The sequence below is a fragment of the Plecotus auritus genome (genome assembly GCF_963455305.1).
Source record: "Plecotus auritus genome assembly, chromosome: 11".
In the NCBI taxonomy this organism is placed as follows: Eukaryota; Metazoa; Chordata; class Mammalia; order Chiroptera; family Vespertilionidae; genus Plecotus; species Plecotus auritus.
The window spans coordinates 53,324,006-53,612,363 of NC_137777.1; the positions used below are offsets into that span (position 1 = coordinate 53,324,006).

Consider the following 288,358-nt stretch of genomic DNA (forward strand, 5'->3'; position numbering starts at 1 on the left):
TGGTCTTTTTTCATTATTAATAAATACTAGTATAGTCTACTGGATTCAACATTCTCTAAAATATTTTCTGCATGCTGTGTGATTTTAGTTTTGATAATTTTGAAATAAATTCTATCATTGCTCTGGATTATGGTGATCTCCCCCAAACTGTCACTCCCTCTCAGACAACCCACACTTTAAAATCTGAAGGGAAGGTTGGATCCTCATGTTAATGCCCAGCAGGGAGCACAGCTATGGGAACCTAGCGCAGCCCCTATGAGTGTGCCATGAGGACCAGAGGAGCCACTTGGAGGCACTAAACTGAATCAGGCTTTATATAGGGAGAGTGTGGCCACAGCCGGGTTTTGCAAAACTCAAGTCTCCTCTGTCATTATTGACACCACACACATTCTACTCGTATTTCTTAGCAATGTATGTAGGTGGTCATATATTTATCTCCCTTAGACTGCTAAAAGGACCCTAATTATTCATCAGAGAGATCCAGGTTTTTAAAATGTATTTGTTGATCTTAGAGAGAGAAACTTCAGTTTATTGTTCCTCTTATTTATGCATTCATTGGTTGATTATAGTATATACCCTGACTAGGGATCTAATCCACAACTTTGGCACATCGGGATGACACTTTAACCAAATGAGCTACCTGGCCAGGACCCCTTTCTTTCCATTAACTACTATGGAATACAAGTGCAACATCCCACATCCTTCCTCATGATATGTGACAGCTGGCCTGGGGTGCACGGACGTTTCCATCCTACCCAGACAGTAGAATATTAGATGGAAGAGAAACATGGTGCCTTGATCTAGAATCAATGCTTAGTAGACTTTGGAAACTTTGAGATTCTTCTTCATGAAGGATAAAATGGAATGACGACTGCATATACATGAATAGGGTATTGATAACAATGTGAGGACGTTTTTCTTATTTGACAAAAAAACTCATGTAGCTTGTGTTACAATGCACAATCAGTGGGGCAATTAAAATTCATCACAGTGAAAATTAATCCAAACATTCCATTTGTGTGGGACACAGTCCAGCATTCTGTTTGGTACCGATTGTGGTTCTCATCTTAAGCAACATATACCTAGCTCTGATTCACCAGAGAGGAGAAGATTAATGAGAGAGACCACAGAAAACAACAATTCTAGATATGAAACTATCACAATGATTAGTTTTCTCTTATGCCATCATCATGGTCACTAAAAATGTAAAATTTATGCCTTCCTCTCTTTTACCATATTCTGTATCCTAAGTCTAAAGAGAGCTATTTAATTTTAATATGATTTTTTATTGAGATATAAGTGACATATATTAATTTCAGGTGTACAACATAATAATTTGATTTTGTATATATTGTAAAATGATCACCACAATAATCTAGTCAACAACTACAGATTTTTTCTTGTGATGAGTACTTTTAAGATCTACTCTTTTAGCAACTTTCCCATATACACTACAGTGTATTACCTATAGTCACTCTGTTGTATATTACATCCCCATGGAAGGTGGTATCTTTTGAGTGTCTTCACCCATTTCACTTACCCTCACCTTAATGCAAATTGTTAATAAGGCCAAATCTCTGAGCACTTCTCGCTGAGGAAATTGTATGGTGCTCCACAGGAAGTAGCAAGAGGCTGTGCAAGAGCAGGGGGCATGGAGGTGGCCCTGAGCGTAGGTGGCCTCTCCTCCTTTGTATAAAAAGCCTGTATGCGTTTAGAATGGAGACCCACTCTAGAGCTATCTATCTTGCATAAGACATGGCAATATATTGAATTTGCCAATTCTTGGTTCTGCAGGCTGTTTCACATTTCTTTCCACACTGTCGTCTCTAGGCTGATTGCAGGCAATGTCTTGTGTGTGTGTGTGTGTGTGTGTGTGTGTGTGCGCGCGCGCGCGCACTCCTGAGGATGGTTTGAGAATTTAAGAGAGGCAATGATTCAGTACTCTAGCAATATAATCTAACCTCTACACAATTTTTATATGACAATATGGAAAATTATATCTTATGACAGTAATGCATAGTTTTCCATATTAGCTTGCTTGATTTTCATAAATATAACCCAAATAATTTTGACAAAATTCACTTAAAATGCTTCACTAAATATAGTCTTTATTTCATAATCAGGGCAACCGTTTTTATATTAAATTACATGCATTATTTAATAAAAATTTAATCGTTCTCTTGCCTTTACAAATATAAGCTGCTTACTGTCACTTTCATTGGACTACTTAGTGCTTTTTAATATGCACATTTTCTTATTTCAGTGAGTACGCAGATAAAAATAAACAAGGCTGCTCATTTCTCCTTGCTTGCTCTTGTTTTCCCAGCCAACTCCATGTCCCCTAATACTCAGAGTCAGACATGAGGCATGCTCCTTGTGCAGATGTTGCTGAGATTTTACATATTAGGATAATCTCCACAGCCAAGAGGAACTAAAGTGTTAATGCAATTAAATTATTAATTTCAAGTTTAAATGTTTTAATTCCCTATAGTAAATCCTGCTTCTTAAGCCTGTAGCACATATGGGCAGAAATAATCCTCTAATCCAGGGATCTCTAGGGTTCTGCTTGACCTTTTTTATTCTGATCAGCAAAATATTGTAATAGTAAAAACTATGCATTCCTATATTATTATAACTCAAGTGGCTTAATAGTTAGTAACTTTATCATACTTATAAAAATCATAAAAGTATTATTAATTATTATTGACTGGCTTATTTTGTTTTGCATGATCTCACTCATAAGAGGAACTGATGAACATAATAGATCCAGAGACATAGGAACATGGAACAAACTGACAAATCTCAGAGGAAAGGCAGGGGGGAATGGAAGGGGGAGATTAATCAATGAATTTATGTGCATGTATGCATAACCTATGGGCACAGGCAACGAGGTGGTAAAGGCCTGGGGATGAGGACGGAACAGGCTAGAAGGGATCAATGGGGGAAAAGGGGGTACCTGCAATGCTTCCAACAATAAAGATAAATTTAAAAAGTAATTATTGAAACAAGGCACATGCTGTGAAATGACACATACATGTGCATATACATGCGCACACATATCAATTTATATGTTAATATACATTATTTACAGATTTGCTGTGTGATTTGATACCAGTTTACTAACTGATGCAATCAAAAGGATAGTTGATTTAGTATAGGGTAGATGTGGTTTGTTTTTAAGGCTGGATTCCCTTAAATCTAGATTTTGGGATTCTTTTTTCTTCTTTTAATTAATTTATTTTCATTATTTACTGATTTTGAGAGAGAGAGAGCAACATCAATTGTTGTTCCACTATTTATGCATCCACTGGTTGATTCTTATATGTACTTTGACTGAGGATCAAACCTGCAACATTGGCATATTGGGACGACACTCTGAGATACCCAGCCAATTTTTTTATTTTATTTTTTAATTTTTTCAACTTTCTTTGAATATGAGATTCTAATTTAAGTTATTTTAGCATGTTCTGGCCTAAAATCTCCGTCTCACTTCTTTGAGGTTATTAGCACTTAATGTGAACTGCTGAGTATTTTTTAGATTTTTTTAATTCATTTGTAAAGAAAGATTTGTTATTTGTGATACCGAGGCTCTCTGTCTCTTACTTTAACATGTTTCTATGACATTTCCAGCAACTGACCTATTTTCACCATGGTTAAGTATTTTAAAAATCATTTAGAGAAAAGAATCAATACTTGTTTTGGATCTGACCTATAAAAAAATTATTTCTTCAAGTGATTGAGGCTAAAATGATCTTTGTGATAATGGGACAGAATTATAAACATTAGTATAAACTCATGTTTAGCTTAATATAGATACAAGTGGTTACTTAGAGACATACTTATAATATCTTTATATACACAGGTTAGTATGAACACATATATATTTTCCTGTCAGTTGAGAGATATTTAAAAAATTGTTCCAAAGGACCAAGCACTTATAACATGGGTGTATTGCCTTCTAAGTTCATTCCTTAATAAAAGGAACTGGCCTCCTTGGAAAAACGGTTAATTCCAGTACTGGAGCAAGCAATATACAGAGGGGTGTGCCACAAAGTAAGGAGTGCTTCACACACACACACACACACACGCACACACACTGATGAGAGTATGTCAAGAGCACACATGCGCCAAAAGGAAAGGGCTCCCAATAGCCAGAGCTGTTTACAATTTGATCAACCATATAAAGAAAGTAATATTGGATAATAACTCAAAGGATAAAATAGGAAATATCAATGAACCAATATTGATATAAATAATCAAAAAAAAAACAAAAAACAAGTGTGGAGAGGAGATAATTCTGCCATCCAGAAGAATTTATAATAATTAATGTAGAAAATATATGCTCAAAGAAACATAATCCCACTTCTTAGGTGTGTGCTGTGCATGGCAACTTCCTTCCAAAGGTTAACAGTATCTAAAGTGAAAAAGAGGAGTCGCTTTACTATAGATAAACCTCGTAGATACGACCTCAGCCAGGTGATCAAGGCCATTATCACATTTTAAATCATGTTGATAGAATGTACCTTTGATACTGTATGATGAAACTGATACTGTAACTCTGGGGATCTCCCAACAACACATAACCCCAGCCATAACTTAACGAAAACATTAGAAATTCCAGTATGAGGACATCCTACAAAATGACTGGCCAGTACTCCTCCACATTGTCAAGGTCATGAAAAATAAAGTCTGAGGAATGACACAAGGAAGAGAGGCTTAAGGAGACATGACTACCAAATGCAATGTGGTGTCCTGGATGGGATCCTGGGAAAGAAAAAGGACATTAGATAAAGGGGATAAGTAAACTATGGAGTTTAGTTAATAATAAAGTATTGATTTATTCATTGTAATGAATGTACCATACTAATATAAAATGATACTGATAGGGGAAACAGGGTGCTGGAACTCTCTGTACTTCTAAATTTTAAGTAAATATAAAACAAAAAGAGTCTATTTAAGACAAAAAAACTACAACAAAGAAAAACCAACATGTTCTTCCCAGAAGCCTCCCTCAATAGTCAACCTGTCTTCATCCTCTAATAATGCATACTTCCTAGGGAGCATCCTGACACTTCCTGTAGAGCATCCTGATACTTCCTGTGGAGCATCCTGACACTTCCTGTGGAGCATCATGCTACTTCCTGTGGGGCAACTTGTACTTCCAGTGGAGCATCCTGATACTTCCTGTGGAGCAACATGATACTCCTGTGAAGCATCTTGACATTCCTGTGGACCAACATGGTACTTCCTGTGGAGCATCTTGACATTCCTGTGGAGCATCATGCCATTTCCTGAATCAGCAGCACAGGTGAGGACTTCAAGAGCACAGATAATAGATATTATAAATAAGTGCTAAATAATAGGAAAGGGGTAGTTTTGAATATTTATCATCATTGTTTAATATAATTTATTTTATTTAAATTTTAAAAAGAGCTGTGTTTAACAACTATCCCAGAAAGTATCTGAAAATTTGCTGAATGACTGTGGCTCAAATAAGTTAGTACAAGTTGGTTCCAGCACACCACTGCTTGGGAGTGTGTGTGTCTGTGGTGTGTATTTGATTAATTTGTTAATAAATAATTTTAAACAAACTACTAAATATTGTGGTGTAAGATTTTAATTTCAAGGAGTTTCTAAGATTGAAATTTATCTTTTAAAAAGCCCACAATGATAAATCAATGTAATTTTAAAAAATGTATTGCCAAGCACTATCCTTTGGAAGATCTTTGAAGATGATTAAGTTAAGATGAGATGGGCCTCACTAGGGTGGCCTTCATCCAAAGTGACCATCCTATATAATAAAAGCCTAATATGCTAAGTGTCCAGTCATCTGGTTGTCCGTTCAACCAATCAAAGAGTAATATGCTAATGAAATGCTAAAGCCACTCAACCACTTGCTATATTTTGCACTGACCATCAGGGGGCAGACAGTCGACTGGTCGACCAGTCGCTATGGCATGCAGTGACGTGCAGGGGGCAGACACTCCGACCAGTATGTTAGCTTGCTGATGGGGTCCAGCTGATTGGGACTGAGTGAGACATGCCCTGGAGCCCTCTTGCCGATCCTCCTCAGCCCTGATTGTTCACTGGTGGGGTCCCTCAGCCTGGCCTGTGCCCTCTCGAAATCCGGGACCCCTCAGGAGATGTCGGAGAGCCTGTTTCAGCCTGATCCTGCAGGCCAGTCCGAGGGACCCCACTGGTGCATGAATTCATGCACCAGGCTTCTAGTGTCCTTATAAAAAGGTGAAATTTAGACCCAGATAGAATTTATACACAAGAGATTGCCATGTAAAGATGAAGGCAGAGCCCAGAGTGATGCAGCCACAAGACAAGAAATGCTGAAGATTGTCAGCAAATCATCAAAAGCAAGGAGTGAGCCTGGAACAGGTGCTCCCTTGGAGTCCCAAGAAGGAAGCAACACTGTGACCCCTTGACCTCAGACTTCTAGTCTTCCAGTCTGTGAGACTATACATTTCTGTTGCTTATGTCATCTAGTTTGTGGTAATTAGTTATGTCCACCCTGAGAAATGAATATACATATAGATAAGTGACTAATACAAGCCAGGAGAGGAGATACATAATAAACAAAAGGAGAGTTTGATAATGTAATTATGAAAACTTAAGCAATACTGCTAGAAAATCCATTCCAGAATCCATTCCATAAGCATTAAACATGGGCTTACAATATATTTTTTCTTCATCCATTCACTTATTCTTTCCTTCAATAGATGCTTATTCATACCATGCCTTCAAAACGCCAGCTACTAGGTAAGTGTTGTGCATACTCCAGAGTGGCAGGGGTTGTCAGGACATGAGGTTGGAGAGAGATGTACATTCAAGTTTCCCTGGACATCCATTAATTGTTCTAACTTTGTAATTTTTAATGGCTTCTTTGCCTTCAAGAGTGCCCTGGTCTGAATGATAAATTATAAGGTTGCCCTACATCAAGTTATAGTATGGAGTGTAGATCATTATACATAAAGTCAGAAGTCAGATTTTTTTTTTAAGAAAGAGAGTGGAATGGTACATTCACATGTATAGCATTATTCAACTTGCCATATGGATATCAGATTAGAGGAGGGAGAATGGAAACAGGGAGAAGACTTAAGAGGCTGTAAAACAAATGTAAAACACTATGATTCGTTCTAACAGGAGTAGAAGCCACTTCTGTACCTTGTGAAAGTCAACAGTGTACTCATGAAACAAAGTTTTTAAAAACTAAATTTAAATATGCTGTAATAGTGTATATTTTTATCACAAAACACAGCTATAGGGAGACATGATGTTTTCTAAATATCTTTAACAGTGTGGAGAAAAAGGGGCCACATTCTAAACTGACAAGCTGAGGGAATGCCTGTGTGGCAGTCTTGCAAACTCAGAGACATAAAGTAACCACAAAGGATGGTCTGAAATTAAAACTTTTTAAATTAAAAAGCAGTGTGTGTGGGTAGTCATGTCCTAGTCCAGGATCTTTCCTGACAAAGGTCAACTTTTAACTTAATGGATAAGCCTATTGTCTTTTGCTTTTACAATAACATACCTTTGGAATGTCAGGAATGACATTACCCTGACTGCTCAGGGCACAACCAATGTACCAGGGAAAGAACACAAATTCTCCCATTGTTATTGTTGTCATGTTTATTGTTGACTATTAACTATCCTGTACCCACTTGTGTAAAAGAAGTATGTGTCTATCACTTTACTTTATGTCCAATCCCAGTGGTTTCCCTGCTTTGCTTTCTCCCACCTCCCTAATCTATCACCAATGGATTTTATATAACTCATTTATGTCTCCTCTTTTGATTGTAATGTATAAAACAAGGTGAAAAACTGCCATTCTCTGGAGCGTTATCTCAGTCAGTTGAGATTCTGCTTCCAGGCAATTATCAACAGTTTGGCTCAAATAAACTCATAAAGATTCTTCACAGGTTTGAATATTTCTTACGTTAACAGCAGCTTGTGCAGATATTTTCTGTTTTGATTTATGAAGTTCATGGTTGTTCTACCTTTTTGGGAGCTGACCCATGTCAATCTAATGCCTGTTAGTGTCTGATGAATTGTCCTCATTACGGATACTAACTACTCTGGAGTCAGCACCGCTTCTCCAAAAGTGGCCTGTCCCTTTCACTGTTGCAGTAGAATTTGTCTGTTTGCTTGGCTACCTCCTAGAGCTCCAGATCCTTTTTCAAAATCTCTCACATTCCTCTTCAACCACTGCTTGATGGTTGCTTTCAGTGAGCTTGAGCCACCTTCCCTCTGTGCAGCAGCAAAAGCCTTCAATGAAGCTACGTCAACATCTTTTTCAGCCTCCTCTATTCATGGCCTTGCTCCTTTCCCTTGCTTTGGATTTCTGATCATTAGTCTTAGAGAATCAAACCTCTGCTTTTAGCAGAGTCTTAGCTGAGCTCTCTAAAAAATTCCACAGCAAGCATTTGACCCAGTTGTACTTTTTCCTCAATTGAACTACCTTCCCGGTCTGAAATGAAGCTAAGTGTGAGAGCAACGGATATTCCCTGCATGTATGTAAATCACATCATGATTGAGCAATTGATCTTAGCACATATGGGATAGCAAAGTATCTATCTTTAAAAATCCAACCTGAACATGTTCAAAGTTAGCATTGGAAATGATGAGAAAAAAAATAGAACAGGATCCATAGGACCAAGACACATTTATAGAAGGAGGGGCTGCTGACAGTGAAATCTACTTCAATCACCTTTCTAGTTAGGAATTAATAATATATTTTATTATTTTTCCCAAGAATGGTGAATTCTTTAGAATGAAACTCTATATCCCAAAAAGCACCTACCCAGAATGTGGAGTGAGTAGGACTTTGACACATATGGGTTACATGCAAGAGAAGTGTCAGCCTAGGAAAGAGGACCACCGCCGTAGTAGCTTCCCTGTGAGCTGAGAGCCTCTATCCTGTTGAGTTCATCCAACCTGAGACCTAGCATTAGGCTGTGCTGAGGGACATGTCTCTTTTGATCATAGTTGTATCTTCTCCTTCTAACATAAGACATATACACAATAAATATTTAGGGAATAACTAAATCCAATATAGATTAGTATAGGAAGAGACATATAAATATTAATCCTCATGAAAAACCAACCAGAGGAAAAGAAAGTGCTCAAATTAGATTCACTTTATTTCCACTGACTTCTTAAAGTATGTCAATTTATCCAGATAATTTTTAGCATATAGACTAAGATCATTGTGTTACTCAATAAAAATATTTTTCAGAAAATTTCTGGTAGACTTGAGGTTTATTTAATTCTGTATAATTTAAAATCACAATGAATTATTTTTAAAGATAAGATTTTTTTTACAAAGCAAAAAGAGTGATGGGCTCAGTTTATAGTTTAAGCATTTTAATGTGCTTTAACAACAGAAGATATTTATAGTTGCCTATCTCCATTAAAACATGCCACTCTTTAAATATGATTTTGGAAACTAACTAGTTTTTTTTTTTTTTCTTTCCAAGAGAAAAAATAGTTTATACTTGATTTTAATTACGAGATTGTAACAGGTGATGCAATAGCCAAATAAAGGAAGTATATTCTAAGTTCCTCAAGAGGAGAGTTTATTCCTCATACATGAAAACATGTGGTCTCTCATGGTTTTCAACATTTCTTCTGTTTGGAGCTCAATAACATTTTGATGATGTTGCATTGAAGTCTATGAATTTAGCAAAGGTACCCAGTAAATACATGTAAGGCCAACTTCAATTTTGGCTTTCCTTTATTGCACTAATAACTGTAGTCTTTACGGTAGCCGATCAGAGGCAAAAATTAGATATATTTTATTTGCATTTTCGTATTAATTTTAATTAAATCTACTTTAATCTAGAACAATTCCCCAGTCTTCATTGTATCTCAAAACATTACCAGAATTAAAATCTGGTGTTATGTCTCTCAATTTGGGTTCATCCAGTGATTTTTTTCATTATTGGATTCAGATTATGTATTTCTGCCTTAAGTGACATCAAAATGGTATTCAATCCTTCTCAGTACACCATATCAGGAGAATTGTGATGCCAGTTGATGCTATTACTAGTGAGGTTACATTTAATCTACAGGCTAAAGAAGTGTCTGCCAGATTTCTTCTTTGTGAAGTTACTATTTTCCCTTTGAAATTAATAATTAACTTGAGGGGATGGATGAAGTCAACATAATTATCCTGTGTCTCATCAAACTTTCACCTACACAATTTAGTATCCATGAATGATTATAGACATACATTGACAGATGTAAGCATTTAATATAATACTTAAATTGTTTACCCAAGCCTAAGACAGAAATGATAATTGAAGAAAGTATAAGTGCCATAAATAACATAATGGTGATTCTTTTTGAAAAACTACGTCATGGAATAATGGAAGCCAGATTTAAGTTGGGGGTGTCTTAGCTGGTAACAATAGAGCTGACAAGTCAATGGACACAACCATATGGAGTTTGGGAGCAGTTATTTACCAGCAGAAAGACCAGCAAGACCAAGGCCATCAAAGGAAGGACATCGGTATGTTCAGCCAATAGAAGTAAGGTCTTTGATTAAATCACAGACATTAGGAGCAGAGTGAAAGAATGTGAGATTGGAGCGGCAGACAGGCCATATAATGGAAGGCAGGCATTGTAGACCTTGGTAATAATCATTACTTTATGCTAAATGCAATAAATGGGCATGGGAGCAGATAAGTATTAAACTGCTTTTCCTTGGACATGCATACATATGCAATTTAATACTACATATTTATTTGGGAAGTTTCTCTTAAACTGTTCCTAAATACCTTACTATTGGATCTAGCTTAACTTCAGAAAAATATTTCTTTAAATTTATACATCTGCACCATACATGGTCATCAAGAACAAGAAAATTTCTGTATAATATTTTGACCTATAAAAATACCAATAAATTTTGGAGAATCAATACGTTCATCAATTTAATACTCAATGATTCAATTGCAGGTAATGATAAACACATGAAAAGAAATATACTATAAATTTAAAAAAGATATGAAGTAATCTCCTGAACAATCATTTCTAAAAATCTTTTCTATTCTAGATTTAACATAGTGTCTGGTAATTTTACTGTTCTTGAAATTTCTCCAGAGACACATGTATTACATATTAGTTAATATACGATAAGAGATGACATGTTCCCATATATCCTAATAGCTACTGTGCTTCACTGGGTTGGCCAAGGTGAGCCTTTATCATCCATCATACGCTTCACAAATCTGGGTCATACTCATTTCACTGTACTTTTGGTGGCTGTCTTGTCTGGCAATCATATATTTCACAATTAATTGGAGAAATATCAGCTTTAAAGAAATTTTAGAATTTCTGGCCTGGTGCCCCATCTCAGGAGAATAAACAGCATGTCAGTTGTACAGATAACTTAGCAATTATTTCAATTTACCGTAGCACAATCTTTACAGCATGTAGCAATTACTGAGCATGACCACAGAATAATGTCCTCTTTCCCACAGTCCCTCTGGCGTGAATCAGACTAGAAAGATGGGAGTTATCACAACTTCATGTATAAATTAAATATGGGCTGGTATCAAATTTCCATAAAATTACATGGTATAGCATGATGTTTTGGTATATTTTTAAAAAAAATTTCCAAATCAAGGTCAATCTGCAGAGATTTTTGCTATTTTCTTTTTAACACATAACCTGCTTAATATGAAAGAGCGAAAATCACAGAGTTCAGCAGGATAATTTGACTTTACATCCCAAGAGAAAAGATGCATTCACTTTTCTCACTTATGAAAGCTGTTTATTTTTCTAGTTAGATATTTTGATTATTTTATGGAAACTTGATTCCTGAGCAACAAGAAGAAAAAAAAGGAAACTTAGCTAAGCATGAGAAAGATCATTGTAACAACATATCCAAAATTCCTTATTATTTGACTTATTTTTACTGAACTAGGAAAAAAAAAATCCTTGTAGTGATTCTGTGAAGGGTAATCATGCCTGATCAGCAAAGCAAAGCTGAGGGAGGCAGACAGACTCAGTCTGAAAAGACAATATCCTTTCTGACCTTCAGTTGGGAAGCTTAGTTCTACCTACAAAGGAAAGCCCCCCCTATTAGTAAAGGAAAGACAGACCACCATGTGTCTGTCAAGCACGCTGTGCCTCCCCTATTTTTCCCCTAAATGTCAGTTACCTGAAAAAGAATCAAGTTTCTGGAGTCCCATCAGCTACCTTAGAGATAGAAAAACCTCTAATACTACTAATTTGTGTTGACCAGTTGGAAAACTGTTAGATTTGTAATTAAACAAGCCTGCACCCAGGTCCTGGTTCTTCCAGAAGCCAAATGTGCTAACTTAATCAAATGGCTGATCAGACAGGGTGAGGTATAGAATAACCGCCTCATTGACTGTAGTGGAGACTGCATGTTCTGGTGTGTAAATGTGCTTGCCAGTCAGCACATGTTCCCTTCCATGTTGCCTCCTGTCTTCTTCCTCATGCTAGGTATTTCTCCCACAGCAGAAATGAGAGTTCTGACTTTATTTGACAATATTTATTGACAATATTTATTTGCAATATCTGTATTAAACTCTAAAGATAGAAAGAGGTGGAAACATTCTGAAAGTTGCTGAAATATTACACACAACAAATTGAATATAACACATTTTTAATGTCTGGCTTTTCTCAGTTTGATGGTTAGAGCATGAGTGCCCCACTAGTTCAGTCTAAGTGCTGGTGAACTTTGACCAATCATATTTTAGTTCCACTAAAGATATGTGTATCTTCTATGTAATTTTAAGGATTGAGATTCTGGAATCAGGACTGACCTTAATAAAATCCTAACACTTCAGTTCTGGTATCCTTAATCAGTTTAATCTATCTAAGCCTCAATTTCTGCATCTATAAATTGACAATTATTTATGTCATTTTTTGTATATATTGAGATAATTGATACAAAGTCTTTAGAAAAAGTATGAACATGTAGTAGGTGTTTAATAAATATTGGCTATGATTATTATCATTATTACTGATTTTTTTTTCTATAAGGGCACAATAAAGAACAGAAATCTGAAAGAATTTTGCTAGAATAATCTCCAGATAGGATTTCAAATATAAGCTTCATTTACTTTTTACAAGAACTATAATAAAAATTCTTGGAATTTGCCCAATCTACCATTGCATTATTTGTGGGAGGATAAAGCATTGCAGAATATAAGTCAGGGATAACTCTCTATAAGCATCTATTCCCTAAAAATTATGCCAGCAGTATTAATAGAATTCCATAAAAGTAGTGTCTACCCAACTAATGAAAGGCTTATATCATAGAAAGAGAGAAGTAAAAAGGAAATAAAAACCTTCTATATGATAGTTGTAACAAAATTCCCCCGTTATTTAAAAATAAGCAGTAATGATTTACATTTTTATAACCAGTAAAACACATTAGATTTTACTATAAAGGAAAGGCAAAAAATAAACAAGCAAAAAAACTACTAGTAAATGTTATAAGATATTAAATAATGGAAATTTAAAGTTTATTTTCCACTTGGAAAAAATGTTTGCTAATTATAATTAAATTTCTACATTTTGTTGTTATGGAAAAGCAATCTAGGTTGGTTTTCACAACAATCCCATGGTAAAAATCAATTTACAGGAATTTGTGTTTTTCAACACAAAGAGTAAATAGTGGAGTGGGTACTTCTTATAATGATTGCATTTTTCCTGTTGGTGTTCCTGTCAATGGCATTTCCTATCCTAGGAAAATAAGATGTAGAATAAAATCAATTTTTGTTTTCTACTATAATCACTTTATCCTGAGTATACCTTGATGTTTCAAACATACTATCTAATAAAAAGGGAATATGCAAATTGGCCATCACACCATCACAAAGATGGCGGTGCCCATAACCACAAAGTGGAGGTGCCCATAGCCACAAGGTGGAGGCACCCAGTCTCCTTAGCCCTGCCAGAGTCCCCCAGTCCTTTCAGCCTCCCACTCTCAGGCGGGTCCAGCCGCTCCGCACACCTGCCATCGGAGTCCCCCAGTCCTTTCACAGAAAATGGGTTGCCTCAAAAGTTAGTTAAGCTTCTTAGGACAAAAAGCAATCAAAATCTTTGAAAAGGGAATTCCAATATTTATAAAAGTTTGGACTAGACAATTCAAGGTTATTTCCACTACAACCATCTATGATTTTGTGATATTAAAATTCTGAATTAACATAGTACCAGCTGTACTGTATGTAAGCAGATATTATTTAAAGGAATGGCCATTATTATTAAAATAACTCATAAAACCACACTGTTTGTATGTCAAGGGTATTCTGTGTGATTGGAAAATGTTCAAAAGAAGTGGCTGGAATGAATGCTCCTAAACCGGCAGTCAGACATCCCCCAAGGGGTCCCAGATTAGAGAGGCTGGACTGAAGGATACCCCCCATGCACGAATTTCATACACTGGGCCTCTAGTTGTATAATATTTCTTGAATTAATATAGAGGAGATTTTATGCAGAGTGTAAGAGAGTTTAGAGGAACCAAAGTGGGTGATAAACAATTTAAATGCATTCACTGTGTTTTAAAATAATTCTATATGTTAGAATAAAAATATGTGGTCTTTCATTGGTAGGCTAATTCAGTGGCAGGATAAGTAAGAAAATATTTCTTTAGTCTAAATATATAGGAACAATGATTGTCTTATTTCATTAATCTGGTAATGTCACACCTGCCCACAGAATATGACACCAAATGGGGTATTTCTCCTGAAATTGTCCTGAGTTCCAGAATATTCCAGAATTGTCTCTGATATTATGTGATTAAAACAACAATAACCTTAAACATTAAGCTAAAGAGAGACTTCTTACCTGTACTTTATCCTTGTTAGTTTAAACTTGGCTGTTCTAGCAGACAGAGCCCTCTGCTTAATTGGGGGAGAGACCCTGAGGCTGAGATGATGACACAGTGGAACTATTATCAGCCCACCTTTCCTCAGCCATCATCTGCCTGCCTATGTGTAGAGACAGTTGCTGGTACCATTAATTGTATCTGATCCCCAAAAATACTCTTTTGGAATACTGCACACAGCTGGAAGCAAGATGTAATGTCACAATATCAGAAAAGTCATAATAGGGCCTATTCTAAAACATTGGCCATGTCAGGGCTACAGTGAAAGAGACAGGAAGTTGGAAACTGTGCTAAATAGAACTCTTTCCCTTTTCAGGCATGTTATTTTCCACCAGCTTTTCTCCTACAGAATTAAAAATGAGCTGAGTTCTGTTCACCTTTCCAAAGCACTGTCCACCTAGGGAAACACGTTAGCCTATGAAAACAGTAGTAAACACCACTGTTTTCATAGGACACTGTAGCCCAAACTCTTATTCTACATGTGGTTATCCAGGTGTCATTTTTTTCCATTGGCATTTTGGGCCATTTTATATTTAAGAGGTGGAATCAAAGACAAACAAATTTGCTCTATTTTTTTCCCCTCCTGGGATCACACGAAAAGAATGGCTAGATGAGAAGATGTGATTGGCTGAGCATATTTGTTTGCTGATGTCTGTCACAAGTTTTTCAAGACTGAAGAGTTCCTTCAGCTCATAGAAACAGAGCTTTTATTTATATAACTATGGGTCATTTTCTATGGTATGTATCTGGAAAGTGAAATCTCCCTGCTCTCATGCTTGCTGAGGGAGATAATTCAATTTAAACTAGCTTCATCTTATACCTTATGCAATGGTGTTTCAGTACAGAAATATAGAATAGTCTCATTGGGTCATCTTTAAAACAGAATTATAACATTTAACCTATCTTACTTCTTTTGAACATTTCAAAATTGGACACTAAATTTAAGAGAACATGATCACATACCGCTAACCTGAGGAGACAGCAAGAGTATCAATATGTAGCCCTCAGGAACCACAACTGAACTAGAAAATAGATCTGAATTTCCACCTGCAACCTCAGCCTCAGTTTCTATATTTACATGCAACACAACAAAAGTATTCATCACTGATGAAACTCATCTTCCTATATTCTCCATTTCAAATGATAGCACCCTGACCCATCCTAATAGTCATTCTAGAAACAGGAAAGCCATTCCTTATTCTTATCTCTGCCTTATTTTTCACATTTAGCCATTGACTAATCAGATTTACCAAAAACTCTTCAGATGTTAAGCCCAATATATTTGCATCAACTCCAAGTCTTACCTCTCACCCACTTAATTCATCTCTTTGCTTTGAACTCTGCTCCCCTCAAATCATTTTCATATAGTCCTGAAGCATTGATTTGAAAGGCCAGGCTAATCTGTCATTCTCAAACAAGTCTTCCAAATTTATTCATCACTAAGGCAAATTACATTTTCAATGCCCTTATTTTCGTGCATCTATAGGGTATCTCCTGTCTATCGTATGTGTTCTGAACAAGCCATACTCCATATAGAAGGCCTTTGTGTTAAAGCCAACCCATCACTTCTTCTTGGTTGCAAACTATTATAGAAATAAGGTTAAAATGCAGTAACAGACTTAGAGAGATCTACAGGGATGGGTGATGGATGGGGTTAAAATAGAATGTTGAAGGCTGTCTTGTCCATTCGGGCTGCTATAAAAAGATACTCCAAATTGCCCATCGACAGCAAGCATTGATTGCTCACAGTATGGAGGTGGAAGTCTAAAGTCAGGTAGCCTGGTCAGGTTCTGGTGAGGACCCTCTTCCTGGTCACAACTTCTTGCTGTGTCTTCACACGGTTGAAGGGGTGATGGTACTCTCTGGGTGCCACCTTTAGGATCTACTAACCACCATTTTTGGGTTAGGATATCTACATATGAATTTTGGGGGGACTCAAGCATTCAGGCTTGAGCAAGAGTCAATGGAAAGGAGGTTACAAGAAGTTTGAGAAAAATAGGAGCAAGCAAACATTTATTTCCTAACAAGAGGAAGAACTTGGAAAAGCCGCCACCTCTGCACCCAGAATTGACCCTGGAGGAGCTGTGGAAGAAGAGCAGACCTGGGTGTGGAGGAGAAGATAAACTCTGTGAGGAAGTCTAAGAATCACATGAACGGCCAAGGGGAGGGTGGGGGGCAAGGAAAGGGTAGGTTAGGAAACATGATTCTTTTATGTGTTTCCCTTTCATTGCCTTGAGAAAACCGTTAATTACCTCTTTGTCAAAGAAATTGCTTTCCATAAAAAATCCCTTTTGTTTCTGTGTTGCTTGAGATAACCTTTATTACCTACATTTTACCAAAGAAATTACAAACATGTAATATCTTTGTGAGGTAGGAGGGCAGTGTCAGATCAATTCTGTTGACAGAGAAATTCATGAATACAGGTGAGAACTGATCAATTCCTTCTGAAAATTGCCTCTCTGGTCATTTTAATCAAAATCCTCAGTTAGACTTCCCTAAATGATTAACTGTTAAAGGAATTGTCCTCCCATTGTAAACAGACAGGAAACAAAATCTATTACACAGTAGCCTTCAGGCCTTGCTGTGTACAGGAAGGGGTCCTGGGAGAAGGGCAGGCCACCACCCAGCTCTTGTCTGGAGGCAGCTCGCAGGCTACTGCACGGGGCACGAAGCACACGGAGCTGCTGGGCTCCGCTGAGGAGACAGTTCCTTGTGTTCCCAGAGGTTGAGGCTCCTGGACTGTGTGGGGCAGAGCAAGAGAGAGAAGGGGGGTGCACAGAGAAGAGAAGATCCAGATATTTGCAGGACGCAGTCAAAGATTTAGCTGCTGGTGAGCCCTATCTGCTTGAGAAGGAAGGGCCCCAGAGCAGGGAGAGACCCGGAAACAGGTCAGATGGTTCCTAGAGCTCGCGAATGGCGCAAACAGTGCTCTCCTCTGCTGAGTGGACATGGATCCAACTCAGGGGACACTGCATGCATTTATTCAAGGATATTATCTTATTCATGGAGCTAAACTGATCACAGAGTGAATTTGGCTTTGGATGGTCTGAAATAAAAGTCATAAGCAAAGCTGAAAATGGACCAGACTACTCTATGACTCTCAGCTGCACACCAAGCAGAACTTAGTGCTCTTTATTAGAAATACAGCAAAATCCAGTGCCCAAGATACAATGCACCATTCCTGGCACCTAATTGTAAACTTATCAGACATGCAGAGAAGCAGATAATTACTACCTTTGAAAGGGAGTAAAAGTAGAGGTCCTGAAAAGAAATGTGAGAATACTGGACTTAGTGCATGAGAATCTTAAATAAGAAATTAAGATTCTTATCTATGTAAATAATATTGTTGGGATATAAATACTACTCTTCACCAAAGAATGTGGCTATATATAATATTTTTGTTTTAAAATGCTGATGGGGTAGTGAGGTAATATCTATGGAGCATAAATACTTACTAAAGGAAGGGGCATTGATGAGGAAAATAGTGGAATAATTTAAAAAAAATATGAATGATGTTTGTAGAGACTACATATATCATATATATATATATATATATATATTAGATGAGATTAACATATATATATATATATATATATATATGTGTGTGTGTGTGTGTGTGTGTGTCTATATTAGATGAGATTAACAGCAGATTAGTCTCTATAGAAGAAATACAACTAGCCCTGGACAGTTGGCTCAGTTAATTGCTACATCATCCAATACACTGAAAGGTTGCAGGTTCAATCCCTGGTTAAGGCACTTATAGGAGGCAAGCAATTGATGTTTCTCTCTCATCTCTCTCTCTCTCTCTCTCTCTCTCTCTCTCTCTCTCTCTCTCTTTCTCTCTCTCTCTTCTCCTTTCTGAAATCAAAGAGCATATCCTCAGGTGAGTATTAAAATAACTAAAATAAATAAATAAATAAATAAATAAATAAATACAACTAAATATAAAGGTATTGAAGAGGAAATGGTGCATATATGTGAGTATGTAGGCATTTGTCATGTTCTTCCTTGCAGGGACTAGTACTGACTCACTCAAATATTCTGAAGCAGAAAGACATTAATTGGGAAAAAATGGAAACCTGCCTCTCAGTGTCAGTGTCTTACACAATGCTTGGAACATAACAGGCAGTTAAATATGTTTACTATTTTATGAAATTACAATTATATTTTTACTAAGTCAGAGTAATTATGCAAATAATACAATTTATTTACTTAGTAAATAAATGAACTAAATAGTCATAGATCAAAAGCATTGCTTATCGAGTGTCTGCAGAATAGTCACCAAAATATTTAACATGGACTCATGTGTTTGGGATTATATTCTAATACTAGAGGCCTGGCCCATGGGATTCTGGCACTGGCAAGGGAGGGGGGGAAGCCTGCAGGGATCAGCTCGCTGTGGGAGCAATTCTTTTTTTCATCCTGGTCAGACAAGTGGTGCTCCCACTGTGGGAGTGCACTGACCACCAGGGGGAAGCTCCTGCATTGAGCGTCTGCCTCCTGGTGGCCAGTGCACATCATAGAGACTGGTCAATCGGTCCTTCCACCATTTGGTCGTTGGGCTTTTATTATATAGGATGTGCTAATGGCTAAAAGAGACTCTCTCAGTCACTTGGGTTCACTTATAAGCTATTGCATAATGTAGTGTCCTGATTCAGGATTTCATCTGCCACTCTCACTTTTTCAAAACGTAGTGCTATTTTTCATATTCCTTGATAGTTACTCTATTCCTCACTGGATATCATAACCTTCTATAGAAAGCCTGAAAAATTCAATGGTTCTTTTCTAAAATACTAGAGGCCGGTGCACAAAATTTGTGCACAGCGTGTGTGTGTCCCTCAGCCCAGCCTGCACCCGCTCCAATCTGGGACCCCACGAGGGATGTCTGACTGCCTGTTTAAGCCCTCCCCTGCTGGCCTGGTCACCCCCAACTGCCCTCCCCTGCTGGCCTGGTCACCCCTAACTGCCCTCCCCTGCTGGCTCGATTGCCTCTAACTGCCCTCCTCTGCTGGCCTAGATGCCCCTAACTGTCCTCCCCTGCAGGCCTGGTCCCTCCCCCCCCCTCAACTGCCCTCCTCTGCAGGCCTGGTCCCCCACAACTGCCCTCCCCTGCAGTCCTGGGCCCCCTCAACTGTCCTCCCCTGCAGGCCTGGTCCCCCACAACTGCTCTCCCCTGCTGGCCATCTTGTGGTGGCCATCTTGTGGTGGCCATCTTGTGTCCACATGGGAGCAGCCATCTTTGACCACATGGGGGCAGCCATCTTGTGTGTTGGAGTGATGATCAATTTGCATATTACCTCTTTATTATATAGGATGATCTGTCCAGGTGGTTCTGGCTATTAATCACATCACAAGATTCAGGAAGGTACATCTTTTCTCATCCTTCTCTTTATATTCCCCTTTGTTAAGTTACTTGCCCTACCACTTTAGACTTTATTTTGCAGTTTTTCCCTGAGATTTATATTTGGTATATGGGGACAGATGAGAAATATTGACCTCAGGAAATCTGTGACAGAGAGGCGGTGACAAAATACCAGGCTTAGATACTAGACATATCCAATGCTGATAGGTAGATGTATATATTATGCTTGCTTTTTTACTTCCAAACACATCCTATCAATTAATTACTTTTTACTGATGAAAATAATCTAATATCCAATAAGGGACTCTTTCAAACTCTATTTAAATAAGAGAAAGTCTTCAACTGTTATTTATTTATTTTTAATTTATTTTAGAGAAGACGTGAGAGGGAGAGAGATAGATTGAAACATCAATGATTGAAGAGAGAATCATTAATTGGCTGCCTCCTGCGCACCCCCTACCGGGGATCGAGCCTGCAACCTGGGCATGTGCTCTTGACCAGAATCAAACCCTGGACCCTTCAGTCCGAAGGTCAGTGCTCTATCCACTGAGCCAAACCGGCTAAAGCAAGTCCTCAATTGTTCAATGGTAGAATTTGGAGCAGGATAGAAAGTGAGAGAATTAGGAATAATTCTCCTTAACTAAATTATTTTCGTTCAATGTAGGTAAGATTTCAAGAGCTGAATCCCAAACCCATCTATCATGAATAAAAGTTCAGTTACAGATGAAGAGTGAATCATGTTTTTAACTGATGTGCACTAGAGGGACAATGTGGGTATTGAGGAAGTTGAACAGATTTCACTTAGTGACATTGCATTTGTTTCCACTGCACAGCCAATATTATGAAAATACTTTTTGACATAAATAGGTGGCACTGGGAGACAAGGATCACTCCATCTTTTTTTTTTTAAATAGCTCTCAGTCACCTCATGTTAGGAAATATCAATTTAAACTGTGCTCACCATTTGTTATGAGTCAGTCACTAACGGGCATGTGAAAAATAGTGCCCCATAAAATGGAACCCGAGTATTACTTCCATTCTATTTTTGAAAAAATGAATCAATTTTCTAAAAACATACACATTCCATTTGGATACCTTTATTATCCAATGAAAATAAAACGTTTGTCTTGAGTTAAATATGAGAAATTAATGGAAAATCTTTAACAGATCCAGTATGATGGTTCATGTTTGTTCTTTGAAATAAAAGTTTCTCTAAATCAAAGATGAGACATGCATGCATGAAACTTGACAGTATTCTAATATCATAAATTAATTTCCAAGATCCTCAGAAGTCATTATAAATTATGTAAAAAACTTCTGAGCAGAAACATACATGTGCACACAGACACGCAAATGCAGGTGTATTTAGAAGAGATGACTTTTAGTACACATATCTCTATAGTAACAAGTACCTATGCTCTTTATTACCTTCCTCTATTGTCAGTAGGAGGGTGAGAAGTGAAGTTTAAGAAATTTATCTACTTAGAATTTTGAGATTTAATTTTTATAAATCCAAGCAATTCAGTAAGAGTTTCATACATTACTACCTTTGTTCTCTCACCTCTTCACTTGTATCATGTTCCATTCTCCCCAAGTAAAAATACAACCTCACTCAATTCTACACTCTCTTCAAGATCAACTTCCCTTCCACTTTCACTTCCAAATTTATTGAAATGATATATTTTACTAATTGTATATCCTCATCTGTCAGTTGTTTCACTCTCCTTGTAGCCCTGCCTCTGGATTGAAACATCTCTTTACAACCAGACACAATGCCCTGCTTTCTGACTACAAAGTCCTTGCCCCTTTCCACCCTCCTTGGCCTTTAAGAAGCAGTGACAATCCCTCTAGATTGATAATTCTTTGCTCAGAGACAGCACTGCTTTTCCTACTTTCCCCCTTCCCTTCCAGAACACTTACTATGCTTTTCTAGTCTATTTCAGTGTGTTCAATGATCTGGTTATTTGTCTGGCATACTTGACACCTCAGCCCACCCTGGCCTCACACTGTTAGGAGGCAGATTTCCAAGTTCACTCTCTAGGCCCCACTTCCTCTGCTAGGGCCAGACAGAACCCAAGGCTTCCTGGCACAGGAGAGGCAAATAAAATAGAATTGAGGGAGAAAGGATGTGTCTGATCGCCATGTTCTTAGAATCTCCTTGCTTTATCTTGGCAGAGGTCTCCACTCACTTTCTTACACCTCAGCTCATCTACCTTCTCCACATGGCTGCTGGGAATCTGTTAAAGAGAAGGAAGGGGACAAAGCAGGGGAGGAGAAAGGGATCATTGAAAACTGCCATCCTCTATTCCAGTCCTGAATCGCTTGCTGGGAAAAACAATACAGCAGGAAAAACAAATGATCCTTAAGGCTCAAGGTGTGGAATGCATCTCTTGAATTCTGGATCACCTCACACATATATCTGAACGTCTTCTCATCATGCCTTCTCCCCTATGCCCTTCCAACTGTTCCTTTGCTGTGTGCCTTCACAGAGCACCTGGCCCCCTTCTTCTCAGCCCAGAAAGTCTTCCATGAACACCGGCTTGTCTTTCCCTCCCTTATCCCTGAGAGAGAGTATTCACACAGGTGCCTCTGTGCGCTCATGGGACTCTGCTTTAAGAAGGTATGGAGTGTGTGCTCAGTAAAGGAATACAGTAAATAGCAGAAACCTAAAGCAAATGAAAACTGGGACAGGAGTTTGTTATAGAAAGTGATGGCCATTACATTTTCTAAGTGGGACATAAGCCAAAATTTTTAATTCCATTTAAAAGTAATCACCAACATGACTCACACATAATTAAGTAAAGGTGTCAAACAAAGCACTGCTGCAGCTTTATCTTTGACACTGAGAGGGACAGGGGTTTGCTGACCCCAAACTTGCCGTTTTGGACACTGATTATTTCAACCTGGTTATTTTTAAGGAACAGAAGACCCTGAGAGAACCTTTGAGTACCCCTCCCTGCCTTACCTGCCTGAAGGAATTCAGAGAGAAGAACCGCTTCAGGAAGGGGCCTCGCACACGCACCTGCATGCACGTGCACTAAGTGGCACACAGGGAGGATGGCAGGTGTGTCCGTTAGACGCCCCTCTGGGCCTCATGGTCTGTGGGTGGGCCAGGTGAGAATTTGTTCACCAGATGTTGGCTCCTTCTCATCTCCTTGTGAAATGTGTGCTTTCCCTTTGAAATCCCAGACCCCTGCCACTAATGCTGAGAAACATATCAGCTGCAGCTGCGCAGTGTCCTGTGTCTGTATGCTTATGGAAGCCCTGTATGTACGTATGTACTAAATGTGGTCATTTTCTCCTGTCAGTCCATCTCAGCTTAGAAGAACTTAGAAAGGTCTTCTTTTCATCAGCAGCAACACAGGCAGTATGTTCTGTGTTAATTATATGTGTCCTGTAGGCAGTCAAAGGAGGAACGGAAAACTGATTTTCAGACTGTACACTGTCCTTTGGAAGGGAAGGACAGGACTGTCACACGTGCCCAGCCAGGGGAAAGTGGCGCTGCCATGAAGGATGCAATCTTCACATGAGAAACGAAGTCCATTGTAGACAAAAGGAGACCTGTCCACTCTGTGGCAATGCGATCCACCTCAGGCCGTGTCTCTGATAAATGTGTGGCTATAAAACACACCAGCTTTTCAATTAAGCTGATGAAACGTGTTTTTGTTAAAATCAGAAAAAAATTCAAAATTAATTAAATCTCAAAAAAGCCCATCTGGTTTACTCCTGAAGATGGGATTTTAAAAAATTAAAATGCAGAAACCATGGTTGCTTTCTACAAATATTTACCATTTGTAAATGTCGATGATTCAAAACATAAAGTTGCTGTTTGTTAATTGTTAAATGAGTGAACTTTTTATTAACAAAAGTAGTTTTCAAACTTCTTGTCAAAGATAGAGGAGTGAAGCTCTCCCTCAAAAATCCACCAAGAGTAATTAAGGGGGGGAGTAATCATCTTTAATGAGATGAAAATCTTTAATGAAATGAAAAACAAACAAACAAACATCAATCCCAGCCACATACCCGACCACACATGGTCTGAGGGTGAGCGGGTTGGGCTTTGCTGTCCTCCCCTGTTTATTCTGCCGTAAACTCGCCCACAGCCGCATCCCTTATTCACTGTGTGCCCCAGGTACATAGACCAGTGCCTTTTACATAGTAGACTTTCAATAAATATTTGTTTGGTGACTGAATAAGTGGGAGAGATTTTATACAGTATCTTAAGAGAAAGCATCCAAAAAAGTAGCTGTTGTCAAAATTAATTATCCTTCTTAGCATATTTGCATAATTATTATTAAAAGTGTAACATTTTAATACCTAAAAATCAGAGGCATCTGAAATTAAAAACGAGCTTTCCATGTGCAATATTTCTATATTGAATGAACCAACATTTTAGGAATATTTTCCTCTTGAAATTGTTTTCTACTAATTTTATGCAAACTTATTACATTTATTTTATCTGAGATATGGGATGTAATTGTAAAGGTGTAATGAATTGTTTGCATTTAATAACTATTATATATGTGTACATATATTTACATATTATACATGCAGACTTATAAATATGGTTTGAATATACACTAGCTTTTTATTTTTATAGGGTTTTCGTTGATTTTTAGAGAGAGAGGGAGGGAAAGGAGAGAGAGAAGCACCGATGTGAGAGAGAAACATGAATCACATGCCTCCTGTGCACATCTGGGCGAGGACCAAACTGCATCCGGGCATGTGCCCTGACCAGGAAACAAACTGGTGACCTTTTGGTGCATGGTCAACCCACTGAGCAACACCTGCCAGGGCTACACTAGTTAACTGTTTTACAAAATATTTGTATTTAAATAGTAAGATGAAATACAACTCTTACTTCTAATACATTTTATGTTGTTATCACAGAAGCATAATATCCATATGTGTGTTTCTATCTTTAGAAAATATCATAGTAGGAGCTTTAGCATCTTACAAATTAATATCTTTTGCCTCTTAACCCCAGTGTCTAACTCAGGAATAGAAAGAAATAGTAACATAGAATTATTGATCAAGTACAGAGTATCAACCCCCTCTCAGTGTAAGCTAGATGGTTCTACCATTTCCTTCCAGTCCGCCTGACCTTTCTGTTTGCTTTGACCATGAAAATTCCTAGCTGCACACCTGTTTCACAGGCAGAATGGTGCATCATGATTTAAGAAAATTATTACTCCCGTTATTATTACAAGAAGGGAAATAAAATGCTTACAAGTAGACAGAATTGTCATTTGGCTTTCTATGTCCTATACAAGGATGAAGTGCAAGTTACTCAAATAGATGGCCAGGCCACCTGGACCATGCAGCTGTTCACCGTGGCTTCTGTTCTGAATGAGGCGAGTCAATGTTGCACTGCTTGTAAAACATTTTAGATGTAATTTCTTCAGGTGAGTAATTTTTGAAAGACTTTTATTGAAATTTTATTTTAATTTTATTGTTGACAGTATTACAGATGTCCTCTAATTTTCCCACCTTTAACCTTTTTCTCCCAGCTCCTACACCTCCCCAGGCCTTCACCACCCTGTTGTCTGGGGCCATTGGTTATGCAGATATGTATGTAAGTTCTTTTGTTGGTGAGACTCTTCCTTTGCCTTCCTCCCTTCCTTTGCCATTCTGTTCCAGGCCTCCATACCTCTGTGGATTTTTAGAGAGATAGGAAGGAATAGGGAGGGAGGGAGAGAGAGAGAGAGAGAGAGAGAGACACCAACTGGCTGCTTTCTGCATTCCCCCTACTGAGGATCAAGCCTGTAACTCTTGAATGTGCCCTGAGCAGGAATCAAACTGGCAACCCTTCAGTGCACAGGAAGACATCCTGCCAACTGAGCCACACTGGCCAGGGCACTGATATTTTTAAATGTTTGCACCTTGGTTGTACAATCAGGTCTAGCTAGTGCATATGAGTGCATGAACATCTTTGTTTGGAGGTGTGCTCTGGACTTTATAAAAGAAGAATTAAGGAGGGCGACCACAATTTCAGTGCAATAACTTCATGGAAAATAAATATTTCTAGCTGTTTCTAATTCTTGCTATTGTCATTATTTAACTTTATCCCATTTTTTAAAACTGTGTATCGTGTTCATTAAAAGGCCACTAAGCTTTTAATACATATTTGTGTCTTCACTGGACAGCTATCTTTAACCACAGGTGATACTGAAAGAAAGAATTGCAAAAATAAGGGAAGATAGAAAATCACTGATAGAACACATAAAAATAAGAAGAGTCATTCTCAAATATTAAGGACGGAAGAGGTAAGAATTTGAAATGTAACTGTGTCTTATATATTCTTCAGGGCAAATGTTACCTCCTCCTGAGGAAGACGCCTCCTGTTATATAGTGACTTAGTTTTAATAAAATATGACACACAAGTAGGTCATAAATCTCAATTTACATATACTATTTATTTTGAAATTTTAAATATTTCAAGCAAAGTAAGTTAGAGAATAGTTTAGTGAAGAAACTTGTATAATCTAATTTAGTTTATATGTTCATAAAATGTTAAAGGATATTAAATAAAATTGTGCATTATCACAATGTGCACAATTTTTTCCAGAAGCCAATGGAACTTGGGAAGTATATAAATCCAAGCAAGTAATTAAATAAAATAAAAAACAGACTATGAGCACACAGGTGGTGTTTCTGGAGAGGTGATACAGTTTAAGCTTCATAGACCCACAAGGAAATAAGTAAAACCTGTAGGTGGATCACGGGCGTGGAGCATAGTGATGTCACCTCTCCTAAAAGTAGCACAACCAAGACCAAGAGCCACGTTCTGCTGCTGTGAAACCTGCCTTGACAGTACAGCCCTGAGCACACAGATGTGCTTTACAAACACTTGTTGGATGAATGATTTCCTCACTGTAGGTTTAAGTGCATTTATATTGAAATGCAAAATTATAAGTGTACTTTTGTTTACATCAATAAATTTTAACAAGTACATATAGAATATATACATATTATTTAATACCAGAGGCCCAGTGCACGAAATTTGTGCATGGGTGGGTTCCCTAGGCCTGGCTGGCGATCAGAGCCCATCGGGGCCAGGCCGATCAGGCCAGGCTGATGAGGGCCCAAAGGCCCAGCGGGGTTGGGAGAGGAGGCGACAGTTGCTAGGCCAGGCACAGAAGGTATGGACACTGGACATGACACCACCCTCGGCACCCCACCATCATGCAGTTTCCCCCCTCCTCCCCTCCTCTTTCCCTTGCCACCACACCGCCGCTGGGGCCTGCCAGCTGTGGGAAAGACAGGGCCTGCCAGCCAGGGGAGGGATGGGGGGAAGGACTGTGAGAGGTTGGCCACTGGCCCTGAAGAGGGAGCTGAACCTCGGCCCCCCTGGGAAAGGGGCCACATCCACTGCCATCCACCCCCAGCTTCTGTCCCATCCCGGGGCCCAGCCCGATGGGGTGATCAGGGCCTGTGGGCCATGGAAGGGCCTGGCAGGGGGCGGTTTGGCCAGCTGGCCCTGCCCCCAATCAGGCCAGTTGGCTGGCCACAGTGCGCATCATAGCGGCCAGTCATTCTGGTTGTCCGGTCGCTTGGCTTTTATATACATAGATTATACACAACTGTAATTACGCAATAACATGGCTAACAGTCACATCTACAAGGAAGTGGTCAAACACAAAGCAGCCAAGAACAATAGAATAATGTGTTTTCATTAGAGCCAAAATAGTGACCATCCACTCTGAAGAGATCCAAGGTTTTAATGAAGGTTATCCAACACTTTCTTAACCAAATGATAGTGTCCAGTTTAAATAAATAATGCTAAATAAATGTAAAATGTTTTATCATTAGAATATATTCCCACTGATACTATTTATAAGACATTCACAGGCTATTGGGAAACATAATTTAATAATTCTAACAAGGATAGAGATTATGAAATAAAATCTAAAGCAACTCAAGACCCCAATAGTACTCAGCTTTTCAATTGTTTTGGGAATAAAAAAGGTAGTTTCTCTCTTCTGTCTTTCCATATCATGAAGTAAGTTGCAATTCAAAAATGCTGTTTCTTACTTGTGAAATGCATTTTCATGAGATGAGTTACATAATTTAATACAAATATTTACAATGTAGAATTTGGCAAAATACTAAAGAGCTAGAGCAAAAAAACACAAAAAACAAGTAAAGTAACTGTTTTATCTACAGTGTCTGTTCTGCTAGAATATGTTATTTAAACTTTCAGTGAATCCTCCCATACTTTAAGCAGCAGTCCAGAGTCCACTTCATTAAGCAAAAGGAAAGATAGCCCTGGAATAGTTAGCTTTGTTTGGAAAAACAAGGGAAGGGAGAAGTTGAATGTAGAAATAAATTCTAAACTATTCACTTCTTACACGTTTGGATACATGCATCCTTTCACTTATATCAGTCAAAACATCACATTGGGAATGAAGTATTGCATTTCTGTATTAAAACTAACAGAATCTCTTTTTTAATTAGATTAACTTAAAATATTTTATCTATGGGCTTGTATGTCTACAGGTTTCCCAAGTTTGATGTGACTCCTGTGAGCCAAAGGCTTCTTTGGAAACACCTACCTGTAATCTCCCAGAAGTATCATCTGCGAAGGGCTGACATTTAGCTTTCAGAAATCGGCTTCTTACTATTTCACACTAATGAGACATTCAGCACCAAGGCCTTTGGGAATGATCTTGGTTACTTAGATCTGGTCCCAGTCCTGTGAAGGACCTTATGTTTCCTAGGTGCTGAGGTCCAGGTTTGAACTTGCCCCCTCTTGTTGCCATTATGCAGTTTAACAAGTCAGTCTTGAGGAGGGCCATGACAATTAATTGGTATTGGATTGTCAAGGACATTGAAATTTAAAAAATAATCAATAATGCCAAAAAGTATTATTTATCTTCATTTGAATTTGCGCTATTGGGAAGGGTTGTCTTGTAAGTTCTCCATGAGAAGGGTTTTATTCCTAGGAGGACAACTCAGAGTTTGCTTATCTTGTATATCAGGCAAGGGTAGCTTTCAAATCAGTAAGCCTTGTCCTTTTAAAGTTATTTCTTACAACATTTTGCAAGTCAGGGCTTTGGAATCCATTAGTTAAACCCTTTGAGACAAAGGATTAGGTCCAGGAGTTTAAACAGTAGATATCGGACTAACATTTCAACGTGAAAAGTATCTAGGATCAAGCAATATATTAAATTTCCTCAACAAAAACCTACTTGGGATTAAATTCTGTCCTGTAATAAATAACAACACTTGACTCAAAATTGATTTTTTTTCTATATATCCACTTAAAGGTGAATTGACTACTTTTTCAGCTGACTTTGCTTCTGTTTCTGAAATGGCACAGCTTTCAAGAATACTTTTAAGGGGAAATTAATGCTTTTAGCTGTGTCTGTTTTGATGACTCAGCAAAAATATTGCTGAGTTGATGACACCTCCTGGAGCTCCAGCCACTATTTAATAAAGTCTTTCCTAATCTCTTGGCAAGTGAAAAAATAACTAAATGTTCTAAGTTAACAACATATGAAGGAAGAAGATGGGTCTTCCTTTATTGTGATATATATATATATATATATATATATATATATATATATATATATTGTATAACTACAACATACTTTAAATGTTTTAGACTCTAACTACTAATACTGGATATTAATGAAAAATGTCAAAATGTCACTCACTAGCAATATTATATACCTTCAAGAAATTCTTATGTATTTTATAAGTATATCAGTTATTTAAAATAATGGTACAGATTATATTATTATTAGAGGCCCAATGCATGAAATTTGTGCATGGGGCAGGGGTGGGGAGGTTCCTCAGCCCAGCCTGTGCCCTCTCACAATATGGGACCCCTTTCTCCTAACGGTCTGCTTGCTCGCTCCTAACCCCCCACCTGCTTTCTCTTTCACCCTCCTGCTCGCTCCTTATTACTTGGCTTGCCGCTCCTTAGCGCTGCCATGCAGGAGGGAGAGGCTCCCACCACCACTGCTGCGCTTGCCAGCCATGAGCCCGGATTCTGGCTGAGTGACGCACCCACTGTGGAAGCACACTGACCACCAGGGGGCAGCTCCTGCATTGAGCATCTGCCCCCTGGTGGTCAGTGCACATCTTAGCAACCGGTCATTCTGGTCATTCTGGTCATTCCACCATAATCGTCGTTGGGCTTTTATATATATAGATAAGGATGGGTGTTTACTTCAAATTTTGGCTAATATTACATACAAATTATTTGAAAGTTGAGGATATGTTCTTATACATTTTATTAAATTTATAGTAACTCATGAAATTTATAATACCACAATAATTTCCCTCCCATCTTTCTAAATTCGGCTGGACTAATAATCAAATTAACATAAGACAGATTAACTGGAGAAAATGACCAAATGTATTACATATGTACATACTGGGGTTCCATAAGAATATGAGACCCCAGGACACATTGGGGAGTTGCAGCTTATTTGCCATTTTGGACAAAGGTTTGGGGTTTCAAAGGGAAAGCAGTTGATTCAAAGGTAGATGAGAAGGACCTAATGTGTGGTAAACAAATTCTCACTGAGCCATTCAGAAACAATGGGACACAGAAGAGAGTCTAACAAAGTTCCCAAAGGTCATCTGAGAAATCCAAATCAATACCACCATGAGATATCTCCTCACCCCTGTTAGGAAGGCTATTCTTATAAAACAAAAATGGAGAATTAAGAAGTGATGCCAAGGATGTGAAGTACAATTAACTCTGGTACACTGTAAGTGGAAATGTCAATTACAGTAACCATTATGGAATATAGTATAAATGTTCTTCAAAAAACTAAAAATGGAAATATGATATGATCTAACTATCCCATTTATGTGTATTTATCCAAAGTTGAAATCAGGACCTTGAAGAGACATCTGACTACTGGATCTGACTCTATGCTCATGGAAACAGCATTTAAAATATCCAAGATATGGTAAAAACGTAAATGTCCATCAACAAATGCATAAAAATGTAATGCAATAGATCATGATTCAGTTTTTAAAAGAGAAAGCAATCCTGTCATTTGTGACAACATAGATGGACAAAGATGTTATGCTAATTGAAATTAGCCAGACACATATAAGTAAACACAGTATGATCTCACTTAATATGTGGAATGTAAGATTGCCAAACTCATAGAGGCAGAGACTGCAAAGGTGGCTGCCAGGGGCAAGAGTAGGGGGTCATGGAGGGGTAATGGTCAAAGAATGGCAAGTTTAAGTTAAGCAAGATAAATTTAAGAGATCCACTATACTGTATAGTTCCTATAGCTAACAATAATGTATTGCCTATTTAAAACTTGCTAAGAGGGTTAATATTATATTGACTACTAGAGGCCCAGTGCATGAAAATTCATGCACTGGAGGGGGGGTCCCTCAGCCCAGCCTGCCCCCTCTCACAGTCCGGGAGCCCTCAGGGGTGGGAGGCAACCTGCCAATAAGGGGAAGGTGATGCCCCATCACACCTCTGCTGCTGCCACAGCCGGCAGTGCAACTCTCAGCCGGTCCTAGTTACCTGCACCTCAGGCAGCCCTGGGCAGCTGAGCAGCCATCATCCAAGGCTTGCCTGCATCTTGGGCGGGCCCTGGGCAGCTGGGGGTGCTGAGGGGACTAGGCGCCACCATCTTGTGTCTGTGGGCGCCGCCATCTTTGAGGGTGGGACAGTCAATTAGCATACTCCCTCCTTATTGGCTGTGGGTGCCTCCATCTTTGCAATGGCATGAGGGTCAATTATCATATTCCCTCTTTATTAGATAGGATATTTATCATGCACACAAAAGAATATACATTAAAGGGGTAATAGTTATGTTTATGGCTTTGATGGTGGTGACAGTTTTATAAATATATATATATATATATATATATATATATATATATTCCCAAACTCATCAGGTTTTATACATTAAATATGTACAGCTTTTAATGTCAAATATACCTCAATAAAGTGTTTCATTAAAATTTTTCATATATATTATTAGCCATATTAAAAAATATCATCTGAATAAATGCAAAAATTTTTGACAAAATTCAACACTTATTACAAAAAAAATATGTATATGTACATATCACAACTAACCAGAACTAGACAAGAACATTTTCAGTGTGGTAAAGAGCATCTGGCAAAAATATCAGCATTAACAGTACTTTCTGGTGTAAGACTGAACACTTATTATGATTGACAGGATGGCCAAGATGTCCCCAACCCCCACTTTAACTCGGCCCTTACAGTGGAGGTCCACGCTAGTGATGGTGCCAACAAAGATAAGTCAGTTTTATAACAACTGGAACAGATGTGTTCCTCTATACACCGTCAATGTGACTGTTATACAGACAGTCTTTAGGAATTAATAAAAATTAGAATTGATAAATTGATGAAATATGATCCCTGCTTAAAAGATCAAGTCACTTGTATTTACTAGTAGCAAACATTCAGAAAACAATTTTGTAAATACACTTTAGAACAGTATATGAAAATATATAATACAATAAATTTAATATAAATGATGCATAGGCAAACTATAAGAATCTCAATAAAGGAGAGATATAACATGGTTTGCATTGGAAGACTCAATATGCTTAAGAAGAAACCTCTCCAAAAATTAAAATACAGATTCACTACCAATGCAAAATATCAATAAAGATGTTTTCTGTGTGTGTTTTTTAGAAATTGATAAACTCTTTTGAAAAACAAGATAAAATGTGGAGGACACATGATACCTAATTCCAAGAATGACATAAAGCTATAGAAATAAAATTTTAAAAAAGTAAGGTCTTGCCAAGGATCAATGCAAACCAATGGAAAGAAATGCAGATCCCAGAAAAAATTTATGAATATATATATATATATATATATATATATATATACACACACACACACATATATATATGTATATGTATATGTATGTATATGCATATGTATGTATATGTGTGTGTGTATATATATATGTGTGTGTGTGTATATATATATATATATATATATATATATATATATCCAACAGATGTATACATGTATATACAATATACCTACGTGACATATGTGGACGTTTTGTGTGTGTGTGGCTGTGTGGCTGTGCATGTGGGAGAGATTAATGACAAAGTTGATTTTTGACAGTTTTCAAAGAAATTCAATGAGAAAAAATAACTTAAAGAAATGATGCTTTAATAACTGGATAAACCTATGAAAAAATGCATACTTTATTTCCCATAGCATACACAGATATTATTTTCAAAGGGATCATGAATTGAAAGTTAAAAAGCTAAACCTATACTGGTAAAGCTCTTTAAAAGTAAATGTAGAAAAACATCATCACCAGCTTGGACTAGGTAAAGATTTCTTCCACATGACATATGACACAGCAGCCAGGAAGACAAAAAGTGATAAATCATCTTTCTCAAACATTTTAAAAAGAAGAAAAGACAGTCAATGCAAAGAATCATCCTAATAAAAGAGTAATATGCAAATTGACCATCACTCCAACACACAAGATGGCTGCCCCCATGGGGTCACCCCCATGTGGACACAAGATGGCTGCCACAAGATGGCCCTCAGGGGGAGGGGGGCAGTTGTGGGGGCATGAGGCCTGCAGGGAAGGGCAGTTGGGGGGACCAGGCCTGCAAGGGAGAGCAGTTGGGGGGGACCAGGCCTGCAGGGGAGGGCAGTTGGGGGGGACCCAGGCCTGCAGGGGAGGGAAGTTAGGAGCAATCAGGCTGGCAGGCAGAAGCAGTTAGGGGCAATCAGGAAGGCAGGCAGGCAAGCAGTTGGGAGCCAGCAGTCCTGGATTGTGAGAGGGATGTCCGACTGCCCGTTTAGGCCCGATCCTACTGGGATCTGGCCTAAATGGGCAGTCAGACATCACTCGAGGGGTTCCAGATTGGAGAGGGTCAGGCTGGGCTGAGGGACACACCCCCCTTTGCACAAATTTCATGCACTGGGCCCTCTAGTTAATGAAATAAAAGACAAGCCACAAACTAGGAGAAAAATATTCCCAGCCTGTATATTACTGAGGATGTCCATCCAATGATATAAGAAGTCTTACAACTCAATAGGAGGATGACTTGGGCTAGGGGGAGGGCAAATATATTAACATTTGTCAAAGTATTGAGAGTTCCCACAAGGAAATATGAGAATAGCAAAAAAGCACAGTAAAGACTTCCAAAATCTTTAATGTCAGTACAATTGAAATAAACAAAAAATTAATTACCAGTCTCACATACCTGAATGGATAACATTAAAAAGACTGATCATAGCAAAATTTGATGAAAATTTGAATGCCTGAGACTCTTGTATATTGGTGGTACAAATGTTAGAAAAGATTGCTATTTTTTAAAAAAGTTAATCATCTACTTACCTTATGATCCAGAAATTCCACTGCTAGATATTTATCTAAGATGAATTAACACACAAATCTACAAAAATTACTTTATGTGAAAATACTTTATTCACAATTGCCAAAAACAATAAGCTGGCCCTCAGCAAGAAATGAACAGACCAATAAAAATGATATAAACTGAGGCATGCCACCATAAGAATGAGTATAAAGTGCAAGATTATGAACAAAAATGTTAGACATATAAGGTACATATTTCCAGTGATATGAAGTGTTGGTGCACACCTCACTGATCTATGTTGCTAGAAACCAGAATAGCGTGTGGCAGAGACATAGGGAGATTTTATGGGAAGATTAAAGTCAAAGATTTTTGGCTGCTGGGAATTTTCTACATCCTGATTAAATTTTTAGATGTATAAATGCATTAAATTGTCAAAACACAAAATTGTACATTCAACTTTTATGTATTGCAATATATATATATATATATATATATATATATATATATATATATATATTAAGTAGTGAGGAGAAAAGTAAAAAAAAAACATTTATGGAATTATTTACTATTTGCTAGTAATTATGATGATATGAAAAGTACCAGCTTGAATCATAATAAAAAGATCAGCCTCATTAATGGAATTTATAATAAAACAAAAAAACAGTTACTCAGTTTTCTTCATGACCAAACAAATCTAAAAAATAAAAATTAAAATTAAAGGGACTGTTCAAATTGAAATATATTTATAATTACATTTAATTGGAAAATCTATAAAGTAAATATATGTTCTTAGGTAGCAATTTTTATCTAAAATCAATACACATAATAGGTTTTCTCTTCAAATAAATTTCAACTAATTGATATTTATAATCATGCTTACAAAAAAAGTATTTCTTCTTTAAAGATCTTTAAATCATAACATACAATAACTTTTCTTTATATTTTTTGTGAATTAAAATTAAAACATTATCAGATGTAATGTATCACATTCACCTCAGGAGAAAATGTTCACTGGATAGTTTCTTTTTTTTTTTTTTTTATGGTCAAAAAACTTGCTGAGCAATGTGCTGGCAACCTGGATTAGAAGATGAGAAAAAAGCAACAGCCTTGGAAGTTAATGATGAAGATTTCTGGAGAGATTTATAGGCTCATGTCCCCTGGAGCCATTTATTAACATTCCCGAGAGTAAAGGACTTGCAGGCCTCCTGCTCCTCTTCCCAGAGAGGATTTATTTACGTTAGAAAAATGAGCTCTCCCAATGTCACCCCAATAAATTCAATTAAGAAAAAATGAACCCTCTCCCTTTCTCCATCTCCATCTTAAGTGTTTGATTCTGTAACTTGGATGCACTAGAAAGCATTTCCCACATATCATCTCTGTTTTGTATATGTTTAACCTAGAAAATTGGACTTGGAAGAACTATTGCCTTTATGCCTAAAATAGGGAACTTACTTAAGATCAAAGTTTGGGCAACTGAGTTCAACATTTGGTTTTAAACTAGAAAACAATTTTGTCCCTACCTCATATGTCAGTGACAGTATATTAAAGATCAGTGGCCATTATCTTAAAGGTTCAAAAGTCAAATATTTTTGAGAACTTTGATTCATTGTAATTCATTGCCTTCAAGAAAATGAAATCAAACAGACTTAGTTATAGTTTTGAGTGATAGGCTTTGAAAATATCTTCTTCAATATAAATGACTGACCCCTTGAATAACTAGGCTCTATAGAACAAATCTAGACATTAAGAAATTTCAATTATTTTCTTAATTATTTATGTCATGTTATGTCAATATTTAAAAATTCCAATGGGCTATGCTTGAGGTTAATGTCAATTTCCACTCATTGGCTCTGCACTCATTCATGTATTTTACTTTCAGCTATCAAGTTTTTACTTCTCAAATAGAAAAAATAATAGTCATATTTCCAAACTGTTAGCAAAGAAATGTTACAATTAACTCTGTAGGTGGAAAAATTGGTGCTTCCAAGATTCAGGAAACAATTTAAGTTTCTGATTTAAAAGTTCACTTCTAAGGTAAAGAAAACCAGCTGTTTTAAAATTAATTTGTTTTACTTAAAAATAGCATTTTCTTTAATGAGTCATTATACATCATGGCATAAGCTATATTTCACTTCATATTTTATTTATCAAACATTGCAAATGTGTTCCCTGTTTTCATAAAGCTAAGATTTTTTTTGTAAAATAAGTCAGCAAGAATATTAAAGTTAAGTAATAAGTTATGAAAAATTGGTGTGAATAATATTGCTGGAAGACAATAGGGCTCTTGTTTAGAATTAAGACATCTGGTTAGAAATGCTAGCTTTTTCATTTGAATATTTAGACAGGTGACTTTACTCAAGTTGTAGGGCACTCATGTGTAAAATGAGGATGAGCATCATTCTTAAGGCAGTTTTCAGGTTCACACTGAAGCAAGCAAATGTGAATCATTTGGAACAACTTCCGACATGGCATGGATGCTGGATAACTGGTAAACCTGGGAAGCAGTACAGCTGTGATACTAAAGTAATAACAATAATGATTAAATAGCAACTGTATTGCTTTGCCTAAGTATGTAAACATGAAACTATCAATTAAGAATACCTTCAGTCATATCTATTGTTTGTGTTAATATCCATCCTTTTTAAAATACTTAAAAGCTCTTCTCAGATCCCTCCAATATTTCTATGTCATGAAATGGAACTGCTCTTCAGCATAGTCTCACCTTCACTCTATTCCTTTTTTCTGAACTTCCACCCCAACTGTTGATAGTTCCTTGCATCCATGTCTGCCTCACTTGTAAGATTATAAAAATTCTCATTGGAAATTAACATTGAGCCCAAACTTAGGTCATTGGGGTGTTATAATACTGACACAACACAACATAGACTATTAGGAATATAATTGAGATCCATACTATCTAGATTTGTTTGATAGTCTGCTTATTGAAGGGGTTAATCATTTACATTAAACATATGTTTTCAAAAGCCAAAACACTCAAAACTATAACAAGTCTGTTTGCCTTCATTCTTTATTTCTTACAATCGCAAGGTTTCAAAGCTATGAAGAATATCTGACTTTTGAACCTTGCAGATAATAACATACTGTAACATACTGTCACTGACGTGAGCGAGGTAAGGACATGGTTCCTCTTTCCCAGTAGAAACTAATTTGGCTCAGATGTCTGTGTATCCCCTAGTAACTGAAAGGAGAGCTCATCCACAGCTTCAGAAATAGATGCTGATTAGTTTTAGCAATTAGTCTACGGCATTCCCCAGGGAACAGCTGAAGCTCAAAATGGGGAACTGTGACATAAATAGGTTCAAATTCAGGGGAACATTTATAATTTGGCAAAATATCTTTCTCTCTCTTTCCCTCCTGTCTTCCCCTGTTTGACAAGGAAAAGGAAGACTTCAGCCCCATCTGCCACTGGTAACTGTCTTATGATCCCGAGAAGGCCCAACAGGCCTAGTGGGTCTGACTTCAATCCTGTGGACTCCAGGCACTGAGAACATGGGGTCCCTGCGGACATCAGCATGTCCCTGGTCACACAGTACCAACACCCAATTTGACCTTTGGACTTCCAATTTGGTAAATTGATCAATTTCTTTCTCATTTAAGAATGTTAGTGTCATGATTTCAAGCACTGTCCTAGAGACAGGCCTCAATTAATGCTATCATTTGACTGAGAGAACATAATCCTCCTTGTCTTCAATGAAATAGATGGTGTATCTTCTCCTCATTACAGAAATCTCTGGCCAGGCAGCTGAGGGCAGTCCTGTGGTATCATTAGTGGGCCGCTTCTCTCTTGTGGCTGCTCCATCTCCTGTGTGTGACTTGTGGGTGAGGTCAAGATTATGTAATGATCTGAGATACATGCAGGAGTTCTAGCAAGCTCGCATATGGTCCTGGCCTCTGGATGGGGACAAATTAGGAACCAGAGCACCACTCAGACTTGAATTTGTTCTCCAGACAGACATTCCTAAGATTTACTAAAGCACGGTCTTCACTGGCCAGTCATTGATAACCTTGTGATAAGCACTTGTGAAGGAGGATTGATGTGGTCTTTATCCCACATTGTTCTCAACTAAATCATGTTGTTCTTTACTAAAGAGGAAAAGGTCAATGGGTGTTGGGAGACAGAGGCTACCCTGCACTTGGAGGTGAAGATAACAAAATGTCAGAATAGTGGTTCCACTGTTGTTTTTTTTATCACACCAGAAACACTTTTCAATACCAAATACCTTACTGACCCCAACCTGACTGAAATAGCTACGGATAAAGTGGGCAAATTTATTTCTGAAAACTACTTTTAAGTTTAATTATTTGAAAGGGATAGTTGTTGAACTTTTAAAAATATATTGTTAACTGATTTTAGAGAGGGAGGAAGGGAGAGAGAGAAAATAAAATCGATGCAAAAGAGACACAGTGGACAGTTGCCTCCCATACAGGCCCTGACTGGGGATTGAACCCAACACCAGGCATGTGCCCTGACCTGAAATTGAACTGCCACAACCTTCTGGTGCTTGAGACAATGCTCCAGCCAATGAGCCACACTGGCCAATGTAATTTCTGAATACTTTTGGGTAAATGCTCAACTCCTCAGGCATCTGAACTCAACAGTAAAGTCATTCAATGCACTAAACAAGAAGGTAACCAAAATTCCACTGTATCTGTGATGTTGAAAAATAGTGTTTTAATTAATGTTAAGCTAAAGAATAGTGATATTGACAACGGAAAAAATACATGTTCTTAGATGGTAGGATACCCTTTGAATAAGGTCACATCACAGCGTAACTTTATCAAAGGACAGCCAGGGCAACAGACCATGAAGTCCCAATGTTTTAAATTACCGCTATTGAAAAGATGAAACATAATTTAAAAAGAAAGTTGGTATCTGGACATTTTTTAATATGCCTGAGTTATAATCTTCTGAATTCAAGCTCTAAACTTCTCAACATTTTCATGAGGCTTTAACCCCTTTACTGTGATTTGAGTATTAGCTGGCCCCAGGACTGGTATCGAAAATAAATCCTGATTATGTTACAACTATAACATTTGTTCACATGCATTGATTTACATATTTCAAGAACATAAAGGACTGTATTTCCAGGTGTTTTTACTGCTACTGGATTTTCTAAAGACATTTATTTCTCAGTGCTAAAAATTTCAGGCTGCTAGTTCATTAACTAGACTGTAACTGTTAATAAACTGATAATTGAACAATTGTAAAAAATTAAAAACAACAACTATTTCTTGGGAGAAAGGAAAAGCTAGCATGGAGCCCTGACCATGGCAAAGGAGCGGAAAGGGATATCCTTGCTGCCATTTAGAGGTGACGTTTGTGACTCTGAGGGCTGCCCTCAAATGAGACAGCTCTTATTTTCTGCTGAGATTGGAGGCCCTGCATTCTCAGCAGAAAATATTTATCTGAGATCTGATAGTCAGGGCGCCAGGCTCAGAGCATTTGTCTTGAAGCTGATACAGTAACACAGGGATCAGCAAGTAGAGCAGATGCATGACATATAGTTAAGGAACTTAAGGCTTTTCCTAGAAAAGAAAATTATTTTTTATCGATTTATTGGATAGATCAAGACAAATAAAAATTAAATTTCCTTGCCTAAGATCCCTAGTAGGTCCGTCTAATAATTCAAAACACTCTTAGGGTTTTAAAGAAAGCGGGTACCACAGAGGTTCCACTTACCAATGTAGTACCTGTCTACTTCTCAAAAAGAAGCTAAGTTAATCTCTTCTTATTAAGATCTCTCAAACTGAACTCTTTCTGAAAATGCGTTCATTAATGCTACTGTCCACCTTTTGTGGATTTCTGTAGTAACCCTGAACTTGGCCTCACTTCCTGCTTCAAATACATCCCCTCTCTGATCACAATGAACCTGAGCATATTTTTCTCCTGCATAAAATGACAGTCGTTTTATTGTTGTTTGGAATGAAGTCCAAACTCTCTAATGGGTTACTAGACTTCTAAGGTCTCACTACATCTTGAATTTCAACACCCCAGACTTCATTCCAGCAACACAAAACCCGTTTGATACCCATAACTCACCACACGATCTCAAAAATATTGGGCTTAGCCCTGGCTGGGTAGCTCAGTTTTTTAGAGTGTCATCCCTAAAAGCCAAGGTTGTGGGTTTGATTCCTGGTCAGGGCACATGCAAGAATCAACCAATGAATGCATAAATAAATGGAACAACAAATCAATGTCTCTCTCTCCCCTCCCTCTAAAGTCATTTGTTGTTTCCTGTGTCTTGGATACATAACAGTGTAAAATGAAGTAGCTCACAAGGATGGTAAGACTTTTTGGTAAATGAATGAATGACATTTTTGTAATCTTGATTTAATAAGAAGACACACCTATACATTTGCATTCTTTTGAGAAGCTAGGCCTTGAGATACCATTATTTTCTCCCTATATGTTTTAAGATGCAAGCTAAAGTGAAAACCTCAAAGCAAAATTAAGGGATTAAAACAGTTCCAAAATTTTAATTGCCTAAATTATCTCTAAATTTAGCCTGAGCCTTAAAGATTCTGTTGAAGGGAAAATCCACTTATTCTATTAGTGAATTTTGAATGTCTAATGGGTTTAATCCACTGCCCACAGTATCCCAGTTTTATGAGTAACCTCGAGATCCTGATGTCCAGTAGGAGGGAGTCGGCGGTCAGAAACTAGGGGACGTCTGACAGGTGGTTTCGTCCAGCTCTGCGGAGGCACTGCTCCCATGAAGCCGTATGGGAGACCGCAGCCCTGGTGGCACTGACCTGCCCTGGAGCCGGGTTTGATGTCCCCGTGAGGTTCAGTCCTCTAGAGAGAAGCTCCCACTCCAGGGGGTTTCTGCAATAACCAGGGGCAAGGGCCGAGTTCTGTACTAATGTTGACTGTTCTCCACAACAGTATCAATAACACAGGCTGTTTTGTGTCTCCTCCATCCTCATTCAGTTGCTAGTACACTGGACCCCAAGTGGACTCAATGCAAGGGGGCATCTTTTCACAGAACCTGAGCTGCACTATTCGTTTACTTACTTACACACTCACACACTCACACAAGTCACACTCGCACACACACACTCACACACTCACACTCACACACACACTCACACACACACTCATACATAGTCACACACACACACTCTCACACTTTTCTGTTCTTAGGTAATTTGAAACTTATTTATTTATTTTTTAATCCTCACCCAGGACATGATTAGAGAAAGGAAAGGAGAGAAAAAAGGAGGAAAGCTGGGCAATAGAGAAATGGATATGAGAGAGAAACATGGATTTGTTGTCTTCTGTGCATGCCCCAACTGGGGATCGAACCCACAGCCTTTAAGTGCACAGGACGATACTCAACCAACTTAGTCATTCCGGCCAGGATGTTCTTAGGTAATTTGAAAACCTTAACTTCTCCCATCATTTTACTGGGGAATAATAAAGTCTTTCTTAGATATTGATATTTGAAAATAGCTAACTAGAATAATAGCTAACTGAAAGCAAAGCAAGGCAAAATACACTCAAACATTAAAATCAACAACTTAAACAATTAGTTTGTGTAGCAATTTTCTCCCTTAAGCAATGTTAAGTTTAAACTCTGAATCATCCCATCATCTCACATTCACTGTCAGGTTAATTGTAATTGTGTGTACACATATGTATATGCAAAAGTAACGATGCATTATATAAATCTTTTTATAATTTATATACTCTACACAGATTTTAACGGAATTACCATTTATGCATATAAATATATGAATATTAACATTTATATTAAGTGTGCACAGAAAGGAAAACTGTTGAAAGGAGGGTTTCAGAGGTTATTAAGAAAAAAATGAGTTATAGAAGAACATGTATAAATCTATGTATTTTCTTTAATAAAGGGAATATATATTATGCAAAGAAAACACACAAGTGCATTTAAAATGTGTGGGGAAAAAGACACACCCCCAGACAGATGACAAATGACAGTGCCACTCAAAGGGAGAGTAAAAGAGGACCTCTCTATTTCATTCCTTGCAGTTCTTCATTATTTTCAGTTCAGCCACAGCGATGTATTTGTGGTTGACTTGGGCAGTTAGGAAAACAACATATGTGTGTGCATCCCCATGCAGCCTATTTCCCAAGCTAGTTACAGAGAAAGCAGCTTTCAAATTATGCTGTAGCTTGAACTTTGGGACGTAACAAGTAACACTGTAAGAGTTCTGGGTATATTACTGAAGTCCAACAGCCAACTTCTGGTTTGCATTTTCCTTTAAGCTAAGAATTCCGAAGGCTTAGCTTCCTGGGAGCACGGCAAAGAGAGCCAGGTCCAATGCCTAGGGGGGTCCCAGGTTCTTGGTATTCCATGCAGGTCATTTCTTTCTTATTTTATTTTAATTGAGTTTTAGAGAGGGAGGGAGAGAAGGAGAGAGATCCATTGCTTGCGTCCCACTAGGAATCAAACCCCAAACCTGGGTTGAGCCCTGACCAGGAATCAAATCCGCCACCTTTTGGTGTTCAGGATGATGCTCCAACCAACTGAGCCAAACAGGCCAGGGCCATACGGGTCAGTTCCTGGTAAATAAAAATGTTATGGTATTCTGATCACTGGTATCATCACAATCTCACCTTATTGTGATGGAGAAATCTCAAATAATGTCACCACAGCTCATGTGAGATGTGGTAAGGGGAGGGAATATCTTTCTCTCTCATATTTAATGCCAATGGATGAAAAGCCATTACAAAGAAACCCATTATAGTCTTTTTTTTTAATATATTTTATTGATATTTTTACAGAGAGGAAGGGAGAGGGATAGAAAGCTAGAAACATCGATGAGAGAGAAACATTGAGAGAGAAACATCGATCAGCTGCCTCCTGCACACCCCCCACTGGGGATGTGCCCGTAGCCAAGGTACATGCCCTTGACCGGAATCAAACCCGGGACCCTTCAGTCCACAGGCCGACGCTCTATCCACTGAGCCAAACCGGTTTCGGCCCATTATAGTCTTTTTTGTAAGGCAACTACAAATCTCACGTTTAGGCTAGCATTTATATATTTTATCTGTTATGACGTTCAATCAACATTAGAGTTCATGTTTATTTGCCAAACCAGATAAATCCCCAACAAAATTCTAAGGAAAAAAATAAGTTCTAAAAATACAAAGGAAGAATTTGAAGCATTTAGCACCTGAAATTACAAGTAAAAAATATTTAAAATGAATAATCAGGCATATACCTGCCAAACTCTCTGTTCAGAAAATTTGAGGGAAGAAATATCAAAATATTCTGATACTCTTTTCTCTTATCCAATGGTAAGTGAATACAAGAAAGATATTCCCAGATCCTCATTCCAACCATCTCATTTTTATGCTGAGGGTTGTTGAAATGATCACAGCAACTTCATCTCTCTGCAATCACCACAGAAATGACTGAGCACAGCTCATAGCCCAAAGCAAAAGTGATTCATCAAGCTCATTTAAAGCTGCCATCAAACCGTGGTTTAGATGCACTGGTGAATTTCTCAGCCATCTCTCTACTTAAAGAATGGGAGATGATGGGGAAAAGCAGGAGAGAATGTGAACTCTCTGAGGGCAGGCTACAATTATTTTTCATCCTATGTCACATGCTTGGACATGATGCCAAACACATAGCAGTATTCAACCAACAAGTTTTGTTGAATAAACCATGAAAATTATGGAACCAATTTATCTGCAAAATCAGTTGGAATGTTCATTCATTTGTTCCAGGGATAGTAGTGATGTAATAGTAGGAATATTAGTCACAGATATTAAGAATTTATGCAAGGGTGATTTCAAAGGCATTAGCTACTCAAATATTATGATTAATAAAGGCCTTAGATATGTACCTTGGAGCAGCACACCTCCCATCCAGTAACCAAGATGCTCAGTCCAGACTCTGCTGTACTGCGTTGTTGACTTAAACATTGTGGAGAGGGCAGAGCTCATGCTGTGGTCTCACCACAGTGAAACATTAGAAAGAATGCCTTGTTTTCTCCAAGTACGTCAAAATTTAATCATTAAAATCTACACTAATAAAAGAGAAACATGCAAATTGACCATCGCTCTGCTACGCCCACCAACCAATCAGGAGGGAACATGCAAATTAGAAGGACAAGGATGGCTGCCACCCAGTTGCTCCAGGCACGGAGTGGCTGGGTGGGGCAGGATGCCTGCTATGAGAGGGAGGGCTGGGGGCGGCAGAGTGGCCGGTTGGGGCCGGAGTCTGTAGCAAAGCAGTGAAGATGAAGATGGCAGACTCCGGCCAGAGTCTGCAGCGAAGACAAAGATGGCAGACTCTGGCCAGAGTCTGCAGCAAAGACAAAAAAGGCAGACTCCAGCCAGAATGAAGGCTTGGGTCCCGGGTGCCAGAGGAAAACCAGTGCTGGAAGCCAAGGGAAGGAAGGCCTATTGCACGAATCTCTTCATGCAATGGGCCTCTTGTAGTATAAATAAAAGCTTTGAAGGGAACTCACACTGGAGTGAAGATTGGGGGCACTGAATGTGTCTGCTCCTGGTGACCCAGCTGGTGTTCCTGAACATCTTCACACCATTGCACTCTGAGTGACAACGCTGTGTATTGGAGAGCCATGTCCTTGGTAGTTAAAACACGCACTTCAGTCATCTCTAATGTGGGGCTGATAATGGAGACCAGAACTCTGAGATATGTGTCTTATAAAGTTTAAGGCATCTTCTGTACTTTTATCTTATTTTAATCATGGAAAAAATATTGATATTGATCAATGTGAACAAGGTATTTTAAGGAAAGACATGATAAGTGTCTGCTGTATCAATTGACCCAGTTTATTCACAACAAAACTAAAATTATGCTTATAAGCATGATTTTATTTCTTTTTAAATAATAACTTTTTTAAGGTATTATTAAAAAATACCTTAAAAAAGGTATTGTCCCCTGAAGACTCAGTGTGTTTATTATGTTACTGTTTTAGCAGGAGTTAGACTTTGGTGTGAGTTAATCAGGACTGAGAGCAGAGCTAGCCCATCACGAGTGGACCACATGAATTTGTTGACATATCTCACTTAGCATAATAGGTTCAAATTTTATCTATGTTGTCACAAATGGCAGGATGTGTTCTTTCTCATGGCTGAGTAATATTCCATCATGTATATACATATACGCGATGTAGTAACAGCTTCCTTATCCATTCATCCATTGATGTTTCCATATTTTGGCTATTGTGAATAATGCTGCCATTTGCAAAATATGGACAGATCTTGACCACATTATACTAAGTGAGATAAGTCATATAGATAAAGACAAGTACTATATGATAGCAAACATATGCATAATCTAAAAGTGCCAAACTCATAAAAACAGAAAATAAAATTATGGTTTCCAGGGACTGGGGCTAGGGGAGATAGGACAGATGCTGTTTAAGGTTACAAACATATAAGTAATAAATAAGCCCTAGAGACCTACTGCACAGTATAGAGAATATAGACCACAATATAGTATTATAGTCATAAAACTTGCTAAGAAACTAGAACTTAATTATTCCAACCACGAAAAGAGTCACTGTGTGATGGGATAAAGATGCTGAATATCACTACAATGAAAATATTACAATGTATAAATGCACTACATGTTCTACACTCTAATTTTGGATAATGATATATGTGAAACATACTTTATTTAAAAAGGACATAAAATATTTTAAAAACATAAAAAATGTTTAATGAATGATAGGGAACAGCAAATCTCAACAGTAACAGATAAGCAAAAAGAATCCCAAATTATACTTTACTCTCTAGTATACTCCCTATATGTTATGATTCTGATTTTGAAGCAGAATCATAACATATAGAAAAGTCAATAATTTAAATAAGTGATAACACCAAGACCAAGATTGCTAGACATTTCTCTCCCACCCTATCAATCATCTATGATCTATCTATCTATAATCTATCTATGATTTATATATTTATCTATCATCTATCTATGTTTTATATATCAAAGAACAGATTTGATATATCATAGGATATATGTGTGTTACTTGATACTGTAAATTTAAATTCCCAGCAGGAGTTACAATAGTTCAATATCCTTGTCAATTTTCTCTTTTAAAGTTTAGCAATTTTTGTGGCTGTGTGGTGGTATTGCACTAAGGAAGTAATGTGTTTTTCAGAAGGACTATGGTGTTGACAGCATGCTCATGGTTTAATGGAAATGGGGATATCTTATTTCAAAGTTTATTTTTTTCCTTCTAATTAGTAACTAAACACACCTTTATACACCCAAATTCATCTAATGCATTTTTATACATTGAAAATATAACTCATTTCTCAGAAATACACATTATATACTTTACTACATGAGTTGATTTTTCATCTCTTGATGGTATCCTTAATGGAGTGAAATTCTTAACCCTAATGGTATCTAATTATTCCTAATTTTTCTTTGAAGTTAGTACTTTTTGTAGCTTTATTATGACAAATTTGCTATTTCAAGCTTTATAGCCTTTTATAGATGACTAGAGGCCCGATGCACAAAATTTGTGCACAGAGGGGGGTTCCTCAGCCTGGCCTGCACCCTCTCCAATCCGGGACCCCTCGAGGGATGTCAGACTGCCAGTTTGAATGTCTAAACCAGCAGTCGGACATCCCTCTCGCAATCTGGGACCACTGGCTGCTAACAGCTCGCCTGCCTGCCTACTTGATTGCCCCTAACCCCTCTGCCTGCCTGCCTGATTGCCCCTACCCTGTCCCCCTGCCAGCCTGATTGTCCCTATCTTGGGCCCCTGATGGCTTAATTGCCCCTAACTGCCTCTGCCTCGGCCCCCAGTCTGGCCTCCCTCTGCGGGAGGTGACCTGGCAGATCAGGGGAAGGCACCGCCCCCATTACCCCACTGCTGCTGCCACTGCCGGCCTGAGCCTCAGCCCTTTGCAGCCGCCCATGTCTGCCTGAGCCTCAGCCCTCATAGCTGCTGCGGCTTTGTCTGGAAGGATGTCAGGAAGACCTCCACTCTAATTAGCACATTACCCTTTTATTAGTATAGATTCGGGGACCATTACAACCATGCAGAACTTAAAGAAAACACATGGCCCTGGCCGGTTTGGCTTAATGGAGAGAGCATCAGCCTGTGGACTGAAGGGTCCCAGGTTCGATTCTGGTCAGGGGCACATGCCTGGGTTGTGGGCTCGATCCCCAGTGGGGGCCTGCGGGAGGCAGCTGAACAGTGATTCTTATCATTGATGTTTCTATCTCTCTCTCTCTCTCCCTTTCTCTCTGAAATCAATAAAAAATATTTTAAAAAAAGAAAACACATGATCTTCACTTTGCGCTTTGTCATTTTACTATATCCTTTGTGCAGTATTTTAACTTCCCTCAACTTTCCTTTACCCACCCTTAAAATGCAGTCTACTTTGGGGAAGATAATCAGGAAAGTGATTCTAGTTGGTAGAAGTTTTTTTGGAGGGGATGGGGTCATAAAAAATATTTAAAAATTGAGCATGGTGATGGTTGCACCACTCTGAATTTACTTTAAAAAACCAGTTCATTGCACACTTTAGGTGACATGTACAGTATACGAATAATATCTCAATAAAGCTGTTCTTTTATTTCTTTTTAAATAAAGACCAGTCTTATAATCAATTACAGATGTTTTCAGAGGCCCCCCAGGATTTGCTTACCACGTCCCAAACCATGGCTGTGACTCCCAGTTGCCTCCAGTCCTGGCGGATCTGGATGGTGTGGTTTGCGAAGGAGAAGGTGGAAAGAGGCTTGTGGAATTTCTGCAACCCCATTCCCGCGGTCTTCTCATAGGGCACCAGGGCCATTTCCACTGTGCCAGCTCTCTGCTTTCTTTAACCTGTTGGGCAAAAGAATCCTGCGTGCTCTGGCCAGAAAGTGCATTCTCTCTTAGGTGGCCTTTTTTTTAAGGTCATTTTATGGATTCAAAAGAACAAACAGAGATGTGGAAAGCTTTTGTCGAATTCCTTTTACCTGGTTCTTCCACTTTCCTGGGAAGTGAGATGTGGCTCTGAATTCAACCCAGAAAGTGTCTTTGGGGCCAAAGCACCCAGAACGGCACAACTCCTGCAGGATGCCCTACACACTTCGCTGTCAGGACTCAGGGGGCTTGAGGGTGAGTGAGGCGGCGGTGCCAGCACAGGACCCGGGAGAAGGTAGCGCTTTCTACACTGCAGCTGCACCCGCTGAGGTGGGCACGGTGTTTCCGCTGTTTTGTTTTGGTCTGGCCTCCACCCCGTCAGCCATAGACCCATGCCTGCACTGAGACTGTGAATGGTTTGATGGTCCTACTTTTTGGTGGATGGTGGACGCACTCCCACCTCCTGGAGACTGGCAGTTAGACGCTGGCTGCTTCCAAGTTGCTCACGGGGAGAGCACAGCCCTAGGTCCAGAACAGACTCGGGTGTCCTCGGCTAGGAGTCCTCCCCGGGCTAGGGGCCACTGGCAGTTTGAAGGCTGGCCACGACCCCGATTGTGGTGGTGGTCCCCTCTGGGGCACTAGCCAGCCTGGGCTAGGGCTATCCACAGTTTGAAGACCGGCCACACCCCTGATCCAGGTGGGGGTCCCCTCATGGTGACCATTTGTCCCGCTCCCTCAACTCCCAAGCCTGCTGTTTGCTCATCCAGGTGTTTCGGTCATTATGGCCCCTGGCTTTTTATATATTAGGATTATTGTTTCACCTTTCACAATTAGGTCTATAATACATATGGAATTGACTGATATTTTTTGTATTTAAAAAAAAAACTATTTTTAAGTTAAGTTGTTAATATATGAGATTTTTCAGAAATTTTCAAAAGAAAATTAAAAAGTTAACTTATTAAAGAATTTAGAAAAATAATAAAATTAGGTAAATTTGCATAGTGAGATGTATAGTTTAGGGTACAATTAGATAAGTTTTTAAAATATTGGATAAAAATAGTTTATCAAGCTATGAACATATCAGTCCAGAACATTTACTAATTCTTCCTTCCAATCTCTACTCTCCAGAGACAAACACCATTCTGTTATATAGACACATGGAACTTCATAAAAATGGAATTCTACAGTATCTACTCTTTGATATCTGGCTTTTCTTACTAAATATAAATAAAATTAGGAAATATTTAAAATTAAAAATAACAGTCTTATATTCATTATACTGCATTAAAATTCTACCATCCCTTGAAGTGCATTCACACAATAGCCAGGGAACTGTCTTTTGCTGAATAAATTATATGTCCACTGAATGCCTTTTTAACTTATTGAGATTCACAATATAAATTAGCATATTAAGCACTTTGAGAACTTCTACAGAACTGAACACCAGCATTCTTTAAAGTTATTTTAGAATTGAGCCATCTTCCAATTCCATCCAGTCAACACAACTGGGACACAACGCTTTGTTGGAGGACCTGTATCCAGGAAGTACAGAAGGTAGCAGAAATAAATCATTCTTGTGCTTAAAGTGGGAGTGAGTGTAGACTGGGTGAAAGGTTAGTTTGAAAAATTACTTATTAATTCAATTTGTTACTGTAATGATAAATATTTTTGGAATTTACCATTTGAGTTTTCAGTTATTTTACCATTTATCAGAAGAGGAATGGCCATCTCCATCATATTATTTTCTTTTCATCTTCCTTTGGTGAAGGAACCCTCAGCTAATGGGTTTGGAATGTATTTCACCAAGGTAATTGAATGTATATGTTCCTAACCTTCAAGAAAAGAACATAATTAGAAAAATATATCAAACACTGCACTTAGAGTTTGTAGTGTTGAACTGCAAAGACCATTTATTAAAGCAGTAAGAGTGTAGATTTTAAGTTCTATATTGTAATGAAGAAAATTTAAGTTTGAGACAAACAGGGAGACAAAGTGTGTCCATAAAATACTGTTTATTTTCTAATCAATTTTAATTTGCCTCAATATTATCAGATGGAATTAAACATTTCCATACTTATTTTGATACAAACTCTATCAGTCTAGTTTATGAGTCCCTCACAGAGAGAACTGCTTTGGTTTATCAAAACTCTCAAAATGTTGCTCATTGATCTAGGCCAGTAGTCGGCAAACTCATTAGTCAACAGAGCCAAATATCAACAGTACAATGATTGAAATTTCTTTTGAGAGCCAAATTTTTTAAACTTAAACTTCTTCTAATGCCAATTCTTCAAAATAGACTTGCCCAGGCAGTGGTATTTTGTGGAAAAGCCACACTCAAGGGGCCAAAGAGCCACATGTGGCTCATGAACCACGGTTTGCCAACCACTGATCTAGGCAGTTATCGATGCCTTCATTAAGATGGATGAAAAGTTGAATGTTAGCTGAATAAAATGCAAAATGGCTGTTACTGCACTTGGTGGGTTCACCCAAAATCCTCCTTGACTTTGATGCTTTTAGAGATCTGGGGGAAAAACCCAATTGTCATTGGGACCATCTATCACCATTACCAAGTACACGTCACTGACAAGGACATGTATCTGTTGATTAAAAACCTGAGTAGGGACAGGGAAACAACTGTCCCTTGCAGCAAATGAGTGTCATTCAGTTCAATGACTAAGAAAACAGAGTCTCTTCACACACATCTCAGATCCATGGGCTCCAAATTGTAATCTTTGTATTATTTCCTTATCATTAGTGTAGTTCATTAATCAAAAACAGGATATTTCCTCTTTTTATTTTGGTGAAAATATTTTATTTAAATCTAGCTTTACTGTTTAAAGTATTACAGCTGTCCTCTCCCATCCACTGACTCCTTCCCACTGCTTCTGTTCCCTCCCCAGGCCTTCCCAGCACTATTGTCTGTCCATGGACTATGCATATATGGATATAAGTTCCCTGGTTAATTTCTTCCTGCCCTCACCCCATTTCCTCTGAAATACATCAGTCTGTTGCATGCTTCAATGTCTCTGGATCTTTCTTGCTCATTAGTTTATGTTGTTCATTAGATTCTACATATAAATGAAAAACAGGATATTTTCAATGTACACAAACATATATGGGGCTATAAATGTATTCATAAGAAGTTCCAGATGGTTTCTTCTCTATAACAGTTTCTTACATAAAACTAGAGGCCCAGTGCACAAAATTCGTGCATGGGGGGGGGGGGATGTCCCTCAGCCCAGCCTGCACCCTCTCCAATCTGGGACCCCTTGAGGGATGTCCAACTGCCCTTTTAGACCCGATCCCACCAGGATTGGGCCTAAACGGGCAGTCAGACATCCCTCTCACAATCCAGGACTGATGGCTCCCAACTGCTCGACTGCCTGCCTTCCTAATTGCCCCTAACTGCTTCTGCCTGTCAGCTTGATCACCCCCTAACTACTCCCCTGCCAGCCTGATTGATGTCTAATTGCTCCCCTGCCAGCCTGTTGCCCCCAACTTCCCTCCTTTGCCGGCCTGGTCACCCTTAACTGCCCTCCCCTGCAGGCTTGATTGCCCCCAACTGCCCTCCCTTGCAGGCCTGGTCCCTCCCAACTGCCCTCCCCTGCTGGCCATCTTGTGGTAGTCAACTTGTGTCCACATGGGGGCAGGATCTTTGACCACATGGGGGCAGCCATCTTGTGTGTTGGAGTGATGGTCTATCTGCATATTACTCTTTTATTAGATAGGATAGAGGCCTGGTGCATGGTTGGGGGCCAGCTGATTTGCCCTGAAGGGTGTCCTGGATCAGGGTGGGGGTTCCCTTGGGGCATGGGGCAGCCTGGGCGAGGGGCCTGTTGTGGTTTGCAGGCCAGCCATGCACCCCGGTGACCCAAGCGGAGGCCCTGGGATCTGGGATTTATTTATCTTCTACAATTGAAACTTTGTAGCCTGGAGCAGAGCCAAGCCTTCTGCTCCCTCCATGGCGGCAGCCATTTCTGTTAGGATTTATTTATCTTCTATCATTGAAACTTTGTAGCCTTAAGTGGAGGCCTGGGCTGGCCAGGGTGTGCGGAAAGCTTGGCTTCCTCCAATCGCCGGGAAATCCAAGCCTCCTTCCTGCTCTCTCTGTGGCTGCAGCCATTTTTTTGTTGGGGTTAATTTGCATACTTACTCCTGATTGGCTAGTGGGTGTGGCTTGTGAGTTTAGTGGAGTGATGGTTAATTTGCATATTATTCTTTTATTAGATAGGATAGAATACATTTCTGTCTCACATAAAAGCAGGGCTCAGGTAGTTAGTTCAGGTGAGGTATGGAGGCTCTGATGTCTTTGAGGACCCAGGCTCCCTTATATTGTGCTAATGGCATTTCTGTCTTCATGAGTGTCTTCTGAGGCTCTGGATAGCATGCTTCTAGTTCACAAAGCATACCTCAAAAGAATTCTGTTAGCAGTTCAGTGGTCTGCTTTGAGTCACATGGAAGGCTAAGAACAATAGCATTTAAACTGGATACATTTTCACTTGAAATAAAACAAGGTTTCATAACTAATGAGAAAGAAAATATTGGGTATTTGGTGGTGATCAGCAATTTGTGCTAATCCATATCTTTCCTCTCTTTTAGAGCTTTTAGATATGAGTTCCATTTGATGTTCCAAGTGTGTGAAAGTAAGCATTGATATTGTGACCATCTTATTAAATTAATCTTCTGATGTTTAAAAATAAAATACATCCTTTATTTGCAGAAAATAATTTTGAACTGCCTTGAACCTTGTAGAGGTTCTAGTTCTTTTCCCCCTGCTCTTGTTCTGCTATGGGCATTAGTGGCATTTTCCAAGCATTCAGCTTGTTCTTTCCTGACAATTTTTGGGGTTTGGGGGGGTTAGAGTAGCTCTAGTACAAGTTTCAAACATCCTTCAAATAGTTTGAGCTACAATGATACCAGGAAAAAAGTTTCTCATCCCCCAGGCTCCAATCCTCAATGGCAGGGCCACTTTAGGGCTCTCTATTTGCTTCTTCCTGGCTTTGTGTGAGCTCAGCAGACCAGATTCTCATGGGGAAAATGCCACTCTTCTCCAGGGAAGTCCAGGGGCGCCTGGGCCAAGCTGTTCCCTGGATCCCTGCATTCAGATGCTCATTCGCCCTGGTCTGACTACGGTTCCCAAGGTCCCATGTAATCCAGGGATGAGAAGAATTGCAGAAGCTCTAACTGTCGGGACTCAATAAGCCTATGACCCCATTTCCATACTGCAAGTCTCAACTGCCTCAGAGCAGCCGCTTTGCTAAGGAGAGAACTGGAGTTGGGCTTGGCAGAAAATTAAGCCAGGATTCATCCCAATCATAATCTTCCAAGAATTTGGAAAGTGATTTCAAGCTATTTAATTTATTTATTTAATAGATTTCTTTCTTCAAGGTGATCTTAAATGGAATTCTATACCAAAGCTGACTTATAATTCACCCCACTCACTTTGCACTTTGTACTGACCCCCTGGTTCACCTTGCTGCCCTAAACTATTATCTTGCCCCTCCCCCCATGGATATGATTTAAAAAAGATTGATCTCTCGCCTTTTTGACACCCACTGAAAGAGATTCAGAACTTTTCTTTGAAGTCTTTGTATCCAGCAGGTATTTCTTCCACCTGTCCCTGTGCAGACAGGAATGCCATCTATCATAGAATTAGTTTTGTTTTTGTTTTTGTTTTTGTTTTGTTTTTATAAGAAGGAGCAAAAAATTATTTCTTCTATATGACAAATATCAAAGAAAAGGGGATCTACCTTTAGTGAAATACACAGAAAGAACCAATTGAGATCTCCTTTATAGTAAAGGTGGACAGTGTTAGTGGGACCAACATTCATATTGAAAGTAATTTATAAATTTGAATACAAATTTTTAAAAATCATCAAGCTAAAGCCATTGAAGAGCTGACAATATATTAGCAATTAACCCAAATCTAAATTTTACGGTAATAATTATCAAGAGTTTTTGCATCTGCACTATTATCAAAATTCCATTTCTAAGAAAAAGAATGGTGTGTCTTATTTTCCCTTTAGCAATCCTCGGTACCAGATGTCTGACTTTATATTCCATCTGACAGCCTCCTATCTGGGTAGCATGGGGCTCATTTCTTACATATTCTAAGCCTTAGTTTCTAGATCTGTAAAATGTTCATAATGAAATCAACTGAACTCATAGAGCTTGGGGCTAATTAAATAAATTAATTCCCATAAATAATAATGTCTAATAATTGGTAAGTACTCAGTAATTATTTTTAGCTATTATTCAATTTGGGGATAATTCATAAAATGTACAATTTTTAAAGTGACCTCAAATTACCTCAGAATGACAAAGGGGACAAACATATTATAATAACCCTGCCTACATGCACACACATATTAAATATTTTCTATGGAAAGTTACAACACACCTGAAGTTCTACAGGATCCTCCCTCCCACATCCACCCACCCCCACACCCACATCCTAGAAGTCCATAAGGTCTAAAGTTCATCTTCTTAACAAGAACTGAGTCTCCCAAACCCCAGCTTCACTCTGTGAGTAACTCCTTCCCAGGTTGAGTCTCTGCCAGTTGAAAAACACACTGCCTTTAACCCGGGAAATAGTACATGTTTCTATGCCCCTGCCAAATACTTCCATAATTTACTGAAGTCAATTACTGTTGTATAACAGGAACAAGAGGTAGACGAACGTTTGACGTACCATTTTATCACTTGACAAGCAAAAAGAACAAGAAATTTAACTACTCATAAAGTGGGTGACATTATTTAAAGGGCACTCCAGGTTTAGGGTGCTATCTTACCGCTTCTGCACTGCTGTGTGTTCAGTGGATTCTGGAGCGTGACATTGGCAGCATATGACAACCTAGAAGAAGAAAAGAACGTAGTAAATGTCTCTCTGCTTTTTGATTTGATACAAATGTGGTGGCACCAGTTGACATCATCTCCAGAATAAGAAACACATGAAAGCAAAACAGCTCTGCTCTGGGATGGCAGCTTGATTTAGTGACACGCCGCTCCCTTGCTTTATGAGTTCTGTAATATTAGCCTATTTGGTTTATGAAGAATAAATGATGAATAATTCATAACATATAAAATTTAATCAGGGAAATCTGATTTTAGAGACCTTATTCTGAAAAAGACAAAGCCTCCATATCAATCATGAGGCACATTTTAAAAATAACATCACATCTCTATGTTAAAATTAAGCCTAAAGTGCAATATATTCTATATAAGATCAAGAACAACCTCTTTAAGTAAAAGCATTTATCCAAATGGGAGCATTATAATGATGTGTAGATTTATGCACAAAATTCAATATAATCACCGACAGGCAAACTGTCTTCCACTGCTTCTTTTCCCATCTAATTTTAAATCACACTGAATACTAAATCAATTGAACTGATGACTTGTAGTAGGTACTGAGTCCTTTGGAGAAACAGCACTCCTTCTTGTAAATTCTGTAACCTTGGAAACATGCAATTGTGATTTGTATCGTGGGTAATTATGAGTGTAATGTGACAGTCCTCAAAATTCCCAGTCTTAAAGACAGAGGAAAGCACCTACCCTAGAGTAATCTAAATCTAACATCCTTACCCATTCGATCCCCAGAAGCAAGCCAACTAGACAAGTGGACATCTAGCATTTTTCTTCCCTCTTTCCTCTTAGACAGTTTCTTTTTAACTGCAGTTGAAAGTGGCCCTGAAAGGCCCAGGTCCTTTAATTTATGCTAAATACATTGAATGACTGTGCTGACTCTCAGCAAAAGGATGGTCTCATTTCCGTGGCATGCAGAGACCTTTCAGATTGCCTATGTCATCTTCAGGGCTTTTCATTGATAACTGGAAATGTCCCAATAGTTCAGGAAATTCATGGACTGTCTATCTGCGATCTATCCTGGGTGAGTGGCAAAAGAAAATGAAGTGGCAAACAGTTAGAGACAGCACTGGGACAGTCATTCTGGAAGGCGTGTAGCATGTAGCCTACCTAGAGAGAGAGAGACATGCCCAGGAAATTGCCCAGGAGAATGACTCTGCTGATGCCAATTTTTATAGACTGTCCTGTGTCTTTTCTTTCCTTATGAGTGCTTCCCTCATTACCACACCCAAGTTTTTTTTATCAGAATCATTCCTGTTATTCTTAATGCTAATTGAAAACTCTAAAATTCAGTACATTCCAAATAAATATAGGAGGCATCACTCAGTTCACAGTCTCAGTGGTACAATAAATATTGCATTTCTTAATTTGTATCCACAGGCCACATTAAGCTGGACTGACAGGGGCACCCAGCTCCGGCAGTATGAGAGCTTGTTTGCACTCTAGGGACCTGCAGAGATCAGGAATTGACACCTCTGCTTGGAAAATGAAGGAATGTGTGTAATGGCTGAAGTAACACAGTCATCAGGAGTCTTCTTGCCTAAATCCCCTGGTTTCCTGTCCTGTGGCTTCCATTTCCTCTGTGTCACTAGTGGAAGACAGAAATTACTGCGGAGATGGAACTCTGATGTTGGAAGTCTGGTTTCAGAGTGCCATAGTCCAATCACCTCCTCCGAGGTTGATCTCCTTCATCTAGCCTCGCCGGGGCACTGCCTTAGAACCCTGGGAGTGGATTCACGTCACATTCTGGGATATAAATCTCCTTTCATCTTTCTTCCCTTCAGGAGCGTCAGACACACATATTATTGTTATTCTAAGTCACAAATGCTGTCAAGCGATGGATGGTCAGAGCCTCCACTGACTGCAGTGAGTAGACAGAGTCATTGGTGATCCAACCCTCTGATTGGCCATCAGCCAACCAGTAAGAGTGGTACCTCTTCATACTAAGAGACATAGATTCAAATTCAACACCAATCATAAGGTTGATCAATGAATACGATTATACAGTTGATTTTTGAACAATATAGGTGTTAGGGGCACTGACCCCCATGCAGCAAAAAATCCACATATAACTTTTGACTCCTCCAAAAAACAACTACTAAGAGCCTACTGTTGACTTTACTGATAGCATAAACCGTCAATTAACACATACTTTCCATTTTATATTTATTATATACTCATTATTATAATAAAGTAAACTTAAAGAGGAGAATGTGTTAAGAAAATCATAAGAAAGAGAAAATATAGTATTTATTGAAAAAGAATCAAATATAAGTAAACCCGGACAGTTTAAACCCATATTGTTAAAGGGATGTCTGTACTTTGTATATATAGAATATTAGTAACTTTCTGTGGTATGACAGCTAAATTGCACTAACCTCTTCTCTGATGATTCTTTATAGAGATTCAACCACATATCTCAGTAACACCATTTAATTTAACTAAAAATTTGTGTTTATATGATTTACCCAAAAGTCTCATAAACCTTAACCATTGGCCTACAGGCACACAGAGGGCATTCAACAGAAGTCTCATGAGTTAGTGAACAAAGCCATCTTTTTAATGTTATTACACTGTTCTTATTTATTTTCTACTTAAATCACAAATCAATTCACTTCATATTATTAGAAAATAATATGAGACATATAACCAGGCCCATCACATCAGAAAAATTCTTTATTTCTTTCTCTCTTACAACCTTATATATTTATTTTCTAAAATAAGGATTTCATATTATATATTCTGTATATTAAGCAATTAGAATCTTAATATACAGAATATATGATATGTTAGGCCACATGGATGCCATTTACAAGAATAATATGGCCCTTCTATAACTTTTTGTTCTGTAAGTTAACACTCCTACCTAGCATATTAGAAACACATCTATATGCTGGCATTGCAAGCAGACTTACATAGCAATTTTGTGTTCAGTGAAACATAGACCACCAATTTAACATTGGCATTGCTTTTTGTATGCGTGTATTTGTTTTAATTATCTATGAGCAATTATGAGGCAACCTGACTTCAAATACCAAAAGCTTCATTAACAATGGACAACAGAGAATATTCCACGGAGAAAATGCACTTTAGTAAAAACTAGTTATTTATTAATTTTGGAGTTTGTTAAGTATATTTTGAAAATTGAGAAAGTTTTATTAAATATTTTATTAAATATTTTAAGTTCACTATGTTCTTGTAGTAAATAATTATAAAGACTTAAGTGAAAAATAAGGTATTATAATCATAAAATAATGTTTATCACCTTAAATTGGAATAGATAAAATATAAATGGAGTAGGAGGGCCCATATGCTAATCTCTGAGCACAATTTATGAAGCCTGTTTATACTTTAATACAGAAGAATGAGCTGCCACCATCCTTCAAAAGGGTCTGTTAAGATAATCTCTAATAAATATGTCGTATTGAAGGAAAGATGACAGTTTCTCTGAAACAAATTAGATCTATTAAATTATGAAACAGAGTTTTCTGAAGCAGAAAACATATTAGGAACAATAAAGAGAAAAATGTAGGAAGGGAAAATGAATCTAAATATATTTATAATTCAATACAAACGTCACCATAATCTCTGCCAAAGACTTTAAGAAACAAACTCGTGGAACTGTGTAATGCTGTGTGATCATTGGCAGGGACAAGGTTGAAATGCAGGGATGAAGATAAAAAAGAATAAATAATTTATTTCACTTCCTAAAGAAGAATAAGTTAACTGGTAAGGGTGGATGTGAGCAAGTCATTCAAGCTATAAAATAAGGGCTGTAATTTATCATATCACTTCAGCTATATATTAATATACATATGCATATATGTATATATATGTATATATATATATATATATATATATATATATATATATATATATATATATATATATACATATACATATACACACACACACACTAGAGGCCCGGTGCACAAAAATTTGTGCACTTGGGGCAGGGGGGGTCCCTCAGCCCAGCCTGTGCCCTCTTGCAGTCCCAGGAGCCCTTGGGGGATGTCCATCTGCTGGCTTAGGCCCTCAGTCAGACATCCTTAGTGCTGCTGCAGAGGCAGGAGAGGCTCATGCCAACGCCACTGTGCTGACCAGCCGTGAGCTGGCTTCTGGCTGACCAGTGCTCCTCTTGTGGAAGTGAACTGACCACCAGGGAGCAGCTCCTGCATTGAATGTCTGCCCCCTGGTGGTCAGTGTGCATCATAGTGACTGGTCAAATGGTGGGACACTTAGTATATTAGGCTTTTATTATATAGGATTTTTAAAAATACAAACATGAAGGGACTTCTTCAACATTAGTGTTGAAATAGTGACAGCACCTCACAGTGTCATCTATTAATGTTCCACTCAGTTTCATGTAGAGACAGAGACCATGGCAAAATCTTCATCACAACCAATAGCTAAGGCTGATAGACAACCTAAAATAAGCACTAGAGTGAAACTGTTCAGTTAACACTAAAATATAGGAAGCTAGACTAACAAAGCCTTACCCTGGCTTCAACCTAAGGACTATTTTGAAAATATGCAAGGAAGATAAAAATTTTTGATCATTTAATAACATTCATCCTAATATATAAGAAAAACCTGAATACCTAAGAAAATATAACCATAACAAAACAGCAGATAGAATATCAAGATATTTTCCTGTACTTGATAGAAAAAAAACAAAGCTAATATGTCAATCAAGTGAATATGATTATTAAATATAATTTGATCTATGATTATTGTAATTATTTTATTACAACTTTAATTATAAAATGCAATAAAATATTTAACAACCAATATATCATTTCATAATAAGGACGTTTTCCCTTGAATTCCTTAGGAGAAGAATATTTAGGTCCTCAAGTTTCACCAGACTACAATTATAGATAATAAATTTTTAAACAAATAATCAAAGACATTTACCTAAAATGAGTACTAAATAAACTATCATTTCAAGATGTAAAAGCAGCCTTCCCAGCTTAGATTATAAATGGCTGTATGCCATGTCTAACCAAAGAATCTGTGATGTCTTAAAGACATTTTCTGTGCTCAGAGCATTTAAAACAGTAGACTAGAAAATATCCAGACCAGACAGCTGCTGTTACTTTGATGTGGATACATGACACTGATTCCGTCCAGCAACATCATCAGTCCCCCTATGACTTGTGGTAATGTAAGCCTGACAATTAAAAGCAAGCCAAGGAAAGACGATGACGTGAGGGAGATCCCAAACTGAGATATTTGCCCAAATTGGCTGAATTACAATTAGGCCACAGAAAGAAGTCTTGAGACTGAAATAAAGTTCAATTATAACTTTAAGTAAGTAATAAATCTTGCCCCAAGGAAGAAATTCATACTTAAAATATAGACAGTAGAAAATGACCAACAGAAATAACTAAACATATAGGATGCCATGTTTAAAAGACATAATTAAAGACAAATAGGAAAACTTCAATGTTTTTACTATTTGACATATAATAATAAACAGGTACTGAGTAGAACAATTTAGATAATATTCTTAGATGGTAATTCTAAGAAATACAGAAATATAGAACATTAATAAAATTGAAACATGCCTATTATATAGTTATAATTTTTTAAAACTATTAATTCAAATTCTTACAGAGCTAATCAAGAAAAGAGGTAAAATAAAAGTAAATGACTTGAGATGAGAATGAAGAATCAACAAATCAAAGAAATAAAGGCAACTTAAAGGGAGAGAAAATGTGTCAGTCTAGCTAAAATGGCAGCTTGGATTATTGCTCACCACTCCTCACTTGCTCCTCATGATAAAATCACACATCCAGTCCATTTGCCATATTGGTCAGCAGTGCTTACCGCTCCGGGATTTGGGGTATATTTCTCCATCCCAGTGATATTGAGCTTAGGCAAATCACTAGCTTTTGTCAATGGAGTGTCATTAACTGAAATATTATAAACAGAGGCAATATATATTATTTTTGAAAAAAGATATCTTATTTTTTTTTTAATCCTCATCCAAGGATATTTTTTTCATTTATTTTAGAGAAGTGGAAGAGAGAGGGAAAGACAGAGAGGAAGATAGATGTGAGAGAAACACATGGATTAGTTACCTCCTGCATGCGCCCTGACCAGGGTCGGGGCCAGGGAGGAGCCGGCAACCGAGAATCGAACCTGGGACCCTTAGGTCCACAGGCCGACACTCTCCCCTGAGCCAAACCGGCTAGGGTGCAACATATGTTCTTGCATGACGTGGCTAGGTCTCTTACACTTCTGCTTCTCACCTGAAGAATAGGCCTCAAGCTGTCACTGGTTTTAAAAAAAATGGCTTTCTGAGGACACGCTCTTGGTGGTGGCAGCAGGCGCAACCTCACATGCAGAACGATGCCGGCGAGTTCTTGGACCTGTAACGCATCATCGGCGCCTAGGACCACGCGTCCACCCAGAAGAACGTGGCCGAGGTTGACAAGGTGACGGCAGGTTCAACGGCCAGTTTGAAACCTATGCTATCTGTGGGGCTATCCGCAGGATGGGGGAGTCAGATGACTCCATTCTCTGACTGGCCAAGGCCTATGGCATCATCTCAAAGAACTGACTGAAGAGCATCAGAGATTGAAATTTTTCATAAATAAATAGTGGAAACATAAAAAAACAAAACAAACAAACAAAACAAGAGAGGTCTTCTGAAGCAGGACCCCATGCTGAGCTGAAGCCAAGCCTAGCTAATGCCCTAGCCCAGCGGAGCTAAGGCCCACCGCAGGGAAGACCCACAACAGACAAACACGTGCCTTTCCTTATTCCCACTAAGTGTGAAGCTAGTCTGTGCACACTATTTTTAAAGATTTAAGATACCTAATAATTAAAAAAATGTGCATTGGATAACTTATTGTTCAAGGTTTTTAAAGTTGCAAATCGTGATTTATGGGGCAGAGCTTTTGGAAGACCTCGAGCGTAACCAGAAGAGCTAAGATCAGAACATGTTCTCGCTCTTATGAATGGGCTTCCAATCTCAAGTCCTATTTGATCTTTAATTTGCCATTAACTTTTTTCCTAATAATAATAAAATTAAAATAATAATCAATATAATTATTATATTGATTATATCTATCTATACTTACATGTATGGATACATAAAGGAGAACAAATTTTAAATGAATCATCATAACAGTCTCTACAAGGATAACCAATTATCTTTAACCTATCTTATATTTTCTGCTTGTTTTTTGTATTTAATAGAAAACTTATGATATAATAATATTTGTCCTTAAGTAGTTTTATATTATTTTAGAAAAGAATATAATTTGTCTTATAAAACATTAATTTTGAATGTTAGCTAACATCCATTTTTATTAAAAGGTATGGTTGACCTTAAAATGGATTTTTGATAAACTGTTTATTCCAGAAAATTTTTAGTTTTAACAAAATTCACTCAAAAAGCAAATGAATGATATATCTAGACATTTTAAGAGGCAAAACTTATAAAATTAATTGAACATCATCACCATAGTATTCACACATTTTCAGACTGCAGAAAGGATGTAACACTTTTGGTGCTAGCCATATTTGAGTGTTAAAGTCTGACAACATGCCTCACTTTCCATATATACCTAAGTAAACCTGCAGATAATTTCAATTATGGAGATTCTTGAAAAGTGATCAGAAGATATGAAGACACTATACTTTGTGAAGGAATATAGACTATCACCTATAAATGTTTACTCTAAGAATCTATACTAATAAAAGGGTAATATGCTAATTAGACTGGGCATCTTCCAGACGTCCTTCTGGATAAAGCCATGGTGGCGGGGCCGAGGCAGAGGTGGTTAGGGGTGATCAGGCCAGCAGTGGAGAGCAGTTAGGGGGATCAGGCCAGCAGGAGAGAGCAGTTAGGGCAATCAGGCCAGCAGGAAAGAGCAGTTAGGCAGTTAGGGGAATCAGGTCAGCAGGACAGAGCAGTTAGGGTGATCAGGCTGGCAGGGAGAGCAGTTAGGCAGTTAGGAGGATGAGGCCAGCAGGGGAGAGAAGTTAAGGGGCTCAGGCCAGCAGGGGAGTGCAGTTAGGGGGATTTGTCTGGCAGGGGAGAGCAGAGGAAATCAGGCTGGTGGGGGAGAGCAGTTAGGGGCAATCAGGCCAGCAGGGGAGCAGTTGAGGGCATCAGGCAGGCAGGCAGGCAGAGTGGTTAGGGGTGATTAGGCAGGTAGGAAGGTGAGTGGTTAGGAGCCAGTGGTCCTGGATTACGAGAGGGATGTCCAACTGCTGGTTTAGGCCTGACCCCATAGGGCAGTTGGACATCCCCCAAGGGGTCCTGGATTGGAGAGGGTGCAGGCCTGGCAGAGGGACCCCTCCCCCATGCACGAATTTCATGCACAAGGCCTCTAGTCTAATTATAAATCAATATGAGGTAATCCATTAGGATATATCATAAGTGAAAAAATAAAATTAAGAAACTCCTATAGGCTTTTATTAGGATAATCGTGGCCCATTGCATGAAATTCATGCATTGGGGGGGAGGGTGTCCCTCAGCCCAGCCTGCACCCTCTTCAATCTGGGACCCCTCAGGGAATGTCCTACTGCTGGTTTAGTCCCGATCCCAGAGATCAGGCCTAAACCGGCAGTCAGACATCCCTCTCACAATCCTGGACCACTGGCTCCTAATCGCTCACCTGCCTGTCTGCCTGGTTGCCCCTAACTGCCCCACGCTGCCAGCTAGGTCACCCCCAACTGCCCGCTCCCTGCTGGCCTGGTAGCTCCTAACTGCCCCCGCCACTGGCCTGTCACCCCTTACTGCCCCCCCGCCAGCCTGGTTACTCCCAACTGCCCCCCCCCCCCCCGCTGGCTTGGTCACCCCTCACGCCCCACCAGCCTGGTCGCCCCATGCAGCCTTCTATTCAGTTGTTTGGTCGTCATTCACTAACCCCCCTGCCAGCCTGGTCATAGATAGCCATCTTGTGAGGGTGTAAGGGTTAATTTGCATGTTACCTCTTTATTATATAGGATTCACTTATTTTATGGTAACAGATGTTCCCCTATTACTCAAAACTGCCATGTGACACTCAAGATGCAGGTATCTCATCTCAGGGCTTCAGTGGTAGCTCTGGTCCATAGGGCTTCAGAGCTGTGTCATTCTCAGATGGGATTCTGGATCAAGAGGGGGATTTCATACCCTTAGAGGAGGATGTGGAAGGAGGCAGCATGCCCGTCTCTAGAAGGGAGACTGCTGGACACTGTGCCTATCTCTCACCTCTTATGCCAGTGACTACTTTGGGTCACATGGTAACACACACTTTTCTTCTGAAAAGCTATGTCAAAGATTAAAGATTTTATTACTGTGATGGAAAGCTGTTAGAGACAAATACAATCTCTGAAAAACTCTTTTGTAAAATTCAATAGTTATTTCTCATAAAACATTGTCAATATTGAGAATGGAAGATCCTTTTTCCGTAAAAAGTAATAAATATAGTACATATAATGAAGTATATGAAAGACTCTTCTTACAGGATACTTGCCCTTTCACATATCAAGTTTTAATCTAAAACTAAAGTAACTAAGACAGTGATATTGGCATATGCATAGACAAGAAAATCAATAAAAAACAAAAGAGAGGAGTAAAAGAAAAACATGTGAAAACAGTGGCATAAGAGACATACAAGGAAAGGAGAAACTAAATAGATAATAGGAAAGCTTATTTTCCATACAGAAAAGAAAAGCAAGAAAATTGATCTCTGTCTCCCATATGCACAGAATTCAAGCCCAGATTAAAGATTTAATAATCCAGTGGGAAAATTTCATTACTTAGTAGAAAAATATCTTTCAGATTTTTGTATATCATTTCTTAAGGTGCAAAAACAATGATAGTAACAACAATAAAATAAGAGTTTTAATAAAAGACCCGCTGCTAAATTTAACTACATTAAAATTAGGATCTTATGTTGAAAAATAATAAACTACACCTGAGAAAATACTTGTGATAAATATCTGACAAAAGGTTGGTGTGTCAAGAAAAGTTTAAAACACAGTAGAAGATGGGTAAAAACATGAAAATCTTGGGTTGATGTTCAGCCAGTATACAAAAATACGGGATGGCATTCATCTTACAGGCTTGTATTCATCTTTTTTTCTGGTCTCCCTGGTGCCTGTTTACATTGGTCATTACCTTTTCTGTACCAATTGCTAAATGTTTAGGCTGTCACTCTGTAAATAGGCATTTCACACAATAGGAAATATATATGGCCAATAATCATATGAGAAAATGAGTAAGGAGGGAAACCTAAATCATGGTTTTCATGAGGCCATTTCAACCAGTGAACTAGAAAAATATGAGCTTTGGCAATACCAATGGTGAAGAGAAAACAAGCCAATGGGTTCTTTTAAAGGCAGCTTATGTGAGTTCAGATCCCTTGAATGACTTTGGGAAACGATTTGGAATTTTTTTTTAAAGTTGATTCCCACTGTATTCCACAGCCCCTACTCAACTCCCAGGAACATCTCTGAGAAAAATGCAGTCTTCCCTTTCTTTAATGTTCTCTGACCTTAGGGAATGTTTTTCTCCACCTCGTCTATGAAAATACTTGTCTCTTCAGGTCTATGAATCCCTTTAAGCCATATCAAAAATGTAGGTCATGTGAAAAATCTGCTGCATTTAGTCCTGTTGTTACAAAGGGAATACAGACATATAGCCAGAGTAAGAATAATAGAGTGATAAATAAGCAAACTAAAGACAAACTCACTGACAGAGAGCAGGCAGACAGAGCTGGCAGGAGTCTGGATGAGGCAGGTGGAGGGATTGGGCAAATAGAAAAAAAGAGAGAACTCATGGGCATGGACAACAGTGTGGTGATTGCAGGGGGAGGGCGTGGGTAGAGGTGGAAAAGGGTACAGAGGGAATAATGGTGATAGAAAAAAAAACAAAATAAAATACATTTTAAAATAAACAAATTAAAATATTTTTACAACTTTTAAAATCAGGAATAAGAATGGGGCAAGAGAAGTTATATATCTAGCAAACAAAAAGGAATAAATGCAATAAATCCATTTCAGCCAATTTAAAAAATAAATAAATAAATAAAAATTCTACCATGTTTTTTTTTTTCCTCCTAAATAAATAGAATGAGAAATAAAAAAAGAAATTAATATCTAAATAATATTTCCTGGTTTGTGGTGATAACAAGATCAGGTCCCGCTCTGGAGTGCTTGCTCTTTGCCAGAACTGCTACAAACCATTGGCCATGATTAATCTAGTTAATCTCCACAATATCCTCATGAAGTTTGGGGGATTATTATCACTTTTCATACCTAAATTAGGAAACTGAGGAACAAAGGGTTAATGATTAGGGTAAAGTCCTATAGCTTGGAAACTGCAGAGTTAGGAAAAACACCCAGATGATCTGACTTTATTTTTTTAAAATATATATTTTTATTGGTTTCAGAGAGGAAGAAAGGAGAGAGAGATAGATATATCAATGATGAGAATCACTGATTGATTGCCTCCTACTGCTCCCTTCTGGGGATCGAGCCCGACACCCAAGCATGTGCCCTGATCAGGAATGGAATCGTCACCTCTTGATTCATAGGTCAACACTCAGCCACTGTGCCACACCTGCCAGGCTGACCTGACTTTAAAGCCCCAACTCTCAACCACTTCATAAGACTCCTCTCAAGCTCTAGTACCCCTCCCTCCTCACCAGCAGTGGTGGCCCCTGCTGATCAACACACAAAACATAAAGTAGACCTAGCCCTGGCCAGGTGGCTCAGTGGGTTGGGTGTTGTCCCCTGGCATCCAAAAGTTGCTGATTTGATTCCTGGTCAGGGCCCATGCCCAGGCTGCTGGCTCCATCCTCAGTAGGGGGTGAACGGGAGGCATTCAATAGACCTTCCATTTTCACATGGATGTTTCTCTTTCTCTCTCCCTCTCCATTTCCCTCTTGCTAAAAATCAATACAAATATTTAACAAACAATCAAACATGAACTAGACCTAGAACATGGTTAATTGCATAAAAGTCAGATAGCTTATTAGTGGGAGCCAACCGGATTGCCATTTCTTGGAAGTTGGGAGTTTGTGGTGAGCAGTGGCATCTAGAATAAAGAGCCTCGGGGAGCAGAGGCAGAGAAACAAAGATCTCTAGCTTATCAATAAATTATAGTTACTAAAAATAGCAGTATCATTTGCTTGAAAATAGCTAACATGTTTATTATGAGATTTGGGCTTGATTTCTCAAACATATGACATATTATTAATAAGTTAAAGTAATTTTCAGATGATAGCTAATATAATGTTTGATGATGTTCTATTACTTCCATTATTTCATTTTAATCTAATTTCAAAAAGGATAATAAGTAAAATATCAGTGAATGAGGATATGGAGGGTCAGAGAATTGAGATAATTATCCAAAATCATTCTAATCATTACTTCTGAGTTCATTGCTAACTCGACATCTTCAAATCACTCTCTTTAGAAGTAAATATTTTCATATTCTTGCATTTTCCTCTAAGTCAGTGGTTCTCAACCTTTCTAATGCCGCGATCCTTTAATACAGTTCCTCGTGTTGTGGTGACCCCCAACCATAAAATTATTTTCGTTGCTACTTCATAACTGTAATTTTGCTACTGTTAATGAATTGTAATGTAAATATCTGTGTTTTCTGACAGTCTTAGGCGACCCTGCTAGTGGTTCTCAACCTGTGAGTCGCGACTCACAGGTTGAAAACCACTGCTGTAGAGCAAAACCATCAGAAAACACAGATATTTACATTACGATTCACTAACAGTAGCAAAATTACAGTTATGAAGTAACAACGAAAATAATTTTATGGTTGGGGGTCACCACAACACGAGGAACTGTATTAAAGGATCGCAGCATTAGAAAGGTTGAGAACCACTGCTCTAAGTTATACTTTTAAAAATCTAAACAAATTTATTGTTTATATCACACTCTTTCTGCTCCTATCAAAATTTCTTCCCTTCTGATTTGGTTTGTCTGAGTTGTGGGTGATGGCATTTTCTTTCCTCACATTCATTACACAATGTACATGTTTTTTTCATGCCATAATTCAGTGTCTTGGCAAATTAAAACAACTTAATACCCCAGGTAGCCTTGGACGGAGATAAAAAAAGAGAGAACCAAGGAGAACCAAGCCTGTAAAGGAGAACCTGTCAGTAAAGGAGAACCAAGCCTGAGAGCTTGATTCTGGAGGACCACATTCATGCATGGCTCACAGGCACAGTGATAAATCCATTGCACCTCCATGGTGAGAGGGAGGGTGGGAAACATTGAGAATTATTTTGTTATTGTTGCTGGAGTTGCATGAAAATGCAGTCAACAGTAAAATGTAAGATGGTAAAAGATATGGAAGATTATCTTATACTGTATATTGATTTAACACTGCCATAATTGAATTTAGAAAAATGTCATAGGTAAATATAGCTCTAGTGTTCCGATGTAGATTAATGTAAGGAAAATGTCTGTTTAAATAGACGTTGGGATGAAATAACATAAAGCCACATTGGAATAGAATATACTCTTGTTCACTAACTTCATCAGGATTAAGAAGGTAGCACATAGCTACCTTTATTATTTTTGTGCATTGGCAAAATTTCCAAGGGTTTTTACTGTTTTCAGGAAATAAGATTTTATTTCAGGGTTTTACAATATTTCAGAACTGCCATAAACATTTTAAATATTTTATGCAGCATTTTATTTGAAATTGTAATTGTGTCATGAAAGTTCTATGATGATCTGAAAGCAGCCTACATTTTCTTTACTGTGCCCTAGATGTTTACAAGTCTTCTCATCTAGAGACCACTACAGGCACACATGACTGATGATCTGTCTTTATAGAATATTTTTTAAAGCTCCCCGTCCTGCCGAAACCGGTTTGGCTCAGTGGATAGAGCCTCGGCTTGCGGACTGAAAGGTCCCGGGTTCGATTCCGGTCAAGGGCATGTACCTTGGTTGCGGGCACATCCCCAGTAGGAGGTGTGCAGGAGGCAGCTGGTCGATGTTTCTCTCTCATCGATGTTTCTAGCTCTCTATCCCTCTCCCTTCCTCTCTGTAAAATATCAATAAAATATATTAAAAAAAAAAAAAAAAACTCCCCGTCCTCCTGAAGAGCAAGTTACTTTTCATGGGTGTGTTCTCCTTTATCCAAATATTCTTAACAGACAGAATGAGAAGGCGACAAAAAATAAATTCAGAGGAAATGTTGTTTTTTGTTTGTTTGTTTGTTTGTTTGTTTTTTAAATATATTTTATTGCTTTTTTTACAGAGAGGAAGGGAGAGGGATAGAGAGTTAGAAACATCGATGAGAGAGAAACATCGATCGGCTGCCTCCTGCACACCTCCTACTGGGGATGTGCCTGCAACCAAGGTACATGACCTTGACAGGAATCAAACCTGGGACCTTTCAGTCCACAGGCCGACGCTCTATCCACTGAGCCAAACTGGTTAGGACCAGAGGAAATGTTTTGCAATTATTCCTCCGGTAAGTTCTATTGAATGAAGAATAGAATTACTGATGATTTGATGTATGAAATATTACATGTGCAGTCTCATCTGAAACCAGCTCACAACAAAAACATGGTAACCTTTATTGACACTGGCAATCAGCCAAGTAAAATAACAGTAACCATACTGGTTGCTGGAGGTCGGTTGAGACAAATGTAATATAACTAGCAAAGAATTTGTAAGATGTTTGAGAATATTTAGTGCCGACGATGAGAGAAGATGATGGAACAATAGATGTAGAGGCCAGAGAGATGAGGACATTAGCCAAGGAATGTGGGCAGATCTGGAAGCTGGAAAAAACAAGAAAATGGATTCTCTCCATGGAGTTCCCAGAAGGCACACGGTTCTGCTGACCCATTTTAGACGTCTGATTTTTGTAAGATAATACGTGGGCTGTTTTAAGCTACTGAGTTTCTGGTAATTTGTCATAGCACCAAAAGAAGCCCAATACATCAGCTAGTCAGCCGTAACCTGAAGTGGAAGTCATCACACACTTCTTATTTCTCATGGTCTCTAGCACTTAGCGATTGCAAGTTATATATTCTCAAAATAGTTTTGTTCAAGTAAATTGAATGTATGGGTTTGCTGAACACTGAAAAGTTAAATGTAGATGCAGAACAGAGTAGATAATGTATGCTCCATATAGTTTTTACTAAAAATAACAGGTAAAACATAATTTTAATATTTTAAAATAAGTTTTCAGATGGGATTATAGTAAGAATAAATTACTGATATACTTCAAAGAATAGATTTCAGATTTATCTTCACTATAAAATTTCATTGACAGAGTTATATTTAAGTGTCTCAAAATGTCTTCTGAATTGCTTCACTTCAAGAAATGTGTTTAGCCAATTTAAGTATACTACAGGAAAATGACTTTGTACAGGCATTTGCACAGAAAATAATGGCCTTTACCATAAGCTTCAATAATCTTTGAGGCATGTGCATAATTGTGCCTCCTTCATCTCCCTGGAGCCTGTGTTAGAATTTAGAGGTTGTTTAGATTACTTTCACTAGAAAAGTAAGTCATAAAGCTTCTTCTTTGTTAGAGTTGAAGACCCTGTCCTGCTCAAAACTTTTGAACTTGAAATCACCTACCTGTATGTAGATTCACTTAATGTGAAGAAGTAGGATGAGGAAATTTAGCTATTTATGAGTGGTTAGCCATGTCACAAAATATTTGTTCTAACACTTAAAATTAAAAACTTAAGAAGGTTACTTTAATCAGTATACAAGTAGAAGTCCAAAGGTATATAACTGAAAATGTACCATTTGAAATTCTGGTAAACAAATACATATATCTATATATCCATATATATATATATATATATATATATATATATACACACACACACACACACACACACATATATATATATACATACATATATATATACACATTTGTATATATAAAGCTTTGGTAGCAAGTGACTGTCATGAGTAAAATAACTTAATATCAAGAGGTTTCCTGCATAATAATAAGCCAAACCATAAATAATACATACATATATATATATATATATATATATATATATTTTACTATATATATATATATAGTAAAATATACAGATTTAATATATATAACAAAAAAAAACTTAAGAACTCTTCAGAGACTTAATTAAATTGTTTGAAGATAATATATCAGCAAAATATATCATTACAGTCACATTACTTTCTTTTTCTTTTTATTATTTTATTGGGATGAGAGTGATTAATAAGATCATATAGGTTTAAATGTATATTTCTATAGTGATATTAATTCTACTGTGAGAATTTTGAAAGGCTGGTTATGTGTTAAATTTCACACTGATTTAATGTCATCACACTAAAATAGTTAAAGAATTCCTTTCAGCTTGAGGGTCTTCTTGGATACAATAAAGATATTAAAACATGGCTCATATGTGGAAATTGTTATTGAGAAGATGATACACTGTTGAAAGCTGTGTTAATAATTTTAAGACACTAGGATCAAAACACAGGGTGCTAATTCACTATTTAATTGATAAACTGAGGAAAAATTGGCCTGATATATCAGGGTATATTTATCTTTAAAATTAATGTGTTATAAAGCATTATTTATAAACTAGAGGCCTAGTGCATAAAATTAGTGCAGAGGTAGGGTCCCTAGTGGCTGCCAGCTGCTGGCTGCCAGCTGCCAACCAGGGCCTCCCTTCATTCTGTGCTTCCTCCTGGTGGTCAGCACATGTCATAGCAATTGATCAAACTCCCAGTCAGTTGGACTCCTGAGGGGATACTTTGCATATTAGGCTTTTATATATATAGATTGGTAATATAATTTGATAATGCCCAAAGCTTTCTAATGTAGTGTTTCACAAATATTGGTGCATATTTAGTTTTGAAATTTCTATTCTAATGGATAGTAGTGAACTAGACTATAATAAGATTTATGTTAGAGTGAAAAGTGGGAGAAAATATGAAGTGAGGTCAGGGGAAGTAATAAAATTTTAAAAAAGAATGAGTAATCCAAGGGAGAATAAAGAATTTATAAATTGCTTCAGCCTTTTACATTTACACTTGGAACTACTAGAGAAAAGTATTTACCTTTGATGAGAAAATGTAGATAGACTTTATGGAAGAAAAATTACTGTTTTTTCTTGGCTAATTAAACTCAAAATAATAGCAGGATTCAGTGAGAAGATGAACAAACATATGCTTAGAATATTTATCTGATCATAAACAATTATATTATTCTGGTACCATGAAATTAATCCTTTATCAGAAAGAATTAGAACAATAATAATATCTAAAACCTGAATCATGTCTCTCTCAAAGTGCTCAACTTTCTTTCAAAATCTAATTAGTTACTCACCAGGACTTCTGAAAATATCATATGTTTAGCAGTGAAAATAATCACTGTGAAACCGAAATTGCATTTGTCTTTACGCTACATCCTGTGTTTACTGATAGCTTTTAAAGCAGGTGTTGGGGGCTGCTTCCCACGTGTGCTCTGTGCAGTACATGCAGGGGGGACAGGGTCTCAGTGCTCCCCTGTGTCCTAGGGATAGATGGACAGGCGAGATTCCTTCGCTTCCCTCTCTCAAGACACTTGTTCCCCAATCACTTCTCAGGGTACAATTAGCCCATGAGAACACACAAACCACAAGGAAAACATGAGCCTGAGCCCCCTTGGTTGAAGCATCCTCCCCTACACCAAAAGGTTGCGAGTTCCATCCCTAGTCAGGGCATATCCCGGGGGGAGTCGGGGTGGGGGGGGGAGATTGATGTTTCTCTCTATTTTTCTCTCTCTCAAAATAAAACCAATAAACGCATCCTCCGGTGATAGGTTTATTGGTTTTATTTTGAGAGAGAGAAACAACAGCAACAACATGGGGCTGAAAGGAAGAACAGCACCGACATGGGCGGAGGAGAGAGAGGACCACTGAGTCGCTATAGCAATGGGGTGAGGAGTAAGGTTAGGAATGGATTGTTTTAATGATCTTCCAAGCAGCGACTACTAATGCCTAATGCTTGGACTAGGTGTCTGACTTCGGGTGTCTGCATTAGCTAGCTGAGCTTTAGATTCTTTAAGTTAAAAGAGAAATGGCGCTATCCACCCAATCTGGTTTTCTTGAAGTCTAAATCACACAGCCCATGCTGAGCAGCTAGCACAGTGTCTGACAAATGCTGAGGGCTCCATAATACGTTGCCTTTTCCGAACCTTGTATACTACTGAGGAAGCTCATGCTTTCCCCTTTTATCTCAAATCCACTCTCACTCCAGAAAGAAAAGCCTTTACAGCTTCCCTTGTCCACTGCCCATGAACAATGACAACAAAATGTATGGGGACCTTCTGGTGGTAAGCAGATCTCCATCGCTGACTGGGTGTAATTCCGAGATCTATGCATTGAGACTACATGGCTTAAACCTTGGCTATATTTCTGGCCACTTAGTCTTATGAAGTATCATGGAACTTATATACAGCATAGCAGTTTTACTGAGCAGTTTCCTTAACTACAAAAGGGCCTTACTAGTATATGTTTCATGTTTTTATTTAATAAGACAAAATTAATTCACGAAGGAGAGGCTTTGAGCAGAGAGCCTGGCATGCTTTAAATAGGCAATAAATCATCTCTATAATTTTGCAAGTTAAGCAAGAGGAGGTGGAGTCATGAGGTGACATTTCATGGAGACTCAGGTCCCCTCCTAAGACTAAGGTGCTCTGGATTTAGGGTGACAGGCGTGATTTACCTTAAATAACATGAACATATGCCTCACCATGGGTTTCTGTAGTCTATGGAGGGAATTCCCATCAATTTCTCACAACTTCTGAGAAGTTTTAAAAATTTCATCACGTTTTGTATGTATATTTGCATACCAGGAAAGCATTTGTACAAATAACTTACAAAAATGAGCCTCAAATTCATCATGTCAGATGCTTGTGAGCGCTTCGCAGTGCTGTGATGAGGAAATGATGTTGACAAATCGAGTTATAATGGCTGTTCTCGCAGAACCGGAAGCGCCACCTGAAACCCTGCCAGGGGTCATCTGTATTAGTTGCTTGTTTACTGTCCCTGGTGTTTTGTTTGATGTGTTAAGCTTATCCACATAAAGGTAAAACACTCAGGTTTTTATAAATGTGTTACAGATGAAAAGAATTTTTTATAAATTATGAAAATAAGTTTACATTCAATTTTTTAAAAACATAGCTACCCTCTGTCCTTCAGAAAAATCAGAAGTTGAGAATAGTCAGACCTATGAATAGTATTTCAGTGTTAAACAGGGTTTGCAACTGTGAAAGCTTCTTTCTAAAATAACACAGGGTTTTAGTGTTGCTATTTGACATGTATTTAAAACTGGCATTCCATTCAAATACTTTTCACTTCTTACCTGAAGCTTTATTTGTACGTCTTATGCCAACAAAGCAGCACGTTGGCTTCTAAAAGAAATGGGCTGCACCTAAGTATCTATGTTTGGTTTGATGGATATAATTCACATTCACTAAAATGGGAGATTTGGAGGAAAATACAAAACCATTATTTTGCCATAAAATTAACTTTTTCTCTTCAAAACTAGGCACATTCCACCTTCACAATTCATTAAAGATCCTTCTATATAATACAACTACCTGACGCCGGGTCTCCTACCTCTAACCTCAAAATTATCTTGTGCAGATTTCTATTTGCTGATTTTGGCGATAACATTTATCATCTGTTCAAATGTCCCTGGTTTTGTTGTAGTTTATACTGGATGTTGAAAAATCCACTTTATAATATTTCTCCAATAAATCCGTGCGCTCTTGGGAAACTGAAGATGGAACTATTGATAGGAAGGAGCTGGTGGGAGCACCCAATGCCCAGGAGGCAGGAGTGGGGAGGAGGGATACAATCCTTGTGTTACCCCAGGAGGCAGGAGTGGGGAGGAGGAATACAATCCTTGTGTTACCCCAGGAGGCAGGAGTGGGGAGGAGGGATACAATACTTCTGTTACCGTGAACTAAAGAACATCTCGGGGAATAGCCTGAACAGTGCCCAGGAGAAGTCAGGTGACAAGACTCCGAGGCTGGAGTGGCTGAATGGCAGCAAGCCGGCGCCCTCACAGAGCCTTTTGCTGCCTGCCTCTGAAGTATGAGAAACAGTCCAGCGTCACAAGGAAGCTTCCAGTGCAAGACACAGAAGTTAACGGAAATGAATATGTAAAATGGAATGTTGAACTAGGGGAGAGACCTATAATCTGACTACAGAGGTTTCAGAAAGAGAACAACATGTTTTGATGGGGAGAAAAATTTTTTTAGATATTTTTCCGTAAGATAAAAAGACATTTAAGTATTGGGGTAGAGGGTACAGTGGTAACAAATGATTTTCATTCTGTTGAATTTGAGAACATTGGAGATCAAATACAGTTTTATAGTTTCCAGGGATTAAAAAATAAAGTGCACAAAAGCTAAATAATCAAAAGGATTCCTAAGTCCACAATAGCAACAGCAAAAGGCAGAAGAAATGGGAAAACGTGTCTTCAAACTAAGTTAAAACTGTTTTCGACCTAGAATTCTTATCCAGTAATCTGGCACTCAAGTATGAGGGTGGAATAGACATTACTAGAGAGAAAAAGTTTGAAAAATAAACGGAGTTTTCATTACCCCTTTCTCAGAAAGCAGCTAAAGGGTTCCAAAAACCAAAAAACAAGTAAACAAAGGAAGAAAAGGTAAAATCATATATGTAGGAAAGAAGACATTCCACACATGGAAAGGGTGAGGGGAACCTCAGAATGACAGCTGGGCGACATGGAAAAGGTGAGGGGAGCCTCTGGGTGACATGGAAAAGGTGAGGGGAGCCCCTGTGTGACATGGAAAAGGTGGGGGGAGCCCCTGTGTGACATGGAATAGGTGAGGGGAGCCCCAGGATGACAGCTGGGGGACATGGAAAAGATGAGGGGAGCCTCTGGGTGACATGGAAAAGGTGAGGGGAGCCTCTGGGTGACATGGAAAAGATGAGGGGAGCCCCAGGATGACAGCCGGGGGACATGGAAAAGGTGAGGGGAGCCCCTGTGTGACATGGAAAAGATGAGGGGAGCCTCTGGGTGACATGGAAAAGGTGAGGGGAGCCCCTGTGTGACATGGAAAAGGTGAGGGGAGCCCCTGTGTGACATGGAAAAGGTGAGGGGAGCCCCTGTGTGACATGGAAAAGGTGAGGGGAGCCTCTGGGTGACATGGAAACGGTGAGGAGAGCCCCTGTGTGACATGGAAAAGGTGAGGGGAGCCTCTGGGTGACATGGAAAAGGTGAGGGGAGCCCCTGTGTGACATGGAAAAGGTGAGGGGAGCCCCTTTGTGACATGGAATAGGTGAGGGGAGCCCCAGGATGACAGCTGGGGGACATGGAAACGGTGAGGGGAGCCTCTGGGTGACATGGAAACGGTGAGGGGAGCCCCAGGATGACAGCTGGGGGACATGGAAACGGTGAGGGGAGCCCCAGGATGACAGCTGGGGGACATGGAAATGGTGAGGGGAGCCCCAGGATGACAGCTGGGGAACATGGAAACGGTGAGGGGAGCCCCAGGATGACAGCTGGGGGACATGGAAACGGTGAGGGGAGCCCCAGGATGACAGCTGGGGGACATGGAAAAGGTGAGGGGAGCCCCTGTATGACATGGAAACGGTGAGGGGATCCCCAGGATGATAGCTGGGGGGCATGGAAACGGTGAGGGGAACCCCAGGATGACAGCTGGGGAACATGGAAAAGGTGAGGGGAGCCCCAGGATGACAGCTGGGGAACATGGAAAAGGTGAGGGGAGCCCCAGGATGACATGGAAACGGTGAGGGGAGCCCCAGGATGACAGCTGGGGGGCATGGAAACGGTGAGGGGAACCCCAGGATGACAGCTGGGCGATAGCCAGAGAACATGGGAGGTGCTGCGGATCCCAGGAAACCCTGGGGACACTGACAAGGGAGCAGAGCGGTTATTTGATCAATTGCATCTTGAGGAACATTATGTTACCCAAAAAGATTTGCAGAGTTGATACACTGTGGGATCATTAATCCGAAGATTCTAAGAAAAACAAGCTTAATTTTTAAAAAGGGTTAATTATTAACCATAGAAAACTGCAAAATACGTACAAAAAAAGAGACTGTACCCATGATATGGCAGTTAGAAGAGCAGTTTATAATATTTTTAAAGTCAGAAAAATCAAAACACTGAATATGTATTTATTCAAATTTGCAATCGAGCTATTTTGGGAGTATGGGCTGAGTGTCACAGTGGTTGCGGAGTGCTGAGATAATTGATAAAACGCTGAATCAGGAGGTAGCAAAATGCTAATAATATTAGAAATACCAAAAAAATCACACTGGATATAGTAAAAATCTTTAAAGTAGATTGTTCTCCACTGTGTATATAAGTAATTAGATAAAAATAACAAATTAATACCAAAATATTTACCAAATATCAAAAATAATATTTATAAATTTCAGTTATTAACAAAAACAACCTATAATCACAGCTTACAAACTATCATATTTGCTCTCCTCTTTCTTCTTGTTGTTAAAATACAAATGAAATCAGAGAAAAAGAAGAGATGCAGTAATAACTGCCCTGGAAGTTAAGGGTCCAACATTTGTGAATCTTTTAAATGAATTTCCACTAACATGTGAAAGGAACCGGATTTTAATATCATTAATGAGCCACTCATAGATAATAGAAGCACAGAGAGAAAGGAGTAAGTTAACAAGTAGAGCCATGTTCAACAGTGGTCCCAATACGGAGTCGGTGTCTCTGAGGCTGAGCCTTGCTCTCTTTGCACAGGTGACTGATAGAAATTCAAGTGGGGATATTATTAGGAAATTAGTTATATAAATCTGGACTTCAGAGAGAGGCCTGGGCTGGCTCCCGAGGAAATGAAAATACTAGGACATATAGGTTCAGTGAAACCAGATAAAAACTGTATAAATAAATTTCTGGCTAACATACACACTAAAATAATGAGAGTTACAAGTTGATCAATTGATTAAAAAATGCAGAAAACCAAATTTTTAAAAATGGGTAAGATTTTTGAATAAGCACTCGACAAAAAGAATATTCAAAAGACCAAATGTGAAGCATATCTTTTGTTATTGAAGAAACTGAAGTTCCAGTGTTAGAGCAATCATCATCCACCCAAATAGCTGGCATTAAAGACAGGAACCGGAGCCTGGGGAGATTGGGAAGAACGGAAACCATCACACATTGGAGATGGGAGGGAAAGGACACAGTGCACACAAACATTCCACAGCACTGTGAGACATCATGAAATGCACTGAATATTTAATGGCCAAGCAATTTCACTGTTAAGCATATACCCTACTGAACTGAGTACATATGTGCACAAAAGACACACACAAGAATGACTGCAGCAGCACTGTGTGCAGGAGTCTTGAAGAAGCCAATTGTCCATTCACAGTAAAATCAATAATTTATAGACGCTCGTACATTGCAATACCACAGAACAGCAGAAGTATTCAAGCCACCACTATATATCACAAATAACAGGATAAACCTCACAAACAATTCTGAGTAGAATAATCCAAACGCCAAAGAACATATAATATATGATTGTCTATATATATAAAGAGCCAGGGTCCATAACATCCAAAACGACCGAACGGACGACCCAACACTGGAAGTCAGTCCTGCAATCAGTGCTGGGTCGCCGTGGCAACCCAGCACTGACTGCCCCACTGCAGTCACTGTAGCAACCCAGCACTGACTGCCAAGGGGGCTGTGGATCAGGCCCAGAGAGAGGCCTAGAGAGAGAAGCAGGGTCTGATCCACAGCCTCTGTGGCAGCTGTTGATCAGCCCTTGCCTCTCTTTCTCTCTGGGCCTCACCAGCAGCATGGGGCTGCTGATCAGCTTGCCTCTCTGATCAGGCCCCGAGATGGGCCCAGAGATGCTGACTGGCATAGAAACCAACCAATCAAAACCAAATCTGGATGAACTGTGAGGAGCCAATGGCTGCCTAGGAGGTGGAGCTTCTGACGCTGACTGGTGTAGAAACTGACCAATCAGAACCTAATCTGGGTGAACTTCAAAGGCAGAATCTAAGGTGGGGGCTGAGGAGGGGTTTTAAGGGCAACAGCTGTTTGGTGTAAGGTGTAAGAAAGCAGTCCAATTTTTTAATGACTGGTTTGGCAGTATAGTGCATATGGCTGGCTATCAGTCCAGATATAGGGATTATGTATTTTTGTTTGCCAAGAGCATCTCCTCCTGCTGCAAAAGGCTCCCCCCAACCATTTAAGCAATCCTATCCTATATAATCTATCTATACTAATAAAAGGGTAATATGCTAATTAGACCAGGTCGACTGGCCATCCTCCAGATGTCCGACTTCCTTCAGGACAAAGTCATGGTGGTGGGGGCTGAGGCAGAGGCAGTTGGGGGGTGAGATCAAGCCGGCAGGGGAGGGCAGTTAGAGGCGAGATCAGGCCAGCAGAGGAGGGCAGTTAGGGGCAATCAGGCAGGCAGGCAGAGGCAGTTACAGGCGATCAGGCAGGCAGGCATGTGAGTGGTTAGGAGCCAGCAGTCCCAGATTGCAAGAGGGATGTCCGACTGCCGGTCCTAAACCGGCAGTTGGACATCCTCCAAGGGAACCCAAATTGGAGAGGGTGCAGGCTGGGCTGAGGGAACCTCTCCCCTGTGCACAGATTCCGTGCACCGGGGCACTAGTATTCACATAAAGTCCCCAAATAAGGAAAATTATATGGCATTAGAAATCAGTAGAAGGGAAAAGGAAGGGGTAACCATTAGGAGTGGCCACAAATGTGGGGCTGTTTAAATGCTCATACTGTCCTACCTTTAGCTAAGGGTATTGTTTATATTATGATAATTAATTGAACTTTACCCTATGTGTGTACTTTTTTTCTCTTTGTATAATTTTTCTTCTTTTTTAAATTCTCACCCAAGTATATATTTTATTTATTTTAGAGGGAAAAAGTGAGAGAGAGAGAGAGAGAGAGAGAGAGAGAGAGAGAGAGATGAGAGATAAACATCTGTTGGTTGACTCCCATACCTGGCCTGACCAGTAATTGAACCCTCTACCTTTTGGTGCATAGGACAGTGTTCCAACCAACTGAGCCACCTAACCATGGCTAAATAACATTCTTGTATAAAAGTGTTTATGCCAAAATTTAGAAAAGGAGAGAAGAAGAGTGTAGAAAGAAAGGAAGAGTTGGTGATTACATTGGTTTTCTTGCAGGTTTGGGATGCTGACAATATTCTGTTTTATTGTGAATAGTGGTTACAACAAGGTGTTCTTCGTAAAGTTTGATAATTCATTAAGCAACACATTTAAGGTTTATGCATCATGTGGACCTATGTTATATAGCAAGATAAAAAAAGTTTCTAAAATTTCATGTTACTTTAAAACATGTCTTATATACTAATAAGTTTCCATGATAACATCTAAATAAAATTCTTTATGGAAAGTACAGTCATAAAGACGTTACTCATTTCTAATCTAGAAAAAAGGAAGTAAAATTGTCACAGTGTAGAGCATAACATCATTTAAGATGTTTTGGTGACTTTTTTTCTCACATCAAAGCAGGAGGTTCACTGTACTCGCACTTTAAAAATAAAATACTGTTGTTTCCTTGGGCTTTCGATGTCATATCAAAATATCATTGCCAAGACCAAGGTCAAGGAGCTTTTTCCTTATGTTTCCTTCCAGGATTTTCATGGTTCAGGTCTTACATTTAAGTAATTCATTTCAAGTTATGTTTTGTGTAAGATAAGGGTCTTAAAAAAGAGGAGGTTAGCCTTTGTAGAGCTGTAGAGGGAAGAGAGAAATAGAGGGAAGAAATGTGCCTAGATATACTGTAAGACACTCAACCCTTTCCCATCCTATGCTTCCAATTCTGTAAGTTCTCCTAAGGTCTCCAACAAAATGTTTTAAATTTCACCAGAATCTACTTGTATGAGGCAGGCCCCTCCCATTCAGTCTTTGATAAGTATAACAACATTTAATTGGGGGAATTATGGGTGGTGAAAAGTATCAACCTGCAAATGATCAGGAGAAAATAAGATTGATTCTCCAACTAGAGGTGATGAGAAGGCAAATAGGAAGACAGCTGACATAGAGCTGACAGGCATCTACCCTTTCTCAACAGTTCGTTTAAAAAATTAGAAGAATAAAAAACTATGGTTGTTCACTAGTGCTGTTTTCAATATTTGCTATTATGTTAGATATTTCTGGTCATTTTCTGTCATAGCTTTTTGGGTTGCAATGACTCACAAAATGATAAATATGTCTTTAAAGAAAGATATTTTCAAGTTAAAAAATGTAAAATACTGGTCCAGCTGGCATGGCTCAGTGGTTGAGCATTGACCTATGTATGAACCAGGGGGTCATGCTTCGATTCCGGTCAGGGCACATGCCTGGGTTGTGGGCTTTGTCCCCAGTATGGGGCGTGCAGGAGGCTGCTGATTGGTGATTCTCTCTCATAATTGATGTTTCTCTCTCTCTGTTCCTCTCGCTTCCTCTCTCTGAAATCAATAAAAATACATATATTTTTTAAAAAAGTAAAAGATTGAACCTGAATGCTCATTTTTATCAAAAAGTTATAGGCACATTTTAGAGTGATGGAGGGGACAGATAAAGCTTTAAGAAATTCAGATTTGTTTCCTATAAGTACTTTAGTGTTATAGGCAGGTTACCAGAATCCAAATTGGTGTTAAGTTTAATTTGTTAATAGTTCAAGTGAGTCGGTTCTTCTCCCAGGCAGACATTTAATTTTTATTTCCTTTTATTGATCTACTTGGTATTTGGGGCTTTGCAAATAGGGTGATGTGAACTAAGAAAAGCAAAAAATGATGTAGCTTATTTCTGTGACCTTTTCCAAAAAAAGCAAGAAATAAGTTATTCTAACTATTGGACTGAAAATTAAAAATATTGTTTAGAATCGACATCACTATGCCATGTTATTTGCACCAATAGAAATGCCTTCCTTCTGTTGATGAAGCTGTTCCCGTCCCCTCCCCGTGGCCTTTATCTCCTGGTTGGAACATTATCTGTGCTTCAGCCTGAATCAGTGCTTCTAGAACAGCGATTCTTATTGATCTCAGTAAATGATTGTCGCCTCTCAAAAAAAAGTCATAAGCACGAAATGTCAGGACATGAACAGTCAAGATGAAAATGGTGTAGGTTGTAAACACTCTGGAAAGTTTTCTGTTATATCTTTTTAAATTGGAAAACACTAATATTCTCAATAACAAATTACATTCAAAACTCCTTGGTAGTTTTGCAGGTTATACATTGTTGGTCCTAATTTGCAACTGGCATGAATGGATATAGACTATGTAACTGAAATAGAACCAAGGATAAAAATAGACGTTGCCTTCCAATTAGCACAGACATTTACTATGGGCCCTCTGAGTACGGTGTGGTCACTTGGACCCAGTATCTGAGTGTCCTTTTGAGCCTAGAATGAACAGGGAGGAAATGTGTTAGTTGTTACGATGACTTAGAATGCAGATTTTGTTGAATTTATTAAAGCTGAAGTATGATCATGAGGATATGGAGTAGGAAGTTCTTTATATACAGAAATCATTGCACACTTTTTTTATTACTGTAACTCCAAGCTTTTGCCACAACCCCCTCCCCCTAGAAGGCTCTCTAATTGGGAAAGGGGTTCTAGATGTCATGTCATTCACTTTAACTGGACAGTCTGCAGTCTGCCAGTGTCAATGACAATTAGTGCCCATGAGAGGTGTGGGAAGTGTGGGAACCAGGTAACAGCTAGTGCAACATGAAATACCAGCCTCTAGTCAGGCATATTGCCTGATGACTTTCCTGGGGGTCTATTTGTTCTAGAATCAGACAATATATACAGGATGTTTTATAGTAAAGGATGAAGTCCAATTAATGCTACAAAGATAAACAGTATATATGACTGTGGTGCCCCTAAAAGCCAAACACCTCAATATTGCTCCACCTGGGCCTTCAACAGGCATGCGCATGCATCTACACACAACTCAGAGTTTGCCAAGTTTAACACCCATACAACGAAAACCTCACCTCACTTGTTCTAAGTTTCTTCCTTTCCTACCCTGACTCTGTGACCACTATTTTCTAGAATAGACGGATTTAGACACTGACAGTCAGAAGGTAGACACCTGAGGATGGATCCCAGTGCTTAGAAGCAAATCTGCATGATCAAAAAATATTTAAAAATGTTTTATTTTCCTAGTGAAAGAAAAATAAATCCAATTACAAATTGAGTTAAAATGGCTCAAACTCACAAAGGAATCCAAGACTATTCAACTTCATATCTGGATGAAAATTGGGAATTGAAGAAAGCTCACCTTAAATCCAATATAATAAAGAGCTAATATGCTAATTAGATCAGATGATGGAACTACCTTCCAGAATGACCAGTGGATGAGGCCACAGAGCTGCGGGGCCGGGAGGCAGCCGGGGCAGTGAGGGCCGAGCCCCTTGAACAAAATCCATGCCTTGGGCCTCTGGTTTATCAGAAAATATTATTTTGTTAAGGGCTGGTTCAGACCAATATATTATCAATCATAGTGTAATAACTGCTATGATGTCACATGGGTACTAGACCTATTAGGGTGATCCCTACAAGGGTTACAAATGTCTAATCACTATATTGTGCACCTGAAACTGATATAATATCATATGTCATTTGAAATTAGCTGTGTAGTAATAAAAGCCATTGATAACCTCCCCATGCAGGAAGAGATCTTTAACAGAACCTCAGAGATGTTTAACTGATCTCTTACTGACTCAGTTGGTAAGAGAAACATAATTAGACAGTTTAAAGCAAAAGAGAACATATATAACTATTTAGCAGAAAAATATGTCTTAATTTAAAAATAACTTTATGGAAGAAATCTGAGAATTTGAAAAGTAACTATTCACAATTCAAGTGACTCTTAGTAATTAAGCAGAGTATGCTTAGAAAATCCAATGCCCTTTTCCAAAAGCTCAGCTCTCTAGACACTGAGTCCTCAATAGTTGTCTTTCTGATCAGCTGGATTTGCATTCTGTTCTGCACCCACAATGCACTTCACATTTTTACATAAAGACTGACCCTCATCTCCAACTTCGGGGTGATGTTAACTAAATGGAAATGAAAATAGGTGAAACATTTCCTATTTATACTTTCCACTGTGGCAAAATGTCTTCTCATCAAAAATGGTCTATGACAATGTTCTTATGAAAGAACTGAATTGAAGGGACCACTACAATGTTGGCACACGTCCCCACTGCAGGTCAGAGGGCCAGTCATGTTCGCCAGCTGCATGTCTTCCTTCCTAGCTGCCAGCTTCGCTCGAAGCTTTCATACTTGGAACTCACGAGTCAGACTATGAGAGATTAAATGTAACAAATCTCAGCCCTACTCAGGTGGTTTTTAAAAGTCAGTGATCATTGGATAGAAATGCTTATTTTTTAAATGAAATACATTTCTCACATCCCATTACCAATTTACGCAACCAGAAAAGAAACAAGGACAAATTACCTGAACTAAAAATCTGTATTACAATTTATAACTCTAGGACAAAGCATCACGAACAGCAAGAACTCTGAATGGTGACTTCTCATCTGTCTTTTGAACCTAGTGTTGCAGTCACAATAAGATACCTGGGCCACCATTGAAAACCTTACAAGTGACAATAATGTGTGGGGAGAAAAAAACACATAATTTTAAACAATAGAGATGTATGCAAATGCATTTCCAATAGAAGTCTGAGTTTTCACTATGTTATGCTTAATGTTGTGCTTTCATTAAAAATATAGACATTCTATTGTAATATACTATATATATGTACATATATATATATTCACTAGTGACCCAGTGCATGAAATTCTTGCACATTAAAAGGGAATTAATTAGAAGAAATATTTTAATATTGCTCTTTGCCCTTTCTCTATAATAGAAGTGTCAGTGATGAAAGAAAATTAGTAAAATGTATATAAAATCTCCCTCCTGTCAGAGTCTGGGGTGCGCCATGGGACCTAGAGTTAAGTCCCCGCCCACTACCCACACACACTTTGAAAATGCAGGAGACCCAGACCCGGCTGGCCCCACCTCTGTCAAGCCCCTCTGGGTGGGGGGGTGCAGCCTCAGGTTCCCCAGCCCAGTGCTGGTCAGGGGGTACAGCCTCAGGTCCCCTGGCCTGGCGCTGGGGAGTGGGGGGGGTGAGTGCAGTCTCAGGTCCCCCATCAAGCCCTGCCAGACGGGGCACAGCCTCAGGTCCCCCGGCCTGGTGCTGGAGCAGGGGGCGTGGACTGAGGTGTCCCAGCCTGGTGCCAGGGTGGGGGGCACAGCCTGAGATCTCCCGTCAAGACCTGTTGGGAGGGGGGTGAGGCCTAAGGTACCCCAGCCCGGTGCTGGGGTGGGGGGCATGGCCTGAGGTGTCTAGGCCTGGTGCTGGGGTGAGGAGTGTGGCCTGAGGTCCCCCGTCAAGCCCAGCGCACCACCCCCCCCCAACGGCATCACATCAGCGCTGAACAGGAACGCATGCAGGCAGTGTCACATCCGTAGCCATCCGTAGCTGGGGATGCAGGCAGGCAGCTCTTCACCTCAGCGCCGGGCGGGAACACAAGTGCAGGCAGCGTGAAGTTAGCACTGGGGGCGGAAGTCCCCGCCCCCGTCCCCATCCACAGACTGGTCGTAACTGGGATACAGTAATGGACAAATTAGCATATTACCTCTTTATATGTATAGATATATAGTATGTGTATCATATGAAGTCCTATTGCTGCTTGCACTTCTTTTCCTTGACATTACTACAGCTTGTAACCTACTATTCACAGAGGAAACTTTGACCAAATTCGGTATATGTCAGCTCTAAAACAAAAAGAGAATCACTTAAATGTAGCTTCCTGCAAATTGACTAAAGATATAAGACACAGAGTGTTCTAGGGAGGGACCTCAGAGTAACTGAGGTAGCAGGCGCCTAAATTTCTGCATGGCTTATCTCCCCTTCACAAGCACAAACACAGCCTCCCAAGGATCTAAAGTACCTGTGACGTCCTGTCCACATGGATAAGTCACCTTAAATCACCTATACAGGAAACTCACAGGATGCCCTGTGGGAGGTCAAAGGGATCCAAGTCTCTATGAATGAAATTATCATGAATCTTGCCGAAACCGGTTTGGCTCAGTGGATAGAGCGTCAGCCTGAGGTCTGAAGGGTCCCGGGTTCGATTCCGGTCAAGGGCATGTACCTTGGTTGCGGGCACATCCTTAGTAGGGGGTGTGCAGGAGGCAGCTGATCGATGTTTCTCTCTCATCGATGTTTCTAACTCTCTATCCCTCTCCCTTCCTCTCTGTAAAAAATCAATAAAATATATTTAAAAAAAAAAGAAATTATCATGAATCTAGACAACAGATATAAACCAGGCCAATACTGTAGAGGTACAATGCTAAATGTGTCCATTAAGGTAATAAATAAATAAAAGTGCCGCTGGCTTCCTTCTTTAAGGGCTAGAGAAAAATTAAATTATCAGGTGACCCCCTTTGTATCAACTGGGGCTGGGCTGATTCCCCGGGAGGACAAAGTGGGCTTGTGTTGTTGTGGTGATTATCACATAGATAAGTTAAGACCTTATTAGCTCCCCAAGTCATTAAAGGCCCCACAGCCATTAGTGCAGCCACAGGGCCGTGGTTAACAATGACTAGTGTGGACACCATTCCTACTGGAAACCTTGGTACTCGGACCTGCTCTTCTGGGAGCCCATACTCCACACTGAAAGCAGGGGTCTCACTCATTCAGGAATTTAGAGTCAACTGGCCATCCTAGTTGTTTGTTTTCCTTAGGCTGTGGGAGTGGAAACTAAATAGAGAGCGAAAGATTCCATTTAGTTCAGGATGATAATTTATCGTGCCACAGTCTCCCCTGTAGAATATAAGACATATAAAAGCAAGGAGCTCATTCTCTTGTTTATTTTTTAGGATCTCCACTAACTATAATAGTCTCTTGCTTATAAAATTGCTCAATAAATATTTGCTAAACAGATAGTTATCCATGGATCCACACATGAACAAATATATAGTGATTTCCATTCTGGTCAAGACTAGCTATTTACCAGCCCTCAATCCAAAATTTTAAAAGCTGTCTTCAAAATTACCTTTTCCCTGTTCACTGTATTTCTTCCTCGGTCAGCGCAAAGTGTTATGGGAGAAAGGTTCTCTGTGGTCATGTTCAAGAAACAATTAGGTTAGAGGTACAGCCTGAATCCAAACTTCCTCTGTAGAAAAACTCATCATGATTTTGATATGAAAATGAGCTACGATACTGACACTCTTATAACTGTCATTGATAATCTAGACTAGACCTCAGCTGCCCCTCATTGTGGATGCATGATAATAACCTTATTTTCAAGTTGGTCACCATCTGCTTCTGCCACTGGAAATTCTGAATATGCTTGAACTTGACTTACCAATGCAACTTCTTACGTTATTTCTTTTCTAGACAAGTAAGTCTGAGTATATAAATATAAATCTCGGTGCCAGTAAACCTTCTATGAACTCAGTGATAGTTTTCTTTCTGCCCAGGTAACATGAGGCACCTCTTAAAGAGAATTGTGATGGGTGGGTGTTACTGCTGCCTGCCTTCCCGCTGATGCATGTCTGTCTCCACTTGGCCCACCACAGCCATCTGGATTTATTTCCATGAGACATGTTAGCCGTTCTTACCCTATGTAATAAAGACGGAATATGCAAATTGACTGTAACTCCATGACAAAGATGGAAGCACCCACAGCCAATAAGGAGGAAATATGCAAATTGGCATGTCAAGGAGAGAGGGAGAAGGCTGCTCTGGCCAGAGTGAAGGTGGAAAGGTGCCTCTGGCGGGAGTGAAGGCAGTGCCAACAACCAGGGGAAGGAAGGCCTATTCTTGCACAAATCTTCGTGCATCCGGCCTCTAGTAACAATAATAATAGCCATAACTAATGTTCATAACACAACTTGCCAAAATCTATTTCAAGTGCTTACCATATGTTAATTCCCTCAAGGCCTCTCAAAAACAATTTCAACAAGTGATTTCCCAAAGAGCATACTCTTTGTACCCATTCCTGTTGCTCTGAATGTGGGTTCCTGTTCTAGTCAAGGACATTTACCACTTTGTGAGGCTTATAGGAAAGTACATTTACTTCCTGCTAGATGGATGAAAAGCTCAGCTAATGGCTTTCCTGGCCTCTCTTACCACTTTGGTGTGCCAGGCACTCCATGCAGCACACATTCCCCAGATATTAAATTGGAGACTAGTGACAGAATAACAAGTGCCATAGGAATCATCCCAGGTGGAGTGGCAGCTACAATCAGCTTAATTTCACACTGTCTCCTTGTAGCAGTCTATGACCCCGGTGCTCTGCAGGGGTGGTGTGGGTGTCCTAAACAGGAACCCTAAACAGGTTGTTTTTGTGTTTCCCTTGGCTCCACCCCAATGGTGTGAAATCGGTGCTCAGGGTTCTGAGTGATTTATCAGCTACATTATACTATTTAATGAGTTATCTTTAATCAGCCTCAATATATTTCTATTTCTTGCAACTACACTCTCCTATTACCTTAGCTCAACAGAGATATTTAAAATTAATACCCGATTAATACAATTAGTTAATTTGATACTTTATTGGTTGCATGTTGTGCTGAGCCTGGTGGGAGTTGGATACTGATTACCCAGTTCCTTGGGGCCTGATTGGGCTGTAGATGAGTTGACATGTTGATAGTTAACTTATATACAGTATATGCACTACAAGGAGGAATAAAGTATTCCAAGATCCACTGGGCAGTGGGGCGTGGGGAAAGACACTATGTTCTCCAGGAGTTTTCTGGGAAGCTGACTTGCAGTAGTAAACTGATCTGTCTGGTACAGTTGTTGTTGTTGTGTGTGTGTGTGTGTGTGTGTGTGTGTGTGTGTATGTGTTTAATGTCAGAATGATCTTTTTAAAAATATATATATATATTATTGATTTTTACAGAGAATAAGAGAGAGGGACAGAGAGTCAGAAACATCGATGAGAGAGAAACATCAATCAGCTGCCTCCTGCACACCTCCTACTAGGAATGTGCCCGCAATCAAGGTACATGCCCTTGACCGGAATCGAACCTGGGACCTTTCAGTCCACAGGCCGATGCTCTATCCACTGAGCCAAACCAGTTAGGGCTGTCTGGTATAGTTTTGGATTCAGAGTGAGGATGGGGTCCCAGGCTATCTGTTGAGAGAGTTTAGTGGCCTTCTTTTTGTTTGGGTGGAGCAGATTGAAGAAGGCTTATCAGAGGCCACAGAAGCCAGTGATTCTGGCTTGGGGTATCTCATGATAATTCCTAAGATGCAACCAGATTGCAGATGTCTGAATTAAGGCTTGGCATTGTTTGGAAGCTCTGCCTCTGAGTGGGCTCCCATGTGTGCTACCAGTGAATTCCCACTTAACACATTTCATGCTGTGCTCTTGTCCTCGCTCAAAAAGACAGAAACCACATGTAACACAGCTGTGAAATGTGCAAGACATTTACCACTAAGTGTGCAAATGAGCCTGTGCATGATAGCAGCCATGGTACAGCCTGGGAGGACAGAGCCTCACCCCCTTAAGATATTTAGTTTTGTATTTTTCATACAATGCTGATGAAATAAAAAGCCTTGCAGATAGGAGTTCCAGATTTCTGGCCTAAGATTACATTCTACAGGGTACCTGGAACAGTTATAAAAAGAATGACTAAATCCAGTGGTAAGTCAGGAAGTTCAGTCTGATGGTGGCCTTTAAGTAAACCTGGGAACAATATCACTCAAGTTCCTTCTTTTAAGCAACATAAAGAATTACCTGTGGGCTACTCTGGCACTGTGCTATGCTTAAGTAATTGGTCTTGCTTAAACACCTTGGCTTACACTAAGAAGTGAGGCATGAATCCACCAATTCCTTGTCATCTCCTAAAGCATGTTGGAATTTCTGCCACTACCCACCCCCATCTTCCCTCAGACTTCCACAGTAAAGATAAAGGCAACAGGAAGTGCTACCCCAAACTCACAGCTCAACTCTTAGGTTCTTCCCTTTCTTTTTAAAAATATATTTTTATTGATTTCAGAAAGGAAGGGAGAGAGAGATAGAAACCTCAGTGATGAGAGAGAATCATTGATAGTCTGCCTCCTGAACACACACTCCTTCCCCTTCCCCACTGGGGATTGGGCCTGCAACCCGGGCATGTGCCCTCAACTGGAATCGAACCTGGGACACTTCAGTCTGCAGGCTGACTCTCTATCCACTGAGCCCAACCAGCTAGGGCTCAGGTTCTTCCCTTTCAAACTGCTTCCAAGTTTTTATCCCTCATTCAGAAATTTCACACATTTTTTTCTTCTGCAGGAAAGGAAACCTTTCTGCTACTATTCTGTATTTCTCTAGACTCTGTTTTAGGAAACAAAGTTTATTAAACTTTAATTTGCAAGTCCAGGCCAAACTTATTGGAAATAAATGTGTGGGTGTGTGTGTTTTAATATTGCAAATGTATAGTTCTTGCTATCAAAATCCAAACTGAATTTAGAACTCAGAGCCAGTAGTTTCCCATGATTTTCTAATTAACTTCCTTTGGAATTCTCTGCTCCCTGGGGCAATAAGGCTGCACCGAGGTTAATTATTAATGGCCTAAGGATTGCAAAAAGAACACATTTGCTATAAAGGAAAAATAATTTGTGTTTTAATACAGAATATTATATTGCTGTAATAAAAATGTAAAAAAATATATATCAAACATGCTCATTCTTTTCTCATGCAATGAATAAACTTTATCCCATGTCAACAAAAAGAGAAGTAATAAAGTGAATGAAAGAAGCAACACTCTACCTATATCTGTTCTAATAAGTAATAACATGAAAGGTATAAGGCATTCCCAACTAAGGGCTAAGTCAATTGGATATTTTTTCTCCCCGTCAGATGACTGGTTCTATGATCCACAGGTTATTAGTTCCAGGCCGAATGTGCAAGTGCTCTTTAAAAAAGAGACACAGGAGTGGGCCTGTAGGTCTAAACATTGCTGACAAAGTCGTGCTAGTCTTTCTCCACTGTGTCTGATTTTAATAATTTAAGCTATAAGCCTACTTTGTATTTAGAGTGAGAGAGAAGGAAATGTCAAGAAGGTTGCATGCCTATTTGATGGCACAGAGACGTTTATAAACATACATACAGATGGGGTGGGGCAGGGATGGCGCTGAGCCCCTCTGCCTGTGTCTGCTACTCCTGCAGCCAAGGGTAGGCACAGGTCCTTGAAGGCACACCGCTGCAAACCAGACAAAAAGGAACTTTGGTTTACCGCAGTGCTGGCTGGCAGGGTGTTTGTTTGGCTTTTCGTGCATAGTCTTTAGGATCAGCTGCTCCAGGAAGCGAGATAGTGAAGCCGCCACTCAAACTGGTCAAACCAGAATATTAACAGGTGGTGTTGGACACGGAGACCGCATCATCTTGAACGGGAAAGTGGATGTTATCAGAAGCCTGATAATCTACAACTGCGGCACCCACTGAACAGCTGTGAACCCCAGAACACAGGTCCCCAATTTGTGGAAACAGGCAGATTCAGAGGAGCTCTACACTCCACCATGGAAAGGAGAGAGAGAACTACATAACCAGACACCCGGAAAAGAGAGACCATGGGGAGACAAAGAAACAGCCAGCATATGAAAGAAAAGCAGGCATCACCAGAAAAGGAAGTAAACGAAATGGAGTCAAGCAACCTGTCAGAGAAATAACTCAGAGAAATGGGCATAAGGTGGCTGAAAAGAATGGAAGACAAATTCGGCAATATGTGTAAGAACCAAGAGGAAATGAAGAAGAACCAAGAAGAAATGAAAAATGACATCTCTGCTGTAAAGAGCTCAATAGAAAGCATCAATCGTAGACTAGAAGAAGCAGAGGACCACATCAATGAGCTAGAAGACAAGGTAGGAAAAAATACCCAAGTAGAGCAACTTCTAGAAAAAATAATTAAAAAGTAGGAGGAGAGCCTAAGGGAACTTTGGGACAACATGAAACAAAATAACATCTGCATAATAGGGGTTCCAGAAGGAAAGGAAACTGAGCAAGGAATAGAAAACCTGTTTGAAGAAATAATGACAGAAATCATCCTTGATATAGGGAAGAAAAAACCCACACAAATCCAAGAAGCTCACAGAGTCCCAAGCAAAATGAACCCCAAAAGACTGATGCCAAGGCACATTATAATTAAATTGGCAAACACCAACAACAAAGTAAGAATCTTAAAAGCAGCCAGAGAGAGATAGAAAGTTACCTATAAAGGAACCCCCATCAAACTAGCAACTGATTTCTCAACAGAAACTCATCAGGCCAGAAGGGAATGGAATGAAATATACAAAGTCATGCAAAAGAAGGGTCTGAATCCACGAATACTGTACCCAGCAAGGCTATCAATCAAAACTGAAGGTGAAATCAGGAGCTTCACAGACAAAAAAGGACTAAGGGAATTTATTACCACCAAACCAGCAATGCAAGAAATGCTAAAGGGTCTGCTGTAAAAAAAAAAAAAAGAAAAGAAAAGAAAAAGAAATAGGAAGCAAAGAAGAAACACAGGGGTAAAAAATAAAAATGGTGACAAATAAGCACCGATCAATAATAACATTAAATGTAAATGGATTAAATGCATCAATCAAAAGACATAAAGTAACGGATTGGATAAGAAAACATAACCCATATATCTGCTGTCTATAAGAAACCCACCTCAGAAAAAAAGATGCACACAGACTGAGGGTGAAGGGATGGACAAAGGTGTTTCAGGTGAATGGAAGTAAAAAAAAAAAAAAAAAAAAAAAAGCTGGGGTAGCAATACTTATATATGACAAATTAGATCTCAAAGTGAAGGATATAAAAAGAGACAAGGATGGCCACTTCATAATACTAAAGAGAGCAATCCAACAAGAAGAAATAATTCTGGTAAACATATATGCACCCAATACAGGAGCACCCAAATACATAAAAAAAAAACTCCTGGGAAGATATCAAGGGAGAGATTGACAGCAATACAATCATAGTAGGAGACTTTAATACCCCACTATCACCACTGGACAAATCCTCTAAGCAAAAAATCAGCAAAGAAACATCAATCCTAAATGACTCACTAGACCAGATAGAATTAATTGACATCTTCAGAACATTTCACCCCAAAGCCACAGAATATACATTCTTCTCAAGTGTACATGGATCATTTTCAAAGATAGACGATATGTTGGGTCATAGGCAGTCTATTCAAATTCAAGAAGATAGAAATCATATCAAGCATCTTCTCAGATCACAGCAGCATAAAACTGGAAATCAACTACAATAAAAACAATTGAAAAAAATCAAACACATGGAGACTAAACAGCATGCTATTAAACTATGACTGGGTTACCAGAGAGATCAAAGAAGAAATAAAAAACATCATGGCAACAAATGACAATGAAAACACAACAATCCAAAATCTATGGGACACAGCAAAAGCAGTCTTGAGAGGGAAGTTCATAGCTCTACAAGCCTACTGCAAAAAAACAAGAAACAATGGTAATAAATTATCTAACCCTACAACTCAAAGAGTTAGAAAGAGAGCAACAAGAAAAGCCCACAGTGAGCAGAAGGAAGGAGATAATAAAGATCAGAGGAGAAATAAATGACATAGAGACCAAAAAAACAATACAAAAGATCAATGAAACCAAGAGCTGGTTCTTTGAAAGAATAAACAATATTGATGAACCTCTAGCCAGGCTCACCAAAAGCGAAGAGAGAGGACCCAAATAAACAAAATCAGAAATGAAAGAGGAGAAATAACAACAGACCCCACAGAAATACAAAGGATTGTTAAAAAAGACTATGAACAACTCTACTCCAACAAACTAGACAACCTGGAGGAAATGGAGATATTCCTAGACAAATACAACCTTCCAAAACTCAATCAGGAAGATTATAAACATCTCAATAGGTTGATAACTATGGAAGAAATTGAAACAGTCATCAAAAAGCTCCCAGCAAACAAAAGCCCAGGGCCAGACAGCTTCACAGGGGAGTTTTACCAAACATTCAAGGAAGAACTAAAACCTATCCTCCTCAGACTATTCAAAAAAATTCAAGAGGAAGGAACACTTCCAAGCTCATTCTATGAGCCAGCATTACCCTAATACCAAAACCAGATAAAGACAACACAATGAAATAGAATTATAGGCCAATATCCCTCATGAACATATATGCCAAAATCCTCAGCAAAATTCTAGCAAATCGGATCCAGCAGTACATCAGAAAGATCATACACCATGACCAAGTAGGATTCATCCCAGGAATGCAAGGATGGTACAATATCCGCAAATCAATAAATGTGATACATCACATAAACAAATCGAGAGATAAAAATCACATAGTCATATCAATTGATGCAGAAAAAGCATTTGACAAAATCCAACACCACTTCTTGATAAAAACTCTCAGCAAGGTGGGAATAGAAGGATCATACCTCAACATAATAAAAGCTATATATGATAAACCCACAGCTAACATCATACTCAATGGGCAAAAACTAAAACTATTTCCCCTAAGAACAGAAACAAGACAGGGATGCCCACTCTCAACACTCCTGTTTGACATAGTAATGGAAGTATTAACCATTGCAATTACACAAGAAGAAGAAATAAAAGGCATCCAAATTGGAAAAGAAGAAGTAAAGATGTCCTTATCTGCAGATGACATGATATTGTACATAAAAAACCCGAAAGACTCCATCAAAAACTAATAGACTTAATAAATGAATTTGGCAATGTAGCAGGATACAAAATTAACACCAAGAAATCTATGGCATTTCTATACACCAATAGTGAACTTACAGAAAGAGAGACTAAAAAGGCAATCCCATTTACCATCGCACCAAAAAAATTAAGATACCTAGGAATAAACTTAACTAAGGAGGTAAAAGACCTATAGTGGAAAATTACACGACACTAAAAAAAGAGATAGAGGAAGACATAAACAGATGGAAGAACATACCATGTTCATGGATTTGGAGAATCAACATCATTAAAATGTCCATACTACCCAAAGCAATCTATTGATTCAATGCACTCCCCATTAAAATACCAATGGCATATTTCACAGACCAACAACGAACTTGCCAAAAATTCATCTGGAATAAAAAAAGACCCCGAATAGTCATAGGAATCCTGAGAAAGAAGAACAAAGTAGGTGGGATCTCAATGCCAGATTTCAAGCTGTACTACAAAGCCACTGTTCTCAAAACAGCCTGGTACTGGCACAAGAACAGACATATAGACCAATGGAATAGAATAGAGAATCCAGATATCAACCCAAATCACTATGCTCAATTAATATGTAACAAAGGAGGCATGAACATACAATGGAGTCAAGACAGTCTCTTCAACAAATGGTGTTGGGAAAATTGGACAGATACATGCAAAAAAAATGAAACTACACCACCAACTTACACCATACACAAAAATAAACTCAAAATGGATAAAGGACTTAAACATAAGATGGGAAACCATAAAAATACTAGAGGAATCCACAGGCAGAGAAATCTCAGACATATGATGAAGCAATTTCTTCACTGATACTGCTCCTAGGGCAATGGAAGATAAAGAGAAAATAAACAAATGGGATTACATCAAAATAAAAAGCTTTTGCACAGCAAAGGAGACCATCAATAAAACAACAAGAAAGCCCACTGTATGGGAGAACATATTTGCCAATGTTATCACTGATAAAGGTTTAATCTCCAACATTTACAGGGAACTCATACAACTTAATAAAAGGAAGATAAATGATCCAATAAAAAATGGGCAATGGACCTAAATAGAATCTTTTCAAAAGAAGACAGAAGGAAGGCCAAGAGACATATGAAAACATGCTCAAAGTCACTAATTATCCGAGAGATGCAAATCAAAACTACAATGCGGTACCATCTCACACCTGTCAGAATAGCAACCATCAACAAATCAACAAACGACAAGTTCTGGCGAGGATGCGGAGAAAAAGGAACCCTCGTGCACTGCTGGTGGGAATGCAGACTGGTGCAGCCACTGTGGAGAACAGTATGGAGTTTCCTCAAAAAAAACTAAAAATTGAGCTCCCATTTGACCCAGTGATCCCACATCTAGGAATATATCCCAAGAAACTAGAAACACCAATCAGAAAGGATATATGCACCCCTATGTTCATAGCAGCACAATTCACCATAGCTAAGATTTGGAAGCAGCCTAAGTGCCCATCAGCAGATGAGTGGATTAGAAAACTATGGTACATCTACACAATGGAATACTACACTGCTATAAAAAAGAAGGAATTCTTACCATTTGCAGCAGCATGGATGGACCTGGAGAGCATTATGCTAAGTGAAATAAGTCAGGCAATGAAAGAAAAATACCACATGATCTCACTCATTTATGGAAAATAAAGAACATTATAACCTGATGAACAAAAAGATAGATACAGAGGCAGTAAAGCACCAAACAGACTGTCAAATTACAGCGGGAAGGCTGGGGAGTGTTGGGGAGGGGGTGAAAGATCAACCAAAGGACTTGTATGCATGCATATAAGCACACCAATGGACACAAGACACTGGGGGGGGGGGATGGGATAAGGGCATGTGACGGGGTAGGGGAGGATGGGGGAAGGTCAATGGGTGAAAAAAAGGAGATATATGTACTAATATATGTAATATTTTAAACAATAAAAAATATTTAAAAAAACATACATACATTCACATACATGTAATAACATAACTAAAGGGCAATTCATTTTTTACCTTTTCCCTTGATAGCAAAGCTCAAAAAATAATGTTTTTGCTCAACTCCTGATTTCTGCATAATTCCATGAATGAGTCTGTTATGGAGCAATTTCTGTTTGTAGAAATGTGATTCAAGTAAACAGAACTCCAGTTATGCTTCACTAATAACTACTGAAATCTAAGCCAATAAATTAACCTTTTGACCTTACTTTTTGGCATTGAAAATCTTTTCTACAAATATGATTAGTAAAGTTAATTTCATAATTTCACACTAGTTTAAACCTCATATAGTCAGAATGGATGAGCAAAACCAATTTAAAAGCCAGTATTTGTAAACACTACACATTTTGCTCTATAACTGTTATGAGGAAGATGGGCTCTTCGCGTGTTTGAAACCTTCCAAATGAGTGGGTCTGTTTCACGCGTGGACCATATGAGCCAGATGCCTCTGCTTTCATAGTTAAAGGCTCTCCTGCAGCAAGTTGTAAATGCCTGTTTCAATCAACATGATCTGCAGCGTTCAGCTATTCAAAGGGACATATGGCTTGGCCTCTATAAGGTTTGAAAGAGTCTCACCTTAAAATATAGATTTGTGCCAAGTATACTGTCTGACCTTAGAAAACCGGTGACCTCCTAACAGGGAAATGGCAAAAATATCTTTCACCTGCTTGGCATTAGGAGTTTATGTGCATAACATAAGAATATGCCTATGATAGCACTTTAGAAATAAGCATCCTCTGTACCTCTCAGGTGTTATTAGATAAAGGAATCTTGATGTAATCTTTTTTTAAAGAGCATAGCCATGTTATCTTCTGTTCACAAAGCTGCAACCTGGTCTTCCCATCTGCAAAATGGCTAACCCCACTTTCCAGACATACAGGTACTCTTACCTGTGCAGGTACTGACCTGTATCTGTTGTTATTATTGCAAGTACATGGCTCACAGTTTGGCATCTCAGAATTTTTTTTTTTAATTTCACATCTTTATCCTGGAATGTACTTTCCATCCTAGACATAGTAACTATCCCCAGTATCTAGTAAAAGGCCAGGCAAATAGTCAGATTTCAGCAAGTAGCAATGAAATGAAACATTACTAACAACAGCTATGTTTTTATTACACCTACCTCTTGATTTTACTTGGTATCTAGGTTCTAGAAGATAAAAATGCTTCAATCCCTTCTGAAGTAGAGTTGTGAAGAAAAGAATGGTTAAATAAACACAGATCTTTCTCTATCTGGGTTGAGTCTAAAATATGTTCCTGAATTATAGGTCTAAGTGAGAGCTTTCACTGTGCCCTGATTATAATTATACTAGAAGCCTGGTGCACAAAATTCATGCACAGTGGGGTGTGTCCTTCAGCCCACCCTGCATCCTCTCCAATTTGGGAGCCCTAGAGGGATGTCCAACTGCCCGTTTAGGCCCGATCCTGGTGGGTTCGAGCCTAAACAGGCAGTCGGACATCCCTCTCACAATCCAGGACTACTGGCTCCCAACTGCTCGCCTGCCTGCCTGCCTGATTGCACCTAACCGCTTCTGCCTACCAGCCTGATCACCCCCTAACCACTCCCCTGCCAGACTGATTGATGCCTAACTGCTCCCCTGCTGGGCCGATTGGCCCTAACTGTCCTCCTCTGCAGGCCTGGTCGCCCCCAACTGCCCTCCTCTGCTGGTCCAGTCACCCCTAACTGCCCTCCCCTGCAGGCCTGGGTACCCCCCAACTGCCTTCCCCTGCAGGACTAATTGCCCTCAACTGCCCTCCCTTACAGTCCTGGTCCCTCCCAACTGCCCTCCCCTGCTGGCCCGGTCAACCCTAACTGCCCTTCCTTGCAAGCCTGGTCCCTCCCAACTACCCTCCATTGCAGGCCTGGTACCTCCCAACTGTCCTCCCCTGCTGGCCATCTTGTGGTGGCCATCTTGTGTCCACATGGGGGCAGCCATCTTTGACCACATGGGCGGCCATCTTGTGTGTTGGAGTAATGGTCAATTTGCATATTACTTCTTTATTATATAGGATTCTCTAATTCTCTCCTTTTTAATTTTGAGCTCTTTTATTATAATATCCTTCCAAGCCAATGTGTAAGCTACAGAAACAATCAGTGCTCTTGCTCTGTACCTTGTTCTGGGAAATTCTGTGTAATTGATAAGGTTAGCAGGAGTCTGAGGGAATCATACACATATGATCTTCTTCCTTTGTGGAAGGTTAACCCCACTGAACATTTAGCCAGCAAGTCTCAAACAGAATGGCTAGAGAAACTGCCATGGAAAGGACATCCCATCCTTTCTGATAATGTGCTTTCCTGGTTCATATTGAGCCTCCCAGACTATAAACCCTAATATAAAAGTTAAAATGGACACACATTCTGTTTCCCAGGTTCCTTGCTCCTGAAGAGCAGACATATGGACCAGCTTCAGGTGGCCCAATGCACTTGCCTAGACCTTTTTCAGAACAGAGTGAACTACAGGAGACAGAAGAGTATGAGAAATAAGTTTTCCTCCTGGTGCAGATTGTGACAGAGGGAACACAGTTCAGAACTGGCTGAATCTTGGTCATAGAAGAGGCATTGTTCCCCTCAGTGAGCAACTCCCTGTGTTGTGAATCTGAGCAGCAGTCCTAGAAGCTCATCCTGGAGTCCTTTTCTTCAGGCATGCCCACTGTTCTCTGCATATCTCACACCCATTTCTACTTTCTCTAGACTGGATGTTCTCTCCTGCAGCCAAGAAATGTGATCACTGTAATAATTGACAGCAGAAGTGTTTTCATGTAAAAATTCTCCTAGAAATTATAACCTGGGGTTGAATCACTGATGTAGAGGGTGCAGAGGCAGTGGGGTATAGCTATATTTAAAGGGTAGATGGTTAGAGGCTCATGTAACATAATTGTGAAACAGTTACTACTCCTATTCACCTGAATTGAAATGCCAATGGATGATGATATTTTGATAGAAAAATAGATTGCTAATATAGAGTCTTATGAAGGACTTGAAGAACAACACCATCATAGTGGGTTTAACTCTTCTCAATGAACCAGAGAAATTAAATAAAGAAATATTTAAGATACAAAGGTTTTAATTCTCAGATGACAGCACCGTAAAAAAATCATCAAGCATCAATGATGATTTTCAAAGATTTCTTGTCTCTTTTAGCTGGGAAGCTGACTAAGCCTTGAAAAATTTCGACCCACCTGCTATCATATCTTGGTGTCAAAATCTTATAAGTCTCTTACAAAAAAGTTAAGGCAATGATTAGTGAAGTGTCTTGTTCTTAAAATTAGAAATAAAGCGATTTGGAGAATTTCAAACCCCTACCTCATGGAACCTCCCATATCATGAGTGGTGATTCTTTCAGTTTTTGAGGACAACACTGGCTTCTTTGAGAACCCTGTAAATAACATATCTGAGGAACTATAGTCATCTTAAAAGACTATAATAATTCTCATAGTCATCCACACCCATAACCAGACTTCAGGTCCAGCATGCCGAGAGAAAAAACATTAAGTTTAACTGATGAGGAGAAGGCTCATACATAAAACATATTGGAAGAATGTGCATGGGGAAGAGTCTTGGAGGGAAGAAGAATAATTTATGTCAAGCTGAATTAATACCATGGATCTCACTTTTAGTGAATTTGCCTTAATAAATTCTCAAGCATCTGAAGTTGTTTGCTTAGTTGAAATCTAAAATCAAGGGGCACTAATTTTAAATAAAATTGATTCCAAATGATTTGATTACAGAAATGTTGGAATAGATTTATTACATGTAACCTACTCATTCAGCCCTTATCTCTATCTTCAGCAGACACCCAGAACGCTCTCTTAACTATGTGTGTTAGTTTCTAAGCACTTTCATAACAAAATGCCACACATTGGGTGTCTGAAAACAACAGAAATGAGTTCATCTACAGATATGGATCCCAAAATTCCTCAGTCAATAAGCTGGAAGGGCCATGCTCCCCCTGAAGCCTTGAAGAGAATATCATCTCTCACCTCTTCCAGTTTCTGGAAGTCCCAGGCATCCCTTGGCTTGTACAGCATCACTCTAATCACTTCTGCATGTGTGTCTCTGCTGTGTGTGTGTGTGTGTGTGTGTGTGTGTGTGTAGGGTCTAAATTTCTGAAGTGCAAGAGTCCCTTGGAAGCCCTGGTTGTCCATAATGCTGGAATCAGAATTTGTTGCTCTTTCTTGTTCATATATTTTAGTAGCTTATTAACCTCATCCAATTTATTTCCTGGACAGAAGTAATTTGCTGGTAAAATTCAATGTTACATCTATATTGTTAACCACTCCCCTTGATTCTAGGGTTATATATTCAACAGCCTACCAATATTTCTATATGAATAAACAAAAATATTTTATTTTATACATTTTCATATTAAATATAACATTTAAAGAGTTTTTATAGTCTATTCTATCTGTCCAGAAAAGCTTGTTAAACCAAGAATATTCCCCATCAGTAACTGTACATCACTCTCCTTTGTTCAGGCCATAGGCCTCATTGGTTATCTAGTTCCTGTACCACTCAATATTAAAAATAAATAAATAAATAAATAAATAAATAAATAAATCCTCAGAACTTATATAAAAGCAGCAGCTCTCCTGGCTTATTAATAGCCTGCTGTTTGGTCTTTTTGTTTAGTCTTTTTCCTCTTTTCAATCTATTCTATAGTATACATCTTCATACAGAGTAAAAACTAGTCAGTAAAATAATCTACATGATCTGACTCCATTGGATTTTGACCTCGTGTACAATTCTCCATATTATTCACATCACTGTAGCTTACTGGTAGCTTTGTAAATGCTTGAATACCTCAGGCAGTCTCCATCCACTCCCTGTACTCTCTTCCGGGGCATCTATATCTGGTTCTCTCATTTTCTTCATGTTCTGAATCAAATGCTATTGTCCACTGAAGCATTTCCTGGTGACAATATCTTAATGAATACTGCAAGAGCATTTTCCATCCTTCTTTCTTGATTCATACATTCTTCTAAGCACAAAAACTACATATTCAGTGCATACAATGTGTAGTTGAGCTATGAATTTCTCTTAGCAAGACCTTTTTGTTTAAATATCTAAAACTTGTATTCTGTTACCTACCACGAAGCATACTGTCCATTAGATAGGGTTATGGTATGTGACCAACCATGACAGGGACATAGATGAGTTCAATCAGAGTGTGGCAGTCATGACCTCATTCAGCACATAATGGATTTAACTATGGATGAGTGTCGTCACGCTTAAAATGCCATTAAGTTTTACAGCAGAAGGCAAAAGAAAGTTCTCAAAATATTCCAAAATGATCATTTCAATAATATCTTTAAGGATGACAACACTATTGTAATGAATATATTATGTCTCATGGTTATCACTCAAGAGAAAATAGTACTTGGACTTTAAAATTCTGATATACTTGTTTTAAATATTTTACATTGACTATTCTTAGTTATATATGACACAGTTATTTCAAGCAAGAGGCAAAAATATATGTCTCATGAAGAATATCCTTACATTTTACAATGAAAAATTATGGAATTAGTGGCTTTTGGCTGCATTATGTTAGTAAACAAAAAATGATGACTACAGAGTATTTGTATTCAAAGATTTATACAACTGACTATGGTATCATAAAAATCTAAACTAGTTCATTAGAAATGCACAGCCCCGTTCTCTTTGCAGATATAAATTTTCATTTAATCTAAGAGAGTTCATCATTTTTACATGTTTTATGCCAAAGAAGAACATGATTGCTCTTCAGTGTATAGAGCTAACATGCTGACACCTGAATTCACACATAATGCTTATGTTTTGCTTGTTCATTTTTCTTTGGATAAAAATATTGAGTCCAGGCCTAGGGATATTGGACTAAATTCCTTAAAATCAGAAATGGACTATCCTAGAATGCAAGGTTCTCAGACTTCCAAAGCAGGACTCCCTAATTTATCCATTAAGTTAAACCTACTAGAAATGTAACTCATTTGCCTGAAAGAAAAATAGATTGGTTGAAATATAAGACCAACAGACTCTACTAGAAAAAAAGGATCATGTCTAGAAAACCTTTAACAGTTATCTGGCCCCATTTTCATTGGCCTGTATGGTGATAACAAGCTGTCAAATCTGGTCAGTGTGCCCTAACAGAAGACTTTCTACCAAGTTCCCTCTGCAAATAACTACCATTAAACAATCACTTTGATTATAGGTAAAGATGTATAAAATATATATAACATATAAAATATTAATAATAAGATAATTAGTTATTATAATCTTTACAAAAATTGAACAAAATCATTGTTTGTTGGGACCACCAAAACACACTGTATGGAGAACATAGGAATAGCATATGTGGGTGTCAGGAAATTGGTAGGAGTTGAGAAAAAAGGAACCTCCTGCATTCACAGAGAATGGAATTTGCTAGGACATATTGCAAACATCATCTCATAAAACCCTCAACACAAATCGTAGAAACAAGAAATATCATGTCATTCTACAAATTAGATAAATGAGAATCTGGGCAAATACATTTTCAAGTGTATTTGAGCTCTTCAACCTTCAGCCACACAACACTACTTCTTGTTAAAATATCAATTTACAGCTTATGTGGTTTTTATCTCAAGAAGAGTGAAAGCTTTAGCTTAATTATCAGCACCTTACCGTGGCTCCATTGTCAAAAGAAAATGGGGAATCGCTATGATTTAATTTGGAATAAACACTATTATCATGTACTTCTTCTTCCAGAAAAGAAGAGGACTTATTATTCTACTTCCTAAATAAGTAATTAGTAAGTTCTCATTCTATGTTACCATAGACTTTGGATTAGATTTTTCTCTAATAATTGTGTAGATACCACTGACTTGGATTATACTTCTTTTTTATTTATTTTTATCTTGTTACATTTGACTGTTACCATAAACAGAAATTTTATTTTGTGTATTTTGCCAATGGAATAAGAAATATAAAGTGAAAAATGTATTCTGAGTATTAAGTTCTCCAATGCTTCACTATGGCTGAGAAACCCCTATTGTTTACTCAGTGGTAATTGGCTTAAAGCTTGTAGAGCACTGTGCTAGATGGAGTCCCTCCAGGTTGCTTGTTTCTCGGTAATTAAATAGTAATATTTTAGTTCTGCTACAGTGACATATAGCCATGAATTTTTAAAATGGAAATATTCCTTCATCTATGTTTCCAAAAAATTAAAACCATGTACATATAAGGATTTGAGTCTTGAATAAAAATCACTGGATACTGATAAACTTCTTTGACACTGAATTCTATTTATTTGCATGAATGCCCACCCCAGTTCTGCTACCCTAGCTCTCTGAGCAGACTTGTATTTTAATATATGTACTGGCTCCATTATGTTAAAGCTTCTATTTACTTACATTTATTGTCTCCTGCTTTTGAATACAAGTCCCTTTGGAGTGAAGACTATTTTACATATCTTTGTGTCATTAACATTTAGTCAAATACCTTGTAGTCACATTGTGAGCACTCAAAAACTATGTTACAAGAATGATTAAGTGGATGAATGAATGATTATAATAGTGGGAATTAGCATTTTGTATAAAAACTATGGCCTAGGAAAGCACAGTCATTGATGCTAAGCACAGGGGACATTAAACCACAACTATTATACTAGTGACATGAATTAACTGTGACTTTGGTTTCACTGCTGCTTTCCTTTTGCAACTCAGTCTTACTGGACCCTTGAGCTGCCTTCATTCTTCTTGTAAAGTGGCACCAGGCAAGAGAAATTCTGGAAGTTGTATTCTTCATCACTTACATCTTAGTAAAATGAATGTTCTGAGTCCCCTCTCCTGGTTGCCTACTACAAAGGAGAATCCACTTCTTTTCAGCCTATTTAGTGCCCTGCACTAATCCCAAATCTATGGATTTAAAGGAAAGTTCTACTCACTCCACTCCTAAATGACAGGGTAGGATTTGAATGGTTTAGGTCACAGGGGTGGGCAAACTTTTTGACTGGAGGGCCACAATGGGTTCTTAAACTGGACCGGAGGGCCGGAACAAAAGCATGGATGGAGTGTTTGTGTGAACTAATATAAATTCAAAGTAAAGGAGCGGAGGAAAGAGCAAGAGAACCCTCCGCTCTTTCCGCTCTGCGGGCCAGATAGAACATCCGAACGGGCCGGATCCGGCCCGCGGGCCGTAGTTTGCCCACGGCTGGGAGGATCCTGAACTGTTCTGATAGAGCATCTTCCCCAAGTCTGAATGTTTCATGGGCAGTGACTCAGCACCAGGCAGGCCCAACCGCACTCCTGCAATTTGTCAAACAGCTGTCAGACAATTCTCCATACAAAGGCAGATTAAGAATATATTATGCAAATAACATATTAAAATAATCTTATTTTTACTCTTGGCTAGAATTAGGGTTTCTTCTAATCGAGCATGTCTTACCTCTTCCCTTTTTGTACTCAGATAAGATTTCTACTCTGTGTATCTCACATTGATACTTACTGCCTCTTCCCCTTAAGGGTTTCTTTAGTTAGCCATTTGCTGTAATTTGAGTAATATTATATTATAAATCCTAGAAAACAATTTTATCATATTTTCTGTTTCTTCCATACACAGAGAAACAAGGTAGAGATTTTGTTAAGAAAGTGGCATCCCAGGGTGAAAATACAGTTCAGATCAATGAGCTCAGCAACACTTTTACATCTTGAAATTGAGTTTCCTACAGAGTAGTTTTCCATCAGTTTTGTGCATCAGCATTAAGCTCCTTGAAAATTTCTGCAGTGTTTCAAACTCTGATAAAGAAGTTTTATCATCTGGGGAACTAAGTCACTCACTGGTCATATTTGGAAAACAAATCAAGCCATGAACAGACATGCAAGAAATTACCCAGCCCTAGCCAGTTTGGCTCAGTGGATAAAGCATTGGCCTGTGGACCAAAACGTCCAGGGTTCCATTCTGGTCAAGGGCACATACCTAGGTTGCAGGCTCCTCCCCAGCCTGGGCCCTGGTCAGGGCATGTGCAGGAGGCAACCAATCTATGTGTTGCCTCACATCGATGTTTCTCTCTGTCTTTCACTTTGTCTTCCACTCTCCCTAAAAATAAATGGAAATATATCCTTGCTTGAGAATTAACAAAACAAAACAAAAAAAGAAATTACCCATTGTGGGTAATTTCTGAGGGCTGAGCATGTACTTAAATTCATAATGGTCACATACTTTAAATATTTTATATTGTATATATAATATTTACTGTCTATTTTTAAATAAAATCTTAGCTTTAAAATTATATTACATGCAAGTCACTGCACTAATTGCTTCATATATTTGGCAGGGTATTGTGTGTGTGTGTGTATGTGTGTGTGTGTGTGTGTATGTGTGTGTGTTTGTCCATATGCACACATGTGAAGTTTATCAGCAAAGGCTCAATCTTGTAGAATTACTACATGGAATACAATTTAGCAATTCCTGGTGGAGGGAACCATAGAGACACTTTCATCATGGGAAATACAAGAGATGTGATGAAAAAAGATGATCATAATGGGATAACAGGGGAACTCTTCCTTCTACTCAATACAGCAAGGAGAGACATGGAAAAGTGGGCAAGGGGTGGGGACCAAAAGACAAAGAGAACAAGTAACTAACAAGGACTCACAGGAGGTAACAGAGGAAAGACAGATTCCAAATAGCCTACCATGAAAGATTTACAATCGCTGAGACCCAGAGCCAAAAGTGAGAAGACAAAACCAATAGAAGGTCTCCTAATGCCAATAAAGAATCCATGCATTGACCCTCTGGTTGACTCAGTACACTTTGGAAGAAATTATTGAAACCTAATACTAGTATAAACTGCGTGCATTCTATCTTACTCCACATGTGTGCTTGCTAGTAAAATTGTTAAATAAGTAATAGACAGGGCCTCTCTCTCCTGAGAAATCAGCATAAAAGCGATGCAAAAATCATCTCATTCCCCACTGCTGACAATATAAAGAACTGAGCTTTTCATTACACAGATGAGAAAATTGAAGCTGTTAATTAGAACAGGAAATTGAACTCAACTCTCTCTGGTTCAAAGACATGCCTTTCAAAAGTGATATTTTCTGTTTAATTTTTGACTATGCATGTATTATCCTTCACTACACTGCGCTTTATGAAAACAGGAATTGTGCCTATGTATTAGCTTTATGGGACTAAAATAAATGAACACAGACTTAGTGGCTTAAAACAAGAGAGTATTGTTCTCTAGTAATTCTTGAGGCCAGGAGTATAAAATCAAGGTATCAGCAGGGCCCTGTCCCTCCAGGGGAGGGTCCTTCCTTGGCTTTTCCAGCTCTTGCTGACCGGAGGAACCTTGGTATGGGCGTGTGATTCCCGTTTCTACTTCTTTCTCCGTATTGCCTCGTCACCCATCTGTCTGCCTTCTCTCTTCTTTCTGTGCAGCTCTCCCCTTGTCTTCCCCTTATGCAGTCACTATGCTCTGCCAATCCTGGATGGCTTCACCTAGAGATACTTCCTTTAGTTACATCTTCAAAGACCTTTTCCAGATATGGTTCCACACATAGATTCCAGGAGTTAGAAAGCGGATGTATATTTCTGGGGTGCCACCTTTCAGGCTATGATGCACTCACTGGGTAGTATGGGCACAGATGGAAGGGACCATTACAAACTCTCACATTGTCACTGAAATGGTAACACACTAGAGGCCTGGTGAACAAATTTGTGCACGGGGTGGGGGGTCCTTCAGCTCGGCCTGCACCCCCTCTCAATCCAGGACCCCTTGGGGCAGTCAGACATCCCTTTCGTAATCCAGGACCGCTGCCTCCTAACTGCTCTCCTGCCTGCCTGCCTGATTGCCTCTAACCACTCTGCCTGCCTGCCTGATCACCCCTAACCACTCTGCCTTGGCCTCCGCCACCACAGCTTCATCCAGAAGGATCTCCAGAATGATATCCGGAAGGTCGTTTGGCTGTCCAGTCTAATTAGCATATTACTCTTTTATTATTATAGATGACAAATTGCTACTTCATCACATTGGTGTCAGATTATTGGCTTGGTAGAGTTGTACCTTCACTATAACTCCTATATATTTTTACACCAATATGTAGGAGTTATAGTGACTTGATATATATTTTTATATAGTTACTATGATGAAGTGTATCAGAATAACTACATCAAGATGGAGAAAACAGGTGGTTGTGGAGAATTGGTTTTTACTTAATTTAATGTCGATCACCCTGAAATTGTTTGCTTTGTAGAAACTATAAAACTTTTTATAATACTAAAAAGATGCTTATTACAATAGTGACATGATTATCATTAGTGATGATCAGTATTATTAACATCATAATTAGTTCTTTAATCTTTATGTGTGAAGGAATCTACAAGCATAGTGCCCAATACTTCACCACAGTAATGTTGCCAGGTAGGTCTTTTCCAATTTCCCTTAAAATTAAGTTGGGGTTCATGTGACTTATTTCTGCCAATGAAATCTGAAACATAAGCTACCTTAAAATGTAACCTTGAAAGCAGCCTTGTACTCACTACTCCTAGCTTCCTTTCTCCTTCCCCAGTGACTTCACAATTATGACTTCCTTATTGCATCACTACTTTATGGGAAGAGACACTATTGTTAGACTTCTAGAAGAGCCAAGGATGGTGTTTTGTATTCCTCTGTTTGTGGCATGCATGCCAGATACATTTTGTTGTTGTTGTTGTAAGCTACTAAGATATTGGGACTTCTTTATTACTATATATAATATCACTTATGTTGATTAAAGAAAATACTTCAATAGAAAACTGCTTGAAAGTATATAGGAGTAACTCACAATAGACCACTGATCCAAAGTAGGTCTAGCCTATATTAACATCTCTCATTCCCATTTAGAAAGCTTTATAATTTGTATTTTTAATTGATTATGTTTCCCCTTCCTTGTCCATGAGGATTAAAATCCATGAGGGCTAGATGCATTCTCATCTTGTTTACCAGTATATTCCCAACACTTAAAAAAATTCATTTATTAAAGCCACCATATGCCTTCATCATGTAAGGGGAAAAAAAGCTCGAATACCAGTTTGCAGGGGTAATAAAACATACCTCTGGGAAGAACTATAGATTAACCACATTGAATTTTAAAATGCAGAAGGGCTGCAAAGTGCTGAATCTTTAATCAAAATATGCTTCTTGCAAAGGTTTGCTCTTATTAACACCAATGGGGAAATAAAATATTAACTCCTGCCAGAGAAGTGAATTATTGTGATCACAATTCAAAGGAAATGAAAACCAGGCAATACCAGTTGCACAAGCATAGGAAAAATTACTCGGGTGAATTCCAAGAATATCTGGAGGCATACAGGCATTCGGATCCTTAAAAGAAACGTGTGATGCAAACATTAAATGTTAAGACCTGCCGTGGATTCAGACCATGACAGACAAGAGTTTTCACATGTGATTTAGTCCTATTAATTACTACCTAAAATAAAGCCTTCTCCTTTTTTCTCCTCTGACAAATGAACATTTATCCTACTTTTTACATAGTCTTTCAATTAATGCTCATTATTGAGTTTTTTTCAGTGTGCAGTTAGTTTCTTTTTTTCACTGTAATGTCACATAAAATTACAAAGTTACCAATATTGATAATCCTTCAATATTTTAAATTTATCATTAACTCTCAATAGAAAGGGTTATGTTATGCTTTTGAAAGCTTCTCAAGACCTAAATTCAATATATACATATCAGACAAGATACGGAAATGTGGCTTCAATATATTTTCAAATTCCTTTTAAAAATAAATTTATCCAGTGATCCTCAATATCTGCCTCTGGGTCCCAAAATAAAAGTTTTAATAGTTATCAAGATAATAACATCTACAGAAAATATATAATATGTACAAAAAGGTACACATCAAAATTATTTTTATTGAATTTAATCTGTATATTTTAAGTCTATCAGTCTCCAAATTCTATAATGAAACTGCCATGCATCCAATTGCTCAGAAAAGAGCTCCAGTCATTCTGAATTACTTTCATTCTTCATCCACATATGCAATGCACCAATAATCACAGTTGCCTTTATTTACAAAATACAACCCTAACCACTTCTCACCATATACACTTTTCCCCACTATTCAACACCAACATGAATTTTTATTTCTCCAATAAAAGCACTCTGCTAATTGGTCTCCCCTCTTCCCCAATCACATTACAATCCACTCTCCACATACCAGAATAGGCAGCATGGTCTTCAAAATAAAACCTTAAAAGCACCTAAGATCATTTCACTCCTATGTTAAAATATTTCAATAAATGGTTTCCAAAGTTATAATAAAATTCACATTTTATAATGACCCTACAGGACTCAACATAATCTGTTGACTGCTTGTCTCTCCAGCCTCACTTCTTATTATTCTCCCATTTCAATCAAGATGCTCTCACCAGCTGTGTGTTTTCCTTCTGTTCCAGAATGACAGCCCCTTTGCAGCCTACATCCCTTCAGCAAGGGCTGGTCCCTGGGGCTCTGCATGGTTCCAGGATTATGTGTATCTGATCTCAAAGGCCATGTCTTCACCAGAGTTTCATCTGATTGCCATAACTAAAGGAGCAGTAATGTCACCCTTCATAGGGATTCATATGAAAGCCACTCCTGCAATCTGAAAGGATGATATTTTTGTTTTCATTTTTACTATATATTTTCTCCTCCATGGGGACTTGCATAGTTTACTGTATTTCTCAAGTGTAAAACAACCTGCGTGTCGTCAATATTTAACAGTTGTCTATTGAATGAATGAATTTGCTAATGGAAGTATCTTAAATGCTAATGAACTTCTCTATGATTAGTAAACACATAAGCTGACATTATTATTCTTGTGAAAATTGATTCAAACGAATAGGCAGATTTTGTGCCAATCCAGGCAGATCTCTATTCTACGCACATGGATGAGTTCAGTATTCAGGAAACAGACTAAATGGATAATCAGTATGTGTAGAATTGCCTTAACTTGACTTTAGTCTTAGAACACATTGTTTTTGTCTTGTAATTTATTGTGATTTATTATCCTATTTTATGTCTTCTTCACAAGTCAAAACTATGTCACAAAACTATGTCAAAACCAATGATGACATGTTACTAATAACCAAAGCCTCTACCTCTTTATTTTTTATTTAAAAAAAAAAAAACAGACTTCTGTGTTTTTTTTAAATATATTTTTATTGATTTCAGAGAGGAAGGGAAAGGGAGAAAGAGATAGAAAAATCAGTGATGAGAGAGCATCATTGATCTGCTGCCTCCTGCACGCCCCACACTGGGGATCGAGCCCACATACCCTGACGGAATCAAACAGTGACATCCTGATTCATAGTTCAATGTTCAACCACTGAGCCACACCAGCCAGACAGACTGTCTGTTTTTAACAGAAATCAGAAAGAAACAATTGATATAAATAGGTCACATCTTAAAAGTTGAAAGGAAAGGGTATTAATGCTTCCTTGAGGCACACTCATTTCCTGAATGGGAGGTTAAGGAAGTAGGGGCTCCCCATCTGTGCTGCTTCACAGTTCTGAGCAACAATAAGGAAACATATAAAAGGGAATGAAATGTGTCTGTCAATCCCATGAGGATTTATCTTCATATCAGAAAACAATAAAAGCTCCACATGACACTCTCAGAGAAACCCAACACTATCATCTGTGTCTCTATTGTCTACTAACAAGGATGAACGTTAATATCTGACCTTGAACTATAGAGTTTGCCATTTTAATTTCCTCCTTTGGAAAGTCTACTGATAGTTAGGCATCAGAAATGACAATGACTTTAATCAGTCAGACATATACTCAGAAAAAAATCCACTATCCATATAGAAAGGGAAGAAAAATAAGGAGGAGAAGAGGGCAAAGAAACAGAGCATAAATTCAAAGGAAGAAATAGAAATCCAAAGAAAAAAGAAGGCTATGATGAATCAGGGTTAGTCTTGTGATAAGTAAAATTAGATCATTAAGTATATAAGCACATTCTCACCTTCAAATTAAAGAATTATTTGAAGATGTGGATTCAAAGAGCTACATAAATATCATTCAGTATTACTGATTCAACAACAATTTACTAAACACTCTGATATTCATTCTTCTAGATTCTGGGGACACCAGGGTGAACAGACTTGGGACAAGTTCCTGCTTGGATAGAACTTATACTACATTGGGATGAGACAGATAAAAACAAACAAAATAATTCCTGATAATAAATCTTCAGGGAAAATATTATATACAAGCTGCTACAGTTGATAATAACAGTGATTTCTGTAGTTTGGCTGAGTACTGCTTTTGTTAATCAACAATCCTATCAGTGTTTAATACTTCAAGCAAACATAATGGTAATAATAATAATAATATGTGAACAACCTGAACAAATTATCATTAGCAGCAATATGACAGATATTCAACCAAACAGTCTATGAAAGTTGATCCTAAACTATGGCCATAAAATACATCTTCTATTTTATTTTATTTTTTGTGCGTGTGTGTACGCATTTAGTTTTATTGTAAGAAAGCAACTTGTACACTTTTAACAGTTACAACTGAGCATCATCTCTCCTTTCCAGTGAAACAAAAAGAAATTTTAAAATAAACAAGAACAGAAATTACAACAGAGAAATGTCGATGCTGAATAAAATCCCACAGGTTCTGCTGATTCTTCCACCCAGTGGCAGGCTCACTCATCATTAGAGAGACTCTTATGTTAAGAGTGTCATCTTAGACTGCAAGGATGTCCATTAGACATCACAATTAAACATGCCAAAGGAGGAGCCATGTTGTCAAAATGCCCACTTAACCCATGCAAACATCTCAAATACAGCCTTTGCTAACCTTCTATACCCCCCTTTCTAAAGTTTTTTTTTTCTTTTTGAAACAAGAGAAAGTAGGCAGATACATGTGATAAATTCTAACTGTCCATATTCACATAGAGACACAGTATAATCACTGAGCCCAATATACAGAGAAACGAGGGAAAAAGCTAGACTTCTATGCACTCCTACACAGAGGCCTAGCAACCTCCAGCTCCCAGCTAAGGGAGCAGGCTTTTCTTTTTCCCCACAGAACACAGTGGTGTTGACTCCATAAAGTTTTTCTTGAGACAGGAATGAATAAAAATGAATTTGGAACAGAAAGATTCTGCTCTAGGTACACCTCCTCCCCAAATAAGGTGAGAACAATGATGTAAAGGAGAGACCTCAAAAACAGGTGACTGAGTACAAGTGGGAAAAACAAAACAAAAAAAAAGACTGCAACTTGCTCCCAGGGACTGGGGAAAATGTAAAAAGGTTGGAATCTATCAGTGTTCATTAGTCATCTTCTCCTTTTTCCCTCTCATCATCATGTTCATCTTCTTTACCTCCCTCCTCATCCCCTTCTTCATCAGTATCTTCCAACTTTTCCTCCTCTCCTTCTCCTTCTTCTCCTTCTCCTTCTCCTTCTCCTTCTCCTTCTCCTTCTCCTTCTCCTTCTCCTTCTCCTTCTCCTTCTCCTTCTCCTTCTCCTTCTCCTTCTCCTTCTCCTTCTTCACCTTCTCCTTCTCCTTCTCCTTCTCCTTCTCCTGCTTCTGCTTCTTCTTTTTCTTCTCCTTCCTCTTTTTCATTATCCATGTCAGGAGCCAAGTAGTATGTAATGGATTTGGCCAAATCTCATCTTTAATGACTTCTCCTAACTCATCTGCACCTGCATCAGAATGGTCAGTAAGCCAGGTAAAGAAGCTCTCTGATTCCTCATGCTCTCTTCCTGCTGCCTTTGTTCTGTTTTGTTTTTGTTTGTTGGTTTGTTTGTTTGTTTTACTTGAACGTTTCCTCAAATCCTTTCCAGATTTCCATTTGATTTTAATAGACTTTGAAGATAGAGCACCACTCTCATTCCTATGAAATTCTTTAGAGAGAATTTTCTTTTCAAAGGAAGGGTTTTCATCAAAATAAAAATGTATTCTGTAACCTGACTTAATATCTTAAAATTCTGTCCCTTCAACTTTTGTCAAATAATGCAGTGCCGCTTCATCCTCCTCCCCAACAATGCAAACACTTGTGGATGGTTGACAAATGTTATTACCCAAAAATGTGGGATTTTGGCCATCAACTCTGACCTCTTCTGAAAAAATGGTTGGTGGGGTTTGTTATATTTATGTTCTACTTTCAAAATCTCCTCACTGGCTTGTTCATTAAGTCTGTCTATTTAATTTGGTACTTCATCAATATGTTCAATTGCTTCTTGCTGTTCTTTTCCTCATTTGGCAAGTCATGAGGGACTGACTTCCCTGACTAGGGGACAGGGGGCAATTTTGGTTTCTTCACTTGTGGTGGGAGCAAAAGCTGGCATTTGGGGGCCAAGCTGTGAGGAAAGTCAGAGACTCTGACTGAAGGGAAGTAGCTGGGCTAGAAGGCGCTCTGAGAACTGATGTTGTCTTCTATTTTCTAACCACAACACAATTAAGTTAGAAAGTAGCACTCACCTTGAAACTAGAAAAAATTCTCATGTTTTTTGAATTAGTAAATATACTATTAACCCACAGATTAAACAAGCAATTAAAATAGAAATATAAAACTACTTAAAATGAAATAATACTACTCATACTTCCTATCAAAATATAATGGAATTAAACAAAATACAAATATAAAATTGAAAGAATGGGTAAAAATATAAAAGTAGTTCCTTGAAAAATCAAAACAAGTTTTTGATGACAGTATGACTAAGAAGAACAGAGAGAAAGCTCAAATAAAATGAAATTATAAATGAAAATACAGAAATATCTAGAGATGTCACAGAGATAAAACTATGACAATATAGATTGAAAAGTTTTCTGGCAACATTATTTTTAAATAATCTATATGTAGTAAATTACTAGAAAATATATTTTCACACTCACTGAAATAGTAAAAAACATAAATGACCTCAAATTTAAATTAATAAGTCAATCATTTTAACAGAGTCATAATAACTCAAATTATTAAATACCTTGAAGGTACAATAGTAAAGATACTTCAAGCTTCTAGGTTAATCAAATTTAGTTTCATATTGCAGCTTTTCAGGTTTTCCAGATGTGTAAGGTCTTACAAAAAAATTATGCCATTTTTCTGCACCTGTTTTCTGTCCTCAAGGTGTCAATAATGTAAATATATCACAAAATAGCTGCTCAGCCTGTGAAAATATAAGTAAAAACATAATCCAGAATATGCAGTAGCCCCATGATAAACACTATAGTGTTCATACCTCTTCCCTTACTCCCTACTCATAAAACTAATTATATGTAGGAGACCTTTAAAGATATTTCATATATAAAAAGGAAATATACTTTTTATTAGAAATTACTAGGTTTGAATCTGAGATGCCTGTTTTCCATTAATGGGCAAACGCATAATTTAGTTTTCATCTTTGAAACTCACTATGGCCATCTTCAGAAGAACAGCAATAGTTAGCACCTAGAGCTGTCATTAGATAAATGAGATAATAAATATACAGTACTTAGCACATAATAAGTGTTTAAAAATAATGTATAGTTCTATGCAATGGTATTTAGAATGCCAATTCCTACAAGAGACCTAAAGAAAACTTTCAAAATTCAGTCATCAACTTAATCTCAGAAGGAGAGAAAAATCAGTGTTAGGTCATCAGAAAGAATCACCCACTAAAAATAAGGCTGCAAGTTTCACTAGATGGATTGGCCTGGCTTTGGTGACGTTTTTGTTTGTTAGTCTGTTCTAATTAGAAGTAATAACTGATTAAGTGTGCTAATCCTAAATTAGAGATGTATGCAGGGTAATGCAGCACACAGTTCCCTGTTCGCTGAGATCCCCGGTTTAAATTAGGCCAGTAGATTGGATGAGTTGCTTGGGGAATGTCTCAGGTTGGGAAATACATCCTGGTTTACATGTTGGAATCACCACTTCCTACTGTGTGAGCTGCAGAAGCAGCTTTACTTCCCTGAGCCTGTTTCCTGAAATAGAAATGAACTTTTCAGATCATTTTGAGAAAAGAGTGAGCTGGTTTTGTGAACAATTAGTTCAGTGTTTGGAATACTGAGTGATTGGCACAATAGTAAGAAGGTAATATTTTCAAGAGCTTTACAATATGAGAAGTGAAGTTCTTTGCTAAACTGCTACTCATTTTATCAGCAGTTACAAAAGCAGGTATTACCAAGAGAAAAATAAAATGTGACCTCTGTTTCCAGAGCGGGGTATGTTACATACTCTGATCTCCCCACAATCATATCCTCTCACCACTGGAATCACATTACATAAACATTTTGATTTTCAGATGAGTTGCTATGGAAAAAAAGCTTAAATAGGTCCCACAGCCAGGTTAATGACACACCTTCCTATCTCTCCCAGCTGGGTACTAGAAATATTAGGGGAAACACTTTGGAAAGTATATGATTGTCCACTCACTATGCTGTACATGTAATACAAAATAATCCTGATGTAACCTGTAATTCAAAAACATTTTAAATTAAAAATGTAAAAAAAATAACCCTACACACACACAGAAAGAGTATGTGCCCGTCCACCTTTACTTGCCATTATTCTAAACTCCTCCTGTTTTTCCACTATTTCTAATGTTTGTCATTAATGTTCATAGTCCAATTATTCTTTGCATATTCAAAAGCTACTTTGAGGAGAAAATACTATGTATGGAATATTTGCTTCTTATTCTCAATTTCCCTCTGGCTTCCTGTGTCCTCCTTGCCTGGGAAGAGAGGTGTTCCCACTCTTCCAGCTGCAGAAATGATGTTCTCTGTGGGCTAATTCCATGGAGTTGCACTGTTTAATAATACTGTTTACTTCAAGGTGTTTCTTCGAAAAACCTCCTAGGAGTTTCCTGGCAGACTTTGATTACACTGTTATCTACTTAGGAATATAATCACGTTCCTGAAGTTTTACTTAGAGAATATGCATTTAGGTGAGCTCTGAGAAATGAAAACTCATAGCTGTCTCCAGACAACTAATCTGGTTTCCCTTGTCAGTTGTAAAGAGATATTGTTCTATGGTAGGAAGGCCAGTAAAGCCCATTAAGACTAATGACTTCCATCACAGTTGAGATAAAAATTCCTTGCAGTAAAAATGCTTTCAAATAAACACACACACACACACACACACACACACACACACACACACACATTGTAAACACATTGATATTGCACATTGAAGACTCAGAGAAGGTTTCAAACATGTTTAGAAGTTAAACATTTATCCAATTTGGAAAAAATATTTTAAAACTACCATATTGAAGTCTGTAGAAGATGGCATGTAATCTAACCAAATATTTAAACTCACAATAGACATCATTTATTATGGGAGAAGTTAAAGTATTTATTTAAAATATTAGATATATATTTTTAAAGGTCTAAAATATTTTAAATTCCATATGTCATCATATATTGGACATTGTCAAGAACTCTGTATCAACTAGAACAAACTTCATTCCATTGAAAGAATGAAGTGAATCCATTGAAAGAATCAAGAGATAAACATTTACTAAAGTTTATGGCAAGGTCAAAGGAAATGAAAAATGTCAGCTTTGTCTCTCAGCCTCTTATATAAGCCTCTTAGGAATTATGAAAAGGACAAATCTTGAAGCAACAGAAAAAGGAAATATTCATTTACACAAAATACAACCATGAGCATTTATGCAAAGAAATGTAATAAATAAAGAATGCATCTGCTATGAATGTCATGATCACATATGAAAATTTTTTCAAACAAGTTTATATTTATTTAGTACTTATATTTGCTTTATCTCAGTTAATTCTAATGAGTCTGGGCCTAGAAACAACATTTTATTTTATTTTATTTTCACCTGTTCCTTTCTTTTTTTATTTATTTTTATTATTTTTTTAATTGTTTGAAGTATTACAAATAGTAGTACATATTTCTCCTTTTTTTTTCCCCCATTAACCTTCCCCCGGCCTCCCCTTCCCCGCAGTACATGCCTTTACCTGCCCCCCCCCCCCCAGTGTTTTTTATCCATTGGTTATGCTTATATGCATGTGTACAAGTCCTTCGGTTGATCTCTTACAGCCCCTCCCCCCACAACCTCCTCTGCCTTCCCGCTGTAGTTTGACATTCTGTTCAATGCTTCTTTGCCTCTGTATCTATTTTTTCCCCATTTCATTCCTTTAAAAAATAGTGTCTAAATAAGACAAAGGAAAATCTTTTGGGCAAAAATAAAAAGGATCCCAAATCAATTATATAGAAAAGATTCCTTTATTAACTTTTGGTCGAGAATATGTTTGTATATTTTCAGAAAACAACTCCAAGACCATGTGGATTCCTGCAACAGAGAGGAATTGACAGGTCTGCTCCAACCACGAAGACAAGAGGAGAAACAGCCCAGAGATGGAAGACGCTGATGACGCCTTGCCACGCTAGCAGTCAGCAGCTGTGCGACGCAGCAGGTTGCCTAGAACCAAACCAGAGAGGGTCGGACCTGCATTGCCACCATGTGCCCACCATCCAGATATCATTGCTGACATGTACACTTAAGGAACTGTTTGACATTGAAACAGGGACTCAGAACTGTTGGACATGGAAATTGGGACTCAAACATTTTTTGTTATTATATGTTTATTTCTAGTCTGCAAAGGCAAGATTTTTTAAAGCAACAACATTTTAGAAAGGAGAAAAATATTAAAACTTATAAGATACTTAAAAGATGTCATTAGCTCACTAAATATTTCAAATATTAATTCATATAAAAATTCAAAATAACATTCTGAAGTAGCTATAATTACTTTCTCCATGTTGAGGATGAGACAATGATATTCAGAACATTTACAGAACTGGTTCATCTTCCATGGGTGAGCTGGCCATCTCTGTTTTTAGCACTTCTAATGCTCTGCCTCTCACAATTTAACCTTTAGGGAAGGACCACACCCAAGATTACACTAATGGCTAAGACATAGATCAAGAATTCAAAAGCAGTATTCTCAAACCTGGGTACTATTGCCTCTGGATTTAATATCTTCTCTACTTTCTATCTACATCAACCTTGGGTAACCTCATTCTGTCCCATAACTAGATCCAGAGTTTCATTTGTAGCTCAAACATTTCCCTTGAAATCAAGAAACATATACCCAACATCCTACTGAGTGTCAGTACTTGGATGTATATGGTGTCCAGTAACATTGAGTTTGGTGGTTTTTAAGGGTAGATTTATAAATAACTAGTGGGAATATGAATTGAAGCTTCACTCTGTGTGCTTAGAGATTATGTTGGACAATGTAGTTAGACTTGCTAAATATCAGTTTCCTCATCTGTAAAGCCTTAAAAATAGCATCTCTCTCTTAAAATTATGTGGCTTAAATAGATTCATATATGAAAAATTTTTAAATGTATTTTAAGCCTTGAAGAGAGAATAACAATAACAACAAACATAAACAAACAAAAAAAGGAAAGAGAAAACCAAAAAAAAAGAGAATGAGAGAGAACACAGACAGAAAAGAGAAAAGCATCAGGGAAGCAAGGAAGGACTGTTAATGTGGATTCGGGTTGGATTAGGGGTGTTAACCTAAGGAGTCTATTTTGTGTGTTAGACACAGTAAACTGCTACAACGCTTGTGTGTCATAGAGTGAAGGTTGTGACCAGAAGTGTACTTGGGAAGTTTAATGCAGATGCTGTGTAAGAATGGGCACGGGCAGGAATGAGGAGGTCACTGGTCATTGAACACATGCTAGGATCTGTGTGCCCTGTGTGTGTGGGGTGCTGTTTTGATCTAGGATGTGTATCATGGAGGCTGCAGGCTAGAACTGCAGCAGGCTCTCTGTCCAGTGCTCGCTGTGCCCCCCTGGCCCCCGCCCGCCTGCCCATCTCCCTGCCCTCCCTCATTAGCCCACTCACAGTGCCTTATTCCCTCCGAATACCAGGCATGGAGCTGGGACAGGGAAGGAATTTTCCATTTTTCTAAAAAATAAAAATATGTATCTTCCTAAATAGAACCTTACATCTAAAACCTAGGGTCTGATTTGAAAACAAAAAAACATTTGCAGTGAGAGGAAATTGAACGGCAGGAAGACATTCAGCAAATATCCATTGGTTTGCTCCTCTTCTATGATAGATGCCCAGGGAGACTTCCAGACACAATAAATTTGGAAAGACTACTGTTTCTAAATTTGCTGCCGAGGGGAGGTAAGTGCAGTGGGTAATTCATCGATTCTCTCCCGAGTTCTCTTGATCCCTGGTTCAGTCTCCCTCTGAGCAGCCTTCGTCTTACATCTTTGAAGAGCTGCCGCATCCTGGCACAGGTAATCAGAAGAGCAGCAGGCAAGCCGTCCCTCCAGCAGGTGGTCACAGGTCTCCTGCCTATTCCTGCAAACATCCTCTTTCAAAAGGCCACCTGGCCATGATGAGCACTGGAAAAGGGAGGAGAAATGAAAAAGCGGTGCTGAAAGGAATAAAGGCGAGACAGGGCGAGTCTCTGTTACGGGACTATGTGTTTAAGTGGTGGTGTGTTTAAATGGATTGAACTGATAGGAAAGGGAAGGGGAGGTTCAAGGGCAAAAGGTCCTCACATCCAGGCACATAAAAGAGTGTCCGCAGGTGTGGTGAGAACAGGGGACTACCACCCTCTAACTCCTAATGGTTTCAGGAGAAACCAAGTGACAAGTTGATTATAATGCTCCTGGCACTCTGGCTGCAGAACTTTAAGGCATCTGGCACCCTGCTCAGCAGAGAAAGTGAGAACCACAGCAGAGGAAGGAAATAAAATGTCTTCACTGTGTTTACTAAACCTAGGGGGGAGGGGAGACACAAAACACGGTGTCTCATAGAAAAACGGGGTTCTCTCCATCACCAGGACACAGCCTTCAGGCGCTATGACATCTCTGGCCTTCCACACTGCTACTGATGCTACGTTCTCTTGCTAATGAGAGATGCAGAGTATGGGCGTCCTGACTTTCCCATCTGCCCCGAGCCTGGGTATCAGTGGATTCCTACACTGTGGATGGAGATACTCAGATATGTTTAAGGCTGGGGCCAGCAGCCTTCCAAACTCTGGAGGAAAAGATGGGTGGGCAAGGTGGGTGGAGAGGTCCCAGGCAAGGTGGGTGGAGAGGTCCCAGGCAAGGTGGCCACCCCCATTCCTCCCACCCAACTTCTGTGCCAAGACAGGAAGGTATGGATACTGAAGGGTTTGAACAGCAGTCATAGGGCTTGAAAAGGACACTATCTATCATCAGTAACGATAGTCATAGCTACTGAAGATGCACTATGAACAAGGCACTGGGGTAATTAGTTTATTCACTTTATTGTATTTAGTGTTAAAATGTACATATCAAGTAAGAACTATTATCCTGAAAACAGGGGCACTGATGATCAAAGAGGAAAAGTTCTGAAACTGGCACTCAATCTCAGGCAGTTGGACTTTCATGGTTTAAACCACTTTGTTAGTCTAATCCAGTGGTCGGCAAACTCATTAGTCAGCAGAGCCAAATATCAACAGTACAACGATTGAAATTTCTTTTGAGAGCCAAATTTTTTAAACTTAAACTTCTTCTAACACCACTTCTTCAAAATAGACTCGCCCAGGCCATGGTATTTTGTGGAAGAGCCACACTCAAGGGGCCAAAGAGCCACATGTGGCTCGCGAGCCGCAGTTTGGCAACCACTGATCTAATCAAATGAATGTGGATCCTTTACATTATTGTACTGAAACTAGGCCACAGTTCTGCAATTGTGCTATTTATTTTCTCTATTTTATGATGTCCTGGCATCTTAGGACTATCTACATCCAGGGAGGGACTTATCCTCTCAGACTTAGTGAATTCAAATTTGTAGATAGAAAACAGTTTGCTTGTGAGTAAGGCTTTGATAAGCAGCTATCTCTAGTCCATTCTCCCACCTGCAGGTGAGAGCACTGACCTGAGTTACCAAGGCCCGGCCCTGGACCCTGAGGGAAAAACTCTGTAGAGCATAGGAGGCTGCAGTTATTGAAATCAGCTTGCTCACCCTCATGCATTCCACAACACACAAGTAACCCCACATTCATGCTATCCTTCATTCCTGTCACCTCCTGACCTTCCCTGGGGACTCTCCAGGGGCCCTGTGTGGTATAAGGCACCCATCCCTCCTCCTTTTATTAAAGGATAGTTGTCTCCTGATCTAATTGCTTCACTGTCCCTGATACATTTCAAAACATACAGATAGATGATGTGAAGATAAATTTTAGACTTTTTAAAATCAGTTTGCCATACACCGTCCTCCTGTCCTTGTCTCCCTTCTCACCCAAAATGATGTTTTTTGCCAATAACAAGAGCAGGACATTCAGCCAGGATTTTAGTACTTTAAATTACCTCACTTCTTTCTTACAACAATCCTATCATTTAGGTCAGTGGTCTGCAAACCTTGGCTCTAGAGCCACATGCGGCTCTTTGGCCCCTTGAGTGTGGCTCTTCCACAAAATACCATGGCCTGGGCGAGTCTATTTTGAAGAAGTGGCATTAGAAGAAGTTTAAGTTTAAAAAATTTGGCTCTCGAAAGCAATCTCAATCATTGTACTGTTGATATTTGGCTCTGTTGACTAACAAGTTTGCCAACCACTGATTTAGGTAATCCTATCTAATAAGAGTAATATGCAAATTAATCATCACTCCACTACACCCAAAAGCCACGCCCATTGGCCAATCAGGAGTGAGTATGCAAATTAACCCAAACCAAGATGGCTGCAGCCACAGGAGAGCAGGAGGCTTGGGTTTCCCAGGCAATGGAGGAAGCCAAGCTTTCCACACACCCTGGTGGACCCAGGCCTCCACTCAAAGCTACAAAGTTTCAATTATAGAAGGTAAATAAATCCTAGATCCCAGGGCCTCTGCTTGGGTTGCTGGGGGGTGTGGCCAGCCTGCAAACCACCACAGGCCCCTCGCCCAGGCCGACCCATGCCCCAAGGGAACCCCCACCCTGATCCCGGACACCCTTCAGGGCAAACCAGCTGGCCCCCACCTGTGCACCAGGCCTCTATCCTATCTAATAAAAAATAATATGCAAATTTACTGTCACTCCAACACACAAGATGGCTGCCCCCATGTGGTCAAAGATCCTGCCCCCATGTGGACACAAGATGGCTGCCACAAGATGGCCAGCAGGGGAGGGCAGTTGGGAGGGACCAGGCCTGGAAGGGAGGGCAGTTGGGGCCGATCAAGCCTGCTGGGGAGGGCAGTTAGGGGTGACCAGGCCAGCAAAGGAGGGAAGTTGGGGTCGACCGGGCCTGAAAGGAAGGGCAGTTGGGGGGGACCAGGCCTGCAGGGGAGGGCAGTTAGGGGCAAACAGGCTTACAGGGGAGCAGTTAGGCATCAATCAGGCTGGCAGGGGATTGGTTAGGGGGTGATCAGGCTGGCAGGCAGAAGTGGTTAGGGGCAATCAGGAAGGCAGGCAGGTGAGCAGTTAGGAGCCAGCAGTCCTGGATTGTGAGAGCGATGTCTGACTGCCCGTTTAGGCCCAATCCCGGTAGGAGAGGGTGCAGGCTGAGCTGAGGGACACCCCCCCCACCAGTGCACGAATTTCATGCACCGGGCCTCTAGTCTATATATATAAAAGCCCGGTGACCAGAATGGTGGAATGACCAGAACGACTGGAACAACTGGTGGCTATGACATGCACTGTGGCAGGCAACTGGCATGATCCAGGCCCCAATCGTAGTGCCCCTCCAGGCTGGCTCCACCCACAACCAGCCCCCAATACCCCGATTGGGGGGCCAGCTGTCCAACCACCTGCAGCCCCTTCCCCGCACCAGCCTGTCACAATGGGTTCCCATCAGGGCGGGCTGGTCAGACCCCACCCATGCACAAATTCATGCACTAGGCCTCTAGTAGTATAATAATTAGAGTGATAAGGAAAGTTATTACAGTATCCTAGATTTAAAATATTTTAAAAGACATTATCATTCCTTTGAGACTTTTAAACTTGAAGGCACTCTTTTGCTTATTGTCATTGATGTAGCAAGTTGTTATGTTGGAGGCCCTCCTGGCAAGGAACTGAGGGTGCCTGCCAGCCAATAGCTCACTATAAACTAGCCTACAAGGACCTCATTCCAATGGCCCTATAGGAACAACAATCCTGTTCACACTATCCTTCTTCAGTCAAGCCTTCAGGTGAGACCCACCCCTGGTCAACCTCATTTCATCTGCGTAAAGACGCTGAGGATGCAGAACCAGCTAAGCCACTTCTGGGTTCCTAACTGCAGTAGCTACGAGATAAACATGTGTTTTTAAAGCTGTTATGTTTGTGGTAATTTGTTGTTCAACAACAAATTACAAATACAGGACCTAACACAGGAAAGCTCACCCTTATCTCTAAAGACTCATTATGCCATCATAATGATGGAAGGTACTGCGTTCCATAGGCCTGTGTTGGTAAGTGCTAGCATTGCCCAGGAAAGTGACTGATATGGAGACAAACCAGTAGTCAAAAGAGTTCATGCCTCATACTGTATCTAAGATCGACCAAGTTGTGCATGCAAAAGAACAAACAAATAAAACAAAACTAGGATATAATTATAGAGGGGGGTTATTGTTGTGTCAAGATATATCATTGGTTCTGTACTTTGCAACTGGACTATAACAGGCCCAGTCCTCAAAGAATACTGGCCACAGAAATGTCCAGAGAACTTGGATAGCAGATGCCCAGTTCTGTTTTGGTGAATATCTCACAAAACTGTTTCCCTGGAGCTGTGGTTTCTGTCCCTAGGAAGCCCCTCTAACCACATCATCCATGAAGATGCACAACTCCAAAGCTCACAAACACAAACTCCTGGAAACAAAAGCCCAGCTGCAGGTGCCTCTTCCCAGTGGAAGGGCCTGCACAGGGCTGGTCAGAGCTCAGATGCACTGGACCACACCAGGCAGGCCAGGCAGACCTTCCTCACGGCTACTGCAACAGGGAGAGAGGCAGAGCTGAGTCGGACTCAACTCTGCTGACTGAAAGCAGAAGGGCTTCTGAAGAAAGGAGTGAGAGGCAGTTTTGGTTTTTGTGTTTTAGATATTTTTATGAGTTAGCAGGACTCTGAATTATTTCTATTGCTGCACTACAGTCCCTCATCCTTGTCACCGAGACTAATATCACCTCTTCCTAAGCATCCTTCCCACCAGTGTAAACAACAAAATGTTTGCAGTTCACCCAGGATGGAAACTTAGGGACTAACCTCCCCCATAACATTTCATCTTCCCACATTAGTTTCCTACAGGACAGGGTTTTATGTGAGGTTTTCCAAGGGGAGAAATGGATTATGAGTTCAAAGAGGGAGTTGAGGGTGATTTTTTACCTGCTCTAAGCCTTTTAGCAAATGGTTGCCTTTTGGTCAATATGTTAGAAGGCTGTTATTTGAAGAGAGTAGAATACCAAGGTGGTGGAGTTTTAGGGAGAAACATAGGATAATATTCAGTCCAGAAAAATGATACCTTTGAAAGATATTTGCTGAAGAAAAGCAATATTAATAATGGAACATAAACTACATTTGGAAGAGTAGGAAGGAGAGCTATAAGCACACACATGCAGTGTGTGTGTGTGTGTGCTCGTGCATATGTGTGTCTTACCTCACATTTTAAGAGTCAATAAGCATTTGTTGAACCTAGGATATTACAGGTACAAAACTAACCATTTGTTCAATAAAATAAATGAATAACTAAACAATACCAGGGCCATTAACAATGAATTCATATAACAATTATATTACATTGTGCATTTCCATTTAGGAGGCTAAACCAGGATTGAGTACTTTTTAACGGATCTCTATTCTGTTTCTGAGTGGACAGAACGCACACCTGAAAGGAAAATCACAAAGACATGTCAGTTATTGAAGGCCTACTGTGCACCCAGATTATGCTAACTGCTCAGACTCCAGGCGAGGCAGATCTAGGTTTGAATTCCCACTTTTACACTGTCTAGATGTGTAAATGGAACAATTTCTTTCTTTCTGCTGAAATTACCAGATATTTTTGAGTATCTAACTATTATTGGAATTTAGAAAAATCAAGGTATTCTGATAATGCTAAAGAGCCACTATCTTTAACACCCTGCTTCTGACCTGAGAGGCTTATAAAACCTACTAGTGGCCTGGTGCACAAAATTCGTGTACATTAGAAGGGGATTAATTAGAGAAAATAATTTAATATTGCTATTTGCCCTTTCTCTATAATAGAAATATCAGAGATGAAAGAAAATTAGTAAAATGTATACAAAAACCTTCCTCCTGTCAGAGTCTAGGGCGCACCACGGGACCCAGAGTCAAGTCCCCACCCACCCACATGTGCCTCAAAATCACTTGAGACCCAGACCCGGCTGCCCTCCCCATTGGGCTAGATCCAGACCTGGCAAGTCCCACCCTTGTCAAGCCCCACTGGGCAGGGGGTGTAGCCTCAGGTCTCCTGGCCCAGAGCCAGGACGGGGGCCATGGCCTGAGGTCCCCCAGCCCAGACTAGGGTGGGGGGCATGCCTTGAGGTCCCCCAACCCAGCACTGGGGGTGCACCTTGAGGTCCCCTGTCAAGCCCCACTGGGTGGGAGGAAGGGCCTGAAGTACCCTGTCAAGCCCAGCCAAGCAGGGGGTGCAGCCTCAGGTCCCCCGACCCAGTGCTGGGGTGGGGGGCACGGCCTGAGGTCTCCTGTCAAGCTCCACCTGGTGGGGGGTGCAGCCTGAGGTCCCCTAGCCCAGGACCAGGATGGGAAGTGCACCTTGAGGTCCCCTGTCAAGCCCCGCCAGGCGGGGGGCATGGCCTCAGGTCCCATGGCCTGGCTCCAGAGTGGGGGGAGCAGCCTGAGGGCCCCCAGCCTGACACCAGGGCAGGGGGCATGGCCTGAGGTCCCCTGTCAAGCCCCATGGGGGCGGGGGAGGGTGTAGCCTCAGTTCCCTGCTGATTGCTCATTAAGGCTCCTTATGGGAACTTGGCCTCAGCTGTGGGTGCAGCCATCTTTGTGATGGAGTGATGGTCAATTAGCATATTCCCTCTTTATTAGAAAGGATGGGTTCACATTTCAAATGCATCTAAAATTTCATTAGTAGTTACTACTTGAAAAATGGCTCACTCGTGTTCATAAGATTTTTATAATTAATGCAATGAACACCATGAGAGCTATTTAATTTTAAAAATGATGTAAGACAGAGAAATACATTTTAATAAAAATTTTAAAAAGTATTACACACCTGTCACCTATCTGTTTAAACCATGTGTCCACTCCTAGATTCGCAAACATTTTATACATACTCCTGTCATTATTATAATTGTATAGTCACAGTTTATGTAGGTTTAGAGCCAAACAACTTCTAATCTGGTTAAATATGTTAGTGGGCTGCATATCTGCAATTGAATATAATCCTCCATATCTGCTGAGAAAATCAATTTCTTTCCCACAGCAGGAATGGAGAGCCACTTCTCCTCCGAAGCTTACGCAGACCCCTGCTTCTCCTTGCCACAGGAGGAGAGATGCTCGCATTCAGTGATTCCATCATTTCAAGTAGCTTACAGTACAAAATATTCTAGGCCCTAACATTTCCATCCTCAGATAACAAGGATTTAGATAGCAAATGTGACAATTATACTAGGGTCCAGCTTTTAATCCTGATGTTAATCTAACACTCAGTGTAAAAGAATAAAAAAAATGGCACAAGCATTCCCAAAGCCGTGGGGAATAGTGTACAACACCCTGGTCCGTGACTGTCTCTGTAATCCAGGTGGTCTCCCAGTATGCACACATGCCACCAAAGGCACCTGAGGAAGAATCGGGATAGTGTGAGGAATTCTAGCAGAGCCCTGTTTTCAAAGTGTAGTTGTTTCTGTTGTATTTCATAGCCATGTGGCTCTTCATCTAAATGATGGAAAATTAGGGGTTGCATATTGATTAATTCCTACAGACTCACTGCTACTGAGAGTTGGATCATCTTAAACTCTAATGATCTTGTCCAGTTACCTGGGGATTATGAGGTATTTGTTAAATAGACTAAGGAAGGCCGAATCAGTGAGAATGTCTGCTCCTTGAGTAATAAGTTATCAACTTCAGTGAAACAGCCTGAACCTCTTTTAAAAAGTAATTGGAATGCCTGGTCTTTCTGATTCATGACAAGGGAGGAAACACTGTCTTATGTAAGAAGAAGAACAAAGTCCCATCTTAGCCCCCTAACAGTGTCCTAGTTATTCATTGTTTGTTAATCTTATACTAAAAAATATTATCTCTAAATTTTTAGCTTTCACTTTTATCCTCATTAAAAGTCAAGATGGCTTTATAAGTTTGAATTAAAGAAGTAAGGACACACTTTTTCACAGAAAGGAAGTTTGAAAAGACTCCCAAAATGAATTAGAATTTATTCAAAGCTCTTTGGATTAAAAACTGCTGTAAAAAAGTTCAAACTTCCACCCTAGACGTTTTTGCTCAGTGGTTAGAGTGTCAGCCTTCAGATTGGAGGGTCGTAGGCTCCAGGGTCAAGGGAACATACTTCATTTGCAGGCTTGATCCCCGACACCAGGTTGGGATGCCTGCCGGAGGCAACCAATCCATGTGTCTTTCACATGGATGTTTTTCTTTGTCTCTCCCCCTCATTTCCACTCTCTCTAAAAATCAATGGAAAAAATATCCTCCAGTGAAGAGTAACAAAAATCAGTTCAAACTTTTAAGTTACACATTGAAGTTCCAAGTTTCTTCTATTTAATCTCAGCTAAAAATGGTATCATAGAAACTACTGAAAAATATAGACATAAACCAATAATAGAGGGCAAAATATTCAATTAAATTTTGGAAACCCAAATGTGAGCTAACTTTGGGAAGCCAGACTCGAATTAGATATCAGAAGCAACTTGAAATTTTCTCTGAATAGCTTTCAGAATCAAGATTGGTATTCACTTTATTCGTTAAAAAAAAAAAAAACAGAGAGAGATAACATACTTTATTTTGAACTTTAACCCAGCAATAAAAATAATGAATAATGTTATTTTTGTCACTATCTATAAACCTATATGAAGTAACTGTTATGTAAGTAATATGAACAATTTCAAATGAGGAGTTTCTGTGTTAAATAAGTAGTATACATTAGTTTTCCCAAGTATCTTCAAAAGTATTTGAAATATCATTACCCAACAAGCAGTAACTGACCATAAATTTATCTCGGAAAATAAGCAAAATATAAGTGATTTTTTAAAATATGCAGAAAATTATACCTATAGAATTTCTTCTGTAAAAGCTTCCTTGTTATGAGATAATCACTTATTTTTTAAAAAGTATCCCTAAATCAAATAAATGTAAATATTTTATAGTTATCTTGATTAATAGTTTTTTCTTAATACTTGTTATGGCTATATGGGAGCTACAGAAAATAAAAAATAAAAAGAAAATGAAAAAAAAAAAAAAGAGAAAAGGATAAGCTTAAAAATTCAAAGAGAACCATGGCTGGTATGGCTCAGCTGGTTGGGACGTTGTCCCATGCACCAGAAGGTCTCGGGTTCCATTCTGGGTCAGAGCACATACCCAGGCTGCAAGTTCGATCCCCGGTGGGAGCATGTGCAGGATGCAACTGATGGATCTGTTTCTCTCACATGGATGTTTCTCTCTGTCTTTCTCTCTCCTCCTCACTCTCTAAAATTGGTAACAAAACAAACAAACAAAAATATCCAAGGAGATAAGACTTCTGCAATGTGTGGAAGGATTCAAACAAAAAATGTTTATTTGATAAAATAAACATTAGATAAAAATCAATACACCTTGTAGATAAAAATCAATACAACATTGGCCAACATATTAATCATTTCCCGAATTAGATGTCAAACAATTATATCTGCAAGGTAAAAAACAAAGTATCATAAAAATGTTATTTGTAACTTTCATATTATATTCATTTAAGTAGTAATTAAACATATCTCTCAAATAAATAAATAAATAACAAACACAAATATTTAAAAGCTACCTAACATGCTATTTTAATGTCCAATTATTGATTATAACTACTTTTTTATTCTATCGAAGTTTCTTTTTTTGTCAACCAAAGCATTTACTTACTAAAGCATTTGTTTTTGTTTTCCCTGAACTTTCACATCTCATGTATAGTTCACTTCATTGTCCTTGACATTAGGAATTTATATTTTAAATGGATTTCTGTGATTTCAGAAGTCAGAATCTTAGGTTTCAAAAACTTTCAAGAAACTTACCTTGAAGAATCTAAAAAATATGGAGGATCTTCTAACTTTCCAATGGTGTCTGGAAGGTGACTTGGTAGCTACAGTATAAAATGGGAAATAAAAGTTTGCAATTGATTATTGATGGAATGTTTTATGTTTTTCTTACTAAGTACATTTTCTTTTATTTTTACAGTTTATCAGGTATGTATATTATGTGCATGTAGTCAAAATTCTTAACTATTAAGCAATATCTATCTCTTTGGAAGAAAAAAGTATAAGGCGAAATCCTTGTATTCAATGAACTTTGTTGCACTCCACAAGTAAATACCTCTAAGCCACTAATAACATTTTTTTTTCATATCACATAAATAAAGGTTTATGCAGTTGTGTTTTTTTCCAAGAAATTTTAATTTTGATCCAATATCAGGAATTAAGTGAACCTTCTAAAGACCTGCTGTGTGTATTTATTCTTCATTTTCTGGTTAAAAGTAACTTCATAGTTTTCCAGATTATGAGGTATTAAATTGTAATTACAAGGGCCATATCTTTATAAGCCACTGTTAAGAGAACCACGGTCTGTTTCTAATAACAATGAGGCAGTGATGTGCTTTCAGCTTAATATAAGTACAGAGGAACAACAATACCCGTTTCGTCAACATTTCCAATTTTAAAAGTATATCACTCAATATGCATTATCAAATATACATGCCCTGCAAAATGCCAACAATGTCACTGAAACTCGATATTTTATTCTTATAGCTTCACCCGGCATTTCAAATATGCAAACTGGTTTGCAAGTCTTTATTCATGTTACGGGAACCTAAATAGTAAAGTTCATCCTATATAATAAAAGCCTACTATGCTAAGTGTCTGGTCGTCTGGTCATCTGTTCAATCAATCAAAGCGTAATATGCTAATGATACGCTAAGGCCGCTCAACCACTCGCTATGATGTGCACTGACCACCAGGGGGCAGACAATTGCCTGGTCAACCATTCACTATGACATGCACTGACCACCAGGGGGCAGTTGACAGGTCAACCACTCCCTATGATGTGCACTGACCACCAGGGGGCAGTGCTCCAACCAGTAGGTTAGCTTGCTGCTGGGGTCCAGCTGATCAGGACTGAGCTAGACAGGTTGGCCAAGCCCTGGAGCCCTCCTGCGGTCCCTCTCCTGCTGGCCAACCTCCTGCATCCCTCCCCAGCCCCGATCATGCACCGGTGGGGTCCCTCGGCTTGGCCTGCACCCTCTCACAATCCGGGACGCTTGGGGGATGTCGGAGAGCTGGTTCCAGCCTGAACCCACAGGCCAGGCTGAGGGATGCCACTGGTGCACAGATTCATGCACCGGGCCTCTAGTTTAATTATAAGAAACACTGTATAAATCCTTCTAACTGAGCACAAACAACACTAAGCCTGGTTTTATGACTATTGCTAATAATTTGAAAAGAGAAGGTATAGTAAAACTTGCTTGAACACACCAAAATTTAAGATATAATGAAATAATTTAAACATTTGAGTTTGTGAACTCACATCTGACCAATACATTAGTATTAAATAATAATCTATAAGGTAAGCTTCCAAATGCCCTTAATGCTTTTAATATTGAACTGAGTGGGGAAAATGTTCCCAACATACAGGGATGTTCCTATATCTTCACGTTTTCTGCTGTTTTCCTAACTATCCCAAACTCTCTGAAGGTACTATTTTTATAAACTAAAAGTTGACTGACACATACACAAACAGAAGGAAATGATAGCTTTTCACTGAAATATTTTGCAAACCTTGTCTACTCATTTCTGAGCTGTCACTTTAATCCTTACTCTTACCAAAGCATTACTGGATCCACCCAATACAGGCTGCCTTGGTTAGTGTGAAGCATTGCACAGCCACCAAAAATGCTGAGCAGGTGAAAAAATCAGTGAAAGGAAGCCAACAGGCTCTCACACTGCCAAGAGCATGAGTCATCAATAGTGAGAGAATTCAAGGAGGTGAAAGCAAAATCCTTCAATAAGGACCCTTAGCTGCTCTGGTTTCTTTCTCTGTTTTATTCCACAGTGACATCAACCACAGTTTCTTCAGATCCTTAAACCATAGTCTCTTTGTACGCTGATGAATTAAGCTGTGCCTCTGTCGTGAAAGTTTACCTGCACATCAGCAGAATAACATCGAGTGGCAGCAGGCCTCCAATTATATTTATTGGAAATAAATTAGCAACAGCTTAAAAATGAATAATATCCTATTGAAAAATACCACAAGCATGGATTATCAGATCACATCATTGCAAAAGTACGAAAAACTAGAAATTATAAAAAATAATGAAACAGTATATCATTTTCATTTTGTTGCTAATATCCCAATTTGTTCATAAGTCCTCAATAGAGAAAACTACATATGAAATACGCATTTGTATTTTGTTTAATACATAAAATCATGTAAGACAATACATAAAAAATGGACCATTTGGGGGAAACAAAAGCTCATGAAAAAGGGAAGTAACAGTTGTACTCTAAACCTCCTGGTAGCTAAAGCAATGATAACAATATGAGAATTCCAAGAATCACTGCATTTCAGAGACTGCAAGCATTGCCTTGGTTCCTGACAATAATATCCCCGTTGCCATCCCTATAGTTTTCATTTTAAACCCTATGTGATGTGAGAGATAGTATCCTCTGAAATATCACTGCAACAAATAAAATCACACATGTTAGCTTTTATATGAATTCTGAAATACATGGCCTCAAAATAATCCAAACACTTGTTTGTTTGGACCACTAGACTGCAAATAAAGCCATTGTTTAGAATCAGAATCACTATGTTAGCTTAAATGAACACATAAATAGCCCCTCCTTCTTAGTCATGTAACAAGTCCCTTTCCCTTTTTCATCAATACGCCTTGTCCTCTCCTCCTGTTTGGGTTCCTCCTGAATCAGTGCTTCCGCAATAGCTGTTCTTTTGGATCTCAAATAAACACTTGTTGCCCCTCACATTTATATTATACATACACATACGCATGAAGATATATATTTTGGATGATATTGATTACTATGACTACAAGTGGAAAGAATACATTTCATCCAAGGACAAGCTCTTTGACAATGACTGATAAATCTTTGTAGGATGAGAACTGGGTATGGGTTGGTGCCTAGAATATGGTGGAATGGAATAAAGGGAAATGTGTGTGGGTTGAATGCCTCTCCACCTGCTCTCACTGCTTTCGGAATTTCCTGTCATATTGTATTCTCTCTCCATTTTACGTTTCTCACACATGAAATCAAGACCTTATTGAACTCTCATGTCAATCCTAAGAAATCAGAACATTTGGTAGCTCTTAATAGAGGCTCATAAATATTTGTGGATTACTTAATCAATGATTTGTCTCATGAGGGTAAAACCAGATAATACCGGCATGGAAAATTCATGACAAAAATACATTAGAAATGCCCTGAACAAAATCTTTTCCTTTTTATTCCCAAACTAATTATATGGTGAGGGTCTCAAAGTATTTTAAAGTACTTATAAATTATTAGGAAATGCTATCTTTAATTTTTAAAAAGTAAACACGTATCTGGTTTTCATTAAGAAGATACTTTAAAATAATTAAAATATTTTAGGAGCAGATACCAGGAGTGAAAGGAAACTTAATCACATTTGGGAAGGACATGGCCACTGTAGTGAATATAAGCACAGAATTAGGTCAATACCGGGTCTTTTGTACAATTGTTGCAGAAGAAAATTGAAAAATAAACTTCCACAACTTCTTTACTTGGGACTGGCTTTATAATATATCTTCATATTATTGTACGACTATGTTGCCTTAATGGCTTAATTGTGAATACTATCATTCATCATTTACAGCTTTCTGAGCTGCAACATGAGAGAAATCAATGCACATGAAAAAGGAGAACCATAAAAATGCAGTGAACACAAGCAATTAAAAATGCTGTGATAGATTACCTTTTTCCCACCTCATCTTATCTTAGACCTATAAATAAGCATGGTAGTGAATAGTCTTTTTTCTCTGCATTTTTATCCAAGTAAAATGAAGTGAGAAGTTCACACCATATTTTAGGTGAATCCTGGCTTACTTTTGGACATTTGAATGAGATTAACTACCTACCTTTCACATTGTGGCTCCTTTGAACTTGTTAGTTCATTTGCAATAACCTTGAATATGCTTGTGTATACAGAAAATTAGAACCTGAACAGAAATCAATAGGCCACTTGAGAAATTAAAGTAGGCAGGGAGTATGTATGAATTTAATACGAATAGAAAATGAATTTGACTATGGATTTTCCCTGACAAGGAGTCTCCATGAGAACAGGAATGGTAATCAGTTTTGTTTACCACTGCATTCCCAGTGCCAGCACTGAATGTGGCATTTCAGGAACTCCGTAGATATACATTGAATTAGTTTTGAGAGCTGTCAGCACAATGAAGACTCTGGATCACCTACAGGCCTGGGAAGTCGTCTGTGAGCAACCTTCTGATACAAATAGAAAAGAATGCATTAGACACTTTTACAAAATATCTGCTCTATGGGGAGTGTTAGACTGTAGAGAATAAATACACTCACTCTGATATGAAATGGAGCACTTTATTTGTAAGTTAATGGAAAATCAAAGAATGCAATGTGAAAAACAGAATATAATATGGAACAGCACAATAGTCTTTCCTCCACTCACCTTCACTCCTCAACCTCTTGGCCCTTCTTGACTCATTCACAAGCCTTGTCAAATTTTACTCCTTGAAAATGCCTTCCTTCAGAGAACTGCATATACTTCCCAATGTTCTTGAGTTTCTCTTGCCATCTCTACTTCAGCTGGCTGGTCACCACTGGGTTATTTTCATAAGTCAGTGTATTCATCGTGTTCTCTCCCTAATAAAACCTCTTCTGAGCATCCCCATTGCATTTTGTATAGCATTTTTCATTTCTACTACCATTAGATAATTATCTAATTCTATCGTATATTAACTTTCCAGATGGCTGTCACTATACCTTAACTGTAGCTTCTTAAACAGGAGCCACTGTTTGTTAGATGTTTTATGGGCCCCACTAGACTTATTAATGTACTTATCACTTATCGCAGAATTGCTGTTCCATTATTATCTTGCCAAAAAGAGTAAAATGGACTTATTCTAATACATTTGTTTTTATCATCCAAAAATAAGCTATATGGAAATTTCCTGAGATAGGCTGCATTACTTTTTTATTTCTCAGAGTGAAGAAAAAAAGAACAAATCTCTCTGGGCCATAATGATTTGAGGGGGAGGGGGTTTAAAAACATCCTATATAATAAAACCCTAATATGCAAATCGACCGAACTGTGGAATGACTGGTCACTATGACACGCACTGACCACCAGGGGGCAGACACTCAATGCAGGAGCTGTCCCCTGGTGGTCAGTGCCCTCCCACAGGGGGAGCACTGCTCAGCCAGAAGCCGGGCTCATGGCTGGCAAGTGCAGCGGCAATGGCGGGAGCCTCTCCCGCCTCCTAAGGACTCCTGGGGGGAGCAGACCTAAGCCGGCAGGTGGACATCCCCCAAAAGGTCCCAGATAGGAGAGGGTGCAGATCGTGCTGAGGGACACCCTCCTCCCCTATGTACGAATTTCATGCACTGGGCCACTAGTACATACAGAATTATCTATGACTTAATTATCTTATCTATATATTAGCTTAATCACTGTCTTATATGTTATCTTCAAAATTGACTGTAGTCCTTCTAGCAAAATTATTGGACTGTTTTCTATCAATTGGTGCCCAAATTATCCAATTTATACTCATTATTATCCACAACAAGCCACTTCTTGGTCCTTTTCCTCTCACCTAGGTTTCATGGTTGTTCTTAATGGCCACCATATGTGTTCCATGTCCCAGGACTGAGGTCACTTGTTGGAATCATAGATGTGTCCTTGCAGCTGAGCTGTGTAGAGATCAATTCTCTTGGCCATTGTGGTTTCCCCTTTGAAATCTTTATCATGTCACAGCAATTTTGGCTCCATGTGGAACCCACTAGAAGAGATGACATCTTCTCACCTGCTCTCTCCACCTTTTTCAAATGCCGCCCCCCCCCCCCCGATTTGTAGCCCACATGCAGACATCTCTGGCTTCAAATCTTTAATTAAATTGCCCCAAGGAAGTTGTCAAAAATGCAGTCCTGAGTTCTACCAAGATGATTTTGGTGTAGGTATTCCATGGTTTATACAAAACAAATCTAAATTAAAAAAGCAATAACAACTTAGCATAACTGGACTTGTTAATTGACCTTATAACATGTCATTTAAAAACACACCTTTCCCTAGCCTAGTCAATCCAGAATCACATTATATCATGCTGTGGTATTCATCTCATGATCTCTTAATGAAACCGCATAATCATTGACGTATATTCTAAGAGAACATAATTGTTGAACATGTCACTAAACAAATGCAAAAGTAAAATTTTTAAAGATTGGTGACATTAAGACTTTTAGAATTCTATGTGTTTGACCTTGATAACTTTAGTGTCAACAAAAAATATATATATTTTTTGCTTTGTATTAATCGTGTTCCTAGAAAATTTCAAAAGAAATATACAAATAAAAACTTTGAGGGATTCTTAGAGCACATTCTGTGGTAGGATAGCTCTTTTTTTCTAACATTACTTTCTAGCATTGCCCAGTGTCAATAGGTATATTTTAAAGGTACTTTAATTGTGGTAGTTTATAATAATTTAAGGAGATAAAGCATATTAGTAAACATTGACCAGTTATTAACCAGAATTGAACATTTTTTAAAAAACAATGCATTGATTACTTCACCAAGATTAAGGAACATGCAGCTACAGAAAATATAATTAAAACTAGATAGAGTTATTGAAAGCAGCTGGAATTTGTTCTATTTTTCACTATGAATCATTAGATCTTATACTTTACATTCCTCATATCCCAATCACAATAGCTACATTTTTAGAAAAGTCAGTACTTAGTATTTGTTGCTTAAGGAAGTCATTAAAGAGAACTTTGTCTGTCTTAATTTAGAAAAACCACTTATTCTAACCAACACAGCTCAACTACCTGATAAGCATTCTTACTCTCAATATACTTAAAATATTAATTGAGCATTCTACACATACCAAAAAGCAAGTGTTCACCCCAAAACATGCATTTTAGATAGACTCTTCTAGAGAAGATTTCTCTAGATTTAGCCTGCTTTGGAGTATTACCCAACTTCAGAGGTTGTTTCCATTGACTATTTTTTTCTTTCTTTTTCTATATATGGCCACATTATCTTGTTTCTGAATCTCTTAAAGTTTTTGGCTAAAATGGGATATTTTACATGTTTTATTTATTGATTGATTGGAGAGAAAGAGAGAAGAAGGGAGAGAGAGAAGCACTGGTTTTTTGTTTCACTTCTTTATGCATTCCTTGTATGTGCCCTGATCCCATGGCTAGAAATCAAACCAGAAACCTTGACATACCAGGAAGATGTTCCAACCAACTGAGCTACCTGGAAAGGGCAATTATTATTATTATTATTATTATTATTATTATTATTATTATATCATAACATAATTTGAAGGCCTTGTCTAGAAATAATACCCAACCCCTGGAATTTGCTGTTTTTGTTGGTGTTGCTTATTATTGGTTCAGTGACTCTGTTGAACTAATTCTGTACATTTCATGGTGTGTAGCCTCTAAAGTCTCTGCTCAGTTAGCTCAGTGATTTTAATTAGCATCAGGAGACGCTGAAGAAGTTAGTATGCAGAACACAGTCTTCATCCAACTTCAATCATTCTGCATCCAATTTTAATTGGATAGGTATTTAATTGGATAGTTAACTGGGTAGATATTTCCTTAAATTCCCCTATGCAATGCCTTCACCTTTTTCCAAGAGGCCTTGGTGATGCAACTCTAATGGCTCAGCCTTCATTTCTATTGGGCACAGAGCCTGGGTGTCAGCCGAAAGTAAGACTGTAGGACCTTCCAGGATCTTCCTGGTCATGCACACAGCCCTGCTCATGAGCACAGCTGGCTAGATCTTCAAGAACACGTGGGAGCCTGTCAAGCCCCATATGGACATTTTTCTCCCCATATTTTCCTTTTCAAGTATTGGCCATCCTTGTGTTCCCCAAAAATAAAACATCCTCCGAAAATAAGACCTACTTACAGGTTTCCTTCTGAGTGAAATATAAGGCATCCCCCGAAAATAAGGCCCCCAGGCTCTGTCTCAGAATGAAAATTAATTTACCGTAAACTGGTCGCTAGGGCCGCCCCAACTTGCGTCTAGCAACCAGTGACATTACGCCTAGTCCTGACATCACTGCTGTGCGGAGGCGGAGCGGAGGTCAGAGTGAGCGGTGAGCGCGGGGCGGGAGAGAGGAGGAGACTTTCGCAGATGCATGTAGAAGAACAGGAGGATTAGAGCGGACGGGACGCGGCGAAGGTGGTGAGTGCTGGTCTGTCTCTGGTGACACTACATGATGCTCGCGGCCGCCTTCATGATGACTGAAGGTTCTCAGTCAGTGGCAGACCCTGCTCCAGCCCAGATCCAGGCCCCAGCAAGCCCAGTGACAGTCCCCAGGCAGGCCCCAGGGGGTAAATGTCTGATAAAGGGGTAGGGGGGATGTCTGGTGAAGGTGTTCAGTGGCACAGGGGTGGAGAGAGGGGGATCACTTAAAATGACACAGGAGGATCAGAGGGGGCAATCAAAATGACACAGGAGGGTCAGAGGGGACAATCAAAATGGCACAGGAGGATCAAAAGGAGTTACTAAAATGGTAATCCCCCCTCTGATTCTCCTGTGCCATTTTGAGTGATCCTCCTCCCCCCACCTTGATACCCCAATTCCTTTTTTTTACCCCTAGAAATGAGCACAAAAAGAAAAAGCTACTCCGTGGAGTACAAGAAAGGAATCGTGGAAGACTCTTGGGGCCAAAATCTTACTGCTTTCTGCAAAGAGAAGATGTTGAGTATCCGATTGGTCCGAAAATGGCGAGCAGAGTATGGTAACCTCATTGAACAAGTGGACAAGGGAAATGCTTAAAAGTGCAAATGTGGATCAGGTCGGCAACCATTATTTTCTGAGCTGGAAGACCTGATCTGTGAATGGGTTGTTGACAGGAGAGCAAAGGCTTTGGTTGTGAATAGGGCTCAGATTCAAGAATTTGCCCTTGCAATGGCACCACAGTTTGACATAGCCCCCGAAGACTTCAAAGCATCACAACAGTGGCTGGATAATTTCCTTCAGCGAAGTGAACAGTCTTTAAGAAGATCTACCAACATTGTTTAGGTTGGAAGATACTCAAGTTATTAAGCGAGCACTTGCATTCAAGTCCTTTATTGATGATGCTGACTTCTCTAAATACAGTCTTTCCAACATGATTGCTATGGATGAAACTGCAGTGTTTATGGGCCAATCATCTCAAACAACAATTGAACAGCGGGGTGCCTCCTTAGCGTACATTCCCTCCACTGCTTATGAAAGTGCATGTGTTTCCTGTATTTTGGCAATTCATCTGGATGGCACTAAAATCCCACCTTTAATCATTTCTAAGGGCAAGAAGGAAAAGATTGAACGCGTTTTGGGCATTTTTATTCTTGAAACTGAAAAAGCCTGGGCCACACAAGCAGTTATAAGGAAGTGGGTCGATTTAATGCTGCCGCTTGTTATGCGAGGGAGCCAAAGAGGTCTGCTAGTCTGGGATGCAGCCAGCACTCACCGCGCTAAAGACATGAAGACATTTCTTCACGAAAGAAAAATAGATCAGATAATGATTCCCGCAGGAATGACGGCCTATCTCCAGACTCTTGATATTGCAATAAACAAGCCATTCAAAGACAATTTGCGCATGGAAATTAATGACTACATTGAAAATAGAATGGAGAGAAATCAGCGTGGAAACTTTGTGAAACCTAAACTGCAAGAAGTTGTGACTTGGGTGAAGAATTCATGGGAGAAAATCACTGACAATTGCATTGCAAATGCACTGCGAGCAGGCTACCTTGACAAGAAGTACTCATTTGAAGACAGTGCTATTGCTAAACATGAGCGATTTGGTCCACTGATTCTGAAAGAAATGGAGTCACAAGAAATTCACCAGGAAATTCAGGAATTGGATTGTTATGATGATGTTCCAGAAGATGATGACATGATTGTCATTGAATAAATGAGTAAATTCTTGATACTGTAGGATTCACAGTTTGTCTGGTTTGTGTTGACAACTACCGTACTACCGTACCGTATACAGGTAATAAATTTCCTTTATTTTCATTTAACAATAAATGTGTACCGTATTCTTCTTCATGGAAAAATAAGACATCCCCTGAAAATAAGACCTAGCACGTCTTTGGGAGCGAAAATTAATATAAGACACTGTCTTATTTTCGGGGAAACACGGTAGCATTGAGGTCACTATCAGCACTGTCTCTACAAAGCCCTGGGGAAGGTCTTTCCTCAGTGAAAAGATTTGGTCAGGCAATAATCAAGACCAAACCCGTGAGTAGAGATTTTCATGGGAGTCAAAAGGCAGATCAAATTGTGACAAATTTCCAGGAATGGAACATTTTGTGTTGTTCCAAACCTAGCTTGCCCCTCCCAAGGTTGCTGGCTGCTGATGTTCCCCGGGACTTTGGAGCTGATTAAGGGTAAGGCATTAAATATCTCAAGCTCACTGTTCTACTGAAAGAATTTTGAATGAACTCTCTTCCACTTTCTGCAAGCCCTTAGTTAATATACAGAGTTCTGAAAATGTTGATTTTTAAAAGCTTTCTGTTGTCTTTTGTGTTTGTTTTGTTGGTTGGCTGGCTTTTGTTTGTTTGTTTGTTGTTAATCTTCACAAAAGGAGATATATAGATATAGATATAGATATAGATATAGATATAGATATAGATATAGATATAGATATAGATATATAGATATACTAGAGGCCCGGTACATGAAATTCGTGCATGGGGGTGTATGTTCCTCAGCCCAGCCTGCACCCTCTCCAATATGGGACCCCTCCAGGGATGTCTGACTGCCCGTTTAGGGCCTATCCTACCTGCCTTCCTGATTGCCCCTAACCAGTAGGATCAGGCCTAAATGGGCAGTCAGACATCCCTCTCACAATCCAGGACTGATGGCTCCCAATTGCTCACCTGCCTGCCTTCCTGATTGCCCCTAACCACTTCTGCCTGCCAGCTTGATCACCCCCTAACTACTCCCCTGCCAGCATGATTGATGCCTAACTACTACCCTGCCAGCCTGTTTGTCCCTAACTGCCCTCCCCTATAGGCCTGGGTCCCCCCACAACTGCCCTTCCCTGCAGGCCAGTCGCCCCCAACTTCCCTCCTCTGCCTGGTCACCCCTAACTGCCCTCCCCTGCAGGCCTGGTCCCTCCCAACTGCCCTCCCCTGCTGGCCATCTTGTGGTGGCCATCTTGTGTGCACCTGGGAGCAGGATCTTTGACCACATGGGAGCAGCCATCTTGTGTGTTAGAGTGATGATCAATTTGCATATTACTCTTTTATTAGATAGGATAGAGGCCTAGTGCACAGGTGGGGGCCAGCTGGTTTGCCCTGAAGGGTGTCCTGGATGAGGATGGGGGTTCCCTTGGGGCATGGGGCGGCCTGGGTGAGGAGCCTGTGGTGGTTTGCAGGCAGGGCACACCCCCTGGCAACCCAAGTGGAGGCCCTGGTATCTGGGACTTACTTATCTTCTTCAATTGAAACTTTGTAGCCTTGAGTGGAGGCCTGGACTGGCCAGGGTGTGTGGAAAGCTTGGCTTCCTCCATCAATGGGGGCAACCCAAGCCTCCTGTTCACTCCATGGCCTCAGTCATCTTGGTTGGGTTAATTTGCATACTCGCTCCTGATTGGCTGGTGGGTGTGGCTTGTTTGTGTAGCAGAGTGATGGTTAATTTGCATATTACTCTTTTATTGGCTAGAATATTAGAGGCCCAGTGCATGAATTCTTGCATGGCTGCGGTCCAGCCAGCCTGGCCAGGGGGAGGGGACATGGATTGTTGGCCGGCCTGCCTGCTTGTCGAACTCCTTGTAAAGGGGACAATTTGCATATTAGCCTTTTATTATATAGGATATCCACTGAGTTGCCAGATTATTATGCTTTCAGTGATCATAAAAATGTGGCCACTCAGCATATATATATATATATATATATATATATATATATATATATATTTTTTTTTTTTTTTTTTTTTTTTTTTTTTTTTTGTTAGAGAGAGAGAGAGTAGATGGGAGAGAGGTAGGGTGTGAAAGAAACATTGACATGGGAGAGACACTTTGACTTTGCTTTGTTTGGTTGCTCCCACTCACAGCCCCAACTGAGGTGGGGATGAACCTGCAACCCAGGTACATGCCCCTGACTGGGAATTGAACCACCATCTTTAGGTGGGCAGTCTGAAGGTCTTACCGCTGAGCAACACCAGCGAGGGCTTTCCAGTGTCTTTTTTATTTTATAGGAGAGAGGATTTTAGGAGGTCTTTTCTACTTCATGTGGAAGTGCTTCTGTATTTATTATTCTTTCTGACTTCTGTGCTTTATCTTTACTGAATAGTAACAGGAGCTACAGGAGCAGATTTTAATTAGCATGAGGAGACCCTGAAGGCTTTAGTATGCAGAACATAGTCTTCATCCAACTTCAATCATTCTGCCTCCAAATTTAATTCATGAGCAAAAAGCAAAAAGTATGGACACCAGACATTGAGCTAAGTCTGATGAGAAGCTATGATACTGAAGAAAAAGAAAAAGTTCATGGAGCTACAGGGAACATCTTACCAAAATAATTTTTTTTTTCAGACAGAAATGGTTAATTGATAGTAGTTCAGAGAGGCCAAAATACTCTGAACATGCACTCTAATCTCATTTTCTTCTTACAACTTGTTCTTTGGCCAAAGTTTATGATCATGAGCATCAATGTTTTGAGAAGCTAACATCCTGCACTGGTTCTGGTTCTGTTTGCTGAGTCTCTAGGGGGCTGCTCTTATTCCTGCCCCATCCACCCAATAGAACAGCACATGGCAGCCACTTCCTCTTCCCCACTCCTCTAATTCATAACCTCTTTCAAATACACTTTCTCACTTCAATGAGAAAGAAAAGTAACCAGACTCATGTACTGACTCTGCTACTTTAACAGTTAATGCTCCAACTGATGACCAAGACCAAGAAAGAGCCAAACATCAGTAGAAGAGCTGCTATCTCTACTCACATATGACAGGGATGCACTAGGACTCTAGAGGTGATGTCTCATTTAACTACCACAACTGTATGCATTGCTCTAAATTTCCCCAGGCTGCAGCCGAGGCACTGAAACTCAGGATTTTTCAGCTAATAAGAGAAGAAAAACCAAACCACGTTGCATGAATCTATCCAATGCCCTTACCCTTTGACTGCTTCCTTTCTTCCCAGAACACCTGCTCCTCTCCACCAGCCACATAGCCCTCTACTCACCCACAGGGAAGGGGACATTTAACAGGCTGAATTTTTCAGCACCTGGTTTCCACAATCAGTAATACAAGTATCAGCAGGTTGTATAGCCTTCCATTGGCATTCTTTTCTTTCATACAGAGTAGATTCCCTGGAGAGTGTAATGCCCCAATGTCTGGAACACTGAGGGAAGCTGAGTCTCCTTGATTTCTGAAAAATACCTTCTATTTTCCAGTTGTTTCTTGACACCTGTGGTTCTGAACATTTCTCTAGGAGCCCTGGATAGAATCGTTACTGTCATCTCAGAGCAGTGTGGGAAACAGTTGTCCCCTATCATACTTCTCGGCTATGTCTAAACTAAACCCAGGTACATTTCTTCCAAATAAGACATCCCATCACAGGAGAATGGTGCAAAACAGATGGAATATGAGCCCTTGGTTATTTATATTTACCAAAAATAGTATAGACACAAAATGTGCATGTATGATTTATTTTAAACATATTTATTTTAATAATTATGTATGTTATAATATAAAATATATATTTGTTTTATATTCACATGTTTATATTTTATTTTGTATTTTTATTTTGGTTATTAAAGTTAAAGTTACCTACATTTATTAGAAAATGAAAAAGTGAAAATGGAATTGCTGCATTTCAAATTTGAGTTGCTTCACAAAAACAGGTATCGGCTACAGAGGGAGCTTTGTCACTATAGAAACAAGAGGGCAGACAGTTTTGTGAAACTGGTCTCATTGTACATTCTAAGAGGTCATGTTCCCTTTCAAACCAACAAAAAGAAGTTAGCACATTTAAGTAGCTTCCCTTTTCAATCCTCCAATTCAGCCATTTTAGGTCTATTCGCATATTTAAATGTAAATTGCATGTTATTTGTATTGTGATCTCCTACACAAAGGGGCAATTTAGGATTTGGGCCACATTAAATGCAACTCCAGGCCAATGTTAACTTGTATTCTTTTAACTAAGCTTTCCCCCTTACCTTTGGCTCCATTTCTAGATATCAACCATCCTGACATCCCCCAAGCTCCTTGCTCACAATCTCTCCATCTATGGGCTCCTGTCCAACCCCTCCTCCAATAGTCTAATTTCTTTCCTAATTTTGATTTGCCAGGACTAGATTTCAGCTGTGGGATCACTCAGTTTTGTGTTGTTGGGATTGGTGTTTGTCCTTAATCTCATGTACATCAGCAGGACTCACTTTTTCTTCAGAGTGATCTTCCATTGTATCAATATACTGAAATATGAGCATTTCCTAGTGCATAAAAGTCAGGGTTATTTCTAGTTTGAAGATGTTATGAATAAAGCTGCTAATATAGTCTTTTAGAATTTTTTCTGTGGACAGGTGTTCACATTCTCTTATTACTTTTATTTTTCAAAATATATTTTTACTAGAAGCCCGATGCACAAAATTCATGCAAGAGCAGGCCTTCCTTTCCCCGGTTGCTGGCACTGGCTTCCCTCTGGCACCTGGGACCAGGGCTTCCCTCATAACCCTGGCTTCATCCTGGCTTTCTACAAAGGGTCATCCGGAAGGATGTCCAGTCTAATTAACATATTACATTTTTATTATTATAGATTTAATTCAGAGAGGAAGGAATAGGGATAGAGAGATAGAAACATCAATGATGAGAGAGAATTATTGATTGGCTGCCTCTTGCACACCCCACACTGGATGGACACAGAACACACAAGCATGTGCCCCAACTGGGAATCCAACCATGGCCTTCTGTTCAACATTCAACCAGCAGCGAGCCATGTCAGCGAGCCAACATTTTAGAACTACACTTGTGAGTGAAATTTCTGGGTTACAGGGTAGGTGTATATTTAGTCAAATTTCTAGTTGTTGTACCTATTCTATCTCACCAGTGATGTATGAGTTCTGCTGTAATACATCCTCACCAACACCTGTGATGTTAAGTTTTCTATGATTCTTTCCAAGCCAGTGAGTAAGTGGAGGTATATAATTGTGGTTTAGTTTGTATTTTCTTAATGCATAACAATATTGAGCACTTTAAAAAAGAAATCTTTATTGTTGAAAGTATTATATATGTCCAATTTTTCCCCCAATTGACCCCTTCTAGCACGCCCCCATCCTCCACCCCAGGCCTTCACCATCCTATTGCCTGTGTCCATGGGTTGTGCATATATGCATACATGTTCTTTGGTTGATTTCTTTGCACCCACCCACCCGTACCTTCCCTCTGAGATTCATCAATCTGTTCCATGCTTCTCTATCTCTGAATATATTTTGTACATCAGTTTATTTTGTACATTAGTTTCCACATATGAGTGAGATCATATGATACTTTTCTTAATATGCCTGGCCTATTTCACTTTGAATAATATTCTCCAGATTGCTCTATGCTGTCTCAAAAGGTAAGAGATCCTTGTTTTTATTGCTGTATAGTATTCCTTGGTGTAAATATATCACGACATTTTTATCCACTCATCTACTAATGGGCATTTGGGCTATTTCCAGATCTTAGCTTTTAGAAATTGTGCTGCTATGAACAAAGGGTTCATACATTCTTTCTGATTGGTGTTTCAGGCTTCTTAGGATATATTCCTAGAAGTGGGATCACTGGGTCAAATGGCAGTTCCATATTTAATTTTTTGAGGACAGTTTTCCATAGTGGCTGCACCAGTCTGCATTCCCACCAGAAGTGTACTAGAGTTCTCTTTTCTGACATCCTGGCCAGCACTTGTCATTTGTTGATTTGTTGATAGTATTCATTCTGACAGGTGCAAGGGGATACCTCACTGTCATTTTCATTTGCATCTCTCAGATGATCAGTAACTTTGAGCATTTTTTTTTCATATGTATCTTGGCCATCTTGTATGTCCACTTTGGAGAAATATCTATTTAGGTCATCAGCCCATTTTTTAAATGGGTTGTCTTTCTTTGATTAAGTTTTATGAGTTCCTTATATATTTTGGATACTAATCCTTTAACAGATGTATGTTCCCCCATATGGTGGGCTTCATTTTCACATTGTTGATGGTTTATTTTGCTGTGCAGAAGCTTTTTATTTTGATGTAGTCCCATTTTTTGTATTTTCTCCTTAGTTTCCTTTGTCCTATGAGATGTATCCTGAAATATATTGCTATGAGAGATATCTGAGATTTTGCTGTCAGTGGTTTCTTCTATGATTTTTATGGCTTCATTATTTACAGTGAAGTCTTTTATCTATTTTGAGTTTATTCTTGTGTATGGTGTAAGTTGGTGGTCGAGTTTCATTTTTTTTTTTTTTTTGCATTTTATGTGTTCAATTTTTCCAACACCATTTATTGAAGAGACTGTCTTGACTCCACTGTATGTTCTTGCCTCCTTTGTCACAAATATTAATTGAGTGTAATGGCTTGGGTCAATTTCTGGAGCCTCTGTTGCCTTGATCTATATGCTTGTTCTTGTGCCAGTACCAGGCCGTTTGGAGTACAGTAGCTTTGTAGTATAACTTGATAACTGGTATTGTGATCCATCCAACTTTGGTCTTTTTTCTCCAGATTGCTGTAGCTATTCAGGGTCTTTTGCTTCCATATACATTTTTGGAGTATTTATTCTACTAGTTTATCTGTGAACTATACTGTTGTCATTTTAATAGGGATTGCATTGAATCTTAGATTACTTTGGGTACTATGGGTATTTTAATGATGTTAATTCTACCAATCCATGAACAAGGTATAATCTTTCACTTGTTTATATATTCTTCTATCTCTTTTTCAATGTCTTGTAACTTTTTGAGTACAAATCTTTTAATACTTTGTTAAGTTTATTCCAAGTATCTTAATTTTTTGTTGCAAAGGTAAAGGGATTATATTTTTAGTTTCTCTTTCTGAGGATTCATTATTGGTGTATGAAAATGCTAATGATTTCTGGGTATACATTTTTTATTCTGCTGCATTGTCAAATTCCTTTATTATATCTAGTAGTTTTTTTGGTGGAGTCTTTAGGGTTTTCTATGTACAATGTCATGTCATTTGCAAATAATGAGAGTTTCACTTCCTCCTTTCCAATTTGAATGACTTTTATATTTAATTCTTGTCTGATCACAGTGGCAGGCTCTTCCAGTACTATGATGAATAAGAGTAGTAAAAGCAGACATCCCTGTCTTGTTCCTATTCTTAGGGGAAATAGTTCTAGTTTTGCCAATTAAGTATGATTTTGGCTGTAGGTTTGTCATATATGGACTTTATTATGTTTAGGCATGATACCTCTATTCCCAATTTGCTGAGAGTTTTTTTTTTTTTTTTTATCAGAAGTGGGTGATGGATTTTGTCAAATGATTTTTCTGCATCTATTGATCTGATCATGTGATTTTTGTCTTTCAATTTGTTTATGTGGTGTATCACATTTATTTATTTGAGAATATTGTACCAGCCTGGCATCCCTGTATTAACTCCAACTTATTCATGGTGTATGATCTTTTTAATATATTGCTGGTTCTGATTTGCTAATATTTTGTTGAGGATTTTAGCATCTGTGTAATTCTCTTTCTTTGTGGTGTTTCTACCTAGTTTTGGAATGAGGATAATGCTGGCCTCATAAAAAGTTTGGAAGTGCTCTTTATCTTGGATTTTTTGGAATAGTTTGAGGAGAATAAGTGTTCTTCTTTGAAGGTTTGGTAAAACTTGCCTGTGAATCCTTTTAGACCAGGGCTTTTGTTTGCTGGGAGTTTATTTGATTACTGCTTTGATTTCTTCAGTTGTTATTGGTCTATTCCATTTTTCTGATTCTTCCTGATTGAGTTTTGGAAAATTTTATTTTTTTAGGAATTATTCCATTTTTACCAGGTTGTCCAATTTGTTGGCATATAGTTATTCATAGTATTTTCTTACAACCCTTTGTATAACTGTGGTGTCAGTTGTTACATCTCCACTTTCATTTCTGATGTTATTTATTTGGGTTCTCTCTCTTTGTTTCTTGATGAGTCTGGCTGAAGGTTCAGCAATCTTGTTTATCTTTTCAAAGAACCAGATCGGAGTTTCATTGACCTTTTATATTGTTATTTTAGCCTTTATGTCATTTATTTCTGCTCTAATATTTTTTGTTTAATTCTTTCTAATTACTCTGGGCTTTTCCTGTTTTTCTCTTTCTAATTCTTTAAGTTGCAGGGTTAAATACTTAGTTACCACTTTTTCTTATTTTTTGAGGTAGGCCTATAGTGCTATGAACTTCCCTCTCAGGACTGCTTTCACTGTGTCTCATAGATTTGGGGCAGTTGTGTGTTCATTTTCATTTGTTTCCAGGAAGTTTATTTTTTCTTCCTTGATCTCATTGGTAACACATTCATTGTTTACTAACATGCTTTATAGAATCCATGTATTTGAATGTTTTTGAGTGTTTTTACTGTAGTTGATTTCTAATTTCATTCCACTATGATATGAGAAGACACTTAATAAGATTTTAGTCTTCTTGAATTTGTAGAGACTTGTTTTATGCCCTAACATGTGGTCTATATTTGAGAATGACCTATATTCACTTGAGAAGAATGTATATTCTGCAGCTTTGGGGTAAATGTACTATAAATGTCAATTAAATCCATCTGATCCAGTGTGTCATTTATAGTCACTTTTCCGTGTTAACTTTTTGTCTGGAAGATCTATCCAGTGAAATCAGTGGGGTGTTAAAACCCCCTACTATGACTGCATTGTTGTCGGTCTCTCCCTTAAAGTCTCCAGAAGTGTGTGTGTGTGTGTGTATACATATATATATGTATATGTGTATATATATGTGCGTATATATATATATATATATATATATATATATATATATATGTATATATATATGCTCCTATATTGGGTGCATATATATTTATCAGGTTTATATCCTCTTGTTGGATCAATCCCTTTAATATTATATAGTGGCCTTTATTTTCTATTGAAGTCTATTTTGTCACATAAGAGTACTGATACCCCAGCTTTTCTTTGGTTTCCATTTACATGGAAAAAATTGTTCCATCCATTCACTCTCATCCTGTGTGAGTCTTTTAATTTGAGGTGAGTCTCTTGTAGACAGCATATATTTGGGTCATATTTTCATATCTGTTCAGCTACCCTACGTGTTTTGGTTGGAGGATTTAATCCATTTACATTTATTGCCATTTTAAGTCTTTATGACTATGTTTTTCTCCCTCTCTCTCTCTCTCTCTCTCCATATATATATATATATATATATATATATATATATATATACTTCTTCTTCTCATTACAACAGTCCTTTTTGCATTTCTTGCAGTGCTGGTTTGGTGGTGGTAAACTTTGGCCTTTCTTTTCTTGGAAGCTCTTTATTTCACCACCTATTTTGAATCATAGCCTTTGCTGGATAGAGGGATCTTGGTTGCATATCCCTGCTTTTCATTACCTTGAATACTTTATGCTATTCCTTTCTGTCCTGTAGAGTTTTTGATGAAAAATCAGCTGACAGCTTTTTGGGAGATACTTTGTAGGTTAAAAAAGAAATAGCTTTTCTCCTTCTGCCTTTAAGATCCTCTCTTTGTCTTTCATTTTTGGCATTTAATTATGATGTGTCTGGGCATAGGCCTGTTTGAGTTCTTCTTGCTTTGGACTCTCTGTGCCTCCTGAACTTGTGTGATTTTTCCTTCATCAGGTTAGGGAAGTTTTCTGCTATTGTTTCTTTAAACTTATTCTTTACCCCTTGCTCATTTTCTTCCACATCTGGCACACCTACTATGTGGATATTGTTACATTTCATGTTGTCCCACAGGTCTCTTAAGATGTCCTGTTTTACAATGTGTTTTTTTTTTTTCTTTTTGTTTCTCAGATTGAGTGATTTTTTTTCTACCCTGTTTTTTATTTCACTGATCAGATCCTCAGCTTCCCCTAATCTGCTGTATATTCCTTCCTTTGTGTTCTTTCTTAATGCTATGGCATTCTTCATATTTACTATATCTTTTCTCATGCTGTTGAACATCTTTACCATCATTATTCTGAACTCTATGTCTGATAAATTTCTTATCTCCATTTTATTTATCTCTTCTTCTAGAGAATGTTCTTATTCTTTCATTTTGGCTTTTTGTTTTGTTTTGTTTTGTCTCCCCATTTCCAATGCCTGTTTGGACTTGTGACTGTGTATTAGGTATATCTGCTAATACTTCCCACCTCTAGTGCAGGGAAATGTCAAACACTGTTCATGAAAGGCTCTCAGTAATGTTTGAATCTATCAGCAATCCACAGCTTGTGGCTCTGCCTGCTAGGGCTGGATGCCTTTGGGAAGGACCAAGATATGCACCAAGGTCTGCTTTTCCTAGCCTTGGGCTCTGAATTAGATCAGGCAAAGACTCAAGGTTTCTAGAGATCCTCCTCTGCCTTCAGTCATATTATTACTAGCTTTGATTAGTCTCAGGCTATCAACCACAGGGTGGGGAGTGATATCTTCCAACAGGGTGTTTCAATTGCCTTCTCTTCAGGCAAACAACACCTGGTTAGCAAATGCTCACAGGAGAAAGATGCCCTGTGCTATAGGAGGCAATGACTCAGCACAGGAAACCGGGGTGGCTGCCTTCTGAGCTCCATTCCCAGAGCCCCCAACCCTGGACTTTCCTCACACAGCTCCAGTCTGATCTGCCCTCCCTCTATCTGAGGCTAAGGTGAGTTAGTGCACACCAAATTATTTGTATTGGCCCTTTAAGAGGGTGCCTGCATTTTCAGCTGTCTCTTGCTGGCAGACAGCAACCCTAATATTTTCACAGGCAGATATCATGTGAGCACCTTTCTCACTTCTCGTGCTCTGAGCTAGGGAGCCCAGCTATGGGTTTATACCCCATATTGCTCAGTAGAAACCCTGAGCAATATGGGGTATAAATTTTTTACTATATATTTCTCTGGGACTTCAACTGCTGTCTGTGGTATCCCTGGCAGTCCTTTTTCACCTCTGCACTTCCTACCAGTTTCTATGAGATCTCCACTTTCCATCTTTGCTTATCAGGGCTCTCTCCAGCTAGTTCTCAGTTGATTTTTCAGGGTGGTCCTTCTGTATTTTAGTTGTATTTCCAGTTTGGTCCTGGGACAGTGTCAGTGTAGCCTCCACTTAATCCATCACCATTTTGGAAGATCCAGTACTTTTTAATGTAATAATTTGTCATTCATATATCTTCCCTTGTTTAGTGCTTTTTGCCCATGTATTTTGTTTTGGGAGTGATTTATTGTGTTTATATTTTATAAACTCTGGATATATGTTATTTTATGGGTCTGTGTAATATAAATATTTCCTTTGGCTTATATATTCATTTTATAAATGGTACCTTTTGAAGAGGAGAAGTGTTTGAAGTGAAATCTAATGTATCATTGTTTATTTTGTGGTTAGTGCTTCCAGGGTTCTGTGTGAAAATTATTTTCCTATACCAAGTTCACAAAGCTACTGTCCCTCATTCCCCATATTTTCTTTGGAAAGCACTTGTTTTACATTTAGGTTTATGATCTATATCAAATTAATATTTGAGAATGGTTTTAGGTAGGTGTTGATGTTCATGTTTTTGATATCCAGCTCCATTTATTCAGAAAGCTTCTTTCTCCATTGAACTGTAATGATATACAAACTTCACTTCTTTAACATAACCATTTCTCCTTTCTTTTCTTTTGATTCACACTGGCCTCATCCAGAATCCTGACTCACCTGCTGCGGGAAGCCACCGTTTGCCAGTTCTGTCATTGAACCAATGAACGTGGAAGGCCAATGGACCTTGGGCATTAGCAAGGCTGATGCTAAGCACCTCATCTGTTGAGATAGTGGTGACTCAAAGCAATTCCCTAACCTGATAATGGTTTTACTGTTTATCAAACTTTACCTTTGATATGCCTGTATGCATTACTAAAGGGCAAATGTGTATTCAAGTGAATAAATAGTGGACCAGGCCAGAAGTTGGTGTGCCTCAAGAAAGAGGTCTCCACCTGGCCCCCAATGCCTTCTAAATTCATATTTCTTTTATAGTATTTTCATTTGTCCATCAACCCCTCCTTCAGATCCTGAACCCCACCATGAAGTTCACGGCAACTTGCCTCCCTCTCCCTTTGCATATCATGAAGCCCTTGGAACAATGAGATTCTGACCATTATCAATAACCTCCAGAACAAAGCCTGGGTTTTTTGACCACAGTGATAGAGTTTCAGTCAAACTAAAAGTAACATCTAGGCCTCAGTTGTGTTTCAGTTCCAGACCCAGAAAAGCAGTGAAACCAGATTGAGCGACACCATGGCTGACATCAGGACCAGATGCAATGACTAATGACCCCTACCCTAGTACTGGCCAATCAATAGAGACCACTATTCTAAGTCCCTTAGTCACCATGACTAATGATTTCTCTCTATATAACCTATCCCCTGGAAGCCATCCAGGAGCCAGGTCTTAGAGATGTTAGTTGACCTATGTCTCCAGGTGAGGGTCCTTTCCTAAAACTAAGCCCTTACTGTCTTTGCTAAAAACTCCCATTCCTGTCTTATCAGGCTATGATGTGTACAGTCACAGAGACCTCTTCAATTCTGTAACAGAACTTCTTTGGAATATTGGCTGAAAATTCATTGCACATACATATATGCTTTAGGTCTGTCAGGATTTTCTCCTCTGGTCAATTGATTTATTAATTATTCCTAAACTTTAGGTCCCTGCCTAAAGGTATTATGGCCCCATTAAGGAGGAAAAAGGGAGTTATGCAAGCAATATGGGACTGGATAGCTCTGTCATATTTCTAAGAACTCCACCAACTTAAATAATAGTTTCTCTATATATTTATGTTCTATTTTATGCCAATAAAATGTAATGTCACTTTTGTTTTTAACTTCAGCTAGGTATTTGTGTGAAAGCTTTCTGGATTTTTCTTATTCAGTAGCATTCTTTTTTATTTTTTTACTAGAGGCCCAGTGCAGGAAATTCGTGCAAGGGGGAGGGAATGTCCCTCAGCCTGACCTGCACCCTCTCCAATCCGGGAGCCCTCAGGGGATGTCCTACTGACAGCTAAGGCCACTCCCCATGGTTCTCTGCTCTCTGCAGAATCTGCCTGCTCCACACCACAGAGACTGCCAAGCAGGCTGTGCTGGGAGCTGCCTCCTCCCTGCTATCAGTCTCCAGGGAGGCAATGAGGTTAATTTTCATACTCAATCCTGATTGGCTGGTGGGTGTCATGAAGTGATGGCCAATTTGCATATTTCTCTTTTATTAGTATAGATACAATTTTATTGATTACTAGAGGCTGGTGCATGAAATTCATGCATGGGGAGGGTGTCCCTCAGCCCAGCCTGCACCCTCTCCAATCTGGGACATCCCTCTCACAATCCAGGACTGCTGGTTCTCAACTGCTCCCCTGCCTGCCCTCCTGATTGCGCCTAACCGCTTCTGCCTGCCAGCCTGATCAACCCCTAAACTCTCCCCCGACAGTATGATTGCCCCTAACTGCCCTCCCCTGCCAGCCTGGTCATCCATAACTGCCCTCCCCTGCAGACCTGGTCACCCCTAACAGCCCTCCCTTGCAGGCCTGGTACCTCCCAACTGCCCTCCCCTGCTGGCCATCTTATGGTGACCATCTTGTGTCCACATGAAGGCAGGATCTTTGACTGCATAGGGACAGCCATCTTGTGTGTTGGAGTGATGGTCAATTTGCATATTACTCTTTTATTAGATAGGATAGAGACCTGGTGCATGGGTGGGAGCTGGCTGGTTTGCCCTGAAGGATGTCCTGGATCAGGGTGGGGGTTCCCTTGGGGCATGGGGTGGCCTGGGCAAGGGGTTTGTGGTGGTTTGCAGGCTGGCCACATACCCCGGTGACCCAAGCAGAGGCCCTGGGATCTGGGATTTATTTATCTTCTATAATTGAAACTTTGTAGCCTTGAGAGGAGGCCAGGGCCAGCCAGGAAGTTTGGCTTTCTCCATTGCCATGGAAACCCAAGCCTCCTGCTCACTCCGTGGCCACAGCCATCTTGGTTGGGTTAATTTGCATACTCGCTCCTGATTGGCTGGTGGGTGTGGCTTGTGGGTGTAGCGGAGGTTCGGTAAATTTGCATATTACTCTTTTATTAGATAGGATTGATTTCAGAGAGGAAGGGAGAGTGAGAGAGAGATAGAAACATGAATGATTAGAGAGAATCATTGATCGGCTGTCTCCTGCACACCCTTACTGGGGGTTGAGCCCGCAACCTAGGCATGTGCCCTTGACTTGAATCAAACCTGGGACCCTTCAGTCCACAGGCTGAGGCTCTATCCACTGAGCCAAACCAGCTAGTGCATTCAGTAGCATTCTGTTGTATTTTTCTACAGAAACTTTTTTCAATTTAGTTTGGCTCTAAGACCATTGTATTCTTGTCTTATATGAGTTAAATATATTTATCCACTGTGTTTTCTATATTATTTAACAACTGTAAACACATGGCTATGTGTTACACACTTTGTTTGATGATGGTATTGAACCCATATCTTTATAGTATTAATTAGATCTTAAAATATTATTTGTCCCTGCTTTTCAACCCATTGACCAATATTATTTTTATTTCAACTTCCTTCCTTAAGGCTAGATTTTCACCTAAATTACTAGAACCTGCTGCAGAAAATATAGTTTGCTTACAAATATTTTGGCCACTTGGGTAGAAATTGGAAGCCCAAAATTATTAAAAATTACTAATCAGTACAGATACATCCACTAAATTGGCCACAGTGTCAGAGTCTGAATATCTGGTTTAAATCCTAATTGCAACAATGTTGTGTTATATAATTTCATAAAAAATTAATTTAAACTCATTGAATTGTAGCTTCTTTCAACTGTAAAATGGGGATACTATGGCCAATATGTACTCCCACTACTTGGTGTTACCTTGAGCATCAGATGGTGTGATATGTAACTAGATAGCACTTCAAATTGCTCCTCTCCAGAAAGGCACTTATCACAAGGCCTGGTAATTACCTTCTAACTCATCCTTCTCTCCCTTCTAAAGCCTTTTCTCCTTGAAGGAAAGATGAATGAATGAAAATGCAAATTATAAAATCCAGAGCCAATAAGAATATTATACCATGAAAAATTAAAAAGATTTTTACCACTTGCTGAGCTTTTAACATCTTGTTGCTTCTTGCATAAATTTAGAAACAATTTATATAAACACAACTCTGGTTTCTTTTGCTTGTTATTTTTTTAAATATAAAATGGCAAAGATTTAAAGAGAGAGCATATGATTATGAAAACTTTTCTATGTAGATAATGGAACATATACATGTATTATAGAATATGTTCTAAGTACTTAGTGATGGAATGCAATGTTCCAAACTTTACCATTTTGTTTTGTTTTTTTTATTAAATTTTTATATTTAAATTGTAATTTTATATTTAACACTAGAGGCCCGGTGCATGAAATTAGTGCACTGGGAGGGGGGTTGTCCCTCAGCCCAGCCTGCACCTCTCCAAGCTGGGACCCCTTGGGGGATGTCCAACTGGCGGCAGTCAGACATCCCTCTCACAATCCAGGACTGCTAGCTCTCAACCGCTCGCCTGCCTGCCTGTCAGACTGCCCCTAACTGCTTCTGCCTGCCAGCCTGATCAGCCCCTAACCACTCCCCTGCAAGCCTGATAGACACCTAACTGTGCTGCTGGCCCAAATGTCCCCAACTGCCCTCCCCTGCTGGCCTGATCACCCCACTGCCCTCTCCTGCCAGCCAGGTTGCCCCCACTGCCCTCCCCTGCAGACCAGGTTGCCCCTAACTGCCCTCCCCTACAGGCCTGGTCACCCACAACTGCCCTATCATGCCAGCCTGGTCACCCCTAACTTCACTCCCTTGCTGGCCTGGTCATCCTTAACTGCTCTCCCCTACAGGCCTGGTTGCCCCCAACTACCCTCTCCTGCCAGCCTGGTTTCCCCCAACTGCCCTCCCCTGAAAGCCTAGTCCCCCCCAACTGCCTTCCTCTGCCGGCTTGGTCACCCCTAACTCCCCTCCCCTGCCAACCTTGTCACCCCCAACTGTCCTCCCCTGCTGACCCGATCGCCCCCAACTGCCCTCTCCTGCCAGCCATCTTGTGGTTGCCATCTTGTGACCACATGGGGGTGGCCATCTTTGAGAGGGCATGACGGTCAATTTGCATAGTACCTCTTTATTATATAGGATGTTTTATAAATATTAACTCAATTGCCCCTTTATAATTTTGACAACAAAATATGAATACTATAATTCTCATCATTACAATTGAAGATATTAGGGCAAAAAAAGGAATTTTGTCATTTTCAGTAGCAGAGATGGAGTCATTTCTGTTTTCTTGGTTAAAAATGTTATTTCTGTTTTTTTGTTTTATAAGTATGTTGACTTCATTGCCAAATATTAATTGAGCATAATGGGGTGGGTCCATTTCTGCATTCTCTTCTGTTCCATTGATTGACATGCCTGTCCTTGTGCCAGTACCAGGTTGTTTTGAGCACAGTGGCTTTGTAATATAACTTGATATCTGGTATTATGCTTCCTCCAACTTTGTTCTTATTTCTCAAAATTGCTATTCTGGGTCTTTTTTTGTTCCATATACATTTTTGGAGTAGTTGTTCTAGATCTGTGAAATATGCTGTTGGTATTTAAATAGGGATTTCATTGAATATAGAGGTTGCTTTGGGAAGTATGGACTTTTGAATGATATTTATTCTACCAATCAATGAGCATGATATATTATTTCACTTGTTTATATCTTCTTCGATCTCTTTTTGCAATGTCCTGTAATTTTCTGAGTACAGGATTTGTACCTCATTGGTTAAATTTATTCCTAAGTATGTTTAAATTTTTGTTTGAATGGTAAGTAGGATTTGTTTGTTTTTTCCTCTTCCTGAGAGTTCATTATTGGTGTATAAAAATGCCAATGACTTCTGGGTGTTAATTTTTGTATTATGCCACATTGCTGAATTCATTTATTAAATCTAGTAGGGTTTGTGTGTGTGTGTGTATGTGTGTGTAGTCTTTAGTGTTTTCTTTGTACAATATCATGTCATCTGTGAATAATGGGAGTTTTACTTCCTCCTTTCCATTTTTTTTCTTGTTTGATTGCTGTGGCTAGTACTTCCAGTACTATCCTATTTAATAAAAGAGTAATATGCAAATTAACCATCACTCCACTACACCCACCAGCCATGCCCACCAGCCAATCAGGAGGGAATATGCAAATAAACCCAACCAAGATGGCTGTAGCCACAGAGAGCAGGAGGGAGGCTTGGGTTTCCCTGGTGATGGAGGAAGCCAAGCTTTCCACACACTCTGGCCAGCCCAGGGTTCCGCTTAAGGCTGCAAAGTTTCAATTATAGAAGATAAATTAATCCCAACAAAAATGGCAGCAGCCACGGAGCTGGAGAGAGCAGGAGGCTAGGGTTGCCCCCAGCGATTGAGGAAGCCAAGCTTTTGCAGCCCTGGCCTGCTTTGGCCTCCGCTTAAGGCTACAAAGTTTCAATTATAGAAGATAAATAAATCGCAACAGAAATGGCTGCCGCCATGGAGGGAGCAGAAGGCTTGGCTCTGCTCCAGGCTACAAAGTTTCAATTGTAGAAGATAAATAAATCCCAGATCCCAGGGCCTCTGCTTGTGTCGCCAGGGGGCGTGGCCGGGATGCAGACCACCACAGGCCCCTCACCAAGGCCGCCCCATGCCCCAAGGGAACCCCCACCCTGATCCAGGACACCCTTCAGGGCAAACCAGCTGTCCCCCACCCAGCACCAGGCCTCTATCCTATCTAATAAAAGAGTAATATGCAGATTGACAATCACTCCAACACACAAGATGGCTGCCCCCATGTGGTCAAAGATCCTACCCCCAGGTGGACACAAGATGGCCACCACAAGATGGCCAGCAGGGGAAGGCATTTGGGAGGGACCAGGCCTGCAAGGGAGGGCAGTTGGGGGCAATCAGGCCTGCATGGGAGGGCAGTTGGGGGCGATGAAGCCTGCAGAGGAGGGCAGTTAGGGGTGACCAGGCTGGCAGAGGAGGGAAGTTGGGGGCAAACAGGCTGGCAGTGGAGCAGTTAGACATCAATCAGGCTGGCAGGGGAGTGGTTAGGGGGTGATCAGGAAGGCAGGCAGGTGAGCAGTTGGGAGCCAGCAGTCCTGGATTGTGAGAGGGGCCCCAGATTGGAGAGGGTGCAGGCTGGGCTGAGGGCCACCCTCCCCGTGCACGAATTTCATGCGCTGGGCCTCTAGTCCTATAAAATAAAGGCCTAATATGCAAATTGTCCCCTCAACCAGGAGTTCTGCAGGTAGTTTGACTGCTTGCTATGACATCCACTGACCACCAGGGGGAGGCACATAACATGGCAGGTGTTGGCTATGCAGAGCTGGCAGCTGGTGGCAGTGGAGGTACTACAGGTCTGATGGGCCCCACGAGAGCGGGACAAGGGCAGGATGGAGGAGCAAGTGAGTGGGCAACACTAAGCCAAGGTGGGTGCAAGCCATTGGTCGCTGGGCAGGGACCAGTTGCCCCACTGATCCGGTCACCCCGCAGCTGCAGGGCTCCCAGGTGCTGAGGGAGCCGGGTGGAGACATGATGCCCTGCCAATCTGATCACAGGGCTACCAGTGGTGGCGGCAGGGGGCAGAGCCACTGCCAGGCTCCCTCAATGTCTGGGAGCCTGGCGGCAGTGGGGTGACCAGAGGGGCGATTGGGCCCCACAGGCAGTGACCAGCAGCAGTGGCAGGGGGCAGTCTGCTGTGGGAAGGGAGGGAGTACCGGGCCAGCAGCTGGCAGCTGCTAGGGATCCTACCAGTGCACAACTTTCATGCGCTGGGCTTCTAGTGTTGAATAAGAGTGGTGAAAGCAGACATTCCTGTCTTGTTCCTGTTCTTAGGGAAAATGGTTTTAATTTTGCCCATTAAGTATGATAGTAACTGTAGGTTTGACATTATACTCAATTAATATTTGACAAAAGAGGCAAGAGTATACAATGGAATAAAGACAATGTCTTCAATAAACGTTGTTGGGAAAATGGACAGATACATGTACAAAGATGAATCTAGACTACCAACTTACACCATACACAAGAATAAACTCAAAATGGATAAAAGACTTAAATGTAAGCTGTGAAACCATAAAAATCTTTAAAGAAACCATAAGCAGCCAAATCTCAGACATCTCTTATAGCAATACATTTATAGATACATCTTTTGGGACAAAGGAAACTAAGGAGAAAATAGACAAATGTGACTACATCAAAATGAAAAGTTTCTGCACATCAAAAGAAATGATCAAAAAAATGAAAAGAGAGCCCACTGCATGGGAAAACATATTTGCAGGATACATCCGATAAGTAGCTAATTTCCAGAATATATAAGGAACTCATACAACTTAACAAAAGATTACAAACAACCCAATTAAAAAAATGGACAAATGACCTAGATAGACAATTCTCCAAAGTAGAAATACAGATGGTCAAGGTAAATCTGAAAAAGTGCTCAAAGTTACTAATAATCTGAGAGATACAAATTAAAATGACAGTGAGGTATTGTCAGAATGGCTATCATCAACAAGTCAACAGATGATAAGTGTTAGTTAGGATGTAAGAAAAGGGAACCCTAGTATACTTACTGCTGGTGGGAATGCAGACTTGTGCAGCCACTGTGGAAAGCAGTATGAAATTTCTTCAAAAAATTAAAAATGGATTTGCCATGTGACCTACTTATCCCACTTCTAGGAATATATCCTAAGAAACCTGAAACACCAATCAGAAAAAAATATATGCACCCCTATGTTCATGGCAGTGCAATTTCTAATAGCTAAGATCTGGAAACAGCACAAGTGCCATCAGCAAATGAATTGATAAAATCATTGTAGTATATTTACACAATGGAATACTATATGGCTGTAAAAAGAAAGAACTCTTATCATTTGCAACAGCATGTAGTGATGGAGAGAGTATTATACTGAGCTAAATAAGTTAGTCAGAGAAAGACAAGTATCACATAATCTCACTCATATGTGGAATCTAATGAACAAAATAAACTGATGAACAAAATGTATTCAGAGATAGAAGCATGGAACAGACTGACGAATTTAGAGGGAAGGCAAGGGATGGGGTACTGGGTGGGAAGTGATGAACTGGGGAACTTATATGCATACTAGGGGCCCAGTGCATAAATTCATGCACCTTGAAAGGAACTGTGGGCCGCAAGGCTGTGGTGGGTACAGGGCAGGTCTCAACCCATCCTTCACACCCCCGCCTGGCCCCTCTTGCTGTGGCCCCTGGTCTCCTGTCTGCTGGCAGCCTCAATCCCGCCACCACCTCTCCCATTAGTTGATGGTGCCAGCCCCACTCGCACCTGCTGACGGCACGGAGCAATTGGAGCTGGCACCATCAGTGGGTGCAAGTGGCAGCTGCTGCCCTAATCACCCCTAGGGAGCATGGGGAGGTGGAGAAGCCTTCAGAGGTGATAGAGGCCACCAGCCACTGCTCACACCCACCCACAGTGCTGAACAATTGAGACTGGCACCTGGCACCAGCAGCGGGTGCGAGCAGGACCATTGCCTACAGCAGGTGCAAGCGGTGGCTGCTGACCTCAATTGCCCCTCAGGAGCAGGAGGAGGTAGAGAAGCCCTGAGGGGCAATTTTGGCTGGCAGCCACCACTTGCACCCGCAGACAGCAACTGAGCAATCATGGCTGGCACCAGGCACCTGCAGTGGGTGCGAGTGCTGAGCGAAACCATGGCACACGGGAGCAAAAAATTTTCACTAACAACCAGAGGCTCACCCCAATGACAATGACCAGTACCCCGCCTTTGTCTGGTGCCCCCACTCACCTGCTCCACCATACCGCCACAGCCAACACCTGTCATGTTCCACTCGCACGTTGTAGCGACCGGTTGTTCGGTTGTTCAGTTGTTCTGCCTTTTGGTCTATTTGCATATTAGGGTTTTATATATGTAGATATGCATAGCCCATGGACACTGATAATGGAATGGTGAAGTCCTGGGAGAGGTGGGTACAGGTTGGAGGGGTTCAATGGAAAAAACACACAAACAAACAAAAGGGACATCTGTAACACTTTCAACAGTAAGATAAACTTGAAAAAATAAGTAACTAAAAGTTTGTTGAAATAGCTTATTGCTTAGAATATATGGCTAAGGTATTATTATTGAATTAGTGGCCCAGTGCATGAAATTCGTGCACAAAAGGGGGTTCCATCAGCCCAGCCTGCACCCTCTCTAATCGGGGACCCCTTTGGGGATGTCTGACTGCCAGTTTAGGCCCAGGGATCAGGCCTAAACCAGCAGTCAGACATCCCTCTCTCAATCTGGGAACACTGGCTCCTAACAACTCACCGGCCTGCCTGCATGACCACCCCTAACCACATCTGCCTGCCTGCCTGATTGCCCCTAACTGCTCCCCTACTAGCCTGATCGCTCCAACTGCTCCCTTGCTGGCCTTATTGCCCCTAACTCCCTCTGCCTCGCCCTGCACCTGGGACCCGGGCTTCCCTCCCTCTGGCCAGCCACAGGCACCCAGGACCCGGGCCGGCTTCACCCAGGCTGGCCTCAGCCACAGGGGACTGTGGGTGGGCAGCTTCACCCAGGCTGCAGCCACAGGCACCCGGGACCACAGGGCATGCAGCTTGTCCCTCTCCCAGGCCACAGCCCCAGCTGCTGGCGCCTTGTCCCTCTCCTGGGCCAGAGGTACAGGCACAGCTGCTGGCACCCGGGACCCTGGAGCAGGTGGCTTGTCCCTCTCTGGGGCCGCAGCCTGGCTGGTCCCCATTCTTCTCTCCCCAGTGTTGAGTGTCTGAGCCATTATGACATAATGGCATGAGGGCGTGATGACTATTTGCATGTTAGCTCTTTATTATATAGGATTTTAACTTGTCATGGTTTATCTTCAAGTGGATATTTTTTTAAATACATTTTATTGATTTTTTACAGAGAGGAAGGGAGAGGGAGAGAGAGTTAGAAACTTCGATGAGAGAGAAACATCAATCAGCTGCCTCTTGCACACCCCCTACTGGGGATGTGCCTGCAACCAAGGTACATGCCCTTGACCGGAATCGAACCTGGGACCCTTGAGTCTGCAGGCCGACACTCGATGCACTGAGTCAAACTGGTTAGGGTCAAGTGGATATTATACCACTTCACATCTTGTATAGAAACTTCACTGTAACAAAATTTCACTTTTCCTGGGCAATCTCTGTGCTATTGTCGTCATGTATTTTACTTTCACAGATGTTATATAACTGACATTACATTATTATTTATTTAAAAAGTTAATTATCTTTAAATATGTCTAAATAATAAGAAACTCTCTTATATTTCTTCCTATGCATTTACTGTCTTGGTGTTTTCCATTTCTTGGCATAGATCATTATTTGTATCTGGCAACATTTTATTTCTGCTTGCAGGCCTTCTTTTAACATTTCTTACTCTATAAATCTGCTGGTGATAAAAAATTCAATCTTTAAAAAATGAAAAATATATTTTAACTATTTTTAAAAATATTTTCACTCAGTCTAGAATTATAAATTGAGAGGATTTTCCCCCTTGTGAGTACTTTAATGATGTTGCTCTACTATCTTCTCCCTTACACTGTTTCTGATGAGAAATCCTTTGTAATCCTTATGTTTATTCCTGTGTATAGTGTGTCTCTTTTCTTCTGACTACTTAAAAGATTTTTCTTTTCATCATTGGTGTTGAGCAATGTGATATTTATGTCTTGATGTAGCTTTCTTTATGTCCTGTGCTTGCTATTCACTGAGCTTCTTTGATCTGTGGGTTTATATTTTTTACTATATTTTCTTAAATTTGGAAATTTTTGAATCATTCTATCTTCAGATGATTATATATATATATAATTTTGGGTCTCTAGGAGTGTGTGGGGGGGGAGGCAGAGGAGTGAACCAAACTCTAGGGTCAGGACCTCGGCAGGCAATTGAGTGCGGGGACGGCCAGCAGGGCCACCCCTGCAGTGGCCAGTTCATGACCAGCTGCCTGAGACTGGCTCGCTCCTGGGCTGGGGGGTCTCATGCATCTGCTCCGTGCTGCCCAGCAGTGCGGTGCCTGTCGGGGCTGTGCTTAGCTTACGGGGAAGGCACAGCCTGGAGAGTCAGAGCCTTGATCCCACACAGTAACCAGATCCGGGCATTGGGAATGCGGCCAGTTCTCTGTGCCCTGAATCACCCCACTGTTGCATCCTGGAGCAGTCATGGTGCCTTCTTCCATCACTGTCCCTTAAGCTCGCAGCGATGGAGGTGTGCTGTCATAGGTTTGGGTGAACGGGACATGGAAGACCCGTGGGTGGGATAGCAGGTGCCGGATGCTGGCTGGGGAGGCGGCGGTCATGTGGTTTGTGTGAAACGCTCACAGTCACAGCTTTGGAAGCCTCTTTCTTAGTTTCTCAGAGAGCTCGATGGTGAGGAAATGCAGGTCTCATCCTGCGTTGCGGTTTCCGTGCGAAACCTCACTGTTGGTGGTGTCAGAGGGGTTGGCCAGGAGTGCCTGCGGCAGAGACACCCTTCTCCCGTAACCTCTTCACAGGCCGACTGGTCGCCGGATGCCCGGGAACTGCTCAGCGGATCCCTGCTGTTCCACAGAGTTCTCTGAGCAGCCGTCCATTTTCCGTGGGAAGAAAGGTGTGTGCTTGTGCACAGTCACTGCCCAGTCCCGGGCCAGCAGGGGCACCCTTGCCCCAGATGTGTTCTCCTGCTGGGTTCGCAGAGGTCGGACAATTGTTGTCCAAAATTCCCTTGTTTAACAAAGAAAGTGAAGTTCCCAGTGAGGCCCCTGGTTAGAAAAAGAGGGGATTGGGGAGGGGAGGAGGAGCCCAGCTGCCTCTTCCCTGCCCGCAGGAAGGCACGGAGCCGGAGGCATGATCTCCAGCCCTCTCACCTGCCCGGGAGGCTGCTTCCAGAGAGACCGTGAAGGCCGGGCGATGCTCCTGTGTCCTGGTGGGTCTGAAAAGCAGGAGGCAGAGCTGTGCTCTCACCTGGGCCTCGGGGCAGTAGCCTCCTGGTTCTCGGCAGAGAAGGTGGCCCTGGGGTCTGACTGCTCCTCAGTGGCTGGAACCGCGTGTAGGAGCCACCGGCTCAGGCATGCCCCTGGGAGGCAGATACAGCAGGCAAACCATCAGACCTTGTTGCCCAGGGGACGACGCCAGCATCCTGCCCTGCCCCTGGCCACTCCACGCCTGTGCAAGCTGCCCACAGGCCCACCATCTTTGTTGGGTTAATTTGCATACTCACTCCTGATTGGCTGTGGGTGTTGCAGAGGTATGGTCAATTTACATGTTTGTCTATTATTAGGTAAGTTGTGATGTTAATGAGGTCATTGTCTAATTTAATTTTAGATTAAGTAGTGATTTATTCCAGAATCTGGTAGGAAAATTCTTATTGAATAAATAAAGTTAGTAACACTATAATCACTTATTCTTCCCATTTGATTTGGACCAGTACTGGAAGAATTAGTCCTGGGAAGAGTTTCTGTCACTCAAAATAGTGTTACAGCAGTTTTGAGTGGCAAGGAATATCTTGTTTTATTGAAAATTGTAACTTTAACAAAAGTAGGTGGTCACTATATTTTCACACAGACCTTAGCTGGTAGATGTGAATAATAATAAAAGAACAATTGTATGGAGACACAGCAAGTAAATCATCTTTCTGGCGTCTCATTTATCAAATACTCATCGAATATATTTTGTACCAAACACTGTGCCAGACAGTAGAGCTCAAAGGTGAACACAAGTATTTTGAGAGCATCTCACGGATGCTGAGCATTTAATGAAGTTCGGAGGTAGGGTGAGCAAACTCAGCTTGTTAGCAAAAAGAGCTAGTTAGACATTAACAAAAGAGAAGGAAGAGAACTGGCTAAGCCTGATTAAGTCAGGAAACTAGTTTCACAGATATTCCCAGCAATAGCTAGCAGGAAAGACTGGCTTTCCAACCACCCAGAGAACAGCTGCCAGCTCTCCTGGCTTAGTGAGAAGGGAGAAATGGTTAAGGGAGAAGCTTCTTTGCTGAGTGCATGTGCTGTAGGAGCCAAAATAGTGGCCATGAAGGGGAGGAGGCAGATCTGGGGAGAAGAAAGGATAGGGTAAGGACGCAAGCCCAGGAAAAGTCAGGAAAGAGGCTGAGTAGTTTGAAAGGAAGCTTGCTCTCTCCCAAGCCCAGGGAAATATAGGGATGCTCCACACAGGCCTGGTCGCTCTAGCAGCCATGTGGGCTGAAGTGCAGCTCACTGCAGGCTGGACAGGATCAGAGACGGAGGTCTACTGGGCCTTGGGGCCAGGCTACCAGCACCACAGCTTTGGACCGTGTTGACTCTCCTGTTCCTGGGGGCTCAAGTGTGGGCCCGCTGCCCCAGAACCTGGGCTTGATCTTCAGTGAGATGGAGCTGAACCACTTGGTTGAGGATGAAACACGGGGTGTGGTATACCTGGAGACAGAGAATGCTCCTATCAGGTGCGTGCAGCGGAGTGCCTCCTCAGGTCTGACAGCCTTTTCAAGAGCGCTCTAATAAATCTTGCCACTATCACTCAAAATCCTCCTTCAAGTGTGTCCCTGAATTTCCTTTCCTGCAATGCCAGGGAAGAACCTACTTCCACACTGGTCTTCCTCTGGTAAAAAGCTGAAATTGTGTGTAGAAAGAGTTTGCATTTTGAACACCAGAGCGCTGGATAGGAGCCCCGAATCTTCTACTGGCAGGTCTTCTGATGTATGGCAAGTCATTCTACCTCTCTGAATTGTTTTACCAGCAAATTGTAGACAAAAACATTATCTTCCTCATGAGGATACTGGTGATATCATTTGAAATAAAATAAGTGAAAACTTTATATCCCAAATGCTTAATTATTACTATATAATAGGAATTAGGTATAGATTGTAGATCACAAAATCTAAATTTTCAACAAATTTAAAATTCAGTCCCACCAAAACAAATTATTTTATTTATATAAAGTAAATTTTGAACTACAGTTCATCACTTTCCATGTATATGGGATTCTATCTTCTTATGAAGAACAGCTAGGTGGTCAAAAACATCAGTTAATGTTAAATTTGGCTAAATTTTATACACATATTAGTCAGAAATATAGTCAGAATGAGTATACTATGCTATTCTTTTGAAGATTAATCAACAGAATGAGATGGAGTTTTAGATCCAACATTTTGTAAATGTCCTTAGAAAAATTTAATAACTTCAAGTCTCAATTTTCTCATTTACAACACAAGTTTAATAATGCTACTTACCTCATGGCATTTTTGTTGTATTCTTATTTGTTTATTTTAGTCAATGAGATGTGGTTGAATATACATCTATCTATAAGAGTGCCAGAACAGAGAAGATACTCAAGGAATATAACAAGTTTTCTACTATTGCTTCTATTAATATTCTTATTCAAAGAACATAAGTGCACTGATCCTATTCTCCTCCTGTCTTACCATAGGCAAGTAAGTAAGAAGGGAAGTCAACAGGTAACCTGATCAATACAGAATCTGGGCACAGGTAATTAGAGTGGCTGCATTAATAAACTTGACCCTCCTGCATGTCACTGATTGGCAATATCAACTGGCATTCTACCAAAAAAGCAGGCACTGTATCGTAAAGTACATTTATATAACCCTAAACATCAGGTGTCTTTGAAATTTGATACTAGTAGTTAACATTACTCAGTAATATGGAGCCCACCCCTGAGACCATAGAGACCAGGTTGTTTTAATTTGGGTACAGAATCCAGTGACATGACTAAGAAAGTAACATCATTTAATGTTCCACCACATTGAGGAGACTCTCCAGTTAAAATTCAGAGTGTATGTTGCTCTTCTGCCCTTAGACAGATAATATAGTTTATAAAACTGCACTTACTCTCACAACTCACAGCAGAGACAGAGACAATTTGAAAATCAAATGTAGCCAGATGTCCTTTCAGCAAAGGTAATGACCATCAGGAGGCCAAAGATCTCAGAGGTCTGTGTTGTCAAGAAGTAGGTGGTAAGAATGTAACCAGGACACAGGAGTCATCAAGGTGTCATTCCATGCAGTGAAATTCACATATCTGAGGAACTGTTCAAGGAAGCTGTATGTGTGTTAAACCACTACCCAGTTCGAGATAAAAAAATACTTCCTTGACCCCACAAGTTCAACTGCTCACGTTTTCATTCTATCCCAAAAGTAACCACCATTCCCATTTCTTTCATCAGAGCTTACTTTGCCTGTCATTGAACCTCATAAATTGTACTAATGTATGGCTAAGTAAGGATTTTAAGTTAGACCCATTTTCACATTAGATTTATTGTTTGCTTTTTTTAATGTATTTGTTGTATTAATGGCGTGGATTCAGTTTTTTCCACTAACCTATCCTTTCTGCTAGAATTTTCAGCAATATGCACCTTTATCTGTGCATCATTGACACATACCTGGTGGGTCCAGGTGACAACTGCAGGCAAGACCATGCTTCATCCACGCGGAAGACTGGGTCAGCAGTGCTCATCACTTAACCGTGGCTGGTGCTGGAACAGAGTGCGGGGGCCATGCTGTTTTCAGTCCCCGAGGCTCCCGTGTGGTGGTTTCATTTGACACAATACAACCCATAAAGCAGGAGGGGCAGGAATATCTTTCTGCATTATATTGAGGATTATGAGTGGTAAATTCAAAGAAGTGATAGGTTTGGCCCTTAAAAGAAGTTTTATCCGTCTGCGAAACTACACTCTTCCCTCTTGTTTGTAACGGTTATGATCATTCTGTTGAGGAGTGATTTATTATACCATAAGCCTTGCATGCAATATCCTGTGGCACATGGCTCAGTTACAGTTTCCTTTATCTTCTTCCCTCTTACAAGCATTGTTATGGGTAGATGAACAAAGTGAAGGAATGTGCTACTCCTAGGGGAAAATAAAATAATCAGAGCATTGGAAGAATAAAAGGCAATGAAGAAGGAATGTGACACCAAATTTTGAGCACTTGATCTCATTTAACAACTACAAAGTATAAGTCTGACTGAGAGTCCCTAATTCCTGATGATGCTCTCGGGATGAGCATCAGAGTCCCCTTCATTGAGTACTTTCCACCCTTGAGGGATCTCTGAGTTCAGAGGCTTAGGTTTAGGACACGTGTGGGTTAGACCCATCTTTTACAGAAGCTTTATGTTCCGTCAATCTTAGGAGTTGAGAATAGACTACCTTACATTTTAACATTTCTTCTAGCTCAGGGTTTTATGATCCTTTGGAGATTCATAATTCCCAGTATCTATGACATTCCCAGGTATTAAGCTGCGTTTTTCTAATTTACTGCACCACACTGAATGGTGCCCTTGTGGTCTGAGAAATGAATGTATGCACCCAACCCTAAAGACTATGTTTAGTACACTTGCCCATATTTCTCTCTTCTTTGCATATTTCCATCCAGGTTTGTTCCTTGTGAGCAGGAAAAATCATTGTCAAAAAGCACTATCAGTTGAATCCTATGTTTACCACGTATGACCTGTAGAGTGTAGGCCCACTTTTCTCACTGTAGAAAAAGGGGAAATTATACATGCCTGCAAGATGCTAAATGAAGCAAGGCAGGTAAAACTTCCACCAAATATCTTGGAAATATAATAAGGATTTCTAAATACAAGTTATAGTTTTATATATATACTAGAGGCCTGGTGCATGAAATTTGTGCATTGGGGGGGGTGTCCCTCAGCCCAGCTGGCACCCTCTACAATCTGGGACCCCTCGAGGGATGTCCGACTGCCTGTTTAGGCCAGATTCCAGTGGGATTGGGCTTAAACGGGCAGTCAGACATCCCTCTCATCATCCAGGACTGCTGGCTCCCAACTGCTCGCCTGCTTGCCTTCCTGATTGCCCCTAACCGCTTCTGCCTGCCAGCCTGATCACCCCCTAACCACTCCCCTGCCAGCCTGATTGATGCCTAACTGCTCCCCTGCCAGCCTATTTACCCCTAACTTCCTTCCACTGCAGGCCTGGTCATCCCTAACTGATCTCCCCTGCCAGCCTGGTCACCCCTAACTGCCCTCCCCTGCAGGCCGGGTCTCCCCCAACTGCTCACCCCTGCAGGCCTGGGTCCCCCCCAACTGCCCTTCCCTGCAGACCCAGTCACCCCCAACTTCCCTCCTCTGCTGGCCAGGTCACCCCTAACTGCCCTCCCCAGCAGGCTTGATTGCCCCAACTGCCCTCCCATGCAGCCCTGGTCCCTCCAAACTGCCCTCCCTTGCAGGCCTGGTTCCTCCCAACTGCCTTCCCCTGCTGGCCATCTTATGGTGGCCATCTTGTGTCCACATGGGGGCAGGATCTTTGACCACATGGGGGCAGCCATCTTGTGTGTTGGAGTGATGGTCAATCTGCATATTACTCTTTTATTAGATAGGATAGAGGCCTGGTGCAAGAGTGGGAGCCAGCTGGTTTGGCCCGAAGTGTGTCCTAGATCAGTGTGGGGGTTCCCTTGGGGTGTGGGGCAGCCTGGGTGAGGGGCCTGTGGTGGTTTGCAGGCCAGCCACGCCCCCCGGCAACCCAAGCAGAGGCCCTGGTATCTGGGATTTATTTATCTTCTACAATTGAAACTTTGTAGCCTGGAGCAGAGCCACGCCTTCTGCTCACTCTGTGGCGGCAGCCATTTCTGTTGGGATTTATGTATCTTCTATAATTGAAACTTTGTAGCCTTAAGCGGAGGCCAAAGCAGGCCAGGGCTGTAGAAGCTTGGCTTCTTCCATCGCTGTGTGCAACCCTAGCCTCCTGCTCTCTCCAGCTCTGTGGCTGCTGCCATTTCTGTTGGGCTTTATTTATCTTCTATCATGGAAACTTTGTAGCATTGAGTGGAGGCCTGGGCCAGCAAGGGCAGGCGGAAAGCTTGGCTTCCTCCATTGCGAGGGAAACCAAAGCCTCCCTCCTGCTCTCTCTGGCTGCAGCCATCTTAGTTGGGTTTATTTGCATATTCCCTCCTGATTGGCTGGTGGGCGTGGCTGGTGGGTGTAGCGGAGGTACAGTCAATTTGCATATTGCTCTTCTATTAGATAGGACTAGAGGCCTGGTGCACGAAATTTGTGCACAGGGGAGGCAGGGGTGTCCCTCCGCTCAGCCTGCACCCTCTCCAATCTGGGACTCCTCGAGGGATGTCCAATTGCCCTTTTAGGCCCGATCCCATGTTAAACAGGCAGTCAGACATCCCTATCACAATCCAGGACTGCTGGCTCCCAACCGCTCACCTGCCTGCCTGCCTGCTTTCCCCTAACCGCTTCTGCCTGCCAGCTTGATCACCCACGAACCACTCCCCTGCCTGCCTGATCGATGCCTAACTGCTCCCCTGCCAGCCTGGTTCCCTCCAACTTCCCTCCCCTGCTGGACTGGTCACCCCTAACTGCCTTCCCCTGCTGGCCGGGTCACCCCTAACTGCCCTCCCCTGCTTGCCTGGCCCCCCCAACTGCCCTCCCCTTCCAGCCTGATCGCCCACAACTGTCCTCCCCTGCCAGCCATCTTGTGTCCACATGGGGGCAGCCATCTTTGACCACATGGGGGCACCCATCTTGTGTGTTGGAGTGATGGTCAATTTGCATATTACTCTTTTATTGGATAGGATATATATATATAAAAGCCTACGTGACCGAACTACCGGTTGACCACCAGTCACTATGATGCGTACTGACCACCAGAGGGCAGACGCTGAATGCAGGAGCTGCCCGCTAGTGATCAGTGTGCTCCCACAGCAGGAGTGCCACTGACCCATCCCGGTAGCCCACCAGCCCGGTAGCAGCCACTCATTCCCTCAGCAGTCCTGCAGGTCCAATCTCTGGAGAACGAGCCAGGCACTGATGGACTGGAGCCGCCAGCCTCCCGGAAGTAGGCCTCGGGTACCGTGGCCGCTTCCCTTCCCTAGACACTCTGCAAGGAAAAAACGATATAAAAGCAGCATCCAGGTGGCTCCTGACAACTGGCGTGAAAGTCAGCTGGACGGATCCGGATCCCAGGCCGACAAGGGTGTTCCACCACTCACCTAGAGGGCTGATCATATCTGGGCCCTCCCCATCCCCTCACGATGGGCGCCAGATGCAGGGCTCAGGGCTGCCAAGCTCTACTGCGGCATTAGTGTCTCACTATCAGGACTGACTGTGTGCAAGCCCGCGGCAGGTGCAGTGGAGCCAGTATGAGCAGGAGCAGCAGGCAGGAGTGGCAGGTGGTGGTGGACTGCGAGTTTCAGCCTGATCCCCATAGGCCATGCTGAAGGACCCCACCTGGGCATGAATTCATGCACCAGGTCTCTAGTGTGTGTGTGTATATATATATATAGGTATTATTTATATGTCATCTCTCTTATCCACTAAAGTACAGTTCTGAACTGACTTTCAGATTTGTTCTTTGATTCATGAGCCTCTCATTTTCCTCACCTGGCATGAGCTAATACCCTCCAAGCTGGTTTTCTCCTTATGGCTCACACTGCCAATGCAGTTCCCATACCTGAGATCTCTACCCAAAAGCCTACAATGCTGAATTCAGTCTGCTTAGCAGGGCCACGGCCCATCACTATCTCCCTCAGCCTGCACCTAAGCTTGGGTCCTGCAGCCTCTGTATTTCTACTCACACCGTCTCCTGCTGACATCTTGACAGTATCCACCTACTGTCCTTTCTTTTTTTCTTTTTTTCCATGCATTTTTGTTTGTACATAAGTTCATTTTAAAAAATTACTGAATTTAGTGGGTGACATTGGTTAATTAAATTATATAGTTTTCAGGTTCTCTGAGTTTGGAGACTTGGGTTTAGGTGCAGTTCTATCATATATCATCTGAATAGGTATTGTGCATTCACACCCAGAACCAACTCTCCTTCCCTCACCTTTATCCCCCTTGTCCCTCTTCTATGTCCCCCCACCCACCTTCTCCTCAGGTAGTCACCATACTGTTCTCTGTGTTTATGAATTGTTGTTTTTGTTTGTTTGTTTTTGCTTAACCCCTTCACCTTTTCCACCCAGCACCACAACCCCATTCCCCTGAGTCAGTTTCTATTTTGTTTATTTTGTTCATTAGTTTCCACATGTAACTGAAATCATATGGTATGACATTCCTTAAATAAGCCATGGATGTGGGCTCTGGCCTCACCATTTCCCAGCTGTGGGTTTTCCACACCATAATCCCTGATTCCTTCTTCACACTTAGATAAAGCATTACCTCCCTTAAACTCTTAGACGGGCATTCTCTTCTGGGGCTCCAGGGAGTGCTGTCCAGGTGGTTGGTGTGATGTTTATTGAATTATATAACTAGAGGCCTGGTGCATGAAATTTGTGCACTTGGGGGGAATCCCTCAGCCTAGCCTGCGCCCTCTTGCAGTCTAGGAGCCCTGGGGGGAAGTCCTACTGATGGCTTAGGCACACTAAGCCATCAGTCAGACATCCTTAACATTGCCACGGAGGCAGGAGAGGTTCCCACCACTGCCGCTGTGCTCGCCAGCCATGAGCCCGGCTTCTGGCTGAGCAGCATGCCCCCTGTGGGAGCACACTGACCACCAGGGGCAGCTCCTGCATTGAGTGTCTGCTCCCTGGTTTTCAGTGTGCATCACAGTGACCAGTCATTCCAACATTCGGTCACTTGCATATTAGCCTTTTATTTTATAGGATATGTTGTAGATGAGGCCCCCTAGAACCATAAGAAATGCAAAAAATTCACTGTTAACTCATTCTCGAATTTTCCCCATTTAAAATCAAGTTGGTGCTCTGTGGGGCGTGTGCTGCACCTTGGGAACCACTGGGCTTGACACTTTTCCTCTCTGAGCTTCATTTCTGAATACATACACATATACCATGGGAATGTAATCTCTTCTCCGCCTACCTCACTGGGTTGTCCTGAGGAGGTTCTGAGCTAATAAACCTAGAAATGTTTCATCAAGTAAGTGATGTCTAAATGGGAAGGGATTGTTATTTTTAAGCCCACAGGTACCCTCACATGTAGCAGGTGCTGATTAGGGGAGGAGGGCATGATTGTTTCCTGGGACTGTAGCTATCAAAGCTTTGCAGAAGGTTCCGCAGGCCTCAGAGGGGTGGGCTCTGGCCAGCAACCCTGTAGCAGTGGTCATCCCTGGAGGCGCTGGCGGGGGGGGGGGCACTAGGGGGGCGCTAGAGGGGCGGCAAAGCCAAAGGGGGAGTAACTGTCAAATATTGGCACCATTCTTTAAATTGTATGTGGTCATTTCACAGCTGTATGTGCTCAGGGTGGGTCTCCAATCTCCTGGAGTGGGCCAGGGGCTGGAGAGGTAGAAGGGTGAGTGGGGCCGGGCCAGGGTGGGGCCAGGCCAGGGTGGGGCCAGGCAGGCTGGAAGGGCAGGTTTAGCCACTGCCCCCGATGAGGTTCAGTGCACTTCTGCTGTGGAGATGGTGCCACTGCTGTTGGGGGGATGGGTCTGACCTTGGCGGGGGGGGGGGGGCGTTCAGGCCTGCCTCTACCTGGTCTGGAGTTGTAGGGAGGAGAGGCATGCCAGGCCCCAGCAGAGGGGGTCCAGCAGTGGCAGGCCATGGGCCCCGGGTGCCTCGGGGGCACTGATGGGTCATCGCCGGAGTGCTATCATTGTGGGCACCCCTGACGGGGGTGGCAGGGGAAGAGATCAGGAGTTGGAGGTGCGGGCTGTGGCTACCCCCGAGGCTGGGTCTTTTCCCCATCTGGTCAGCCTCCCTCTCCCCCCAGGAGTGCAGGGACTGGGGTAGGGTGTCAGTGCAGGGGGATTGGAAGAGCTCCCTGTGGCCATTTCCTCTTCCTTCTTTGCAGTCCGGGCTCCTGTCAGGTGCTCTCCTCAGACCCCCAGGAACTTGGCTCCCGCCACCCTGCCCCTCTGTGGCTCCCTGCCAGCCCTGCCCCACTTGGCTCTCCAAGGCTGCCTGTCTGTCAGGAGGCTGCTGGGGTGCCCTGCTGTGGGCAGCAAGGTCCTGGGGCAGAGGGTGGGGTGTGGGGAGCAGCTCCAGTAAAGTTTAGTAAACCCCATGTCCACATCGGGATTCAGCTGCGGGGCCAGGGAGGAGTCTGCCTGGGTGGGACGAAATCATGCGAGGCCAGAGTCCCACCCTGCGGCCCCACAACCCCACCCACCCACCCTGCTGAATGGTTGTTACATGACGGTGTCCCGGCAAATTTGCATATTCCTCTATTATTAGTTTAGATTCATTGTTTGTGGTGCACAGTGCATCAGAGTGAAAGACATCTTCTGCAGAAAACAGTGTGTGGGGCCAAACACTGGCCACAGACCCCAGTGTCTCCTCTGTGCAGGCAGCACACACTGAGTTTACTGTTATTCTTCTGAAACTTTGCCCGATTCTTGGTCAGCTCTCTGACTCTGTTCTAGGTCTGTGAGTCACATATACTCATTTTATTTATACATTCATCAACAAGCCTAGGGCTTGACACACCGTTAAAGGTTGGTATCTTTCATTTTCATGTACAGAAAAATACAATGTAGCAAATCCCGATAATATATTGTGTGTGCTAACTGAGCTCACTGGATATCAACTTCAAATGGGTTGGTGCAAAAAAGAAAGAGGAGAAAAGACCATCTGAACACCACTGTATAGAAATCCAAGCCATCTCCTGGATTCTTAATTTACCTGTGACTCCTCCACTACCTCTGTGTAACTTCGCCTGTCAACTGTGCATGCACATCGCTGTACTATACACTCGCCAACTGTGTCCTTACCCGTTTGAAATTTGATACGCTTATTCAGCTTGACTGACATGGGGACTGTTTTTTGCCTCATCACTCTCAGCTCCTGGGCATCTTCTCTCAGGCATCTTCCCTCTGAGTGGTGGGGGATGGAGTCAGCACATTCATATCTCTGCCTCTATTCGTACATTGAGCCTTTCAAAGACTTCAGTGGTGCCTGGCTCATTATCTGTGTCATTCCATACATTACACGTGTTCTGAGTACTCACTTCATCTTTGGTGGCTGTCTAGGACACATATTGCTCCTGTCACTCATAGACAGTGAACTACAACACAACGAGCTACAAAGTACCCACTATTATTTCCATTTGTACCAGGTATGGAAGCTAACGTACCCTGGATTGTCTACACCAGCCACTCTCGGCTGCCGAGCGGGGACCCAGAGAGAGAGTGGCACATATGAACAGGCACGGTGCGTCAAGAGGAGCCTGGAATGACTGGATCTTGTTTTCGTAGAAGGTAGAATGGCTTAGATCACAATTTAAATGTATGTGAACATAAGGTATATTCCATATCCAGCATAGTAAAAAAAGTCATTATTCCTCAAAAATAGTCCAAGCCCTTCTGTTTTTCTTCTTTTCTTTCTTCCTCCTTTCATTCTATTTCTTCCTTCTTTCCATTCTTTTGTCCTCTTTTAAATTTTATTTCCATCCTTTCATTTCAGGTATTTAATAATATATTTTTGTGAAAAAATATCACACTATCTATACCTGTAAGAAATACTGATTTAGCCAAAACTGGTTTGGCTCAGTGGATAGAGCGTCAGCCTGCGGACTGAAGGGTCCCAGGTTCGATTCCGGTCAAGGACATGTAACTTGGTTGCGGGCACATCCCCAGTAGGAGTTGTGCAAGAGGCAGCTGATCAATGTTTCTCTCTCATCGATGTTTCTGACTATCTATCACTCTTCCTTCCTCTCTGTAAAAAATCAATAAAATATATAAAAAAAAAGAAATACTGATTTAAACAAAATTAACCAACAAGCAGAAAAGCTCAGGCCTTCAGGACCAGCTACCAGGTACACATGCATATGCATGCCGGTGGGGCATAGGTGGTTTTATGGAAAGAAAAGGGAAACAAACAAAAATATATCTGTGAGGAGATCTTCACAGGCATGGTGAACAGAAATGTGCTTCAAGGAATGTTCTAAGCACTGCACATCTACCATCTATTTATCAATCACTGTAAAAGGATTTTATTAGGGTCATAAAAGAGACAAACTTGGGGTCTCATGGCCTTAGATAAGGAGGAATTATATTTATTTAGGGACAGGATTGTGAAATGTTTCAACAAAGATATCACATTTGAATCTGGGATTAAAAGATGTGTAAATTTGTCCGGCCAGTATGGTTCAGTGGTTGAGCATCAATCTATGAATCAGGAGGTCACAGTTCGATTCCCAGTCAGGGCATCCCTGGTTTGGGGCTCAATCCCCAGTAGGGGGTGAGCAGGAGGTAGCCAATCAATGATTCTCTCATCATTGATGTTTCTATCTCTTTCTCCCCCTCCCTTCATTTCTGAAAACAATAAAAAAATATTTTACAAATAAAGGGTGAGTAAGTTTGTACTGGCTGGGCGGCTCAGTTGGTTGGAGCACCACCCAGTACACCAAAAGGTTGAGGTGTTGAATCTCAGGGCACATACCCTAAGTTATGGGTTCAATCCCCCTCTCAGGACATGTATGGGAGGCAATCAATCAATGTTTCTCTCTTACATAAGTGTTTCCATCTCTCTCCCTCTCTCTCTAAAATGAATGAACATATCTTGGGGTTAGGCTTTAAAAAAATGATGGCCCACTCTGGTGTGGCTCAGTGGTTGAGCATCAACCCATGAACCAGGAGGTGGCTGTCTAGGACACGTATTGCTGCTGTCACATTCAGGGCACATGCTCAGGTTGTGGGCTCAATCCCCAGTAGAGGGTATGCAGGAGGCAGCTGATCAATGATTCTCTGTCATCATTGATATTTCTATCTCTCTCTTCCTCTCCCTTCCTCTCTGAAATCAATATAAACATATTTTTTTAAAAAAATGCGTAAGTTTATGGTGAGAGCAGTGGTAGGTAAGTAAGAAACTGGTGCTCAAACTAGAGGGCACATCGTTATTACTTGGAAATTTCTCCTAAAGATTGGTATATCTTTGTATCAGAATCTCAGGGTGATTCAGTAGTGAGGAACATGGGGAGAGGCCGAATACTTTCCATGTTAACAAATGATCTCAGTGAAGCAAGCAAGTCAGTGATGCTTACAAACCTCTGGGTTAGGAAATCACATGAGAGGAGATTGACATGGTCTGGGATCATAACGAGTTGGAACAATAGTCTCATAGGTACATATAAAGGGGAAATGAGTTATGTATCTGAAAATATAAGTAACGTAGAGAATGAGGTTCCTGAATAAGGTTAATGCTCCTGGTATTTAAAACTTCGGCGAGCCCAAGTGCTGTTCAAGGTTTTATGAACCCAGTAATGATCAAGGTAGATATTTATTCTGTGGAGTCCGCATTCTAGTTAAGACAAACAATAAGCAAATAAAAAATAAGCAAGATTATCTTGGACACTGAGTGCTATAAAGAAAGACTGGGAAGGACATAGGGTCCTGAGGACATCAATGTTTACAGAGACCTTAAAAATGAAAAGAAACAACCCATACAAGATGTGAGGGCAAGAACATTCCAAGGAGTGGAATGGAAAATACAGAGGTCCCGAAGCAGAGACCTGCTTGGCATGTTTCTGGAAAAGAAGGTACTGATGCAATTGGTAATGAGTCGCCATGAAATACATTAATGGGGATTAATGTTATTATAATCAGATGCAATATAAACATTGTAGAGAGTAAGGAGGATACTAGACAAGTCTAGCTGAAATTTACTTACAGTGGCTAAAGTAATAGGCAATAAAGTCCTTCCTCAAGCGAATAACCCTAGGGCTAGCGAAGATATTGACAAACATTTTGAGGGAAGTTTTGGACATGGAACCAACAGGCCCTGACAACTGAGTAAAGTGAGCTACCCAGGTGGAGAGGAAGGTCAAAACTGGATTCAAAATTGTAGGTACCTGTGATGTCCCTTAACTGCACAAGTAAGGATATTTGAAAAAGGAAGCAAATGGAGAGGCATTTACACATTTTGTTCTGATTATGTTCACTCAGCCGCCATATTTATTAGGCTTTACTTTATTGGACCTGAAGGTGTACTGATTTGGCAGGTTAGAAACCCTACGTCCTTGCTGTGTATCTAGCTCTAATTGTGCAATCCTGAGCAACTTGTTTTTCAGATATTCAATATTCTGATTATAAAGGGAGAAATGAATAAGAAGTCTTGCTTATTCCAGCTCTCTAAAAATTTACAATTTTATTATTGTTTTGATATTTTAATTAACCTACAAAAATGTTTTTTCTTTAATGTTCTTCATTTAAGTATAAATTAATTGCCTTTTCTAAAGCATGTACTTATTCTCTATCATTAGTAATGAAGTCCTTTCAACAATGTCCAAAGACACAAAACTAAAAATTAGTGTTAATGACCAGGAAAGAGATATTCATGTGGCCATTCATAGATATTTTGAATATTTTAAGACTATTTTGATTAATATATAGTAAACTTTCATCACAGGCAATCAGTGGTAGACTCAAGATGTATAATCAAGATTGGTGTTATATTTAAGGGCTTTATAGGGGCTGCTCTTAGCATTCCTCATATATTTTGGTATTATAGTCTCAATATTTGTGTCTCTCCAAAATTTGTGTGTTCAACTGAGATGATGGAAATGAGTAGGTAGGGCCATTGGGCGGTGATTAGGTCATGAGGGTGGAGCCCTCCTGAATGAGATTACTGTCCTCATTTATAAAAGAGGCCCCAGAGAGCTCCTCTCTGTCCACCATGTGATGACACAGGGGACAGTCCTCTATGGACCAGGAAGGGCGCCCTTTCCAGACACTGACCCTGTTAGAGCCTGGGCCTTCCACTTCCCAGCCTCCAGAACTGGGAGAAATAACTTTCCATTGTTGCGAAGACGCCCAGACTGCCACATGACATTAAATCCGCTGAAAGAGACTAAAACTCCCGGTTATACCTTTCTTGCAGGTAACACTAGATTGCGGTGACACTATTTTAAAAATTAATTCATTCTTTGGAAATATTGGAAGAAACTGTTATGTAATTGCCAAAGAGCAAGACAGGATATCAAAAACACTCTGGTTTTTCTTCCAACGTCTAAGACTTGAGGTAGTAAAAGTGTATAATGCTGACCCAGGACAAAGAACAACTGCTATAAATTAGAAAGTTGAGGCTAATTCTAAACTCTGCCAAATACCTGGGGCAAACCATTGATTTCATTTCATTCTCCTAAAGGTAAAACAAGGATAATTGTACCTGTCTCCTACCAACTGCACAGTAAAATTAAGAGGATTAACGATGCAGTCCAGTGCTCGGAGGTCCTCAGGGCACAGCACTACTAGGTCAAACGCACCATCATTAATTGGGGCCTGTGGCATATATCTCACCGCTCTTACCTTTGCTCACTCATCTGTAAAATGGGGGATTAATAGCCCCCTGCCTGACCTAATTACTCCCAGTGTGGATTAATTAGTAAGTGGTGGCTTTATATGGCCTGATGATGGGGGGTGGGGTCACTTTACTGACTACATGACCCACCACAGGACCCAGTTTTGTGAGGAAATGCTCAGACCTGTTTGTAATGTAGGTGTTCCTTATGCTGTGACATTTCATGACCACACTGCTTAGTATTCAACAATGCATCCATGTGCACATGTATCAAATTCTTAGAAAATTATTGAAACCAATGTTTCTTGCTGTTCATTCTAGATGAATGAAAGTTCCTTTCCCCAGCTTCAGTACACCACTCAACAAGAAAATGCACGTTAAACATGAGCTCTTAAAGGTTTTCATCACAACAGAAATAATAACCATGTATGGTGATGGATATTAACTATGTAGATTTATTGTGGTGATCTTTTTGCAGTATATACAAATATTAAATCATAATGGTGTATACCTGAAATGAGTAAGTGTTATAGATCAGTTATATTTCAGTTACATTTTTTCTCTGCATTTTATATTATTAATAATATTTAATACTTTCTGTTTATTAACCCAGTTCACAAATTGTACTACAACCATATTTTACATTTTCTAAAATATGTATTCATGTTTATATTCATTAATATAAACCAAAAAGCAATAACTATACTAAAAATCAAAAATGAGTAAAAGTTGCATGTATTTATACGTTATGATATAAACAACATATTTTAATTATGAAACATCAAGTAAATAAGACTACAGAACTAGTAGTCACTCATGGATGTACTAACCACCCAGATGGAGAAAATGTGTACCTTCTGTCAGGATAAAAGAACATTTTTCCAGTTTCCTCTTCAAATATACCACACCTAAATGAAAGTTTTCTACATATTAAAATGACAAAAATAAAATCTCCATCATTTCCAAATTTTATTTTCAGATAACTACACCTGTGCATTCTTGAAAAGGTAATTTTCAGTAATTCTATGATTTAGTATATAGGGTATCTGTTTCACTGTTCTCCTGAGATTATAAATCTATATGAATGTAAATCTACATTAAAATATTTAGGATAATATCCTGAAAAGGGGTTTTAAAATTAGATTCATTTTAAGTCACATTTAACCTTGTTGTTTTTTCATTTTGGCCTATACATAAAACAGCCCACATTTGTTTTCTCTCTTTCTTATTATCATTGTGTTTGTAACAATCAGTTAATTCCCTGGCCGTTATGGACTGAAACTTTTGTTTGGTTAGGCCAGACCATACAATTGCTGGTTTCTGTTCCAAGTTTTCAGTAACCCTTACAGGGCTGGATTAACATGGACTCAAAGCTGGTGTGGTTGTACCTCTCAGGGACCGATTTACTGGGATAAAATGGTTTCTACAGGTTTCCTGTTGCGTTTCAACACTCACAATTAAACAACTCCACATCACCCTCATTTCATTATATTGGCTGCACAGAGTAAGATTTTTTTTCCCATTTTCTGAGTCCAAGGGGCAGAGTAATGAGAGAAACCCACTAGGCAGGGAGACCTTAATGGTAAAAATGTTCTTCAGCTCTGTCAGAGAGTGTTGGCGGGTGCTATCAGGAGGTTTCCGCAGGGTAGAGAACAGCACTTCCAGCTGTCTCCCCGCTCTGTGCCCATGCAGCTCAGCAAGGAAACTCGCCCTGACTCAGTCCAACCAGGCCAGGTCAGGGAAGAAACAGGCCTTCATGGTACCAAAAGCACACAGTACAAATGCTTACTTTTCAATTTTGTCTCCTGTCAGCTCAGTAGTAGAACAATCCTGCTATGCAACCAAAAAAAGGCAAAATCAATTTTTTTGCCCAACTCAGAGATGTGCTTCTATTTAATATTCAACAAATAAAGTTACATAAAGCATTTAGTTCAATTTTAAGATTGTTTATTACTTCCAAGAATGAGTCCATCTATTTGACCCATTGATGCTTTCCTGTAGGTAAAAGGTTTTTTGTAAGGTCAGGATACTAAGATACTTGGTTACAAGAAACAGATAATGATTCTGGTTAGCTTATCAACGTGTTTGTTTCTGTGTATGTTTGTGTGCCTGTGTGTGTGTATGTGTGTGTGTATGTGTGTGTTTGTGTGTGTGTGTGTGATACACACCAGGGTCAGGAGTTACAGAATCTAAGAAAGTTGAACAATGAAGTACTGGCAATAGCTTGGGAGCCACTCAAAAAATAGGTTATTTCCCAACACCATTTATTGAAGGGATTGTCTTTACTCCATTTTATGCTCTTGCCTCCTTTGTAAAATATTAATTGAGCATAATGGCATGGGTCGATTTCTGTTCCATTGGTCTATATGCCTCTTTTTGTGCCAGTACCAGGCTGTTTGGAGAACAGTGGCTTTGTGGTATAACTTGATATCTGGTATTGTGATCCCTCCAACTTCTTCTTCTTTCTCAAGATTGCTCAGCTTTTCAGGGTCTTTTTTGGTTCCATATACATTTTGGGGAGGTTGTTCTAGATCTGAGAAATATGCTGTTGGTATTTTAATAGATATTGCATTGAATCTATAGATTGCTTTTGGTAGTATGGACATTTTAATGATGTTAATTCTACCCATCCACAAACCTGGTATATTCTTCCACTTGTTTATATCTGTTTTTCAATGTCCTCTAGTTTCCCACATACAGGTCTTTTACCTCCTTGGTTAAGTTTATTTCTAAGTATGTTATTTTTTTTTTCCATTTCTCTTTCTGAGCATTCATTATTGTTGTATAAAAATGTCATCCATTTCTGAGTGTATATGTTGTTTCCTGCTACATTGCCAAATTCTTTTATTAACTCTAGTAGGTTTTCAGTGAAGTCTTTAGTGTTTTCTGTGTATAACATAATTTCATCTACAAATAATGAGAGTTTTAAGACATCCTTTCCAATTTTCATGACTTTTATTTTTCTTTTCTGATTGCTGTGGCTCAGACTTCCTGTCCTAGGTTGAATAGGAGTGGTGAAAGCAGACATCTCTGTCTTGTTCCTGTTCTTAGGGGAAGTGGTTTTAGTTTTTACCCATTGAGTATGACTTTGGCTCTCAGTTTGGTATATATGGCCTTTATTTTGTTGATCCCTCTACTCCCACTTTCCTGAGAGTTTTTATCCAAAAAGAGTGTTGGATTTTGTTGAGTATTTTTTACGCATCAATCAATATAATCATGTGATTTTTTCTTCCAATTTGTTTATGTAATGTATTGCATTTATTGATTTGCAAATATTGTACCAGCCTTGCATCCCTGGAATAAATACCAATTGGTCATGGTGTATGATCTTTTTAATATATTGCTGGATCTGATTTGCTAATATTTTGTTGAGGATTTTAGCATCTATTTTCACCAGGGATATTGGCCTCTAATTCTCTTTCTTTACAGTGTCTGTATCTGCTTTTGGAATTAGGATAATGCTGGCCTCAAAAAAGAACTTGGAAGTGTTCCTTCTTCTTGTATTTTTTGGAATAATTTGAGGACAATAGCTCTTAGTTCTCCTTTCAGTGTTTGGTAAAACTCCCCTGGGAAGCAATTGGAAACAGGGTTTGTTTGCTGGGAGTTTTTTGATTACTGCTTCAATTTCATCAGTAGTTATCAGTCTATTCAGGTTTTCTGATTCCTCTTGATTGAATTTTGGAAGATTTTATTTTTCTAGAAATATGTCCATTTCATCCAGGTTGTCCAGCTTGTTGGAATATAGTTTTTCATAGTATTTTTGATCATTTGTATTTCTGTGATGTCAGTTATTACTTTATCTCTTTCATTTCTGATTTTGTTTATTTGGATCCTCTCTCTTTAAATACACTCAAAATGGATAAAAGTCTTAAATGTAAGTCGTGAAACCTTAAAAATCCTAGAAGAAACCAGAGGCAGCAAAATCTCAGACATCGCCCTGACCAGTTTGCTCAGTGGATAGAGAGTCAGCCTGGGGACTGAAAGGTCCCAGGTTCGATTCCAGTCAAGGGCATGTACCTTGGTTGCAGGCACATCCCTAGTGGGGGGTGTGCAGGAGGCAACTGATCGATGTTTTTCTCTCATCAATGTTTCTAACTCTTTATCCCTCTCCCTTCCTCTCTGTAAAAAATCAATAAAATATATATTTTTTTAATAAATAAATAAATAAATAAAAATAAAAATAAAATATCTCAGACATCTCTCATAACAATATACTTACCAATATTGTACATCTTTGAGGGCAAGGGAAACTAAGAAGAAAATAAACAAATGGGACTACATCAAAATAAAAAGCTTCTGCACAGCAAAAGAAACCATCAACAAAATGAAAAGGGAGCCCACTGCATGGGAGAACATATTTGCCAATGATACATCCAATAAGAGGTTAATATCCAAAATATATAAGGAATCTCTACAACTTAACAAAAGGATTACCAACGATCCAATTAAAAATAGGCAAAGGACCTAAATAGATATTTCAAAGTGTACATACAGATGTCCAAGAGACATATGAAAAAATGTTTAAAGTCACTTATCATCAGAGACATGCAAATTAAAACCATAGTGAGGTATCACCATTCACCTGTCAGAATGGCTACCATCAACAAATGACAAGTGCTGGCAAGGATGTTGAGAAAAAGGAACCCTCCTTCACTGCTGGTGGGAATGCAGACTGGTGCAGCCACTGTGGAAAACAGTATGGCGTTTCCTCAAAAAATTAAATATGGAACTGCCATTTGACCCAGTGATCCCACTTCTAGAAATATATCCTAAGAAACCCAAAACACTTATCAGAAAGAATATATGCACCCCTTTGTTCATAGCAGTGCAATTTACAATAGCTATGATCTGAAAACAACCCAAGTGCCCATCAGCAGATGAGTTGGTAACAAAGCTGAGGTACATTTACACATTTGAATACAATGCAGCTGTAAAAAAGAAGGGTGCCTTACCCTTTGAGACAGCATGGATGGACCTGGAGAGCATTATGCTAAATGGAATAAACCAGTCAGAGAAAGCAAGTATCATTTGATCTCACTTATATGTGGAATCTAATGAACAAAATGAATGGATTAACAAAATAGATCCAGAGACATGGAAGCATGGACAGACTAATGAATTTCAGAGGGAAGTTGGGGGAGGGAGGTAGCTGAGGAGATATTATTGAGGCAATTTATATGCATAGCCCATGGACACAGATAATAGAGTGGTGGGGTAGAAAGGGTCAATGTTGAAAAAAAAGGGGGACATCTGTATTACTTTCAACCATAAAGATATTTTTTTAAGTTTATGTAACTGAGCAGGAGCATTTGAATTTGGCCAAGAAGGACTTACCAATGTTCAAAATAGGTTTCAAATGTGTAGTGATCATCTACTTGCATATTAGAGGGATTTTTTTTTTCCATTTCTTAAATGGAATTCTGCCTTTTTGCCAGTTTATTTGTTCAGTTCAAAACTGCAGAGGGTAAGCTCAATGTTAAACAGCCCCAGAGACCTGGCTTCCAAACACCAGATCCAGTTATTCAGACCCTGTCACCCAACTACAACATCAGATCAGCTGTGCACACCTGCATCAGAGCTCAGCAAAGGAAAATGAAGGACATCCGGTCTATATAGCATGAGGATGTATTTATAAATAGCTGCAATGCTCCGTTTTATTATTTACATGGATTCTAACTGATCAATACTATATTTTTCAATGCTAAGTGGAAATTCTATTTTGAAAATCCCATTATTCTTCATTGTATGTCTTTTTATGAAAAGCATAAACAGCAATGCACTGATGAGTCCCCCTTGTGTGTGCTTGTGGGTCCCTGTAACACCGGAAATTCATTCTATCACTAGGACCTGTCCTAGAGAAAACTTTCACTTGTAGCATTTCTGTTGAAAACTTGATTCTCTGGTGTCTACTGGAAATTTTATTCTGTGTATCTCATGCTGTTTCCACTCACCTCCGAAAATCCACATAACTTCATGTGGCAGACTTTCTCCTCTCTCTCTCTCTCTCTCTCTCTCTCTCTCTCTCTCTCTCTCTCTCACACACACACACACACACACACACACACACACACACACACACACACATCATCCTTCTGTATTCTCCCTTGGGAGTTGGGATAGAGAAATAGAAATAAGTGGTCATGCATATGCATATTTAGTCTATTGTGTTATTCAATTAACTATTTTTTATGTCAATATATAAATTTGACTTTATACTTCAGGTATTTGAAAGTCACAGAGATTTTAAGTGTGGAATGGCATGCATATTAGAAAAACAATTATGGCAATTTTGAAGGTTTGTTTGAAAAACTTCAAGAATAGAGAAAGAGAAAAGCTCTGTAAACAATTTAAGTCAGAAATATCAGGGCAAACTTAAGGTAGAATCACTTGTAAGGAGTCACATATGAGAAGTGATTTGATTACACAGAGCTTCTTAACTGGGTGTGCAGATGAAGAGAGAGGCGGGGTTTAGATTACTTCTGAGTTTCTATTTTAGATGAGAGATTAGTTAGTGCTGCCATTCACTAAAGTAGAAGATATTTAAAAAAGATCAGGTTGAATTAGGAAGGTGACTTTTTGGCAAAACATTTGAATTGCTTGGAAGACTTTAGTAAGAGAATGAGTAGGGATAGAGTGTATATAGATAGAACTCATAATTATTTGAAGAGTTTGAGGAATGAAAAAAATGATAGGCATTGTAAATACCAAATTAGCATATATATTATTATAAGTGTATATGTATATACACTTATAGTGTGTGTGTATATATATATATGTGTATATATATATACACACATATATATATATATACATATATATACCTACATATATATAAAGAAGTATATAGAATTATCATGAACTATGACAAATAAAAAAAATAAATGCCAAATAAATATAAATGAAAATTGAAAAACTAAAGAGCAGAATTTCCAATGAGTATTTTGAAAAGAGAACTCCAAATTTATATATGAAATGTTAATATTTTATTGGATTTTGAATTATATCCTGGAATGGATTCTTTTTTTAGGATAGAAATATCTCCAGAGAAATGCTGTATCCATTACTGTTATTCATATAGAAAGAATACCACCTTGAAATATACAAGATGAGGGATTTGGGGAGAAATAGAGAATGTCTATTAAAATGAAACCACAGTGCACTTGGCTGTTCTTCATTTGGCTAGTGCATTAGTTATCTATTCTCTTAATAATGCTGCCTAACAAACAACCACAAATTTCATGGCATACAGCAATAAATGCTCCTTTCTGCGTATGGGTCTCTGGATCCCTGGGCCGTTCTGCTGACATGGGCCTGGCTTGACTGATCTCAGCTGGGCTTGCTCTTGAGTTTTTTGTCAATTAGTGAGTCAGCGTGGCATTGCTGGTCTAGAATGGCCTCAAATATGTAATTACATTCTCCTCCATGCATCCATCATATTATTGTAACAGACTAGCCCAGACATTTCCCATGGAAACCACATGGAGGGAAGCCAAGTGAAAATGTATAAGGTTTACAAATCTCTGTCTTAGTAGAAATTGTGGACTGTCATATTGACCAATGCACATGCTCAAGCTAGGAGTCTGTGTGAGAAGACACTAGCAAATAGCACAGAAACAAGCAGGTATGAAAAACGGGGTCAGTTCATATGATAAATATACCACCAACACAGAACCTTGCATATATCAGCAATAATACAAATGTGTTCAGAAATCTGTGAAAAACACAGATGACCAAATAATTACTTTAAGCAAATATACAAGTAAGAACAAAGCTGTTACCACCATCTGTACAAAAAAAAAGTTTGCAGCTAATGAATTAAAAAATGATATACCTGAATACCTGACTGATCCAAGTCCCATTCTTACGATTACTTATTTTTATACATAAAGCCTAATAAAATCTGTACAGGGCACAAAGACTCAACTAGAAAAACTCATCTATACCTTGGTTTTAATTTCTCAAATGAGGAAAATAATATCCACAATAATTTCCACAATTTTGATTCAATAATTATGGTATGACATAGTGAAAACCCTCAGGATTGAAAATCATCCACTCGGATCCTTGCACGACCTTCTTCCCAACTATTCTCAGCGCTCTTGTTAAACCCAAATTGATCAACAAGTGGCAGACGCACTATGACCGCAGGCCCACATCCTGATCACAGCTGGTACCACCGGCCTCCCCCCGACCCCACCCCTCCGTGCATCCCGTAGGAGCTTCAGACCTTTTGCTTCTCCAGGACACCCATCTTGTAGCTGTTCTCAGATTGCAGTCTTTACTAACGGAGGTTAAATAGCACCTGGCTGTTTTCCCCTCCACACTCTGCACTGAAAGAACTCATTTCTATTTCAAAGGTTAGCACAGAAGACATATCTCAAAAATTTGACGGAATATACAAAAAGAGAAACAATAATGACCAAAAGGTCAAGTAATACAAAATGAAATATGCTCTGACTATATTTTAAAATTGGTTCATAAGAGTAATTAACTACATAAAATATACTAGTATGTAGATATATGTGTATTTGAATATGCGATAGATATCTATAAGGCCATATATAAAAAGGTAAAGGTGATTATCTGAAGGATAACAGGGTGTGTTTTTTTTTTCATTTTACATTTGTGTAATTTCTAAGTTTTCTCAGGTATATATAATGTTTTACAGTTCATCACACACAAGATAGAGATATTCTGAGTGCATAAAATAGTTTGAATTTTAAAAATCTCACTCAGAGTATCAGGTATTTTGATCAGGCATATATGGCCATTTATACTGTCATAGATCTTTAAAACATAATTTAAAAGTAAATGAATGATTAAAGGTATTAAAAATCAAACATAAAAAGAAATGAATAGCCCTGACCGGTTTGGCTCAGTGGATAGAGCGTCGGCCTGTGGACTGAAGGGTCCCAGGTTCGATTCCGGTCGAGGGCATGTACCTTGGTTGCGGGCATATCCCCAGTGGGGTGAGTGCAGGAGGCAGCTGATAGATGTTTCTCTCTCATGTTTCTAACTCTCTATCCCTCTCCCTTCCTCTCTGTAAAAAATCAATAAAATATATTAAAAAAAAAAGAAATGAATAATCCAAAATATTTAAATTGCAAGCATTATATCATAACTAACTGCAGGACTTTACATGCCTAAGCCAAAGATTCAATAATGTTTTTTTTTGCTTAGGTAGGGGTCAAGCCCAAATGTTTATTGTATGAAGTTGATTCACATTTGATATCATGCATACATTTTACCTTGCCAGAAAAGCAAATTTGATATTAAAGCAAGAAAAGATCAAAATGATAGAGTAGAAGCCCATACTTAGATGCAATGGGGCAAAAAATCTAAACACAACTAATTTTATCCTGTTCATGGCTTTTATTTCAGAGGGGGGAATGGCCTATCATACATGCAGGTTTATGTAAAAGAGAGGCTCCTAAGGGGGTCCCATGTGCATGGAATCTCTGTTAGAATTGGGACACTGCTCCTGAAATAAGCACACAGCCTAAGCTGCCTCAGGCTCTTTCAAACCCCTCATTTCACATTCTGAAGGCATTTAAATAAAACCTTAACATTTGTGGTAAATTGTTTAGAGTATGATCTAGAAGAGGATACAGTCTTAGTTATCTATGAAATGTACATATATACACTAATAAAATGTACATATATACATCCCCTGTACAGAGGATGGATGCAAATTGACCATCCTTCTGCTAATCCCACCAGCCAATCAGAGCGAGCATGCAAATTAGCCCAACAAAGATGGCAGTTAATTTGCATACACAGGCTCCAAGCGGCCTGGGTCCTGGGAACATCCTCTGGACCCAGGCCGCTCCTAGCCTGTAGGCACCAAGCGGCTAGGGGTGGGGCGGGAACATCCACCACATCACCATAGTGACGCTGCATGTGTGCTTCGGCCCACAATGGGGCTGGCTGCTGGCTTGGGAAGCGTGCGGACCTGGCAGCTGCTGCATGGCCCGGGCCTGCATGCCCCCCAGCCCAGCAACCACAACACAGGGCTGGCTGCTGGCCTGGGGAGCGTGCGGACCTGGCAGCCACTGCACGGCTCAGGTCCACACTCCTCCCAGCCTGGGTCTGCATGCCCCCCAAGCCAGCGCCCACAATGAGGGGCTGGCTGCTGGCCTGGGGGATGTACCCTCTTGGGCTGCGGGCACATGCCCCTAGCCCAGTGGACACAACACAGAGGCTCCTTTGCACATGAGCTGCAGAGGAAACACCTTTTCTTTTCTTTTTCTTAAAAATATATTTTATTGATTTTTTACAGAGAAGAGGGAAGAGGGATAGACAGAAACATCGATGAGAGAGAAACATCGATCAACTGCCTCCTACACATTCCCCACTGGAGATGTGCCTCCAACCAAGGTACATGCCCTTAACAGGAATCAAACCTGGGACCTTTCAGTCTGCAGGCCCACGGTCTACCCACTGAGCCAAACCAGTTCCAGCATAAACACCTTTTCTGACCGCTCATTGGCTAAGCTCCTGTACGCCGCCACTTGCAGTGTTCTTGGTAACTTGGGTTATAAGAATCCAAGAAGGTGATCAAGGGTTTTTCCACCACACTCCTGGAGGAAAAAATGAAGGTACACTGCTGGAGGGGCTAAGAAATGTCATATCCTGCCCTAGCCAGTTTGGCTCAGTGGATAGAGCCTCGGCCTGCGGACCGCAGGGTCCGGGTTCAATTCTGATCAAGGGCATGTACCTAGGTTACAGGATCCTCACTGGCCGGGGCCCAGGTCAGGGCTCATGCAGGAGGCAACCAATCAAAGTGCCCCTCTCACATTGATGTTTCTCTCTGTCTCTCCCTCTCTCTTTCACACTCTCTAAAAACCAATGGAAACATATCCTCAGGTGAGGATAAAAAAAAAAAGAAAGAAATGTCATATCCTATAAAAGACACATCTTGAAAATGCCTAAAGAAAGTTGTCATTTTTTCTTGGTAAAGGGACTGGAGTCGGTGTTGATGAAAACACCTTGGTGGCTGCGGTGACTGGCAGTGCCTACAGCAGTGGGGTGATGGGGCTGTTGCCTTCCCCTGATTAGCCTGGTCGCCTCCCACAGAGGGAAGCCAGACTATGGCTTAGGCGGGCCTAAGCTATCAGTAGGACATCCCCTGAGGGCTCCCAGTCTGTGAGAGGGGGCAGGCTGGGCTGAGGGACCCCACCCCAGTGCATGAATTTTGTGCACTGGGCCCCTAGTTAATAATAAAGTTGGTAGACTATTTTAGTAAATGTATTAAAACTTGTATCAGCAAAATATATTAAACCTATACTAATAAAAGCCTAGGTGGCCCTCGGCACAATGTCATCACAAGATGGCCGCAAAAGGGTGGCCACCACAAGGGTGGCTGCCACAAGATGGCCACTCGCACAGCGGAGGTCGATCCCAGCATCTCTGCTGCCTTGCACGGAGGAGGTGGGTCACAGCAGGGGAGGGAAGTTGTGGGGGATCAGGCCGGGAGGGGAGTGGTTAGGGGGCAATCAGGCAGGCAGGCAGGTGAGCAATTAGGAGCCAGCGGTCCCAGATTGTGAGAGGGAAATCCGACTGCTGGTTTAGGCCTGTGCACAAATTTCATGTACCAGGCCTCTAGTGTTTTTATAAATCAGAAAAAATATGAAGGCCTTGAATACAGTGATATAAACACATTCTTGAAAGAGACCTGAATAGCTGTATAAATTAATCACAGGCAGCTTCCTGCGGGTTTGAGGTTCAGACCTAGAGTAGTAAGATGTGTGGTAGAATTGTTTTGCTTAGGTTGCTGGAGTAAACAATGCTGAGGGACTCATGACAGCAGCACCGACCTGTGTCCATAATTCCCAGCCCCGTGCAATAAAGAAGCCCTGTTTGGATGACATTTAAGTAAATATGAGGAGCAAAAATGTGTGTGTCCAGAGCTCCATTTTAATACTGTCAAACAGCTTAGAGAGGTTTATCTACAGTTGATGTTACACATCTTGTTCTTGGAATGCTATGGATCAAATGTGAGAGACCAAACAGTCAATGTTTATCTTGCATAGCAATTCAGACCAGACCTCCTTCCTGCCTTGCAATTCAGTAAAGACTCCAAGCATTTTAACTTGAAGACCACAATGATTTCTCCAGTGTTTAAATGTGGACGTTTCTTTTGTCGATATGTACATAGGACAACAGAAGCCAGTAATAGACAAAATATTTTTGTTAAAATAATAAAAGAGAGAATAACAGATACCTAAGTGGTTCTAGATGCAGGCACCTATCCATAAATTTAAATATATAGCATAATCTGAAAAAGGACCCTGAAAAGTACTGAGCACACGATTTGTTTGCTCAGCACTGGTGCACAAGCCAGGAGCAGAGTCCCTCCATTTGGAATGACATTGGTATTCCCATTGCCACGTGGGGAGCTATCGCTAGTAATCAGCCAGTCATTAAGCACTCAGAGCATTAATCTGATAATCAGCAGCCCTGCAACGGTGTGGTCTCACCAGCACAAGCCTGGTCATCAGTGATGCAGCCGTCACCCTGCTGCTCCCCACTTCTAAACTGGAAATAACCCAGCTGACCTCCCTTCTCCTCACCAGAGCACCGACCTCCCTTCTCCTCACCAAAGCACCAACCTCCCTTCTCCTCACCAGAGCACCGACCTCCCTTCTCCTCACCAGAGCACCGACCTCCCTTCTCCTCACCAAAGCACCAACCTCCCTTCTCCTCACCAGAGCACCTATCACAAGATTGTCCTCGTACAACCACCGAGCTTTCCGCCCTGGGTCCCCTGTCATTTCATCTGAACCTGCCTGTTAGGAAGAGCAACCATTCCCGTTTGCCCATGGCAGACTTGGTTATCCCTGTTAACTTGGTGTGATTAGTGTCCCAGTTCAACATTTTTCAAATGTTCTGATTTGGATGATAAACTGTAGGATAAAAAAAAAAAAATGATAGAGATTACCTCTGATTTTACAATGAAGACAGTTAATACAGAGTAAGTTAATGATCTTCAGTAACAGTTCAACCTAGTCAATGCCCTTTCTACTACAATTTGTCTGTTGATCTTCACATACCCTGTTATGAGGGGATATTAGGGCACAGTGATGCATAGAAATCAAAGGAGCTCTAGCTCCATTTCAGAGTCAGTAATGTGGACACAGGGTGCAGAGACTGATATTTCTGACAGTAACAAAGATGTAATTAGCACCTGTATTGAGGAGAAATTTTTCCATGAAAGACAAATCTTTCTTTTTCTCATTAATCCTCATCTGGGATATTTTTCCATTTATTTTTAGAGAGAGTGGAGGGGAGAGGGAGAGGGAGAGAGAGAGAGAGAGAGAGAGAGAGAGAGAGAGAGAGAGAGAGAGAATCATAAATGTGAGAGAGACACATCAATTGGTTGCCTCCCACACATGCCCCTTCTGGGGCTGGGGATCAAGCCTGCAACCTAGATACATGCCCTTGACTGGATTTGAAACCAGAACCCTTCAGTCTTCAGTCTTCAGATCAAAGCTCTATCCACTGAGTCAAACTGTCTAGGGCGAAAAGCACATCTTATAAGAAAAGATGGATGAGCTAGTCTTTCAGGGAAGTCAACCTTTAATTAGTTTTACTTGAATTTTTAAACAATTTGCTACCTACAGATTTTTCTTGTCAAATTGAGTTTACCAGAATAAAAAAGATAAGCTATCTAATTTTTACTTGGCAGCATAATTTTAGCATAATAGTGTGTAATATAAAATTATATAATTACAGACCATTCATGACACAAGGGATGTAGAAATTTTAGAATTCATGTCCCCAAGCTCCTAATCGGACAAATGAGGAAACTATGTGGCAAAAGTCACAGACTGATGTCTAAGAGCAGAGCAGTGCTGTGACACTAGATACTGTAAGTATGAGCCTGTGGCCCTGGCTGGGTAGCTCAGGTGGTTAGAGCATCATCCTGATATGCCAAGATTGCAGATTCAATCCTGGGTCAGGACACATACAAAACTCAACGAGTGAATGCATGAACAGGTGGAACAACAAATCTCTCTTTCTCTCAAATAAATAAATTTTAAATACGAGGTCATGGTAGGCATCAACATTTGACATTTTTTGTTTGTTTGTTTTGCAAAGCCAGTCCCACAGAAGGCGCTATAAAGAAAGCCCCTCTGGTCAGACAGGTTGTGGAAGTTTTCAGACACAGTGCAGAAATGGCCAGGAGCTCAGGGAAGTTTGGCAGTTAAGAGTGCAGTTTTCCACCCAGCCCGCATGGTTCAGTAGTTGAGCATTGACCTATGAACCTGGAGGCCATGGTTCAATTCCCGGTCAAGTCACATGCCCAGTTTGTGGGATCAATCCCCTGTGTGGGGCGTGCAGGCGGCAGCCGATCAATGCTTCTCTCACATCATTGATGTTTCTATCTCTCTCTCCCTCTCCCTTTCTCTCTGAAGTCAATAAAAATATATTTTTAAAAAAGAATACAGTTTTCCTCCGGTCAATGAGAACTTCCAGAAATGATTGATCACATGTTAGTTGGTTTTTGTAAACTTATGAAGATGCTCTATTAGGAATTGCTGATCTACAGAAATAGTTACTAATCTTTCAAATATAAAGACATTTCCTTTATTCAATAAGCTCATGTACTTTTAGTGTAAGTTTATCAAGAAATAAACAAGCACTAAAAAGTAAAGACTTTGGTAACTATAGTATTTTACATAAAAATAATTATTAATATTACATGTTTTCATTGAAATTATAAACATCATTAGAGATGATAAATAACATGGATAGATAGAAGATAGATAGATTTCCCAAACATGCTCAACTAATTTTATCTTCATCACAAAACAGCTATGCATTTCCCAACATGAATGAAAACCATATTAAATTTTTCAAATTCTTCTTTTAAGATAAAAAAGTAAGAAATTTAAAATTTTTTTTTTATTTTCTAAATGAAAAAATAAAAGTATTTCTTTCTTCTTCTTCATTCATCAGCAAAGGAGAAAGTGTCTTCACTTCATTTTCACCCTCATTTAAGTATTTCCAGGTTTATCCTCTTAGCTTTAGGTTCCTTAATTTGGAATCATATTTTGGACTGAGGATTGTAACAACATGTTGTGTTTCTAAATGGAACCCTTTTCTTTGAAAGCTTAGTTTCAATAAAATTAAAATTATTTTTAAAGAAAAAAGGATGAAAATTAATGCAGTTAGTAAATAATCAAGATCTCAGAAAACCAATAAAATGGCTAGCTTATATTTAATGAGCATTTACGATGTGCAGAAACTACTCTAAGGCCTTTGCATATATTATCTCATTTAATCACCTAGTAACCCTGTGCTATCATTTCCATTCCATCATAAGGAAACTGAAATACATATAGTTTAGGGGACTTGTCCAAAGGCACATAGCTAGTTCATAAAGCTATGATCTGATGCAGGCAGTCTTATTCTAAAACCCAACTACATCACTATAATCAAGCAAAACAAGGGTTCTTATGTGAGTGTTATGTGTGGCTACTTGAGTTCTGAACATTAAATGCTATGGTCTTGGAAGCCAGAGCAAAGGTCTTACTAACTGAGCTTTGCATTGAGAGAACACTTATACTGAGAAGCAGAGCTAAATCCACCACTTTTTCATGGATCGACGATTGCTTGTCTGGTAATTCACTATAGAGACAAGGATCGATGGAGTTGGCCATCTAACAAACCCCTATTTGCCAGGCTAAGTGCCTAAAATGTTGCCACAACTATAGTTATTTCCTCCCTACACAAAATGAGAAAGAACCCACATGAGTAGACTTCACAACTGTCAAGACAAATCACAAATCAATCTTAAAGTCCACGCGTGTTTACAGAGAAAATAGTCTGTTTTACTGTCAACCTTAAACCTAAAATTCTTATGTTTCATCAGACTAAATTGAGAAAGAAATTAAGATTATCTGAGTGCATACAATGTATAAAAACACCATTTAGTAACTTTGTATTCCATAATTTCAGTTGAAAAACCTCTAAAATGATGCAATTATGTTAAATTTAAGATGAGGAAACTGAGGATCAGAGTGCTTAGATGATTTATCAGAGATCCCATAAATAGTGAAATTGCAGAATTGGTATTTAAAACCAATGCTGTGGATTCAATACCATGGTCTTGCCACTCTGTCAACATTCTTTCTTAAATCCAACATCTAAGATTAGGGAAACAAGCAAGAGAAAATAAATACAAAAATCACCTCTGAAAATAAAGTTCTACTATGTTTCCTCAGGCTTCTTTACTCTAAAGATTAAAACCCAAGGCCATAATAGTTAAAACAAGTACTCTTTCTCTGATTCTGCCCCTACTTATGTTTTGAATCCCACACCTCCAGAATGTCAGGAACCTGACTTTCTTCTTTATTTCTTCTCTCTCTTGAATGCTTTATCTGGCTCAACTAGATTTTTTAAACCAAATGTCATATTTTTCAAGTTCCTCACATTAAAACAAGATAAAACAAATGAAAAATGTGTCTTCCCTCCATAGCTTTCATCTTTCTCTAGCTTTCATTTTTTTTCTTTCGTGCAACACTATTCTTTTGAGCCCATGCTCTTGAAAAATTTGTCTTCCTTGCAATTATTTCGTTTGCTCCACAATGAATACTAACAGGGTATTTGCCCCCATCACTCCACTAGAGCAGATTTTGGCAAAGTCACCAATGTCTTATGTATTATTAGATATCAAGGATGTTATTTTCAGTCTTGCTCACAAGCACTCAGTTGCTCCCTGTACTATTGCTATCCTTGTTGATAAAGCTTCTCTTCTCGGTTTCTGTGAAGATACACCCTTCCCATTATAGTTTTACTTAGTCTCTCTTTCCACCTGGCTCTTCCACTTTCCAGATATTAATTATAGAAGTTCTTCAAGTATTACTACTACCAAGTACAGTATCTTTTCTCAACTTACTGGAGCCCTACAAGACCCTAAAGTTATATCACATCCCAGGACATTCCTTTAAGCTTCACACCTACATAACCAAATGCCTTTGATATCATTTATTGGATAATTTTAGAGATAATGCAAATTCAGCATTACCAAATATGAATTAACATTGTTTATCTCTCTATTCCAAAATCAACCACCTTCCTGTGTCCTTTACCTAAGAATACAATACCACACTGTATCCTACTGTGTAAGAAAAATATAAGAAGTTATTCTCGCCAGCTTCTCCTTTATCCACAACACCCATCCTTTCACCACATCTGGCTGACTTGACTTTCTAATTAACACATAAAAGCAACCTCTGTGTTAAAATTTCCACAGATTCCCTGGTTTTGCTCAAAGTTTCTGACATTTTTATGTAAAACTATGTTTCAGTTTTGCCTGTTATCTTACTCCACGGGTGTGGATAAGTCATTCTGGGTCACTGCCTCTAGTCCTGCCTCCCACATCTTTACAAAGAAAGACTGTCATGAAAATGAACCTAGTGAAGTGTATGATTCATAAACAGTGCCTGTACTTATAAAATCTTGTGTTTTGAGCTCCAATTAGGGGACTTGAAACAGACTTCCCCAGAGTATCAGCTTAGGGTAGAATATTTGAGGTACTGATCAACAGAAAAAGCACTCTGAACCCTGTCTTCTCATTTACTTCTTTTTCTGCTTCAAATAGAGAGAGAGCATTCTTGGGCTATGGAAAATTCTGTGATTGACCTACTTTTTGCAAAATCACATCAACATTGTCTCAAAACCTGCCCAAAGCATCTGTGCCTGCTGCCACCCAAGTAGAGGCAATGTTTGTTAATACCATGCTACCCACCCCATGCCCTGGCCCCTCTTTCATCTTGGGCTGGTAGCAGGCAAGAGCCAGGAGTCTTGGTTATGTCAAAATGCCTTAAAATACCACTGTAGCACTCACACCTGCTTCTCACAAACCAAGGCTCCATCTTTCCCCCTTGCCCAGGCCTTTCAGCTGGAGAGTTAAGCTCTGTGCTGGGCATCGGAGCTGACAGCCTGGAACAGCTCACAGAAGCTCCTGTTCCATGTCCTGGTTCTTGTTTGTTTTGTTTTGTTTCCGTGGCAATAACAATGGTGAGGCACAGGCTCCTTGCAGTACTCTACTGGCTCGTCTTCTCTCCCCTTTCCCCATCACTCCCCCAAAGCAGCCCCTTCTCACAGGACGCCTTCCAGCCTCACGTAGTCTATCATTTATTCTCTTTACCAAGGTTCTAGAAGCCAGTTTGGAAAAATTCTGACATCTTTGTGGTAGATTTTGTTACATAAAGAATAAGGATAAATTGAATCTGAGCATGTTATTTCCTAACTATTGCCTTGGTCAAAAATCTTTCCTGTTCCCCTTCACATACAAGTGAATTCTGTGGAGGGCAGGAAGGGACTAGACCTCGGGGTCTAGAGTCAGAGTAGAAAAATTTAAAACAACCACTTGGAAAGGTCAACCCCCGCAGGCACTATAGAACTCCCCGTTCCATAAATAAAAGAAATAGTTTCTGCCTGGCCACCACTCCACTACCTGCCAGAGGCATTACAGAGCTGTCTCTGTAACAAACAAGCCATATAGGGAAAGGTCCGGTGTAGAACTTCCTCACTGCGCGAGCGAACCATATTAGGAAAAGTCCAGGACAAAGGGGTCCCACATTCGCGGGTCATTCAAAGGGGCCAATCAGGGAATGCCAGGCCAACGGTTATAGAGGGAAGGGGTATAAAGGAAGGGACTGCCCCTTTCAACGGCGCTCTCGCCACGGCACTTGCCTGCTGCTGTGTCAGCTATGGCGGGGCCCAGATTCGAATCTGCAATAAACTTTTCCCTGTTTGATCCAATTGGTCTCGGTGGTCTATCTCCGGGGGACGCGCTCCGTTACAAATTCCAAACTCCTGAGTGTAGGGTCCAGAGACTTTCTCCATCTGCTCTCAGCTAAGTGGAAGACCTGAAATTGTCACGTGCTGAAGTGGAGTGAGGGTGATCTATGAATTCAAGGGGAACAGAGGGGAAGGAAGGCTTTGTCATTGGAAGGATCGACTGGAAAATTGTGGTAAAGTGATAATTCTTGTCAATGGAGAGGAGTAAAGATCTTTCCCAGCGTCCCAAAGGAATTGGGTAAGGCCTCTTAGATGACATTGCACTCCTCTTTGAGGATAAAAAATTGCAATTTGTCAACTCTTTCATCAAGTTTTCTTATCAAATGTTTTAATTTTAGAAGGATTCAATACTAATACTAAGCAAGGTTGTAGAGGGCCCCCTGTGAAGGCACATAGGCATTTCTTTAAATTGTCAGCTGAAACCAAGGCGATAGGCAAAGCTGTGTCTTGGTTACACATCTTACCAAAAGGGCAGATGTATTCTCAGCATTGACTCTTATCTTTGCCCAGGTGTAGGGAAGTGGGTTTGATATGTAAATCCAGTCTAGCAATGGGAATGAGGGAATGAATAGGACCTGGGCCCACCCAAGCTCCTTTATCTTAAGTTTTTGGTGAAAGCTTCCTGGTATTTGGGGTATAAAATAAACATGCTGCATTGGCTCTGGGTCACTGTCTCTCCCTCAGAAGAGGAGGGCAGTCCCACCCAGTCCCAGCTTTTTCCTTCCATTTTGTGTCTTGTCTCTTTCTTTTATTTCTCAATCCCTAGCCCCTCTAGTTGAAGAACTGGATCATCTCTCTTTCAGTGCTGGATGCAAAAAGAGAGACCCCGCCATACAAGGTTGTGCTCTGCTCCAAGTGAGATCCAGCACAAGTCAACCTGTGTCCTTGCATATAACATCAGAGCTGTGGTGTTCGGAGTTACTGCAGGGCTGGTAACTTTTCCAGAGACGCTGACCTCGTGCAAAGAACCTGAGCTCCTGGATGTCCTGGCAGCACGGCCTCCCGAGTGGGAGATGCATTTTGTGTGTCTTAGACAGTGAAACACTTAACTCCATGTGCAGCTGAGTTAATGTTTTTAAACGGGTGTTTCTGGAGAATCATTGACACGCAGGTCACTGTTTCCCGTGTCTTCTCTTTTCCTGTCCTTATGTAAAGCATTTGTTCAGAGCACTTTTGTTTTTCTGCTTCTTGCTGGAATCTTGCTTGTATCCCAGTTGAAAAGGCTGTGCCCGTGGTGGTTAATACCTAGATGAGCACTTTCCTGTGATGGACAGGCCCATTCAGATTCTTGTGATTGCCCGGGGCCCATGTCCACGAAATACTTACTAATCATGACTCTCTTCTAATTAGAGATATATTGTGAGACAAAGTACAAGAGGAATTATGTTATGTCTCTAACCTCATTCTCTTACTGAACAATTTGAGATAATGCTCATTGATATTTGAGCAACTATTTAATCTTTACAACAAAATCCAAACCACTGTCATAGCTAAAATCAGTCTATGAGAGTTGAGCAATCATCAACAGAGAAGCAAAGGTAGACGGCTGACCAGGATACCATGGGTGTTTCTTACACTGTAAAAATTAACAGTCTACTGATCAACCCACAATTCCCTTTGACTGCGGAGGTCAGATGCCCCACTCCATTACCTGAGTCCAATGCTTAACAGGTGCTTCGTTCTGGTGAGATGACTGCACACAGAGCAGGTTTCATTGCCGAGTTCACAATCCCCTGCACTAAAGTGCAATACTCCAACTTCACTGGTAAGAGCACCATTCAGTATACCTGTCAACTCCCCTCCAATACATCCTGGCAGCAATTCAGACCATCCGATTAGCAAAGGTCTGACAGCCCACCTGAGCCCACCTTCGCAGTAATGGTCACATCTCTCTTTGGCACTCTGCCCCAGACTGTTCTCCCCAAATGAACAATAAAACGATTGGGGGGACAATGTTTCTTGGCAACAGTTTGAACTTAAGTGCTGACAACATCTGGCTCAGCAGATGTTCTTTGTATGATATAACACCTGTGTTCTTAAAGATAGACTTTTGACTAAATTCATATATATAGATGCCCTAAAAGCTAGCTGAATAGAATTTTTCCTGCCAAAATAGGAACTATTGAGTGAAACCAAGAACACTGAGGACATTTTAAAATACTTTCTATAGTTTTAGTAGCCATGCATCTCCAAATTTAATGTCTTCCTGTGTACTAAGCAGCAATCGGGCCCAGAAGGACAATTAGCTGGTCTGCTGCTTGCTAATGAGGAAATGGCTGGTAGGAAATGAGTGCTGCACAACTGAATGGACGCATCATTTTAGACCATGATAATTCAATATGTGTGTCTTCTTCAAGTAGCTTTTCAAATGGTAAAGCCTTCCCCTTCTAGCACTAGTTTTCACACTAAAAAATAAAACTGCCCAGTGAGTACCAGGATGGCAAGATACACCCAACCTCACCCCAATGAGGTAAGACGATAAAACCTGAGAAAAGAGGGGATTAGAGAAAGGGATTCTTTTAACCTGCACAGGAAGTCCTGGGCAAACCCCTGGCTGACTACAAGTGACACCGTTTAGAACCAGCACAGTAAAGGTTTGAGAGCAGCACCCACATCCTCTGCATCACACCCCACCACCCTGTCATCACACAAGTGAGGAGACTGGGGTAGCTCTACAAGAGCTCTGGGGTCTCACTCCTCAGAACCCCAAAGGAGGCCAGGTCTTGCGTGTAAACTAGAACAAGGTGGCTGCCTGCCAAAGCAGAACACTATATAATAAAAGCCTAATATGCTAAGTGTCCGGTTATCCGGTAGGCCATTCAACCAATCAAAGCATAATATGCTAATGATACACTAAGGCCGCTCAACTGCTCGCTATGATGTGCACTGACCACCAGGGGGCAGATGTTCAATGCAGAAGCTGGCCCCTGGTGGTCAAGGCGTTCTCACAGGGGGCGCGCTGGTCAGCCAGAAGCCAGGCTCGCGGCTGGTGAGCACAGTGGTGGTGGCAGGAGCCTCTCCCGCCTCTGTGGCAGTGCTAAGGATGTCCAACTGCGGGTTTAGGCAGGAGGCAGCCAATCAATGATTCTCTCTCATCATTGATGTTTCTATCTCTCTCTTCCTGTCCCTTCCTCTATGAAATCAATAAAAAATATTTTTTAAAAAAATGTAAACTCATCAATAAAACCCAAAATAGAATACAACTGAGGATATTCACTGATCATACTAAAAAAAAACAGAAAAATTGAATTTGAATAATGGAGGATAATCAATAGATATCAATTCTGAAATGATGTAGATGTTGGAATCATCTGACAAAGATATTGAAAAATAATCACAAAAATGCTTCAGTGGAGCAGATGAAACAGACAGAAACAAATAATACAATGGTAAAATAATCCCTAATATATCGATAATAATTTTACATTAAAATGAACTAAATTAATCAAATAAAATGTTTACAGAGTAGATGTTTTAAAATAATCCAATTATATATTATATTTAGGAAGCTCATTTCAAACATAAAGATATAGGTCAGTTAAATGTGTAAAAATGGAAAAGGATATACTGTGCAAACACTAATTTTTCAAAAGTAACAGTGTTACTATCAGATAATTAGACTTTCATGCAAAGGAAATGAGCAGGAACAAAGAGAGAAATTACATGGTAAAATTTTAAGCCTCTGGGAATACCTAGTGATCCTACAAGTGAGTGCATAAAAAAATAGATCTTAAATATGTGATGTAAAAACTGATAAAATTGCAAGAAGAAAGAGAAGTCCACCATTACAATTGGTAACTCCAGTAAATTTCTCTCTTCAACTGATAGAGCACTTGACCAAAAATCTCTGGATATGAAGAGAAACTCACCACCAGCATCCTTATCTGCCTAACAGATGCGTTCCATCCAACTGCAGAAGGAACCTTCTTCTCAATGTCACATGAAATATTCACAGAGACAGATGACATCCTGGGCTATGAAACAACACATAAAATTAAAAATAATTAAAATCATATAAATAGGTTCTCAAAAAGTGGCTAATGCCTGATTAGATTAGAAAAAAACACCCAAAAAAACAGTAACAGCTAAATTATATCTCCTAAGACTGAAAATCACTAGCCAAACTATTCAAAAAAGAAAAAAAGGAAGAAAAATCAACAAATTACCAATATAAAGAATAGGAGAGGTGATATGATCACAGATTCTACACATATTCAAAGGATAATAAAGGAATATTATGAACAATTTTAGGTGATGATGAAAAAGCATACTACCTTGAAAGACACAAATTACCCAAATAATCGCTCTATAACTAGTAAATGAATTAAATTTGCAGTTAAAAGAATTTTTACACACATACACACACACCACCAACAACAACAAAAACAGAAAAATAAAAAAAAAAACAAACAACCAGCTCCAAATGTCTTCCCTGGGGAATTCTACCTGACATTTCCAAAAAATTAATGAGGACATACTATTACTCAACTCATAATATGAGACCAGTATTGCTTTAATATAAAAACCATTCAGCACAATATAAGGTTAAATGTGGATGCAAAATTCTTAGCAAAACTTCACCAACTCAAATGATAAACAAAAAAAGAAAGTAGATCATAACAAATTGGAGTTTATGAAAAGATTGGGAGGTTGATTAAACAATTAAAAAGTCAACAAAACTAATATGCTATATGAGCAAACTACAAAAGAAAAAAACATATGGTCACCTCAATAGATGCAAAAAATTTGACAAAATTTAACATCCATTCCTTATAAAACAATTCTTGGGATAAGAAAAACTAGGGGATTTCCTCTACCTGAGAAAGGGTGTCAATAAGAGATCCTGCAGTGACCACCATGCCCAGTTGTGAAAGACTGAATGTTTTTCTCCTAAAATCAAGAAAATATCAAAGACATCCATTCTCATTATTTCTATTCAACATTGTACTGGCCACTCTACACAGTCCAGCTGGGCAAGAATTTGAAAAGGAAAAAGCAAAGTGTTCGTATTTGCAGAATGCATGATCCTCAATAAAGAATACCCAACAAATCTTTAATAAAGCTCTTAGGACTAATAGTTAAATTTAGCAAAAGGTACAAGACCAACAAACACAAATCAATTATGTTTTTATATACTAGCAATAGTTCACTGGAAACTGAAATAAAAAACAATATCATTAAAAATGACATTAAAGCCCTAGCTGGTTTGTCTCAGTGGATAGAGCATTGGCCTTTGGACTGAAGGATCCCAGGTTCAATAACAGTCAAGGTCACATGCCCAGGTTGTGGGCTGGATCCCCAGTAGGGAGCATGCAAGAGGCAGCCAATCAATGATTCTCTCTCATCCTTGATCTCTCTCTCTCTCTCTCTCTCTCTCTCTCTCTCTCTCTCTTTCTCTCTCTCTCTCTCTCCTTTCCTCTCCAAAATAAATAAAAATATATTTAAAAAATAATAATGGCATTAAAAATATAAAACTCGAAAGAAAGTATGACCTGCATTTAAAGTATAATGACAGCAATTGTTTTCATTGCAAGAAACTAGGGAATGTTGTCATCCTGAGTCCTTTTGAGAAAGCTCCTACAAATAAACTTCAGCCACTAGGAGATGAGGAGATGATTAGGAAAACCACAGGCAAAGGACCTAATGATTCTACTTAATTGTAAAATAAGACAAAAACAAATGTGTGCATTAGGGTCACAGAGCACAGGTAAATTTTATTCCAATGACAATGTAGAAATGATATAAAAACAAAACAGAAGTCATATACAGCTGACAGATCAAGTGACTGAAGCATAAATATGTTTGCCTTACAAAGGTAAATACTAAGACAGATGGGATGTTGATGGAAACTGGGTAGTAGGGGAGCGAAAAAGGTTATATGTATAAAACAAAGATATAGTTATACATAGTCATATATATATATATATATACATATATATATATGTATATATATATTATATTATATTATATTATATTATATTATATTATATGAACTATGAGGTAATAAATCTGACAAAATTGTCCAAGATCTGTTCTCTAAAAATTGTAAGACATGGCTAAAATAACAAATAAAACACAAGTGAATACACAGATATACAGTATGTGTTCATGGATCAGAAAATTGTGAAGTTGTTAATTCTCCTCCACATTTATCTGTAGACCTATGGATTTAATGCATTCCCAATCAAACTTTAATCAGGCGTTTTGATAGCACTTTGCAAGCTGATTCAGACATTCATATGGAAATAAAAAGAACCTAACTAGACAAAAGAACTTTGAGAAAAAACAATGTTGATGATTATACACTACCTGACTTCAAAACCTATTACAAAGCTACATCAGTTAGGACACTGTGATTACCATAAAGATAAACACAGATCACTAGAACAGAATAGGCTGATCAAAAATAGACTCACTCTAATTTAGATAATTATTGGCAAAAATGTAAAGGCCTGGGATGAAAGATCAGTTTTTCCACAAATGGTGTTTGAACAATAAGATATTCATATGTATACACACAAAAGAGTTGATGTATACTTCACACCACATGCAAATAATCACTGATGTTAGATCTAAATATAAATGCTAAAATTATAAAACTTTTAGGAAATAAAACAAATAAGAAAGCCTTTTTTATTAACCAAACTAGAGGCCTAGTGCATGAATTTATGCACCAGTGGGGTCTCTCAGCCTGGCCTGCGGAATTGGGCCAAAACCGGACTGTGAAAAGGTACAGGCCAGGCTGAGGGACCCCACTGGTGCACAATCAGGGTGGGGAAGGACTCAGGAAGTTGGCCAGCTGGGGGGGGGGGAACCACGGGAGGGCTCCAGGGTGTGTCTGGCCCATCTTGCTTAGTCCAGATTGGCCAGACCCCAGCAGCAAGCTCACCTACTGGTTGGTGCATCTTCCCTGTGGTGGTCAGTGCACATCATAGCCATTGGTCAACTGGTTGATTGTCTGCCCCCTGGTGGTCAGTGCACATCATAGCAAGCAGTTGAGCAGCCTTAGCATATCATTAGCATATTATGCTTTGATTGGTTGAACAGCCAACTGGATGACTGGACTCTTAGCATATTAGGCTTTTATTGTATGGGATATTTCTTAGATACAATACCAAATGCATGATCCATAAGAGAATCCATACTTGAAAAACTGGAGTTTAACAAAATTAAGAACTATTGCTTTTATGAACACCTTTATTAAGAGAATGAAAAGATAAGCCACCAACTTGAAGAAGATATTTGCAAATTATAAATCTGATAAAGTTTCTATATCCTAAATATAGAAAGAGTTCTTCGAGCAAATGAAACTCTGATATGCAACTGATGAGAATGTGGAATGGCGCCACCACTTTGGAAAACAGTCTGATTTGGCAATTTCTTAAAATGTTAAGCATGTACTTACCATATAATCCTAAAATTCCACTCATAGATATTTACCTAAGAAAAATAGAAGTATATGTCCTTACAAAGAATTAAACATAAATGTTCACAGCAACTTTATAAGTAACAACAAAAACACTGGGAGTAGTTCAAATCTCCAACAGGTTAATGGATAAACAAAATGTGATCTCTTCATAGGATGGAATACCACTCAGAAATATCAATGAACGTAGTATTGATATTCTTACTCATGCAAAAAAATCTCAAAAATGTTCTGAGTGAAATAATCTACACAAGAAAGAGTGAAGATTGTATGACCGTGTGTACATAAAATTCTAAACAATGACAGAAAGCAGATGAGTGGTTGCCAAGGCAACAGGGAGGAAGGGGCTGGGAGATATGGTCTTCAAAGGGCATAAGGGATCATTTGGAGGTGATAGCTCTGCCTATTATCTTGACTGTGGTGTTGGTTTAATGGGTGCGCATATGTGAAAGCTTACCAAATCTTGCCTTTTAAATATGTGTAGCTAATCATATGTCAATTGTACCCCAAAAAAAGAGGTTAAGAAAAAATAAGCTATAAAGTGAAACTTCAAGTATGTATAGATCAAAAATAGGTTGAAGGGAACAAAGCCTGGGCTCTTTCAAGGCAGGTCTATTTGATTAGTAACAGTGCAAGCTTTTCGACATAGAGCTAGAAGTCCCTGTCAGTGGGTCGACATGACTATGGAAATAGCAGTGTCATGGAACACCAGTGACAATCAGGTATGGCAGGTGACAACAGAGTCTCAGGGAGAACAGCTGAGGCCCTGAGGCTCTGAATGCTAGGGTGTCACTCTCTGGTGAAAAGCTTGAGTTGGTTTCACATCTATGTTGTCATTCTTGAAAGAGCCCAGACTTTGTTCCCACCAACCTATTCTTCACAGCCATCCAATTACTCAGTTTCTTACAGGAAACAAATTATTTTTATTACTCCTGAGTTTAAGGGTTTTATACTTTTAATGTGCTTATTGTTTTTGAAATCTAATATTTTATTTTAATTGATAATTAATTACAAGTTCAACAAAATTTGAACTTTTATGTAACAAATTATTTTATAGAAAAAATAGGTTTGTTTTTTGTTTTTGTTTTTTAAAGACATTGCTCTAGGGCTTTTATGCTGAAATTGAACTTCACAATGAGAAACAACATAAGATTCTTGGGAAAAGTTATAGACTGGACAAACTCTTTTAAAGTGGTAAGGCCTTAATCCCATTAAACATTGATTCTTTTAAAGATAGGTGCTTTGAAAATATGTAAGCACCTTGGGATTACAGAACTGCTGTCTTAAACACTTCCATTCCATCTCAGTGTAATACAGATGTATTGATTGCTCCTCCTCATCTATATTTTTGATGACTTTTTTGCAACCAATAGGATGGCACAGTGTCCCTTTCAACACTATTCATATCAACATTAAATCAGCTCACAGAATGGGTGTGGTTCCAAAGAGAGTTGATAACTTCATTGGAAAAGACAAAGGTGACTCAGAGACAGAACTTTAATATGCAGAAATATGTGTTACTAAGACAGAGCAGCAAATATCTTAAAAATATAATCTTCTATATCATTTATACAATCACCAAGTTGCTTGGAAATCACAATTATGTGTTTCAATATCTCTTTATCATCCTGGATTCTGTGAAGTTTCTCTTAAAATTAAAATGCAGACTAGATCCAAGGTTTGATGGAGAAAAATATATGATAAACATCAAAACAAGAAATGGAGAAGAGCCAACCTAGGTGGCAGTAAGTGGAACTGCAAATTAGAGAACAAAGATGGCCCTTTGAGTGCAGCGTGCTGATGGCACTGGGCAGGTGGAGGCTGCGACTCTGGCCTCCATCGAGCAGTGTTCTTTAATCAGTCTGGCTCTTCAGCTTCCCATTTATGAAATAGAAAGTGTGTATATAATGCATTATGCTTTTATGCATATCAAAATAAGATAAATGGAAATACTTAAGTACTGTTGAGTTTTATAAATATTCATTTTATTTTGACTTCAGCAAGGTAGTTCTGTGTGACAAATATTGAACATTTATAATCTTGCGTATCAATAATCTTGATCTAGTACATGCTATCTCTATAAATCTCTAGTTATTAGTAATGAAAAGTTCAATTATTATCTTTCCACTCAAAGAATAGAACATTAAAAACTCCCCTTTTCCTGGAAATAAGTGAAGAACAGTAGTTGCTTTAGAATTTCCATATAGCAGGTGCTTAACGAAGGGACTCTGGTGGGAAGGCAGGAGCTAGATGACTTGACTCGTTCCCAGATCTGCATAGCACGGAGTACATGAATCTTCATTGACCTGGGTGTTTCTTTTGAATAGGTAATCTCAGAGGTAGCTTTAGATATTTGGGGAAGCAGACACATCCTGCCCCCAAAGTTCTCCTTGGTGAGACCACTGATGAAGAGCACAGTCACCCCACCAGACACAGACACTGAGACCACAGTGTCCAAGGCTTCAGGGCAGACGTTTGTATTCTTTAAAAAAGCAGTATTCCTTTAAAAAAAATCCAAGTTTTTATTTTTCTACTCTCATTTCTTCCCACAATATAATTTTATTTTGACTTCAGCAAGGATGGAAAAATCAGATTACTGGTAAGCATTGCTTTAGATCCTGCACCCATTCATCACAAGGCGGTCCCTCTGTCAGTCAAATACAATTAGAATTATTACTCACAGTCAGTTCTTCTAAAGACTTCAATTACTCCATAGATTATCCCCTTAAACATGCTCATCGCTTTCCTGGCAGAGAGCCTTAAGTGATTCAATCAATGGAACAAATCGTTAGTGGTGATTATGATAACCCACAATTTAGAACACAAAGTTGAGGAACAACTTTCTAAAAGTTCTCAGGAAATAGGATGTGATACAATACAACTGTGAGACATTTAAGTGCATCACCTCATTTGTCAGCTAGGTGTACACAATCAGCACGTTGGGGAGATGGTGGTGCACACCACTGAGAATGCCGGTTTACTTATGTGTGGCTGTGACTTACAGTAAGTTATATAATCTATGATGGCCGCAAGTATATCTGTCGCTGGGTTTTGTTACGATCATGATAAATGGTTTTCTATTCTGTACTCTATCCTCTTCAGTGCTTAGGAACAATCATGTAAATTGCATTTCTATTGGGACCAAGTGTGGCAGATTAACCGAATCAGTGGCATCCCTTCCCTATCTGGGCATAAGGTCAGGCAGGAGGCAACCTCTGAGGACTGCTGAGACTTGGGAATGTGTTAACACACCAACTGCTCCCTCGGGAATTCAAACCAGCACTAAAAACCAGTATGTTCTTTAGCAAATACCAAACTTCAACTTTGGAAAAAGTAGAATCTTAATTTGCTAAGTGGCTGGCTAAACATAACTATGAACAGACATACAATCACAGGTCAGCTTTGACTTTCATTCTCTTCTTGTCTGGGGATTATTTAAGTCAGAGGCAAGATTCCTGTGAGTTTAAGTTTTAGGAACACTTACTTCATGAGCCCCTTCCCAGGATGGAGGGTTGTCTTCCAAGAATGTGGGGAGGAGGGGGCTGCTTTGCCAGTCTGGTGCCCAGCCAGCCCTGCATGTGCGTCCCAGGATGTAAGCTGTGTCCACCCATTGCCAGCAACAACCTGCCCCCTACAGACCTGAGGGTGCTTGGACCCCAGGCAAAGTGGCTGAAGACCTCACACTGGTCCTGGTTTCCTACCATCTCCCCCACACCCAGTGTCTCCAGGGCCTGAGAGCTAAGAACCCAGTGGGGCCTCAGAGAAGCGGCTGTTGAGGCAACACCTGTCAGCACCGGGGGGCTTAAAGGCCTGGAATTTTTTCTGGTGTGCAAATCACAGGATTATAGATTTCTTTTCCATTTCTCACACGCCACTCGTCACAGTAAAGGAGCTTGGCTCCTAGTCTCCTGAATGCCATCTTTCCTAAACTCCACCATCCCGCTCCCGGGAGGCACTCTGTCCCTGGCCTGCTCCTCTGCGGCACTCTCTTCCTGGCTTTCTTCTTCCTGTGATGCTCATGGGCATTCTGTCCCCTCCTAGGACCCCGCATCTTTTCTTCCCTGCTTCTCTTAAACATCATTCTCTGACCTGCCTCTCCCTTCCCAAGCTCTATGGTGCTTTTGCTTGTGTTCAGCCCCTCCCCAAACGTTTAGCCTAAGTTGAATATGTTTCAGGTTGTTTGTCCCCTAAAATGAAACTGAGACACTGAGTTACGGGAATATGTTTATCAAAATCACTGAGGTCTTTGGGGGTCATAATAAACTAAGGTCTAGAGGAGAAGAAAGCAGCCCGGAGGGGTCTGTTCCCTCTAATAGGAATTACACCATCTTTCCAATTCTGAACTTCAGACATAAAGAACTAAAACTGATTTGGGTTTCAAACTCCTGAAGTTGTTCACCATACCTACATTTCTAAAATGTAGTCTCAATCACTGCCCACAAGGCAAGTAAGGATAATTTTACATAGTATGTTCCTTTTTTTCTTTCCCCCCTAATCTGGACATATTGAAAAGAATTTGAGTCCATATGCTCCCAAGTTACATTTTTTTCTGTTTCCTCATAATCAATTTCTCTCCTATGTACCCAGCACCTCATTTGCATATCATTTTTCCATTTTCCAGAACCCACCCTGGGGTCTCCAGCTTTGCCCAAAGCTACTTTTCATCTCTTGTGTATGACAGCTATTGTCGTTGACATCGTACACTCGGATAGCACTGTTCAGGTTTCTAAGGTCTTCCCCATTTAGTTCATCCTTACAACCATCTCACTGAGCTGGGAGGAAATTAGGGATCGGAGATGTTAGATACACTTCTCAGAATTCCTGTGTTAGCAATCAATAATCAGAGTCATGTTCCAACGCAAGGTCTTTGCCCAGGTGTTTACTTCCAATCCAATACCTCAGAAGCCAGCTCATCGGCTTCCAAGAACTATTCCCACAGGCTTCCCAGGGAATGGATCTCTCTTGACTTACTCAAGGGATAAGGGTGTGGCCGTTTACTCTGAGGGCTATTGAGAGAGAATTAAAATCTATAATGCAGAACCAGACAAAACCAAATTATGGTTGGAACTCAAGACAGGGGGCAGCCCTGAGGGGAGTAGGGTGAGTGACAGGAAGGCGTCACATAAGAGCTTCTGGGTCTTAGGTTAATGATCAGTTTCTTGATCTGGGTGCAGTTTCTACTGATTTTTTCAATTTGTAAAATTTCATAAAATTGCATGGTTAGAATTTGCACTTTTGAAAGTATGCTCTACTTCATTTCCAAAAAGACAGAGTGCAGGATAAGCTCTCCACAGAGATTTTGGCAACAAAAACACTCCATTCATGTAAGTTAGTAATAATGTTAATATTGTAATTATCATTGTTAAAACCCTTGTCTATAGCAATGGGTATTCTATTTCAAATATTAGGATATTTGAATTGGTAAATCAATGTCATCAGCTGGTGAACCCAACAGCGAAGGTTCAATCCAGGTGGAACCCTTTGCCATGTTATGCTGCTGTAACGTAAACCTGCCATGTCAGGAGTGCTGGCCCTGGACCGTCTTAGATGAGAGTTCGCTATGTGTGTTGAGTGCCTTCGCTAACATCTGAGGTCCTGAAACAGGCTGTTCAGTCATTTTCCACTTTCTCATGAGCTTACAAATTTTATATATTGTGCTATCTTCAGAGAACACGTGTGAGAACACACACACACACAAACACTTTTATTTATTTTTTGTTTTTTTTTAATCTTTATTGTTGAGAGCATTACAAATGTCCCCTTTTCCCCCCCATTGCTCCCCCTCCACCCAGGTCCTACCCCACCCCAGGCCTTCACCACCCTATTATATGTCCATAAATAATACATATATGCATATAAGACCTTTGGTTAATCTCTTCCTGACACCCACTCCCCCATCCCTCTGAGATTCCCCAGTGTGTTCCATGTTTCCATGCCTCTGGTTCTATTTTATTCATCAGCTTATTTTGTTCATCACATTCCTTATTCATTTATTTTGATTTTTAGATTCAATTATTGATAGCTAGATATGTATTTATTGCCATTTTCTTCTTCTTCTTCTTCTTCTTCTTCTTCTTCTTCTTCTTCTTCTTCTCCTTCTCCTTCTCCTTCTCCTTCTCCTTCTCCTTCTCCTTCTCCTTCTCCTTCTCCTTCTCCTTCTCCTTCTCCTTCTCCTTCTCCTTCTCCTTCTCCTTCTCCTTCTCCTTCTCCTTCTCCTTCTCCTTCTCCTCCTTCTCCTCCTCCTCCTCCTCCTCCTCCTCCTCCTCCTCCTCCTCCTCCTCCTCCTCCTCCTCCTCCTCCTCCTCCTCCTCCTCCTTCTTCTTCTTCTTCTTCTTCTTCTTCTTCTTCTTCTTCTTCTTCTTCTTCTTCTTCTTCTTCTTCTTCTCCTTCTCCTTCTCCTTCTCCTTCTCCTTCTCCTTCTTCTTCTGCCTAAAAAATACCCTTGAACATTTCATGTAATACTAGTTTGGTGGTAATGAACTCCTTTAGCTTTTTCTTTTCTGTGAAGCTCTTTATCTGATCCCCCATTCTACATGATAGCTTTCCTGGGTAGGGTAGAATAATATTGGTTGTAGGTCTGTGCTATTCATCACTTTGAATATTTCCTACCACTCCCTTCTGGCCTGCAAAGTTTCTGTTAAGAAATCAGCTGAAAGTCTTATGGGTGCTCCTTGTAGGTAACTACTTTTCTCTTGATACTTTTAAGATTCTTTCTTTGTCTTTAACTCTTGGCATTTTTATTATGATATGTCTTGGTTCATACATCTTTTGGTTCCTCTTGTTTGGAATTCTATGGGCTTCTTGTACTTATAAGTCTATTTCTTTCACCAGGTAAGGGAAGTTTTCTGTCATTATTTTGTCAAATAGGTTTTCAATATCTTGCTCCCTCTCTTCTCCTTCAGGCACCCCCAAATGTGAATGTTAGTACATTAGAAGTTGTCCAAGAGACTCCTTACACATATTCATATTTTTGTATTCTTTTTGCTCTTCTGATTGGGTATTTTTTGCTTCCTCATATTCCAAATCATTTATTTGATTCTCATAATCCTCTACTGTTGAATCCCTATAAATTATTCTTTATTTCAGTCAGTGTATGCTTAACTTCTAACTGGTCCTTTTTTGTGACTTTCAAATTCTCACTAAAATCTTGAAAGTGTCACTAAGTTCCTTGAAGCTTTTATTGACTCCCTTGATGCTCTCATTAAGATTCTTTTTTTTTTTAAAACATATTTTATTGATATTTCACAGAGAGGAAGGGAGAGGGATAGAGAGCCAGAAACATCGATAAGAGAGAAACATCGATCAGCTGCCTCCTGCACACCCCCCTCTGGGGATGTGCCCGCAACCAATGTACATGCCCTTGACCGGAATCGAACCCGGGACCTTTCAGTCCGCAGGCCGATGCTCTATCCACTGAGCCAAACCGGTTTCGGCTCATTAAGATTCTTGAACAACCTTATAATCCTTGTTTTGAACTCTGTATCTAGTAGTTGGCTTGCTTCCATTTCATTTATTTCTTTCTCTGGATATTTCTTCTGTTATTTCATTTGTGATGGGATTCTTTGTCTCTGCATTTTGGCTGGGCTTCCCAATGTTTGTTTCTATGTATTAGGTAGAGCTGCTAGGTTACCTGGAATTGATAGAATGGCCTTGTGTAGTAGGTGTCCTATAGGGCCCAGTGGTTCAGTCTCCCTAGTCACCTGAGCTGGACACTATAGGTGGGCTCTTGTGTAGGCTGTATGCCAAGTCTTATACTTGAGTCATGATTGCTATTGGCATCACTGGGAGGAATAAACCTCCAGGCCAATTGGCTGTGAGAACCATCTGTGACTTCAATGGAAGAGCTGCTGGGAAGGAGACACCTCTATGGGTCAGGACTTGCTTCAGTGGTATTTTGGTAGTTACTGAGTCTGCCCCCTTGAATGTGTCACTTGTGGATGGATAGAGTTGTAATCTGGTATGGTCTGAAAATATCTACCATGTGCACTGGCTCTTGAGCCTCCTGGGAGGTGCAAAGTAACCCACTGCAAGGGGCCACTCAGCAGGATTTACAGAGCGATCTGCAGATGGTTGCTACTTGTGTTTGGGCTTGGAAGTGCTCAGGTGAGGTCAAGTCATGAAGCAAGGCAGGCTGATGCTAGTGCTGGGATTTGGGACTCTTATTGATATGTATGGGGTATGCTGATTCCAACTGCTATTTGTTTGAAAGATTTTAGGAAAGTCTGAAGTCTGAACCAGGGCAGGCCATTCATATGGAAAAGCCACTGCAAACAGCTTGGATGGGGTGGGTTCTCAGGAAATCACCAGGATGGTGCAAACAGTGTGAGCCAAGCTGATGGAAACTCAGATATGACTGCCAGTGAGCTCTACAGTGGTGGAGGTCCCAGCATAGAAAGAATAACCCCTGTGAGCACCCACATCTGAGAGAATGTGACCCCAAGTTCCTGCCCCAATGCTAGACAATCCAGTTCCTCTCCATATGTTCCTGGTTCACTCAATACCACTGCCCAGTGCTGGAGATCAGAGGGAGTAGGACCATCTAAATTTGTGTGCCAGCCGTTTAAGAGGAACTGTCTGGGATTCTTTGTCTTACGTCACTCAGCCATAATCCCCATTAGTTTTTACAGCCCAAAGTTAGGGGATTTCTCTTCTGGCTGGGGGTCTGGTGTGAGGCTGGGACCTCTTGCTTTTCATGGGAGGCCTCCACAACCAAGACATCCTTTCTGATTACAAGAACCCCACAGGTGGGTGTCGGACAAGCTCATCCCGCAACTCTGCCTCTCCAGCCAGTTTCTGTAGGCTTCCTTCTTTAATTCTCTAGTTGTAGGACATCCATTCAGCCATATTTCAGGCAGTTCTGAATTATAGTTATTCTGTATTTTAGTTGTAATTTTGATGTGATTGTGGGAGACAGAGAGTATCGGCGTTTACCTACACTGCCATCTTGGTTCTCCGGATTTCAAGTCCACACACTTTTAAAACAATATAGATATCCTGAGGGAGGCCATCCATGTCACAGCATCATCTATGCATTTTTGTATTATTAAGCAAATAGTCTTTTAAATTAAAGTTTTAATAAAAACTCTTTAGTAGCTGACTGAATGTCCCAGCAAAGGATAGAACTCGGTTATACATTTTCCTGAATTCAAAAGTCTGTCTGTCTGATATTTTCAAAAAATGCCCTTTTCAAGAAGCAGATGGGAAGAAGTACAGCATTATTCCTCCAATTTCCAGCTTTTTAAAGAAGTTGAGGCAAAAAACACAGCCATGAATACATAATTCTCCCATGTATTAGATTTCTTTAAGAAACAGAGACATTGACAAGAAGCAAAAAGCTCACTTTTTAAATTTCATAAATAGGTTAAATATTCTATTTTTATTTCTTAGAAAAATAAAATGTCCATATGGGTTTCTTACTGGTGTAACTGAGTCTAGTTGTTGAGAAATGTTCTTCTCTTTAAGTCTGAAATATCTTCTGGGGAATGAAAGTACCAGGGAATAAGAATAATCCACCTCATTTATTACTGCTAGCACAATGAAGCCATATCATTCGGTTTAAGTAGAGACACTAAGATGATCTATAAAGAATTCATTATCAAGTGCTGTGAAGTCTTGGTATTATTGTTATAATATCCAGAATGCTTAATACTCCCGGGAAGGCTTGGAGTTTTAAAGAGCAAACTGGTACATTATACAGCTATTACAGAAAAGAAGCTTTCTGTTCTCCAAAATGCTACCTTTCTCAGACATAAAAAGCAAGATTCAGATGATTAATCACACACACACACACACACACAAAGAAACCTGATCCAATGTGCTTCTGGTTTGTATTTCTGACCTCTTATAAAATATATTTTTAAAAATGTATTCTTGGTTTCTTTAAGAATACTTTCGTATGACTATTTTTTTTCCTTTGGATGCATTTTTATTTATTATTATTATTTTTTAAATTTCTTTATTGATTAAGGTATTACATATGTGTCCTCATCCCTCCATTAACCCCCCACCCACCTCACTCATGCCCTCATCCCCCTAGCTTTTGTGTCCATTGGTTAGGCTTATAGCATGCATACAAGTCCTTTGGTTGATCTCTCCTCCTTACCCCCACCCTCCCCTACCTTCCCTCTGAGGTTTGACAGTCTGATCGATGCTTCTCTGACTCTGGATTGGTCCCTGTTCATCAGTTTATGTTGTTCATTATATTCCATAAATGAGTGAGATCATGTGGTATTTTTCTTTTACTGACTGGCTTATTTCACTTAGCATAACGCTCTCCAGTTTCATCCATGCTGTTGAAATGGCTTTTTTACCACAGCATAGTATTCCATTGTGTAGATGTATCATAGCTTTCTAATACACTCATCTGCTGATGGGCACTTAGGCTATTTCCAAATCTTAGCTATGGTGAATTGTGCTGCTATATATATTATCCTTTCTGATTGGTATTTCTAGCTTCTTGGGGTATATTCCCAGAAGTGGGATCACAGGGACAAATGGGAATTCCATTTTTAGTTTTTTGAGGACCAGTCTGCATTTCCACCAGCAGTGCAAAAGAGTTCCTTTTTCTCCGCATCCTTGCCAACACTTGTTGTTTGTTGATTTGTTGATGATAGCCATCCTGACAGGTGTGAGATGATGCTGCATTGTCATTTTGATTTGCATCTCTCTGATAATTAGTGACTTTGAGCATGTTTTCATATGTCTCTTAGCCTTCCTTCTGTCTTCTTTTGAAAAGTATCTATTTAGGTCCGTTGCCCATTTTTTTATTGGATTGTTTATCTTCCTTTTGTTAAGTTGTATGAGTTCCTTGTAAATGTTGGAAATTAAAGCCTTACCGGTGATGACATTGGCAAATATGTTCTCCCATACAGTGGGCTTTCTTGTTGTTTTGTTGATGGTTTCTTTTGCTGAGCAAAAGCTTTTTATTTTGATGTAGTCCCATTTGTTTACTTTCTCTTTAGTTTCCATTGCCCTAGGAGCAGTACCAGTGAAGAAATTGCTTCAGCATATGTCTGAGATTTCGCTGCCTGTGGATTCCTCTAGTATTTTTATGGTTTCCCGTCTTATGTTTAAGTCCTTGATCCATTTTGAGTTTATTTTTGTGTATGGTGTAAGTTGGTTTAGTTTCATTTTTTTTTGCATGTATATGTCCAATTTTTTCCCAACACCATTTGTTGAAGAGACTGTCTTGACTACATTTTATATTCATGCCTCCTTTGTCAAATATTAATTTGATCGCAAAGGCTAGTATTTCCAGTACTATGTCAAACAGGAGTGTTGAGAGTGGGCATCCCTGTTTTGGGTCGATTCCTGGGTTCTCTATTCTATTACATTGATCTATATGTCTGTTCTTGTGCCAGTACCAGGCTGTTTTAAGAACAGTGGCTTTGTAATACAGCTTGATATCTGGTATTGAGATCCCACCTACTTTGTTCTTCTTTCTCAGGTTTGCTGCAGCTATTCGGGGTCTTTTTTTATTACAGATGAATTTTTGGCAAGTTCGTTGTAGGTCTGTGAAATATGCCATTGATATTTTAATGGGGAGTGCATTGAATCTATAGATTGCTTTGGGTAGTATGGGTATTTTAATGATGTTGATTGTCGATTCTATCAATCCATGAACACAGTATGTTCTTCCATCTATTTATGTCTTCCTCTATCTCTTTTTTCAGTGTCCTGTAGTTTTCCACATATAGGTCTTTTACCTCCTTAGTTAAGTTTATTCCTAGGTATCTTAATTTTTTTGGTGCGATGGTAAGTGGGATTGCCTTTCTAGTCTCTCTTTCTGTAAGTTCACTATTGGTGTAAAGAAATGCCATAGATTTCTTGGCATTAATTTTGTATCCTGCTACATTGCCGAATTCATTTATTAAGTCTAATAATTTTTTGATGGAGTCTTTCGGGTTTTCTATGTACAGTATCATGTAATCTGCAAATAAGGACAGTTTTACTTCTTCTTTTCCAATTTGGATGCCTTTTATTTCTTCTATTGTCTGATCACAATGGCTAGTATTTCCATATCTATGTCAAACAGGAGTGTTGAGAGTGGGCATCCTTGTCTTGTTCCTGTTCTTAGGGGAAATGGTTTTAGTTTTTGCCCATTGAGTATGATGTTGGCTGTGGGTTTGTCATATATGGCTTTTATTATGTTGAGATATGATCCTTCTATTCCCACCTTGCTGAAAGTTTTTATCAAGAAGGGGTGTTAGATTTTGTCAAATGCTTTTTCTGTGTCTGTGATATGACTATGTGATTTTTATCTCTTGATTTGTTTATGTGATGTATCACGTTTATTGATTTGCGGATATTGTACCACCCTTGCATCCCCGGGATAAATCCTACTTGGTCATGGTGTATGATCTTTCTGATGTATTGCTGGATCCGATTTGCTAGAATTTTGAGGATTTTGGCATCTATGTTCATGAGGGATATTGACCTATAATTCTCTTTCATTGTGTTGTCTTTATCTGGTTTTGGTATTAGGGTAATGCTTGCTTCATAGAATGAGCTTGGAAGTGTTCCTTCCTCTTGAATTTTTTTGAATAGTCTGAGGAGGACAGGTTTTAGTTCTTCCTTGAATGTTTGGTAAAACTCCCCTGTGAAGCCGTCTGGCCCTGGGCTTTTGTTTGCTGGGAGCTTTTTGATGACTGCTTCAATTTCTTCCATAGTTATCAGCCTATTGAGATTTTTAGAATCTTCCTGATTGAGTTTTGGAAGGTTGTATTTTTCTAGGAATATGTCCATTTCCTCCAGGTTGTCTAGTTTGTTGGAGTAGAGTTGTTCATAGTCTTTTTTAACAATCCTTTGTATTTCTGTGGGGTCTGTTGTTATTTCGCCTCTCTCATTTCTGATTTTGTTTGTTTGGGTTTTCTCTCTTTGCTTCTTGGTGAGCCTGGCTAGAGGTTCATCAATCTTGTTTATCCTTTCAAAGAACCAGCTCTTGGTTTCATTGATCTTTTGTATTTTTTTTTTTTTTTTTTGGTCTCTATGTCATTTATTTCTCCTCTGATCTTTATTATCTCCTTCCTTCTGCTCACTGTGGGCTTTTCTTGTTGCTCTCTTTCTAATTCTTTGAGTTGTAGAGGTTAGATGATTTACTACCATTTTTTCTTGTTTTGTTTTTTTGTTTTTTGTGTTTTTTGTTTGTTTGTTTGTTTGTTTTTTGAGGTAGGCCTGTAGAGCTATAAACTTACTTCTCAGGACTGCTTTCATTGTGTCCCATAGATTTTGGATTGTTGTGTTTTTGTTGTCATTAGTTTTCAGGATGTTTTTAATTTCTTCTTAGATCTCATTGGTAACCCAGTCATTATTTAATAGCATGCTATTCAGCTTCCAAGTGTTTGAGATTTTTAGATTGTTTTTATTGTAGTTTACTTCTAATTTTATGGCATTGTGGTCTGAGAAGATGCTTGGTCTGATTTTAATCTTCTTGAATTTGGGGAGACTTTGCTTGTGACCCAATATGTGGTCTATTTTTTAAAATGTCCCGTGTGCACTTGAGAAGAAAGTATATTCTGTGGCTTTGGGGTGAAATGTTCTGAAGATGTCAATTAAGTCCATCTGATCTAGTGAGTCATTTAGGATTGCTGTATCTTTGCTGATTTTTTGTCTAGAGGATTTATCCAGTGATGTCAGTGGTGTATTAAAGTCCCCTACTATGATTGTATTTTTGTCGATCTCTCCCTTGATATCTTCTAGGAGTTTTTTTTTATGTATTTGGGTGCTCCTGCATTGGGTGCATATGTGTTTATCAGGGTTATATCCTGTTGTTGTATTGATCCCTTTAGTATTATGAAGTGGCCTTCCTTATCTCTTGTTATGGCTTTCACTTTGAGGTCTATTTTGTCAGATATAAGTATTGCTATCCCATCTTTTTTTCATTTCCATTTGCCTGAAAGATATTTTTCCATCCCTTCATTTTCAGTCTGTGTGAGTCCCTTGTTCGGAAGTGCATCTCTTGTAGAGAGCATACATATGGGTCATGATTTTTTTATCCACTCAGCCACTCAATGTCTTGATTGGAGCATTTAGTCCATTTATGTTTAAAGTTATTACTGAAAGGTACTTGTTGGAGTCATTTCTATTTTTGTGCCTGTGTTCCTTCTTACCTTTTTATTTCTTCTTTTTAACCCCTTTAGCATTTCTTGCATTGCTGGTTTGGTGGTGATAAACTCCCTTAGCCTTTTTTTGTCTGTGAAGCTCCTGATTTCCCCTTCAATTTTGATTGATAGTCTTGCTGGATAGAGTATTCTTGGATTCAGTCCTTTGCTTTGCAACACTTTGTATACTTCCTTCCATTCCCTTCTAGCTTGATGTGTTTCTGTTGAGAAATCATTTGATAATCTGATGGGGGATCCTTTGTAGTTAACTATCTGTCTCTCTCTTGCAGCCTTTAAAATTCTTTCTTTGTCGTTAATATTTGCCATTGAAATTATGACGTGTCTTGGTGAGGGTCTTTGGGATTGATCTTGCTTGGGACTCTCTGTACTTGTGTAACTTTTTTCTTCCCCAAGTCAGGAAAGTTTTCTGTCATTATTTCTTCAAATAGATTTTCTAATCCTTGCTGCTCTTCTTGTCCTTCTGGCAGCCCTATTATACGTATGTTACTTCATTTCATGTTGTCCCAAAGCTCCCTTAGGCTCTCCTCCTGCTTTTTAATTTTTTTCTACAGTTGCTGTTCAGATTGAGCTCGTTTCACTACCTTATCTTCTGACTCACTAATTCGGTCCTCTGCTTCTTCTAGTCTGTTGTTGAAACTTTCCATGGTGTTTTTGATTGTAGCTATATCACTTTTCATTTCTTCCTGATTCTTGCATAGGTTGTTGATTTTCTCATCCATCTGATGTATGAATTGCATGACCATTACTCTGAATTCTTTTCTGGTCATGTTGCATGCTTCAATTTCACTAATTTCCTTTCCTCTGGGGATTGTGTCATCTCCCCATTCTGACTATCACCTGAAGGTTCAAACTTCGAGTTGCGTGGACCTGGGCTGTGTGAGTGGGAGTTTTGCACCACTCGAGTGTCACTGAAGTGCTCCGACCCTAAGAAGTGTGGCTGCCTTGGGTTGGTGGGAACCAGGCTCACCCAGGGTCAGTGTTACTAGCACTCAGTGTGGTCTTGTGTGCTCACCTAGAATCAGGGAACCCGCCTGCACAGCGCTATTGGTGTGTGCCAAAAATCAGAGTCCCGTAGCTCATGCCAGGAGTCAGAGTTCCCCTGTGTCTGCACTAAGAATCGAGTGTCAGAGTCTCTGTTGCTTCATGTGGCTTCTCACTGAGAATCAGGGTCCCTGTGTGTGCATGCACTAAGAATTGGAGTCACTGGCTCTTAGTGTGAATGCGATGTGAGTCAGGGATCCCAGGCGCACGCAATAAGAAACAGAGTCAAGTCAGTGGTGCTCAGTGCTGCCTCCCACCTGGAGAATCAGGGTCCCAGTCACCTTGGAGGACTGGGTTGCACAGTAGCACTGTGTCAGCTGGAGGTCTACCCCTGCACTGCGGAAAACAGACTGCTGTGTGAGCTTGCCCAGAATCGAAGTCAGATGGTACTGCTGCCCTGTGTGGGCTTCGGGTTTGGTCACCTGATTGCATTGCAGGGAGCATATTCCCAGTCTCTGTGTGTGCAGGCTCAAATTCCTGTAGCGGTGCTGCGGCCTGTGCAACAGGCGGGTCTATCAGTTACTATGGTGCTGTCCGCCTGCGGGGAGGAGGATAGGCTCCTTGACTCACAGAAATCTGCGGCCAGGATGTCTGGATTCTTGTTGTCTGTTGGTCTGTATCTGTGGTCACAGGTCTCTGTCCCCAGTGGCTGCAGGGTCCTGTTTTGCGTCTGAGACCAGACTGGGTGGTGCTGAGGCCAGAATCCTATTCTCAAGCAGCTGTTTCTCAAGATGGCATGGTCTCTGTCTTGTATGACACATTCTATTGTAGAAAAGATAGGAGAGATAGGAAAGAGATTTTAAAGGATGTAGACAATTTTTAAAATGGCAGGTCCTATCACATTGGTTCACTAAAAAATGTCAAAGAAACCTAAGGAATAATTATTTTTCATATTTATTTTTAAGTCATTTTCTATTATTTTATTTACTATGTTCATCCCACATCCCAAGACCAACCTTTAGATTTTTTTTTTTTAATAAAATCCATAGAAATTGCTGTTTTAAAGAAAGAAAATATGTGAATTACAAAATGGTAAAAGAATACCCAACAGTCTGTGAGATGATGACTGGAAATTGACAATGAAAAAAATATATAAGCAAATTCCAGTAGGACTTTGGAGTTGCCAAAGGAACATAAGACTCCACACCCCTTCCTTGGTACTCTCACTTCTATTCTCACTTTAAATTTCTCAAAGACCTGGAATAAAGTTTAAGCAGTTCCCTTAAAACAGAGAAAAGTAGCCCCCATTGGTAGAGAACTTGATCTGATGTTACAGGAATGAAGCACATTGATCAGTATTTAATTCATAGTTATAGTAACTGGCTGTGTGATTTGTGACAAGTCGCCTGAACTCTATGACTTAAAGTGATTTCACAGCAATAATTATTTCCACCATTTAGGATTCAGGATTAAATATTCCTACTATTCAGTAAGAATAATAATATGTACACTAAATGAAATCCTTAAAATTTTCCAGATACTGTTTTAAATATATTACATGCAATACTCATTTATTCTTCCCAACAAGCAGAGGACACAGGGAACATTTTTTATCTCTGTTATGTACATCAGAAAAGTAAGTCCTGGAGAGTTCAGAAACAAAGTCACAACTCACAAGGGAAAACCTGTATTAAAACTCAATTGTCTTGTTTAAGATCACATGTGCTTGGCTCTTCCAGCACTAATGGGTTAACAGTGGTTGAACAATTTAAAGATAGTAAATGCTAAAGAAATAATGTCTAGTTTTAGTGTATGCCACACACTACTTTAATTTTTAATCCTTAGAAAAGTGACTGACTCATCATAGACCTCTATATATTTAATGTGGAAATGAATGAATGAGATATGAATTAATGCATTTCAATTAAATGTTGAACAAACTAATAACTTAATTTTGATAAAGTGTCTTAGAAGAATTTCTGGTGAAAAATACTAGTTGCTTATAATTAAAATATGAATATTTTGTAATAAAACAAGCATTTTTAAAAATGTTAGGGCTGCAGAATATTTTTCACTTAAAAGAAAATTTGAACTTTTGTGTTGCAATCTATAATAATAAAAGTGTAATATGCTAATTAGACCAGACAGCCAAACGACCTTCTGGACATCATTCTAGACATCCTTCCAGACCAAGCCACAGTGGTGGGGGCCAAGGCAGAGGTGGTTAGGGGCGATCAGACAGGCAGGCAGAGTGGTTAGGGGAGATTAGGCAGGCAGGCGAGTGGTCAGGGGCAATGAGGCAGGCAGGCAGAGGCAGTTAGGGGCGATCATACAGACAGGCAAGTGGTTAGGGCTGATCAGGCAAGCAGGCAGAGTGGTTAGGGGCTATCAGGCAGTCAAGCAAGCAGTTAGGGGCAACCAGGCAGGCAGGCGAGTGGCTAGGGGTGATGGACAGGCAGGCAGAGTGGTTAGGGGCAATCAGGCAGGCAGACAGAGTGGTTAGGGGCAATCAGGCAAGCAGGCAGAGTGGATAGGGGTGATTAGGCAGGCAGACAGAGTGGTTAGGGGCAATCAGGCAGGCAGGCAGGCGAGCAGTTAGAAGCCAGCGGTCCCAGATTGCAAGAGGGATGTCCGACTACTGGGATCAGACCTAAACCGGCATTTGGACATCCCCCGAGGGGTCCTGGATTGTGAGAGGGTACAGGCTGGGCTGAGGGTCCCCCAACCCCCATGCACGAATTTTGTGCACCAGGCTGCCAGCCTATATATATATAAAAGCCTAAGCAACTATTATGACCCATCAACCAAATGACCAATTGACCAGTCGCAATGACATGCACTGACCACAAGGGGCAGATGCTCAATGCAGGAGCTCCCCCCTGGTGGTCAGTGAGCTCCCATAGTCAACCTCCCACGGTCCCTTCCCCATCTCCAATCAGCCATGATCACCAGTCAGGCTGAGGAACCCCACCCATGCATGAATTTGTGCACCAGGCCTCTAATCCTATGTAATAAAGAGATAATATGCAGATTAACCGTCATGCCCTCACACAAGATGGCCGCCCCCATTTGGTCACAAGATGGCTGGCAGGGGAGGGCTGTTGGGGGTGACCAGGCCTACAACGGAGGTCAGTTGGGGGCAACAAGGCCTGCAGGGGAGGGCAGTTGGGGATGACCAGGCCTGAAGAGGAGGGCAGTTGGGGGTGACCAGGCCTGCAGGAGAGGGCAGTTAGGTGTGACCAGGCTTGCAGGGGAGGGCAGTTAGGGGCAACCAGGCCAGCAGGGGAGGCTGTTGTGGGCGACCCGGCCAGCAGGAGAAGGCAGTTGGGGTAATCGGGCTGGCAGGGAGCAGTTAGGCGTCGATCAGTCTGGCAGGGGAGTGGTTAGAGGGTGATTAGGCTGGCAGGCAGAAGCGGTTAGGGGCAATCAGGCAGGCAGGCAGGCAATCATTTGGGAGCCAGAAGTCCAGGATTGTGAGAGGGATGTCCGACTTCCAGTTTAGGCCTGATCCCACAAGTATCGGGACTAAACCGGCAGTTGGACATCCCCCAACAGGTCCCAGATTGGAGAGGGTGCAGGCTGGGTTGAGAGAGCCGCCCCCCACAGTGCACAAATTTCGTGCACCAGGCATCTAGTATCATTATAAATATCAAGTACTTGGGCAATACCCATTTCCATAATTGTACAGTTAGCATTAGCCAACTTGAATGGAAATGATCTTAAATTAGAATTTATTGACTCAAAAGTAAAGAATTCCACTTATAACTGCAAGCTATGTTGTTAAGGTTTATAAGTATAAAATACATGCATATTTACCAAAAACGTTGCCATGCTCTCTATAGCAAACCATTAGCAGTTCATGTAAATTTCACTTCTTTCCCCAGTGCCTCTGGGGGCTGCCTGGCTGAGGGTGCAGTTAGTTTGAATAAGGCATTAGCCTCTTTAGCTTCCTTTTGCTGTTGGAGCTAGCAGTGTCACGCTGGTTCCAGAGATAAACACTAGCGTTATCATACAAAAGCCATAGGGGAAAGGAAGGAGGGTTATTTCCTGCATCTCCCACCATCTGAGCTATAACTTGTTTGTTATGCTATTTTAATTAACTGAAATCCAGTCTCCTTTTAAAGTAACAGTAACCTAAGATGAAAACTTCATGATTTTTTTAGAAGAAGTCTTGTTTTTAAAATATTTGTATATGCCCAATTGTACTGGAACTAAAATGGAAATATTTTCTTAAATAATCTTCTATTTTAGTTGCATGCATTTTTATAAAGTGGCTGCAGCAGTAAAAGCTAAGTGTAAAAACTCATCAATTGTGAATTTTTTTAGTAAAAACATGTAAAACATTCATTTCATCACACTTCCCCCTAATTTGAAAGAGTTTTAGTAAAATAAAGAAACTCCGAGGTGATAGCAAGTGAAGGGACGTCTCTTTATGCAGAGCACTGGCCTGGTGTGCTCTGTGGCACATGAGGGTGATGCACATTTCTGAACCATGCTAGTCGGAACCTCTACAGTGGCCTTATTACCCTCTTGGGGAGCCCCCGCAGCACCCCTGGAAGACAATTACCATCACCCACTGAAACAGCATAATCAACTGCTCATCTGTAAGCACCACCCAGAAAAGCAGAAATGCACTGCCACAGATTTATCCTCAGTTCATGAAAATCCCTGGAAGTGTGTATGAACAATCATCTATTACCCTCCTTGGGGCCCATATAATTAACATTGTCTGTCTCACTGATTTGCTGTTGAGTGAGATTAAGGAGAAGAGTGATATCGCTCTGAAATGACACCGTCACAGATTTCATTCCTGTCTCACAGGGAACCATTTGTCTTCCTCTGCTGTCCTCTTATGCTTTCTCATCTGTAACTGATCTGAAGTTCATTCACAGAAAGTAGACTTAATCCCTATGGATCTGACTCACACCTAATTCTCACCACTTGTTGCCTGTCTTTTATGTGTCAGCCAGTGTGAAGAAGGAATGAAGAAATCCCAATGGTTCTTCACAGCACTACCTGCATATGTAGATTTTACAGTGGATGGAGCTGACTGTAAAGGAATTAATCCAACACCACAGTCACCAGGTGGTAAGTGACTCTGCAGGGACTGAAACTCAGGACTCACTGTAGAACACTTTTTTTTTTTGCTTATTTTTCAGTTCTAAGAGTCTGATCTTCCTGGAAAGAATTATATAGTTCACTACCCTTCCCAATTTACAGGATTAATGATATCCTCTGTTCATGACATGACCACACAACAAGATACCGCAGAAATAACATTGGCTGAAACAATACTGCGTCAACATGTATGTATAACATGATAAGAAGATGATCAAAGATGGGTCAATGGTGAGTTTCTTCTCTGAGCAGCTGACAGGAAACACTCACACTCAGAAACAGAGCCAGTCTTAGATCATGTAGGTAGTGAGTGCACAGGTGAGACGAGGAGCATATGCATAACCACCTTTTAGTCACCAGCTACAAATATACACACAAAAAGTAACACAGCATCTGGTGTCATCTTTGAATCCAAGACTGAGAACAAATTTAGCATAACATTGTGAATACTCCTGCAGTGACCACAGTAGATAAATCCCTTGCAATAGTGGATGCATGATTCAGCTACAAAGTGGAATATTTAGGCAGTCATTTCAAATATATTTTAGAAAAAGCCTCAATTAGTTTAAAGAAAATTCATGGTATATAATCTTAAATTGAAAACTTCAGGATATAAAACTAAATATAGGTTTGTACCTACATAAAACATGCATAAATATACTCACGTATACATTTACTAAAAAATTCTCACAAAGAAAACTGCATTTAAATACTATTGTAGGTTTAAGGAATTAGGGATAATCTTTGTTAGCTTTTTATGCTGTTCTCTATTTTTTGTTTTACATATTTACTCTTATAAAATGCAGTATTAAAAATGCTATACATAACATTCTCAAGATCCTAAATCCACATGGTATATATATTTTAGCTACACTATGTTTGTTCTTTAAATCTATAATCTTTTTCCTCAAATCATCAGAGTCTAATAACTTCTTACTTATTTTATATTTTATCATGAGTATTTCAAATGCAAATATAACTTGCTTTCCTTTCTACTTTATGAACATTGCAATGGTTTGCATAATTAATATTATGATTAATTTTATTTTCTTCTTGGTTAGAACTTGCATGGTGATTAGGAATTAATAAACAGCTAGCTCCAAGGCAAAATGCTGTTGTTTAAATTAAAAAAAAAAGGTCCAATTTTAACCATTAGCAGACACTAATATTTGAGTCAAATTTTAGCTTAATCAAAAATCAGATAAAATAAGACATAAATTACAGTAATTGGGTTTTCAAAATCAGCACATATCTTCCTCGTTTTTTAAAACCACAAACAATATATATGTCTGTTTCATATGTAAGTTTCTTGAGGACAAAAGTTGGCTCTACCTTTCCATTTATTTCCACTGTTTAACACAGTACATGTTCAATAAACATGTCTTTAATGAATCAATAATTGAGTGAACGGGCAGCAAAATTATTGGCAAATATTCAGAAATCTTGAACTTAAGGAGCTCTAAAAGAACATATATCCCTACTGTTAAAGAAAATATTCTGCTTTGGAAATAATGTACTCATATTTGATGATTTAAGAATACAATATCATAAGTCCAAATAATTATTAAATGAACATACTATTGTTGTTGCATACTTTTTCAATAAAACTTTGAAAGATCTTTTAAATAAAAAACTTTGTGCTTTGTTGCATAATTGGATAATATTATAGCATATTATAGTTAGCATTTATGGCTGTAAGTATTCAAGCTCTGATTCCAAACAATTCTATTTTTTATCTTGTCCCCTTCATTGGCTATATTCCCCCAAACTACAAATATGATCATTATTCCTGGAACTCATCTTCTGTTATTTGCTGATACATTTTTCCACTTTTTCCTGCATTTGCATCTTCCAAGTAAGTATTCCCACTTCACCTACCATGTTCTTTAAGATTATGGCAGTCCCTACTTAAAAATTCAGATAAAACACTACAAAATCTTACCTAATTTTGTAGTTCTATGTAAAATTTTGAAATCTTGACCAATACTATCTCTATATATGAATCATTTCTTTAAAAGTTATTTCCTAAATTCTTATCCCTGGAATGGCATGGTACTGAGATCTTTGGAGTAGGGTAAGGAATACAAACAGTGTTTCTAACAGGGGAAAAGTAGGCTGTAGTGGAGAAGAAAATGAGAAAAGGAAGAATTATTAGACCTCTGGTTCCCTAAATTTGGTCATAATTAGACATGAAGCATACCTGCCCAATCAGTGCCATAGAATCAGGCAAACATTTCTGTAATGATGTCCATCATAAATTACTGAGGAATCTTCATGTAACTACAATAACTGCTTGCTCATCCATCTCTAAAAACTATAAAGATGATCGCTCAGAGGTTAGCTTAACTCAGTCACTACGAGAAGCTCCAGGCTCACCCAATCATCCATCATCACTTTCACATTCATCTCTGTAGTGTCTGGGGCATAACCTGATCTCACCCAATCCTCTACCCCTTTTTATTCCACTCAAGTCTTTTATTTATATATATATATATATATATATATATATATATATATATATATATATATATATATATATATATATTTCAGAGAGGAAGGGAGAGAAAGAAAGAGATAGAAATATCAATGGAGAGAGAATCATTGATCAGCTGCTTCCTGCATGTCTCCTACTGGGGATCAAGCCAGCAACCCTGCATGTGCTCTGACCACTGAGAATTGAACCATGACCTCCTGATTCATAGGTCCATACTCAATCACTGAGCCATGGTGGCTGGGGCATCCAAATCTTTTCAAGGTGCTCCCAAGGGTTCCCTTTACCTCTGAGTCTTAAATAAAAATATGAGCCTTGATGATACTGCCTCCTGTAATTTTCTCAAACAGAAGATATTTTTGGTTTTGTTTTGCTTTTTTTCTTAAATCCCCCCTTATCTTCAGGCCAGAGGGTCAGCTCTGCCAACAAGTTGATCTCATTTCCAGGGCTTCTTTGAGACCATTGTTTTCTTGCTCACCCTTCTCCCACTTCCAAGAAACACCTGGAATCCTCTGGGCACTGAACCCACTGCCCATGCCCATCACCTACCTGACATAGGAGTTATAAGCATCAGTCTTCCTATCTTTAACTTGTGCTTTCATCTCATTTACTTAAGGAACTACATGTCTACTAGTACAAGGATTTATCCTCACTGTCCTTGAGTCCCAAGTCCTCTCTAAACATCCTAAATTTGCTATATTGTCATTTTGGATTTTTTTCTTTTAATTCCTGGAAGACTTATAGAAGATTTACTCTACTTGGGTTCAATACTGCTCATGAATGTTTCATTTCTACTCTCCTATTTTTTAATTTCCAAGAGCTATTTTTAATTGAATTCCTGTATGAGTTATGTGGATGCAACACATTTTCTTATTTCCCCAAAGATGCTAGTGAGAGTTTTGTTTTGTTTTTTAACCTTGCATGACCTTCGTCTTCTTCAGTTTGTTTTTCTGCACATTCTTTAGTGCTTTTCTGAGTGATCTGGGAACCCCAGCTGTCTACTCACATTTAAGACTATGTTAACAAAAATCTCACAGAAAGTTCTGAATGTGTGGGGTGAATGGAACACCCTCACTTTCGTCTTCACTGTAGGACAATCTGGTTGACTTGTGTTTGGGGAACCCTGATGCTCCTGCCTGTCGGTGTTTCCTCTGGGGCTGATCTATCACCCAGAGAGGATCCTGGGAGGTCATCATCTGGGTCAATGCTCTCAGAGCTAAGTGACTGGAAAGGCTGGAGAGAACTGGACTTCAGAGGATGGATATTAACTTGATGCTTTATTTTCAGCAAAGTCCCTTACCTCAACTCTATCTGCTATGTCTTAGCTCAGAGATTCTTTGCTTTACCTTCTCCCCATAATAAATGCTCAGGTTTTTGTTTTGTTAATAACAACTTTTGTGAGCTATCATTCAGATGTCTTTCACCCACTTAAATTCAATATTTTTACCAAGTTCCCAGAATTGTTCACTCATCATCATTACCTAAATTTAGAACATTTCTGTCTTCCTCAAAAGAAACCTGACATGGATTAGCAACCACTTCCCTTCGCACTTGCTCCCCACCCTCAGCTCTTCACAAATGCCAATCTACTCCCTGTCTATAGATGTCAGCACGTTTCATATCAGAGAAATTGTACAATGTGAGGTCTTATGTCTGGCTTCTTTCACTTAGGTTCAATCAGGCTGTAGCATGTATATCAGTACTTCATTCTTGTTTAATGTCTAGTAATATTCCATTGGCTGGATATGCCACATTTGTTTATTCATTAATATAAAATGGACAAAAGGTAATTACCTGAAAATTTAAAGAGGCTATTTTGAAGTCTAGTTGTTCCTTATTCAGACTTCCAGACCATAATCCCAATTCCAAAAATAGATAGTGCTACCAATTCCTGAACCTCCTAAAGATTCTGTCACCTTTCAGCTCCTACCTTGCCACCTTAAGATACTGAGTTTTTACTTCCTATGATTCAGGGATCACTATTTAGCTGAAGTTTAGCTTCCATACTGTACTGTTGTTATCTTCTATTTTCTCATTTTGACCTTATTGATTTATGTCTCTTAAAAATTCCTTTATCATCCTTTTAGTGGTTTTCTGAGAACAACATAAATGCACTTTTTACATATATGGTTTTTATTCAGAAAGCTAGTCAGGGTGCATTTTACTGCACATTATTATAATATATTTATGTAGTTGCTGTATCATTTTATATCGTTTTGATATGCACATACACTCACAAACAGTATAAAGCATTATTTGTAAGTATCTGTGCAAATTATTGCTTGTGTCTCTCTGATTTCACCAAATAAGACTCTCAGTGTCAAAATGAACGTAATCTATGCTATAGAACTGGTTTTTTCATTCCTTCATACAAAAATTAAAATGACCCATAAACATGGCTGGCTATTTACCTGCCATCAATTTGAAACTTGTACATGCTTCAAAATATTGCATACTTTATTAATTATTAAATGTATGTTTTGTCACCAGGTTGAAATAGTGAATGGAGGAATCGCATTTCTCAAACCTCTAATTTGGTAGCTAAATGCACGAAGTCAGTATGAGAAAAGGATACAGTATGTCTCTTTAAGAAGATGCCTACGGGTCATGACTCCACAAATCCACTTTCCTCATTCTAATATCCTTTTGTAAACACATGACTTAACCTCTAAGTTTCAATTTCATCCTCCATAGAATTTGTATTGATTTACAAATAAACTCGTTGCACAGCTTCCAAAGGAGGAAAATTATGCTGACCTGCACTGTGGTTATGAAGGAAGGCTAATCCTTAGGCAAACATTACCTTGCATAGTGTTAAAACACACGACAGTCATGTTCATGGACTAAAGCAAATATGCAGTTGGATACAACTGTGGAAAGAGCTCTGGCAGTGGAGCGGGTCATATCAGGGCTCGGCTCACAGTCACTTTTTGCCAATGTACTGTTCCTCTCTGCCTCCATTGGCTAAATTTGGGGCGCTAATATTATCTCTCCATAAAGGTTTGTGGAGGTTTAAGTACATACATTAGTGAGAAGTTATTAAGTAATGCCTAGCTCCATAAATGCTAAATATTAATATTAGGGATAATTGAATATACCACAATTGTCATGTTCCTTAAGGAAAACGAGATAAAAAGCACCCATATTTAAACACCATGAGAGAATATGGGCCTTCTGGGAAGCCCTTGAATAAAGCATCCAATTGCATCACCTATTAGTTATATGATTACTTCAAGTTTTCTAACCTCTCTGACCTGAAATACTCCACCTGGGTCATTCATTCACTCATTGGCAAATCACTTATTTGATAACTACAATGTACAAAGAACTGTACTGGATGAACTAGAAGAGAAGGCCACAAGGATACTACTACTTGGCTTGTGTATTATCTTGGAAATCAAAGAAATTAATTTAGGGAAAAGGAGCACTTAAGTGTCATTTCCATCCCCCTATTTTTACTTATCTCAGTCCTTGTGGCATAAACCTGGTCACATTAGCATAAATTGCATCAGCCCCAAAAGACATAAAAGAAGTAATTCAGTCCATCCCCAGATAGGATTTGTAAAAAGCAGCAGCTCCATCAAAATTTGACAGCAAGAGAAATAAAAAATCAGAATTTAACTAGCCTAACATTTTTAAAAGCACATCAATATCATCATTAAATGTTTGCAAAGATGGCATATTACCTGTCTCTCTAAAATCGGGGTCCATAAACTATTTCTGTAAAGTAGTAAATGCAGATAGTAAATAGTTTTTGATTTGTGAGACACATAAAGTCTCACTGTATAGTCCTTTTTTTTCAACTCTTTAAACATGTAAAACCCTTTCTTAGCTCAAAGGCCATGTAAAAGCCATCTGTCTGTCAGATTTTGCCAAAGAATACAAACCCCGATGCTAAAAAAAAAAAAAAAAAAAAAAAAGAAAGAAAGAAACCTGTTCAGTATAAAGTTAAAACCTCTGGTCAAAAGTTCTTTAAGTAGCTGAGCCAAGTCCTCACTTCTCCACAAGGGCCATGGTCCAGCCAGACACTGCTCACTGTAGCACCCGCTAAACACCATGTTATTGCAGAAACTGGAAATGTGAGGCGATGTGTAACAGAGTTTCACAGGGTGTGTTTCTGTTGCTGTGCTTCCGTGGAGGATTCAAAGATGAATGCAAACAAGTGTAGTTCAGGTTGAAAGTGCTAAGATGCAGATAAAAGCCAATGTTGCAATGACCGAAGCTTGCAAATGAGCCTCAGTGTTGAGGGAAAGGAGGGTTTCTGGGGGAAGTGATGGCTAAATAAAGATGGAAGGATACGGAAGCAGTGGGGATTCAGGAGCAGGGAAAAGGTCACGGGCAGCATTTGACAGGGACAGAGAACCTGCATGTCTGCGGAAAGGAGAGAAGCTTCTCTGGCTGAAGCTTCCACAGTGAGAAAGAGAGGCTTGGGTAGAAGATGTGGCCGGAGAGGGAGGCCAGAGGACAGCTGAGCCTAAGTCGTATCGGAGAGAGCAGGCTTTGTCCAGTGGCAGGGGGGAAAGCAGAAGGGTGCTCAGCACATGGAAGCTATTTTCAGAAGGCAGTGTGGATCTGAGAGCTATTTGGGAGGCAGAATTGACAAGCCTTTGTGATCATATGAGTGATTTTATGCGGCACCAAGATCACCATTCTGCTATGTGATACTAGCATCGCTTATTACACCACCGTGAGGTCTCACACAGACTGCTTTCCTATCCTGCTTTGACTTTGCTCAGGGGGTTCCCGTGCAGAATGCCTCAACCAGTTCCCTAAACCTTCCCAAAGCCTTTCCTTCTTTCCATGCCCAGCTCAATCTCTTACTCTTTAAACTTGCAACCATTGTTGTCCAAAAGTGACTCAATGCTTTGTTTTTCTCCACTTTTATATTACAGAAATCAACAAAATATAGTCTTTGATTTTAGTTCCTGCATAGTCTTATTGTCCCATCAACCAAAACGGTGTTGGCTGTACAGTGTGAGTGTGTGTTTGCCCATAGGTGCCCAGCACTACAGAGCTCTGGGGCCTGGCCTGGCCAGCAGCCATCCACACACGGGTTTGTCAAGTACTCAACACGGAGGGATTCTCAAACATCCCTGTAGATGAAGCCATTGGCTGACATCAGAAGTGTCTTCATGTATTTTACACAGGAATCACTGTATGATTCCTGTATCCCAACAATACAGTGGTTGTTTAATCGCCCCTCTCCGGGACAACTATAATACTATCTAATTGATGTCTCCCCACACTAACTTTTGTTCCAGCCCAGTTTTTTCTTCACCTTGAAGTCGGTGTATTTTTGATAGATGGTAGATCGTGAAACCCCTGCTGAAACCTTTCAGTGGTCTGGGTTTGAAGTCCATGACATGATCCACAAGGGTTTCCTATGCTCAGCCCTCACATGCTAGTCGAACTCACCAGGAATTTCTATTGATGACAAGTCCTTCGGTGCCCGTGCACTCATGCTCTTTCACCCCAGGGACATTACTATAGATCATTGCTTCTGCCTGTTGCAGCTCCTCCTCAATTCTTTGCAACCCTAGTTTTCACTTATCTCTCTGGTCTTCAGTTAAGTATTAATTCCCATGAAAGTCTTCCTTGATGTCCTCGATTCTGAGACATTCAAACATTTCTGAAATCTCAACTCATCTTCCAAATGATATGTACATTCAATGTAACACTTGTTCTATTTTAAAAAAAAAAAAAATTGAATATTATTATACCAACTAGAGGCCCAGTGCACAAATTCATGCATAGTGCACAGGTGGGGTCCAGCCAGCCCGCCCCAATGGGGGCTGATAGGGCCTGGGCTGGTGGTGGGGGAGGGGCTGCAAGAGGTTAGCCACCAGCCCTGCCCCCGATAGGGGGAGCTGATAGGGGGTGAGGCCGGCCAGGGGGAGGGGCCGCAGGCAGTAGACCAGCCAGCCCCATCCCTTATTAGGGTTGGGAGGGCCAATCAGGGGCCGGGCCAACTGCGGGGAGAGGCTGCAGGAGGTTGTGGGGGGGGCGATCAGGGCCCCCATTAGGCCGGTGGACCGCTGCAGTGCACATCATAGCAACCGGTTGTTCTGGTCATTCCAGTTGTTCCACCATTTGGGTTGCTTTGCTTTTATATATAGATGATAGATCAGAGACTTTGGCTTCTTACATCTGAAGAAATATGGTGTGTTCTGAGAGAACCCCACAGTTGCCCTGCTGTTATAGTAACTGCCATGATGTTTCATCCCTGTTCACTGGCAAGCACCATGACTGCTAGATCTGTGACCGTCTCACTCACCACTCCTCCTGCAGAGCTGAGCAGAATTCTGAGATTCACAGTAGAGTCATTTCAGACTCATTGCTTATGGAATGACCCGATTGCTTCCCAGCTCCTCTGGAGGCAAACGGATGATGTTCATGATGATACAAAGAGATGTTTGAGGTTCCTGGGACTTTTGAAGGTGTGAAGAATCTGTTTCAAATCCATAATTTCAAAACCTAGGTGAGTCAAGTACTTTCTACTATCTCCTTTTACCATCTCTACTTCTCCATTGGATCAAATGTGCCCAGTATAACTTACTGCACAACTCAATCAATCTAACACTCCCAGTAGGAATTAATTTCAACCAAATATCATGATTTTTTTCTCTGTGTTTCATTACTAGTTGATGGGGTCAAGGTGGAGACGTATCACAGTACTGACCATATAGGATTCTGCCCCATGTCACTGGGCCTCCTGCTGCCCTTCTGAAACTATGACACCAGCAGCCAGCTCAGACACCTTGGGCATCTCTTAATTCTGGATCTGCAGAGAATTTGATTTACCACTATTGGAGAACCGAACCCCATAGGAGTGTAGAACAAAGAGCATGGGTTGTACAGTGAAACAGAATGAGTTTCACTACATCTGCCCTTGACTCACTGTGTGACCTAATATTAGGCAAGTTGCCTAATATCTTCAAACCAGTTTCTTCAAGTGTCAAATGACATGGAAACACTGATCCCTTAGGTTTGTTGTAAAGATTAATGAAATGACATAGGGATCCTGCTGAGTGTGGTGGCAGCCACATGGCAGTCATTTAACAGTATTAAAGCTATGCATTTGCATAATGGGAAATGGTATACTGAACTATCTGAAAACACAAACATAGTAATTTCAGGTTAATAAGGATGGATGGGAAATTCCCTGTTGGTACATAGACACTTCTCCCAAGCTTTACACACAACCCTGTCCCCACCCCGTAATTACCTGTGAATTTCCATGTTTACCTGCAACAATAATGGACAAGTATAGGAGTGTACTGTGATACTCAGTCATGTTTCAAAAATAAAAGTTTAGAATTAGTGTTATAAGTCAAGGGCTGTTGTGTTGAAATAATAACTCTAGTTTTCCTATTATGCAATAATAATAGCATTAGCTATTAATCCTCTTATATTTAAAAAAGTTATGGGTTTCCTTAACAGATTAGCAAATTCAAGAAAATGAAATCAGCTTTACATTATCGTTTTATTTCCCAGCACGAAGCTGAGCTGCAGTCTCTAGCCTCTCCTTTAAGAACTCTGCTAATAAGCTCACTCTGAACAGAAGCAAGCTTTCAAAGCCAGAAGTTTAAGTTTATTCTGATATGGATTAAGATATAGTTTTCAAAAAGATGGATAATAAAACTTATTTTAATTATAGAGGTTTTTCTTAATCATTTCAATTGTTCTGTTTGTAAGCCCAAATTTATTTAGCCTTTTTAAATAATGTTTTTAATAATTCTTTATTGTTGAAAGTCTTACATATGTCCCCCTTTTCCCCCCAGTGATCCCCTCCAGCCTGCCCCCCACCCCACCCCAGGCTTTCAGCACCCTATTGTCTGTGTCCATTGGTTATGCATATACCCATACAAGGTCTTTGGTTGATTATCTCCCGCCCCCCCTGCTTTCCCTCTGAGATTCCACACTCTGTTCCATGTTTCTAGTCTCTGGATCGACTCTGTTTATCAGTTTATTTTGTTAATTACATTCCACATATGAGTGAGATCATGTGATATTTGTCTTTCTCTGACTGACTTATTTCACTTAGCATGATACTCTCCAGGTCCCTCCATGCTGTCTCAAAGGGTACAAGAGTCTTCTTCTTACTGCTGCATAGTATTCCATGGTATAAATGTACCACAACTTTTTTATTCACCCATCTACTGATGGGCACTTGGTATGTTTCCAGTTCTTAGCTATTATTAATTGTGCTGCTATGAACATAGGGGTGCATACATTCTCTCCGACTGGTGCTTTGGGTTTCTTAGGATATATTCCTAGAGTAGGATCATTGGGTCAAATGGCAGTTCCATATTTAATTTTTTGAGGAAACTCCTTACTGTATTCCATAATGGCTGCACCAGTCTGCATTCCCACCAGCAGTGTACTAGGGTTCCCTTTTCTCCACATCCCCACCAGCACTTGTCATTTGTTGATTTGTTGATGGTAGCCATTCTAACAGGTCTGAGGTGATACCTCATTGTTGTTTTGATTTGCATCTCTCTAAGGATCAGTGACTTTGAGCATTTTTTCATATGTCTCTTGGCCATCTGTATGTCCTCTTTGGAAAAGTGTCTATTTAGGTCCTTTGCCCATTTTTTAATTGGATTGTTTGTCTTCCTTTTGTTAAGTTGTGTGAGTTCCTTATATATTTTGGACATTAATCCTTTATTTTGCTTTTTAGAAAGGAAGTCAAAGAGGCGGAAGTGATTCAAATGGGCTGTGAGGAGTCAGGACACAAGTTACAGAGTCAAAGGAAAAGCCCCTGGAGCTTGGGACAGAGAAAGCAAAGGAAAAACGGAGAGGAAAGTCATGGGCATGCTCCAGAGAGATAGGAGCGCCTCAGGCATTCATAATATTTCAAGACTCCTTAGGATGCAAGAGCGTGAGGGTCGGTGTAGAATTTTAACATGCATCCATTAGTGAAACTCACTTAGAAGATACAGAGCGCCAGTGGGTCCAGAATGTCTGCTGAGTCATTCTAACGTGCCAGTACCTTTGCTGGGCGACTTTAAAGCAGCATTAATCACAGCAGTCATCGTTCCTGTTGTTACAGTTCAGGAGGGTAAATCTTTATCAATCAGGGTCACAGACACAAGAAGAGATGAAACCAGCTACCACAAAGTAAAAATTAACATAATGTATTGCCTATAACCTTTAAAATACCATTTTATATAGCAAACAAAGTAGTAAATAGGCACTTAAAAAGTAAGCCAATAATAATACTTTGTACGTTGACTGACATCTATCTTGGACAGTGCCTACAGAAAATTCTGGAAGGATAAATACTGACTGTTAACATGGTTACCTTTTGGGTGTAGCATTGGATAAATGGAAAGAAAACAGGAGGAACTGTCTGTTTCCATTGTAGTACTTACCAGTGATGTTTGAATTATTTACGCAAGCATATATTACTTTATAATCTAAAAGATATGTACTACCACATCTGCAGAAAGACAACACAAATGACTCCAAACCCCCCTGATTTATGTTATATTCCTTCAGAATAAACCTTGACTGGAGGGGCTACTTTAAACAATAGAACAGAACGTCATGTTCTAAAAGGATTCCTTCTAAAAATAGAAGATGTGCCTTGAAGATAAATAATGGATGACCAAATTAAATCAAACCTCAGTTCTAAGAAAATGAATAATGATATCATGTGCAGAAATGTCTCTTTAAAAAAAATAAAACATTCACTAATTTACATCTAGAAGCAATTGCCGACCACATTTGAGTGTCAGACATTGTGCTGAGTCCCAGGAATAATTTCTGGGGGTGGAAGGTGAGAACAAAGATCCACAATCCGTGCAGTCACGTCGCTCACTACACTAGGCTTTACAGACCCAGGAACAAGAGAACACTAACTTTGACCAGAGTCCCCAATGGCTCACCAGAGGAGGGAAGGCTGAACCGGGGTAGCCAAGGCCTTCAATGAAACAAGGGAAACTCCCATTCCAGGCGGGGACTGGTGTGAGAGCTAGGGAGCAGAGCTCAGTGCGCTGGAGCAGGCAAGCCCCTCTCCTGCCCCCTGAGAGGCGGTCCAGGCACCTTTCTCAAGCTGCTGCCTAAAGCCAGGCTTCTACCAGTAACTTAGCACACTTGGGAGGGCTTATTATTCACAAGCCTACAATCCTTTCCGGAACACCCCTTCTGTCATCACAGATCACACACCAACTTTACTTCCTAGCGGTGTTATTGTGTATCTGCCTCGGCCTCTGGGCTGAACTCAAGCACCCTCAGCATTTGTAGACGTGGCACAAAGTAAGTGCTCAGCAAACACTGGTTCAGCTGAACAGACAGGCACTTCATTGTCAGATGGTGAAACAGGACGGGACCAGAGGGTGGAATTAGGAGGCAAACCACAGGCCACCTCTGCCTTCATTTCAGAGGAATGAATCACTAGCCCAGTGCAGCATTCCCTCCTCTGGAGTGAAGGCAGAGCGGCCTGTGGTCTGATGTCTCCTTCCATGGTGCGAGAGTGAGTTTCATCATCTAACTCAAATAACAGTCATTTTAACTTTTTATTGTTTTAATATGCTGAGTATTTGTAAGAGGAAAGCATTAGATCTTCTGGTAAGATACATTTATCAAATTTCAGGATGAATATTCAAACAAAATTCAAAAATGCCTTTGAAATCCCCTCTTAAAACTGCTCCCCCTAAGGGCTTCTCCACCTCTGCTGTTGACAACTCCATCCTTCCAAATATTGAGGCCAAAAACGAGAATCCCTGACTTCTTTCATTTTTACATCCTGTATCCAATCCAGGAGAATTTCTGTTTGCTTCTAGCTGAAACACACACAGAATCCAGCATTTCTCCTGACTTCTGCTCATCTCTATGTGGTCTAATTCACCCCATCTCTCTGCAAGGTTATTTCAATACCTTCCTAAACAATCTCACTGTGCCTACGTCTCTGCCTATATTCTATTCTCAACACACCACCAGAATAATCCCTCTAGAAATTATTTTAATTGAGATTGTTTCACTGCTCAGTGGAAAACCCTGCAAATCTCTCCTTTTCACTTGGAGTGAACGTTAAGTATTTTTCAATGGCAGGTAAGGCCCTGACTGCCGTTATTACTCCAGTGTTTACTAATACTCTATTCTCCCTCTTTGACTTCCAACTCTGCCCTCAGATGTCCTGCCTTGTAGGTGTTACCCTGTGGCCTTATCTCAAATGGCAGCAAATGCCCATCTTACTGAGAATATGTCCTCCAAGAAGGACATACAGCTTTCAGGATTCATTTCTTCTGATGGAAGCTTGGTAGCAGGAGAATAGGTTAAGTTCTGAATAGTCACTGGCTTTTTAGACAAAGCTCACCATTTCTTTGGCAATAAAATTCACCCAAAACGTGGTAGCAGGGGGTTTGTGAGGGATAGGAAAGGGTAAGGGGGGTCAAATATATGGTGACAGAAGATTTGACTTTGGATGACGGGCACACAATGAAATATACAGATGATGTACCATAGAATTGTATACTTGAGCCCTAGCTGGTTTGGCTCAGTGGATTTGGACTGTGGACTGGAAGATCCCCAGTTCAATTCCAGTCAAGGGTATATGCTTGGGTTGCAAGCTTGATACCTGGTAGGGGGTGTGTAGGAGGCATCTGATCAATAACATTCTGTCATCATTGATGTTTCTCTCTCTCTCTCCCTCTCCCTTCCTCTCTGAAATCAATAAAAATATATTTTTTAAAAGAATTGTATACTTGAAACCTATATAATCTTATTAACCAATGTCATCCCAATAAATGTAATTAAAAAAATTCTTTAAAGAAAAATCTGTTGTTCTCTGATATGTGTTGTTTCCCAAATGTTTGTATGCTAGTGGACCCACCAGTTTCTTTGTTAGACATCATCATTAGTCCCACTGTATTTTCTGTAACTTTGATCAGCTGTTGGTCCTCTCTGACCTTTAATGGTGGTGACAGCCTGAAGCTATCTAAAACAATGAGCTTAGAATTTTGCAGCTCCACAGAGCTCCCATTTTCTAGACTCACTTTTCTTCCCTCTCCTTGCAAATCTACCAATTCCTTCCTAACCTCATCTCCTACAATGTCTTGCATTAACCTGCCTGCAGCAGTCAATAGATGGTAACCTATTTTTCCCCAACTATTTCTAAAATGGGGGTGGGGAATCTTTTTCTACCAAGGGCCATTTGGATATTTATGACATCATTTGCTTAATATAATTGACTTAATATAAAGTTATGTTGCTATGAAAAAAGCTCCTAGATTTATTATTTCAAGTCCCACCTGTGGTTGCCTTGGCAGGGCCAGACCAAATGATTTCAGTCCACAAGCTGGACATTCCACACCCCTGGTAAAAGCCCAACACATATTTGCTCTGTCTTCTAGGGGTTATCTCACACGACTTTTTATCAAGTGTTTACCACAATTTGACAAGACTCTTTCACTTTCTAAACTTCAATCCCCCAACCCTACTACTTACCAACTAAACCAGTCTCACATCTTTTAAGTTTATGACAATACCCCAACCCAGTACAAATTTCTGCATTCTTATGAGCTACATATGAAAGCAAAGACAACAGAGGTTAATGTCTAGTTTCCATAAACTAGACAGGGCAAGTATTCTAGGCAGCTTTCTCCATGCCTTGATTCAACAACCTAGACCTTTTTACATTTCTTTTTTATTCATCCATTTTCTTAATGTCATTTTTGTCCAGGAGGAAGAAGAGAAAGAAAATACAAAGAAGACATATGTTCTCTCTCAGAATCTCTGTCCTAGAAACCACCCACATCAGGTTTGCTCACATTGTAATGGAGAGAACTTGGTCTCCACTTACTGAAAGATAGGCTGGGAATGTAGTCTATCCAAGTGTCCACTGCTAGCCTATGTAAATGGCAGAGGAAGGAGATGGATTTTGGTAGAGAATTGGCCATCATGACCACCATTATCAATTAGATCCTTGGTTCTCAGATATAAAGAGGAAATAAAAATCAAGTATCACACATTAGACACTTATAATAATTGTGTTTACAATAGGCATGGCATAAAATTCCAAATTTATAAAATAAATGAAAAAATAGTTATCAGTCAATGAGAAATTATAGAATAAGTATATTTCATGTTTAGGTGTTTCCATTACTTAAAGTTCTTAGGAAGAAAATGAGCTAATAAAAATATTTTTAAATCACTTCTTAAACTATCACCTTGAGAATTATGGTAATAATTTAAAAACTGTAGGAAGAATGGGAACTAGGGCCAAATTTTAATAACACAGTGACTTGAAAACGAAAATAATTTAAAATATTTTGATAGGTGGATATTCTTTTCATGGAATACATTAAGTTGTTTCTAATAATAAATTATGTTTCATAAAAATTGGATAGTTTGCAAAACTCTCATAAATTATTGGTGTTATATAATTTATTTCTTAACTAAAAATTTAAGATAGAGTAAAATAATATCTCCTATTTCATTTAAAGAATTTTTCTTAGATACAAAGTAGGTCAATCAAAGATATAAACAGAACTCAAGAAGTTATCACTTTAGCCTTATGCAAGAGGAGACATTTGCTTAGATAAACATGGAGACTAGACAAAGGTAATGCATTTTATGTCTTTGCTAAACTAAGACTTGAGGTGAGATTCTACTCTATAAAGAATCTTCAGTGAAAATGTACATATCTGTGACAATCAGGCCTTCTAATGGGGGACATGATGAAGCCATAATCACATCCGCAAACTCGCATTGGATTGTAGCTTACAGGTTCATCTAACTTTATTAAGTTTTCCCTTTGTTATAGGTGAAACAGAGATGGCAGGTGAATGCAAAAACTGGTCCATTAGAGTGAACATGTTTTCATTTCAAAGTATGTTAATTTTGTTTCTACTTTGTCAGCTTTCATTTGTCACTGAACCTAAAATGGGGTAATTGCGCCAGCGTTTAAGTTCTTGTACATAGTCAAGGTTGTTCCTGGTTGTATAAAATGACACCCATATTCTGCTGTCACTGCTTAATGGATCATGAGGTAACATGTGTTGAGACTTGGCTCCCAACATGTCAAATTAAATCAAAATATAAATAAATTCAATGATAACTCCATGTTTCTATTTGCTCATAATGCTGTAAATAGTTATGTGGAATCCTGCAGTTTAACAAAAAATTATACAAAGTACCTTTACCATAATAGCATTATTTATTAATTGAATTTGTTGGCATGATACAAGTTAACAAATTATACAAGTTTCAGGTGCATAATTCTATATACATCATCTGTACACTGTATTGTGTGTTCACCACCCAAGCCAAGTTTCCATCCATCACCATTTATCCCTCCTCTACCCTCCTTCACGTCCCCCCACCCCCTTGCCCCAGCGATCACTGTTGTCCTTGTCCATGATTTCTTTTTTTTTCTTTTTTTGCTCAATAACTTCACCCATCACCCATCACCCAGCCCCCACCCCACCCTGCCAGCTGCCAGCCTGCTCTCTATCTATGAGTCTGTCTCTAATTTGCTTATTAGTTCATTTTGTTCATTAGATTCTACATATGAGTGAAATCATATGCTATTTATCTTTCTCTGGCTAGCTTATCTCACTTAGCACAATGCTCTTCAGGTCCACCCATGCTGTTGCAAAGGGTAAAATTTCTTTCTTTTTTTCAGCCACATAGTATTCCACCGTGTAAATTAGATGTTCACTTTACCAAAAGAATAAGGATGCTTTCTTTTTGGAGGGTGGAGGGATAATTGACCAAAAGTGGAGAAATAAATACACATGCTAATAACCAGGGCTAATTTCAAGGATTCTGTGCTCTGTTAATTCACTTTGAACAGTAAAGATGGAATAAAACAGCTTTGAAATATAAGAACATATGAAATTTAATACTCAAAATATAGGTCTTTTATATATCTCCAACTATAAGTTTTTGAATAAAAATCACTTATTATCAGGAATTATTTTTTTATATGTCACACCTTAGTGTAAATGACTATATCTCACAGGTAAAGTAGTTTGTTTTGAACAGCAAAAGAAGCAAAGAAGGGCCGTGATATGAACACATAAATGTCTACTCAGAGAATCTATAGTAATAAAAGTGTAATATGCTAACTAGACCAGACGTCCTTCCAGATGTCCTTCTGGACAAAGCCGGGGCTATGAGGGAAGCCTTGGTCTCGGGTGCCTGCCAGTGGCCAGAGGGAAGCCTGGGCCCCAGGTGCCTGCTTGTGGCTGGAGGGAAGCCCGGGTCCTGGGTGCCAGAGGGAAGCCAGTGCTTGCAGCCGGGGGAAGGAAGGCCTACTCTTGCATGAATTCCGTGCATCAGGCCTCTAGTGAATAAATAAGTAATGAGTGATATTAAGAACATATAAATGTTAACATTCTAAATCCTACCCTCACCCCTTTTCCTGCTATTATATCATCTACCATATTCAAACATTTATTTAGTAACTGGAGGCCCGGGGCACGAAATTCATGCATGGTGTTTGGGGGGAGGTCCCTCAGCCCGGCCTGTACCCTCTCCAATCCGGGACCCCTCGGGGATGTCTGACTGCCTCTCGCAATCTGCGACTGCTGGCTCCTAAACGCTTGCTTGCCTGCCAGCCTGATTGCCCCTTACCCCTCTGCCTACCAGCCTGATCACCCCTAACCACCTCTACCTGCCTGATTGCCCCTAACCACCTCTGGTGGCTGCCTGATCACCTCTAACTGCTCCCCTACCAGCCTGATCACATCTAACTGCTCCCCTGCTGGCCTGATCGCCCCTAACCACCTCTGCCTCACCCCACACCTGGGACCCAGTATTCCCTCTTCCAGCCAGTGGCAGGTACCCAGGACCCAGGCTTTCCTCCCTCTGTCTGGCCGCAGGCACCCAGGAACCGGGCCAGCTTTGCCAGGGCCGGCAACAGCCACAGGGGACCATGGGCAGGCAGCTTCACCTGGGCCGCAGTTGTGGGTGCCCGGGACCTTGAGGCAGGCGGCTTGTCCCTCTCCCAGGCAAGGCCACAGGCACAGGCACAGCCACTGACACCCGGGACCATGGGGCAGGTGACTTGTCCCTCTCCCGGGCCGCAGCCTGGCTGGTCCCCATTCCTCTCTCCCCAATGTTCAGTGTCTGAGCCATTAGGTCACCCATTTGCATATTAGCTCTTTATTATATAGGATTATTTCCCATGAAAGAACACCTCCTGCAAATACCAAGACATTATAAAACTTAGGTGGGTAAAAAACATCTACTTAATATGTAGCAAATAAAAGTCTCCTAGAAAATATTTTCAAAATACTTCACATTATATAAATATTTTAGGATACCTTGTTTGAAATAATTTTAATACATCCATTAAATTTATATTTCTAACTATAACTAGGTACTAAAGTTCTATTAGATTTTACAGCTTTTTATTTTCTTCCTAAATAATTCATCAAAGTAATATAAACTAATTGTATTTCTCGTATTATAGCTGTTAAAATAAATTAGTACATTTTATTTACACCAATGTTACATCTATAGATAATATGTTGTATACTTGTGCACCTGAAACCTCAATAAATTCAGTAAAAAGGAAAATAAATTAAAATAAAATAAAAATTCAAGTTAATTGGCATATAATTATTCATACTCTAAATTTATGTTTAGTTTCTTAGACATGATTCTTCCCCTTTTTTATCCCTTATATAATTTATCTGTGTCTTTCTTCTCTTGCTTATTGTTTCCCTTTATTAAATTGAGCTATTTGTGTATCTTTTATTAGTTATTTCAAAAAACCAACTTCTAGTTGTTCATGCGATTGAAAACAAACTATGTTTTCAATCGCATTCATGTTCATGTCTACATTTATTTGTTTTATTCTCTTCTATTTTGTCTATCATTCTGTTTCTTACTCCTTAAATTGAATGCTTAGCTCATTAATTTTCAACCTTCATTTTTAATATGAATATTCAATGTTATACATTTTCCCTCTAAATATGACTTTAGGAGTATTACCCATATTTGATATGTGGCATTTTAACAATTATCTACTTTATTATATTTTAATATCAGTGATATTTTTTAATTTGAGTTATTTAAAATAGTTCATTTTTGCTATTTACAAGGATATAAATATTTTCTTAAGTTTATTGTTGATTTCTGAATGAATTATTTTATGTTTAGGAAATCTGAATTTTTTTATTTTAAATATGGTCAATTTTTTTAAAAAAGTTCCATGTGTGATTAAAATAAATGAGAATTCTAATTTAGGCTGCAATGTTCTTTATGTGTCTATTACAAATAGAAGCACATTTATTCCTAATGGAAGATAAATTGATTTTTTTCTTATTAATTCATAAATTTGAGGTCTTTGTTTCTTGCAAAGAACAGCAATTCTAATAAATGCAATCACAAAGTGATGATGATGGACAAAAAAATGTAACTTTTTTTCAGTGCCTCCAGATTTAATGATTCAACAATTTTATATAATATATAGCATGGATCTATCTTTAAGATAAATTAGATGCTTCTCAAAACATGTTAGCACTGTCAAACAAATGTCTTTAGCTAATATTATTTCCTTTTATTTTTTAATTATCACAATCTACTTGAAACACAGAACTAGCAAACAAAGCCAAGTCTAGCATTTGTAGGAATTAGAAAAAATATATTTCATAAATTAACTTGTACTTTGAGAACATTTGTTACTCAAACTGATTTTCATAATTGAATTATATTGTATATTAAGGTCAAATCATGTTAGTTTCACTTTAATTAGATATTATTATTAGAACCCAAGGTGAAACTACAAATGGATAGCAGAACTGTCATAGAATGAGTCTTACCATTGCAGTTACTGGTGAGTCGAGTAGTCTGTCATGGTGTCTGAACCACTGTATACTCAGTAAATATCATTATTCTCACCATGCTACTCTTCAGACAGATTATTGATCAGTGTGACAGAAAACCATGGTCCAAAGAGTTCAGAGCAATCATCTGTCACTGCATATGAGTTAATCAAATTTCAAAAAAAATCTCTTGGAACTCCTATTTCTACATGGGTCTTCTTGACATTATCAATAATGTTAGAAGTAAAATCAGTATTAAAAACAAAACAAAACAAAAACATGTAGGTTTCTTTGTACAATAGGAATAATTCCCTTTGGCATGCCATGTTTCGTTCTTGTACGTCTTATTGTATATTATATATGTGAACCTCTCAATGAGAGAAGGTAGACAACAGGAGATGAAGCTCGACTTCAATAGCTGATTTTAATTAGATGACATGAAGAGATTAGGAGTAATGGAGGCATATCATCTTGGACAGAAATATTCTTGTAATCATCACCTGTATCAAAGAAGCAAGGACGTTCACAAAGAGATATCCTAGAGAACATTCTACATATTTTTAGATTTTTCCCACTTAAGAAAACTAGTATATATCATATACAGGCAGTCCTTGAGTTACGTTGGACTCGACATAGTCATTTCGTGGTTACATTGCCATCTCCCATTTATTTATTAAAAAAAAAAAAGGTCCGTCATTTTGACGTATGTACATATGTGCTTTATGTTTTTTTATTATTTATTTACCACAAGTAAAGGTCAGGAATTGTTATCTTTCTTTTAAATCTTTTTGACTGTTTCCCTTCATTACTGCTGTGCATGTGCTCCATGTGAGTGACGTAAGTGCTTATGGAGGTGGATTCTGACTTACTGAGAAAATTGCATGCCATAGGAACGGATCTCTGATGTAACCCGAGGACCTACTGTACTATATTCTAGCTCTCTGTGGTTTGTGTGTTTAACACGAATGCATATACACAACATGCCCAATGCATTTTCATTTGTAGTAACCTTAGGCTAATATAATGTAGTAGATGGTATTATTTTTCAAAATATGTTCTACTTTTTCTTGAGCTCTGAAAGTCAATTTTGAATGCAGTGACTTTCCTTGAGCAGTAAGATAAAAAAAAGCTATGGTACATTTACTCCATGGAATACTATGCAGCTGAAAAAGGGGTTCCCTGCCCTTTGAAAGAGCATGAAGGGACCTGGAGAGTGTTATCTTGAGTAAAATAAGCCAGTCAGAGAAAGACAAGTATCTCATGATCTCATTCATATGTAGAATCTAATGAACAAAATAAAATGATGAACAAAATAGATCCAGAGACATGGAAGCAAGGAACAGACTGTGGAATCTCAGAGGGGAGGTGAGTGGGAAGAGATTAACCAAAGAACTTATATGCACATATGCATAACCCATGGACACAGACAATAGGCTAGTGAATGCCTGGGGTCGGGGCAGGTGCAGGGTGGAGGAGGTCAATGGGGAAAGAAAAGGAGACATCTGCATTACTTTCAACAATAAAAAGGTGTTTTTCAATCATCTTGCCTCACTCTTGAGGAGAAAACACAATGTGAGTGGCAGTTACAAGCGCGTTCCCAGTAAGAACTTTCAGTCACTGTGTCCCTGTGCTCTTCACTCTTTCTTCTCAGAGCTCACCATGACCCAGTCAAGACGAATCTATGGTCAGGGTCCAGGAGTGCAAACACACAGAGCCAAGCCACACCTGCACCTCAGGGGACCGGGAACTGTCAGGTGACCGCAAGGCACTGACCAACTCCCCTTCTTTCTCAGAAATGTTTATTGCAACATTCTAGATTGAGTGTGTAGCTGATATAACGTGTCATATAAGTTCAGAAATCCCTGGATCAGAAGAATCCATATGCGAAACCAACAGAGAAAATATCCTGAAACCCCTGACTTCAAGTCAGTTCTGTGATGGATGAGACTCTGATAATTGCACTTGAGAAGGAAGTGAGGGTGTTTTATATGCAGCAAGATTATAAATGTGCATAGGGGATGGCAGGAATGAGCTGGAAAAGAGTATGATTGTTCAAATTACTGATTGTCCTTTTCTAAGGGAGGATAGACCTTGAATTTGCTTTAGTCACTGAAGTGAGTACATGAATCAAAAATACATATTCATTGTTGTAAGACATTAGGATTCTGGGGCTATTTATTGATTGCAGCATATTTTAAAGTAAGCTGAAGTACATGAAATAATAAAATAAAAATAAAAAAACCATCCTGGGAGAGAATTAACCCTTGCAGATAGAAACTAAGGACAGCCCCAGGAAGAACACAGACAAAAATATGAAGGTACATACATCACTTAGCTCTCCATTGGCCTCCAGTCTCTCTTGTCTTTATAACCAGTGATCGTGGATACATGGACAATTTTGATATGAGAACAATACATGACTATTTTCCTCCATATGCCTTCCCCATCTTCTTAATTATTTGTTTCATCTTCTTTAATCTCACTTGAACTTTACCCAACTATTCCCAAGCTAGCATCATTTTAACTGAGCCAAATTGGCTAAATACATGTCCATGCATCTCATATGACAAATAATTAGAAGAATATTTACCAAAAGCTTAAATTAAATTTTATATAATCAGCAGCCATTTTTAGTAGAAACCTAAGATATTTCCTTGAATAATGTGTGTCATTTTGATAACTTAAAAATATAATCCATTTAGAAATAACAGTCTTAGTTCTTAGAGGGATATTTTTGGACATTTCAATCAGCTAACACATATTAAGCTTGTAATAATCACTAATGTATACCTTTTAACAAAATTTATCCTCGTATATGATGCTAGAGTATGTAAATCATTTTTCATAAAATGCTAGTGCTTTACTATAGGTCTCTAAATGTATAAATTATGTGAAGAAATTCAAGAAAGAGTATTCTCTGGAAATCCCTTTTTATTTCTCCCATCAAAAAATATATTGTGAGAATTTAATATGAGCAGTACCCACTGTTAGATGTTAGGAATCTGAAGAGGCATTAAGATACATTTTGTTTTCAAGAAATCTTTCCTAGGGATAAGACAAATCATTTTTAAGGGGTAAAATGTTACAGCCTAACATACTGAACAGGTTCAATGCCAAGTAGTTGGTGTGGATAGGAAGTTCTACAGATTTCAAAGGAGTGAGTGTGCTACACATCTAGGTAGTGAGTGAAGATTTTATAGAGGAATTGAAACCATGCCTACTTGAAGAGTGGGTGGCATGTAGGCAAGTACAGTGAAGAGGTAACAGCTATTCGGCACTAAAAAAAAAATGATTTAAAAATGGCCATCACATTTTTAGAAAAAAAGCAGACCCACATTAGCTGAAACTGATCCTATCTAATAAAAGAGTAATATGCAAATTGACCATACCTACCCTACACCCACAAGCCATGCCCACCAGCCAATCAGGAGCGAGTATGCAAATTAACCCAACCGAGATGGCTGTGGCCACAGAGAGAGCAGGAGGCTTGGGTTGCCCCCGACAATGGAGGAAGCCAAGCTTTCTGCCTGCCCTGGCAGGCCCAGGCCTCCGCTCAAGGCTACAAAGTTTCAATTATAGAAGATAAATAAATCCCAGATCCCAGGGCCTCTGCTTGGGTCACCGGGGGGCGTGGTCGGCCTGCAAACCCCCATAGGCCCCTCACCCAGGACACCCCACGACCCAAAGCAACCCCCATCCTTATCCGGGACACCCTTCAGGGCAAACCAGCTGGTCCCCACCCATGCATCAGGCCTCTATCCTATCTAATAAAAGGATAATATGCAAATTGACCATCACTCCAACACACAAGATGGCTGCCCCCATGTGATCAAAGATCCTGCTCCCATGTGGACACAAGATGGTCAGCACAAGATGGCCAGCAGGGGAGGGCAGTTGGGGGTGACCAGGCCTGCAGGGAAGGGTAGTTGGGGGGTGACCAGGCCCACAGGGGAAGGTAGTTAAGGGTGACCAGGCCTGCAGGGGAGGGCAGTTAGAAGCAAACAGGCTGGCGGGGGAGTGGTTAGGGAGCAATCAGGAAGGCAGGCAGGCAAGCAGCTGGAAGCCAGCAGTCCTGGATTGTGAGAGGGATGTCCGACTGCCCATTTAGGCCTGATCCTACCTGAGAGACACACCCCGCTGTGCACAAATTTTGTGCACCGGGCCTCTATTATTTTTATAAAGGGGATAGCATCTAAAACATATGCAGATTAGTTTAAAGGGTTGAGGAAACTTTTTTTGAAGTTATTACAAAGGAAGGGTCAACATGATTTGATGACGGAAAGAATGATCAGTAAAGAAGGTACACTCATTGACCATCCCAGTGTTGTTTTTCATGAATAGTGGTAAGATAAATAAATAACAGGACACTATGAGGAGGAAAAGGGGATTGGTAGAATGGGACAGGGGACATACAATAGTTATGATTCCATGCAGTTTGAGTTTAAGGTGCTAGTGAGCTATTCAAATACAGGAAGTACATAGTAAATCTTATATATAGAATAACTTTGGATAAGAGGTCAGACTTTACTATAGAATTGGGAGGCATTATACAAAGCCATGTTTACAAAGGTGAACACTCAAAGAAAGAGAGCTGGAGACATGGGATGGAGACCAAGAAGAGAAGCCCAATACAGAGGCTGAGAAGAAACTGGGAAGAGGTATTAAGTGGAGTGAGAGAAACACTGTCCAGAATACAAGGAAACACACAGTTTTCAAGAGTGAGTCACCAACAGTGTCAACATATTCTAACATCTTATGGAAGACAGGGGTAAATACAAAAAGAAGACGGTTGTGTTATGTGCTTAGAAAATCATTAACAGCTATAAATATGAGTAAGGTGTAGGCAGGATGATGAGTAGATTAAAAAGCTGGATGGGAAGCTCCTTAGATTTTAGGATTGCAAAATGGTTAGACTGTCAGTTACCAATGTGGGTGCCATCTGGTTACCATTAAAAAAGTAATTGTTGCAGAGTGGAGCATGGCCACCTTAATAAATTTCTTAACTGCAGAATATACATCTAAAGTCATAGTTTAAACATATATGTTTATTAAAGTAATATGTAAACTTTATTATGTAAAACAAACAAATATGATTGTTAATAATCAAGCCTGGCCAGTGTGGCTCAGTGATTGAGTGTGCACCTATGAACCAGGAGGGTTATGGTTCAATTCCTGGTCAGGACACATGCCCAGGTTGGAGGCTTGATCCCCAGTGTGGGACATGTAGGAGGCAGCTGATCAATGTTTCTCTCTCATTCATCATTAATGTTTCTGTCTCTTTCTCCCTCTCCCTTCCTCTCTGAAATCCAGAAAAATATATATTTTTTAAATTCAAATATAATACTATCTATCTTGTCTCACCCCTCCCCACATTTAGCTCTTATAATTGTTTCTCCTGGTGATTACTCCCTTATCTTTAAATAACATATTTATGTTGCTGTTTCTTCTTTTATCAACTTAGATAGTGGGGCGGGATTATTTTGTGTTCAATTAAAACCCACTTTACTGTTTACCCTCAGCATAATTACATCACCAAATTTAGATGTTCTAGTGTTTAATTTTAAATAATGCTACACAGGAGTGGGCATAAGTAGGTTTACAGCTGTGAGTGCGAGAAACAATTTATTTTTGCATTATTATTTATTATATTATTTCTTTATGAACAACTGTAACCTACTTTTGCCCACCTCTGTATTTGTTTTTTCTTATTCCACAGCATATATACATTATTATTGACAGGAAGCGTTAAAATATCAAGAAATGAATAGCACTACCCTTCTCATTCTTCTTTCTCCTTTTGCTATCCAATTTTATCATGTATATGTTACTTTCATATCATCAAGGTTGATCCCCTTAAATCGGTAAAATTTGGCTCAGTGCTCTTTGGCTTTAAGTTGATTTTAAAATTTGAAAGAAACCTGGCTAGTGTGGTTCACTGGTTGAGCTTTGATCTATGAACCAGGAGATCGGGGTTCAATTCCCCCATCAGGGCACATTAATGGGTTGTGGGCTCAATCCTCAGTAGAGGGTGTGCAGGAGGCAGCTGATCAAGGATTCTCTCTCATCATTGATGTTTCTATCTCTCTCTCTCTCCTTTCCTCTCTGAAATCAATAAACATATATTTAAAAAAAAATAAAACTTGAAATGAGAGAATTTTCAGGTTACTATGAATATTAAAATATTGATTATTCTAATACTGAGAATTCTCCATTACAATTCAGTTCTTAAAAAAAATTTTGTAGTTATTAATTAAGAAAAACCTATTTTCTTTTTCCATGTACTCAATATTTTCAACCCCTATCATTATGCTATGGAATTCTATGGAGATCATCTCCCCAGAAAAATATTCCTTTTTGCCCCAATCTTGACATTTAAACCTGTGTATCATTCTGGACTTTCTATCATTCATTACTGTACTGGTTTAAGTCCACTTTTTGATTTTTGTCTATTCCCAGTTTTTGTTTAAGTACCTCTGGAAACAGTATGCAGGGTGCTGGTAAGTGAGCCTCCTGGTATCCTGGGAGCCTCTGCTCCCACAGCTCCTGTGCATGTAAATCCCGGTCCCACTACATCGCGCTGCGTATCTGCGTGTGTAAATACAGCCTTCCCTTTGAGACAATGAGGAAATGGTCTCATAGCAGATGCATGTTGAAATCAACTGCAGAGAATCCCCACCTCAGAGAATGGGGCCCCATGAGATTTAGTCCCAAGGGAGTGAATGGACTCCCAAGGTGGAGAACTGCTGGGAGACCTCAAGAATAGGAAACTGTTTCATTGACTTTTGAAACTTTTGTCCTAATGCAGACCTCTTAAGATATTAAAGGGATAAAATATCAGCATATTAAATTTCATGAATCAAAATTCAATGAAGGCCTGGGGGCAAGGGGGTGGGATGGGAGCAGGTCAAAAGGGAAAATCTTTCAATGATAAATATAATATTTTTAAAAAATTAAAAGTCCAATAACTTTAAAGTCCACTTTCAACTTCTAATATTTCAAAACACTGAAAATAAATAATTATATTTTATCAAGTGATTCAGGTTCATATTTGGAAAAGATTTCTAAAGATTCTTGAATAATGATCTCCAAAAGTTCAGCCATGGAGAACACACTATGTGAACATACCTATGCTCATATGTGTACACTAGGGTTACGGTGCATGAAGATTCATGCAGGGGGGTGGGGGGGGGCAGCTGGTCCCTTAGCCCAACCTGCACCCTCTCCAATCTGGGAGCCCTCAGGGGAGTGCTCTCCAATCTGGAAGTTTCTGTCTGTGTTTGCAATCATATGAGCAAATTGTCTGAGACTCCAACCCAGTTTGGTTTGGTGCTCACAGAATAATAGAGGTATGTGTGTGTTTTTGTTTGTTTGCTTCATTGGTGGAGATTTGCTAGAAGTTGCAGGATATCTTCCCTTTAATTTTTCCTTGACACTGTGACTTTAGTTATGTATGTCTCCTTTGCTTTCCCTCCATCCCCCACAACAACAGTAACTTGCTCCAGGCTCATTTTGTTCTAGTGTCTAAGAGATCCCTCAACTCCTCTGCCACCAGAACTACGATTCCCAGCTTTCTTGGTGCTCCCCACGCTCTGGGCTTCCACTTGCTGTCTAGGGGCAGCCACCAGAACTACGATTCCCAGAATTGCTGGTGCTCCCCCTCACTCTTGATTTCCGCTTTCAGTCAGGGGGCTGCAAAAACCAAGAAGACTGCCAACTCCAGCCACCCCCAGGCTGACAGGACGACACTCCAGTGGTGTCCCCAGACCTAGCCACTCGGCACCAGCGCAGAGGCATGCTAGCCACAGGCTCGAAGCAGGCGGGTCCTGAGGACTCCCGCTGCATTGCCCCTGGTACATGGAGAGCAGGTGGGCATCCCTGGCCTTTTTTGCCACCCAGCGGATCACAATCCCCTTGGTGGCTCCGCCTCCACCCAGGCCTCCTTTGCCACCCTGCTGATCACAATTCCCAGCTCAGCACTCCAAGCGTCTTGGCCCAGGCCTGTTCAGCCAGGCAACATGGCCAGTGTCCCCAGACCCCGAGCAGGTGGGAGGGCATCCCACCCCACCCCAGAGCTCAGTGTGCTGCCCGCTGCCCCAAAGCTCCAGCTGGCTCCATGGCCTCTGCCATCTTTTTCTTGCTAATTTGCATACTCACTCCTGATTGGCTGATGGGAGTAGCAGAGGGACAGTCAATTTGCATGTTTCTCTTTTATTAGTGTAGATTGCTGTATGGGTAACTGTGCACAAACCCAGACACACACACACAGGGACATACAAACACACTGATCAAGAGCTGGGTTATGTTCTGGTGTTTTGGGTTCTCACTAATGAGGGACTAAATGATTTATGGAAATTAAATAAAGTTGCTGTGGAACGTGATTTAATAAAAAAGCTGATAGACACTAAGTAGGTATCAGAGTATGCTCTCATAACAGAATTAGTTATGTTTTTCCATCAGATTGTTAAAATAGAAATAGAGAGAAGGAGAGAAAAGTTGGAAAGGAAATAAATAACCGAACAAGTGAATCTCATCTGAATTTAAAGCTAGAGATTAGCTCTGCAGGAAGACAAAGGCTTTGCCAAGGAAACCATTAGCGGAGAGCTTTGGATTCCAGGCCTGACACTGGCATTTTGAAAGGAAAATACATCTGGATAAACTGATGGAGGGATAGCTTTGTTTCACAGAGAGTGGGTCTCCAGAAATAGATTCTATTTCAAAAGAATAGGAAAGTGTTTTTATTTCGTTTCTGTTGTGGCTGTCACCAGCCATCTCAAAACTGTCTGGATAAGGAGATTGTTATAAAATGTTTTAGTTTATAAAGAAGGCCTGCAGCACTGTTATCTGAGAGAAACTAGCATGTAGAATTCCTTGTAAAAGTTCACTTCTGATATATTAAGCCACTGATTCCATTTTAGAAAAAATAATAACATTGAATTCAATGCTGGGAAATGAGCTCTAATTGCTTGGGAACTCAACACCATAACTGGTCATATGTCAGCAGTGTGTGACATGACGGAAGTGTCAGCATGGGAATGCTCCTTGGAAAAAGGCATCCATGCTTGTTCTCACCTGTTTCTTAATAACAATACCCTGTCCTGTCCTATGGCAGCTGAGCCAAGGAAGGGCACACACTGCCCCATTGAGAAAAATCCTCAGAGAGTGTCCCTCCAGCTCAGGAATGGGACAGTAGCTTTGAATGGCTCATCAACAGTATATTTTTACAACTGCGGTACCCTTTTCAAGGATAAAAGGCATTTGAAAGTGTTTGTAATATTCAGTGTGCACCTTCCATTTTTCAGCTGAGCGGGGATAGCTGGGCATGAGAGAGGTCAAAGAAAAGTCGTACTGGTGACATTAAATAAACAAGAAGACTTCATTCAAATTCTTGTGATGGAGGAAGAGACTAGACTCAATGCTACTGATACACAGCAAGGAGAGTTCTGAGCACTGGAGAACAGAGTGAGAGGTTGGCCAGTGTCATTTAGGCCATCTTGTTTGCTAATTGTCACTGATCAGTAAGACTCCCACAGAGACTGGGAGGTAGGGGGTGCTGCTCTGTCCCATCAATGATGACATTTCCATGGAATGGCTCCCAGGTCCTTGAGAAAGACATCCCTTGATTGTGAGACTTCCAAAGAACTGGAACAGATTTGCATCACACAGGGACAGAGAAAGAACAGACAATTAATATTGTTCTAAGGTAGGTTTCTAAGAAAAGGGAGGCCATCATGGCCTGTAGTCAGGAAGATGCCTTTCTCTAGCTTCGTCAGGCTGGGGAGAAGGTGCAGGCCTTCTTGGTCAGATCATGTAGAAAAAGACTAGGTCTGGGACTGCTAAGGGTGTCACCAACATGGATCATGAACGAGCATTGGCACAGAGCACCCACCAAGTGTGGAGCGGCCTGGGTTCAGTCCCAGCTCACCACTCCCTAGCTGGTTGGCCTAAACACTAACTAGGTCATGTTTGATATGGAAGAAAAGAAATTAAAGGCAAATAAATGGCAGCGTTTTTTTTTCCAAATAAGACCTCGTTTGACTAAACCAAGTGTCTTGATAGATGATCTAGAAATGGACAAAGTTCAGTGCGGGCAAACATTACCAAGAATCCAGCGAAAGCCAAAATCTCTTGCATAATAAAATACAAGGCATCTGAGGTCTGCTTCCCAGGTTGAGGGGTAATGAGAAAAGTCTTGAGAAGGGGAATCAAATGTAAAAGCAAAGAAGAGACCAGAAAGAGGGTAAGTACAAAAATAAGAGATAGAAAATAATGAACATAATATTAAAAAATAATAATACTAAATAAAATAAAACAAAATAAAGAGTAGAAAAAGAAAAGATGAAATAAAGAAAAAATTAATTAAAAATAAGAATTAACAAAATGTAAAGAGAGTGTGAAAGAAAGAAAAAAATTAGACTAAAATAAAAGCGCAATTAGAGAATATGAAAATGATGAGAGAAGAGAGAGAAAGAAAATTCAAACCAAACAAAAAGAAAATGAAGGACAAAAAGCCCCCAAAATCGAAAAACATTTGGGAGCTATCTGGATTTTGCTTCAATGCTGTTGTAGATGCGGTTGTAACTGGCCCCTCGGTGTGGCTCCCAGGCCCCCGGGCAGCACTGCGGTTCAGGCCAGTGTGCATAGCTATCTCTGCCTCGCCCTGGAGAGCATTATGCCGAGCAAAATAAGCCCGTCAGAGAAAGACAAGTACCACATGCTCTCACTCATATGTGGAATCTAATGAACAAAAGAAACTGATGAACGAAATAGATCTAGAGGCATAGAAGCATGCAACAGACTGACAAATCTCAGGGGGGAGTGGGAGGGAGGCCCTAAGAAATCAACCAAAGAACTTATAAGCATATATGCATAACCCAGGGACACAGACAACAGTGCAGTGAAGGCCTGGGGAGGAGGGGGGCCAGTGGGGAAAGGAAAGGGGACATCTGTAATACTTTCAACAAGAAGATAATAACAATAAAATAAAGAGATTCACCTAAATAAATACTATTTGATAACTCTGTATGGTGTCAGATGGGACCAGAGTTAGCAGGGTGATCACTTCGTAAGTTACATAAATGTCTAATCACTACATTGAATACATGAAACATAATATTATATGTCAACTATAATTTAAAAAGTAATTAAATAAAAACAAAAAATATTATTTAAGAAAAAAAGAAAAGAAAAGGGGAAAGGAAGCAACCTTAGAGGGAGAAGAGAAGGCTGGGACCCTGACCAGCACATGGATCCAAAGGGAGTGGATGTCGGTGAGTGCAGCTGGGACACAGGACGGAGGACTCTGCAGCTTAGGTGTGTCCATCAGTCAACTTGAACTTTCTTGCAGTTCAGGAAGAAGCTCCCCAGAGCCTTCAGGAAAAGCTGCCACTCACAGCTGTCCTGGGGGCGGGGCTCTAAGGGAGAGCAGTGACCTGGGAAAAGGTGCAGTCACATTTCCTGAGAGAGAAGGGGATTCAGCAGCAGTGGGATTTGGAAGCACAGGTGGCCGACCACCAACAGAACCGCCTCCCACCCTCCGCAGGAAAATTGGACCATGGCAGTACAGAATGGGAAGTCGAGGCAGGAAAACTGCCTAGGAATTGAGGCAACAACAAAAAGACACCCTTGGTTCCATGTGAACAGTAACAGGAATTTAGTGGGCAGCACTAATGTGCAGATTTAAATAGCAATTTTGGTGTCTGGTGTCCCCTAATGATGACCTATTGTTGCTATTATTAGCTATTAAAAGTGTGTAATTGGCAAAAAGAGCAGGCTCATTAACAAGAGAGTGAAGATTGTGAAGGCAAGCTCTTTAAGTAAGATCACAAAAAGAGGTTTTCTTATTGCCCTAGCTCGTTCGGCTCAGTGGATAGAGCTTTGGCCTGTGGACTAAAGGGTCCCTGGTTCAATTCTGATCAAGGGCATGTAGCTAGGTTGCAGGCTCCATCCCTGGCCTGGTCGGGGCATGTGTGGGAGGCAACCCATCGATGTGTCTCTCTCACATCGATGTTTCTCTCTCTGTCTCTCCCCCTCCCCTCCACTCTCTCTAAAAATCAATGGAAAAATATCATAGGGTGAGGATTAACAAAAATAATAATAATAAAAGAGTTTTATTGTTCATTTCTATAAAAATATGCAACACCATTTGAATTCCAATAGTGCACATTGATTACTTTGCTAAAGCTTTGTAGTACAGAGCAGTAGAATGCCATTTCTACCATGGCAGGTGCATGCCAAAACACTTTGCACCCCTGTTTCTGGGAAGTTATATGCAATGCATACTTTTCAGCCAATCGTCAAAATTAAGGATTTATATATATTATACAACAGTTGCTGCAAAGGTAAATATAGCTCAGATTTATGCTCTAGTCCTTGCTTTTAAACATTTGGACTGTAAATTTTAGAGATGGTTTCAACAGCCCTTAAAACAAGTAAGGAGTAATATACAGTTTATTGATTCCTTCATGGCAGGCATTATGGTTGCATATATATACATATATATATATATATATATATATATATATGTATTTTTACATACATTTATTTGTTATTTCAATGAATAATTATTGAGGACTAACTGTATTTAATGGCAGAGACAATATCTATTATCGATAAATTTGTATCTACTAGGAAAGACTATCAAACAAATGATATTTTTAAAATAGCATATACTGTGTTTGGGGAAATATTTACTAGTTTAGCTCTTTGTTTTAGAGGAAACTATAAACTACCTCTAGCTTTCCTCTCAAGAGGCATATTTTGTTGCTGCTAATGTTGTCTTGAGAAAGTCTGAGACTCGTCCTGGTTTTTAAAATAATCTCTCCCTTAAACAAAGAGAATTCTTGTGAACAATGTAAATGCTTTCAGGCCACACAATTGAGTACAAAAACCATCATTTCATTACACAAAATTCACCATAAGATCATTTTAAAGGCAACTGTTTCAGAAAAGATGCGGTGCCATTTCTGGAAGGTTTCCGTTACTCGGAATAAGTCCACCTTGCAGGTCTCCTCTAATTGTTCTGCTCAATCTAAATTCACCATCAGTTCCAAACTGCTGGAGGCCGGGACCCCCTGATGACATGCAGCGCACAAAAGGAGCAGCCCGCCTTTCAGTTCCGAGTCCACTGAAGACAGGGCCCATATTGACTCTATGCTGCGCCTTATCCTGTGCTTATCTCAGGGTTCTGCCTGAAGGAGGCCTGAAAGATTCATTTCTGTCATCAAAAATGCATAGAGCCCTAGCGGGGTTGGCTCAGTGGAGAGAGCGTCAGCCTGCAGCCTGAGGGTCCTGACTCAGTTACGGTGAAGGGCACATGCCTGGGTTGTGGGCTCAATCCCCAGCAGGGAGCTTGCAGGAGGCAGCCGATCATTGATTCTCTCTCATCATTGATGTTTCTTTCTCTCCCACTCTCTTCCTCTCTGAAATCAATAAAAATATATTAAAAAATAACTTGATCTTTAAAAAATGCACACAAATGACAAGTTAGAATGGTGATATTTTGTATAAAAGCTACAGGAATTTTTTTCACAAGGAAAAACAAAATTAAGATTCTTTTTGTAACCTGGCAGTGAATATCTACATTTGTTAAAGGTGTCCTTAAGTAATCTCCCTTCTTCCTCAGGGCCTCCGGCTATTTTTCATCAGCCTTTGAGGAGAGGGTGTGTTTCAGCTTCCTAGCAAGAGGGTGAAACAGGACATGCTAAGGAAAATGAACGTAGGGCCACATGAAACATGCGGTGCAGAAGTAAAGATAAAATAGCCATCTCTTTCTGGAAAGAAAAAGGCAAAATAATTCACGCGAACAAGTGGAGCAGCAAGCTTGAGGTTAGTAAAAACGAAAGGCACCGTGCCTACGCATGTGCGGATCTGAAAGGGGGTGGCAGGCCTCCCAGTGCTTCTCCTCAAGAAACAGGCAAAGAAAATTAAGTGGTCAAGGGAGAGGAATAAGACTGGTTTAGGTTAGAGACTCCTTCAAATCGTCTGCTGGCTCTATATCCTGGCACCGGTTTTCTGGGTCGCAACCTCTTAAAGAGTTTTGTAAGGTCTCACTTGGCCTATTGTCTACCTTTGAGAAAAGTTGAGAGATGGTGGATCAAATAATTTTCTTTTAATTATAGATACAGGCGTGTGTGTGTGTGTGTGTGTGTGCGTGTGCGTGTGTGCGTGTTGTGGGTGTTTGTATGCTGAGTTTTAAATTGCCTTGAAGATATTCATTTAAATCTAACTCTGCAAGACAGGTGCCTCTCTTCCCCATTTAAAAAGTAAAAGATGCAGGAAAAGAATCACCAAGTCAATTGCTCAAACTGAAACAGCCAGCAGCTGAGGGTGCTGTTATCTGAATGCAAATGACCTGACTTCAGAAGCCCCCTCTCTTAGTCTAAACAGACTTAAAAACGGACAACTGTCTCTGCAAAATCATTCCCCACATGTGCATGGCTTGTCAATTTTATTGGCTATTAAATCTTCAATACTCAATATTTTAAATTTATAAATGTTTTTCTCTTGTGAGATTCCTAAAAAAGCTTGCATTTTTCTGTTCCATGATTTTTCTTAAAAGCATTGTCATTTCAATAGTATTTTAGTCTATGTCAAAATAAAATGAACATTGCAAATAATACATCAATGCCCCATGCATTCTATAAAGTCTTAGAAAAGGAAGGTGAGGGTTTAAGATACCTGTGGAGTTCAAGTTGCGGAGTTCTATGTTAGTATGTGATGAGATTTATGTTCTCTTAAGATATGCAATTGAATTCATTAGACTCTAATCTAGACTGTTAAATGATACCATTTTGTCTGATAATGAAACAAATTATTTCTTCATTGGAACCCATTTATAAAGCAAAAATTGGGCATTGAGCCCTAATGAGATTCAGATGTTAACAAAAGAACACAGATTAGTTACAAAAAAAAAAAAATTGTAGGTACACATGCAAGTTGATAGCAATGCCTACATTCTGTTTAAAGCAAACATTCTTACTGAAAAACTGTATTCTATGATGGTCATCATTCACTCAAAAGAATGCATTATTCACTCATAATAGGTAATTTGAAGCTGAAATAGTTCACTTTGGATGTGGTCTCTTGGAGGAAAAAGGACCCACATTTTGAAGACCCTTTAAAATTGCAAGCTATGGCTGAAAGCTGAACATGTAAGTTTAGACTTTCATGTGGGAAATAAAAATACTCTGGAAAACAGCGCACAATAAACAATTAATCAAATGCAGCCCATTACCTCTGATGTCAAATACAGGAGACTGGTCTCAGTTCTAGCTGACAGCACAGCATCTTCTCAGTGGAATTTCACTATATTCTCTCCTTACCCTGAAATATCACACAAGACCTAATTTGGTTCCACAGTTAGGTAATAGGAGGAATACTCTCAATGCCTTCTATATGCTAGGAGCGATGCACGTGTTATGTTATTCAGCCCTCGTGGAAATTCCCTAAGCTAGGTGCTCTCATCCTTACCATCAGGGGAAGACTTGGCCTTGTGAGATATTAAGCAACTAAAAACAAAAGCACCAATGCTAGTGTAGGGCACACATGGTTTTGCTGCTTTTGTCCTACAGAGGGCATAGATAAGATGTTGAATATACAGTTAAATATAATGTATAAAAGATAACATATAGCTCAGAACATAGAATATAGAACATACATATATGATATGTAATACATAATGTAAGGTATATTTGCACAGTATACTTTGTGGCATTTTATGGGCTCTTATTCTATTATGGGTAACGGTACCCATAAGACAGAAAAAGGCAAAAGAGTTTATCTTCCATTGCCTATGAAAGGAATTTTTTCTTTTTTTTCTTTTTAAATAATAATAATAAATAAATAAAAAGAATCGGATATTGCACTCAACAAAAGAGAGTAAAGAAACAACTCCTTTGTGTTGAAAATTATTTTATTTTTGGCCCCAAAATATTGAGTCCTTTATGAGGTTGTAGGATTCATATCAGCATATCAAAGGACACACCTGGAATGCTGATGAATATTCTATTGAGATAATCCCCTGACATGACACCTCCCTAAATCCCTGCCTTTAGAAAACAGATAAACACCCTTAAGACAAAGGACCTAGGCCTCTCTCTCTCTCTCTCTCTCTCTCTCTCTCTCTCTCAATCTCTCTCTCTCTCAACCTCTCTCTCTCTCTCTTTCTCTCTCTCTCTGCCCTTGCCTTTCCCCACTTTCTTTCCTTAGGTGTGTATCCTTTCCTTCCATTCCTTAAGCTCCATGGGACCTTCCTTTGTGTCTATAACTTGTTTCCTGAGTCCATGCAGCCCAGCTGGCTCACCTCCTCTGCCTCTGACCTTCTTTCTGAAGGACTAAATAAACTTCTGGCTCTAGAGTTCTTGGCTCTGAATTATTTCTTTGCTGAACTTAAGAACCAAGGTCTAACACTGCCACTAACATTTTTAACTGAGAAGACCTGTACTATTAGTTTGTTAATATTTAGCCTAATATAAAATATACTTTGTCATCATTTTATTGGTTTTTGATACTAGGTAAGAATTCTTGGGGTGACAAATACCTTAACTAAGTCATACTTTCTCAATTTTCCTTTTTAGTGGAACTTATTCCTAACACTTTTTTTCATTTGAAGAAATGTAAAAGGTATTGTGTTTTTTGTTTGTTTTTTAAATATATATTTTATTTATTTCAGAGTGGAAGGAAAGGAAAAAGAGATAGAAACATAATGATGAGAGAGAATCATCTATCAGCTGCCTCCTGCACATCCCCTACTAGGGATCGAGCCCACAACCCAGGGATTTGCCCTGACCGGGAATTGAACCATGACCTCCTGGTTCATAGGTCGACACTCAACCACTGAACAACACTGGCCAGGCAGGTATTGCTTTTTAATTGGAAAAGATATTTAGCTCATACAGAGTTGGTATATGTATGGTTTTACTGATAACTTTTTTCTCTCCCTTAAGAAAATTGGTTGGGTGGTTAACTTGAAGATCAGGAAGGAAAATCGTTATGCAACTATTATAAAATGTTAGAGTAAAAAGGTCGATGCAATAGAGAAGTTCCATCACCTCACTTAATAAGTACAGTTTTTTTCCACTTTGGGAAAAAAAAAAAACAATAAATATGTCACTTCACGCTGTTAATGACTGTACATATTGTTATAAATAAATTTGCAAGAGCTGAAATAATCAACCAAACTAAAAAGACAGCTTGACAAATTTAAGCACCTGCACTAGGAAAAGAAGTCATTTAAGCGAATCTTTTTCACAAGGTGGTTTGGTTTTAATGAGAGCAGGCGAGCTGCGGTTGAGCGCCCAGATGCTGCAATGTTTGCCTTGTGAGTGCAATGAGCACAGATCTCACTGCAGACGTGGAAGCAAGTGACAGCACACGGATTAGCAAGGAGTCTGCAGCAGCTGGTTCCTCCTGCCTTTGCTGCACTCAACTTCATAGGTTTTTCCATTCAGAATGATATATTTTTATTAAATATCCTCCTTGTGGAAATGCCTCCTAAAAGTTGAAGGAATGAATAAAAGGAAGATGATTTTGTTCTCCAAAACCTGTCAAGGTTTTAGAAGCACAGCTCTATCTAAGAAGATAAAGTTAACATGAAAGTTAAGAAAATGTATCTACCTAACTCAATAAGGAAATATCCTCTTTTGCTAAAGGAAAAGGAAAACATGGCAGTAAGAATGGTTTAGGCTAAATATCTCCATTGCCCAGAGACTGCCTCTGCTTTCCCACATCTGGTGAAGATAGTGTTTTAGTTTTATAATATTTCATATACCTTTCATTAACTTAAAGTATAAATTGCACTCCAAGTTTTTAGTCACAACTCCAACTTAGATTTATCAGTTATTTTTCAATAGAAAGTAGAAAGAAGGTTTTTAGAGGTGCTTTTGAGGGTTATTTTGATAATTTTTTAAAAAAAATTTTATTGATTTTAGATGAAGGAAGAGGGAGAGAGAGTGATAGAAACATTGATGTGAGAGAGAAACATTGATTGGTTGCCTCCTGCAAGTACCCCAACTGGGATGGAACCAACAATCTGGGCATGTGCCCCAACCAAGAATCAAACTGATGACACTTTGGTGCACAGGATGATGTTCAACCAACTGAGCCGCACGGCCAGGGCAAGGATTAGTTTGTACTAGCTGACTAGCCAGCCGAGCAGAAGGCTGAATATTGGGTTTTGGAAAGTAAGCTTCTGGTCTTTCTTCCATGCAACAGGAAGATAGTTTGAGGATTTGTTCAGTGGAGAAGGTTGCCGTGCAGTGGAACACAGTTCTGGTCAAATCCAGACGCTGTCATCTCCTGTCCTCCTGCCATTTACTGAAGCTCTGCTATTAGGCAGGAGTTGTGTTACCTCTAAGTCACCTTAGATGTTCAGTCTTTACACTTTTGCCTCAGTGCCCTGTTGAATGATGAAGTCCACCATCAACACAAGAACAGCACCAATGGTTTCTTTCTTAAATTCAGCTAGTACAATTACATTTGCAATTGTACTAGCCCAATTTCTTATCTGGTAGAGCATAGTCACTTGAAGGGTGGTATAAATGAATGTATTTTTATTGCTTAACTCACCTTTCTTCCCCATCATCCTGTACACAGGAAGTGCCATGTTGTATTCATGGGTGTAACTGTAGTGCCCAGCATGGACCATGGAACATGGGAAATGCCTAATAAGTATTTTTAAATGAATGTATGGTTCTTTCATTTGTTTACAAAGAAAAATGAAGGAAAGAAAAGAGACAGAGAGATATGGAGAGAGCGAAGGAAGGAAGGAAGGAAGGAAGGAAGGAAGGAAGGCTCGCTCACTATTAGCACTGAATATTGCTTGTGCCAGTCAAGCTTACTCAATGGACAATGCTTATGACTATACAAATATTTCTCATAGGGCAAGATGTTAGCTCCTAGTTCATGGAGGAGCTCAGAAGTGTGAGGCATGGCTAGTAGGTAGCAATGAGAACTACCTACAACGTTGCTCTAGGCGGGTGACTGGAGCCATCACTGGGGTAAGCCTTTCAGACAAGTCTGGCTTAGCCTGATGCAGCTGGGTCCTCTGTGTCTAGCTGCAGTCGGGCTTTTTGTCTTTGGCACAGTCTCTCTACTAGAGCAGAAGGTGTTAAATTAACTTGGTAGAGTCTAAGTCATTTATGGTGAATCAGTTTGCACATGTGCTCTCAAAGGATTTCAGAGGAGCTTGTTTAATATGTGGAAATAATAAGCAAATAAAATGAGCAATCTCATTTCCACCCTGTAGCTAAGAATTCATACATATGCTCCTGACCAGCCACTAGAAATGAAATAATCAGTTCATTAATGGAGTACTGTAGCAACATAGATAAATTATAGATTAAGATTAGGTCTAAGTTTAACCATGTTGAAGCTTAGTATCCTATCTAATAAAAGAGCAAATATGCAAATTGACCGTACCTCTGCTACACCCACCAGCCACGCCCACCAGCCAATCAGGAGGGAATATGCAAATAAACACAACCAAGATGGCTGCAGCCACAGAAAGCAGGAGGAAGGATTGGGTTTCCCTGGCAATGGAGGAAGCCAAGCTTTTCTCCTGCCCTTGCCGGCCCAGGCCTCCACTCAATGCTACAAAGTTTCAATTATAGAAGATACATAAATCCCAACAGAAATGGCTGCCTCCATGGAGTGAGCAGAAGGCGTGGCTCCACTCCAGGCTACAAAGTTTCAATTGTAGAAGATAAATAAACCCCAGATACCAGGGCCTCTCCTTGGGTCACCGGGGGGTGTGGCTGGCCTGCAAACCACCACAAGCCCCTCGCCCAGGCCACCCCACACCCCAAGGAAACCCCCACCCTGATCTGGGACACCCTTCAGGGCAAACCAGCTGGCCTCCACCCATGCACCAGGCCTCTAGCCTATCTAATAAAAAAGTAATATGCAGATTGATCATCACTCCAACACACAAGATGGCTGCCCCCATGTGGTCAAAGATCCTGCCCCCATGTGGACACAAGATGGGCACCACAAGATGGCCAGCAGGGGAAGGCAGTTGGGAGGAACCAGGCCTGCAAGGGAGGGCAGTTGGGGGCAATCAAGCCTGCTGGGGAGGGCAGTTAGGGGTGACCCGGCCGGCAGAGGAGGAAAGTTGGGGGTGACTGGGTCTGCAGGGAAGGGCAGTTGGGGGGGACCCAGGCCTGCAGGGGAGAGCAGTTGGGGGAGACCAGGCATGCAGGGGAGGGAAGTTAGGGGTGACCAGGCTTGCGGGGAGGGCAGTTAGGGGCAAACAGGCTGGCAGGGGAGCAGTTAGGCATCAATCAGGCTGGCAGGGGAGTGGTTAGGGGGTGATCAGGCTGGCAGGCAGAAGCGGTTAGGGGCAGTCAGGAATGCAGGCATGGAAGCAGTTGGGAGCCAGCAGTCCTGGGCCTCTAGTTTAGAATAATATACATTAAAGGTATAAAAGATTCAGCAATTTTCTGAAATTGACCAACCTGTTCACAAGTTATCAAAGTTGAATATATTTGCCCAGGTCATAAATGCACAGACATTATAGTAACACATACTAAGATCTTAGTTAAAATGATATTTTACAAATGATTATTATTTTAGATCACACCTTGAGTTATCAATATCCAAAGTTATTATAATTGTCCTGTGAACATTAGGTAAAACTACATTAAAAGAACACTTTTTATATTAGTGTCATTAAACTAATACTGTGTTTCAACCATGGTCTTAATATTGCTATTTTGAAACACAGTTCAGTTGCTAAAAAAGATTTCAGTTGGCTCAATTTTTACAAGACATATGAATATACAGACATGCTTTTTTAATGTAATTATACATTTTAAAGTGCAAAACAATAGCAGCCAACGCAAAGTGTGGGAAGGCAAGTTCTAATTTAAACCCAAAGGGAAATTAACCAGAGCTTATTCTGAGCAAAATCAAACAAAAACAAGGATTAGAGTGAGGGAGAGTGTTTCTAATACTCTGAGCCACAAGCTGGAGGCCACAGCCTGCCTGGCTGCCCCACCCGGGAACAGATGTCCCTCTGTGGGTGACAGGTGGCGTGGGAAGCTCGGGGGAGTTAGAAACTGAGGATTGGGCAATCTGGTCTTACAAAACAATACTGGGTTGTTGTTGTTTTCTATTTAAAACACAAAGTATCTAGAATCAGTTTTGAGAATGTGTTTATTTCTTTTCCAAATATGTATTATAAATCCGTGAACACATATAATCATCGAACCAGCAATATTTTCTCCTGATCCATTTGGTTCTAAGCCACAAACTCTTAACAAATAAACACCGTCCTTAATAGTATCTTTAAGTCACGTTTTGTGGCTTTTCCCCCCGTCTGCTCATGACAATTGGTCAACACTTAAAGCAGTGGTTGGCAAACCGCGGCTCGCGAGTCACAAGCGGCTCTTTGGTCCCTTGCGTGTGGCTCTTCTACAAAACACCATGTTCGGGCGCGCACGTACAGTGCGATTGAAACTTCGTGGCCCATGCGCAGAAGTCGGTTTTCGGCTCTCAAAAGAAATTTCAGTCGTCGTACTGTTGATATTTGGCTCTGTTGACTAATGAGTTTGCTGACCACTGGGTTAGAGCAATTCCTGAGGCCCATGTCTGAAACCCTCCAAATGCTAATCTAGCTGGCTGGCCACAGGTGCCCCGCCCCCACAGTTTGCTTTTTAATACACTTATCGACAATATGCCTCATTTTGAAAACACTAGACTTCCCTTCAATGAATAACATGGGAATCCCAGCACAACTGCATTAGTTTAATTTAACCCTTTACTGATGAACATGCCTACTTTATTTTACTCTCCCGTGGAAGTAAAGGCAAAAAGACTTTGGAAACCTTAGGATAAATAAACCCAGACACGCCTTCCACTGCAGTAATTTCCCCACCCGCTCCTTTCCCCTCCTGCTAGGATAGCTCCCAGCCTCACCTCTCTGGGGGCTCGGGCAGCGGGAGGTCTGAGGACAAGGGAAAGAGGAGGAGGCAGGAGCCACTCCCTCCCAGGGACCCTGGCACCTCCCCAGGATGGGGCGGCGACTTACTCCCAAAGGCACGTCTCTCCACAAGCTCAAGTACACGCTTCCTTTTCTCCCGCCTTTCTTCACATTCCAGGTCTGCCAAAAACATTTAAAATCTCGTGATTTTTTCTCTGAAGTGTTAAGTGTGACTTCAATTTCTTGCGCACTAAACATTCATACCCTGTTCACACGTCGGTTATCTTTGTTTACGGTGTAAAGTTTGAAATGGAAGTGAGCGGGGTAGGTGAGGCTTTCACACCATTCCCCAGGCATCAGACAGCCTTGCAGATGGGGCTGGGCTCTGCGGCCAGGGCAATGGGCACATGAGCTTCCCAGCCACATAGTAAAATGCCACCTTCCTCTGGGACAGAGTTGGGGCAGGTTTTCCCGGAGGCCCCTCATAAAGTTGGGGTTTCCTCAGGAGGGACACGGACACTGTACACGTGGTGACACTGTGCATGGCATCTGCAGGGCCCACGTGCGTGTGCCCCTTCGGAGCTGGAGAGCAAGGGACACCGAGGACAGCTCAGGCCGCCTGCTCTGCTCTGCTCGCTGCTGCTGGTCATCGCCTGCCCCGGAGCCTCCTGTCTTCTGCCCGCACAGCAGAGCATGGCAGGTCCAGCGGTAGCTGGAAAGTAGGCCCAATCTCAGATTCTACACAGGGTTTGGTGGACTCAAAATATACCACCCAGCCTCACCTTCCACAAAGTGATGGCCGTGGAACTAACGTGTCACCTAACACCCAGCTATCCGTGGCTGTAATTATTAAGCATATGGTAAGAAAAGTGGCAGCTGATTTATGCTGATCTGATCGCTAATGACCAATTTTGCTCCCAGGGGTTAATTATGGTTAACATATTAAACACAGAGGTGATATTTTACGCAAGTAGAGGTGCCATATAAATGACAAAGGCACATGTTGCAACAAAAAGAGATGCTCATAATTAATACCACAAGTAAAAACAGAATAGATTGGATTTTAATGTCTTTTTTGTTTTTTTGTTTTTTTTCATAATGGATGAAGATCCTTTAAGAATTTTCTCTGCAATAAATGACATTGATTTAGCCCTTACACAGTGGTGAAGGCAAGACACAATTCCATTCCCAAACAGCTGGGCACACGCTATGAAAATGCATGTGTGGGTTTCCAGCCAGCATCTTCCTAACCTCTAGTGTTTTCATGGCTCTGTCTTCAATAAGCAAATAGAAATCATAAACTATTGCTAAATAAGTGCAACTGGAAAGCCTGCTAAGCCTGAGTTTCTAAATGCTCAGCAATCACAGCTGGAGACACTGAGATCTCCATGGATAGCCTGTCAGGTCTGATATAAGGAGACAGTCGTTCCAAGGCGAATGGATACAGGTCAACATGGGACCCTAGAAGGACCAGGGTGAGACAGAGCTGGCATGATGAAGGAAGAACCAGATCCAAATGGATCTAGAAGGGGAACATGTCTTCTGTCCTTTCTGGAGAAGGGCTCAGCCAGGTGCCAAGTTGGGACCCAGGACTGGGTGAACACCAGACAAAACTCCTCTAGAATGATTTGTATTGTGAAAACTTTCTTTTTATTGTAGCTCACCCATAATGTGTACGTATTACTTTTCCAAACAAGAAAATTAATAGTAATTTTGTCCTTATGGAGATTTATGTAATTTCCCTTTCAAGAGGTTTCCTAACATTACATACCTAGAGATGGCTGGCACAAAAGCTAATTGTTGTTAAGATTCTACTAAATAGGTTCTAGTGATCCAGTGTGTAACGTGGCTCCTATAGTTGATAATAATGGGTCAGATACCAGAACATTGATGATCACAGACCTCAGGTGCTCACATACAAGGTAACTCTGAGACAGATATGTTAATAAGCTTGGCTGTAGTTATCATTTCATTACGTATATGTATGCCAAAACATCATATTGTGCATCTTAAATATGTACAATTTTTATTAAAAAAATAAATAAAAATTGGAAAAAAAAGTTTCTTATAAATACACAGAATACTACATGTAAAAAGCATCCCTTTACAAATGTGGAGTGAAAAGACTTCCAAATTGAGAGTGCCCTTTCGTGGTAGACATAAGAGATTCTAGTAGTTTCAAATAGGAAGAAATAACCAAAAATAAATCTAACTCATACATGCAAACAAATATTTTGGATTATTATCTGGTATTTCTTTTAATAATTATTCTCCCTGATTGAGCAATCCATAAATCTACAGGATATATCCCTATAAAATTACTACTTTAAAAATAAGGGAGTGTTTTAGTAGCTTGATAGTACAACATTGCAGGGCCAATTCTCCCTTACATAGCAGGCATCATACATTAGTGCCACCCCTATTTTTTGCTATGGACTTGATAACTATTTTGGGATGTGGTCCCAGTTCAGTCAGACTTAAACTCATTACCCCATGCACTGGGCAGAAGAGAAATTATCTGTCATCTTAGATTTGACAGGATGTTCTCCTGGGCTATATATATTTTAGGTTTAAAAATAGACTCTTCCTTCTCCTGTCATTTTGTGTCTTGTCTAGCTTCAATGAGTAACTAGGTAGAGATTATTGTATCTGTATAATGCTAATCCTATAACTATTGCTAACCTAACACAGTCATTGATGTGCTTTCTGTATGTCAATTTCTCATTGTTCATTACACTAGCTTCAGCTGGTGCCCAAATCTTAAATGCACACTAGTCATCGATTAGAAAGTAGAATCCAGAAATTCCCTGTCACCATGAGAGCTGAGACAGCTGTGTTTTAGACTGTATACCCCATGACTGGTTCTAATATTTCTATGAAAGCTGCCAATTTTTAAGGCATCTTATAAAAGAACTAGAGGCCCAGTGCATGAAATTCATGCACCGGGGGGGGGGGGGGGATGCGGGGGGTGTCCCTCAGCCCAGCCTGCACCCTCTCCAATCTGGGACCCCTCAAGGGATGTCCGACTGACCATTTAGGCCTGATCCCACCAGCCTGATTGACACCTAACTGCTCCCCTGCTGGCCCGATTGCCCCTAATTGCCTTCCCTTGCCAGCCTGGTCGCCCCTAACTACCCACCCCACCAGCCTAGTCACCCCAACTTCCCTTCCCTGTAGTCCTTGTCGCCCCTAACTGCTCTCCCCTGCAGGCCTGATTGCTCCCAACTGCCCTCCCCTGCTGGCCGGTAACCCCTAAATGCCCTCCCTTGCTAGCCTGGTTGCCCCTAACTGCCCTCCCTTGCAGGCCTGGTCCCTCCCAAATGCCCTCCCCTCCTGGCCTAATCGCCCACAACTGCCCTCTCCTGCCGGCCATCTTGTGGCGGCCATCTTGTATCCACATGGGGGCAGCCATCTTTGACCACATGGGGGCGGCCATCTTGTGTGTTGGAGTGATGGTCAATTTGCATATTACTCTTTTATTAGATAGTTTGATCATCCCATAGCTAAATGGTGATCATTTCAAACTAGAAGGCAGGAAGAAAGAGTAATCTTTCCCCTGAAACCAAGTTTACAAGTGTTCAACAGTCATTGGCTATAAAGTCAAACCTAGTTTACATTTTCATTCTTAGCACTAGTTTTAATTTTTAAAAATTTTCAGCATTGTTAAAATTTTATGATCTCTTGCAGTGGCATATCATCAGTCTTCTTTTATAACATTACTCTCCAGTTATTTTTAAATATTAAAATAAATTATAAAATTTATATCCTATATTAATAAAACTTTTGACATTTCATTCTGCCTCCACAGTGTCTTCTGTTTTAATGATCATGGAGTTCTGTCATTTCTCAGACAAAAACAGCCCGTTTCTATTATTTTCTATGTCAATATCATGAAAACAAAAGAAATTGGTTCCCGTATGATTAACAAAATTCATCTTAAAATGTGATTCAAATCTTAAATACAAATTAATTTTCATATCCATTAATTAGCAAAAAAATTCATTTATATAAAATAAGAAAATATTCTAACTCTTAAAATTCCTAGATATACATTTATGATGAAAATATTAAAATTGTAATATGACAGTTTCAAATCCAGATCATTAGTCTCCAAGGGGAACTATTTGCAAGACTATTTTAAGACTGTTGCAAGAATTGAAAAATTTTTCAAACCAGGGCCAAATATTCCCAATATGTGTGGGTATATTTAAAAATATGTACATATTTACAATGTCGATGCTGTTTCCTGTTGTATAATATAATGAGGAAAAAATGTCAGCAAAGTAGTCAGACAGCACTGGAATGAGATAGGGAAATGACATTGGCTCAAAAGTTCTGGGGAGAAAAATAAATGTGAATAAATATTTAAAAATTCAACTACCACAGAGAAATATAACAAAACACTGATGGTCCTTCCTAGGAGGTTTTGGCTGAGTGGGAAGGTATTGTTCCAAGGTCGGCCTTTAACTAGAGCAACCATGAGCACATGGATCATCCAACTCGGACACCATTGGCAATCACACCAGGACAGTAAGTGCAAACCTTTACACTAGGTCAGCAGGCCCTGAAGCCAGGTACATGGTTTATAGAAATACCAGTAAAAACACCTGCTAGGAAAGGCTTGCCTGGCACCGTGCAAGGCCCTGCTCAGTGCATGCTGAGATTCGAGGACTACAGACTGAAAAGATAGGATTTTTGAGAAAAATTTAGTCCCATCCCATTAACCAGTTGGAGATTTTACTCCATTATAATTTAGAATACATCTACTGATTTCAACTACAAGAAAATGTTTTCTGCATGTTTCCCTTCCATTTCCATTGACCCCCTTCCTTCTCTCCATCATAAATAGCCAATGAGAAGCTAAGAAGAAAATAAAGCTGAAAGAGATACCCATAGTTTTTTACTACCAACATCAGAATCAGAAAGAAGAGAAACTACAGATTCAAAGATGAGACTTCAAGGGAGACCATGCCTCATAAGGAATCCTCAGGGTACTATCAAGTGGTTGTTGTGTCTCTTTTGATCAAAGAGTGTAGTCCAAAATACTAATAGGGTTAATAAAATTATTAGTTACTATTAGTACAATGATAATATTTGACACAGAAAGCATGTACCAGGAACCCTAATAAATACAGCACATGTGTAACTATTTTAAAACTCATAAGATCTTTTTTTCAGGTAAAGATGACTAGATAACAGATGGAGAAACTAAATGTTATGTCATTTTCTCAAGGTTACACAACTCATAGGTATTAGATTTAAAATTTGAATTTGATAAATGTGGATCTAGAATGCCTGTGTATAAATGCAGACAATAGAACTGTGGTTGTGAAGGCAGACTTGTCCAAAGATAGACTAAGCCTCCACCAGATGTAAATAAATTCCATAAATAAAGAGATGTATGAAGGACCCTTTCAGTGGATGGCTAGATGAAGCAACACTTGTATGAGTTCTGTTCATGCCCTCCAGAATTTTAGAGCTGGAAGGCACATTGCCCAACAGTAAGGTAAAATATCTATAATTAATTATAATTAACATATATATTAGCAGAAGAGGAAACTTGGACCTAGAAAATATTAGATATTTCTATAATTTAGTGCAGGTTAGGAACTGGAAGTTAGTTCTGATTATTAGCTTTTTCCTCAGTGTAACTCCTGGAAACACCACCAGTTCTTGGTTATGCACATGCCAAGTGTATGCACAGCAAGAAACTCTTCTCATGTCAATATGTTCCCAGTAAAAGTCTGGAATTTAAGCTCATGTGAGCATCTTCCTAAGTGACTAGACTGATCATTACACTGTCACTGTGTACTGGAAGCTGTGAGAGAAAAAAAAAAAAAAAAAAAGGAAGGCAATGCAGAATAAAGTGGAAAATGATGGCTAAAATTAGTCTTGTATCACATTTTAAAATATTATTGTTGCCTGGACAGAATGGCTGAGTGTTTTTGAATGTCAGCCTATGGATCAGGAGGTAATGGTTTGAATCCTGGTCAGGACACCTGCCAAGGTTGCAGGCTTGATCCTCAATGAGGCATGCAGGAGACAGCCCATCAATAATTATCTCTTATCATTGATGTTTCTATCTCTCTGTCCCTCTCCCTTACTCTCTGAAATCAATAAAAATATACTTAAAAATATTATTGTTAGTTCAAAACGTAAGTGTGGTTGCTAAATTATTGGTTATATAAATAAATAAAGGTATTTCAAAAACACTAATTTTTCATGCCAACATAGAGGCCAAAAGAACCTGAATCATGATAAATTCAGGCATTTTGGCTACTTTTCTGTCAGTACCAATCACTGTGGCTAAATCAATCTTTTCATGATCAATATCAATTGCAAAGCTAGAAAGTTTAATAAGTGAATGGTCAGGCTGCAGCTGAATGATCATGTGACCAGGTACAAATCAATGGGCGGGGGTATTATTAATAATAGTGATGCTGTTTTTCAATTATAATTTCCTTTTTATTGGATTAATTGGCTAATTTGTAGCTGGATGGTTTGTAGCTGGATGGTTTGTAATTTAAAAATAAACTTAAAGGAACATCAAGATTCCTGAGTGTGACTGGAATAGGCATGCAATACTGACACACTCCCAGGACCAAACTGGAATTACAACTAAAATACCAAAAAATCATCCTGAATAATCAAATGAAGAGTAGCTGGAGAGAACCCTGACAAATAAGGATGGAAAATGGAGACTGCACCATGACTGGTAGGAAGTACAGAGGCGTGAAAGGGCTGGTCAGGCTCACACAGAGAGCAGCTGAAGTACCATAGGGATATCTCAGCTGTGTGTGTGTGTGGCGGGGCGGTTTCTACTGAGAACTCAGGGGTCTAAATCCACACTACCCCCATCCCCCAGCAGAGAACACCAGAACTGAGAAAGGTGCCACATAACATCTGGCTGTGAAAATCAACAGAGTTGCTGTCTGCCAAGGAGAGATGGATGGAACTGCAGGCACCTTCTTAAAGGGCAAACACAAAAAAATTTATGTGCAGCTACTCACCTTGGGCTCTGGCACAGAGAGGGAAGAGTGTGCTAAAGCTGTGTGAGCAGAATCAATGGTTGAGGGCTCTGGGGTTAGAGCTTGGAAGGCAGCCACCCCAGTTTCCTGTGTGAGTTATTCCTTCACAAGCAGAGGACATCTTTCTCTGGTGGATTTTCCCCACCCATGCAGTTTCTGCCTGGGGAAAAGCAATTGCCCCACCCTATTGGTAAACCTCTTGCCCCATACTGTGGCCAATAGCCTGAGGCAAATCGAGACTGAATATCAATCAAACTGCTGGCAGAGGCAGATCTCTGGAGGCTTTGAGTATTTGCCTGATCTCCTCCTGGGCCCGGGGCTTGGAAAGCCAGATTCTGAGCACATCTTAGTCATTTTCAAAGGCACCCAGATCCAGCAAAGGGAGCCACAAGCTATGGATTGCTGATAGCTCCAAGCAGGGTACTCAGGGCCAGCCACAAACAGCATCTGGCATTGCCCTACACTAGAGATTGGGATCATAGTAGATCTACCTAATACATAGACACAAACTTAAACAGGCACACAAAATGGGAAGACAAAAAAAACAAACCCCAAATGAAAGAATAAAAGAATTCTCCAGAAGAGCTAAATAAAAAGTAGATAAGCAACTTATCAGAGTTAAGAATAATGATGACAAGGATACTCCAACAGCATGAGGAAATATATAGTAACTATAAAAAAGGTCAGTCAGAAATGAAGAATGACATTGTACTAATAAAGAACACATTGGAAGGGGTACACAGCAGATTAGGGGAAGTTGAGGATCAGATCAGTGAATTAGAAGACAGGGTAGAAAAAATTATTCAATCAGAAAACCAAAAAGTAAAAAAAAAAAAAAAAAAAAAAAAATTAAAAAAGAGGACAGCTTAAAGAAGTGTGGCACAACATGAACCACAAGAATATTCACATAATAGTAGTGCCAGAAGGTGAATAAAGTGAGCAAGGGATAGAGAAAGTGTTTAAAATAATAATGGCAGAAAACTTCCCTAGCTTTGTGAAGGAAAAAGTCATACAACTTCAGGAAGCACAGAGAGTCCCAAGCAAGAACCCAAACCTGCCCATGCCAACACACAGCATAATTAAAAAAAAAAAAAAAGAGACAAAAAGAGAATCTTAAAGGCAGCAAGAGAAAAGCAAATTGTTAACTACAAAGGAGCTCCATAAAGCTGTCAGTTGATTTTTCATCAGAAACACTAGAGGCTAGAAGGGAATGGCATGAAGTATTCAAGGTAATGAAAAGGAAGGATCTAAAACCAAGATTACTACATCCAGCAAGGAAGTATTCAAGGTAATGAAAAGAAAGGATCTGAAACCAAGATTACTACATCCAGCAGTTATCATTCAAAATACATGGTGAAATAAAGAGCTCCCCAGACCAAAAAAAAAAAAAAAAAAAAAAAAAAAAAAAAGAAAAAAAAGAAAAGGCTAAAGAATGTTTTCACCACCAAACCAGCAGTGCAAGAAATGCTAAAGGGACTGCTGTAATGAGAAAAAATAGAGAGAGAGAGACAGAGAGAGAGAGAGAGAGAGAGAGAGACAGAGAGAGAGAAACATAGGCATAAAAATTAAAATGTCAATAAATAAGTACCTATCAATAATAACATTAAATATAAATGGATTGAATACTCCAATCAAAAGACATAGTCAAAGCAAAGCGTGCTTTTGTTTGGTTGGATGGGCTCCTGGATGAGCCGTCACGGAGTGTGATGCTGACTGTGCCCACTACATCTCAGTCCACTACGCTCCCTAAACACATGTTTCTGGTCATGTCAATGCTCCTGCAGTGCTTTTTTTCAGTCAACAATGTCAAATATCTTTGTTAGTTGATACAAGGCGGGGGTCTTAGTGCTCTTGAGGTACATATTTTCACTCCATGCAGTTTTTTTGAAAAACACGATTTTTGTTCACTACTGGATACCACTGGATACAGATTATATGGTTGCTTTTGACACTTAGTCATTGACTAAAAAAGATTGGCCAAGACATGGCCAGCCTCCCAGAATAGTACTGAGGAGTGGTTAACTGTACTAACTTCCCTTCCACAATAACATTGTCTGAGACTGTGATGACCATCATTCAATGCTCTATAACTACTTGTCATTCATTACTTCAGCAAATACTCATTGAGTATCTAATGGTGTTTTCTTATGCTTTGAGAAAAAAATAATACAAACATCACTTTTATTATGTTCATCATCATATATTTTAAAGCATATTTGTCTAGAATGGGCCTTAAAATAAATGATGAGGAACATAACAACAGTGATGTTTGTATTATTTTTTCTCAAAGCATAAGAAAACGCCATTAGATACTCAATCTATAATAATAAAAATGCAATATGCTAATTAGACTGGACAGCCAAACGACCTTCGGAACATCATTCCAGATGAAGCCTTGGCAGTGGGGGCTGAGGCAGAGGTGGTTAGGGGAAATCAGGCAGGCAGGCAAGGTGGTTAGGGGCACAATCAGGCAGGCAGTCAGGCAGGCAAGTGGTTAGGAGCCAGCAGTCCTGGATTGTGAGAGAGATGTTGGACTGCCAATCTCACAGGAATTCCTGTGGGATTGAGTGTAAACCAGCAGTCAGACAACCCCCAAGGGGTCCCAGATTGTGAGAGGGTGCAAGCTGGGCTGAGGGCCCTCCCCCCACCCTGCACAAATTTCGTGCACTGAGCCTCTAGTATATATAAACACTTTACAGTTCTCAACTGTATTTTTAATATTAATAGTTCTACCCCCACAAACTACTCTTGCTTTGGAACTAAAAAAAAAACACAAAAACTGCTGTATTTGAATGGCCAAGTCTCTTTCCTGTCTAATGTATTCAGTTACAATGGGCACTTAAAAGACTTATCATGTAACTAGTGCAAAACCAGGGTTCAATCTTTACAAGTTAAATAAGTGAGGTAGGTATACCAACTCCTCCAAGTTTCTGTCCCGTTTCAGGTTAATATCCCCCACCCATAAAGTTGTTTTAAAAACATTTTATAAGCAACAATGCCTTTGAATAGTGGAGGTACAATAATAATAATAATAATAATAATAATAGTAATAACACAATAAAATAATTTAAAAACCATGCATAATCCAATAGTCACTGGCTTTATACTTTAACCTAAAAGAAATATAATCAAGTTTCAAGTTAAGCATACATTCTCTTTCTTAAAATGTTGTTATACATTCTACAGTTTTTACAGATTGTACATGCATGCTGTGCTAGTATGCAGCAGATATGTACAGAAAATTATTATTTCTAAATCAAAAAGAACAGAATGACTTTGAGCTAAGGTTCTATTTAACTGGAAATAAATGAATAGTGGAAACGTATGCCTATATTTTAGGATTAAACATCTGAATGTACATACCTAGAGACATTTTAAATTATAACCAGCATGGCAATGTTCTATATGGTTATCATGTTAATGAGCTGTTTGTCAGAATATTGAAAGTCAGTCTATCAAAAACTGTCATATAAATAAAAACTGGTGATGAGTGATTTTAGCATCTTTACAAAATTAGCAACATAAGAAATCAATAATTAAGTTGCAAAAATAGAAAGTTAGTACTGTGACATTTTTAAAGTCAGAGAAGATAAAACATTAAAATTTGTAAAATGTGAATATTTCTTATTTCTAGAAGAAAAACACATTTCATAAAAAATAAAAATGTGGCCAAAACCGGTTTGGCTCAGTGGATAGAGCGTCAGCCTGCGGACTGAAAGGTCCCGGGTTCAATTCCGGTCAAGGTCATGTACCTTGGTTGCGGGCACATCCCCAGTGGGGGGTGTTGCAGGAGACTGCTGATTGATGTTTCTCTCTCATCGATGTTTCTAGCTCTCTATCCCTCTCCCTTCCTCTCTGTAAAAAATCAATAAAATATATTTTTAAAAAAATAAAATAAATAAAAATAAAAATGTGGTTATAGAATACTGGTCAGGGTCTCTTATTTAGAAAATATTACCTATTATTATACCTGTTAATCCAATAATTTTTCATGACTTTTTTATAACTTTGGTAATTCTTAACATTTGTTTCACATGAAATACCACTTCATACCCACTGGTACTGATATAATAAAAAAGATAGATAATAATGAATGTTGGCAAAAATACGGAGAAATTGGAAAACTCATAGAATCCTGATAGGAATGTAAAGTGATGCAGCTCCTTTGGAAAAGTGTCTGGCAGGTCCTCAAGGTTAAACATACAGATACTATATGAACCAGCATTTGCACTCCCAGATATATACTCAAGAGAAATTAAAACAAATTTGTATACCAATACATGTTGCATCATTATTCATAACAGTCAAAAAGTGGTGACAGTACTGGCCAGTGTGCCGAGTGGTTGGAGCATCAGCCTGTGTACCAGAGTCATGGGTTCTATTTCTGGTCAAGGGCAAGTACCTGGGTTGCAGATTTGATCCCTGGTGCCAGTCGGGGTGTGTGCAGGAGGTAACTAATCACTGTGTCTCTCTCACAGAAATAAAGAAATTCTGAGAAACTGTCACAGCCAAGGAGATCCTGAAAAGCCATGACAGGTAAAGGTACTGTGGGGCATCTGATGGAATGCTGGGACAGGGAATTACTAGTATAGCTAAAGCCTAAGGAATCTGAATAGAATGCAGACTTTAGTTAGTAATAGTGTATCAATATTGGTTAATTATTGCTAATAAATGGACCATACAAATATAAGATATTAAGCATATAGAAAATTGTGTAAGCTCTATTCAATTACAACTCAATTTTTCTGCAAATCTATAAAGTTATTTTTTTTAATTTACTAGAAAACCTCTCCCCTACCTGGTTTGGCTCAATAAACAGAGCGTCAGCCAGCAGACCAAAGGCTCCCACGTTAGATTCCTGGTCTGGGGCACGTATCTTGGTTGCTGGTCAGAGCTGGTGTAGGAGGCAACCAATCAATGCGTTTCTCTCACATCAATGGTTCTCTCTGTCTTTCCCTCTCTTCCACTCTCTCTAAAACTCAATGGGAAAATATTCTCAGGTAAAGATTAACAAAACAAAACAAAAAGAAAGAAAATCTCATTTATAATGGAAAAATATTACCTAATAATAAGTCCAACTAAAAATGAGTATGAAGTTCATGGAAAATTTATTTACATATATTGAATTGAAAGAATGCTGAATTTTCAGTGATGGTTATACATTTTAAAAAATCAATGCCTCAGGTCCTCTCAAATTTATTCTATTAATACAATGTGCAATCCAATAAAATTTGAGCAGTGTTTTTCACAAAATTTGAAAAGAATCTGATTGAAATGTCCATAACACTGAGTTACTAATACTCAAGAATATAAATTGCCTCTATTATATTTCAAGACAAAAGACAGAGTATTTCCAATAATGTGTAAGAGATAATTAGGTCAATGGAACTGAATGGAAAAAATAGATGAGAGAGAGAAGAAGGAGGAGGAGGAGGAGGAGGAGGAGGAGGAGGAGGAGGAAAAAGAGGAGGAGGAGGAGGAAGAGGAGAAGAGGAAGGGAGCATGGAAGAGAAGGAAGAAAGAAAAGGAAAGAAAGTTAATGATGCCATTGTATAAGGTGCCTAGACCTCTACAATACTACCCACAAAATTTCTACTCTCACTGGGTCATGAAGGTATTTCTATTTTGTAAAATATAAGCCATAAATGTAAGGGAACATGAGTTCCCCAACCTCTACCATCTCTTCTGAAGAGTAAGATAAATAAATATTTTTAAATTATCTCTTGCTGTGTAAGTAAACCACTCCAAAACTTAGCTGTAATCAGCTGATGACTTCTACTTCACACAGTGTCAACTGAAGTTACTCATGTGGCTACGTACAGCTGGGAGCTGGACCAGGGGCCGAGGTTGTCCTGAACATTATCTGGCTCTCCCCGCTCCCCTCCCATAACCTGTCATTACCAAGAGGCCTGGCTTTTTTATTTGGTAGCTGGTGAAAATGGAAGGATGAAAATGAGGGTTAAAAGGGAACATGCAAGGTCTCTGAAGTTATATACCCAATGTCATCCCCACAGCATCATATTGGTCGAAACAAGTCACAGGGAAATGGGGGGATAAGGACACATATGTAATACCTTAATCAATAAAGAAAAAAAAGAAATGGGAAACATTATAAAAAAAAAGAAAGAAAGAAAGAAAGGAAAGGGAAGTATATTTCACTCCTTAAAGAAAGTCATGGCACATTCACCCAGCAAACAGGCAGGATGAGAGGGGTTGATGTGCCTGTGGCCAGAAGCAATCATCCGTCCTCTGCCCTCTGATTTACAGATTAGGCCCTGGGTGTGTGATTATTGTCAGAATGCTCACCTGAGTGGCTTTCTCACAAGATTGGGAGCATCTACGATAAGGCTTTGCTTTGTAAAGCTCCATGTTTTCTGCTAATTAGTTTTCTGGTGTTTTTTTCTCTCTTTTTTTTTTTTTTTAGGTTTTATGTTGTGGCAGGCATGATGCTTTTACTAGGGATCCCAAAACTTCAGACCTGCAGGTATTGCTGAAAAGATGAATAAACCATAATTAAGTAGAAGACAATTTAGCTCTGAAGACAATTTTAAAACCTTTTAATCCCTTTACAGCGATTGCACTCAATTCTGTGGAGTGTGAGAGGATAATTCCTCAGAGCCCCTTAAATGCAGAGCCCTGTGACCTGAGGACTGCAGTGCATGTTCACTGGGGTCAATCACAAGCTACTGCAAAAGGAAAGAGGACATTTAAGGCCTAGAAAGTGAAAAGTACTAGTATCTTGTAAAAATGATGGAATAAAAATATTCCATTATTTCAGAAGAATTATATTTAAATTTTAAACAAATTAAAGTTAATTAAATAATGCAAAACAATTTAATGATACTTTAAAAATAAAAAATTATAAAATAATTGTACAATTGTGATATAATATTCCATGTTCTATATAAATTTTAAAAATGTTATTGTCTGTTGTGCTTAAAAAGTTGTGATAATTGTCTACTTAAAGATGGAGTGTTTTATAAATCCTCAAGTACTGAAGTTCTAACTTTGAAAAGCACTGGAGTCATGGAGTCATTTTTGTTTTTGTTGTTGTTACCTGGCACTAACTACTAGGAAACAATAATTTACTGTTCTATAAAGTGTTCTAATCCTAGACAAAAGTGGTGAATGGTTACGATCAGTATCTCGGCCATTGTTATTACCACTCTGATTGTTATGTTCAATATCTTGACCATTGTTATTGCCACTCTGATTGTTATGGTCAATATCTTGACCTCTTTTTGTTTTTTTAAATGGTCTTTTTAAGTGATGTCATTTTGTAAACAAATTTGAACTCTGATAAATGAGCATACTGATGGTTCAGAAAATCCTGTCTCTTGAGAGCCCAGATTAAATCCATTTACAAACTGAAAAGGAGGGAGCAATCTGATAATAATCCAGAGGGCATTTTAAAAATTATTATTTGCTGGTGTCAAGAAAAAAAAACACAAATTTTGAAAATGAGTCACCTGGTTCCTGATGCCCTGGCAGCGTCTGCACCCTGCTCTGGGTGGCCCTGACCCCAGGCTCAATGCCTGGCTGCTCTGGGTGGCCCTGACCCCAGGCTCAATGCCTCACTGGGGCATATTCTAGATGCAGAACCCAGATTGCCTTTTGTTCTGAGACTGTAGACCTCCTGCTTTATTAGAAAATAATTAAAATGTTCAAAATTAGGTTGGAGAGTTGCCAGCTATTCCATGGTTGTTTAAAGGGCAATGATTTGATAACACTTGGAACTGGGAAAACATTTTGGAAAAAGATGCACTTACGTTTTCTATAAAAATAAATCCTAAATGTAATTACACACAGAAAAAGTTTCTATAGCTTGAAAGGTCTAATAATAGGAAACTAATTAGAAAACAACTTAATGGAAGATAACTGGATGTGCTCTTTTATCACCAATATTGCTGAATTTGAGATTTTTTTGTTTGACTTGCCAAAAATGTCTACTACAATTATCTAAAGTAAAGAAAATTGATAATAATTATTTTGATGGTTAGAATGATAGCAGAATTTAATTTTAAAGTGAAATCAGAAAAGGAAATTTTAATGTCCCTTATACAAACAAACATATAGAAATTATTAAAAGATCAAATAAAATTTTACAGTCTGTATTCTTTGAAGTTTCATAGCCTGTAATTGTGCTTCTTGCCTCATGTTCTTTATAAAATTATATATGTGAGTGAAAATTATTGTTAAGTGAATCATAAATTATATTTCTCATTTTCTCCACTTGTTTTTGTTTAATTCCCAATGTCCAATATCAACTTTAAACTCCCTGGCTTTTGACCAAGATGATAAAATGTACAAATTGTAAAATTTTAAATACTTGAAAAACATAAAAACATATTTGATTAAATGATTATACTTCCCCCCCTCACTATAGTGACAGAATATTCTTAAAGATTATAAAACTATAAACCAGTCTTTTAAATAGATGTCAGAGTTACAGATTTAGCACTATCTTAATTTTCACAGATGAATTGAGAGGCAGAGACATAGTTGAAATTTTAATTTAGTTATATTACTATGCATAAAAATTCGAGGAGGCTTGAGACCAAAGCCAGTGAACCCACTCAACAGATTGTTGCTAGTTAATCAAACAGGAGAGGACCAAGGTGAGCTGAGAACAGCACCTGTGGTGATGGAAGAAAGGGCACGACTTAGGAAATATTTAATAGGTTAGTTTTGGACTGGGAGATGGATTAGAGGAGGATGTTGAGGAAAACAAGGCTTGAGAATGGCCCACAGGCTTTAGGGTTGTGTGAAAGTGGTGGGTAATGGTGCCAAAACATCAACTGGAAAGCATATGGCATTATTCAGTTTTCAGAGGTTTTGAGTTAGAGGTAATTGTGGACATTATATTATCGATATTAATAAATTTGGGATTCATGGCTTTGGGACCCCCAGACTTATTAATAAAGTTGTTAGAACACTGAAAGGTTATTTTAAGATAGTTTAAAAAAGGGGGAAGAAATTAGCAACAGCAGGAATTCAGGTGTCTCACTATTTTATTGCTATGTATAAAACCACTCCAAAACTTAATGGATTAAAACAAAAGTGATAAGATATTTTTTAAATCTCTGGGGGTTAATTAAATGTTGTCTGTCAGTCTTGCCTGGGTTCACTCTTGTGGCTGCATGAAACTTACAGGTCACTTGGAGGCTGGACTCAGGTGAGACCCTAGGGTTACTGGGCTCTATTTCTGTGCTGTCTTTGATCCCAGATTGCTTCTCAACATTGCCAGAGAGCAAAGGCTGACTCTGCAGTTTCTGGGGCCTACTCTCCTGATCTGAATGAACAATATCACTTCCACCATTTTCTCTTGGTGTAAGCAAGAACAGACCACCTCAGTTTTGTGGGAGAAATACACTCCACCACCTTTTCAAAGGAGCTACAAAATAGTGTGGTCATAGTTTCCCATTTACCACATCTTGGAAATACCAATATGAAGGGTAACACATAGAAGAGGCTGGAAAAAAAATGAAAACTGTTATAATGAGTGTAGAAGAACCATAAGATATTATGTCATGGAAGCCACAAGAAAAAAAAAGAATGTTGAGTAAGTATCAGTACTAGATTTAGTAACTAGGGATCCCCATTGAACAGAATAAAACCAGTTCAATGAGAGAGTGGGGATAGAGGCCAGGGTGATGTTCATTGAAAAGTAGATGAAAGTAAGATATTGAAGTAGTCATATTAGGTTGTTTTTTCTAAATTTTCGAGGAGAGGAAAGTAGAAAGTGATTCAAAGGTATTTGATGTATTTTTTATTTAATGGGAGATATATGAGCACATCTACAGGCTTATAAGGAGGTGATAAAGAGACAAAGTTTGAAGAGAGACATAAGACAAGCAGATAGAGACAGAAATGGGTGATGGAGAGACAGAGATGAAAGAAAAAGAGGAAGAAACAGAGAGAAACACAAAGAAAAATAAGCAGATACACTCAGCAACAGATACACTGAGAGAAAGAAACTCAGAGAGAAAGAGACAGAACAACAGAAAAAGAGATAGGGAGGCTCACACCCAGAGCTCCACACATACCAGCCCAAAGTGATAGAGATAGAAACATGGAGACATGGAGATAGAAAGAGGCATATACCCAGAATCCCATCCACAGGTCAAGAGAGGGGCAGAGGAAAAGAGATCTGAGATAGACGTGTGGACAGAGACAGAAACTGACACTGAGTATAGAAATAACAGTTTCAAGAACAAGGATATAAAAATTGGGCCTGTGCAAGACCAAGGATCTCATCTCTGAGAATGGAAGGGGTTTAGGATGAGTATTTGTACATGTAAATTTACAGGAATTGAGGGAAATCAAACTTGATAATCTCAACACCTTTGAAAAGATTAGGTAATTATGACATAGCCGGTTTGGTTCAGTGGATTTGGGTCACTATTTTATTTTGACTGCCTGAGGACCGAAGGGTCCCAGATTCGATTCCTGGTCCAGGGCACATACCTCTGTTGTAGGCTCCTCCTAGGCTTGGGACCTGGTGGGGGCTCATGCAGTAGGCAACCAATCTCTGTTTCTCTCAGATCAATATTTCTCTCTGTTCTTCCCTCTCTCTTCCACTCTCTTTAAAAAGTAATGGAGGATTCCAAGATGGCAGCTGGGAGGATGGCAGTGAGGGAGAGAGTGTGAGTGAAAGAGCGAAAGGGGAGTGTGTGGACATGTGGGGTGTGTGTGTGTGTGTGTGTGTGTTTCTGAGGGATAGCTAGATCTCGCAGGACATTCAGGGGCGGACAGACAGGGCTCACATAGCTGGGAAGCCTCTGCTACCACAGTAATCTCTCCAAGAGTGCCAGCTTTGCTGCAGAGCCTACACCATCTTAAAGGGGAGAGCTGCGGTGACTGGGAGCCCAGGCTCACCTCTGCCCAGGGTGCCCTCAGATACCACCCAGGAACCTACAGCCACACTGGCCAGGGAACTGCTGCCTCAGCAGTGAAGCCACAAACACCCAGACTCTAGCCTCCTTGCTGAGGGTTACTGTGAGTTCTGGAGCATGCTCCCTTCCCACCAGCCAGGTGCTTTAGCCCTAGGCACCATGTTCTCACCAGCAGCCATGTGAACAGCTGCTACCCAGGACCACACAGGGAGCCAGCAGCTGCTGTCCACAACTGCATGGGGAGACAGAAGCCACCCTGTGAACCCCGGGGAGCAGCTGGCGACCACGTGGAGAGCAGCCATCAGCCGTGACCGCGCAAGGAGCAGCTTCTGCTCCATGACCATGAGAGAAGCAGCTGCTGCCTGTGACTGCATGACCCACCACCAGGCCCTCTGCTGCAGCCAGAGGACCTGCATGATTCAACACCTAGTACTTCAGTGAGATCAAATATGGGGAGACAGAAGAACAACCCCCAAAAGAAAAAAAAAAAGGGGGAATCACCAGGAAAAGAACTAAATAAAACAGATGCATGCAATATTTCAGAAAAAAAATTCAGAATAAGAGTCATACGGTTTATAAACCTGATGGATGAGAAAATCAACAAACTATGTAAAACTCAAGAAGAAATAAAGAGTGACATAACTACAAAAAAAAACAAACAAAAAAAAAAACACACAACACTATGAAAGCTTTCAACAGTAGATTAGGAGAAGTGAAGGACCAAATTAATGAATTAGAAGACAGGGAAGCAAAACACACCCAATCTGAACTGCAATTGGAGAAAAAAATCAAAAGACAGGGGGAGAACCTGAGGGAGCTTTGGGACAACAAGAAATGAAGCAACATACATATAATAGGGGTACCAGAATGACAAGAAGAAGAACAAGGACTAGTAAACCTGTCAAGGAAATAATGTCAGAAAACTTTCCTGACTTGGGGAAGAAAAAAGTCGCATAAGCACAGAGAGTCCCAAACAAGATAAACTCAAAAAGACCCACACCAAGACACATCGTAATTACAATGGCAAACATTAATGACAAAGAGAGAATCTTAAAAGTTGCAAGAGACAGACAGAAAGTTACCTACAAGGGATCTCTCATTAGATTTTCAAATGATTTCTCACCAGAAACACATCAGGCCAGAAAGGAATGGAGGGAAGTATACAAAGTGATGCAAAGCAAGGGAATGAATCCAAGACTACTCTATCCAGCAAGGCTATCATTCAAAGTTGAAGGGGAAATCAGGAACTCCACAGACAAAGAAAGACTAAGGGAGTTTATCACTACCAAGCCAGCAATGCAATAAATGCTAAAGGGACTACTGTAAAAAGAAGGGGTGGGGGGTGGGTGGAAACAAAGAACACAGGCAAAAAAAAAATATGGCTACAAACAAGTACCTATCAATAATAACTTTAAATGTAAACGGACTAAATGCTCCAATCAAAAGACAGCAAGTGGATGAATGGATAAGAAAACATGACCCATATATATGCTGTCTACAAGAGACCCATCTCAGAACAAGAGACTCACACAGATTGAAAGTGAAGAAATGGAAAAATTTCATTCAGGCAAATAGAAATGAAAAAAAAAAATCTGTGGTAGCAATACTTATATCTGACAAAATATACCTCAAAGTGAAGGCCATAATAAGAGAGAAGGAAGGCCACTTCATAATACTAAAGGTATAATACAACAAGAGGATATAACTATGGTAAACATATATGCACCCAATGCAGCAGTACCTAAATATATAAAAAACAAACTTCTGGAAAATATCAAGGGAGAGATTGACAGCAATACTATCATAGTAGGGGACTTTAATACCACACTGACATCACTGGATAAATCCTCTAGGCACAAAATCAGCAGAGAAACAGCTATACAAACGACTCACAAGTTCAGATGGACTTAATTGACATCCTCAGAATATTTCACCCCAAAGTTACAGAATATACATTCTTCTCAAGTGCACATGGGACATTTTAAAAGATAGGTCACATATGGGGTCACTGGCAAAGTCTTTTCAAATTCAATAAGATTGAAATCATATCAAGCATCTTCTCAGACCAAAATGGCATTATATTAGAAATCAAGTACAATAAAAACAATCAAAAAATTTCAAACACTTGGAGTCTGAATAACATGCTATTAAACAATGATTGGGTTACCAAAGAGATTAAATAATAAATTATAAACGTCCTGGAAATGAATGACAGTGATAACATAACAATCCAAA

At 39.8% G+C, this 288,358-nt stretch overlaps 1 pseudogene across 1 annotated transcript; it reads right to left on the reverse strand.

Annotated features, from left to right (window-relative positions):
* Positions 1–4,968: 4,968 nt before the first annotated feature.
* LOC308236854 lies at positions 4,969–175,091 on the reverse strand (annotated as a pseudogene). Its single transcript has 5 exons — positions 174,942–175,091; positions 130,057–130,124; positions 116,331–116,368; positions 113,468–114,170; positions 4,969–5,315 (listed from the first exon to the last, which is right to left on the reverse strand). The product of its transcript is annotated as an uncharacterized misc_RNA (transcript).
* Positions 175,092–288,358: the final 113,267 nt, after the last annotated feature.